Source organism: Plectrocnemia conspersa, unplaced genomic scaffold, assembly GCF_051122295.1.
Source record: "Plectrocnemia conspersa isolate PC_06_02 unplaced genomic scaffold, ASM5112229v1 ptg000006l, whole genome shotgun sequence".
Taxonomy (NCBI): Eukaryota; Metazoa; Arthropoda; class Insecta; order Trichoptera; family Polycentropodidae; genus Plectrocnemia; species Plectrocnemia conspersa.
In genome coordinates, this window is record NW_028277170.1 from 9,695,612 (window position 1) to 9,983,969 (window position 288,358).

General features: G+C 29.2%; 2 protein-coding genes across 2 annotated transcripts; both read left to right on the plus strand.

The window, feature by feature from the left end:
* The first annotated feature begins 14,194 nt into the window (after positions 1–14,194).
* Positions 14,195–201,976, plus strand: Ddr (discoidin domain-containing receptor 2). The gene is made up of 18 exons (XM_088188380.1): positions 14,195–14,253; positions 14,631–14,717; positions 27,647–27,731; positions 52,604–52,709; positions 96,724–96,955; positions 99,716–99,863; positions 104,239–104,418; positions 169,591–169,730; positions 176,127–176,334; positions 179,349–179,504; positions 181,846–182,030; positions 188,512–188,656; positions 189,987–190,719; positions 192,477–192,569; positions 194,269–194,422; positions 199,307–199,456; positions 199,557–199,568; positions 201,398–201,976. Exons 2-18 carry the CDS (start codon positions 14,715–14,717, stop codon positions 201,548–201,550), a joined length of 2,883 nt encoding a protein of 960 aa, XP_088044506.1. The 5' UTR covers positions 14,195–14,253; positions 14,631–14,714; the 3' UTR covers positions 201,551–201,976.
* Positions 201,977–260,214: 58,238 nt separating this feature from the next.
* LOC148234195 (uncharacterized) lies at positions 260,215–260,781 on the plus strand. Its single transcript, XM_088188477.1, has 3 exons — positions 260,215–260,247; positions 260,374–260,693; positions 260,758–260,781. The coding sequence occupies exons 2-3, from the start codon at positions 260,386–260,388 to the stop codon at positions 260,762–260,764; spliced, it is 315 nt and encodes a 104-aa protein (XP_088044603.1). The 5' UTR covers positions 260,215–260,247; positions 260,374–260,385; the 3' UTR covers positions 260,765–260,781.
* Positions 260,782–288,358: the final 27,577 nt, after the last annotated feature.

The window sequence follows — 288,358 nt, forward strand, 5'->3', positions numbered from 1 at the left end:
GTCGATTATTATTCCATGGATTTTATCGACCGTTTCTGGAGTGGTAACCTCATTTGAACGGCCTGGATGCTCATTATCAAAAATACTCATACAACCGCATTTAAATTCAGTCGTCCAATATTTTATTGTTGAGATCGAAGGCGCAGAGTCCCCATAAACATCGTTTAATTTGGTATTGATCTCATCGTTTTACATATGCTGTATTACAGTAAAAATATTTCAAATAAACAATAGCTTTATAATTTATTTTTAGTTTCAAATACCAAACATTAAATAAAAATCAAATTATGCGGTGGATTCTTGGAAGGAAGACAATTAACCAACAAGTTTATGAGGGTTCTTCGCTGGTGTGTTGAATGTGAAATGCTCGTTGAAGGTTCTACGCGGGCGTGTTGAACGCAGAATGGTCGTTGGATGTTCTATGCGGGCGTGTCGCTTGTAGAAGTCATCGGAGATTCTACACGGGCGTGTCGACCTTATAAGTCATTGGAGATTCTATGCTGGTGTGTTGTGTTATTATTATCATAAACTTTATGGTCGAAACTGGACGAGCGTTTGTTGCTGAGGGTCGTCGTTGAGTTTGTGATCGAAACTGGACGAGGCATTCTTGTTGCAGGACCCTACCTGAAGTCAGACAGGAAATCTAGCTTGCCATCTGGATTGTGTCTGCGTAGTAGTATGTTGATGCAGCCTTTCGTTTGGTGGAGTGTAACGGAGACAGGTGACGTCTTTTAATCCTTTGTCTGGATGTACGCAGGTTAGTAGCGTAGCTATAGGGGGGCGAAGGGGGCGGGCCGCCCCGGGCGGCATATTCGCGATGGGATTGTCTAGTGTGGTTCTTAACACTGAATGCACTAAAACAGGTTTTATGCGGTCAATTGAGGTGGATTTTTTTGGCTCTGAATATCAATTACCACGCCTTTGTCACCGGGTCACCACTTTAGAAGGCGTAGGCCCTAGGAGTGGTTGACCTTGTGGCCAATGAGACTCTTGTGTGAATCTAAGTAAACTTTTTATTAGTTATATTTACATGCGACAATGGACGATTAACGGCGAGACGTTTCTCCCAAATACAGTGAAGGTGACGCAGGTGGTGATGCTCGTAGATTATCCTCAGCTCTTGTGGCTGCGTGATTCTTCGTGCGGTTGGTGGTTCGGAAGTTCCAGGAGTGATCTTCAGGTCTGTCAGTGAGGGCGCGTAGCTGGTCCCTTCGGATGGCTACTGGTGACTCTAAGAGGCTCCTGGTGGATCGGCGCGTAGCTGGTTCGGACTGTCTGCCATGGCTGTCTCTGACCGTCTGCCCTCTCCTCATCGGAGTCCGGGCTAATATTCTCTAAGGGCTGCACGCTTGCTGTCTACGGTCTATCGAATTATTCGGAAATGATCACGGATGTGGTGATTTATGGCATCCATAACCGTTTTGTTCTTTTTTCTTTTTCTTGTGACATATTTGTTTCATGGTTAATGAATGATCGTTTTTGGTCACAGTCATTAACAATGAGACAATGGCCCTTTCAAATGTGGATCTATTCGTGTGGTCGCCACAATAATAAGCGCAAAAGGTCCATCATAAGGTGGCTGAAGAACTTCTATCTTTTCATTCTATTGTATTGGGTCATCGCTATTTTTTGTGTCCCGTAGTTGATCAATGAGAAGCTGTTGAATTGTTGAGTCACGGGCGATAAACCTTCTATAATAGTTTATCATGCCCAAGAATCGTCGTAGCTTCTTCAGGGTAGCATCAAATCGATAGTACTCAACATTATTTTTTTCCTGATGTGGTTCTAACGTGATGCGTAGTTGTGTGCTTTGGCCGTCTTTGTAGCACTGACATTCCTGCTGGCTGAGTAATTTCCTGAAAACAATTCAGTATATTGTGGTATACTGAATTTCTAGAAACTGATTTTATCTGTGGGAAACTGCTAATGTCACATAAACTTCATTATATTTTGTGCTCCACAGAAACCCTTATTCAGTGTTCTGGATAGCCTTTCGGCTTCTCTCATCCTTTTCTTTGACGTCATAACACACAATGCGAATGCTTGCCATACTGGTCACACTGTTACGTCTCTCAACATGGACCACCGTCCATCCATCTCTTTATGTTTTGGGGGGCCTCTTCAACAAGGCGCATGGATGAGTCGCATTGCCGGTCACGATGATGGCGATGCTGTCTGCAAATGCAACTGGGCTTGCTTCTTCGGGCATCGGAATTCCCAAGAGCCCATCGTATATTGGCGTTCCAAAGAACATGTGCTCGTACAGACCACTGGGTCACGCCTGCCATGATGCTCCATTGGGACTTCTCGCCCATGCACTGGTAATCCAGAACACTGTCAGAGAAGTAGCTTTCGATCATACGAATGAGGTATGCCAATTTTGACGATCGCATTGCGCTGTGTTGAAAGTGTTGCGAACATCACAACGCGCGATCAAGAGGGCATTTTTGCTCTTCCTAATGTTCTCTTGAAATGCTTCGTGTATGATAGCAATGACTAGTTGCGGCATATGTTGCGCAGGATCTGAGGCGATTAATAGCTTTTGAAAGTTAGCATTTTATCCCAGGGTTAATTTTTTAACATACTACTTATCAAGCTTTGTGCTCGTGATCCTTACACTGTCTATTATAATTAAGTATGAAGTGAGTTAATTTTGCCTATGGCAAATGACAAAGATACGCTGTACAATTTTATAATTATAATACGCCCAGCTCTAACTTTTGGAAACAATTATCAACATATCATAATAGAGATAGCAATAATCATGTATTATAGAAATTTCAATTATTAATGAAATTATAATACTACTATTGCTAAAACATTGCAGTCATTGTTCCACATGTATTTCTTTCCTTCCTCGGTGCTTTCGTATATTTTTCAACAATAGGATCAGCATTCTAAAAGAAGAGTAAAATATTATTTACAATGCAATTTTGTAAAAATCAAAGGAAAGATAAAATTTAAACATACCAATTATTCTTTAGTTTCTAATATTTCTTTTTCCAGTTCCTGGCTAAAGCCATCCATCTGGGTATTTATTAATTCGTTCTACCTTTTATTTATTTATTTTTTCAAATTATGTTTTTTCTAAATTAACGATAATTCCCTAAAGCCATAAAGCAAAACTTTATACTAAACAGTTTGAACAAATTGTGAAAAATACTGCTCTAAATATTCTCAGACACCTAATCTGATTAATTTAATAGCAATCGCTGCCATATTAAAACGTGGATCAGAATACAAAAATATCGTTTTAGTCAACTGAAATGTACAATAAAATAATTATATAATATAAAACATGATTTATTAGCTTAAGAATTTTTTTAAAATACTATATAATGTCAAATATATCAATACCTGTTATATCTCTAGATATAATGATGACGATCATAATATTCTAGTTTATTTAATTAGACCAAAAATCGTTTGTGATATGCAGTTCTATCGATGCGATTTTAAAGAATATTTATATTTAATTTGGTTTATTGCAGGTAATTCAACTTTTACAGTCAGTCTTTGATATAATCTGAAAGAAAACGAAGAGATTGATGGTTATGGTATAAATTTAATTCACTCTAATATATTTTTATTGTGTATTAATATATTAATATATAAATAATTCTTATGTATTTTAATTTTTTACTACAAAATAACTAGGTAGAGGGCAAAAGCAAACCGAAGCAAGATGGCCAGCCATCCGCGTATTGTGTCCAAAAGAAGGGGCGAAGCCTGATGTGAGACGCCGGAGCCCTGCTTGAAGGCTTAAGAGGCGTACCAATCTGAAGCAATCTCCAAGGGGCGGAGCTCTTAAATGCGGCAATAACACATAGCAACATACAGCGCTTTTGATTTAACTGACTTTTCGTCAATGTGTTGCCAGTAAAAAATCATAAGTTTTAAATAATTATACTCACAGAGCAAAATACTATTTTTTAATCGAGCGTAAAATGAGACAGTGCTATGCCTTTTTGTTTTCATTTTTTATGCACGCACACAAACGCACTTCCTACTCAGACTTGATGACGTCAAGCACGCACCTGCCTTTCAAACGTTTGCAATAAAACACAATGTTCTTTTTTTACATTTTTTCTTTACAAGTAATAATATTAAAAAATAAATTATATTATTAAAAATTAAATTACTTAAAATAAAACAAACATCTATAAATATATAACATACTGTGAGAGCACAGATTTGTGGATTATATTTTGAAAGCATTGAAAGCCTATTAAATATAATCAATGAGCTCCATAAATATTCTGAATGTCCTCTGCCTTCTCACCCGTACGCAAGAATATTCACAAATCATTTTGTCTCCTAGATCTGTTAAAAAACATTCACTGGTGATCGTTTGTTTTTGCTATTATAGAAGGCCTATTTATATATGTATTTATTTTGATATCTGTTATGGCATTCTATCTGTTGCGAATTTATTCTCTCTACAGAGTGATTTTGACTATGGAAATGGGCTTCTGTTACCCATCTACCCATTAGTGCCAGAAAGTGCCATACTGTGTATTGACGCCCGTTTCTTGTATCTATTCAACCATTAAATATATAAGGGAAGGGGATGTAAAGGTTATTCAAAAATAAAATAATTGTTGTCCTGACACTATTTAATTCAACCTAACACCATTATATTTGATGTACTAAATAATATAAAAAATATTATTTTATGATAACGTATATTATTGTTATTTTTACTTATTTTCTTGGATGTAAACTTTAATCTATAATATTTGGAATCGTTGAAGTGTAATGGCCGCTAACCTAAATGTTAAGACCAAACTAGCTAGCTGTCAATGACTGACAGATGGGTCATCAAGGACACAACGTGTTCATAAACACAGTATAAACCTTGCGTCAATAAACCATTTAAGATAACTGCAATTAAACATGTAGTTGTACCATATGAACTTTCTGATTTTTAGTCAGTTATAGATCGATCGCGATTTAAAAAAAGTATGTTCAGTATCTTACCCCTTAGTAGAGTTACAATACGGTTCGGCTTAACTTAAATTATCCTGGTATCACTCATCAATCCCGGTTTCTAATACCATCAGTTTCACAAAATTTTCGAGATAATTTTTTTTTCTGTCCTGGTTTCATAATTATAATAAGCCTACCCCTTAGGCTATTTGTTATTTACAATGGTATTTTTATGGCGATGGTTTTCGGAGATTGGCTTTGAACAAAAATTTCCGAAATGACCTTTTTATTAGCTCCCGCAGCAACGGTGACTTATTTATTTTTAGTGTCTTTCTTTGATATTTTCAAAATCTGTTCACATTAGTTCTGCAGTAATTGTACGATGCTCAGAAATTGGGACACGTCGAAGTGTGTTATTCTTTAATGATTCAAAACGAAAATATTCATTTTTAAAACGAATCTGTGATGAAAAGTGGATTCTGTATCATATCAAAAAATGACCTAGACAACAGTTGAATGCAGATGAAGTTCGAGGATATGCAACTAAGCTGTCATTGCATTGAAAGAAGATTATGCTAACTTTATGGTGTACGATGCTCAGAAATTGGGACACGTCGAAGTGTGTTATTCTTTAATGATTCAAAACGAAAATATTCATTTTTAAAACGAATCTGTGATGAAAAGTGGATTCTGTATCATATCAAAAAATGACCTAGACAACAGTTGAATGCAGATGAAGTTCGAGGATATGCAACTAAGCTGTCATTGCATTGAAAGAAGATTATGCTAACTTTATGGTGTACATCTAAATAAGTGGTTCATCATTCTTTTTTCAATTGCAGTTAATTCATATTGTTGTAAAATTGATGCTATGAACAAAAAATTAAAAAAAAAACAGCCATTTTTAGTAACCAAATATAAACTGATTACACTGCATGACGCTTACCTGCATGCATTACAAATCACCATTAGCAAATTGTGTATATATATTGACATTTTGATGCATTCTCCTGTATTCACCCTGCTTATTTTTAACTTGACATATTTCAAAAATGGTAAATAAAACGTTTTGAGCCCAGGGAGAAATAGTTAATAGTCCAGTCAAATAAAATCTCGGAATGAAAGATAGAAAACTGAAATTTTGCATAGGCCTTTGTTTTGACTTTTTAAAAATGAGCTAAAAAGTTTCATAATATATCGTATCTGCTAGTCAAGACATCAAAGGTTAAAAATCACGAAAATCGTTTTTTTGCAAAGAGCGGGAAGCGCGCATCCGTCTATAGCAAAGTCTACAGAAATTCACGAAGACAGAAAGAGGAGTTTCTCGAAGAAGTACGCAAGACAGCGTTTTTTGTTTAAAGGGATACATGGCATGCATGTTAGGAACATTATACGTGTGGAAATTGAGAAGTTTTGTAATATTTCTTTAGGTTTTGCGGAACAACATGTCGAATTAAAAAATTTACAAGTGAAAAGAGATACTGCAGATGTTAGTAAGGTTGTTAGATGGTTTATCCTTCACAATCTTTACCCAAATATAAAGCAAATAGTATATATAGCTTCCGGAATTGTGGGAGATGACAAAGCCACAAAGCAAATGATATTGACCTAGAATCAATGGTAAAAGTAACTGGATTAAAACATAGTATTAAAAAAAATTTGCAAACAATTTACAAATTAAATATATTTCAAAAATAGTATTTTTAACTTAGTTACTCGATAGAAATAGTCAAAATCAGTATTTGGAGTTTATTTTAATTAAATAAATTTATTAATGTTTTTAAAATAATTATTTTCACCTACAGATTTGGCAATTTCATATGGTACAACGGCAGATCTTAAAAAATGGCCATTTAATTGCTGAGTTAATTAGAGATTTATAGACCTCCAGAACTAAGGGCTATTTTATTTTGTGACTATTCATATTGTTCTATATTACGGGTTTTGAGGCCGAAGTAGTGTGATATTTTTAAGGTCGACATAAACGTCCATCCGAGAAAGTAATTCGAATAATCGTGGATCGTTTTCGTACCACGCGTACTTTAATTGATAATATGCATCCGCAGAGACGTCGTACAGTGTGCATCGAATAAGTTGTTCTGCTGTGGAGCGTAGGATTTAGGAAAATCCTAATGAGTCGATTCGCCATCGTACACAGCAACTGGAGCTGTGTTCATCCACTTTATGAAAGATTTTTCGGAAAGATATTGCTGATTTACGACCCCAACTGCCCGAAAATGTGATCGAAAATTGGACTTCATTTGAGCCAGCCGCGGCGCCCATATACCCGAAATCATATTTAAGCACTAATGCATAAAATTATCATTTCAGTAAAGCCAATACAATGGCCATTACCAGGATTTGTATGTGCTGCATTTCATTTTAAAGTTCTATACCTCTAAAAAACATCCTTTATTTTAAATGCACATATTCTTAAGGAGCTCACCTACTTTTAGTTACTGAACTATTGACGAAAATGTAGTGTTTTTATATGGTGGCTCTTTTAAGAAAGTTTTATCACAAATTGGAAGATATAGCAGAGCTGTATTTTTTAAATGTTTAGTTCATATCGGAGATATAATATTAAAGCATTCTTATTTGGACAAAATCATTATATTGTGTCTCTTTTTGATTTAAAAGCTTTTAATAGAGCATGCATATTTTAAAATATCTGGCATGGACCCACCCTTTTTAAGCAGCATACATTTTTAACAAAAACGGTGCAATAAAAATTTGAAAAATAATTTCTATCGAGAACTTATCGAAAAGAAATATTCATGGATCACAAAATATTTAGTAGAAAAATATTGCAAATATATTAACCTAGGATTTAATATTTTCTTGTTTATTGATAATACACCAAGTCACTCGCCAGGTGACTATAATGAAAACATAAAAATATTATTTCTTTCTCAGAATACAACTATTATTTTATCAATGGATTAAGTTGTAATACATATAATTATTATTTATGTATAACACACGGATCACATTAACAGAACGTCAAAAGGTAAGTAATGTATGGAATAGGCTTACTTTACGTTTGTTTGGTGATGGAATGCAAACTGAAGAAGCAAAAAAATATTATTAGTGATTTTTAATACAAATAATATATTTTCTATGAGCTAAAATAGCTCATTATTAAAGAATTTTCAATACCTTTAATGTAGGATTTTAATTATTCATCATCATATTCATCCGTGAGATCGGGAAAATCTAGGTAAACTAATCTGTTATGATCAGTCGGAATTACAATTACAATTCCGATCTTTCAGATACGATAGAAATTTAAAAACGTTCAAGTTCATATGAGATTTGCTCCCAGGTCCTTCAGGTAAATAGTAGTGACAAGGTAAGGAAATGAGCAACTAAAGCACTTTTTAACTAAGAAGATGGCTTAATATTTAAATATTATAGAAAATGATTTGCGAGTGTTTAAAGTAGTGAATGATGTTGTACATGCCATACTTTTATTTATGAAGAATAGAAAAGAGTTACAAATACTACATACATTTAATTACAAATTACATATTATAATAGGTTGTTTGCACTTATATGCATGTACACACTATTTAAGCTAACCATATTGTATTGCTCGAATTTAAGTTTTGTTCTACTTTTCGACTTACACGAAAACCTTCGGAAGCAATTATACACGTACATAAGTCAAAGGCTTACTGTATTAGATTTGTTTTTTTTTACAATATAGTTTGTAATGTCTGCACGTGAACTATATTTTCGTTATTCGTGTGTTTAAATTTGCGATCCACGTACATGCAATAAGCGGATCTGGATTTTTTTGACGTATTAAGTACGGTATTGACAACTTGTCAACGAACTATGAATGACACATATCTATGTCTAGATATGTATTCAAGCTGTACAACCACTCTTCGAATTCAAATTTTCGGGACAAAAAAAATTCATTCTGTCCATTGTGTGTGAATTTTGATATATTTTTTTGTAGTTTTATTTATATGTCAGTAACAAAAATTAGTTTACTTATATTAGGTAGTTGGTGGGTTAGGATAGTTTGTGGGGGATGGTGTTTGGGTCTATGTCCGCTAAGTGTTTTAAGTGAGGTCATATTTGACCTCGGATTACCTCTTCCCTCGAAGAACATCTTCGCTGAACGGACTTCTTCGATTTCGAAAGAAGAAGTATGAGCAATCACATCCAGGACACGCGCTCAAGGACAAGCATTGACGTCTTCCAGAAGGAGATATTCATAAGGGTCACTTTGAACAGTTCGCTGTACAAACGTCCTCCACAAATCACCAACTAACGCAACCGAAAACATCGAAACTACTACCCACAACCATAACGCTTCAATTGTTTGTTTAATATTTTTTTGTAGATTTTCATAAATACATGACCAAAAAATAGTATTTTTACTTCCAACTTAATTGTTTATTTTTTAAATGTAATTAATTGAATTTTAAAATATGTATATTTTCTATGTACATTTTATGTAAATATTTTCTGTGTATGTAAATTTATATCTAATATATGTTTGTAATATGTATCACTGTATTAAAACAAATGTTTTAATAATTTTTGCTATGTTTTCATTGCATTTTTTAAATAATATATCATACGTGTAACATTGTGATCGACCTCTTCTAAATTCGCCAAAGTATGCCGATACGCTGCAGTTTCCCGATAATAACCGTTTTTGCAGCGCAGGTAGAAACAAAAACAACACACAATCGTATTTTCGTGTGAAGTATACGATTTTATTCTTGTGACTCGACTCTAGCACACGTGAATGTACATATGTGTGTAAAAATTGGAGTACAGGCAGTGGCGTAGTTAGGGTATGTGCTACCCAGGACGATCCTTAAAATTGCCGCCCCCCCCCACATACATTTTTTGCAGGGTCGTAAAATCAGCATTTTTTAAAATAACAAATTGGTTATTATTAAGTTCTTGTTATTCGATATTATTATATATGTATTAGTGCATTCAGGGTTAAGAACTACACTAGATGATCCCATCGCGAATATGCCGCCTCCAAGCAAGTGCCACCCGGGGCGGCCCCCCCTCCACCCCCCCATAGCTACGCCACTGAGAATATGCCTTTTCTTATCACTTTTAGCCGATTTATTATTTTCGTTTCTAATTTGTAGCGTGTATGGGTTGCTTTAGCTTCTTCGTATCTTTCCACAGCGTGTAACGATTGTATCAAACATTGTGTTGGTTCTTCCCTCGTTGTTTTTTATAAAATTATTTATGGTATTTTTGATGAATGTTTTTTTAAAAGATATCCAATATAGTTCACGAAAGAGGTACTTACAGTTTTTACAAGAAATGTCATAATTACAGCTCTTACAAGAATTTAGTACTTTGAGATCGCGCGCAAAGTTCATGTTTTGCGATTGCTATCGGAAATATACTACGGATTGTGAAAAATTGTTGATTTTAGATCCAAGAAAATTATGAAAATTTGTTAACTCAAAACGAGACGGTCTGGCCACTCCTTGCTGTCATCGATGCGTTGGAACAACATCAATTTTGAAGGCTCTGAAGAAATCTGACGTGTTTGCTTAATATTTTCAAACCGTATACTATGACGCCGGGTTACATTTGGATTTTAATTAAAATTACGATGAGACACAGTGTTCATGGTCATCTTTGTTATCAATCAAAACCTTTAGTTTGGTTGATATGGAATACGGATTTAGCAAGCTAAAATCCATTTTTTTCAGGACCAGATTTTATTCCAGACTATGTTCCGACTATGTTCAGACTATATATGGATTTGATCTAGGAGACAAAATGACTCGTGAATATTCTGGCGTACGGGCGAAAACGCGGTGGCCATTCAGAATATTTATGGTGCTCATTGATATTATGGCTTTCAATACCAATAAGATGGATTCATAAATATTCTGAGTGGTGAATCAATGACCGATGCCGTCGAAAGTATTTTATACGTCTCCTACTGATAGATTTAGTAAAAAACTGTAATTGAACGACATGAGAACGTTTATTTGCATGATCTGTACAAGTCAGCGATTGAATTATTCGTGAAGACTTTTGCCTCTGAAGATCTTCCAGTAGTACTCGTAATATTGGACGAAGACGTGTGTGTGTCTTTTGTTCTGGCAATAAAATTACGCGTGTATCGTGTATTGCTAGGCATTTAGTATTTTTTATATATATTGTTTTTGTATGTTATATGTTTATAGACATAAGTTTTATATAAAGTAATTTAAGTTTAATTTTTATAGTTATGTTTTTTATCATTTATTTTTTATAATTATAATTTTTTTAAAAAATATCAAAAAGTATATTGTGTTTTATTGCCAACGTTTGAGAAGCCAACGAGTCATAGTAAGAAATGCGTTTGTGTGCGTGCATAAACAACGATAAAAAGGCATAGCATGGTCTCGTTCTAAGCTCGATTAAAAATATATTGGTCTCTCGACACTTAAAACCTCGGCATTCTTCCAACTGGACCCAGTCTAGCTGTCGCTCTGTCGAGTTCAGTCGACAAATCAGCCTCAAAATCATCCCAGTCAGCATTACTGAGCCCGAACCACCTCGGCAGAAGGCTTCTTTCTACGCGAGAGTTAAAATTAAATTGGGAGATAGCGCTGATATTTACGTTACAGTTTGTGATCCGAAAGGCATGCTTCGACAGGAACCTTCCATTATGTTTAGGTGTCTGCGAATTGACAATTCCAGGTCTTCGGCTACATTTTCACTTATAACAGCAATATTCTCGGCTGAACGGGCACCACGATGATGCACGTTGCGAATTGTTCGTTCAGTAAGACGATGAAATTACCATAAACTTTCTGTAAGTTGCGATACATGGTTCGTACAGAATTTTTGTATCTCTAAAACAAGTGAAATTTTTTAACGCGTTGAGTGGTAGTTAAGCGATCCATTACGTAAACGTGTTGCAAATATTTGACACTTTGAACATGCGTAAGTATTGACAGATGTCTGCTTTACAGTGATACTAACAAAGAAAACTCGAATTGGATCAATGTGTTCAAGTTTATAACTTTTCTCTCAATTATATATATATATACATTTTTTTTAAATGAACAAAAAAAAAAGTCGCTCGTAGTTGAGTTACAAAATTTTGCTTATAATAACGATTTTAATGCATAATTACCAGCGCTTGCATTTCCGAGTATTGTTTGGTATTGAAATAACAGAAATAAGTATTGGATAACTCACCAATAAATACAACTATCTCACGATTTTTTTCGTCCAGGTGGACGCATTGTGTTTAGTCATTATTAAATATAAATTTATCTTATTGTCCTGTGAATATATATGAATATTTGTATTGTTGTTTTTTATGGCACCCCGACATTAGCGCGCCGACATTAACGCGCGGGATATTAGCGCGCAGGACATTAGCGCGCCGAGATTAGCGCGCAAAATAAGTTTATTTTATATTTTTGACTACTCATTTAAAGAAATTTACATACCTAAGATAATTTTTCTGGGCACGTATTTTTCGGGTCAGAATTTTAACATGATTTTGGTAAGAATTTATATTGCGTGGGTCAGAATTTATATTAAATGGTCAGAATACATCAGTCAGAATACTAGCGGTTACAATAAATATTAAATGGTCTGAATAAATATTAGATTGTTATAATTTATATTCATTGATCAGAATTAAAATCAGATCAGAATTAATATTAAATGGTAAGATTTATGTTGACACATGGTCAGATTCGATTTTTTCAGTTGACAATAGTGTTATTACTGCCGTTTACATCTTGACAGTACTGACGCGCCAACGCTGAATCAACAGCTCTTGTCAACACCAACTATTGGACCTTCGCTATGACCACCATTACGGTGAATGATAATCAAGGTGTAATATTCTAAAATAAAACAAAATTCATTTTATAACATGGTTTTAATTTATTATTAATTACAAATTTATATAGGAAAAGGGAGGTGCCTCGCTACCGCTCGCGCCGACTTTCACTGTAGAAATAAACAATCTAACCTTTTTTTTAATGATATTGTATTGATTTGTTCTCATTTCGTTATATCTTGTAATTGTCCAGTATCATCCAATTTATGACTAACTGTTCAAAAAGCAAAGATGCATATGTGAGTACCACAATTGTAATGAGATAATAAAATAGATTAACTTCAAGTTTACTGTGACTATGGCAGCAAGTTACTTTATTATGATCTGCCAAAATAACATCATATTTAAGATTAACTGTTACTTGTACAAACCCATCCATAATTTTTTTATCGATTAAAATTTTTAATGATATTTAAGCTGCTTATCGTTAGCAATTTAGATTTTCATAAAAATACACGAGAATATCTTTTGCCAGGTAGTTTTGAAGTGAACAATTATTTATATAATACGCAAGTGATTTGGAGAAAGTAGAGTTAACACAATAATAATAAGTTAAGGAGATTTTATGTTATGTGTATATAATAAAAAATTAAATAGTTTATATGATTCCTTTTTCATTTTTAGTGTTTTTAGTTTATAACTATTGTATTTTGTTTTTTCATTAAATAAAAAAATAATAAATTGCGCGATAATATCCCGCGCGCTAATGTTGGGGCGCAAAAATCGCAGCACCGTTTTTTTATAAAGTCTCCGAACATGTAATAATTAAATAAATAAATAAACACGGATAATACTGAGCTTCAGCGATTTTCAGTTACTGCAGGCTTTCGAGCAATGAATCTAGAGAAAGATTTTCGTGCCTACTGAGACGAGGACGGTACTAAGCGTCGTCAGTACAACAACAAACTATACAATTTGTGAAGTACGACGTGACTAAGTAAATTAATACAAAACGTATCTAATAGGCTGGGCGCATTTCCCGCATGTACGTCTCAAAGCCTGCAAAGCGACTAACCTTTTAGCAAGCCTGAAAAAAAGTAGAGCGTAGCCATACTGAGATGTTTGTTAGATGGTATTAAAAAGAAGATTACCGTGACTATGTACAATTTTGCTTCATTAAAAAGAGGATAATATTAATTTTACATGTTAGAAAGGATATCGGAAAATTTTACAATTTAGAAAGGAACTCTAAATGCATAAATCAAAGCTTTAGGCGACATCGTCATCGTCTGTTCGATATGATATCGCGTCGCGGGCAATTGTTAAGCCGTTAGCGTTGTGGAAGTTAATTTTCATTTGTGGCGGGGCAATACAGAGCTAGGGGGCGGTGGTCGCTGGGAGGCTCCCCAGGTGGGCGGGGGTTGAGGGCGGCGCCCGGGCGGGGGCGCCTCGACGCTGGCCAGTCGCTCTCTGGCGGCCGTTCGTGCTGCACGAAGCGGTGTCGCGTCGCTTTATCAACGAGACGGGATCGCGTATACAACCCTCATCACTTATTCATCGACACAAAAAACACATAACAGAAAAGTTCAGAATACACATTAAAATTAAAGAATAAAAAAATATAAAATATAATATAATGCAAAAAAAAAAATACACACAGAGCAAACACATAAACACAGTAAACGAACGCACGTGCTCGCGCGTTCATTGTCATTACTATTACAATTTTAAAAACATATACACAAAACAAAAACATAATAAAAAACATGACACGTCTTTAATATAATATATATATAAATATATATATACACACATATATATAATATATATATATTTATATATATTATTTTTTTTAAAAGCCGTGTATATATATATATATATTTATATATATATCGTTACTTATCATCAGGTTTTTGTAGTTTAATTCGATGTGTGATATCACGTGCTTCGCGTAGATCGGACTTTTGTCATCGCATCGAAAATAAAAGAATCGATGGTGAGTCACTTTAATTTTATTTGCACTTTCAATCAATGTGTGAGGTAATCACTGGGCATTAAGCACCTGTAGATTTGTAGTTTGTTTGCTAAAATCGAAAGCGACTCATTAAGCGAGAGAAAACGATATAATAACAGTTCGTAAATTTTAAGTACATTTTATCTAATGTAGGGGATTAACTAAAATATTTAATTGACGAATAAATATATTTATTTTAAAATTTCCCAAGATTGTTTAATATTTAACTATCCCTGAAAGTCACTCGTTTATTTAAGAAATACTATTGAAGAAAACGTTCACGAATCTTTGATCGTTTTTATTTTAATATATTTTAAAATAGCTAATTGAATTTTTATAAGAAAAATACTAATTATTTACTTATATAAATGTATGTACATATGTAGTATATATTATAAATTATTTTTTAATAGTAAAATCTAATTAAGTAACATATAATAGTTTAATTATGGGCAACAAATTAGAACTTTGCGTGAACATTAAGTTTTAAATTTAACAATTTGATTTTAAACAATTAAAATAATTATCTCTAAATTTAAAATCTAATTTATTAAAATATCCTTTTAAAGCAATTTTTTTTACCTATATTCAAATGTGTCTTGTTCGTACAATGTTGCTAATTAGATATTTAATATTAATTAAAAAAATAATTGATAAATAAAAAACCTAACTATTAATAATCAAAATCTAATAAATAATTTGTAAATCTACAAAACTATGTCGAGTGAATTTTATTGTTATTAAAATTCATTGAAAACGTAAGTTAACTTATTTGCTTGCATGAAATATTAACTAGGCATGTTATTGTGAATTAAAAAATTATAAATCATTGTATTTAAAAATAGCACAATGAAATTTATTATTATTTTGACAAATTTTCATGAAACAATATTTAGTATGTAGCCTCTTAAAATATAAATATGTATATCTGTTTTTTTAGAATTGGATATGTAATAATAATATATGGTTATTTTATTTTTTCAATATCTACAATATTTAAAAAAAATAAAAATTGTTAAAGCAAAGAATTTTTCGTCAAACAAGCTTCAATCACTTTTCAAGATTAATAACTTTATCTTATCAAAAGGACATGTTGCTCGAGTGACTTGTTGCGCGAAGAGCAACAGAGCATAATACAACCAAGCTGCTATTCGAGCGACTCTCGTATAAAGAATACATTTTTAATTACTTTAATAGACTTAAATGTTAGTTAAAATTAGTTTAATTTAGGCAAAACATATTATCGATTTATAATAAAAACAAATTTTCTTTAATTTGCGTTTTAAATCCATATATATCTTTTAATTAATAAAGTTATAATAAAATTTATAATATAAATATTTAAAAAAACACCTAGGAAGAGCAATTCTCTTAATTTATATATCTCAATATAAAACCAAATGTTTGGTAAGCACGCAAGACATGACCCAATAATAAAGTAAAATATTTCAACCATATAAAAGCAATCTTAAATATTTAATCAATTGCGTGTTATATATATGTGTTAGTTATTTTTATTCTATTTAGTATTCTTTATATATAAAAAACATTATTTGGCCCACCCTTATGTTTAATTAGAGCTGCAATCCTTTTTGGCATACTGACGACTAGGGATTCCAATCCCGGGCCAAAATTTTGATCCCGGGATTTCGGTATTGCAATTAGTCGATCCCGGGATCCCGGGACCAGTCCCGGGATAATTTTCATGCTATTTTATCGATAAAAATAATTTAAAATGAATAATACAATATATTTTTACATCTGTTTTTTATAACGTACAATGTATAAAGTACGTATAATTTTAGTCTTGGACTAAAAATAGAAAATAATATAATAAAAATAAAAAAGGGAAGGTCTTATATATTTATTTGAGAAGAAAAAAAATGAACTTTTGACAATGTATGCAAATAGGTATGTACATTCATAGAAACAATTAATTGAAAACATTATTTTGAATAAAACTCACGAAGTAACATCAAAGCATCAAGTGTTTTATCATTTAGCCTTGATCTGATTTTGGTTCCTAAGCAACCTGCTGCTGAAAAAGCACGTTCAGACTCACAGCCTCAAAGATTCACAGATGACACGTGCAACTCGCGCAAGTTTGTACACGAAATATAACGATGTTGTCAATAATAATTCGATTGTGCTTGATAAATCAACCAATCCGAAAAATTCGGGATTATGTTTTATAATCCTGGGACTCATCGGGTATTGAAAATCGTTCGGGATCCCGGGATCCCGGGATTGGAATCCCTACTGACGACTAATGACTTGCAGGTGGACGGAGACAATTTTTTCTATTTCATTTGAATATTTTTCCGCCACTATATTCGACTTTGGGTACTACGCAATCAATAAAATATTCCGACTCTTCGATACACGTATACTTAAGCAGGGGCTCCAAAAACTAAAACAAAAAATATGTGATTATTTAAAAAAAATATTGTTTTAGAAATTTTAGAATAAATCGAGTTTTTAATATTTTTTTATATTATTCAATTTTAGTTTAAAATTACCAAATAATTAAATTCATCAGACCAAATGACTTTCACCCAATCTTCAGATGTCCAATCTCGAGCCTAATCTAACCTTTGAGTTCTATTTATTTCTGAAAGCCACGCCACGTTCATCCGCTTGCAGACTTCAGCAGCCAGCTTTGAAGACGTTTTTCGACGATTTTTGAAGATTTATTATCTTCCTGAGCAGTTGTCTTCCGTTTTTTTTCAGTTTTTCAGCAGAGCTTCACGTACAATAATCAACATTCAATCAGTTGACTTGCGCATAAAATCCTCTCACATTCACATACGCTGCGCAGTCCAAGGAGAGATTCTGAGAGAGCAAACATCGTTAATAATGATTTATTAAGCGAGCTGAATTGGCCAAGTATCGACCCGGCGGTGTATCGACGGTCACATAAAGTTTTACGGTAATTGCGAAACGGGCACTAAGCAATGGTCTGAGCCGTGTACGTGAACTGGCAAAATAATATTCTTATACTACGTGGGTTTTCCGAAATATTTTTTTTTCGCTGGTACTTTTTCCCTTTGCGGTGGTTTTTCCTTCTTTTGCCCTCACCTACCTAATCGAAAGTCCACCCCGGGCCGCGTACTGGGATGAAACTAATCACGAATGGAACGCGTCGCATGCGAATGGAAAACTAATTCAAAACTCGAACGCTTAAGAGCGTCGCTCTCGCTATTGGCTATCGTTGGATTTTTTGGGTAGCTTTCGCAACTTTTGCTATAAACAATCTTTTAGGTACCGTCGCCCTTCATTATATAGTTGTCAATTAAAATTATTGCAGTAACAGTTATACAGTTAGTATATTATGGAATTAACAAGGACTTTCAATACTTATATTTGTATAGGGATTTTTAAAATTCAGTTCTGGATTTTCAATATTAAATGGGCTTTTGCCAAGAAAGTCATGATAAAATTTAGTAATAAATATAATTGATATAAAAACAAAGCTAATGATATTTCATAAACGTACCTGAGAGGCGCGAAAAGATTAACATTTAATCTAATATTACAAATATATTTCTACTGGTTACTAGTTACGAGAGGAAATCCATTATTAATGAAGTTTTATTGCAACTATATATTCAAAATACATTTGTAAAAATAGTTTCTACCGTATCAAATGCATTGCTAACATCATACCAAATTTCCTATTAAGCCACTAAATGTAAAAAAAAACACAAAATAGAAGAAAAGCATGTTTCGTTATTAGGTATTCATTTTGTTGAAATTTTTGCGAATCATATAAAAGACAGTTGCGACAGATACCGCTAGTTAAATTAAGAATTGACGATATTTTTTTTTCGACTGCGTATTTTGAAGCTCGCAATATAATTAGATTGCACATCTTTGATATGATACAAAAAATAATATATAAGAGGGTACAACATGTATGAAATTTCCAACTTAATTTCAGAAAAAGGATGCACTTTATACTTCAAAGAGCTGCTCTTGTGTCAAAGAATGTGAGCGAAGAACTTAACAAGATTTTTACAAAAGTTGTAAATTATATTAAAAACAGTCCTTAGGTTGTTCGGAAAGTTATGTAAAGATAAGAGAGCTACATACACCTCTTTCAAATAATATCTTTCTTTACAAAAATACTGAAAACTGTTAATCCTAAATTTATAAAACCAGGAGAATTATAGTTTGTTGCGATAGAGAATGACAATATCTAGTTCTCGTGAATTAACTTATATTGGAATAAAAAAACTAATTTAATTAGTTTTGTCTTTTAAGCGAACAGTGTGTTCATAAAAAAGTTAACATCAAAGGCAATTCAATGACTTGATAACAAAATAATTTTAGTAATATTTTAATAATTTGATTAATAATAATAAATTTAGCATTTTAATTACTAATTGACCGGTACTATGTAGGTGTATCGGTATTAAAACTACCAGTTAAAAAGTAGGAAGTTGCCATTTGAATAATATGCGAAGAAAACAAATAAATGGATTCATGGAAAAATTTAAGGATCGTTTTTTTATCTGACTATAGGATTAATGGGTTATTCGATTATGTTTATGCCTACCATCTCCCAACGATACGTTGAATTTTTATTTGGCAAATTTGCATTTTTATTTTTGCATCACACTAATAGCAGAGCGAACAGGCTTGAATTTTATTACCTCGATATTAAAACGGTAGGGTGGGATTTAAAACAAACAATGATTTTTTAAACCATTCCCTGCCAGTTTTTTTTAATATATATTATTTTTAAGCTAAACCTTTGAACAGAAAATATATTGCACCTTAAGTTTTATGTTCAGCTAAACATAACTACGATCTCTTAGTTTTAATATGTTGATGAGATAATCAGAGGCTTTATATATATTTTAAACGTAAGGCAATATAAGTGTGAAGGGAGGGGAAGGATTATATCAAAATAGTCCAAATCGTGCCCCTCAGTCGCTGGGCCGACTTCGTGGTACATATCGATCGAGTTACTCTAGTGACGTGTCCGTAGAAGTACGTGCACATTTATCGTAATATATATTACAGTAAATTATATATTATGTTCAGGCACTCATTACGAACGACTATTAATCACGTCCAGGAAGAATGCGCGCAGGACCAAAAAGTACCTCTAAAGGGATCCTCCAAAGTCGGCGCGTCTCCAGCTATTTCCTACACACATACATAACGTATAATAAAATAGAATATAATAATGTATAAAGAGAGAGATAGAGAGACAAAAATGTCGCGTGGTCTTAAAAGATAAGAGGGAAAGTCGACAATGTCAAATGAATTTAGTCGACGTTTCCTGCTCAGCGTCGAGGATTGGAAGAAATTGACGGCTCTATCAGATAATTCGTTGTAAGGTGTAATAATAATAAAGACGGTAATCTATAAAGTCGTCCTTTTTGCCAAGTCGTCCTTGGCGTCGGTTATTTGTAAGAAGCGATTAATTAAACGCGTCGTCCTTCGTCCAGGTAAAATCGATAACCAGGAGAAGCTGCAAAACAATTTTGTGGCTTAGGCCGAGTCGAATAAGTATATTCATTTATAAAATAAACATTACTAAATAAATAACGAGCAAATGGCAATAAGACAGAAAATTAAATTAAATTTACTTTTAATTACAAATCTGACCACTTGACCAACATATGTAATACTAGAAGATAAAGACAGATAACTTATTTTAATATTTTTTCACTTGTACTTATGTGCCTTATATATATATATATAATGCTGTATAATATTATTATAGCTATAATAATTTTTTTATACAATTCAACTCCTATGTATATTGTTGCACTTGAAAATTTTTCACAAATTACAATTTTATTTAAGGAAAATGTCAAGCTTAATATGGTCACGCAATATAAAATTTCAGATATTGCTGATAAACTGCCTTTTTAACAAATTAACATGTCGAGTTAATTTGACCGTGCAGTGCGAATTTTTAAATGTTATACTTTAAAAAAACGCGACGATCATTTGGGCTGGGCGATTGTGTTGTTTATTTGAGAAGTTTTTATTTAACCATTAGAAATCAGTTCTACAATATGTTTTTCGAAATAAGTTTTTGTATTAATTTATATTATATTTATTTATTTATTTAAAATAAAACACCATAATAATCTAAAATATTGCCATAGATTACAAACTGTCTACGGTCTCTCAAATAACTTGAGTTAAGCCATTTGAGAATTCATGGTCTAAAAAATCTTGTCAAAGGCTTTTTAAAAATCAGTATATACGACGTCTACTTGTATTATCGCATCCAGAGATTTCGTCACCGTTTTGGTGAAAGAACGTCAATAAACGTGGAACAGGCAGAACAAATTACATAATGTTAATTATATTAATTAATAAATGTAAACCTCTTTATAAATTAGTAGCAAATTATAATATTTTAAACATATATGTACTTTATATTTAATACATTTTATTTTTAATAAAATTCTAAGTCAATGTAGTAGACATGTTTTTATGCACAGTTAAAATTAATTAATATACACTCAAGTAAAAGATTAAATTTAAATTTCACTTTCACTAAAACTGGAGTTAAATTAAATATCTTAAGACTTTATTCCAATACTAACCAAGCACATTTTCACAACTTTGATGATAAATACTTTAGTATTGTGAAAGTTATTGTTGCCGTTACAAAGTAACAACAGACTTAGTAAATAAAATGATTACTTTGAGTATTTTTTACAGTAGTGTTGATTGAGATAAATTAACAATACTGCTAGAAAGTATCTCATTTTGATAACAATTATAAATTAAAAACATTTTTAAATGCGTTTGTGAAAAGATTCTCAAATTCATAGCAAAAGCTTTTTTTACGTTTCTCGATACGTTTTTGGACGACGAGGCTTAACAACTTGGACCATAGGTCTATGTGTATATTCGGGTCTCCAGAGGTTTCTCTCGACGCATAACTCAAATTTGTGCAAATTCTCCGAGGTGCGCGCATCTATTGTCCCAGGTCCGTCTATTATATTATCATACAAAACCCAGCACTTTGTTGAAGTAACAAAGGAATATTAAGCCTGGAATTTTCCGTGGAAGCTGTTGGCTTGTGTTAAAATATTAACATCATCTGGATTAAGTCAATAAAGCTCTTGCACTTTTAGATGTTGTTAAGACTGCTCCTCAAACTATTTTGAACCATTGCACTGTGCGAATTAAATGCATCTTAAATCTTTGCAAAGAATTGAGTTCTTACGCTGTGGACTAGAGTCTCTAATTACTCGAACCATCAACTACTCGAGTATCGAATATTAAAATTTTAAAATACTCGAGTACTCGAATACTTTCGCGTATTTACCAAATGTACCAAAATAGCTATTATTCAAATTCGTGCACATATAAATAAATAAATAAAATACTTAGTATGTTTATTTTTACAATTATTTTAACTTCACGAACATACTTTTTAAAAACAATAATGCAAAAAGTGTCTCGAATTTAATATTACTGCTAACCTTTGGTTTTATTATTCCCGTTATGGAAAAAACCCTTTCCGTTGCTGTTGATGTTGGTCTTATTGTCATTAACGCGTTGGATAAGGCTTCTAATTTATATCTGTTCGCTTTTTATAGATATAAAATTTTTTGAACTCTCTTTTTATGTTCTCTTCTTTCATTCCCTTCTCTGCTTTTCTCTTATTTCGTTCGACTATTGACAAAATAGTATTTTGTAATTCTTCTTGAATAGATTTTTTTTCCTAACAATATACAATATTCTACTCCTTCTGATTAATGCGAAGAATTTAAATCTATATCCTTCGAAGATGTATTTGGGTGAATCCCTTTCACTCTAGAGCTAAACGGTTCGCAAAGAACTGACTTTACTTTAAATGCCTTTAAAACACACAATTGTTTTGATTTATATTTTAAGCTGAGGGATCAGTATAAACAATTGACAACACTTTACGCTACAACTGCATAGTCATAAAACCTAAATTTTTTTTTGTTGATATTTCATATTGTTCATTGCCATAAATTAGATAAGTCGGGACTGTCGAACAGAAAACACAAAAGAAATTTTTCCGTCGTACCCACTAACATAGCCGACGACCGGAACTATGCAACTATGGAACTATGAAAAAATTATACCTGATAGTAACCGCTCTAACTCGGGACTTCGGGCATAAACGCCAAATAAAAGCAAGACGTTAACCTTTACCGGACCGAGTTAAAGTTATTTTTGTTTCTGAAATATTTCAAAATTTTTTAATTTCGAGTATTAATCGAGTAATTTTCAAAATACTCGATTATCAAGTACTTGAAAAATAGACAAAAATACTCGAGTATCGAGTACTCGATTACTCGAATTGGAGACTCTACTGTGGACTTTGTTGTGGAAACACATGACTCTATTGTTAAAAATATCTCTTTAAACTATATACAATAAATGGTTTAACATATTGTAAATAACATAACCAAACATTAATTACAAGAATGTATTTTGATAATGAAATGAAATAAACAAAGAATCACCTGCAAGATCGACGACACAAAAGACACACCTAACGGACTCTCGTAATGTCCAGAAACGATCCTTTCGACATAAAATGTCATATTCCGTTGGTCGAATATACGAGCGTAACAATTAGTTAAATGATTTCTGTATGATTGTGACTCACTGAAGACCTTGACAACCAACGATACAATGGCCGGTCTCCAAGCGACGATCTACACTACGAGAGAAACATCGAGAGAAATCAGCAGAAAGACACTACAAGAGAGTCTGCAGAGCGATACATGAGAGACACCTGGATTATCAATCACCATAGATGATCGATCACAACCATACACTGCAGACGGCAGGAAGATCTTCAGCTGATATACGACAAACGGCGACGAGCAACAAGAGACAGCAGTGGACCATCCTGAGGACATAATTTCTCCGCCAGCTTCTCCACTAGTGCTCGGAGAAAAGTAATACGCTTATACAATAGTAAGTTTCGATATACGTACATAATACCAAATAAATTGTTACCAGTTTTCTGGCGTTGATTTCTGGCTGTGAAGTCACACCCCTAGTGAATAAGAACTTTAAAATACATATTAAGAGTATAATTAATAAAATTTAAAAATATATTAATTTTTACTAGTATAAAAAAGTACAAAAGGCGTTTTATATTAGATACCCTTTCTTTATATAAATATTTTTTTGATTCTATTCAGACATTTATAACTCTCAAATAAAATATGATGAAAGTATGCTTTCATGTAATTTCTATGTACATATTCCGGCATTCATATCCACTATTGCAATAAAATATCAATTTGTATCAAAAGCATTACTCGTTATTTCATTATTTTATTTTCTTTGTCTTAAAGTAAATAGTTACATTTTATACGCAACACTGATATTGTTATTTAATTAAATTTTTGTTCAATGATACCTTTGTATGTTTAATAAAGCAAATATTAATAAAAAGTGATACGAAGTATACAGTAGCCTAATTTTAGTTAATACGAAAAGTTACGATATAATTTGAAATTATTAAAATAATGAGTATGTTTATATATATATATATATATATTAAATGCTGAACAAGTATTTTACACATAGTCCCGATCGGTGGTCAGCTTATCCGCGACCTATATTGGTTAATGTGCAAAGTTAGCGTTTGTTAACGGCAGTTTACCGACATATAAAGCTTATTTATTGTACAGTCATCACCCTTTCAGGCGTCGCATAATCGTCCAAAAATATCAAAGTACACCTGAGACCATTTTTAGGTACAACGGTACGCCCTCAGAAAATTCTCGAGTCCTTTTTTGAACTTTGAATGAATATTTTATTACGACGTTTGATAAGAGCGCAGTCTCGCAAGGTTGTCGCTATCGTAACCTTTTTATTGTCTCGTTTAACGGCAATGAATTGTTTACATTTTATTTATTACCAATAAACACAGACAGACATAATTTGAATTCGTTTCTAAAATGTGTGATTTTTTTACATGTATTAGTCTAATGCTTCTTCATATAGACAATTACACAATTATATAAAAAAAAAATGGCTTAATAATTTTTTTATAAATGTAAAAAAAAACTTTCTGACACAGGAATAAATCTAGACGTGTAACATTGATTGTATTTATACGTATAATGTAGATATATAATTATTACTCTGCCGATTATTTACACATCCCTCAACCATTTTCTGTGAAGTTTAGCATAAATTATTTAAAATATAAAACGATTCACCAAAATCAACTAGGATTAATCACAAAAAAAATTAAAAAATATTTTTTTTAAAAATTCATGGAACTTTAATCAAATGATTCATATATCATATCATATTGTTTTAATTTTTTATGCTTCTTATTTTGATAAATAGTTTAAGTGTATTGATTATATTAATTAATGTATACGTATTCACATATAATTTAAATGTATCAAATTGTAACATTTCTACTATTTTTTTCAATTTTGTAAAAATACATTGTTGAAGTACATAAATATTAAATATTTTGTGAATAAATTACTAGCATGCAAGATCATTTACAAATATTAAACTGATAAGATCTGTAAATCATGAAATTCTAAGTTGAGTTCTTCAAATTTTGGCAATAGAAATATTTAAGGAATTATAATAAAAAATATAGTAATTTATTACAAGATTTTCAACTGCATGTAATAGGTTTGTGCTTATCATTGTTTCATTTACAAGTGTTAATTTGATCTCTATTTTGTATCACGTTTCCAGACAAAAAAAATATAAAAAATCTATTTATCGAAGTGCTTCATAAATCGGAGCGTCGAGACGCAGAAGATGTTTACGGGGAATGTTTATTTAAAAAGCGACGTAGGAAACTCAAATCTTTTAAGTATGAAGACGTGTCTCGCGAGCCGAAACGTTCTTGCTCAAAAACTCAATGGAAAAGGCGAGGGTGCAGAGTTAAAAGACGTGAAAATAAATTTTTACCCCCTTTATTGATACAAACATTTTCATCGAAGGCTTTCATCCATATTTTTAATATTGGTAAAGGTTCCGTCTAGAGTTGTCGAAGCGGCAGATTTATTTAGCCGCTTAAATTACATAAAACGTATATTTATATTGTACATATATACATATGGACACACATACATATTCGTATCTATATTTATACATTTAAAACAAAAACAATCTCTACTTGTATATAAAGCGAATTCAAACTATGTCTGTGTTTATTGATAATATAATATATTAAATATGAACGATTCATTACTGTAAAACGAGAAAGTTTTTGAGCTCAACGTGAGATAAGTTATTGACGTTATAATTTTCGGAATGGATTAGGTTATTTTTAGAGATGAGAAGGCTTACCCATTGCGCATTTTATTTATCTCTTGATAACGTCTGATGTTGGTGAATTCTTGTAGATGTTAAAAATCAGCGTTAATAATCATCAGTTAATGGACAAAATATCAGCTGAATAAATTGAACGGTTTTAACAAACTCGCTGATTCATTAAAAGATTTTAAGCAATCTTTTTTAGTTGGATAGAAATGACAATGTAAAAGAACAAATTAATATTGTTAAAAACGCAAAATTATTACAAAATAAATAATTAAATTATATTGTTGAACCGTGTTTACAAATTTATCACTAACAGATTTATTTCCAGAAAATATTGATATAGAAATCGTGCTTCGTTTGCAACATAAAGAGTTAAACTATTTAGATTTAAATTAATTATGTAGCGAAACGTTATAAAGAGTTTTTAATTTTATTAAAAAAATGCAAAAAGTATTGCCTAGTATCATTTATTATAATTAAGATTCTGGCGTTTTTATAGTGTCACGTCAAAGTCGTGCAAAGGAAAAGCTGACCCTGAAAATACTGATAAATATTTTGTTACATGCTTAAAAAAATCAGATACATATGAAATTCTAATTTTCGTTAGTTGTTGTATGCATAAAGTTAACATGTCAAGAAAAAATAAAATTAATTTGAATATGAAGCTTCTTTCTTGTATAGAAATATTACGCAACAAATTAAATTACTGTAATTATATAGTAAACGGCATATTTATATAATCTAAATTATGCAGAGGCCCACTACAGAAAAAAATAGATACAGTATCTGTATCACTCTACAATTTTTTTTTATCTAATAATTTTATTTTAGGATTAATATATTTTTTTTTAAATTTTGCGACCTGTGGCAAAAAACTATTTTATTTTAAATTTTTTTTCTCCTTACTGTATATACTAATACTGTATTTATATATTAATTTTCTTACTTTGTTTTCAATCTATAGTATAGTCTGTCATGAGCTATAAAAGTTTTCAAATAGTTTTCAACTAGCTCGCCGAAGATATTATCGCTGAAGCGGCGGTTCCCGGAAAACTTAAGAAAATTGTATATGCTGTCCTTATTTTTATAGATTGCTGTCAATTTCTATCGTAAAATTAATTAAAAGATTTCGAAATGGTTCATTTATTGAAAATTATTTTTTTTGCCGGAATAGCATACAGTTATGATTTTTGTTTTTAGTAAAATTTACCCCCTATCTATTTCATTTTAGATGTTATATATATAACATATATAACTATATATATATACAATTTTAAAGAATTAATTATTTAAATATCAAACGGCAACTAAATGGCCTAAATACTAATATTAACTGTCTCGATTGATTTATTAAGTCTCAAACTATTTATAAATTTGTACTAAAACACAAAAATAGCGAAGAGAATAAAGTTCACGCATAAATTTTATATAAGGTGACAATTAAAGATATATTTAGTGTATACTGTATTATAAAATGAGACAAAAAGGTATGCAGTGTAACAGGTTTTATTCAAGTCTTGCAAATAAATGACTACTAATGTGAAAATGGTTGCAAATAATTATCTCAGAGAAAGTGTAAATTGCTTTTAGATTATGCAAACATGTTTTATAAACGTTAATATTTGTTTGTTTTGCAGAAAATGAGGGGCGTAATGCTGGTTTTGATCTTGTCTTCGATCATCATCACAGAGATCCATGGTGCTTTGGAGCCTTTAGACATGGGTGAGTTTTAAATTTTTAATTTAGAATAAGTGTATGCAAGCAATATACAATAAAAATAATAGTAGGGACAATGATATACTAATAAATTTCACAAATCTTTGAGTACAACAACAAAGTTGAAACAACGAATCTGAACTTTGATAAAACAATTTTTTTTAATAAGTCTGTTGAAATTGACACAATTTTATCGAGTGAAATATGATGTTTTTCCATGCATTTAATTACAGAATTTGCAATATTCTATTTACATGTTTGACCCTTGAGTGGCAATAATCCAAAAAGTTGTTCTTTAGGACATAAGATTATTGTCACAAGACTCGTTAACTGCTATTGATAAATCTGAAACAAATTTAAGATCTTCGACTTGCAAGTTGGGTATATCCGTTTTGACTGTTCTATCTTTTACTGTTTTTGCAGACAACGACGACTCTTTATTATTTTTTTAAAATATCTGCTTTGTTCTTAAAATCCCGAAATAGCTCTTCGGATGCATTTATAAAACAATTTTTTAAGTATTCGCCGTCAGTGAATGGTTTTCCTCTCTTAGCAATCTCTTGATTAACAACAAAACTTGAAATATTAACATCGTTACAAGATTACATTCAGTAATTAATTACAGAAATTGATTTTTCCTGACTCTTTTGAAATTCCTCAATTGCTTTTTTCCTTACACCACCAACAGATTATTTTGTGCTGAATGACTCGTGTTTTTTTGTAAAGTGTCTCTCCATATTTGACGTCCACACGTGGCAGTGCTATACTCAAGTGTCCAAAGAGCTACATGTGGCTCGCGAGCCACGATTGCCGACCACTGGTATACACACATAAAGCGCTGATGCATGAAGAGATCTTGCGATAAAGACTATATCAGAAGTCATCCAGATATCTGCCTTACAACATTAAGCCGTTCATCTGTTAAGCGTGGAAAATCTAACAAGAAAACCTTAAACTTAACTAATTTATTAAGCTAAGTGACAATCATATACTTGAAAAATTTAGTTTAAATAATTAATTTATTATTAGCTACATGAGCTATCCTGTAATTATCTAATAAACGCCCTAAAGGATTTATTATTATATTATTATTAGCATAATATAATAAAAAAAATATAATTAATACTCATTAACTTAAATAACGCAACAAATTTAAACAAATATTATATTTGAATATAAAATTAAATTAATATAAGTAATACCTTATTATATTTTAGAATATTCTCGGAACTGATCTTTTGAAAATTAAAATAATAAGTAAGCACTTGAGATATTATCCACTGTTGGAGAGGTTTGGCTATATAGAAACCATAACAATGGGTGCCAACCCTTCTCCGACTCGTATTCATCATTTATTTAAAACGTAACAGGATACAAAACGAAGGAAGCTACAACCTAAATTTTCAAGATCGAATAGTTTGCGTTTAGGAACTGCTGTTATATTTAATTGATATACATTTTGAACTAAAACGTGTTGTAGTTATTAATATTTTTTTTTTGTGAATCAGGATTGATTTTTAACATTAAAAGCAGCGTCAGAAGCTAATACGATCAACGACAATAAACACCTAATTATAAACAGTGATTGAATAATATAATTATAAAAAAAGTAACTGCAAACCACGAAAAGTTAAAGGAGAACCTGGACTGTCATATGCTACATCCAAAGTACGTCAATTTGAACTCTTTGATTGTTCTTGTTATCTATTACTTGTAGTCCAAGTTTCACAGCCGTATACTATTAAGCACTTTCAATAGCGTCTAAAATCTCTGTTGCATAACACAATTCTAAACTTGATAAATTGGTTCTATTGATGACTATTGGCTGTTCTTCCGAGGTATATTAATTGTCAGAATCTACGTATATGTAACTGTGCATTTAAAACTGAATCTCCTCTTAAAACAAACATTATTTTTGTATTTAATTTCATTAAAATACTACGGAGTCGTCTTCGATTTTGTCCAAAATACTGTGTCGTCGACATATTGTAAAAAAATGATATAAAAATGCTTACTGAATTGTATCTTTCTAACATACGTACAGTACAGTAAAACCTTAATAAACGAGTGTTTTTCAATACGGGCAAAAATTTTAAAGCAATTATGACTTGCTAATCGAGCAAAGTCTTGCAATACGAGCAGTTCAAAAATGATTCATCTCGATAATCGATGATTCTTCTTGCAGTGAAGACATTGGAAAATGGAATTAGAGTGCATTAAGATAAATTTTCTTCCTCGCAACACTACTCTACTATTTCAGCGCATAGATCAGCAGTCGTTTCGAATTTCAGAAAGCTTTACACCAAGTCAATATTTCAACGATGCTTCAGAGCTACCAAAGAAACAAATTTTATCCTCAAAGACTTGGAAAAATTATTTTAAAATCGTGAGCTCCTCAAGGTCATCGATAAAGCATGAGATGGAGCTATTATGCGAATCATGTGGCAGAATTGTTGATGAAATAGCGTCATTGGGAAAGAACATAAGCCGAATGGAGATGAACGAGGACGATATTCAAGAGTTGGTGAAAAAACATGAGCTGACTACCGAAGAACTAATATCATTTTTGATTAACTAATTAAAGTTTAATAAAATTATATTTTAGTAATAAGTGATAAATAAAGTAGCAATAGATTTTAAAATGTATCAAAAATTGTACTTTATCCTATGTAGGTATAGCTGAGTTGTTGCACGTCGACGCTATGATTTAATTTTCACATTTCCTATACACTGTTTAAATTTATAGTATAAACCAAGAAAAGCCTTAAGGAAAACGCCTTAGCTGTTGATAAAATAGCACAATAATGTTTTACTGAGAGGAAAATTACGCTATCGACTGCTGGAAAATTTCCATAAACGTTGATAGGGTGAAACTGAAGCCACAACCACCCTGATTTCCCGACTCAACGACGTTAAAACCGTCACAACTACACTCTATTTCCTATTCTCTCTCTCTCTCTCTCTCTTTTTTGATGGCTTTTTGCGACGTGCATTTGAAGTGTACGCGTGTATATAATGTGTACAGTAGAGCGAAATTGAAATTTTCGACGTTACTGTGCTCCGCAGAAGAACTACGCTATTTTTATTGCACGTCGTTATTAATAATTTATTGTTTTACCTGTAAAACACCATTACATCGAGTTTCTATTTTTATACGTGTTGTTAAAATTCAAAGTGTGTTTGTTTGCGATTTTTAGCGAGAGAGGCTGCATGTTTGAAAAATATTCTTTCACGTGGTCGGAATAATGTTATGGATGCCAATGAACTTTTTCGATTACTCTTTTAATAACACATTTGCGACATTTATGTTAGCGAAACTAATGGACGACAATGCAAAAGGATTAATAATTTCCATTACACAAATAAAACCATTACCAAAATACATTAAATAATCATTTATTTCTAGTTTCTGAATGCGATGGAAACATTGCAACTGCATTTAAAATTGTGCTTATAAATAATAATCGTAACTCAATTTACTTTGAATTACTCTCTGAACCAAAAATCAAAAAATATGCAGCTTTAATTGCTATTTTATCACATGACTTTAAAAGTAGATTTTAAATTTCAGAAAACTGCAACTTCATTTTAATATATTGGATACTCTATTGTATTCAGTTCAATTTTTATTTGAAAAAATAATTTGTTCTACTTTAAGAACCTATTATTATATAGAGCACAAATCATAGAGCAAAATAGTAATATATTTATGATTTGTTAAATCAAATAATAATTAAAAGCAAATATTAGCAACAATGACGATGTTCAGTTTTTAAGGAATTTTATAAATTATTATTTGATATTTTTTTCACTGTGTACACCGAGCTTAATGCCATCTTATTATGTAAATATCTTAATACATATCTTGAATAAAATATTAATATTTTAGGTATTCCTTCACGGTGCAAAATTACAAATTATTAGTAAGTATCAAAAATAACAAAGGTAAATATGTTTCGCCGTTCCTTTACCATGGTCTTACATGTTTATTTTGTTTTGGTGGATGTTTGTATTTCAATATAGTATATTTTTTATATTGATTTTTATATAAATATAAACTAGTAGTCAATTTTTAATTATTAATATAAAAAAAAATACTTTTATTCATTATTGTTCCTCTATTAACGTGTTTATTTGAGTTCTCTCGGTGTTAAAGTAAGGGTATCTATTTTTAAATTAGGCTGAAACATCGACTTACGGACAAACAATGTAGCATTTGGAGCGATTCTTAACAAAATATGTTATTAGGACTTAAGTTTTATTATATAATTACGAGTATTAATTATGTTAATCGGAGAAGCGTACGAAATTGAATGGTCTTAAAAAATATTTATAGATAAGTAACTTGTTTTTAATATTTAACTTTTGCGACAGTTTTTATATCGGGTTGTCTTCATTTTTCGTATTAGTTTATTATTATGAGATTTACACGAAATGTTTTGATCTAAAGTGAGACCTAGGTACATTGCTGTATTTTTCTAGTCTTTAAATTCTAATTTTTGATAATTTATTGACAACGAAAGATTTTTTCTTTCTTGCAGAAAACATTAATGCGATGCTTTTGACTAAACATTAATCGAAACATTTTTTATTTAATCTGTTTTGAAGTCAATCTACTGCTTGCTTAATTTTATAGAATCATTAATGAAAAAATATTACTTGACTTTTTAAATATTTACCAATATAAAGTGCTTTTACTTTATACATATTAGTCGTTAAAGTAGAACGGGCGTGACAAATTAAAGTTTGCCAGGTTGATTTTATCTTGTTCCGATTACGGCAAGGCTTAAGCTTGCTCCAGAAACATTTCCGTTTACATTTGTTTTACTTTAGTTCTAAGACAAATCATGCACACTGCATTCTCTCGCACGAACGGAATTTATTTTCCGCGAGAAAAGAACACATATATACATATAGCTAAGAAACCAAATCGTATCCATTGAAGCGCTCCGGCGAAGAAAATTTTTGTAGACGGTATTAAACGTTCACGGAGCGAAAAGCAAACAACAAAGAGAAAGGAGCAAAGAGAAAAATGCACCGTTCTCAAACAAACAGGGTCACAATTAAAGGGTTCAAATTTGCATTTTAACAGTTCTTAAAGACACGATATTAAATGGCTAGTGACTTTTAAGTGTGTAATGTACATACATCTTGTTGTCGCAAGATAAAAATCGACATGAATTAAAGAATTTGGTAAAATTTTTTGATACGTATATTATAATAAGAGTTTGTATATATTTATTCAATAATATTTATAAAATCAAAATAAAAATAATAAAAAACTTATTATTATCACTAACAGAATTATGTAAATGTACCCTGCATAAGAATGAAAAAAAGTTGGTTTTAATATATAGCAACTAGACTAAAGAGACGTGCGAGAAAACAAATCGTTCCCATTTTATAATTAAATTTAAGTGGTTTTGTGCCCTAAAATGTGTCCTAAAATGACATTTTTAATGTGAATTGGTACTCTATTAGTGGATGACTATGTACATAATTTTTTTGCATATTATTGAAGCGTTATCAAGTGTCTCGCGTATCGATTGATCCAACCGAAATATTACAGTAAAAAATCGATACTGCCTTAATAATATTTTGAATATGTATATACGTATATACATTTATTTTTTCATATTGCGCAAAACAGAAATTTTAAATCCAGACGAAGAGACCCTTCCTGTTTTATTAAGGGTATTAATTAAAAAGTGAAAACGCAGCCACCCCTGATATTATTTAAGTTACGCAAATATGAACCTTTTTTGCAGTATTCCTGCTCTCCAAACAATGTTTATTTTATACACTACACGAATTTACGTGACATTTCATTAAAATTTTGTTTACGTTTCATGCATGTGCTTTTGTGTAGATTTGTGGTTAAATTAAATAAAATGGTATTACAAAATAGTATTGTTATGTACTTATATGTTTTTGTCAAAAATTTTGATAGTTATGGTATCAATAATTTTGAGAAGTAATAAAGGAAGTTATTACTTCTCAAAACATAATATGTGAACAACAATCGGGATTCAGAGAAAAGCATTCCACTGAAACTGCATTACAAGTAGTGATAAATGATTGGCTGTTGGCTAAGGATACAAACAAAATCATTGAAGCAGTTTTCTTGGATTTCAAGAGAGCCTTCAAAACAATAGACAGAAAAATAATATTAAAGAAATTGGAGAGTCTAGGTATAAGCGATATAGTTTTAAGATGGTTTAATAATTACTTATATAAAAGAAAACAAAAAGTTAAAATAAATAATGTATATTCTGAAGAGAAATTAGTGTCTTATGGAGTACCACAAGGGTCTAAATTGGGACCATTGTTATTTGTTTTGTATATTAATGACGTGAAAAAATGTAAAATTCATCTATTTGCGGATGACACATTAATGTATTGCATAGGTGATAACATTAAAGAAATTGTATATAATTTAAATAATGAATTAAGTATATTAGAAATATGGTTAAAGAATAATGTACTTAAATTAAATGAGAATAAAACTAAATGTATGTTTATTAATTATAAAAATGTGTTAAATAATAGTACCAAAATAGTAATAAATAACTCTAGTATAGAAATAGTGGATATTATAATATATTTAGGAGTAATTGTTGATACTAAATTAAATTTTAAAGAACATTGTAATTACATATTAAAAAAAATTAGTAGAAAAATAGGTTTATTATCTAGATTAAGAAATATATTAAGTATAAATACAAAAAAAATAATTTACAATAGTATAATATTACCCCATTTTAATTATTGTGCAACACTATTAAATATGTTAAATAAATTAGACAAACAAATGTTGCAAAAATAACAAAATAGGGCAATGAGAGTAATCTTAAATAAAAATAGATTAACTAATTGTAAAAGTATGATTGATAGATTAGAATGGTTGAATGTTCAAGAAATATTGAGTATGAATGTTTTAGTATTTATATATAAGTTAGAAAATAATATGTTACCAGAATATTTTAATAAGCATTTAATAAGAAATAAAGATGTACATAAATATAATACTAGAAATAGAGAAAATTTAAAGATAATTAAGTATAAGAAAACGAGTACGTCTAGGGGAATTATGTACGGAGGTTTTGATTTATATAATAGTCTTCCAAGAGAAATCCGAAACAGCAAAAATATAACGGGTTTCATAAATGGAATAAAAAAACACCTTTGTACATATAGAAATAAATTATAATATTAAGTCTTTATTATTGTATATTTTTATTTTTTCTTTCTGTTATGTATTTTTTATATATTTTTATATATGTTTACCAAATTTGTTAGATGTAAAGATTAGCTATTAAGCTAAATAAATTATTAAAATAATATAAATAATAAATAACGCTATTTGTAAATAAAAATAGTTAATATTTAAAATATGCTATTATATGTAAAGTAATTTTATTTTTATGAAGGAATTCGGAAAGTACAATATTGATGTTAGTTTTTACCGGTGAAGGAGTAATGAATAAGTTTTGAGGGTTGTCACTGAAGCTTTAGCTCTTGTTTCATGATATCTGCAACAAAATCGTTGCTGTAGATATCATGAAATTTATTATCGAAATTTACTTTAAGCTACAAGAAAATACAGTGCTTATATAGGAAACTTAAAACTTATTAATTTTAACGACAACTGGCGTTGATTGAGTCAAAATGTGTGTGTTTTCCACGTGACGTATAATGAAATATATTAATATGACAATTTCAGGTCAGCATTAACAGATTAAAATTTCAATAAAATTTGACGATAAAAAGCGATGAACTTAAAACAGCTGTTTGATATAATATTAATTATTTTTTTAAGCAAAGCTTATTACTAAATTCACGTATTTTAACATTTGTATGCAAACATATGCTAAAATTGTGTATATTAGAAAACATTTTGTAGAGAATTTGTTTATTAAATATTGATAAGTTTCGCTTCAATTTTGCTTCTTACCAGCTGAGCCTAAAATATATGCTATCTGTCCCTTCCCAAAATAAGTTTATCACCCTCTGCATTTTATAATCATTAAAATAAAAAGTTGTAGTAGTCTTAATGTAAATAAAAAGTCAATATAATTTTAAAACATAATATTGATTTAACCAAAAATTGTGGTTTATTAAATGGTTTAAAGAGAAGAGAGGAATTCTATGAAATATTTCAAATAATAAAAGCGAAACGAGTAGAACATAAAGTTGTAAGTGAAAAATATAAAATATAGCAACAATGTAGAAGTATGACCGTCAAAGAATTATGAATAGCTATAAAATGGTATGAAAAGTTGCTAGATGAAATAAGAAATGTTCTGATTAAGATGTGTAAAACAATAAAATAATTATTTGACCTTATTTAAAGAAACGAAATAATAAATATAGAGATGGTTGTAATATTTTTTTCTGATATCATCACATGATAACAGAAAAAATGAAAACATTCTACATTGTGAGCATAGAAGAGATTGTAAATTCAATAAATTAATATAATACAATAATAAAATATTTAATGTAAAATTCGGAGAATTTTAATCATTATCTTTAGAATAAAATTATAACATAATTTGTTAATTTTAAAAAGAACCATTTCTGATTAATTATGTATTTATTTTATTTTAATTATTTATTTAGCTTTATAGCTAGTTCTTACGTCAAGAAATTTTAACTAAGCACAAATTTAATAGATAACATAAACAGAAAATATAAAATATAAAAAAATACTTATTATTATAATTTATTTCTTAATGCATGAAGGTGTTTTTTTATTCGATTGAAAATCACAAGTATAAATCATAATAATAATATTTTTTTTTATTCGGTTATGTTTATATTATGTTTTTTATAATAAATAATATAAAATGTTTTCTTCTGAAAATATTTAGTCAAGTTGTAAACCTATTTTCAAATGAATTGAAAATGTTAAGTAGTTTTTTATAGATTGAATCATTTTGTCTATCATTGAAAATCATAAAAATGTCTAATTTAAAACATTAAATTTTTAAAAATATTTAAAATAATCAGAACGAAGCAAAAATTATATTTAAAACCCAAAAAGTTGAGGGTCCGGTATACGCACACTCGCTAGCTTCGGTACCTCACGATAGTGAGGTACCGACAGCTAGTGTTTTTTATAATTTTTTTAATTATATTGGTTTAGTATATAAAAAATAGCTAAATTTAGTAAATCAACTATTAAAATAAAATATTTATTAAATAAAATATCAGCCAATAATTGAGATTAAAGCTCATGCTAGTATAGTTGAAAAAGGTATCAGTCGAACTTATAAGCTAGAGTTTCTCTCTTACGTGTGATTATTTGTAGGGGTATAAATACATACTATGCACATGTTACCTAGAACCTAGGTTCATATTTGAATTTTTATCACAGGTTTTGGCGGTGGAATGCGAAAACTAGTGCGTAAATTGTATTCTTCTCGCAGGGTCGTTTTAAAGTGATGGAATTTTTCATTCAGCCTAGGGCTTCCTCGCGTCCCTCGCATCTGCGATTCCCAACATGCGGGTTATTCATTCTTTCGCAACAACGCGCCGTCCATACTTAAGCAACGACGTTGAACACGTGCCGGCTGCGGAGCCAAAACATTTAACGGATTACCGACGAGAAACACTCGCAGACTCACGAATGTGGCCCTGTACTAATGGCACGATATACTAATGTGCTTTTATGTTTTCCAACAGGCGAAACGACTCGCCTACAGGGGCGATATGTTATATTGGACTGCTGCCAAATTTATTGCGTATTTTTGGGGTTAATTTTAAGCCTAGTTCAGCAAATTGCATCTTAGGACTAAAACATAATTTGCATTATCAATTAAAAATACTTATTAAAACTAACATTAATACAGGATATTCTAAAAATGCTTGTAGGCTTTTCATAATTATATATTTTAGATTTATTAAAATATAAATAAGTGGAAAAAGCATATACGGGACTATGCACACTATTTAATACCTACGAATTTCTGGGATCAATACGTTTAATACCAAACTATTGGAATTATTTTTTTTTTCATTGAAATTGAGTTGATCTGTTTACAAATTTTAAATTACACGTTCAGAATACCCGGACGCTCAACGGTGATAAATAACACTTTAATGGATATAAAACGTGATTTTAATCAAATCAACTCAATCCAAATTTAAAACATATCTTTTATTGAAATCAATTTAGATCGAAAAAATATCGAAACGTAAACTAAAATGGCACAAATGTTACAATATAAAAAAATCCATCAGCCAGGTACAATATAGCATGACTCAATATGTTTTAACTTCAGTTGGTTTCAGCCTCACCCTTTAACCAAGTAACAATGCGCTATATGTACTTAACATCAGGAATAATGCGAGGCCCAGGGTATCTAATATTTTAAAGATCCTATAAAATAAAAAATGTGGGAGAATCAATAAAAACACTATTATTTAATATTTTTTCGATTAAAACATTTTAATATTTCACAGGAGGTTATCGTGCTCTTCCATTAAAAAATTCGGTTAAATTTTTAGAACAGTTTAATTACGCGAAATTTGGTAATTATTTTTGAATGTTGCCAGTCCATTTAGTCACTCTAATTTCATTACTCATCGTATTGAGTTTTTAATTCTTTTCAAAACACTACATGATCATTGTCCTCTTGCTACACAAAGTAAAAAAATGTAAGCACAGTCACTGTGCTCGGTAATATGATTAGAAATCTAAGTGGATAATTTTTAAAAATAATTATTTGGTTTTGCGCTTAGTTTAAAATTGGATTTGTGTATAACACTTTAAAAGTATGCGTTTTTCCATAATTTAGTTACTTATTTTTTTTCATATTTCTCTTGCTATTATTTTGTATTCAAAACTACGTTTTTTTGAAGCATGACATTGAATTTACTAATCAGAAAAATTTATGCGTAAGTCTATTTATTATTGAAAATATTATACCTACAAATACCTACCTTAAAATCAAAATAATTAAAATTTTTCAATAATAAGAAATTTAAAAGTACAATACTTTTTAATATTAATTAATGTTAAATATTATAGTACAGTACTAAAATCATAAAAAAACACTTGAGTACTGCATACATATTAATTTCAATACATAAAATAAAAACTACAAGGCCATTTTCAGTCAAGTAGTTTTATCACAAAAACTTTTAACGATCCTTGCAGAGAAAATTAATAAGTTACAATGAAAGTCAATTACTTAACGCTGTGCTAGCATAGATAACACCATAAAGGTTTTCCAATTATTATTCTTACCACATTGAAAGGATTACAGTTTTACCTTTCTTCTACAACTTTGACAAGGAGCTGCGTTATAGGATACAGTAATAATAATATTGAACGAATTAAAGACGTTTGATGAGTGGATATTAGTTGTCAATAAACGGTACATATCCACGATGAAAATTTAACGTTTCGGAATATTGGTTTAACTTTAACTCAATACCAGACGATGTAGTACCCTAAGGTTCGATATTTACTTTATTTATTATAAAATGCTTATTTCAATACGGTTTACTTTATTTTACAAACATACCACTATTTTAAATATATTTAAGATTATATACATTATAAATTTTGCGATATCGTTATTAGCAAAAATATATTATTATATTACAAATTAATATTTTGTAAAACGTTAGTGGTAACAGTTTAAGAAAAAAAATACTATGTTTAATTTAGGTAAAAAAAACCTATGTAGCAAGTGCTAATTTTAGTACGTTTTACTAAAGATCAAAAACAAGTATTATGAGTTCTTTAGTCTCTTAGATAGTTTGTGCTTTGAAATGTTGTGCCTTTATTTAAATTGAAGGTTGTTATATAGTAGTCTATAATAAATGAGATAACACAATATTTTTATTATTTACATAATTGAGAGATTGTAGACAATTTGTAACCTATGATGGTTGATTGTCGAATGAGTACTTTATCCCTTCGGGGATTTCTCAAGGGTTCTCTTTTTTTTACATTATTTATTAATGATATAAATACGGCAGTTACAAATTTAAGTTCTCTTCTGTAAGCAGTTGATTTAAAATTGCTTAAATACATTTAATCTGTTGCGGACTCTTTGTATATACAAAGTAATAGATTGTGTATGGTATTATAGTTACGACCATAGTCTAGCATTTAGTTTCAGAAAATGACATATTGTCGTTTTTTCGGTCTCGTTTGACATAAAATTATTTCATATATTTCGTTGTAAACGTTTTAGCTTGAGAAACTTTCACTTAAGACCTTAGAATTACTTTTGAGAGCAAGTGGAGGCTTTTTCTACATGTAAACGACATCTGCGATAAATCTTCCAAGATACTTGGCTTTATTATTTGACAATCCGTCAGTTGCTTATCTCCTCTGTTCTTAGCTTGCAGAATTTTTCATTCGTGATCTATAATTTGGAATCACCGAATAACCAGTACTTAACAAATATTTGATGAAAATTAAAAAAAAAAACATTTTTATTTATAATTCAAAACATTTTTACTCTCTCTACTTTTTTCTCTTAAATGCTTTTAAACAAAGATACGATTTTTTTTAGTTTTTGAATAGCTACTATTTTAAAACAACATGGTGGATATAGCTAACTAACATATATATTTAAGATGTTTATAAGGTCTATTTTTTACAAAAAAAAATATGCTGATATAATAAAAGCAGCGGGAGTTATCGTGTTTTTAATTTTAAGTAAATTTCATGTATAAACCTATTATTTTCAGGCAAAATGTGTTTTTATAAGGAATTGAGTTAGGCTGAGTTAGGCTATGCTACTATCGTACCCTAGCATAGCCTAACATAGCATAGATTTTTGTTTATTGAAAATATAAATTTATGTAAAAGTGTTCTCAATTTATACCTTCAGGTACACACGGAGGCGGTCACAAGGGCGGTGCAACAAGTGCAAGGTACCTAGACGGAATATTATGAGGGGTCCAATTATAATTTTTTTTTTAAATATTTTGAGAAATTAATATTTTGAATTGGTTTTCTTTAGTGCCATCAAGATATTCTACAAAAACAATTAAATATTTAAATTAATAATTTTCAATTCAGGTTACCAAATATTTCTTTAAATTGGACACCTTCATAATATGTAGTCTAGATATTTGCACTCGTTGCACCACTCTTGTGACCTAACTTATGACTTATAATAACAGATTTTGCCTAAAAATTAAAAGTTTATATAATATATGGAATTCACTCAAAATTAAGGACACGATAACTTTCGCTGCTTTTATTATATCAGCATGTTTTTTTTTCTAAAAAATAGACCTTGTAAACATCTCATAGATATATGTTAGCCAACTATATTCACTGTTTTGTTTCAAATTGGTGAGTATTTAAAAAATAGAAAAAATCGTATTTTCGTAAAAAAACATTTAAAAAAAAATAGTAAAGAGAGTAAAAATGTTGTGTAATAAAAATAAAAGCAAAAATTTTTTTTTAACAATTTTGTCAAAACTTTGCTACATTTTATTTTATTTATTAATTTATTATAAATATTTAATAAACATTTAGAAATGCTATAAAAACGCCATTTAAGTTAAGCTAAAAGGTCGTATATAATTTTATTTTATTTGTATATTTCATATTATTGACAAAATAAATAAAAAATTAGAAAACACATTAATTGTTTACGACACAGTGCTTAAAATGCTTTGAAACGGTTTAACAAATGGCGGTATTACAAATCAAAACCAAAAACTGGAAGAAAACGAAAAACAAGTACACAGGAAGATCGAATCTTGATTCGTGAGTCCTTTTAAAATCGTCAAAAAACGTCTTCAAAGCTGGCTGCTGAAGTCTCTGCAAGCGGATGGTTATCTATTTATTTGCGAACGGTAGGAAAAAAGCTCAACGATATGGGACTTAAAGGTTGTAAAGACCGACACAAACCGTTTCTTTTAGAAATAAATAAAATTTGAAGGTTATAGTGGGCTTGAAAACACTAAAATTAAAAATCTAAAGATTAGACAAGTCATTTGGTCCGATGAATCCAACTTTATGGTAATTTTTAAATAATATTGGGTTATATAAAAAATATTTTAAACTTAATTTATTTAAAAATTCTTATTAATATTTATTTTATTTATATAATATATATATATATTTTTATATATTTTAAGTCACGAGTTTTCACTTCCTATAGCTATTTTAATTCGGAAAATGTTCTTTGGGAAAATAGACAGTAGTAATTATCAGGCGTGTACGGTGAGATACATTCTCTTTCGCTCGCTCGCGTGTTAAGTGACGAGAGTGAGTGAGATATAAGGACATGCGGTACGTATGTTCCGCACGCTCACTTCTTTTCACCTGGTAAGTATATATAATATATATATTTTTAGTCCTATTTTCGAATTAAGTAAAATATTAAGTAGTTTTTATAAGGTATCAAAAAGATGATTTTATGTCAATAATGTTTTAATATTTTCTTGGGTATATGGGTGTTGTGACTGTTTCGATTATTGCAGAATCCGGAAGTCCAATTTTCGGCAATAACGCGGTGAATGTTTGCTTTCAAGTTGTCTATCGTCTCTAGTTTATCGGCGTAGATTAGCCACTTCACAGAACATAATCACTCAACCTTAAAGTAATATATACTGTAATTTTCAACTAATAAAATATATCAAAGATTTAAAAAAGGCTGAAATGCGCCTTCTTTGAAACAAGATTCCGAAATATTTTAGCTACCTATACCAAATTTCGGTCCGTGTGTAAACGCATGGTATTTGCTAATTTAAAGCCAAATGACAGTGCTCCATCTGTCGAGCAAACGAAAATTAATTACCGGGGACATATTGGTGTTCGAGGATGACGTCTCTTTGTTCGAGGATAACTGAATTTAATGTCACAGACGTTTAACCATTACGCTGCGCTAACGTTGTTCAAGAACTGTTCACTAAAACTTATTGCATGGAACACGTGTTTGAAACGTATTTGTCTGTGTTTCATGTCAAGACAGACACATACATACACATGAAAAGCTCAAATTTACGAATGATATTTTTGAAAAATTTGCTACTGAATATGATATTTATATATATAAAAATTACACATAAATATCATTTAAAATATACTAAAAAAACAATAAATCTCTCGCTAAAATGTCAGTATTTGAGATCTTTTAATACTAATATATTGTCCAACGCTTACCATTGTATAATTCTCTTTTGGTGAACCTTTGTCCCGCACTAAACTTTTGAAAATCTATCAACCCCAAAAGGCACATAGCTATACTATTTATAAATTTCTGATTAACTACTGTGGGGAATTGTCTTATAAAAGAAGATAAAAGTATTTTTCTAAACCACACGCTAAACCACGTATCTTTCCCGCATCCCGTGAGAAACACTCGCCGAACGTTTACAAATCGATCGAACAATTACACCACCGCGGAGCTTGTTTGGCATACAACTTTAAACAAACATTCATCATTAGCGCTAAATGTTCGTTTGCAATCCGAGACAATGTTGCGAATGTAACTTTACTCATATTAGCTGTGTGCCGTATGCAATTAAGTCATAGAAGAAAATAATATGTAGTGTATGAAACAGTGGTAAAATGCATAGGTGATGTAAACATATTGACAAGAAAATATACATATTTTTATCAAGTGACAAGATAGTTGCAGAAGTGATGAAATGGCTGTTGTATATTAAATAAAAAATGAAATTTCTACCGTTCCTATATCAAACAAACTTTTTTAAAAAGCTCTAAGAAACGATTCCTGACCTGACAAAGCAAATTAATTGTTATTAGTTTATGTTTCACATTAAAAACGCGTAATTTGATTGTATTTACATTTATAATGCATGGAAACAAGCCAATGTAATGGTGTTACGAAAACCGGAAACCGACCCAACTCTAACCGCTATCGTCCTATTAGCCCATAGGTTCCCAAAGTGGTCAATCTCGCCCACCGGTGTGCGATGGACAAACTTCGGTGGCAATGCTGACTCCGGGAGAATTACGTGGGCGATGAAGGAGAAGTAGAGGGCGACGGAGAAGAGAAATAAAAAGTCGAAAATGTTTTAGGCATTTTATATTTTTTTATAAAGTAAATATCTTTTACATTAAATTTATTGCGTTTTAGGAATTTTTGGGAGTGCCCATTGTAATATTTTTTGCAGGTACCTATTCATCACTTTGGAAGTTAAGCAATAACTGGTCTTATTAGCTTTTTTTTAGCTACTTAATTTACAGCTCTCAGTATGTAAACTATAGTATTCTTCGCTCTGATTTCCAGATTATATTGCTAGCGAAATTTTCTTACAGTTAGGACAAAAATGTTTTAAGCAGAAATACTTGGGAGTGACGTTCGAGCAGGAATAGAAATTTTGCAAGCGCTTCGCCAAAATTTGCGATAAGGTGTAGATAATATTTGGCTTTGTTATGCGCAGCGTGTATCATATTTTAAATTTATTAGCGATTCGCATCCTGTACGATATTCTAGTTTGTAGCGTCCTCGAATGTGGCTCCATTGTCTGAAATCTTAAAATACAATTTTTCACTTTATATAAAGCACATTTAAAATTGCGATGGTACGGGGATGTTTCGACAATCCGTCAATGCTAGGTGCCTTTCGGCTTCGAGCTTTGGAGTGCCTTAGAGAGCCACGATCGCGTCCTCTATTCTTGGAGCGCTCCTCTTGCACGAATCATCCAGCTTTTAATGTTTTAGACGAAAGCTATGAAAGGTTGTAGAAAACATGTGAGATGGTGTTTATTTATTTAAAATATTCATAGTTGTTTTTGTATTTTTTATTAATAATTCGTTAATTTGACCATTTCGTGTGAATATTAAATAAAACATTTGTTAAAGAGTGTGTGTTTGGTTATGTATGTAAATACATACCTATATGTAAGGATATATTAAATAAAACTTATGTATATAATGGCCATTATGAAGCTTTGGAAAAACTTGATAATTCAGGATGCTTAGATTTGTGATAAAAATTGAAATAACGGCACTATAATTTTATGCGCATAAAAATATCTTATCGAATGCATCGCTAAGATTTGCAGTAATTTTGATAAGAAGAAGAAAAATAACGCATATGCCACACATAGAACACCTAATCTTAAAATTTGTTTGTACTCTCAATTGGCAAAACAACTGATTTGAAAAATCTACATTGACAGAAAAGAGTTAAGAGTTAAGTATATAGTAAATGAAAAATAATAAAATTGATATGTACTATCTGAATTTTCACTTACGGATATAAAGTTTATGTTGATTACTTTTAGAGTCGGTGGAGCTACTTATTTGTTGTTGCTCTCTCGTGCAGCGGTGGATTTAAAATGTTTGATTCAACACCAATAGATACTCCTGAAGTTCCAGCAAAAAAAAAACTATTGCGGTGCTTCTAGATCCCATCATTTGCTAATTAACGGCGACTGAGTATCATTAGCCAAACGGGCTTCCACTGCTCGCACAAATATTCAGTCGGGTAGTGTTTCAAAATAGAACAAACCGACAAACTCTCGGTTCAGATCTAGGGGGGTGCATTCAAGAGTCCAAGTTTTCTATCTCTTAGTTTTTAATGATACATCCATTGGCATGAGTTCAATCCGGCTGCTTCGTACGCTTAATGAACCCTCGGGGCAATTTCAGCCACCGAATAGAAAAAGTAGGGTGCCGGCGTCCCTTTGGATCGTGAAAAAACGATTATCTAATGGAAATTTGTTAATTGGAGTTGTTCGCGAGACTTTCCTGCCGAGCTTTTAGCGCACGTGAGCTACTGGTAGATTACTTGATAAAAAAATCCCATTAAATCAGCGTTTCCCAACGTTGTTGACTGGTGACAAATTTAAAAAGTTGGTTTATTTTTAGACATTCGTTGTTTAATTATAAAATACTGTTTTGTTCAAATTACAGCTAAATTCAGTTGTATCATTAGTTATTTAAATATTGTCTGTAAATGGTACAATACATTTTGGCGTATATCTCGAAATGAATCTTGTAACAGAAACAGAAACATATTTTTAATAATTTATTTTTCTTTTTGCTGTCACTTATTAAACTAAGTAGGTTTTCAAAATCACTTGTACTTAAGCATATTGGCTTTGCTGAATTCAGAAATCGTTTTGACTAACTTTCAGAAAATATTGATAAACAGTTGTTTTTAAGTCATGGGAGGGTTTTAAAACTATAGGAATAACTTCTTCACCTACTTCAAATTTTTTTTCCAAACATCATGCAAGGTAGTAAAACAAGTATACTGTTCAACTGTCTTCAACCAAAATTGCAATTTTATCTTGAAAGATACAATTTTGTTAAATTGCGACAATTTATTTTGTCGCAATTTATTAAAATATTTAGCAGATATAAGAGATTTTTTAACCATTAAGGATTTGTTAAAAATTCAATAAAATTTTGTCCTAAATTATTTAGCGCCTTAAAGAACACTAAAACCCACACAAATTCATAAAGTTTATTCGTTCTTTTCCTCTATATATCCATCTCACTTCAGTATTTTATATATATAATTATTTTAAGCTGCTTTCGCTACCTGACGCGTACTCTTTAAAATGAAACATTATATGCTTAATATTCTAATCTGTATATCGTATTGCTTTATATGACCCGGTACATAATAATACACGTAAATAAAGAAAATATATTTAATTATAATTAATTAAAATAAAAATATAGTTAGCACTATGATTTTCGAGCCTCCGCTAAAGAATTCTTTTGTTGTCGACCAATGAAAAATAAGCATTCAAATATAAAACAAGATGGCCGTCGGTAACGTGACAACAGTTTTAAATATTTATTATTTATTAACAAAATTTTTCTATGCGACAATAATTTTTATTACATTGTCATGCCCTATGTTTGATTTAACTAAATATACATATTCGGATTGCTAATTAACCAGGTATGTTATGACTATGAAAATTAAATATATACATAATGTGTAAGGATTAAAATAATATATTGATTAAACTAGATAAACAATCATAATGAAATCTTCAAATTTTGAATTCCCGTCGACGGGCTTCGAGGCCGAAAAGTGAGTTTTCTTTTTTATACATAAAAATTATCATTGATTCTGACTTAATGCACATATTAATTAGATTTGACTATTATTAATATAATGATTAATATGAGTATGAATAATATATACATAGTATGTATGAGGATTGAAAGTTAATGTCGATCAAATCAGCGCTGTCGCAGTGTGAACGCTATGTATATCAGCCAACGGACAGCTTATAAATGTGTAGTTTCTTAGATTTTATCTAATAAACGATATTTACCAATGGTTACAAATATGTGATTGTATACCTGTAATAATCGGTAGCCAAAATATCTAAGAGTGGCTTATTTTTAATTCTGATGTAGCAAAATATGAATCTATGTCATGTTTTTTTTTATCAATTTTTCTTCTGTGCAATCATTTCTCTTTTGGAACAGCAAAATTCAGGGTATTCAGTTACATTAAACATATGTAGTATGTCCTTTAGAAAAGGATAATACTTGCTGACTTCATCTTTTTGTTTATATATACTAATTCTACGTTGTCGTCATATAGGTCATAAAATTGTTCAAACATTGCTTCTGAAAAATAATTAAAAACAATAAGACTCTTATCAAGAGTTAAACATGAACACGTTAATACTACTTATATAATCCATAAATAAAATTTGAACGACAACTGAAGATCAAAATTAGCGGAACTTACCTGAGAGGATTAGAAACGTAGATTGGCATCACTTCTTAAGCTGACGTTGTACGTCATATTTTAACTGTTTGCCATACGTAAATGTTATTAGATCTTTCAGTGGTTCTGAAAATTAGCTGTAAACAATACTATATAGTATGTAAAATGCAACTTTTTGTTTGTACTAATATGAGATTTTTTATTATTACTACCATTGTAATATGTTTAATTAACTTTGGAATGTAAATCTTTAATTGCCAAATCACTGCTGTTTGTTTTTTATTATTTGATCGTAGAAAGTCAGTAGTAATTTTTTAGAATAACCGTGATAACTCATAATTTAAAGTGTTTATATTGTCTATAATTCTAACTGCTGCATCATTTTGTATGATAGCATCTTCAATTAACACTGTGTAAGAAAAATGCACTGTTTATTTAATTACACCTAATTGTTCGCAGCATGCATTTGACAGATAGAAGAGCATATGAAAGCAAATTTTGAGAACTACGAAATTGATTATACTGATTTAAATTGTAAAACACTTTTCAACATATATAAAAAAATCATCAAATTCTAAAAAAAATATTTTTCTAACTTAAGAAAAAAAATGTTTATTTTATACGGGATTTTAAATATAATATAAATAATGTAGATTTGTATTAGCTTCTCTATACAGAAAAAACGTGTACTTAAATTTTGGCAAACGTAGGAAATTTAAAGTTATAGTTTTTAAAGAATTTTTAAAATTTCGCTTGAAAAAACAATTTAAATAAAAAAAGACTAAGTTTCAAAATAAGTACTATTCATTAACAAGCAACTACTAAACACATAGTGTTGCAAAAATCCCTCTTACTGACGCCTTCAAAAGGAAACTAGACGAAATTGTACCTACTAAAAAATCTATTTTTAAATAATACAAAATGTTACGTTTTAATATTATTTTTATGTTGAAAACAGGCCTTCCTAAAAGCGTCAAAGGGTTTGACGCTTTTAGAATGGCCTACACAGAAACCAGATTAAAAGAAAAGGTTACCCAACACGATTGCAAACCCAAAATTAAGCTGCGAGAAAAATTTCAGATTGAATGTAAAACTTTGTCTCCGTCCACCCGCAAGTCATAAGTTGCTAGAATGCCAAAAAAGGGTTGCAGCGGTAATTATAGCTTAGGTTGGGCCTACTAAATATTAAGAATAAAATTGAAACAAACACTTAAAGCAACTTCAGTCATTTTTCAATTTTGATTTTTACGATTTTTAAGATGTAACACATTTATTAGGGTGCTCCATTATTATGGCCAAGCCTGTAGATATGCGCATGAGTAAATCTTCTTTAATACTTTTATCAAATGTGTATCGAACTGATACTTGTAGTACAGCCAGTCCTGAGACATATGTGGTTTTAAACATTTGCAATGTACATTCACTGCAAAGTCCAAGTCAGTAGAAAGATCTTGAAACAGTAATATTGTACTGCATTTAAAAGGCAGCTGATTAAATTTCAACAGAGCACCAGTATATCGCGAAACATATTTTGGGAAACCCTGTGTTTAATACACAAATTCATTTATATACCTATGTAATATTATTTATTTTGCAGCTTTAAAGACGATCATCTATTTTTGTTTGGTTCGCTATTAATACTCTAATCACCGCACACTAGATGTATTTGATATGTAGACATTTTAATTAACATTTGTTATTGTAAACCGGATTGATCAACATGGTTTTCCTTAATCATTCATTAACGCCAAGACTCTGAAGGATGCTAATTGCAATTAGCGTGGGTAGAGATAACAATTCCAATAATGAATATAATACAATTGTTACACAGGGTGGGTCTTAAGTTTATGCACTTTTAAAAATTTAATAAAAAAATTACTATTAGTAATGCAAAATATGATATAAAATATTTACATAATAACTATAAAAGTTAAAGGCTTATGATTTTTTATTATATTAGGATCAATAATTTAAAAAAAAATATAAATACTTAATAATTGGTCTACATATACAGATTTTTAAGATCAAGGTAGATAATGAAAAAATACGATTTTTAGGAATAAAAAAATATAAACAATAAAACTCTTTTAAAGACCTGTATAGCATAAATTCATAGTACATTACATTTAAAATAAATTCACGGTACATTACGTTATACTTAGTGAAAAAGTCTAAAAACAATCGTAACGATTATTTACGGATGCGTGACCTTATATCGAGTGTTAAAGCTTTCAATTTATGGCTTGATCTGTTTTAAAGCCTTAAAATTACGTTTCATTCGCAAACGTGGCAAAAGTTACTTATACTGTTACATATGTATAGGTTCAAATAGGTCAATTTTTAAAGTTTTGCAAGATTTTTTTATTCTTTTATAATATAACTTTCTTTATGTATCAAAGTGTGAGTATGAAGCTCGTAGCTATGATACAATTCGAAAAATCAGATAACATCCAAGTCCTAGATGTTACTAATTTTTCCTAGATTATAGGATTTAAACCTTTTTGATTAAATTTTAACAAAACTAACGTCTAAATTTTCTATTAAAATCTAATAAAATCAAACTGACTTAATTAAAAAAAAAAGTAATGAACATGAATAACTTATATCATTGTTTTAAAAATAACTAAGCTCCAAGTAATTGACCACGTAACAATTGCTTGACCTTTAGTTTTTTATTAATTCATTTCTTTTTGTTAATTGATTATTTTTTTTTTATCTATATTTAAGATTTCTATATGATTTATTAGTTTGTAAATTTTTTTATCAACCGCCTCTTCAAAGTAAACAGGACAGTAATATTAATTAAAAATCTAGCGTTTATTAACTGCGCTTACACTTGGACTCTAAGCTTAAATTTAATAAATATATTTTTTGCAACTTTGCTCTAAAAGATTTGTCACAATTTTGGCTTTAGACTAATATTTAATATAAAGAGCGCGCTAACCACAAAAAATAAAATCATAACATGCCTGTCCAGTGTAAAATAGCACTAGTAGTACTATTTTTGTATAAATAATATAATATCCACATTTTTATACTGATATCTTAAACCTTTTTTAATTATTTTGTATGATAATACAACTTCAAGTGTTATTTATTTTTAATAATTATTTTCTGCACGATTTCAACTTATGCTAAGATTTTCATTCTAAAAATACCGCTCACACGCTGAGGCATGCATCTTAATAAATTTTCTCTCTATTTTGCTCGATCAAACGCAAATTCGATTTTGCACGGAATTAAAAATCATTTTACATCGCTGCCTCAATTTTCCACTAGATGTCGTATTTAATACATTATACGTAGAATTTTACATAAATTCGTGGCATCCGTTGAGACGATGGAGGGAGAAAGAAAGGGAGAGAAAGACTCAGCGGCGTACAAGCAGCGGTTTCAGATTTTTAATTAAGGTTTTAGCAGACGTTCAGATTATATTGTAATTAATTACCATAAAAAAAATTGTTCTACGAAGCGATATTTACAATTAAAACCCGCTAGTATATGATGTCTCAAAAATATACTAAGCATTCATTGCATAACAAAAAGTAATCTGTGTAGTTTCTGTATTTTTGTCAGCAAAATATACAATGAAAAAATAATTTACCTCTTTAATAAATTTATTTAATATTATAGCCAAGTCAATTAGTAGCACAACTACAAGAAAAGTTATTTAATATTAAAATAAAGTTAATTGAAAAACACAAACTATTAATTTCTATTTAATTTTAAAATAGGTGTATTGTATTTTCAATTAGATTTTAATTTTTTTTGCGATTCTCGTTAGCTTTAGAGAAGCCATCAATTATTTAAAAAAATCAGTATTAATTGTTTTAAGAGCTATTATGTCGTTTTATTTTAATCCCTTTAGATCAATATAGTCCAGTAAAATTTTAGTAGAAGTCAGTGCCGTTTCGTATTTACTTGTATTTTCACTATTTGTCTTTTACTTGAATGAATGATTACTTAAATTGCAATAAAACCACTCGACGTTTTCCCAATTAATATTTTTAGGACATGTCTCAGTTTCTCCAGAATCTAATACATCTATTTCTACGTTAGAAAGATTTTTTCTCCGCGATTGAACAAGTGTTACTGGCTTTACTTTTAACCAAGATTGTGCTATTCCATATATAGCATCCAATATCGTATTTTGCTCAAGAGTTTTGAGAAGACCAGAAGCCGTAAAGCCGTTTCATTGGTGATAATACACATTGGTTAATGGGTCAAAATAAAAAAAAAAGATTTTATTTATTTATTTTATTACAAAATATTGTTCTGTTTTTATAATTGATCATTTTTTCATATATTTCGCTTTGGATTTTGCTACTTGATGTTTGGATATCCGTTGTTTTCTACGAGAATTGTTGTCGTACAACGCCTATTTTACATCTCTGGTTATCAAATGGTAGAGAAATGCGATGCAGCTTCAATATCCAGAAGCTCCTGGGATATGCGGATATGTTCCGACTTGTATTTTTCGCTATACATACACCTTGTCTGCAGGCCTCTCCAATCTTCTAACAATTCTCTATTGTGTCGAACTGGTTAAGTTTCTCGGTTACCTAATGAATAGTTAGAGTAGGATTTGCTTCCATTTCTGCAGTCAAGACATCATCGCCTATATTTGCTGGTTACTCACATTAAGACCTATTCTTGATATCGTAATGTTCCATTCGACATTATTTTTGACCATCTTTGACCTTCATGGATATATTATGAATTATTTAACAAATGTTTTTAATAGCAGTAGTATCTAAAATATATTTTTAAGAAATTCATATAACGTACAATTTTGTATAAATTGCTCAATTTTTTAAAATTTGAGATGTGTATTTACAGGTATAACAAAAACGACATATTATTATCATAGAATTTACATTTTTTTAATGCCCTAATTTTTTTATTATAAACTTTGTCTTTTCATGAATGGGTAGCTACAGTATATATATTTATATATATATAAATATTTTTATAGTATTTTATTCAACGTCAGCTATTCTAATAATTTTTTCTTTAATACCTTATATATTTTATATAATTAATATAAAATTAGCAATGATTAATTATACGTCTTACGACTTTTTTAATATAAAAATCCTATTCTTTCTTTGAAATACATAGAACAGCAGTTGGCCGCAACCGTAATTAATAGCCTTTTAGATTACAAGATTAGAACGCACACATAACTAATTTTAAATTACACTATTCTAATTTCAGGTAAATGCACCAGAATTCTTGGCATGGAGAATGGCCGAATTTCCGATAAAGATCTCTCGGCCAGCTCCACGTACGACTCCCCCAGCGTGGGACCACATCGAGCAAGGTACTGATTATGCTTAAATATATACATATATTTATATATTAAATATAGATACATATTAAATATTATGTATTATTATCATTGTTGTACTATCGAGTGGCCAGCTGACCAAACTGCGATAACGCTAAGCGGCGATTAATAACGTTTAATTATTTAGAAAATGTGTCAACAGCAAAATTTTCGTACTTTAAGCGTAGTCTCGTACTAGGATTAATAAAATTAGCTTTACTTTTCCTGATATTGTTAATTATTAGCATTAGTCATTGATCATTTAATTTTACTGTAACTCATACTAATTTATAAAGCTGCTATTTTAACATATAATATATTTAAATAGCAGTATAGTAAATACCCAAATTGATTCTGAAAAATACTAGTGGTTCAGTAGCTTTTTAATTTTTCCGTGAATGTTATTAATTTAAGGGTTATTATGTTAGTGTGGTGAAATCTTTATTTACCTTTCGTGAATGCAAAATTAATTTGCAGCTTCGACTTTAATTAGATTATTTTCTGGCTTTTTACAATAAAAAAATATTAAATCAGCTGCGCTAAATCTTTTAACCATATTCATTTTTATAAGTAATAAGCAATATTAGCTTTGAATAATTGTTATCAAAAAGTCATATTACTAAACCATGCGTTAATTCAATGGCTATGATTAAACAATTAATTACTAACCCCTTGTTATCTGATTTATATACGAAAGTAAGTCAAATTAAAACATTGAAAGTGCCTTTTAAATTAAAAACACTTTTTTATTGTCCTGTGTATTAATAGCAGTATTACACTCTAGTGCTATATTTACATGTTTAATGTTTGTTGCCGAAGGTTGTGACTTTGTAGCCAAATAATTTTTTTTAGGTTTTGAGGCCAAAGGGGTGTGACTTTGCAACCAATATAACGCCGAAAAAACTTATTTAATTAGATACAATTAACGACAGTAGAAAAAATAATGTCATATTTCGAATGCGTTTTTTTGAAGTCTTTGTGTCAGCTGAGTGCTGGTGGAGTAGCTAGGATATTCGTGGTAATGTACATATGTACATATATATTCTTTTTTGACAATCAACTGATACCTTTGTTGTAAATGTAAGTGTCTCTCGGCTTGCATCGAATACTGTCTGTTTGTCTGAGCTCGTCTATGAGCAATTGCAGACGTGATGAAGGGTCGTATCTTTTATATTATTTAATAAAGACAGCTCTGGCAAATTACAGATGAGGATGTTGGTAGACTAATTGCATCACTTACCAATGAAATATGTTTACGCTTTAAAGTAAGACTGCAAGATGATAATTTTCGGGATCATTAATAAAAGGGGCATATATCTGCGATAGACGCATTGTCTACCGCAAATCCTTTAAACAAAAAAGGTTAGTTTTTTAGCTGATGGGTGTGCAAATAGGTGGTCCATGAAATCTCCAATTATTACGCAACTGTTCAACACAGAGTTATTCCTTCTATTTCTCGTGGTGAATTGGTTTTTTTTCATAATGTTTGCCATGGTCGTTTGAATGACATTAGAGCTAACGGTACAGTTGGTTAAAATCTTACAGTTTATTTTATAAAAATATATATGTAAATCGCTTCATATAAAAATAAATGTGGATGTAGCTATAAAGCGGTGGAGTTAAAATTAAAGGTCTTGGAAATCGGAAAATCTTTGTTGGCGTGTCAAGTTGTGTTATTCTCAGCTGTGATTTTGTCAATTAAGTGGGATCTATTTTATTGTATTCTCATGATGATGCTGGTCAATGCAATGCACTAGCTCGTCTCTGCTGCTGTTATTTTGTCTCTCACCGCAACATCGCCTCTGTGACCATGTGTCCCATCTTATATATATACGATTGAGAGCAGCTCTGGCTAATCGCAGATTTGTCCAGATGGCTATTCCAGCGATCGGTAACCAGAGGGTATAGAATAACAATAGTATTATGCGCATAGGGAAATGTATATTCTAGCGCGCGTTCTTTACAAACAAAAAGTATTTTTTTCGGCGGCACTTATGAGTAGTCCATGCAATATTTTGAATCAATAATGCAACTGTTTATTTACAAGATCTCTCATTGTTGTAAAAAATAATATTGGAAATTCTCGTTAGAATAACGTGTGGCAGAGACAATATCTTTAATTCTGCGTATTTTAGAACACGCTGGTTATTACAAAATAAAATTTTGGGGTAAACGTCATCGCAATAGCTATCTCAAACGATCAATATAAAACATGCATCACATTGGGGTAAGCACAGGCCGATGGTTTAGAGAACATCACAATAACACAATAGCATAACGACAAATATAACTCGTCACACCAGCCAGGTGATTTCTAAAAGTCACATTCTGATACATTACTTTTTGGATATTGTGGTAAATTGTGCAATTTTATTAAGTCTTTAAACCTGAAATTTTTACAGAAGTTGAACGTTTGTCTGTGTACAAATAAAAAAATGTATAGTTTCTTAAATTTTAATAATTTTAATAAATATAATGCACTTATTTTGGAGTTGTTATTATATTAATATATATTGAGTTATAAAACATTGAACAGTTTACAAAATATTGCTGATGGTTTTGCGCAATATTTTCGTTCTGTTTTCGAGGAATCTTTTTCACCTTCTGCTCAGTCGCTTTCTTCTTCATCTTCGTGGTCTTCAGTACTGACCATCAAAGAACTGAGCACTCAAATCTTAAATACGGATTTAATAAATTAAAGACAGGGCGTTCTTCTGGACCTGATTTAATTCCCGATTTTATTTTGAAGGGTTGCGAAGTCAGTCTCGCTACTCCTCTAAAATATATATATGATCTGATTCTCAAAACATCGCCATTTCCTGATCTATGGAAATGCACAAAAGTCACCCCTATTTATAAAAAGGGTTACAAAATATGTATAAAGAATTATAGACCAGTCGCAGTGTTGTCAGCTCCTGCCAAATTATTTGAAATAATTATTCATAAATATCTCTATAATCATTTCGACAAGTTTTGTTAGACCAACAGCACAGGTTTCGTCATGCCCGTTCCACTGTTACTAACCTTCTGTCGTTCACCAAAACGGTGACAACTTCTCTCGATGCGGGAATTCAAGTAGACGTTGTGTATACAGATTTTGAGAAAGCCTTTGACAAAGTTTGTCATAGGTTATTATTAAATAAATTGTCGAACCTCGGTTTTTCAGATAATTTAACTCGGTTATTCTCGAGTTATTTAAGCAATCGTAGACAGTTTGTAACCTATGGTGGACGATTGTCAAAAGAATATTGTACCCCTTTGGGGGTTCCTCAAGGATCCAATCTGGGACCTCTGCTTTTTGTGTTATTTATTAATGACATAAATACAGCAATCAAAAATTAAAGTTTTCTTCTGTACGCAGATGATTTAAATTATATAAATGCATTCGATCTGTTGTGGACTCCTCTCTACAAAGTGATTTAGACTCTGTGGAAATGGGCTTCCATTAACCGTCTGCCCTTTAGTGTCGGAAAGTGCCATACTGTGTCATTTTCTCGATCCCGTTCGCCATCAGCTCATTTCTACCATCTCGGTGGTAACATTTTGACTAGAGAAACTTCCACTAAAGATCTCGGAATCACTTTCGAGAGCAAATGGAAGTTCTCTCTACACATACACGACGTCTGTGATAAATCTTCCAAGATGCTCGGCTTTGTTATGAGGAATGCCTTTCACTTTGACGATCCGTCAGTTATTCGCATCCTCTATGACACCTTAGTTTGTAGCATTCTTGAATCGGGATCTATAATTTGGAATCTCCAAATAGCCAAATATTTCCTTTTAGTGGAAAAAATTCAAAAAAGGTATTTCAGATACCTTTACAAAATGACATTTGGTTATTATCCGTACTTATATCCCAGTGCCTTTCTTTTAGGAGCGTTGGGATACGATTCGCTGAACTCTCCCAGAAAGTTGTACGTCGCTAAGCATTTTTTCAAATTACCAATCCAGCTATTCTCGATGAATTCCAGTTTTGGGTTCCGGAACATTTTCGAGAATCACGATCGAGACCTCTTCTGATGGGCGTTGATGGCCGTTAGGGCTAGGACATCCGCACTTGCCGACTCGCCTATAGCTGTGGCCATCCGGCTCCTTAATAGGCTGGCATTACATATTGATTTATTTAATGTTAGCTACGAGGATCTGATCCAGTTTGTATTATTTAATTTTAATATTTTATAATTTTTTGTTATGTTTAAGTATTGTTATATTTATGTATATATACTTTTTTTTTATGATTAAAAATTAATAATTTGTTTTTGACCATCGTGGCGCATTGGGGTCCTGTTAAGCCACGATGGTCATAATTTAATCTAAAAAATAAAAAATATATATATATAGGAGCTCTATATATACATTTATATACATTTATTCAGCAAAAAAATATTTTCACTACTGTGGTTACTTATCTTTCGGAATATTAGAGGTATAGCTGAAATAGGCAAAAGTTAATTTCGTTAGTATACAATTTTTTTAGTAATTAAGGTTATATATGAGAATTTGTCTCAAATGTATAAATTATACGTTCAGTTTTTAATTACAACTGTTTATCTTTACCGTAAAAAATAAAATCATACATGGAAGCCATAAGGCATCAAATCAAACAAACATAGCTATTTTATGATCTCATTAAAATTTATATGAAGCTACAGGTGAAATTTGATATTATATTATAACTCTTTGCACTTTAGAGACATTTTTAAAGTGTTTCAGTAACTCCAAGTCATTTTTAGTGAATAAGTCAATAATAACTTGACCATCACTTTAGGTTATCGGCTTTCGCTGACAATTTATGTAGATCAAATAATTAAAATTACTAAAAATAAAAATAAATTGAATATTGGAAAAATACTTATTATTATATCTATTTTAAGACTTGTAATTTCATATTCTTTCTCAGTTAATATTAAATTTAGAATTCTCAAGGTTATACAGTGATTTAAAAATTGACACTCACCCTTACCGAATAAATTTAACAACACTTCGATAAATCATAAAAATCGCAAATTAATAGTGATGGTTTATTTCAAAATAAAAAATATAAAATATTTGGCAGGTAAATAAATATCGTCTATGAACTGAAAAAAACATTTACTATTCGGCTCGCTAAAGATCTATCTGGATTAATTTTAATCAGATTTAAATTTTAAGTGGCAGGATTAAGTAATATGATTCATACGAAAGTCGTTCAAGGTAGACCACGTGTTTAGATCGATACGTTCTCATTCTCCAAACGAAAACATTTTCACCCACAATTAAACGTGTTTCGTGTCCAATTGGGACGAAGTGTGGTGTGAGAGTGGGTGGAAGTCGGCAGTCCAATAAGCCGATTGTGTGCTGGTAAAAATTGTCTGGCCAATTTAAATATTACTTGGGCTCTTTTACTGCCCCAAGTCACGGCACGCCCTGCAGCTAGAGCAGTGTCCCTGTATCCTTGGACCAGCGACACGGAAACCGGCCCAGTTGCATGTGTACCGACAACAAAAATGAATTTTAGAAAGAGAAAGAAAGTGAAAAGAAAGCGCGGATTTTATACGGCCCTAACAAGCCGCAGAAGAAAATTAGAATATCGACCGACCGCGCGCCGCATAAACACTGCTCTTTGTTGCCGAAGCCTGCTTATTTAATTTGCCATCTGAAACTGTAAGAACCGAAAGTGAGGGAAAAGGGGAAGGGGGATAAGCCCGAAGCTCTCAGACGCCTTCCAGATGCAAAGGATTGTGGAAATTAATACAGCGGAAAATATCTTAAAAGCGGAAGAAAGCTCGCTAACGCATATGAAATACGGAGATGCATGTCTTGAATTTGTTAGATCTAGTTTAAATATACTTTATCTGACGCTTATTTATATTAGAGATTTATGATTATTTGATATAAAAAATAAAAAAGATATAATGCAAAAAAATATAAGCAACTCTTTGCATGGTCGAAAAGCTGCTTCATAATTGATAAAAGCTTTTTGTTTAAAGTTTGATTAAAATGGCCGTAGATATATGGTCTAGTGCAACTAACTCTTGTTACATATGTGCGTAACCTTTTATGGGTATGCTGATTACAGTACGATCTAAAAATTATGAATAAAATAAATGAAGGGTTCGTATTGTGGGGAATGAAAAACCACCGGATAAAGTTAACATTTACTAGCAAATTTAATTATTTGTAGTAGTAGCTGGTTCAAAGAAGAGGATGAATGTCGTCTCAAGTCGACGGGACAGACTTGAAATAAAATTCTGAGCAAGTCTGTCTCTGGTGATCGTTGGAAAGTAAATACGTAAAAGGAATGATTGTTTTTGGTCGATTTTTAATTAAAAAGAATTTTTTTAATATTGTATAGAAACCATTAGAAACATTTATTTAAAAAATACAATCAATCTTACACAGCTAATCATAAACATTTTTATTAATATTGATTTAAAGTAAGTTGTTCTTATATTATTTTCTTTGGCATTTGGCTTAACATAATTACGATTGTATCAATTTGAGTGGTTTAGTTCTTTAGTTTAGTTTAAATCTTTAAAAGTATATTATCTAGACTTAACGAATATATTGTTATTGTATATTTAATAAATTGTTTAAAGCATTTAAAGGTACGACAGCAGTTTTTATATATTTTCATAGAAAGCTCTTAGTCAAAATAGAGGAAAATTAGGCTGTGTAGTTTTATTCATATCGTGCTGTTTTAATAGTTTTACTGACAGTAATCAGCATTTTCTAAATAATTACAATTTTATTAAATGTAATTCTCAAAGACAATTTGGGCACGAAGCTTATAATATATTTTATTATTTACCTTTTAAGCTAATAATACAAGCAAAATGTTTAATTTTGCTACCGTAAACAACTATCTGTATCAAGTGGTGAGAAAGTTATAAAAATAATAGCTTTAATATTTGTTTTTAACTGTGTTACCAGCACAACCCATAAAACCTTTAATATTTATTTATTTATTTATTTATTAAAATTATAACCATCGTGACCTGACAGTCAAACCCAATGCGTCACGATAGTCAGAAGTACTAATACATCATAATACATACAAATATAAACAAGACAAAACAACAGACACAAATCACCTCAACAGGTGTGCATTGTCCCATACAAACTGAACCAATGCTCCATATGTGCAAGAGAAAATGTCAATATTACTATGGACAGAATTGAGCAGATAAATAGCCTTGGTCAGAGAAGAGTTGGCAAGTGCTCCAGTTCTAGACTTAACAGTCAAGAATAGTGGACGCGACCGAGAACTATAACCACCTTCAGGAGCCCACATTTGAAGCTGCTCGAGCACTGAAGGATTGTCTACGATGCCCTTGAGCAATTTCCAGAAGTGTTTAATTACAAAAACACTTCTGCGAGTCGACAAAGAAACGTATCCCAGGGCTCCCAAAATAAAAGCACTGGGAAACAAGAACGGATAATACCCGTATTCCTTCAAGTATAAATATCGAAAAAATTTACGTTGTACTTTTTCCAGCTTCAATTCATTACATTGATTCATTACGCCTGGGATCCAAATGATGAAGCTAGTTTCTAGTATGCTGCGGACTAGAGTATCATAAGGAGTGCGCAGTACTAAAGTATTCCTGAAGTAACGCGCATTTCTCAAGATAAAACCGAGCATTTTTAAGGATTTGCTATGAGTCTCTGCAATGTGCTGGCTAAATTTCCAACGTTCTTCGAAAGTCACTCCTAAATCCTTAGTTGAAGAAAACCTTTCCAGAAAATATCCGCCTAGATGGTATGAATATTTTGCCGGCGTTAATGACCTTGAAAATGAAATTGTGTGATATTTCTTTACACTGAAAGGCAATTGGTTATAGCAAGCCCATTTCCATATAGAGTTGAGATCTTCCTGTAGGTCGAGGGAATCAGAAATCGAATGCATTTTCTTGTAAATTTTCAAGTCATCTGCATATAATAAAAAATCTGAATGCTCTATTGCTGTTTCTATGTCATTAATGAACAATAAAAACAACAATGGACCCAAATTGGATCCTTGAGGTACTCCAGTAGAGGTCTTATACCGTTCTGAAAAGGAGTTATTACACTTGACGAATTGATATCTATTGGTCAAGTAATTTGAGAATAGATTTATGAGATCTTCAGAAAACCCGAAATTAGATAACTTTTTTACAAGTAAAGCATGGTTAACTTTATCAAATGCTTTTTCAAAATCTGTGTATACGACGTCCACTTGTACACCAGAGTCCAATGATTTTGAAACATAGTTAGACAAAACCATTAGATTAGCGACAGTAGATCGAGATTTACGGAATATAAATTTTGGCATATGAACTTTGGATTTTGTTAAAAGCTATTTATTTATTTTGTTAATATTATAGGTATTTTATTCTTGCTGTTTTATATCATGATAAAATGATTAGATCACTTTGTAGAGATAAGAAGTTGACTTTTTTGGGAACACACATTCATTAGCGTAAAGCAAAAAAATTAATCCTAACACCATGTGGCACTCCTACACAAGCAAATATTCTTCATAACGACAAGTATTGTAACTTATAAACTGATTAGTTGTAAAGATAACTGGCAAAAAACTTATGATAATATTCGAAAAACCAAAGTCACCTTATTTCCAAATAAGAAACTGGTTACAAAGCTTATCAAATGCTTTTGTAAAATTAGCATCATAAATTAAATTATAATTTTATTTATAAAATGACATCTAAAAGTTTAAAATCAATTATTTATAATTGCTTTTACTGTCATGCGAAAAATATCAATTCAGACCAGTTACAACTGAAAGATTTTAGATACGTTAAAATAACTCTCGCAGTTCTATAAATTAATATTGAATCAGCTTGCTTCAACTAATTTACGCAGAATCATAATTTCCTTTTAAAAGATCTTACGTGGTATCAATAGCAATTTTTGTACTGATTTGTTCATTTACGTCATTTTAAATTGAACTTAATATTGAATTTAAATTTGATGTTACCTTAATTTCTTAGTATTAATCTCACGTATTATGTATCACACGTTAGGTATTGATAACGAAAATATAACACTTAGTTATTCTTTAAACATATACATATATGTCTTATATTTTCATATTGATTAATAATTTAAGATTATTTTAACAAAAATAAATAAATTTAATTAAATGGATTATAAATATTTTCATTGGCTATAAGGATATCGCGAGTATTTTTATTTAGTCTATGATGAATCATATTCATCTCACAATCACAAAGACGACGATCACGTTCGCGCTGGTACGTTTTAGCCTTAAGGAAAATTTACATTTTAGACATTAAGTACGGTTTTAAGAAGCTCAAAACGCGTTGTTCCACAATATTGGACACTATTTCTTACGTTATATTAAAGAGCTGTCAGGTTAATATCCTTACTCTGTTCGAATCATTTTTAGTTTTTTTGCTTAAAACTTCACCGTTTCATAATTTGTAAATATGTGCAAAAGTCATCCCAAGTGTATAAAAAGCTACAGACTGGTCGCTGTTTCTTCGTCACCTGCTAAGTCGCCTTTGTATCAATATGTGAAAATAATAAAATATCTACAATCGTTATTAGCAAGCTCTAGAAGTCGTTCCACTGTGATTAATCTCTTCTGCCTTTTGATAAAGGTGACAAATTTCTGAATTACAGATTGATGCAGTTTATACTGACATTTAAAAAGTCGGTATTATTATCACTTCTGTATAGTTATTAGTAGCATTAAGTTATACGAGAAAGCTATTGTAAAATAGAAAGGTTCACACTATACAAGAAAACTTTTCAGTCTATTCAAGTGTATTAAATAATTTAATATGAAATGGCGCACACAATAAGCAGCGTGAGAGAAACGGAATACTAAACATATTTTTCGCAAACAACAGTCCGACAGGTTGTAATTAAAATCGCGAATAAAGCTTTTAAGTTTGTGTTACAAATCTTTGCGTAACAAATAGACAATGAACGGTTATTATGATGGTTTTTTTTTATATAAATAATAATAATGGCTGTGGTTGTTATTAAAAGTATATAACAAGGATATTTTATTTTCCAGGATTAAAAATGCAAACTTTGTGTTTGTTTACCGTTTATTTTATATTTACTTTACTGCTTTTGAACAACGCTTACCCATATTAAAATTTAATAAAAATAATTTAAATTATATACACATAAATCAGCATAGTAACTCTAATTTAATATTATTATAAAGTAAACACAGAGAAAATTGCCACCGGTAAATGAAATTTTAAAATATAGAGATTGCGAAATATGGGACCGTATGTAATATATTTATTTTGATTTAAATATTATTGCTTTAAGTTTAAAGTATTTTTTATATTTTATGTTATAATAAATATAAAATATTTATTATTCCAATTTATTTTTCTGCGCGTAAAAGAAAATTTATGCAATTTATTATTAATTAGAAATTATTTTAAATTGACTATATCCGACATATTAACTGTTTAATAAATATAATATTGATAAAAATAGCAATTTAGATTATGTATTAAAAGCCTAAAAATGCAATTAAAATAATTATTTTGCTTGTGAATTATCTTGGTATTTTTGTGTGCACAGATTTGTTAATAATCGTTATACTGCTTTAATAAAAAAATAGGGGTAATGGTTAAATTATTCATAGCCCTAATGTTTATGGATTCAGTGGGTTTATTTTTAATAATGTGAATTTATTAATGATAATTTTTAGTATTTCTTAGTTATTGAGTTATTTTAAAATATTTTAGGCTCTAACATTTCTCCTAATTGTAAGCACTTTATTAATATATAAGGAAATGAAACAACTTCAGACAGGAAGTGTGTGGCGATAAGCCGTTGCTAATAAATTTAGATAAAAGCGGCTACTTATACTTCGATGGGGCGATACCGAAATTGATTACTTTCCGTTTCGGCACACTGTGGTCATTTAATCCTATAAAATTTATATGTATGTATGTATTAAGACTAACCGACAAAGCTGTTTTTTAAAAACATTCAATAAATCTTTATTTTATTATCTCGAGAGCAACATCTTCACTAATAGATCATTGATTTTAAAAGCATATCTAAAGAAGTATAATATGATATTATATAAGAAACAAAATTACATAAGAACGATCGAAAAAACAGCTTTCGTTGAAAATTACCCTGTATGAATTTTAACTGAAATCGTGTTGTAAAACAATTTAAAGCAAAAGCCCAGGAAATTAATAGATTAGATAAAAACATAATGAACGTGATATTCAGAGGGCGTTACCTTTTACCTTTTTATATAGTCTATAATTACTAAAAAAGCTTAGCATTTGAAATGGATAATCTTTGTTTATTGCTTTAACCTTCTTACATCTCTTGCGTTTACATTTTGTAACTACCAGATCACAGGATTAAATAGAATGTGTAGTTTATTTTTATTGTAAATCTTTCATCAATTTATATTTATTTAATTCACATTATGTGATGACAGAATAGTAGAATAATTGCTTTATTTATGGTCTGAAATTTAAGCTATGAATGACGCACTAAATTTAGGCCCTATATAATGATAAAACCAATTATTTGACGCCAGAAAAGATGTTAAAAGTTTAATTTAAAAACATATAAAAATTACTACATAATGCTATTGGGTGGTGGAGTTGAAATCAGAGAGTCTTTACTTACATGTCGATTTGTATTATTGTCAGCTGTGTATTATTATTATTGTCTTAACGAGACCTTCGAAAGTTTTACCTTGTAGTTTCATTAAAAGATGCAATTGGCCCACCAACATCCTCAACAGAACTGTCTCGAATTAATAATTAAAATATGTAATACATTGGTCATAAACGAGCTTATACAGAAAAATAAAGTTAATTTTTGAATCCATACCAAAATCACTGCCAGATCTGGCACAAGCCCCAAAACTGAAATCAACACTCGCACTTACACTTTTGGACAAGATATGCATCTTCAATATCAGTTCAGATGTCGTGCGTGTGCTGGTGACTGCTCAAGCACTTCCATTAGCTCTTTATCCTTCGGGTCCTACGAGGCACCTGGATTTTTACGAAGTGGTCCACACCCCTGGTAGTACTATTTATTTATAAAAGTTTACTTAGTATATTATACGAGTACTGATGACCAAGCATTATCATCATTAAAATAGCTCCTCGTCTTTGACGTCTTGGAGGACACAGGTACATTCATTTGAGCTTCAATACTATACTTTGCTGCTTACCCTCGAAAGTTCCTTACTCTTCGAAAGGAGCTATTGTTACTCTCAAACACTAGAATGGCGGGCATATAGACAGACAGACGGCTTCACGAAAAATGTCAGCGGATCGTCTAGAGATCATACCAAAAATACGACAATCCCAGCTACTCCACCAGCACATTCGATACGCTAGCGAAGACAACCTGGCTTCCAAAAGCTGCATTCGCGATACGACACTTTTTCTTCACTGGTAGTTTAATAAATCTATACTAGCTTTTTCGGTCTTAAAATCCGAAAAATTCAGCTCACATTCAATCCACTAGTTTTTAAAAAATAAATAAAACTATGCTGATTTTACTGTTATAAAATAAGTGGAAATCGACCAATCCTGTATATAAGTCATTCATTTATATGCAGGTGTTCATTTTTAAACACGTTTCACCTTCACATTGATATTCTTTATCTTCTTGTAAAAGAGAAAATTAGCGCTGCGAGATATGTCACCCTCAGCGGGAAAGGCCAGAAAAACACAAAATAAATAACGACTGTCGTTGGCAGATGAGCCACTTTTTAATTGTTTCGCCGAGATTTTATTGTCTCGCCACTCGGCTTGATAACAAACAATACGAAAGGAAAGACAACAACACGATGATGATGATAATAAAGGCTGAGAAAATTGGATGCGTCTACAAAAGGAGCGACCGATTTGACGAAGACAAAAAATGGCGTTGCTAAACTTGGAGTATATATGACCACAAATCTAAAAATATATACTTAATTTTTTAATACAAGTTAAGCTTAAAGCCTTAGCACAATTAAAATCTTATATTATTTTTATATATATTTTTTTTAAAGTCAATAGTAATAATAAAAATGGATATATACGGTATGTTTAATCGCTTTTAATTAACATCACAGTATAACCCGATAAATATTCCAATTTTTAGGATTATTAAATTATCAAAAAATAAAACAATCGTTTTGAAAGTGATTCGAATAAAAAACTCTAACGCTAGCCAAATAGGTTTGCGAGTGCAAAGGGATAACCCATGGATTATTCAATCGCACGACCCAGTCAATAGACGTGCCCTTTTAAGATATCCCACCGTTTGAATATTCATTCGTCTCGTTTTCGATTGTCGCATTTGTACGATTCAATCCATCTAATGGCTCTGAAACCAGACAAAAAGAAAGACGTCGAGCTGCGTTGTCCGTTGGACGGCCCATTGCATTATTCATTCAGGTGTGTTTTGCCCAAGAATAATCAACCCTTTCACCACCACCAGACCACCCCAATACTTGTCATTTGTGCAAGAGCGGTAACGCAATATGTTTGTGAGTTCCCCAAGATAATCTTCTTGATTGTGTTTTAATCAAGAGCCTAGAGTAAATAATAATAAATTGCTCAATAAATAAATATAGTAATAAAATCTTATGATTTATTTGATTTAGTTTTTGCGGTTTAATTAGGATTTTTACATATTAAAACTCCCTTTCGCTCTTACTATCTTTTATACATCACTATAGGTAGGCAATGGATTTTTTCTTCGACTACGTCTTGGCCATCATTACGCACGATGTGAAGTTTTGATAATCTGACCACGATTCGGTGTCTCGCAACATGAAAGGGACCATATTTACAAATGACGAGAAACACGTGAGCGTTTGAAATGTATGTAGAGGGTCGTTTAAAAGTTTTATCAATTTTTATTTATTGAATATTGTACGTTTAGGTATGAACTGGGTATGAGTGGGCGATTGCATTGATGTAAAGTGTGTTCTCTCGGCCTTATATGTGGCGTTATATTGTGCGTTAGATTATTGCTTTACTTTAAAGTGCCACCGAATGTTTCACAAAGTATATCATCATATATCAAATAATTGCTGAGCAAAGAAAGCACGCTTTTTTAAGTTATGAAAGAGATTAAGACGTATGTCTGTTCTCGAAGAATTGTAGTCATTAAGAGCGCTTAATAAGTGTTTGAAGATATATTCTCATTGAAACTATGACAAAAGTTTCAAAACCAAATTATCAATAATCTTAAAGTGTTTTAAAAAATTATTAATATAACACGAACAGCTTAGTTCAATGAAAAATTTAATACGTTTCACAAAATATTTCTGACGGTTTCTCGCAATATTTCTGTTCTGTTTACTAGGAATCTTTTTTATTTATATTTGCTTTTGTATTTGCCACCGAATAAGCATAGCGCTCAATATACTATTAGTGGAAGATTTGAGAAGTTAAACTATTTTTGTTTTGATTTTCAAGTCTTCATCATTTCCTAATCTTTGAAAATGCACATAAAAAGGGTGATAAATCGTGCATTAAAATCTACAGCCTAGTATCAGTGTTGTCAGCTCTTGTTAAGTTAATAAAATAATTATCTATGAATATTACTTTATTCATTTTTGGTACGTTTTGTTGGACCAACAACATCGGTTTCATTGCACCTGTTCCACTGATAATAATCTATTGTTTTTTAATAAAACAGTGACATTTTTTGATGCGGCAAATCAAGTATCAATTTGTAGTGTTTCATTTCGAGAATTTCTCGAGAAAAATGTCAAATCGAGAATTTTTATTTCTTGACAATTTTTTTTTATTATATAAAATTAAATTTGTACGAATATTTTTAAAGGATTTACAACTACTGCTCCTTTCATAACGCTGCGTAAGTCAAGGCAGGTTCATGCCTAATTTGCATACTTCTTGAAAGGTTTTAATAGGGATCTGGTAATGACAAAAACTTGTATACAATTGACCAACAATTTTTTGCTATTTTGCTTTGGTGATCTATGAACTTGCTTTGATAAAAATAAATTACGTATGTTAATCGGCAGAAAGCAGAAAAATTGAAAGTATTTTTTTCGATAATCCAAAAATGTTTTTTTATATTGTTTTAGCGATAAAATAAGGACCTAGGACGTTTAACAAATTAGTTTTTTTTATCATTGCCTTAATGTTTTCTAAATTGTTATTTTTTAATTAATAATTCTGTGACTAATCTTGTTTGCTATTTTTATTGTTGATAACATTTAATTTATCGAACTGTTTAAAAAATCTAAGCAATAGTATAATGTACAATAATTGTACACAATTTGTAAATAAACAAATAAAGTTATTCTCTCTTCCTGATAATATAACACATTGGTTATTGAATATTATAAATATGTGATTATGTAAATGTAGTAATAAAATAAAACTAATATCGATAAATATACGAAAGAACTACAATATATAAATAAAAGTGATAATATATGACATAAAGCTAAATTGTACCGTCTTCCAAAGTTCTCTCATTTTAGTTCTTATCGCTTAGGAAAATTTTATAGATCTTCAATAAATATTTTTAACGAAAATATATTTATACTTTATGTAAATTATCCATTCATTATAAGGATTATGATATTACATTTCAAACTTGTATTTATAGATGTTTTTAAATAGAAAAATATAAACTCGAATGCTCATTCAAGTAAAAAGTATTGAATGACAATATTATTATTAGCAAATAAGATTAAAATTTGTAAAGATTATAAAAAAGAGTATAATAATATTTATAAGCAAATTAATTTAATATAAAATATATACTAAATAAATAAATAAAAAGCGTCCAAAATTACTCAAATAACTGACCATCTTACCATCTTTCTTATTGTTTGTAAAATTAAATATTAATTTAATCCTACATAATAAAATTTAAGTAGATATTAAATATTAATACCTTAATTGTTATTAAAGTATAATAAAAACACGTTTTTCAAGACTGAACTTTTTGAATATACTAGAATATAAACTTGATTTTTTTTTAATCATTATAATTTTTAATAATAATAATATTGTCTTACAATACTTTTTGATATTGCCTATTTATATTTAAAAATGTTTTAAATTTTTTCTTAATTCACATGATCGTCTTTTATTTTAATTATGATTGTTTTAGATTTTAATTCTAACCATTTGATATGTATTCTGACCCTGAATAATATAATTTTAACTATTCAATATTTTTATTCTGACTTAATTTAATGTCTGACGTTCTTAATTAGCAGGATCGTACAGATACGCGAAAATAAAATCAGCGAATCGCGCGAAACAGCGACCGGGTCTTGATTACTTAAGCGTATCATCAAGTACTTACTTATATAATATATCGTCGGTGATACTGCATAGCCGCTGATCTACTACTTGCAATTCCATGTAACTGCAAAAGTAGCTAATTTGAGAAGGCTGTATTTACTTTGCGGCAAGAGCGCGGTGTAGGTGATGACAACATCAAAGCTTTGATGTTTGCTGCCAATACCACGGAACTGCTTTAAAACAAACAAATTGATCTGTAGCTACCCAGCGATGAACCTAATGGAAACGCATCATGTAATGTCATTAACCAGTCTCTGTCATCATCTATTCAGTTGGAGGACATTGACCGAAAAGAACAGTGGATCAAGATGGGATTTCACAAGGGATAATAAAATGAAAGGCTAAAGTGGACACGTGGAAAAGGCAAGGTATTCATTTTTTTTTAATTTTTTGGCATTGGGTAATATATAAGCATTTTAATTATTTTACTAAACATCTACAGCTTTCAAAATAAAATACTTATTAAGTTTTTATTAAGTGTCATCTCCTGTAAAGTTCAGTCATTTGTAGTTACGCGGTATTGCAATCAGTAGTAAAGCGGTTATGCAGTATCACCGACGATTTATACATAGTATATAATTCTAAAATACCACAATTTTGATCTTAATTATTACAATAAATTTATATTGATTTCATATCAAAGACAATTTATCTACGTTTGCCGTCTTATGTGTAATGTACGAATACTAACCCAATTCACTAGATCGAATTTCTATAAAATAATATAGCAAATTATACATTGCTACTGTGTGTTTATTTTGAAATCCCAATTTTCCATGAATGATATAGTAATTTACGTTTGTTTAAATGTCAGAGGCTTTGATTGCTTCGGAAGTAATAATTGATAAATTACCCTAATGACCAACGAGCGTATCGAAACAGAAATTTACGACGGTTTGTTAAGGTTTGACGGAGCACGAAATTTCCTAAATATTATGGGAATTTAACAAAAATAATATGAAATATTTCCATGTTTATTTATTTATTTATTTATTTTATTAATTTATTTAGCTTAATAGCTAATCTTTACAATTAACAAATTTAGTAAACATATATAAAAATATATAAAAAATACATAACAGAAAGAAAAAATAAAAATATACAATAATAAAGACTTAATATTATAATTTATTTCTATATGTACGAAGGTGTTTTTTTATTCCATTTATGAAACCCGTTATATTTTTGCTGTTTCGGATTCCTCTTGGAAGACTATTATATAAATCAAACCCTCCGTACATAATTCCCCTAGCCGTACTTGTTTTCTTATACTTAATTATCTTTTAATTTTCTCTTTATTTCTTATTAAATACCTATTAAAATATTCTGGTAACATATTATTTTCTAACTTATATATAAATACTAAAACATTCATACTCAATATTTCTTGAACATTCAACCATTCTAATCTATCAATCATACTTTTACAATTAGTTAATCTATTTTTATTTAAGATTACTCTCATTGCCCTATTTTGTAATTTTTGCAACATTTGTTTGTCTAATTTATTTAACATATTAAATAGTGTTGCACAATAATTAAAATGGAGCAATATTATACTATTGTAAATTTTTTTTTTGTATTTATACTTAATATATTTCTTAATCTAGATAATAAACCTATTTTTCTACTAATTTTTTTTAATATGTAATTACAATGTTCTTTAAAATTAAATTTTGTATCAACAATTACTCCTAAATATTTTATATTATCCACTATTTCTATACTAGAGTTATTTATTACTATTTTGGTACTATTATCTAACACATTTTTATAATTAATAAGCATACATTTAGTTTTATTCTCATTTAATTTAAGTACATTATTCTTTAACCATATTTCTAATATACTTAATTCATTATTTAAATTCTTTACAATTTCTTTAATGTTATCACCTATGCAATACATTAATGTGTCATCCGCAAATAGATGAATTTTACATTTTTTCACGTTATTAACTATATCATTAATATACAAAACAAATAACAATGGTCCCAATTTAGACCCTTGTGGTACTCCATAAGACACTAATTTCTCTTCAGAATATACATTATTTATTTTAACCTTCTGTTTTCTTTTATATAAGTAATTATTAAACCATCTTAAAACTATATCACTTATACCTATACTCTCCAATTTCTTTAACATTATTTTTCTGTCTATTGTTTCGAAGGCTCTCTTGAAATCCAAGAAAACTGCTCCAATAATTTTGTTTGTATCCTTAACCAACAGCCAATCATTTATATAACTAATACAAAATATTTTCCTCTTTGTAAACGACTCCACTTATTTTTCTAAGATTCCTTGGAAATATGGCAAATGAATACTGCTGCAAATTTAAATATTCACAAAGAAGGTGTGCTTTTTCTTGACAATGCACAATATTGCGCTTTTCTTTACAGTTAGTAGAAAGTTAGTCGCGAACATAAATTTAATATTTTACGAGTCTAGTCAATGATATACGGTTCGTTACTTTTCGCGACTGCATTACCGAGAAACTTTCATTATATCTTTTATAAAATTTAAATAGATAATGAAAAACTCGACGCGAGAGATTATATTGAAATCGCATCATTAGCAATTATATATTACCGTTACACCATATATTTTTCATCTCAAAAATTAATTTATAATTTTATATGTGAAACTTATTCGTGTAGTGTCATTTAAGGATCATTAGTATTTTCTGTTTTAAAGTTTCGGTAAACCATGATAGATTTTTACTACACATTTTATGCCATGTATTACTGTTTATGTTAGGTTGTTCATATAAATCGTTATAATCAAAGCGAAAATCAAAAGAGCTTATAAAGATAAACATGCGATGAAAATATAAGTTGGGAAAAAAAAAAATACGATAAAAATGTTTTTCTCGTAAAAACCTGTAATACAAAAGGAATTAACTGATTATGCCATGATAAAAATTAGTGGAAAAAATATTGCAACTGTCAGGGCTGTCAATCATAGTTCACAGCATTATGATTAAATCGTTTTAGACACAAACAAACTAAAATATTTCATGTGAATGAAGACGCATCGTTTTAGCAATATAGTTTGACTTTTCATTTCATTTCCTAGAAAATATATGGACGCTGTAGAATGTTAAGAAAATAAAATATTACTTGCATTACAAGTTCATGCATAATCATGTCACATAATAAGCTTAAAAGTCAATAAACAAATAAGATACATCTAGAATTAAAAACACTGCGCCATGCTATAAATAATTTGTCGTATTAAAATATAAATTTATTTATGATCGTACTTAGAAAATTTCATAGATGAATTAGTGAGCTATTATAGTTGCTATTTTTTGCTGTCCCCAATGTATCCTTTATCTATAAAAAATCAGTTTAAAAGATGTTTCACATTTAATACTAAGAATAGATGCAGCGGTGGAAATTATTAAATATATTACCGTTTCATTTTAGCCATATTTTTACTTCCATTTATTTCCAAAAAAAACTTCGACGATACATATACTTTTATGCAGCACATATGTAAATATAAATTATGCAAATATTTTATTACAAATTGTAAAACATAATATTTACATATCATACACAACTGTGTATTTGCAAAATATAACATTTGCACAATTTAAAAAAATTCACTCAAACGAATAGTTGGAATAATATTGTTTTAGTGGGATAATTCTGATAAAATTATTTTGTCTTTAAGCTTAATAAGACTTAAGTAAAGTTAGGTCTTCAATAAAATATAGGGACTATTCTCAGAAGTGTGGTTATTTTTTATAGTTTTTATTTGCTTCGAAATCGCTTTCCGTTCATCACTAGAAGATATAGAATGCGCATCAGATATACATATTTAAAGACAATAGTTATTCACAATTAGAATTAACGTCGTCTTTATTAACGTATAAGTAGATTTTATTATCTATAGCAAGATATTCAGTGATTGAACTTTGTGATGATTTTCTTGATTCAGTGATTAATTTTTCATACAATTATTAATTTAATATACAATATATTTTTTTAAAAGTCTTAGGCTTGTGTTAGAATATACCAGTTTGTTTAGAACTTGTTTCATTTGGATTGACAGAATTTTCTTATTTACTTTAAAATTTAATACCTTCGAGAATTGTATGTGCAGTAAAGGGCACTAAATTTTTTATCTCTTCATTCTCGTTTTCTATTGTAGTTTTTCGGCGATTTCTAATGTTTACTTTAACAATTTATAAATAGCGTTATTACAAACCTCGACTTAAGTATTTCGAACATTTTAAATCTAGCGGTACATTTATTTTTTCTATATACTTTTTCAAATTTACAGCTTTTCACTATACACGCAAAAAGTTATTGTATACCTTGCGTTATTATTTTTTTAATTTTGTCTACATTTCTGACTCAAGTTTCGTTTAATATTCATTACGTCCCTCATGCCAATATCTCAGTTTAATTTTCTTTACCCCGTGTGTGGTAAAAAAAATATTTCCGCGGAAATTTGTTGCGAAAACTGAGAAAGATTAAAAAAAGCGAGTTTCATGCGTGAGCGTATTCTGCTTAGTTAGGGTAAATTTTAGGTTAAATTTTATTTTCTTTACATTCCCTATCCTTCAAAGTTTTCCTGGTCTCAAACACGTACGGGGGATCCAATGGGAAAACGTCAAGAAACATAATTTCAGGCTAAAATATTGACACTTTGAGGCTTTCAAGGAAATTGCCGGCGAGAAGTCGTCCGGAAAAAGGGCAATTACTATTGAGAAAAAAAGCTTTTAATTTCATCTGTATATAATTAGTAGGTCAGGCTCGGAAATGGATTATTCCCCCGGGCAGCTGAATAATTGCTTGGTAATTAGCTGAGAAAGAAATAACCGGAAACTTGTTACAATCCATTTTTAGTCTCTTTCGTCTTTAGAATACGTTTTATATACAGTAATATAATGGAAATTTAATAATACTTTCATTGACTAATTTAATAATTCTAAGTAAATAAAAATATCTCCTAATCTTTGTTTATTCTAATTGCAATAAAGTATAGTTTGTATATACTTGAATTTGCGACAATATAAATATATGTATATAATGCTGCTACTTAATTGGTACTAAAAGTGCAATATATATATTGTGTGTTATATATAAAAAATAAAAATGGGCTCATTATTTGGTAACATTAAGGATTTTCAAAGAGGTATTTAAAAAATATAGCTTCGAGTTAATTCATATTTAGATATAAGCTATTAAATACCAGTATTAGCTTGTTTTGAAAAACTGTGGCACTCCAGAAATCATATACTGGTCACTTAATAAATCAATTAAGTTTTCAGTTACTTACACATGATTCTGCTGGCTCAGCTGTCACGGAAAATGGATTCTGAACCCAAGAATCGTCCTTGGTGGTTTTCGGAAAAAATTGTAAGATTTGTGTTTAAGTAATGTTAGTGCTAGTACAAATACTATATAAGCTTCGTCTTAAGGCAAATAAACAATAAAAATGATTTATATTAGGTAAAAATTAAAAATTTCTCCTAAAAGATGCAATTTTATTTCTTGTACTAAAATTTCAATACTCTTTCCTCGTAATAATTAGTTAAATTTATTGCAATTTGTAGCAACATTTACATGATAAGTAAGGTTTATCAACGTTGAATATTTTTTGCAAAATTCAATAAAATTTTGTCTCTGAATTATTTTGTGCCTTAAAGAAGACTCATTATTATATAAATAGATTTAATAATATAAAGCCCCATTAGTGCTTTTTCACAGAAGAGACATTTTACTTTAGAATGTAATAAAAGTGCGTTATGTTCATTACCCATATCATCGAATAAAATTTTAAACATTCTGGATTAAAGTTGTCGAGATTTTTTATAGCTTATACTTTTAATTAATTTATTTATAACATTTGTCGATTTTTTTCAAGTACCTGTCTTTAACCATAAAATCCTGAATAATTTTTAAATATTACCTAAATTCTATAATAAAAAAAGCAATTTTGTCAAAATGTAAATTTTACGCAAATTTAAACAATTTATATTTTCAAACGTATAGAGGCGAATAATTTACAAGTAGTTTAGATTGAAATTTGATTACATTTTAAATACTTAAACAACACACACCTAATACCAAATACTTAGCACTACTATTCAATCTCTTTTTGCTCTTTGAATCAGATTTGTGTATAAATTTATCTACGCAGCCAATCGCTTTGACATGGCCACTGTCAACATACTAATGCCAGTTGAATGTCGCGTCAGTCGGGAACGGGTAGCCGAACAATTATAATACTCTATCCCTCTTATGGGCACCGGGTACGGGAAAATAGTCCTTCTTTATCACTGGCCTGTTAATATGAGATCAATCATGTTTGAATTTTGTTCACGGAACACCTATCAACATAGTCCTAATATGAATAGTTTAATATATTTAACGAATATTTAGGAATATAAAAACTAACTCATGGAAAATAAAAAATATGTTATACTCAACTATAACTTTAATATAATAGTTAAATGTTTTATTGGTATTTTTTGTTAATACTGGTATATAATTATAATATTTTTTCACTGAATAATATATATTTACGTATTTATTATACTTTATTTAATTATCATTAAGTATTTACATAAAAATGTTTTAAGTAATATATAAAATAATCGGCCACATGTTGCAAACTGTGTAATCAATGTTGTTATACTGTTTTATTGGTATTTGGCATGGCTTTTTAAAATTGGTTTTTATTTGATCAACTTCGTACCATGCCAAAACAAAGTTTGCTATAAGAGCGCCGTACACGTTTGCCATTTTGTTGACTGCTTTTATACACAGGTTTATCCTAAAGGTAATAACACATGTTATTAAACCCCCAGAGGGGCATGTCTCACTAAATTCTTAAAAGCGCACATACGAACGTTGAAATTCTCAGCGTCGTATTAAGACTTAATAGAGAAAAGATATTTTATTAAAATCAAATTTGGGTTTAGAAATTTAATAAAATATTCAAACATTTGTAATTGATTGTTAAATATATGAAGTAAAATTTACATTTTGCAAAGGGTTACAAATCTTGATGAAATTGTTTATTATTGTAATACTGTGTAATATTGTAACTGACACCTCGGTTTACAAATATAATTGGTTACGAAAACGTGATTGTTTTTTAAAACACACGTATGTCAAAGCAAATTTTTCCATAAAAAATAATGAAAACTTATGTTGATTCGTTTGAAACACAAAAAAAACATATTAAAACAAATCATACAATGTACACGTATTTTTTTAAATAATTTTGATTATTTAAACTAGAATCACTGATAGCGCAATATAACCTTTTTCTTTTTGTGGAACTAAAAAAATTCAGTGACACTTGCTTTTTCCTTTTTTAAAGAATTTATCAAAAATGCGTCAGAGAATAGATTCATGGATGAATTTTCAAGTGCTTTTCTATAAAAAAATTCATTACTTTTTTAATTTTACAGATATCCATAATTTCGTATTTCCGAAAAGTGTTTCATAGCTTCTTTCTCTACCTTCTCAGAGAAGATATTTCTCGTAGTTTCATGTTGTTAATCGTGTTGCAGATCTATTAGTTGTTTGGTGCTCAGCTCCTTGTCATATTCCTCCACCAACTCTTGAATATCGTCCTCATTCACATTCAATCCCACGCTCTTCCCCAAAGACACAATTTCATCCATAATTGGCGGCTTCCGTTCATGAACAAACTTGTCAATGAAATTATGCCACAGTTTTCTCAAAGTAGAATTGAGGTTTCTCTTAGTAGCCTTACCCCATGCTCTATGAACAATCTCACGTAAAAAGGAAGGCTTAAGGCTATCGAAAATAGTTAACAACTGTCTTTTGATAAATCATATTTAATTTATAATAACTATGTATAGTTTATTAAAAAATAAGCCCATAAAATACTTCATTTTTAGTACCAGCTACTAGATATAAGCTTAATTAATATTAAAAAAAACTATGTTATGTTTTATTTTATGCTCTGCATAATAAGCTGAAAGTTAATGAACGTAATACTATTATATAAAGTAGCAGCGATTTCTTGCCTTAGTATCGCAAAGGCTATTATTTACTACAGATTTAAAGCTGCTGTTGTAATTGAAAATAATAAAAATACTATAATAACGTTAGAAATTGTGTTATTATTCAGCTAGGCTAAGGCAATCTATTCGTAATTGAGAAAATCTATTTTTAAGAATATATAATGAACATGAAAATAGTACGAGACAGCGTCTTGGGAATATTGCAGTAAAGTCGATATTGCTTTGAAGAGCTTATATTATAGAGCAGGGTGTACAATAATTTAATTTATATGAGAAATTTTATAATCATTTGTCTTGCATACATCCAGTGGCGTAGCTATGGGAGAGGGGCGGTGGAAGGGGCGGGCCGCCCTGGGCGGCACTTGCTTGGGGGTGGCATAATCGCGATGGGATCATCTAGTGTGGTTCTTAACCCTGAATGCACTAAAACATATATAAATCCACGAATAACAAGAGCTTAATAATAACCAATTTATTATGTTTAGAAATGCTGATTTTATGACCCTCAAAAAATGTATGGGGGGGGGGGCGGTAATTTTAAGGATCGCCCTGGGCGGCACATATTCTAGCTACGCCACTGCATACATCTTTAGTTTTCAAAAATTTCATGATTAAAATGCTTAATATTTTTTTGCTTAATATATAGTTTATCATACACTAATTTATTAGGTAGATTTTTAATGTAGCAAAAGTGACTTTAAAATGTTTATATTGAAGTTAATAACACAAAATTTAATCCCAAAGGTATAACCTACTTTCACCCTATAGGCATTGATTCAAAATATTTCAATATCTCTATTCTCACATCATCTGCATTTTAACTTTTTTTTTATCTGGGAAGTGATACATCGATCGAAATAAATAAAAGTCGGAAGGAGCAAGGTTTGGAGAATACGGTGAAGGAGATAATATTTTTCAGACAGGTTTCTTATTTGATCGAAAGTCATTTTTGATACATATTAATTCGCATTGTCATGTTGTAGAACTATTACACTTCTATTGACAAGTACAATCCTTTTTAAAATTCATAATGCAAACGATTAAGCTAATCACAATAGAAACTTGCTAATATTGTATGGCTTTTAAAAGTTTCGTAATGCACAGTTCATTTGCAATCCCAAAACTTTTTTACAATGAGCCTGGGCTTCAAGGTATGTTTTATTACATAGCCTTTGGATAATCACTGTATTCTACGACGATTGTTGTCGTACAATGCATATTCTTCATATAATAAAAAAAGGCTATACAGCTCTAAAAGCTTTTGAGATATGCGGATACGTGCTGGCTTGTTTTCTTTGCTTAATTTGTGTGGAAACCATACACATTGTATCCAAGCCTTCCCAATATGTTTAATGTGTCCATGCACTGTTGAATCGAACTGGTTTATTTTTTTATAGTCAAATAGGCATAATTTCTGCAGCCAGGACACCATAGTTTATTTTTAATGGTCTCCCAGATCCAGTACTATTCTTGATTATCTTTTATTTGTAAATTATCTTTGCCATTTACAGATATATAATGAACCATCTAGCACTTCACAAATATTTATAGTGGCTGTAGTTCTAATTGTTTTAAGAAATTCATATAAAATGCCATTTTGTATAAATTGTAAATTTTGGAGCCCAAGTTTTTTTTAATATCGCGTTATACATTAATAAAAATATTAAATTTAATTTCTTTAGAAATATTTTTATTTTATTTTAAATATAAAATAAAAATACCAAGAGGAAATAACGGCACTAACTTAAATAAAAAATATTTTAAAGCTGTGTATAGGTATTTGATGAAATTATTTTATTAACTGTTTAATTTTGTTGTAGTCATTAAAACGTAGTCTTGCGTAATATTTTTCAGTATGATTATGACATTAAAATTAAAATGTCACCATACATTTTTTAAGGTTAATCAAATACTTTATGAAAAATACAATTTATCACCCAAGAGTATGTTAATACTAATTAGTACATATAAAAATATCGCTATATTTCATACGCAGCTCATGATAAAATAAAATCGAGATATTTTCTTTATAAAAACAGCTCTAATAGGAGTCCCGGGGGGTGTGCGATAGCATCAGCCATTTTCATGAGAGTCTAGAGTATGATAAAAAAATGAACCGTTTACATATGAAATATACACGTATTTATACTATAAGATGCCCCACTTTCTATAAATCTAGAGTGTCAAAAGACTAGGGGTTTCTCCCGACTAAATGGGGACAAATTTTCAATATAAGAAGTGTATCAATAATGCCAACGGGCGTTTCCTCTTTGACGCTTTCTCCTGTTTCGGACGTATTTCATCGGCAAAATCATAATAAATTTACTTCAATTTGCGGGAGGAAGTTTTAAAATTGAAACCGAAGAAAGACAATGAAGGAATCGAACTTTATTTTCCAATTCAAACTTTGCTTTTGTTTTCATCGTTAACTTTTCGGCTTCGTACACTGAGCAAGCGAAAATGATGCGCCTGTCGATTCTCATTTGTGAAATCAACCCTAAATATTACCTATTAATGTCATATAGGGATAAATAATTACTACTATTATATAAACATGGAGATGCACTTGCTTTGTTTATATAAATTATACCAAAATACAGGTATAGATGTGCTTAAAAATATATAGACCAGTCGAAATTATGACAGCTCCTGATTACTTTTTCAAAATGATTATGAATGCATATATACAACTTTAAATCATATGCATAACAAAGAAAACTTTTTAATTTTTGAGCTAAAAATAGCTCATTCATGTTATTAATAAATAATGCGAAGAGCAGAGAGCGTAAGTTGGACCATAGAGGAACCCCAGAAACGGTGAAATATTCCTTCGACAATCGGTCTATAATGATGTACCAGGTAAAGATTCAATGAAAGTGGCGATTTTTGGTCCTTTTTGGTATCTCACGAAATGCGCGTGTCTTTCTGGTCTTTGATCTGGTCTGATTTCAGTTATCACTGATCTGCCTGTTATACTGTGATTCCATCGCTTTTCCGTGTCTAGCCTTTTATATATTTATCTGCGTAGCTAGGACAAGTCATAAAAAAGGAGTTACGACTTTTTAAAAATGGTAAACTCCACCTAAATTAAATATTCAAAAATAAAATGGAAAGTAAAATAACAATAGCTATAAATAAAAGAGGCGACGCAAAATCGATTTAAAATAAAGCTTAATTAAACCTAAACTTAAATTTAATTAAATGTATAAATACGAATACGTAAACAAACATTTAAAATATACAAGAGATTATGCATTGTGAACATAGTAAAATCGAAAATTTTTATGATCATACAGACTGAATATAGTTCAAAAATATTATTCACACTTTTTACCTTTTATTATCATGTTTCCATGATTTATACTAATACCTTTGATGACATATGTTATTGCTATGTGATCCTCTTATGCACAGACTAAAATAAAATTCACAGAGAAATAAGATTTTTTAGTTTTTAATTAAAAAAAATTGCGTTGCTGTATTTGGTTTCGATGCATTCCCCATTCTGTTTTGTATGACAAAAATAAATTATGCCGTCATAAAAAGAAACGCGTTTTAATGAAGAAGAGTGAATTGTTTAAGGGGGCCGACTCCCTCGGCGTTAGCGGAAAAAAATGTTCGCAATTTTAAAGTTTAATAAGGAATGATTATTCCACCACACCGGAATTTTCTTTTACATTGCGGTGTGTTTATTCATTGTATTTGTACTATAAAATGGTAAATGCCTGAAATTTTATTTTGACTTAAACCACACTAAGTACTTAAAATATATATTGAGCAACCATAATAAAATTGAAATATATAAAGTAATTTAAAAATTAAAAAAACTAGCAGTGTTTCTCAACTAGTGATCCGTAAAAAACTTCTGATAGTAAATGTTATACTAAAAATTTCCCCAAAAAACTTGAGTTTATCATTTGTTAATCTCAATTTGTTAAAGGTCTGTAAAATAAAATTTAAAAAACTTTCGAAGTTGTTCGTCATTAGAATTTAGAGCCCAGTGATTTTGTATATGAGCCACTGGATTATTTAAAAGATTACATTGCTTGTTGAAAATTTAGAAAAGTAAGATAAAGAAGATGTCGCCTAGTGACAAGTAGGGATTGTAATAATACCGGAATTTTCAATACCGAGAGAAAAACAGTATATAGCGGTATTACTAGTACTGTTTTTATTACTATTATTTTAATTAATTGATAAAAAAAATAATTCGGATACAGCTAGTATGATTTAACTTTAAATAGATTTATTTTTAAATAGTTTTATATTTTATTCCAGACTACATTCTGAAAAGATGCATATCTAGTATTTTACAGCCTCTAAAATTTATATTTAATTTAATTTTGAGATCCTCTTGTTTTCCAGAATTGTGGAAATGTTCAAAAGTCACTCCAATTCATAAAAAGGGTCCCAAATCTCAGATTGACAATTACAGGCCAATAGCTTTGATCTCATCACCTGCAAAATTATTTGAAATTATTTTGCATAAATACATTTTTATTCATTGCAGGTGTATGCTTCTCGACCAACAACATGGTTTCCGTAAATCTCGATCCACTGTCACTAATCTAACGGTTTTGTTTAACTATGTTTCAAAATCATTGGACTCTGGTGTACAAGTGGACGTCGTATACACAGATTTTGAAAAATCATTTGATAAAGTTAACCATGCTTTACTTGTAAAAAAGTTATCTAATTTCGGGTTTTCTGAAGATCTACTTAATCTATTCTCAAATTACTTGACCAATAGATATCAATTCGTCAAGTACAATAACTCATTTTCAGAACGATATAAGACCCCTACTGGAATACCTCAAGGATCCAATTTGGGTCCATTGTTGTTTTTATTGTTCATTAATGACATAGAAACAGCACTAGAGCATTCAGATTTTTTATTATATGCAGATGACTTGAAACTTTACAAGAAAATGCATTCGATTTCTGATTCTCTCGACCTACAGGAGGATCTCAACTCTATATGGAAATGGGCTTGCTATAACCAATTGCCTTTCAGTGTAAAGAAATGTCACACAATTTCATTTTCAAGGTCGGTAACGCCGACAAAATATTCATACCATCTAGGCGGATATTTTCTGGAAAGGTTTTCTTCAACTAAGGATTTAGGAGTGACTTTCGAAGAACGTTGGAAATTTAGCCAGCACATTGCAGAGACTCATAGCAAATCCTTAAAAATGCTCGGTTTTATCTTGAGAAATGCGCGTTACTTCAGGAATACTTTAGTATTGCGCACTCTTTATGATACTCTAGTCCGCAGCATACTAGAAACTACCTCCATCATTTGGATCCCAGGCGTAATGAATCAATGTAATGAATTGAAGCTGGAAAAAGTACAACGTAAATTACTTCGATATTTATACTTGAAGGAATACGGGTATTATCCGTTCTTGTTTCCCAGTGCTTTTATTTTGGGAGCCCTGGGATACGTTTCTTTGTCGACTCGCAGAAGTGTTTATGTAATTAAACACTTCTGGAAATTGCTCAAGGGCATCGTAGACAATCCTTCAGTGCTCGAGCAGCTTCAAATGTGGGCTCTTGAAGGTGGTTATAGTTCTCGGTCGCGTCCACTATTCTTGCCTGTTAAGTCTAGAACTGGAGCACTTGCCAACTCTTCTCTGGCCAAGGCTATTTATCTGCTCAATTCTGTCCATAGAAATATTGACATTTTCTCTTGCACATATGGAGTTTTTGTTCAGTTCGTATGGGACAATGCACACCTGTTGAGGTGATTTGTGTCTGTTGTTTTGTCTTGTTTATATTTGTATGTATTACAATGTATTTGTACTTTTGACTATCGTGACGCATTGGGTTTGCCTGTCAGGTCACGATGGTTATAGTTTTAATAAATAAATAAATATATTTTTAATCATTACAAATGTCCTTCGCTATAATATATTTTTACTAAAAAATTTTTTTCGCATATTATATAAGATTGAATTTATACGTGCATTTTTAGATTATAAATCAGAAAATATGCTTTCCAAACGTCTAAGCTGTATTGCAATTTACAGAGTACTTACCCTCATTATATAGTGACAGTTAAATCAAAGGCTTAAAAAGCTTGTTTATTAAAAATATACGTATCTTGGATATGAGCTTTGGTATAAATTCTTTAATATTTAATTGAATATGCGATCTCAAAAAGGATACTCTTAGTCGTGCAAAATTATATCAACTTTCGTTTCTTACATACACCGTAAACTCAAACGTCTCTCGGTCTTTCTGAATTAAAATTAATTTTTATATTTTTTAATAAATTTGGTAAATTTATCCACATTCAATGTATAATATATTTAATACACTCATTTAAATAAAAGCTAGATATATTTTTTATTTGATACTCGATTAGTAATAATATTTTTTACAGTTTTTCAATCGCTGCCATATATATTTTATTTTACGATTTTTTAATTAAATCATATGTGTGCCATTATTTATTATAACAAAAATAATGATTTTGTCAAAGCGAAAGTTTTGACTATATGTAAACATTATGAAGTAGCTTGTTATTTTATATATACATAGATCAAATTATTGTGGCAAAAAGTGCAATTTTGTAATAGTTTTCTTGTATAGTATTTAAATATAATTTAATTAAATTGACATGTTCCATCCCTTGCATATTTTTCCTCTCTTTCCAATATTATATCATTTAAAAATAAAACACGTAAAAAATTGACTCACGCGGTATGTACCCTCTCAGTCCTCCCTAAGGTCGCGAATGCCAAAGTTTTGCGTGACGCAGTAACCGGTACATTAGTCGTCTCCATGGTCTACTTGAATTTAAAGAATATCGCTTTAAAGTGAAAAGTACGTACTATAGCTGCGTCCTTATTTTTCACAGAACCTCCACCCACAGCCCATCGCTTATATACTCGGTGGAATAAAATCTACTTCCACCAGAATCATTATACGAAACTTTTATATGACGCAAATATTTCAAAAAGAAATTTACTTTTCGGAATATACTAGAAGTACGGGGTGACTCAATAAAGAATTAATATGGATCATAAGCATTGCTTTATTTTAAAAACATGATTTAAATGAAATTTAATAATATATATGCTATACAAATTAGTAATACTGGTTTAAAAAACTAATATTATTAAGGTATAAAACAATTTTGAATATATATTAAGTTAATACTGTAGTTAAAATCTAATTAAAAAATAAATAAATTAGGTTTTGTATCACAAAACTAATTACTTTTTTTTTAAATCCTTCTATTTTTTCAATAATATTTTAACATCAATGATTTATTAGTTATGTTAAATTTATTTGAATTACACAAGAAATATACAAGATTATTTACAAGTACAATATCTAACACTAATTATTTCAATGGCACTTTTCTTTCTTTTTGTCAACAAATTCATTAATTATATTGTATAACAATAATAATACATATTGTTGATTTAAATTTGAACTCACTTAAGATTTTTTTTGTGAATTTTACAGTACATTTTAAATTAAAATTCATGAAAGTTTCAATAAAAGTTAAATTTGGATTCTATAATAATATAATACAGAAAAATAATTTTGCCAAAATGTCATTTGTATGCAAATTCACACTATTTATATTTTCAACAGTATATAGACCAATGTCATGTAATTAATTAACAGATAGTTTTGATTTGCTTTTAATTTAATTTAAATTATTAAAGTAACACACTCTTATTTGTGCTATAGGCAATATTTCCGCAGACTTGTTTTCATTGATATGCTGAATACTTAACACACATTTTCAACTGTGTTTCTTAATTTTTATTCAGATTTAAACGCAACTAACCGATTTGACAGTTTTGACAACTGTCGACAGACTAATCACAATCGCTGTTTTATCGGTTGGGTTCACATTTGTCTATTCACATTTGTTTATATGATAGCATTATATTAAGAACAAGCAACACGAGGTAAGGTGGTATCTAAGATGTGGGGTAGATAATAAATAAAGGCGATTTTTTTCTTACTGCAAAATAACAATTAAAATCGTTTTTATAGGCGTTTACCAATCGATGAGTTAAGGAAAAAATATTTGAAATTATTATCAAATAAGCTGTATTTTATTAAATTGTTAATAAATTACTTACATTTAAAATAATGCTGAAGTTCATCGTGACTATATAAAAAAATAAAAAAATCCTTTATTTATTGTTCTAGATATTATAAGTTAATTTTTTTTCACTTTGCATCAAAACTTACCGAATATTCCTTGTAATATGTTATTTTAAAATTCAATAATACGATTCTTAGTCTTGATAGTTTAGTGACTTGGGCCAATTTGTTGCAAAGTCATGATTTGCGAAATCGATAACCAGTCAACTGGACGAGGCCGTTAAGTGAACACACTTAGCGGAAAATTGCATCGAAAACCATTGGTTATTTGTCGAAGGGTAGGTAGAGCCCTTTTTCTTCTTCTTCTTCTATTAAGCTTTTTTCCTTTCCGGAGAACGGCCTGACTGGCGGCTCAAAACGAGCTTTGAATTTATATAAGGCGATTACGGTTCGTAAAACTATTATTTTTATGATATCCGTATATTTCTTATTACTAGTGTGTGTATGTGTCTAAATCATATCCGAGTAATCGCGAGAATGGGCTATATTTTTATATATTATTGTATATATAATATATATATATACAAATGTATTTTTTGAACGATATAATTCAGTTGAAAATATAAATAATGTTAGTATATAAATGCTACGTGACAGTATTTAACAATTTATAAACTTGTTAGTGAAATTTATCGGAATTTAATTAGGTATCGTATTTTAAGCTCAAATTGATTAATGTAACCTTTTGTAAGGCATCTTTTTTATTTTATTTTTCTTGTTGTGCCTTTTACGTTTATGTAAGCATATTGTCAATTATTTTTTATTTTGTTCATTGAAATAAGGATTCAAAGGTTTTTTCGGTTCACTGCCATTCGCGAGGTACATAAATATTTATGTACCTACTACTTTTTAAGGATTCTTAAATATAAATAAAATATTTAGTTTACCCAACTAATGCAAAAATGGATATTTGCGGTAATTTTATATTTTGACGGCAATCAATATATAGAAAATAGTAAGAAAATGCTAATAATAAAATAAGAGTTTTACACAAATAAGAGTTTAATACTTTTGATTAAAAAAAGTAGTTTAGTAAATGCACTCACTATAATTGGCTTGTATTCATTAAGTCAAGGTCAGTAGGGTCAATTATTTATTTAAATATATTGTTTTGAAATATATAAAGACCACCGTGATCTAACAGATTACTCTAGTGCATTAATATAGTACACAAAAAAATAAAGCAATATTCAAAAAATATAATACATAGTAATAAAGAGAAAAAAATCATTAGGTAATATAATAAAATTATACGTACCAAAAAAGCTCCTCGTAGTTGATATAAATTAGATCAATGTGTAATACCAGCTTATTAAAGAGCCGGATGGTGCCAGCCATAGTCGAACCGGATGGTGCCAGCCATAGTCAAGTCGGCTAGTGCAGACATCCTGGCTCTAACAGACATTAGAAGATAATGCTATTGTAATTATCGAAGACATATTCCTCGAAAATAAATTAGTTATCGACAGTTCCGAATCCCTGAAGAGGTAATTATATTTACAAAGCGTAAACAAACTTTGCCAGCGTCTCCTCAAATTGAAAATGTCAGTAGAGTAGAATAGAAATTTAGAGTGCAACTCTAACCTAAACTTTAAAAAATGCAATCTTGATCTATTATTATTTTGCTAATTTTATTTTCAGGTGATTATGTTATTTCTAAATATTTGTAGTATTGTTTGAGTCCAATTTTCTTGAAATGTTTTTGTTGTTGTTTATACATTTATATAAGATAAGATATTTTATATGAGTTGAAGTAGCTAATGCGACCAAACTCGATTTTATTTATTCATTTCGATATTATTCCGTGTGATTAGATAAATCTGTATTAATTGACCAAATTATAATTATATAATTATCATAAATTTTGATATTCCAGACACGATAGAAATTATAAAACAATTGGACTTCAAACCCAGGTCTTTTAGGTCAATAGTCAGCGACTTATGTATAGATGCAATGTTTATATTTTTTGTTGAATAAGTGAAATTTTTTTATCTAAAAGTGGAGCTAGCCAATTTACATTTAAAGATTGAAAAAATAGTGGTAATAAATATACAAGTAATATCGTATCATTGTATCCTGATAGAGATTTCTTCTTTGCATATTAAAATCGGAAAATTCGAACGCATTCGAACGTAAAGGGTTTTAAAAAAATTGAAAAGAGACGCGAGGACGAGATCACGTATACGTGTTTATATAACACACATAGTATGGCGACATTCTCTTACTTCCTTTCTCTTTAACTTTGTAACCCTTTTCACGTAGTACGTTGACAAACTGATAAAGGCGTGTGTATGCTTGTAAGTCATATCTTTGCCCAGTTGCACGACTCAAATATAAATGCTCAAATGTTTTCTTTTCATATTATAATATTGTCATTTAAAATGAAAATATGTAAGTAGGTGAATTGAAACATGTATACGAATTGAAACATGCAGGCGAATTAAAACATTTTCAAAGATTACAAATTAAAAAGTAATAGCATGTTACCGATAGAATTACATTTCTTAAATACAGTCACGACGTAATTTAAAAATAGGCATTAAAACTGTATTATATATTAGTAAGTCAGTACTATTTTTTTGTGAACGATCGGATCGAAAATATTTTAAAAGTGGTGAGCCTAAAAGCAAAATTTAAATGAGCTTTAAATAAATCTTGTGAATTTTGGCATTTATGGCAAATTTTTAAAAAAACGTGCATAGTAATAAATTTTACTTGTGAAAATGGTGTATTTGCTTTTTTATGATAACAAACTGGGGTTTGAAGCTTGTCTCTTATTATTGAAAAAATTAATCTGTTTCTATCTGAAAATGGTTCTGCGTTGTAGTTTTAAATTAAATTATTTAAGCAATGCAATGATATTTGCAGCAAAGGTTAATTTCCAAAGCCATTAAATATTTATTAATAGTAGCTAAGAGCAGATTTTATTGTTGTGAAACATTTTAATGGCTTCTCTAGGATGAAAAAAATTTAAATAAATCATTCTATTGCTCTATCATACAGCAGTTAGATGGCTAATCGAACTGCTGAATAGTAAAAGCAAATATATTTGGCTTCCATTTCTGATGAAAAAAACACGAAACTGACGAATTTTAAGTTCACTGCTGATACCAGATTAAATAATTTAGCATAAAATATCTGCTGGGAAATAATAAAATAAATAATTAGTACAAAAATTGCAAAAATTTCTACCACCATGGGATAAAATTTTTTTTAGTCGATTTTACTTTAAATTAATATTACAACCATTTTCTACACTTAAAATGTGTATGTGATATTATACAGCAGTTATCCGAGTGTTATATTTAGTTTTCCCATATTTTCTGTATTTCAATTTTTAATTAGCCATTAATTTTTTTAAATCGCATTGATTTAAATAATAGTAAGTTAATGATAAATGTAAATAAGTAAATAATAAACGACCATAATGGCACAAAATAATAAATATTTTAATGTAGTTTATTATTTTATTGTATGAATTATTTATTCTACTAATAGTTTGTGATAATACTTTTTATTCTGATTTTTCCGGTCGATAGCGTAATCCGTTTTTATGGAATTTAAAATCGCGAAATAAAAATATTCATCATGCTAGTAATACCCAGACAACCGTTCCCCTGTTTACTACAGGTGCGAACAAAAAGCGGGAATCTTTTATGCACAAAGGAAGATTTAAGGGTCGTTACAAAACGGGGAACCAATTCCATTTTCGAAGCAAATCCTTTGGGTCATAGCGCGAAATTACATGGATTCGAGGTGCATGTGACTTTATTGCACTGCATTACTATTCACTGTTCACTCGTGTTTCAGTTATAATATATGCATCTAAAAAGATTATAAATATGTCGATTTTTTTTCATAAATGAAAACATTCCTTTATAGTATTAAGCGTACAAAGTATAAGCTGTGTAGTGGGTTTAGCTCTTTAAAACGTTTTACATAATGAAAGTTTTATGAAAAAATAACAAATACGTATTTTAAAAATAATATTGGATACATAAAACATGTAATTATTTTTTTACATAAAAAAATAAAAAATGTAGTCGCATTTTTAAATAAGTAATTTACTTTCTTTATGTTCAAAGGAAACATTATACGACCTCTCAGGAAAGCAGGTGCATGCAGCAACTTATATATTTTTTACGTAGAAATTTTTCATAAACAATGTATCATAATAATCAACAAATTGAAAGATAATTTCCGTATGAATTCGCAGTAACATACAGTAAAAAATATTGCATTCATATAATCATTATTTTTTTAATTTTTCATAATGCTATAAAAATTTAATTTAAAAAAAAAATTCTAGCTAGGTGTATGAAACAGTAACATAAGTATAATTATATTTAATTAAAAAAAAAACACAACTAATAAAATAATTTTTTATAAAACTAGAGAGCCTTGCAAATAGAACAACTGCCCTGGGCGTCTAAAATAAATTTAGGCTTTAAATATATCTACAAACAATTTTAATAAAATCTAAAAATTTAAATTTTTTGTACCAAACATAATTTAAGGTTATGGGGCTCATCAAAGGATATTTACAGTAAAGATTGAGACATTTTTATTGAAACTAATAATTTAACGGTTAATAACAATTTAATTTTATCAACACAACAACTAATGAAAATTATAATATCATATAAATACATATGTATAAGAAAATAATTTTCAGTACTATTTTTCATGTGAGGGGTGAGCCAAATTTAGGCTTAGCACGTTCGCTTCTATTATTTTTGTACAAAGTACTACTTTTTATAAATATATATATATATATGTATTGTTTTATTACAAAGAAAAGTCAGTCTTGACTTTTCAAAAATTAAGTCTAAACTACAAAAGTGTTTAACTACGAATCAAGTGTAGTTTTGTGTCAAGGAAAAATCTAAATATAATAGCTTATATAACTTTTTTCCTGAGTAGCGTGATTTTACTAAAGCTAATGTGGTTTTGTTTTATATTTTGTGTATGTGTCTAGAATTCCGTTTAATATCATGTAAATGTATTTATTCATAAGCGGTTTGTTAATCACCGGTTAGCTATACCTTCGTGTTGTTTAGGTAAATACAAATTCAATGTGACTCAAGATCTGTGTATGTATGTATGAATTTATAAGAGTGTAAATAGCATAGATTATAAATAATACAGCATTTTATATTTAAAATTGAATATTTCATTAACTGCATTTCTGTTGTGAATGATTTTCTGGTATGTCATATTATATTATACATATCTCATACTAGACTTTTATACATAAAAAGCTTTCTTTATAGGGTTTGAATACATTACGTTACCTTTGCTAAAAATATAAGCAAAGAAAATCTGTCGATCGATATTTTTTGAATAAAAGTTTCGGTCTCATATTTATCTGTATCAGATTTCATTTTACCCCTTACAACAAGAGTAAATATTTATTATCGTCTATCTACAACTTTCATTGTTTGCTCTTTCTCTATCTATGCGATGTGAGATACTAGGATGTCACTCTTTGTCCAATATATAAAACATATTTTCACGCTTTCACTGAAAAATTATGTTTAAATATTGGTTCGGTGATTATTGCGCAAATGAAAATTTAAGCATAAATAACACTAAAAAGAAATTATCAATGAAAAAAGTATCCTCGGGGGTCTTCATCCACTTTCTACATAAAGTTTAAAAATAGAATAAAGGGGATTTAAACATTACGTTACACTAGCTCTTAGAAAAAAATCATAATAATATTAAAATATTTTTAAAAGCGAACGAGACATCCAGATTTAAAAAATAACTACAAATTATATTAATCTGTATTTTAAATATGTTATATACATAAAAACTAAATAAAAATGAATAGTTCATATTATTCATTTTTTTTATCCACGTCCTTTTTTCTCAACATTATTCTGGATAACATAGTGTATACTGTATATGCATATTTAAAATAAGGTTCACAATGACCTAATTTTCTGAAGCAAGCGCGAGGCGTAGTAGCATTTATTTTATTTTAATTTGCACGATGTACGCCTGTTTATTAGCAAATAAATGAGTTACGTCTCAGATAACGTATACAAGTAGTCGATGTTGTTATTTGATTGGCCTACAAAGGAATTACAGCTACCGGATACTGTAGCCTTCAGGTATTCATCAAACTATGCCAATATACAATAACTGACATAGGACTGGTCAGACAAAGGCGAGAAACACAAGCTGTTCCGCCCCTGGCTGAAGGATCTGCAGTATTCTAATTGACTAGTCAAAACAAAGCGCTGTCGATTATTGATATATTTCGTTTTATAAATTAGTAGGTGAAAATGTGTTGTACTGGGTTGTTACGATCTATATATAGTCCAGATAAAATCAGAATAAACATCACTGAAATAAAATAAAGCGTTTGAAATCTCATTCTTCCAGAAACCAGCGATCGAAAATTTCGGATCGTTTCGCTCTGAATCCGCTGTCTACAGGAATTGATTTTGAATCCATTTATATAAATCAGTTTTATCGTTTATTCGTGTTATTTTTATTTGAATACATACAGAGCTCGAGCTACAGCAAATTGTTTTCATTGTTTCCGATAGATGCGTTTCATTCGCTCCACATAAATCCTTATTCATTATTAACGAGCATGTGAGCAAATTTTGCTTACGACTCGCTTGCGTAACACCCGATCGAGTTTTCTTCCGGATACAGATGCTATTCTCGCAACGGGTAATATCGAATCGGTAATCGCCATCCACATACGGTCTGAAAATTAAAAATTAATATTTTTCATTCAAATATTGTGTGTGCTCTCGATTGTGCGCATGAATAATTTTCAGGGTGTATGCGAACGGCACAGAATTATTGCTGCTCTCGTATTACTACAGACCTTGCGCGCGATTAAGGCACTTATTCATATAAATATGCCTGGAATACGATAGCACGTCTGTATAATTTTATTTATTATTTATTTTATTTATTATACTTAAGGCCTACATCCTGCGTTCCATGTAATATATGAGTTCCTTATACCATTTAAATACTAATAAAGTGATTGACAAGAAGTTATATATTACAACTTAAAATTAAATTATAAGTAAGATTTTTGCCTTAGAAAATAATCAAATTTCGAGCCGAAAGGGTGCGACTTTGCAGCCAAAATATATACAAGAAAAGTTGGTAACAGCTTATTTTATAAACATACATAAATTACTACATATATAGAGAAATGAAGTCCGCTATCAAGTAGTGAAGTTAAAGTTACAATAAAATGACTTCGCTGGCGTATCGAGATGTATTATTGTCGGCTGTGATGTCTGGGGAGCAGCTAGGATTCTCATGATGCTTTATGGACGATCCGCTACTGTCGCTCTGCTTGTTTCTGCTGCTGAGATTCCGTGTCGCCTTTCTTCTACGTCTCTCCCCTATAACCAAATGTCACATTTTTTATATTGCTAGTTCAAAATGAATATTGTTAATCGCAGATAAAGATCTTTGCGGGGCAATTGTATCGTTTCTCGAACCTAATATGTGTACATATTAAAAGGAAAACAGTGCGGATATTCATTCAAAGATCGGCAAAGAGTAAAAGAACAAGATTATATGGCAACGTCACAAAAGAGCGCTGAGTCATAAGAGCGCTTACTAAAGTAGCGCTGCGTCAAATGCGCAGACAGTCATATGAGCGTTTGAAAAAAGAGAGCACGTCATTGAAGTGAAAAAATACTTGGAAAAAATCAAGTAATAAATATTTTAGAAATTAGGTATACAAAATATATGTAAATTGCGAGAAATTTACAAAGAATAAAAATTCACGAGATATAGGCGGTAAAATTAGTATTTTATGTGCCAGAGCGTAATGACGATTAAAATAATAAGCCAATAAAAACATTATGTATTACTGGAGTACCTCAAGGATCCAATTTGGGTCCATTGTTATTTTATTGTTCATTAATGACATAGAAACAGCCATAGAGCATTTAGATTTTTTATTATATGCAGATGACTTGAAACTTTACAAGAAAATGCATTCGATTTCTGATTCTCTCGACCTACAGGAGGATCTCAACTCTATATGGAAATGGGCTTGCTATAACCAATTGCCTTTCAGTGTAAAGAAATGTCACACAATTTCATTTTCAAGGTCGTTAACGCCGGCAAAATATTCATACCATCTAGGCGGATATTTTCTGGAAAGGTTTTCTTCAACTAAGGATTTAGGAGTGACTTTCGAAGAACGTTGGAAATTTAGCCAGCACATTGCAGAGACTCATAGCAAATCCTTAAAAATGCTCGGTTTTATCTTGAGAAATGCGCGTTACTTCAGGAATACTTTAGTATTGCGCACTCTTTATGATACTCTAGTCCGCAGCATACTAGAAACTAGCTCCATCATTTGGATCCCAGGCGTAATGAATCAATGTAATGAATTGAAGCTGGAAAAAGTACAACGTAAATTACTTCGATATTTATACTTGAAGGAATACGGGTATTATCCGTTCTTGTTTCCCAGTGCTTTGATTTTGGGAGCCCTGGGATACGTTTCTTTGTCGACTCGCAGAAGTGTTTATGTAATTAAACACTTCTGGAAATTGCTCAAGGGCATCGTAGACAATCAATTCAGTGCTCGAGCAGCTTCAAATGTGGGCTCCTGAAGGTGGTTATAGTTCTCGGTCGCGTGCACTATTCTTGCCTGTAAAGTCTAGAACTGTAGCACTTGCCAACTCTTCTCTGGCTAAGGCTATTCATCTGCTCAATTCTGTCCATAGAAATATTGACATTTTCTCTTGCACATATGGAGTTTTGGTTCAGTTCGTATGGGACAATGCACACCTGTTGAGATGATTTGTGTCTGTTGTTTTGTCTTGTTTTTTGTGTTTTTGCTAATATGCTTTGAGTGTGTGTAGTTGTACGTATGTGAAGTTGTATGTGTGCATACTGTATGATTATATGTATTATGATGTATTTATGCTTTAGACTATCGTGACGCATTGGGTTTGCCTGTCAGGTCACGATGGTTATAATTTTAGTAAATAAATAAATTATTATTTATTAATTATTACATACACCCAAAAGTATGGCTCCCCATCCCCATACGTACGACATACATATATTTTTACTAAAATAAAACGCTGATTTTGAATTTATTATTAGATTTGCTCTGTAATGTCTCATTAAATTGACAAATAATTATAGACTCGACTTGCAATGAATGCGTACAATTATAGGGCAAGTATATGGCTAATCAGACCTTTTTTTCATTTATTTTAGACAACTACACTTTAATATATATGTAGATACTATTGATTATATATATATTTATATATATATATATATATATATATATATATATATATATATATATATATATATATATATATATATATATATATATATATATATATATATATAGTATGCAAAGGGTAGAATATTATCAGAGCAAATAATATATTTTTCAGCGTTACTTATTTGTGATTAACGTTTTGCGACGGATATGCTATTAGGTAGCCCGTGCAATATTCCCAATTATTGAAGCAATTGTTTGATTAAAAAAATCGATTTTATAGGTTTAATTTTGTGTGAAATACTGCGTGTGATAATTGGTACTTGTAATGGTAATATTTTTTTTGTAGTTATCTTTAAATTATAAAAAAATGTGCAGGTAGTTAATAAATAGACGCAGGCTCTCATTCAGGACCTTTATTACATTTATTTATTTTTTATAATTATATACATTATTCTTTTATATTATTAAAAAATATACACTATTTTATCAAAATATTTTTTTTAAAAGTAAAACGCGTTTCTAATAACAAAGCCCAGCATCTTAAAAGTTTTTTCGCAGTCGTCATTTACGTGTAGAGAAAGCCTCCAACTTTCACTTAAAAATAGTTTCTCTAGCTAGAACATTTTCACTAAGATTGTAAGAATAATCTGATGGCAAACGAGATCGAGAATATGACGCAATATGGCATTTTCCGACATTAAAGATCAGACTGGACGAAAGCTTATCTCCATGCAATTTATTTTGTAGAAAAAAAGAGTCCACAAAAGATGAAATTTATCTATTTGATTTCTATGTTTTCAGATGCGTGACGTTTTTATATGACCGAGTTTATACACGCCGTAGTTTTTTATTTTAACGACATACTACACCTATACTTATTCATACGCATAAATTTATTTTCGCAACACTTTTCTTTCAACTGAAAAGAAAAACTCTACGTATGCTAAATCCTTTCCATAACTCTGCACTGCCTTTATCTCTCTAGGGAAAAGTGTAAAAACATCCAAGAGCGTTCGCTGATTGTCTTGAGTTGAAAAATCTTCCGAAACTTTCACCTTTTTTGGCGAAATTAAAAGGCGTAGTTGGTTTCTGAGAGCAGCATAGTTTTTATATTTACATTAAAAAAATAAGTACAATAACATAATAAGTAATTGATAATTTTTGATTGCAAGTAAATAAAGACAATATTTATATTTTTTTATACTTTTATATTAAACAAAATTCTCAACAAAATTGCCAAACATAAGGATGTTTCCGGCAATAGCTTTGATCTATTGTTTTTAATCTATTTTAGGTGTGCATTCTAATTGCTTTTTAAAAAAAAAAATTATATTTTTCCCACGTAATAATAGTCGAAATTGTTATACCATTTTATTATCTTTCGATTCTCTCCTAACTGCTACCAATGAAGAAAACTTCGACGTTGCGAATTCTTATCGTCTAATACTAGTGGCATACAGCTTGATTTTTATTTGAAACCCAGCCTTAATTGCTTACAAGTTTATTATTTCTAAATTGAGCTAGTCAAAGAAATTGTTTTGTTGTAATATATTACATTTATCGGAGGTCAGTCATTTTATAATTTTCTCGCCTTTAAAAAATATCACTTAAAAGTCAAACAACGTGAATTTAATTACTCTGTTTTTGGTGCGAGTATAATTTATTTGCTGTATTTATGAATTTTACAAATAAATTATTAAAATAGAAACAGTTGATTTTGTCGTATTTGATTATAATTTAAAAAATAATATTTGTTTAATAATGATGTTCATTTATTTTTTCGTTATTTATTTACTTGGTCAGTCTGTATTGAAGAAAATTCTCCTTTTCGCTTCTACGTTTTCAGTGAATTATCTAACTACAAGTAAGGTTCTTTTTTATAAACACAACTTTTGCGGCTTAAAAACGGACAGTGTCATTAAATTAATTATATACGAGAAACACATTTAACAGACGCGGGTTCTCAAATCTTTTTAATATTATGTTGCTAGAAAGGACTTAAATTTTTTATAGATTTATAAGAGCTTCAGCAGAATTTTTAATAAGATAATTACACAATACAAATTTCAAGTAAATTATTTATTCTTGGAATACAAAAATATTTCATGATATTTATTGCAATATTGTTAACTTATACAAATAATAATAAATATTTTATAAGAGAAACTTTAACAGGGCATATATCGATTTTTTAAGTTGATTTTAACTAGACAAATATTATTTTTCATATACAAATGTAATATAATACTAAATCTATTTATAAATTGTACTTATTGGGTTTATTTATTTTGCTTGCAGATTGAAACATGATAAATTCGGTGGAGCCTGGTGCCCGAAACACATGATATCAAAGGATGTTAGAGAATATTTGGAGATAAATCTCCATAAGGTCCATATGCTCACAGCCGTTCAGACCCAAGGACGATTCGGAAACGGTCAAGGGCAAGAGTATGCGGAAGAGTACTGGCTCGAGTACTGGAGATCGGGATTCAAGAACTGGTTCGTGTGGAAGAATAGAACTGGACAAGAGGTGAGGTTTTTTTATAATCTTTAGATTTCCACAGTAGTCTTTTTTTATTTATAAGATTTTGATTACAATGTTCTTGGAAAAATATTATATTTAAAAATATTATATAATATAAAATAGTTGTTGATAAGTATATATCAAAGTAATTGTAAATAAATTTAAAATAAAATTAAAATATTATTGTTATTAAATAATCATAAAAAATATGTTAGATCTAAATATAAATATAGCAATCAGCAATAGTATAACACTTTAACTTTTGCGCAATAGCATTTCAATATTGTATATGCCTAATAAATTATTTTAAAATAATCATTTATTCCTATCGGAATCACTGTTGTCCATCACTGATAGCGCAATGAAATCTTGTTGAACTTTAATAACCTATCCTTTACTATTTGCTTTTTCCTTTTAAGGATTTGAAGAAAAATATACTTCTATAGCCTTATTCGGGTAATGATTTTTTATAAAATGTGGACTGTTTCTCATATTTACAGATATCCTTAATCTCATTTGAAGTAAAGGATTTCTCAACTTGCTTATGCTCCTCATAAGATGAGATCTAATCTGTAGCGTTGTGCTGTTGCTCGCGGTGCAGATCTATTAGTTCTTCTGTTAGCTCCTGTTCCTCCATTAACTCTTGAAAATCGAGCTCATTCACCTGCAGTCTCATGTTTATCCCCGAGAAGACAATTTCATCGACAATTGGCAGTTCCCGTCAATGTAATTAGGCCACATTTTTCTTCGAGCAAAGTTGAAGGTTCTCTTAGTAACCCCACTCAATGCTTTATCGATGATCTTGAGGCGGTTTAGGATGTAAAAACGATTTTTCCAAAAGTCCCTTAGGGTAAGAGTCATTTCGAAGATTTGCTAAAAATAGTGATGTAAAGATTTTTGGGGTTCAAAATTACCTGTTTATCCATGTGCTGAAGTAATGGAATAGTGCTGGAAGAAAAAAAACACAATCTTAATAAACTTGATTTTCTCCAGTAGGTCGTCCTCAAGGTCTGTAGGACTAGCAGGAGCATGATCCATAACTAACAAGATTTTAAGTGGCTAATTATTTTCTAAATGGTATGTCTTTACTGCAAGTATAATTTTTGACTGTCAAGATGCAATACGTACTGCTCATATTGCGAAACATCCCTCGTTTATTGAGTCAAAATTATTTATTCTTCTTTCTAGTATTGCGAAACACACATTTCTTCACTCGCTTAATTTAGTGACTCTCAATCTGAAATATTACTCTAATAAAAAAACAATATACATAGATTCAATATTAGCAAAAAAGATTATTTAAGGGTAGATAATATATTATAAAAAATGAAGGAATATAGAAATAATAATTGAAGAAAGAATTCATATAATTTATTTAATATTAATTTTTTTCGTTTGCTGTATTATACAACTTGTGATTAGGTTAATTAAATAATAAAATAAATAGGTAATAAATTAATTTTAACGGCAAAGTTGTGATACAATGTAATTGTAAACATTTAAAAAATGATTCGTAAGCTTCTTTAACCTTGCAAGATTTTATTAGCTTAAGTTTTAATGCTACTTGACTGATTTTTTTTATGCTCCTGTTTTATTGGGAATCTGAATTATTTGGACGCTTATTTTTAATTGGATCATAGTATTTTTTTCTATTAAATCTAGTAGCGATATTTTCAAAAAAATTTTATCCTTACACTATATGAATTTCCTGATTAACTGACATTTTATTTCTGATAGAATTATGTACGTATTTTCACCTTTTTGTGACACTAGAAAAATACAATGCTTATTTTAGTGTATTTTTTTTAATTATTCGTCAGTTAAAAAGTGTCCAGCGTAATTAAATGGAAGCCATAGTTTAAAAAAAATATTGAGATTAGAATGTTATTTTATATCATATACAGTTATATTCTTTTAATAAAGAAAGTATATTAATATTTAATTATGCTTTAAGATCTTTATATAATATAATATACGTTAAACTGTTTATTCTATTAATATATTTCGTCGTTTTATGGTTTTTACCCTAGCGCTCGAAATTTGAAATGTTTCACGTATCCTATGAACATCTGTATCTCATAGCGCGCTTTTACCTTATGTAGGTTAAGCAAAAGTGCTGATATAAACTTCAGTTAAGCAATTCACTTAAAAAACTTGGTCGGCGAAACTCCTACCCGGTGGGATTTGTAAAAAGTTTGCATTTTTAACTCGTGTGCACAAAAAAAGCGGCACTGCTCGGTCGAAACAATTGCATTGTGAGTTAAAAAAATGAATGCTTTTATGAGTAATTTGCTTTTGTGCTAAGTAAAATATATTCGCGTGTATGGTGTACGAAAAACACTCGTTCTTTAATTCTTGCCATATTTCTTTATGGTTTTAAAATATTATATATTATTTAATATTGTGTATTTGAGATTTCCACAAATTAAATAATATTATGAAATCCCGCGTTAAAAAAATACTAATTTAATTTTTGTATTATTTTCTACTGTAGGACGCTCTTGTTCTTATTTATGTGTCAGTATTTTTGTTTATAATTAATATTGTGCAGCAATTTGAGTCACGTATTTATACGATTTATGTTATTTATTTAAATTAAAACTTAATAATTTAACAATCTGTATTTATTAACTAATATTCAAATCAAATCTCAAATTAAAATAATCAAAATTTTACATACAATTTCTACATTGCGTGTGCAATACAATTTTAAACACACACGCATGGAATATTTGCATTAAACACGGACATCATTTTTCATTACAGCTCCTCCAGGGAAATTCCAACACAATGGATATTGTGGAACAGAGGCTGGACCCTTTTCTTTTGGCTCAAAAGTTACGCATTTACCCGTTCAGCATGTATGGCAGGATGATTTGCATGAGAATAGAGCTCATTGGCTGCACCTGGAACTGTGAGTATATTTGTACATTTTTTACACACTCTGTATAGTCTGTGGTGGAATATGGATTTGTGTTGAGAAAAGAAATACCAAAATATGATTCATTTTTCTTGTAAATATTGCTATTTTCTTATAAATTAATTATATAATTTGATTTTGAAATTCTAATTTTTTATATTGTTATAAAAAGTTTAATGATAATTAACATAACATTTATAAAATTTTAAAACATTAGTATTAAACTCGTTAATCTGAATAGTATCTGTTTTAAGAAAAATAAAAATAATAAATCATGAATAGGAAATTCACGATAAGGTAATTTTTATTGGTAAGTGTTGACACTAAATCGAAACGGTCGTGTAATTAAACACAAAGTGCAATATCACAATATAATTTCTTGCGTATGTGAGGAAAAATTACCGTAATTAAATTACAAATAAGAAGTGATAGATAAGTCTAGACTATTATTACAAACCAAATTAAGAAACTACTCTCCGTGGAGCTGCTGTAACAAGTAACCGAAAAATGCTTAATAAACAACACCAATAAACCAAAACCACCACTAGTTTTTGTAGCAGGTGTTAAAGATATTAGGTCTTTAACAACACTATTAAATAAGATAAGAACAGTCGAGCAATAATGAAGAAATAAAGATACAACTTGCAACCTGCGATAAATACAACATTACAATAAACGCCTTAAAGTATATGAACGCAAAAAATGTAAAGAAAACTTAGCCAACCAAGATAAGGCAAATTTACGCTGAAAAACTTATTAAAATAATATGGACCAGCCAACCCAAAAAACTGAAAAATCAACGAAATAGCCAAAATCGAAATAATGATAAAAGAATTAATTTAGCAAATGAGTTCTATCTTACTAATCACAGTTATAGAAAAAATCACATAATGACGATTTTGACAAATATCGCCATATGAAACGCCAACGGACTATTTCAGCATACACAAAAATATAAATTTTCTTTGAACAACATAGCATTGACTTATATCGTTGTCTTAAATAATGAAATCAATATAATTTATTATTTTGCACCCCTTTAAACGAATCTAAATTTAAAACAATTTACACTAAAAACAGTTATGCAAATAATACGTACATATATCTGCCAAAAGAAAGCGCCAGGATTTGAGTTTGAGCTTTGGACGGCTTACAAAATATTGACAGTTTGGTGCAATTTTTAGTTTTGTATTCCAAGAATCTTTTTCATTTTATGTTCAGTTGCTTCTTCTACATGGTTTACAGTATTGCTCGATAAGAAAACTGATGACTGAAAACTGAGACGAGGCATTGTTCTGGGCCTAATTTGCTTCACGGTTTCATTTTAAAATGTTTTGCTACTGCTATAAAACGTATTTTTGATCTGATTTCAATCTACGCTATCATTTTCTGATTTTTTACTAATGTCACGACTATTTATAAAAAGGTGATAAATGCGCTTAAATACCTATATACGAGTCGCATTGTTCAAAATTACTATCCACAGATACGCCTTTAATCACTTTCAAAATTGACAAATTTGACAAATAGCATGTGTTTCGTCCCGCCTGTTCCACTGCTAACCTTCTGTCTGTCACCAAAACAATAACAGTAATTTTTAACAAATATCGTCCAATGCAAGTTTTCTTCTATAAGCAGATGATTTAAGAGTTGCATTTAATATGTGGCAGACTTCTCTCTTTAGAGTAATTAAAATTCTTAACGGAGTTAGGGTTTTGTCAACAAGGAAAAAAATATATACAATATGCTCTAGCTTTTGCACACATTTCTATCATTTTCTCTCCCTCTTTCCTTTCCTTTTCCTTCTCTTTGTCTCTCGGGAGGCTAGGTTGGTCATCGTTTGGTCTATGAAATTTTTATGCGTCGATTTGTACGTCCAGTTGCTTGTGCGACTTGTTGCCTAGAGGGGAAGGAGGCGCAGCTGTTGCTCAAAGTGGCTTCGAGAGACTAAAACTTTTCCGCAACGAGGGACCACCGGTATTTATGGGTGCTAAAGTCACGATGGAAGCACATCAGACCCCCAAGTTGCACGTGGAAAAGCCCCAGGACCCGGGGCCGTGAGAAACGACCGAACCATGACATTTTGGATTATTATAGTATACTATATATGTATATGTACAACCAAATACATAGTATATACATGTACGTACGTAAAAAATCAGATATACATTGAAGAAGGCTCAAAAAACAAGTTGTAATGTTTAATATTATGGCTACTATTAACGACTATTAAAATTTATTGAGATATCACTAAATAAAGGTCTGGGGTTAAAGGACTTAAGATATTACATTTAATTTCTAAATTCATAAAATTATACAGGCGATTTTAAATCACGCGTTATTATCGATTATATGTAATTTTGTCGGTAATCAATATGTCATAAATTGATTTAGTTTGTGATGTTAACGCACATTAGAGTCAGGTTGTAATCGATGTGTGACGTAACGACCATTATTCAATTTTGATGTATCTCTTGACGAAGAAGCGCTGTTAGTGTTTTAAGTAAAATATCATAAATTGTTTTAGCATTGAATTGTGTTTTTATTGTAGTAAAATAAGGAAGCAAACACAATAAAAAATGGCATATTTAAGAATGTTACGAAGTAGCGCATCATAAAGAATGCGTATCACCAACAAATTATTAAGGGTCGTGACTCTTCTGGGCGACCAGTCTAAGGTGAACAATGGTGTCGAATCTGTAAGCTGTAATGTAGACCAAATAGCGGGCTCTTGGCTTAAATTTTATTTTATTATAAAACCATTTATCGTAAGGAGAGCGATTCTTGTCAAGTGATCCGCTTTTAATCACCGCCACATATGTATATATGTAGGCACTTCAATAAATGTGTTATATCTTGAAAAATCGTAAAGATATAAATAAAAAACCGATCGAGGTTGTATTACTTTGCTAAATAATATACAGCTTTAGGTCGTACGTAGTCGCTTCGATGGTAGATCTTCGGTCCTGCTAGATATCGTCGGTGCTTGTTCTTGAGCACGTGTCCTGGATATAATTGCTCGAACAATAGGCGGGGCGAGGTTCCGAGTTCAAGGAAGTGTTTAGCGGAGAATTTATTGGAGCGAAGTAGTAGTCTGAGCGTCGATGTGTAGTGGAATCGGATGTAGATTGTCAGTTTTTGTGTCGCGTAATATACACAGTTGAGTACGTAAACTTTGCACGTTGAATGTGATAGTAGAAATGCGGCGTTATTGTAGTTCGTAAGCATCGTTTGCGGGACTTCAGTGTGTGTGTGTGTGTGAGTACAAATATATAAATGAATGTACGGCTTATATAGTTTATTATGTGTCTTTGGTACTTAATATACAACAAACAGCATCGCTTGCGTATCGAATGTTATTTATGACACATTTGTTGTTCTCTTTCTTAACCTGACTTAAACAATTAATTGAATATTAATTCATAAAAATATATATTTGAACAGTAGATATTTATAGCAAAATTAATTGAAAAATTGGGTTAATAACAAATATATAAATATCATAATTTCTATATTATATAAATTAGCTTTTCAAATTGAAATTAATTAACCCTGAACTAAATCAAGCCAATTCAATTACGTCTTTTCAATTTAATTTTATTTTCTCTTTAGAGTTTGTTTTCTTCAAGTTTGGGTCACATTTTGACAATGGGAATCAAACGGACTTTTATCAAAGTCCCGACCCTCGGACTGCTGCCTAAAAACACGCTTTCATTGTTCGCGTAATTCTAGATATTGAAAACGGGCTTCAAAAAAACGTGACCATGGAAATAATCTGCGACCTTAGTTATATTTTTAAATATATATTTTGCTCCATTTTCATATAAAAATAACCTTAAAGATATAATTAACTGCTCATAAATAATAATTTCATTTTATTCAATTTGCTGTCTATAAATATTTAAAAAAAAAAAATATTATTCTGACTTTATCTTTCTGATTAAAGAATAAGTTAAATTTGGTACGTAAAAAAACAATAATGTAATATTAGTATTATTATTATATAAATAAATCAATAAGTTGTAATATAAAAATATAGATCGATATTATCTAATAATGTTAACTAATTACGCAGGGTTCAAATTGCAAATTATCTTAAAAATATTTAATAGTATTTTCTAAATGATCAGAATAATACAAATTCCAGGGATAAAAAAACATTTTTTATCTGAATTTTCGCGACACTATATTCTCATTTGGTATTGACACATGAACTGAACAAAAAAAACAGTAAAAATACTATTATACAAATAGTTCGTCTGCATATTTTATATTCAAAGCTATGCAAGATGACTTTGTATACATTACCATAAATCATAAATATTATCGATACTTTAAACCCAAATATTGTATAAATCTGTATTTTCAGTGGGACTTGTATCATATTCGATGCACCAAGGAGTTATTAGAGGCACTGACATTGATCTAACTGACAAAACCTACGATGGAGTTGCTGAAAATGGCAGATTGTTTGGCGGAATTGGACAATTAACTGACGGACAAAGGGGGGAAGATAACTTCAGGGGCGATGGTAACGGATATGGCAAAGGTAGGTAATTTTAAATAATTAAAAAAACAATTTTACCTGTTATGTTTAATAATATAAGTAATAGTTTATACTGGCACTAAAAATTACAAAATTTAAAATAATTTGATTGATGGACAATTCATACGTATGCATCATTTCACATATGCAGCTTGTTAAAGTTTGTTAATGAAATGGAAGGTACAAGTCAGGGGAGAATTAGCGAAAATTGTGGTCCTAGCAGTCCAAGCTCGAACAATGGACGTAATTGTTACTCACATGGATAGTCAATCATAATAAACTTGCCTATAGATTATGTAGCCAAAACTATAGTTTAATTTATTTAGATAATCAGATATTAAGAAGGTGGTTACACGGTTTTACTCCACACTAAAAGGTGGCTGATTAATAAACGATCTCTAATAAATAAGATCACTTTGCAGAGATAGGATTTTTTTTATGAAAAACTTCCAGGTCATTAGCGTAAAGCAAGAAATCGCATTCTTTATTGTAGCTTTATTTTTATCTTTTATGAGCAGAAAAAAACAGTAGAGGCCCTAAGGAACTATATTCCTAATTTTTTTCAAACTAGGAAGCTTTGCTTTGATCGAAATAAATAGTAGTCGTAAGAAGCAAAGTCCTAGAATAAGGTGGATGTAATAAAACTTTCCAGCTAAGTTCCTTAATTTTATCGAGATTCAATTTCGTCTCATGAAGACGCGCATTATCGTGTTGTAAAACTATTTGCCTACAAGTTTTTTACTTCATCGTGAAAACGATACAGCTGCTCACAATATAAATTTGCTGTTATTTTTTGGCTAGGTTTAAAAATTATGAGGGAGATTTTGCTATTGCACTTTTGGATAATCACTGTCTTTTACGACGATAAATCATCTCCAGTTAGCAAATAGTCAAGCGAAGTCGGTTAGCATTAAGATCCATAAGCTCTTAGATATGCGGATACGCGCTTATTTTTTTTTTTCGCTCAATCTGTATGAAACACATTCACATTGTCTTCAAGTCTTCCCAATCTTTCTAATGTAACTATGAACTCTTGAATCAGACTGGTTTAGTGTCACGGCTTGCTGATGAATAGTTTGAGTAGAATTTGTTTCTAATTCTGTAGCCAGACATCATCACCTATCTTCCCATATCCAAGATTTTTATGCAATTTTTGCTATTAACGGATATTTAATGAATCACTTATAGCTTCACAAATGTTTTTGGTGACCGTAGTTGCCGAATTTTTTTAAGAACATGCAATTTTGTATTAATTATTTATTTAATAATATTTTATTTTTATAAAAAAATTTAATTATTGAAATGTATAGTCCAGATGTGCACCATATAGTACGTGTACACATATTTAACAAAAAAGTACTCAGGTATTAACGGCTAAAGCACAACTGATTAAATTACATTCTTTCTGGGATTACCCACTTTAATGTGGACGTTTAAAAATTTGTTAGACTTTTTGAACAATCCTGTAATGTGCAACTATTATTGTAACGATTATTAAGTTAAGCTGATTTCTGTTATTGAGCATTAGGGTAAATGGTAACTACCCGTAAGTAATTAATAGTGTTGGTGGCGTTGCCATTAGACCATTAGACAATTAGAATAATAGTCCGTGACGTCTCAGTGGTATCGATATTATCAAAATGGCAATACACATTATCCTTCAATAGGGATTGCCAAGGTTTAAATTCACAACGAGCGATGTATTAACATTAAAGTTGAGCGCGTGGATGAAACAGTTATTTTTACGTTCCTTGTTGACAAAATAGGTTCTCAGATTTTTAAAATTAACAAGACAACAAGAATACGTTGTATGTATGTCAAATGTAAATTGTTATGAAACCAACCATAATTCGTAAAAATTACAACATAAGAAAAACAGAAACTAGAACTATCTATTTTTATTATCGCCTATGGATATTTTTTTATACAGAAACAGTTTAATGAAAATTCTGATGTTGAATGATTTCTATTGATTTTTAGATTTGATTGTCTGACCGTTCAATATTTTTTTATAAATGTAATTTTATTTAAATTTACAATTAATAAGCTGCTTGCTTCTTGCTCATAAGAGATTAGCCAGGAATTAATTTAATACATTAGAAGTCGGCGAACTTTTTTTGTGAATGGCCAGATGAATATTTATATTTATACAACCATCGGATGTGTGTTAATTCTTAAGATGAGTGCCACAGCTTTCTTACAGGAGCACAACTATTGTAAAATTGATTTTTTCCATTAAAATTGTATGTTGCCGAGAATTATACCAGTCATTCCAAAAAAGCAACATGAAAGCAATAACAACATGAATGCCTACATCCTGTCCTTCGGACCGCAGAAAATTACTTCATTTTATTGACTTTGGTTTAGTAATAGAAATCCTAGAATTTTCTTAACGCTAAATCGAATTACACTAAATTTAGTATAATTAAAAAAACACACGCCCCAATTCTGCACAATAAAAGAGCAAACTGGGAAATGTTTGGCCGATTCTAAATGATCAAATTAGGTGTAATATTCCATTTAAAACGACAAACCAATTGGAGGGCGCAATAGGGTATGTTAATTTAAATATTTAAGTTGCAGCATGGTATGCAACCTCAAATTGCGAATGTAATAAAAATTTAACAGTTTTAAAAAAAACTGAAGGCAAAATAATATTTTATAAAATTTATGAATATTCTATATAAATATAAAAATCACTTTTTGACAAAAAACTGATTGTAAAATCAATGGATTTATTTTATTAGTTAATAAATGAGTTACTCGTGAATTGACTAGTTACAGAAAAATTTGTAATGAAAAATATTCGTTCAATCTTTTAAACTTTTATGATTGTTGTTTTGTAGTAGTTTGCTAACATCTGCTTTAGAAAACCGATTGCATCGATTAATACGATCTAGACCAGTGGTTCCCAAACTCTTTTGGCCCACGGACCCGTTTTCATACTCAAAACTTGGCCACAGACCCTGGGTGAATTACTGCATAAATGCATACTTGAAAAATTACTATAAAATAAATTATAAATAAAACAATTTGTTGAAGAAGTATTTATTGTTATTATAACTGTTGTTTTAAAATACAAAAAAAATTAAATGACTTGGATGAACAATGTTTGTGAGTAGCAACCGCAAATCCCCACGGGTACTAATTTCTAGTCGGTTTATTTTTTTTATGATGAGGTTCATAACGGCACTGAATCCACGTTCTACAAAATAGGAAGAAGGAAAAGCAATTAACAACTTCTGTACAATAACCCATAATGCTGGATATAAAATTGGGATCTGTTTTTGTAACCAGAACGTTGTCGTATCCTTGTTTAAACATTGGCTTAAACTTCTAATTTGTAGATAATTCAATAAGTTTCTTCTGTATTAGTATTAGTCCAGTCAAATAAGGCGAAATAAAGGCTAAATCTCGGAATAAAAGATAACAAGCTGAAATTTTGCACAGACCTTCGTTTTGATGTTCTAAGGACAGGGTGAAAAGTCTCATAAAATATCGTGTCTGCTAATCAAAATATCAAAGGTCAAAGGTCACAAAATTTGTTTTTTTGCAAATATCTCGCGTTTTATGCGTCGCACGTCATTAGAAGCTTAACAAAACTTGTAAAGCATAAAATTTTCTACAAGTTTGGTTATACTATTTGTTTTGTATAATTAACCGTTTTAGAGATACAGCGCGAAGAGTGGGAGGCGTACATCCGTTTATAGAATCCAGCGAGTATTTCTACCTGCTTAACTTGGTATAAGCTTTGAAAAAGTAAACAATCGTGAAAAAAGTGGTCTCGGCAAGTCGTTTGAACCATAATTTTATTACTTTCTTCGTTGTATTATTAGGAATTAAGAATGAAATATTGCTCGACAAGAAATTTGTGCGAAAAAATTGAAAGAGTTGACAGATGTCCTTACGGAGTATGTACCAGATGGTATGAAGATCATTTCCAAATTAAGAGAAAAATATTTAACTGATATTATAATTACAACGAAGATTGGATCATTCCCTATTTTTTCTTCTCGCGATGCTCAAGCTTAAATTTTATCCATAGCTTGGTATGAAAATAAAAAAGGCACTTCCGAAGAAGAACACTTGCGCGTAGTGAAAGCTGCTGCAGCGATTATTAGAGAAGATATTCGATCTTCTGTTGTTGAGACCAAGTCCTATCCGCCCCCGAGTAAAATATTAATGAAGAAATTCCGAAAACATTATTATATTTTCTGCAAGAAGTTATTATAAAGAACAGAAAAGGAAAGACGGGGCATTTTAAAACGAAATACACGGCTATAAGTCATGCTATAATGACTTCCATACGAAAACGGTCCCTTTCTTCGCAGTTATTAATAGGCCTATCTGTATTTCTTCATAGAAGAAATATAGATAGGCCAAACATCCAAAAATACTTTTGGATGTTTTGTCAAGTTTAGCTTTTTTCGCTTCATATAGTGATACTGTAAAATGTTAAATTTCAGCTGTTTATCACCCACAGCCTCGTAATCAACCATCAGAGTCAAGTGCCTTAGTACAGTATGCAGCGGATAATGCAGAAAAATATTTATACTCTTGATGGCTATAATACTGTTCATATAATGGGAATGATAAAAATAATAACTCCAAAATCTGAAGTTATATCCGATGACCGCATAAAGAAATTTACAACAAAATTAAGTGCAAAGGAGTTAGCAGCACTATCACATATACCCCTTCTAGTGTATGAAAATCATGTCGTACCCAGATTGAGCAAGAGATTCAAGTTCAAAATTTTAATGATGTAGAAGAACTAACCGAACAAATATTTAATGTAGTTGATTTGTTGTGGATGTACGAGAAGTGGAAAAATATCTCACCGTTGCCAGGGTGGAATGGATTTATTGAACAACTTACAAAAAACAATGAGAACTTTGTAACTTCTCGGATTCTGTTTCTTACTTTTATTCATCATCCTACGAGTAATATGGACACAATTTACACCACATTACAGTGCGCTATAAACACTGCCAAGAAACATTAACAAAGAACATGCTTAATAACTTTTGATCAGCCGTTGTACATAAAAGCACGTGAAATCGTAGCAGCTTAAGATGCTAACTCAGACTTGTCCAGAGTAGTTGTGAAACTAGGAGGCTTTCATATGCTTATGTCTTTTATTGTATGCATAGGGTATATAATGAATGAAAGCGGAATCAAGGAAGCTCTCAGTACAATTTATGCTTCGAATTCTGTCGACAAAATGTTGGATGGTCACGCTTTTGCAAGAAGTATCAGAGGCCATACGCTATTACTTTTTGCATTATCGATGATGATTTTTGAAGATATGGAGATTGAAAGTTATAATGCTTTAGATGAGTTCATTCAGCAGATAACAATTTGCGATGTTTTCTACGAAACTGTGGAAGAATGTACAGGTAGCTCTGGCTCCGTAGTTTACATAGCGTTATCCTATAAACGGATGCGCGCTTCCCACTCCCCGCGCTATATCTCGAAAACCATTAACCAAATGAAGAAATAAATTTTAACAAACTTGTAGAAAATTTAATTTTCTATAAGTTTTGTGAAACATCTAATGACATGCGACGCAAAAGAGGCGAGATATTTGCAAAAAAACGATTTTTATTAACTTTGACCTTTAATATCTTGATTAGCAGACACGATATCTTATGAGACTTTTCACCCTATCTTTAGAACGCCAAAACAAAGGTCTGTGCAAAATTTCAGCTTGTTATCTTTCTTTCCGAGGTTAAACCCTTATTTGACTGGACTATATGTATTTATCTGTATTTGTGCTCTGAGTTTGACTACTTGCAAAAAGGTTTAACATATCCAAGTGAAGAATGTCTTCAAATCTTTGGTTAAGATCCGAATGAAGCGCCGTTAAGTGTTGACAATAAGCAAACAAATCTTCATCTCTATTTTTCAATTTTATAAGATTTGGAAACTGAGAATATTCTTCTCTTCCCAAGTTTTGTTTTTACAGCAAAAGTTTTGCAACAAACACAGATCTTACACTTTTAGTTTTGATTAAATTTAATGTGTCACCTTGTAGTTTCAAATTAGTCTCGTTAAATCTGGCAAATAAATCAGTCATATATGTTGATGTCATTTTTTGAGATATTTAAATTGTGACGCAAATCATCGTCTGACTCCCCAGGAATTCCAATACTGAATAAAAAAGCGAATAGAAGCGATCCAAACATGCAATTTTAGATAGCCAATGTACTTCTGTGCTAAGTATAATAGTAAACGATTATGGTCATAAGTCATTAACATTTTTCAAACAAAGTAGAGAAAATAATCTCTCATTTAAGGCATGTCTTTTAATTTTATTAACTGCACTAATAACATAATGTATTGATTCATGCAAATGTTCACTAAGGTTTTTTGCGACCATATGATGTCCTTGAATGACACAATGTACCGATAATACATTCGGTATAGCTTGTTTTAAGTACGCCAGAAAGCCTTGGTGTCGTCCTACCATTACCGGAGCACCGTCAGTAGCAATGGAGATGATATTAGTCAAGGGTATAGCTTTTAGATCGAAAAATCTTTTTAATTTTCGTATCAGTTTCCAAACATTTAGAAAATATTAATTCTTGTGAATTTTTTTTATTCATTGTTATTTATTTTAACTTCCATATTAATAAAAATACGTAAATTTTAATTTTCCATGGACCCCCTGAATGATCCCGAAGACCCCTGGTGGTTCGTAGGGACCACTTTGGGAACCACTGATTCTAGACCTACGATATTTTACACTGTTTAGTGTTCGTAAAAATTCAGTTTTAAAATATGAATATAAAACGTAGTAATGTGTAATTTTCTTAATAAAAAAGACACGATTAATGTTAATTATTATAAAAAAAATTACAGAAATAACAAGGACATTATAATTATAAAAAATTTAAATGTTGATATTTTGACATATTCAACAGATATTATATTGTCATATAAATAATTTCAAAAATGCTTTCAACAAATAATATGCATAATTTATAATAACATACGATATCTTAGTATCTAGTTTCAAGATGAGTACCACTCAAAGCAAGCTGTCTCACTTGTCTTTCACGATGAGAAGTATGTAACGTTGTGTATCACAGTCTAGCTACTATCAATCATGGAGTTAAACTCTACGGTTCAATGTCTACGACGCGCAATAGTAAGCGCTCCGTCGCGTGGAAAAATGGATAATTCGAGTGGAGTAAACATATTTCATAATGAGTTATTCGAATGGGAGGATGGGACATGCGAAGCGAATGCTTTAGAAGCACGCACGGTGAATAACCAAAGTGGTAATACCGCAAACGCTGACGATAACGAATATTAAAGAGTGGAATTATTAACACCTTGCGGTATAAATTCCCCATTACAAACAATGGTATTAATTAACTATTATAAAGCTTAGTTCATAGAGAAATTTAGCTTATATATTTTATTAAATATTTACTTCATGTTTTCGAGGGTAATGGTTAAGCTGATATATTTTATAAAAAATGGTTAACGTATGCTAGTTTTTTCAATAATTGTATAAAATAACGAAAACAACTATACGTTTTTAAAATACTAATGACATGCATTGTATTATTTATAATTGCAACTGAGTGGGAGAAATTATTAATCTTAAAATATAAACTAAATGATTTTCCTGAACTGAAACAGACTCCTTGGCTAAATGATTTTCGATTTTCGATAGATTTTTTAAATGAAGGACAAAACAAATTACAAGGAAAATAAATATTACTTTATGAATTTTTTGACTTTATAAAAACATTTATGGCTTAGTTGTTTTTTTTTCTTCTAAAAATCCTTAAAAAAAATAAGCTCGATCACATTCTCAATAAAAATATGTGACAAAAATTTAAGTACCACAGATTTTGAAAATTATTGGAAAATTATTTTAGTATATTTTTTCAAATAAAATACCATATGTCCTGTAAGTCTTTAAATATGTTTTTTTAATAACATACTTTAAGTTTAATAAGTATGTAGATATGGGCAACTTTTTATTTTATTGTGTTATTAAACCACCATGGCGAATTAGCGAAACTTTTCATTTTATAGTGGTCAAATTTGTCTTGGTATTTTTTTATGTATGCTAAAGATAAATTAACAAATATATTTATTATTACTATGAGTGTTTTTCCAATATTATCGAAATATGTGTTTTTAATATTTCTTTAAAATGCTTGTATGGAAATTTTTAATAAATATATTTGAAAGAAAAATTGTAGCGCACTTAATTTCCCTACAAAGAGTAGTTTTTTCAACGTTACTTATTAGTGACTAGCTTAGGATGGATGTGCAATAACTGCAATTATTACCGCAATTTTTTGGTCACGATATATCTCTTTCAATAATGGGAAAAATATTGTGTGTGGCCTTACTTTCTAGGTTTTCATTTTTGTGAAATGATGTTTAGGATGACCTCTAGTTTATAACAAACAGTAAAGGTGCGTGACATCAGAAAATTATTGTAATTATTGTTTTACACTATATAAAATACGTTGAAACATTTACAACCTTCAATTCCTTAAAGAGGAATAAGTACATCATACCTCTAAAATTAAATACCATCACAAGTGATTGGGTAACTTTTATTCTTATTATTATTCCCGTTTTAATATTTTTCTTATTTTTAAAAAATCGCTTTTATTTTAAATCTAGTAAGTAGAACTTCATTCTCATATAAATTTACAAAGTTTTTTAGTGAATTGAATGCATTTTTAGTAATAATAATGCTCTTACTTTATACAATCGTACTTAGGAACACTCTTTAAAAATCCAACATAACCGTTTAAGCAAAACTAGCGGCGAATGAACAGACAAAGGAGCAAATTATTCATGAGCACTGGCGGATGCAGGTACAATGAATATGATGTGTAGTAGTAGCACATCTTTGCTCTAGACTTTTTCGTGAAAAAAGAATAAAAAATTCTCTTAAAAATTCACAAGAGAGCCTTTAAGTATTATGACTTAAATCATTTTTTGGACAACAATGACTAGCAAAATATCGTTGGAATCGTAATACCTTTTGTCTTATTTTATTGTTTTGCTAAATCAATTTTCTAAAACTATTAAAAGTTAAACTTATGCTCTAGAGTCTAGACTTTTAAAAGCACAAAATTGAAATTATAATAGGTCATTATGAAATGACTATTTGCATTGTTTGTAAATAGTTTTTGTATTATCGATGATGATAAGTTATTAGTTTGGAGATAAAGATTTAATATAATTTTATAGACCTTTATTGTAATTTTAGTGTTATTTTAATGAAGCAAATGTAAGCCTAGTTTAATTTTTGGTAAAGAATTACAGTATTAAAATTGAAAATATATTTTTAATGACCGGTTTTAATTGAAAGAACAAGTCTAATAAATATTGATAAAGTTAACCTAATTATTTTATGTCGAAGTTTTTTATTAATATTAGACCTATATTATATTAAATATTTATATTCTAATTTTATATAATATTAATTATATTTTTCAATATATATTTTTATTAAATTCGCTAAAATATTTCATATCAAATCGCACTATTATATTAAAGAAAATAAAAACAGATAAAGTAAAAATTATTTGCATTTTTACTGTAGTATAGTATTTAGATAATATAAAAATATCACTCTACCATCAAAACTGAATATTTAATTTTCGCTCTTCTCAATAGAATATCCAATTAAAATAAAAAACTGTATTGTTGTTATTACCTGAAATTCGCTTTCAAAATTAATTTATTACCACATGATAATAACAATACACAATGCACCAATTGTGATTTAAATGTAGTAAATACTGACAACTTCCCCAGAACGATCTATTTACATTGAAAGCGTCAGGGCAGAATCGGGACAGCTGTCAATTATTGCACATACATAGAACGTACGTCAGATTTTCCATTGTCAATCTATCAGTTTGTCAGCCAGTCAACCGGCAAGTATGTGAATATTTATATACACGGATTTTCTTTCGGTTTCGGAAGAGGGAAAAATTGAAAATAGATTGATAGGGAAACCTCTCGACGCTGACTCCAATGCCGTCTCAAAGGAGCATTTTCAAATGGTATTATAGCAACGATTTGCGAAAGCATATTCAATAACGTCGAATGAATCTTTGAATGACATTTATTCAATCATAAACCAATTCAATAACGTTTTATGATACAGATACCACTATAAAGTATACCGTGCCACTAAAAAGTTAATTTTTGTATCAGAGCTCATAAGGAAAACTCGCAAGGTATTGCTTTATAGAAATTACAGCATTACATTTGTCAATACTAAATAATAAAAATTTTATTAAAGCACTTCTCTACAACAAATATAACACGTTTTGAAAAAAGAAAAAATATGTAATTGCTTTTGACACTGATTAATAAAAAAAATAAGATTACAGTTTGCCAACATTTTATGGCATAACATTGTGGAACACCCCAAACTTTTTGCAATCTGTTGATTTTTACTAAAAGTGCTTTTTTCTTATCTGATTAAGAAGGTTGTTTTTAGATAACTAAAGCAAGGATCTGTTCGATTAGTTGTAAAAATCGTTAACATTTTTTTAATAAAAAACTTTTTTTATTTTATATGTTTGATATGTCGCAATAAATATTATAAGACAATATATAATATGTAGATCATATTACAACTCAAATACTAAAAAAACCATATCGAATACAAATTTTAATTAAATTAAAAAAAATTATGAGCACTATTTGAAGTTGAATTCATAGTCAATGTCAGGATATAAGTTTATCATATAATACATCACTTCTATACTATTGTAAAGTGCGTTGGTTATCTAGTGCAATAGTAATTTTAAAGGCTTTCGAACTTAAGGGCAAATTGCAATTTTCCTTGAATCAAACCACAAGTAATAGGCAATTTTTTTATAAACTTGTCTATGTTTTATAAAATTGATTGATTTAAATCAATCAATTTAAGGACTACAAATGCATTGACTTATTCAAATAGTCAAGATAAAAATAATCATAAAAAATTTAGAGTAAGAAAAATATGTTTTTTAAATAACTTTTGCATCAGAAATGCTATTGAAGTTAACAAAACAAAAGTTTTGGTATTAATTTAACGATCTTGATTTCACAAAGTTCGCATTATGCACAGTTTATAAATATTCGAATCACTTACTTTTAGCACTGCATGCCATAATATTTTTTCAAAGCTAGACCCTTTATAGTTTCTCTTTTTTATTCAACGAAGAAAAATTAAAAAAGATTGTGACAAATAAATTTATCAAAAAATCAAGATCTTTAATACTATGAATATTATTATTTATGATAAAAAATTACTAATTATAAAATGTACCTAGTTAGAACAAACAATTAATAATAGCGGGATAAAAATACTTCATCATTCGTTGACTTCACGGTATTTTTGTGTCACATAATAAATGGAAAAACAACGCATTTCACTCGGCATTACACATGTTTGTAAATAAATAAGGCAAAAAATCAATTTTTCACCCTCATCCCTTAAGAATTCCTTTCACCCTCGCTCTTTTTGCCCTGTTATTTCGTGACGTGCTCTGTAATGGTCGTCACGCATACATATCTTATGCGCTCGTGCGGATCTCTTGGTTATTAGTTAGTTGCACCATTTTACATTTATACCTGAATATAGTTTGTATCTATATATAAAATATATTCATCTTATTTTTGTGTGCTCTTATTAACATTAATTTTACATCCCATATATATATAAATATATATGAGATATATCTTATATATATATAAAAAAAGTATAATTATTTTGCCCGAGAACGCACATAAACAGCAGCGCGGTTTACGACCGTAATTTTAAACCGTTCGTAAAATGAGTAATCATAAACGGAAACGTCGATCTCGGTAATAGGGAAAATTACGACTCAAGTTATGGAAAATCAATTCACGTTACGTACGCGTTATTTATACGTTCGAACAATTTAAAAAATAATTATAGTTCTTGATAAATATTGATTCAATTTAACACTAAGAAAGGTGTATGTGCGGAGGATGATTTTGCAATAAAAGCCAAATATAAAAAATATTTATAGTTTCTTTACATATATGACTAAAATTTTACCATAGATTTATTACAAATTATTACATATATAGTGGAACTATGGATTTCGAGTAACTTGATTTACGATTGCCACTTCAATTTTTCTTGGTTATGGATAATGCTTTCACTTATCCTCCAGACTTTGTACTTGAGAATTACTCAGAATTACTTCTTTACCTATGGATTAGCAGGGCTTTCGAACTTTAAAAATCTTTACAGTAAATGGCTATTTTATCGATGCATTGAAATGTCTCTTTTTAAACCTTAATTATACATTATTATTAGTTTTATTATGAATAAACATATTTAATATTTTAATATAAAATTATATCCATATTTATAATCTATCTTTATTAAAGGAACATATTTTGCTTTTAAAACGTATTTTCTAAAAGTTTATAATGTTTAAAAGCTTAATAGAGTATTTTAAAAACAATATGAGTTCCCTTTTATTGACTTTAAAACGAGTTCATCATCTAAGAAAAAATATTTGTATATAAAATTATACGCTGGCCAAATTACATATGTATATTACAGATAAATGACAGAAGGTTAAATCCTAAGCACATATCTCAGGGAAATCTTTTAATATTGAATAAATTCAAGTATTTAAAACATATTGTAGCATACTTATTAGATCTAGAAGCAAAGTGTTAAAATATAATATAGTCAGATCAAATGATGGTTAATTAAATATAGAGCTTTAGATTTTTTTAGAAAGCGCACAGAATAAAACAATAATTTATATATATATATATATATATATATATATATATATATATATATATATAATTATAATTCAAAATATTAAATTTATATATGTATGTCGAACTGTAAATAATACTCTTCGTCAGTTTGACGAGTACGTTTTTCATATTGTGGACGTGAATAATGGCATTAGATTGATACGGTGTTTATTAAAAGCTGTCATAAGCCTGATATTGAACTCGTGCTGAGTTAAACGCGTACGTTAATTAGAAAGCTATCCAATTTAAACGCTAATTTTCTCAGTATCAGTCAAGGTAGCTTTAGATTATATTACTTGCATATGTGCGTATGTATACAATGTGTAGACAGCTCCAAGCACGGAGCACTAAGATACAAATTAAAATTTAACAAAACATATTCTTACTGTTTATAAGAAAGGCAGTTTCTATTATTATTATTATTGTATTATAATTCGATAATTGTCATGAGAGGTATTGGCGTAAAGCGTTAAAATAGTAAATTTTACGAGCCAGTATATATTGTAATAACACTGAAACTAGAGTCGGAACCTGAATAAAAAAAATTGATATTTTCATCAATTTAATTTAGAACTAATTATAAAGATTGACAGTTTTTTAATTTGAAAAAATCACTATTGTTGTTTATCCGGTTTTTATTGCTTATATAAAACCACTATTTAGTTGCTTGATAATGAGCTTTTAGTTCTCCTTATTTAATTTAGATATTACTAATTTTAAAATAGTACAAAAAATTTACAACAGACATAATGCTGCATTGATTTCCGTAGAAAGCACTAAAATCTTTTCATTGAACTGAAAAATTGTGAAAGGATAGGTTATCAATAAAGACATAAAATGTTCTCGGCAACACAGTCATTACAAATAATATTTTAAGGTAGTTTTAAAATATAGTATAACCTTGGATTTCAAGTAAATTAATTTATTATACAACTGTTTTGAGATAAAGGAATTTTTTTTATTCAATTTTACCTTGATAAACGAGCGATGTCTTGCAATACGTATTTTTATAACTGAGCCAATGATTCTTCTCCACAGTCGAGGACTTTTTTTATCAATGAAGAAATACATTTTCTTATAAAAATCACTATAAATAATTTTGCTCCTTTTATCGATTCTGTGGATGGTTTATTGTGCTTTTATTTTTGGCCAAATTGACAATATTATGAGAATAATTGAATAGTGCGAAAATTTATCATAAAATGTAGTTTACCTTAATTTTTTTAAGAACAATAAATATTGTAGAACCTTCTGAAATTTCGGTATTGAAGTTATAAGACGTTAGATTTTTTTGTAAATTGTCCCTAAAGTTTGTGAATCTGGTAAAGCGTTTATCTTTGAAGTCTTGAATCATAACTGACCCAAGCTTTTTCAATTCAAAAATACTTCTAGTCACATCATCAAATGTGTTATATTTGTTTTCTTTTTAGTTCTAGAATAAGCACGTTTATTTTTCTTGTTAAATCGGTTTAAAACAGCAAGTTACACAGCAAATTTTGATTATTCAAGCACTGGGTATCTTCATTTCATTCTACAATAAAGCTAATGATTCCGTTTTACAAATCTCGAAACATTTGTGAAATCTTGTTCCAGATTAACCAACTCACATTTGTGTGCTAAAGCAAATCTGGTTATTTTTAGATTAATTGCATTTAGAAAAAACACCATTGAACAGATTTTTTTCTAGATAAATTTATAAATAATGCAGCGATTTCTCCAGATATCTAAAAAATCTTCATCGTTCTAAAAACGCAATAAAGCTGTTAACATTGCCACATTTCCAACAGCTTTATTAATAAAGAATATTGAATTTCTTGAATCTGGTAAAACATATCGATATATCTAGTTGTCTTTTGCATTGTAATCGACCTCAACAAATATTCTTTAGTAGAAAAATCTGCAAAAAATATTCTAATAAAAACTAGCAAATAAACAATATCAACAACATCAACGACATATTTTTTACTAAATTCTTTATTAAAAAAGAATTTGCATTTTTATTATTATTAATAACTCGCTGGTCGATTAGCTTTGAACTTTGTTTTTAAAAAACAGATTTTAGTTCATGCAACTTATTTTTCCCTATTTCATTATTTAAACGAAAAATGCATCTAATTTTAACATATATCATGTTGAATTCGCGCTTAAAATTTCATTTCTTAAATATTTTTCTTCAACCATGACGAAAATATAGGTTAAATCCAATTTATAATTGAATTGAGAACTTATGATTTACAACAAATTACATATTTAACATAAGAAAGCATTGTAAATATAAAGCAGTATAATGTTTATACGCGTCATGCGCATTCAACTGTAACACCTCGATACTTACAACCACTAGGCCGTAACGAAAAAAGCGAACTGGCAACAGACTGATTCTTTCCGTACTTTCGTAGGTGAAAATGTTAAGGTGTCATTTTCATTTACCTACTATACTTGTTTTTAGTAGAATCATACTAGCGTTAGGAACAAGGCTCAATAAAAATTAAAAAAAATATATATACTTTGTTTAATATCCAATAGAATTACAAGTACATCAATTTTGTTATAATACATATTACAACATTCTTTAATACTAATTTAGATTGATACCGATTGTGAATATTTTACCGGTCGATCACGATATAACACACAACACATGGTCTACAAAGAGATTAAATTCTTAACCTAAAATGGTTTTACTAGACTGTTTATTTTTTATTTTATGGCGTGTTAGCATACAAGAACTAGAAAATACACTGAATAAAGTAAAAATTAAATTTAATAAATTAAGTTGTCGTACTCATTAGTTTCGTAATAAAATGCTTGTTATTATTTGATACGAAATAGAACTAGTTATTACGTTATTATTTAAAAAAGTACGGTATTTTTATTAACTCACTACTCGTGTTGTAAAAAGTATGGTTGATGTTATAATTATTTTTATAGTTATAATCGTCTATTTGTATTATTGTTTGGGCTTAAAATCTAGTAAGGCTTTTGAATAGGCGATATTAGCTATGAACCAGTAGAACGGCTCCATTTTGAAAGTATGTAGCAGTGCTACTGTCTTTTGTGTGAAATCACTACTTGCGAGAACCTTTAACCGTTACCTCTCGAGAGACCTACACAGGAGATTGAAGCGATCGCAACGCCTCGGGGCGAATTCTAAACTGAGTTTGCGGGCGAATTCTAATTTTGGATCTCGTTATTGGGCCGCGTTCAGCGGATAATCAAGGCGCCCGCTTTTCAGAGGGCGCTTTGTCTTTACCTCTCTCACACACAAAAAAAAGTTTTTTCGTTATGAAGTTTGTTTCGTTCAATTGTGTTGCGCTCGACAAACGAACAACAGGTGTTAATATTTCGTTTTAATTCCGGGCCGGCGAATTGCATTGCTAAATATTTAATTTTGGCAATCTTGGAGTCTCGGAGCCCGGGGGCCGTAACGAGCTTTGGCGAGGGGTCGCCCTGAATTTGGAATTCATGGCTCCGGGCCACTTTTGGGAATATGATAACTTCTGGGGCCTCTCTCTCACTTGCTCGGGCAAAAACTCGCTCGCTAAGTATGGAAAACAATTCGGCGGTGTATTTCATTTATAACGATCGGCGAAAGCGGTGAAAGCCTTTGGTTTTATGCTTAAGTTCTTTACGTGTATGTTTATTAAATAATATTACCCAGCGTTATATTAAAAAGCTTAGATTAGAAAAAAGAAATGATAAAATATTATAAAAATTTACCAGGGACATTAGGAAAGCAATCTAAAAACTTCCGAAACTATTTGTAAAACGGTTTATTTTTAGATTGAATTATATTTTAATACCTTTAGAGCATCCTTTTAATATTTTTTTTATCTTATTAATAAGAAATTCAAAGAGAATAAATACAAGATATAATTATTTTAATGAAAAATAATATAAGTAGCTATTTCTAATATAATAAATAATTCATTTTTTTCACAGTAACTAAAAAAGTAAATATTTTTATCTCATTCAGTTTATAATATTAACGTATACAAATAAAAACTTATATAAAACTTGCGCTATAAAATTTGTCTTTATTTATTTTTAGTTTATTTTTCAATTTTATATCTTATAAAACTTTGAATAGAATTATTTTAAGTACTCCAAATTGTCAATGTGCTTTCTTGTGGAATATTGACATTGTGAAATATCTTTCTTACAAATATATTACTTTTTTATTGTGAGTCTTTTTTCAAGCTCACAATTTGAATATCTCTAATTTATGTGTAAGTTTTTCATGTAATTATTTAACTATAAACTTTCAATTACAATATAAGTGCTTCTATTGAAAAAAGTTCAAACAATAATTATCAACTGTGTTGTTTGTTAATTTGAAAGCGTTAACTCTTAACAAAATATACTAATTATAATTATCATCTGAAAAATATGTAATGCCAATAAAGACAATTGGAACTGTTACGCTTATAGTGTAAATCATTATGGTAACATCTGCAAAGTGATCCAAATTTTTTTATAGACGACCTTTACGAGTGGTATTTAGTCACTGACTAATACCACTCGTACTGACTTAAAAGACCTGAGAAACTTTGTGTTTTTTAATGGCTGCCGTGTCTGGGAGATTAAAATTAGGGATTAAAAAATAATTCATAACTACACATGTTCAGGAAAATTAAGACTTAAGTAGATAACTTATTGCTAATTCTTCATCGTCGATAAATTTATTGTATTGTATAAGTAAGGAGTACTAAATAGTGCACTTTTTAATCCGAGATTTTCTTAATCCGAGGTAACTTTTATTGCAGGACAAAGGTATTTAGTTCACAGATCACACCTGGTATATAATTATTACGTAATCATATATTTATTTTTTATGATTTATGATTTTTTCAGTAAATAATACATATGTGATTCATATTTAAATAGCGATTATTTTTAAGCTTGTAAACAATTATTTTCACAAACCTTTTAAAGAAAAGACCGTTGACATTAATTACTACTAATAATTTTGAAGGTGGAAATTAAATTTAATAAATGTTCATAATGTAATAAATATTTAGCCGTCCATTCAAAAATATTATATTAAGATTTTCGTAGTGACTAATGCAAAAGTTACCCGCATCTGTACAATGTCGAAATTAATATTTTATACTCTGTTACTGTAATACAATTTATACAATTAGTAAAATGAGCATGTTAATTTAAAAATATTTATTTTTAACGTTTGATTTTAAATATTAATATATAATATATGTGTATATTTACTATTAATTTTTGTAAGCAATATTAATAAAACCTTGATTTATTGTCCTAGATTATTTTATTAAAAATATTTTTTTTATAATTATAATTTGCGCTACAATTTGACACGTTTACATAAAGTATTATAATTATGTCTGAATAATCCAATCATATCCAAAGCAGATTACATTTTAGATCACGTTTGTCGCGAAGAGAGAAGCGGCTGCTTTATCGATCTTCTTTGTCTGTCGATGGTTAGCGGTTTCTCTTGAGGTTTCGAATTCGTACGAACTCATTAAGCCTAGTTAAAGTTCTTTAGAGCAAGCTTTGAACAAAAGTTATTGATTTGTCGCAATATATCTGTTTTTATGCTAGCGTAAAAAAGGTTTAGAATTTGCCAACTTTATGTTCCCACGACCAATTACGACAATCTTGGGTTATATTTAATAAGCTGGGTTTTTTACTGTATTTTTGTGACATTGATTTGGGCACTGTGTATCTGTTTTTCATACATATATTTAACTTGAGAAAGGCTTAGTGCTCACACACTTTCTACATTGTAAATTAATGTAGTGGTAAATGTCACTAATTTATTAACATTTAATATATTTTAAAATGAAAATAAGAGTGAAATAATATTGTTATAATTTTAAAATAAATTTAATCGCTTCTAATTTTATGATATTAAAATAATTAAAACGAATAAAAATTGTTTTCTTCTACTTACATTCGAATAAATTAACATTATGCTTGAATAATTTTAAGTAGAATTATTAATATCTTTCAACTATAAAATGTGCAACTTTTGTAAATTTATTACAGTTAATCATTAGCATTAATATTTAATTTATTTAAAAATTACACAACAATTAACTATTTTTACTACAAGCGTTAAGTGCTACATTAATAGGTTTATTATAAGCTTTACTGTAAATTTTATACACACATTCATCAACTAAATCTTCGAATATAGACATCCTAATTGTACCAAGATGTTTTTTTTAAAAATGATTAAAATATAAAATGAAAAGTACAAAAATGGTTCCTTCTATCTTAAAATTTTAATATCTTTACATTTATTTCTAATTTTGGCATCTAAATGTATATTTTACGATTTTCGCATAAATGAGCATTTATTGCAAATCTTAGCATCTATAGCAAAATGCTAAAAATACGTGTCTCTACTAATGATGAATCAGTATATCCGTAAAATTTTAATTTCAACAGTCATATTTGAAATTGTTTGTCAGTCTGCGATTAATATTTACTGTAAATTATCAGAGAGCAATGCAATCAGGTTGTAGCAGAAAAAAATAAAAAAGCTCACAATAGATTTATTAACATCCATTAGGGAGTTTTTAAACCGAGAGCGATGTTATCACCAATGATGTATTTTCCAAATTTCGACGGTGACCGCTGAATGCATACACTGAATTTGTCACTTTAATGACACATAAGCGCTACTATTACAAACAAAGTAAATAAAATAAATTGAAACCAGCACATGGTGCCAAAAATTGTGTAAAATAGCGTCTGACACGGATCACACAGGTTCTATAAATAAATAAACTCCAAGTGGCATAAATTGTGACAATGCAAGTGACATAAATCGTTTTAACAATTAAAAATCAATAACGAAATATTTGTACTTTGTGGTTTTAAGTTGTCTATTATGAACTTTATATGGAGAATAGTAGGATAATAAATTATTATTTATATATTAGAAAAATGTGTGTACAATTTCAGCCGATTCTATTTTGATAAATTTTATAAATAAATTAATTAATGTATTGGGTATAATTTTAAAGTGAAAAGATAAAAATTAAAATCTTCAATCTGAATAAAAATTAAATTATACAGGTAAATCAATAAGTTTGTAAAACAAGGTAACGAATATGTTTCTTTTTGTATTAAATATTAATTTTATTTATTTATTATACTTAAGTTTTTAATTATAAATCTGACTGTTTTACAAAAAAAAAATTTTCTACGCAGTTTATTTTTTCTTTGTATTTTGAATCCTATTTATTTGATGTTTTGTGAGATTTTTTAATCTGTTAAAATTAAAAAAGGTGCGAATTTTTTAAAATTAAGCAGTGATTATATTTTGTGTACAGTAATAGTATATATTAACAATCTTACATTCTTATTTTTTTAATTTTCTTTGATAAATCTATTATATGTTTATACTTAATATTTTTTCATACTACTGAAAAAACATTTTTAATAGCAATTTAATATAAAAAAATTATCCCAATGTTCTGTTATTATAATATAGCAAATTGTGCAGTTCATATTTATTCTAGATCATTAGTAGCATATATCATATATATATATATAGTTTTCTTCTATACATTAGTGCAAAAATTATATTTATATAAATTAAATTTATAATTACTATCTATTCAACAAACTAGTATAACTTTCTTGTAATCAATATTTAAAAATAGTTTGTACATATAAAAAATTACTTATATATTATTAAACATAATTTTATTAAGCTTTCAGTGAGAGACAGCAATGCTTCTATTATAAATAAATATTATAATAAGTTATTTTTTAATTATTTGCAATGATTAAACATTATTAGATTTTTTAACGAATAAGCATAAGTTTCTATTAATTTTTATGCAAAAATTTGTTTCGATATACAAATGTTTTAATTTGTATACTAGTAAATTTAGGTTCCACTGTATAATATTTATATTTTATATCTTATTGTTCCTATTATTTATTGTGGCATAATATTAAAATAATAAATAACAGTTGTAAGAATTCTTTAAAATTCTTTATGATGCTAGAGTAAGTTAATCTCTTATAATATTTAAAATAAAATTATTTGCTGTCAGAGAAAATAAAAATAACGATAAATTATTTATATTTTAATTATGTATGTACTGCTTTGTAATTACACTCAATTTACATTTCTGTAGAACAACATATTGATTAAAAATTTCAGCTTTAAATTTCACACATAAATCAGATTAAATAATTGTTTTACAATCTAGTTAAATCGTAGTAAATTAAGTTACACGTTAAGTTAACGTTAAAATAAAAAAGTATACCCCGGTCTTAGTACGTATATCTCGATCAAGATTTCTCAACATATATTGAAAATTTATCATTCTTAAATCTCGGGAAATATTTAAAAGTCTATTATTAATTTTGTAAAATATTGTAATTATAATTAGATTCAAACGTAGTAGAAAATTGTAAATATTTTAACAGACATTGTTAAAAGTCACGTGACTCTTAATAATTAAATATACTTATTATTAGACTAATTTTTTATTGTAATTACTTACAGTAATGAAAATAATGACTTGATATGTCAATTAGTTTGACTTAAAATTTTAAAATTAGCATTAACTCTAGTAGTAAATATTTATATAATTAAATACACTTTTATTATGTATCTCTAAATAAGGGGCAATTTGACAACTCTAATGATGGATAAATTCCTAAATTTTAACCAGGACGATAGTGTTAAGTCATTAAAACACTTGGTTCGAATTCAATGTGAACCTTTTTATTGATTAATGATTTTTATGTATTTATTATTCCGATCGATGATCAGATTAAGTTTACCTAGATTTTTTCTATTCTCACGGAGAAATATCGTGATGATTAATTAAAATTAATTGAAATTCTCTGATAATTAGATAAAGCTCATAAATAATATCTTATATGTATTCTATTAAGCTTTATAATATATTTAATATATTCGTATTAGAAATTCCACTAAAATTTATATTTTAAAAACGAGATTTGACTCATGAATTTAAAAATAGATAAACATTATTTTTTAAATTAGGTTTCTATAAAAAAATAAATGGCTATAAATACACACATTTAAATTATGTAAATTTTAATCATTCAAAAGCAAGTTGATTGATATTTTTTACTATTTGTTACTCTTACAACCAAATTATAACTCTTAATTTTTATTACACGAGAGCTTATAATACTATGCTTTACGTTTTTCCTATGTAAATCACCCGTTTTCGACAACAAAATTTAAAATAACCTAATTTGAATACATATTACATATTTGCGATAAATAAATATAATCTGATGAGAACCTATCCATGTTTTCGGCTCGAATTTACAAATTTCATAAATCAATCGCGGGATTTGTTTGTCTTTGCGCATTAGATTTGTTGATATTTGATTCCATGAATTAAAATTTTAAAAGTTACACAAACATAACATTTATCCACGTTATGTATTTCACGTCAACGTTAAACGAATATCGATTGCGCATAATCTACGAATGATATATGTATGTGTGCTAAAGAATAAGGTTTATTTTTTATCGATATGCGGCAATAAGTCATGTCGTCGTCTCCTTCTTGTGAACTTTGAATTTCTATCAAGTTTTCATCTTTTTACACTTCTTCTTGTTCGCCTCATAAAAGCCTCGGATATTCACTGCATACGGAGCGAGAGAATGAAAAAATAGAAAGAGAGAGGCAGGGCCAAACTCGGCGTATGAACCCGCTGTTTGGTTTTGGAAACCCAAACCGAGATTTATGCCTGTTTTATTTTATTGTAGTTGTAAATATGTCGCGCGTACATACTACATATATATGTGAGTGTGATATATATATATGTGTGTGTGTGTGTATTTTTTGAGGGTGAGGTCGTTCGTTTTTCCAGGGAAGAGACACCTTATATACACAGGAAATTTGCCAAATATACAAAACACCTAGCTGGGATGATAAACGATTGTCATCCATTTTATTCTTGTCGCTGACACGGCGGCTGTAATTCTTACGGCGGCCACGATGAGAATCTATGGCCTTTGCGGGTTTAGGCTCGTCGAAAAATAAATTGATGTTCCCGGGATGAATGGCAATAATGCCCTCATAATAAATATACCAATTTAGGCGACGGCCTGAATGAATCGGGCGACAAATCACAACAATTCAATTCAAATATGCCTAATTTTGCGTTATAATTTTTGTATTCATTAATTTGAAGGTGCGAGCTTAAAAATTGTGGAGGTATCAACCACATACACAATTTGTTATTATTTTGAGTTAATTCTAACAACTACTTTAACAAACGAAAGGAGAGATTAAAAGTCTCGAAACTCAGACTTTTAAATTAATTAATATACTTTTACACAAAAAAGGTATCTACACCTTATGATATAAATAAGTCTCTTTGTAAATTAAAATCTATTCCGAACTATTTTTTTTACAAAATTAGTAAATTAGTATACGATATTTGTATATTATTGATATAGTTAATAACGTGAAAAAATGTAAAATTAGGTGATAACATTAAAGGTGATAACATAGGTGATACCATTAAAGAAATTGTAAATAATTTAAATAATGAATAAAGTATATTAGAAATATGGTTAAGGAATAATGTACTTAAATTAAATGAGAATAACACTAAATGTATGTTTATTAATTATAAAAATGTGTTAGATAATAGTACCAAAATAGTAATAAATAACTCTAGTATAGAAATAGTGGATAATATAAAATATTTAGGAGTAATTGTTGATACAAAATTAAATTTTAAAGAACATTTTAATTACATATTAAAAAAAATTAGTAGAAAAATAGGTTTATTATCTAGATTAAGAAATATATTAAGTATAAATACAATAAAAATAATTTACAATAGTATAATATTGCCCCATTTTAATTATTGTGCAACACTGTTAAATATGTTAAATAAATTAGATAAACAAATGTTGCAAAAATTACAAAATAGGGCAATGAGAGTAATCTTAAATAAAAATAGATTAACCAATTGTAAAAGTATGATTGATAGATTAGAATGGTTAAATGTTCAAGAAATATTGAGTATGAATGTTTTAGTATTTATATATAAGTTAGAAAATAATATGTTACCAGAATATTTTAATAAGTATTTAATAAGAAATAAAGATGTCCATAAATATAATACTAGAAATAGAGAAAATTTAAAGATAATTAAGTATAAGAAAACGAGTACGGCTAGGGGAATTATGTACGGAGGTTTTGATTTATATAATAGTCTTTCAAGAGAAATCCGAAACGGCAAAAATATAACGGGTTTCATAAATGGAATAAAAAAACACCTTCGTACATATAGAAATAAATTATAATATTAAGACTTTATTATTGTATATTTTTATTTTTTCTTTCTGTTATGTATTTTTTATATATTTTTATATATGTTTACTAAATTTGTTAGATGTAAAGATTAGCTATTAAGCTAAATAAATTATTAAAATAAAATAAAATAAAATATGGTTTCAAAAAACGTTTTAATAACAAAAAACGTGTAACAAAAAAGTACGACATTATACAAAAAAACATTCATTGAAAACTCATATTGAAACCTAAAAAATATACTATTGCAAAATAATATACAAATTGCCAGTTTAAAAAGTTTCCCAATAGTTGTTATCTGCTTCGAAAATCTTTTCCTCAGAAAGGGTATATATATATTTTTTAAATAAATCTATTCTCAAGCGTTTTTAGATTTATTAAAAGAATGTACAAAGCATTAGAAAATAAAAGAGAAAAATCTGGTAAAAACAATTTTCTATTCACCATATTTACAATTTACATTGTGCAAATGCTTTATTTTTATTTTGCTTACCAATCGACTTTTATTTTTATACCGCGATACGAAATGAACGAAATCGAAATCTTTAATATTTTTTTCTTTAAAACACAAACGTTTAGCTTAAAATATGTATTTCATTGTGTTTCAGACTCATTGTTGTAATTAACTGTTGCTTCCTCTCACAAATGAGATATGGTATAATCAAAGTTAACAGTAATTGACTATTCCGACGAATTATTACAATTAAAATTGTATATATATATATATTTCTTGTCTTATTTTATTGTTCTTTAGAGCTGCTTGAGTCGGATAATATTTTGTAAAACGGCGTTGATTTGCGAGCTGCAACGTATAAATATTAGAAAAGCATTATAAACATGGTACAATATTTTTTTAATTGCGTAAGTTATAGTAATAATTAATTTATTTGCTTATATTAAAATTATTAAAAAAAATTTACATAATTTTATCAAATATTTATTAAAATATTAAATCGTTTATAATATAGTCCTAGCACAAACGCTTTCAATGTGATAATGCGAAAGCACATATTGGCCTGTTTCTAAAGAAGACCCTCGAAAAGCCAAAAATCAGGAAGATCAATTTATTCGTTTTCGGGACCGATTCATTTGTGTGTCAATAGAATGCTGGAAAATTTGCTTAAGTGAGGTCAAACGGGGATAAGTGATTTATATCCCGTCGTCAGCAGGGGTCATTTTTCGAGATCTTTAGTTCCGTGGACCCATTTTTCCTGAGACGCTTCATTTGTGTTCTCCAAACCGTTACCTTTATGCCGAGTTGTGCGTACGTGAGGATGCGAGAAGTCGTTAACTTTTGAAACTGAGTTATAAAGCATATTAATAATAATTGATTGCGATTTACTACTCTAAATACAAAATACACCCATACCTCTCTATACGGCCGCTCTTTATACGGCCTTTCGCTATAATGGCCCTCTTCAATTAAGGCACGTTTTCGATTACCGGCCTAAAATGTTTCGCTATAACGGCAAAAAAACTATTTTTCGATGTCGATTTTTTAAAAAATTTTAAAATAGATTTAATTTGCATAATTTTAAAATGAAAGGTGAAGCAGCTAGCGCCGATGAGGCCGCATCTAAGGAATATCCCAACATTTTAAAGGGAATTATTAAAAGAGGTGCTTATAAACCTGAACAAGTGTTTAACGTAGACGAAACAGGGCTTTATTGAAAGCGAATGCCTGATTGCACGTACATTTCAAAAACCGAAAAATCTGCGCCTGGTTATAAGGTGTCTAAAGAAGGAATAACTTTGCTACTTGGTGCAAATGCCGCGGGTAATTTTAAGCTAAAACCGCTTTTAATATATTTGTCCGAAAATCCAAGGCCTCTTAAAGGACTAAATAAAAATCTATTACCCGTCAAATAGAGATCCAACAAGAAAGCTTGGATGACTAAAGCTACTTTTGAGAATTGGTTCAAAAATCACTTTTGTACAGAAGTGAAAAAATATTTGCGAGACAATAACTTAAGCAACAAGGCTTTGCTAATTTTTGATAATCCACCAGGGCATCCTACTAATTTATCCGAACTATCTGAAGATGTCATGATTGAGTACCTTCCGAAAAATACAACAGCTCTGATCCAACCAATGGATCAGGGTGCAATAGCCACTTTTAAGGCATATTATCTACGCCGAACTTTCCGACAACTTATAAGGGAAACCGATGGTAGATCTTCAATTAAAACATTTTGGAAAAACTATAACATCAATGATGCTGTTGACAGCATCAGTGAATCATGGAAGAAATTAAAATTAACAACTATGAACCGTGTTTGGAAAAAAATATGGCCAAAATGTGTAAAAAGTACTGATGCAAAAGTTAATTGCCTTTCTGAAATTAGGCAAAACATTTTGGATCTAGCACATGATCTCGGCTTTGAAAGTTTGAACGAACGTGATGTGCTTGATCTACTTGAAGCTGATAGGGAACCCCTTTCATATAAGGAACTCATTCAGTTGCAAGCAGAACCGGCATTTGATGAAGAGACAGAGCCTGTTGTATCCAAACAGCTAACATAAAAAAAATTGTCAAAAACTTTTTCCTATTTCGAACAAGGAATAAACATCTTCCTTGAAAACGATCCTGACGTCGAACGTAGCGCTAAAGTTTCTCGAGGAATTAATTCAGCCATTAGCTGTTAATAATCACTGAAGAACGAAAGAGACAAAAAGGCAAGACAAACAACGCTGGACAATTTTTTTAAGCCAGGCTCATCCCTACAAGCGAAAAATGAGTACGACAGTGATCTGCAGGTTACCATTTCTTAATCGTCTTCAGATTAAAGCCATTTAAAAAAAAATCACTGACATATTTTATGTAACATGAAGTTGTTTCATTTTTGTTTATGGATTATTGTTGCTTTTTGGAGTCTGTTATTATTTTATGTACAAATGTATGTACTTGTTATGTATGTATTTTTGATTTAAATGAAATAAAAAGATAAAATTCATTTTAAATGATAAACCATGTTACATATTTAACAAATTTGGAACCGATCCCATTGAATTTGTATGAATTTGTATTAGAATAATTTATTCGTTATACGGCTTTTCGCTTTGCGGCCAAGTTTTGTGGAACGTATCTAGGCCGTAAAGCGAGGTATGGGTGTACAGTCAAGCAAAAGTATTAAATTTGAATTTAAATAAAAATAGGATACGCATAAGCTAAGCAAATATAACATTAGGTATGTTAAAACACTGTATGATAAATTATTTTGTATGTTTTAAATGCGACATTTTTAAGCATTTGCAAACTAAGGCACGCTGCCTATTGTTGGAAATAAATTTTGCATTTTCAAACACCCTAAGATATTCAAGTGTTAGATATAATCATATGTGGTGTTCCTATTGGTTTGAATTTAGCTTATTCGTTACGCAGTTATAATTTGACAGTGTTTTTATTGCCCCGTGTAACGCTTTTTGTTTCCATTTTCTTACCCGAGGATATTCGTTTTATCATTGCAAAAGCAAAAAAATATGCTTTTTTACTTTGAATGTCGTACTTTAAAATATCGTACCTGATATCATATAAATACTTTTAAAAATTCTTAACCTTTTTTAAATAATCGCCTACAATCATTATATGCTTCTTTCGTCAATACCTTGACTGTTGCTAAAATTAGAAACAATTGAAGAATACATGTAAGTACTCCATGTAGTAAATTTCTCACTTGGAGTAAATTTCTGTTCTAACATTACTCTCACCATATCCTCAAGGATTCATTATTTTTTGCATATTAAATGGTTATTTTTGAAGCACAATAAATTATTAAGGTCTTATATTATAAATAGTTTTTTTTATATTCACAAATCCAATTTTAAGGAATTTAATAAAAACTATATAATCTTAATGTGCTCCTAATATGAAATATTATATTTAGTGTAAGCGACACGTGACTATTTAGTAATATCACTAAATTATTATTATTAATTAAATTACTGTACATATTTACTTCGAGCAGAATATGCGTTATAACGAGCGACTAAATAAATTAGAGGTATTTGTATAAAATATATTGTGGTAATAGATTTTTAATAATATATGTTTGTATAAGACATCTACATTCTAATACATGCTAGGTTTCATATTTAGAATTATATTTGCAAACACGTATGAGAAATACGCGTATCTTGGGATAACACATTTCATTTACCTGTTGCTTTTGTGGGAAATGTTTCGGGTGGTTTTACTCGATAATGCGAGCTGAATGAAAGTCTAGTTTCTCAAGGGTGAAAAGTTGATACAGAAGTTCTAACTCTACGCATATAAAGTTGTCCTAGTGCTGGAACCATACTGAGATTTATTTATAGCTTTGAGTTAATTCATTGCTGAATTAAATTTTTTCATAATTTCATAAAAAGATTTTTAACATAACTTTGTATTAGGGTGTATAGAAATTCAAATTTGATATTAAAAGAGCGTATTCATATTTTTTTTATAAATCTTAATGCTAAAACATATTGTCTTTTACAGTTCAAATAAGTTGGATATCTTGGATGTTCTTATTAAGTAAATATACCAACAGTATCAATATCAATAATAACGTTTTATTAGATTTTATTAATTTAAAAATAAATTTTCGTTTTCAACCATGTCAGAAATAAACTGCAATTGAAACAATACTGTTGTGTTGTTTTTTGAAGAGCCAAAAAGATTTACATATTTTATTTTGTACGAGCCTACTATGCGACGCGGGCCACGAGAAAATTAAAATTTTTATTTGGCAAAGTACTGTTAATCAGAGAACTATACGACGTTGGTTCGAAAAAAAAATATCACTGGCGATATTAACATAGAAAAAGAGTCGGGTAAAACACCTTTATCTGAGGTTGAAGAAAAAAATAAGAAACACTGTTAAAGCTAATCCGCAAACACTAGTATATGATTATTCGCACCTGAAAAATATTCAGAGTTGTAAACCGCTAAAAAAAAGTAATATTTAATTTGGTTTGTAGCTTTTTTTTAGTTGTGTATTTTATTTATGTGTCATACGTGTATAGGAGAATGTTTGCTATTATGGCATTTTGAAAACTGTAAGAGAATTGAAAGAATGCCGGTGCGAAGTGCCGCGAGCGATCTGCCAAGCATGGTTCGTACAAAGCATTTTTCCGTGCATAGTTCGCATTGTCGGTAGGGCCTTTGTGGTGAGGCAAATCGTGGGTGGGAGGCCATGGCTTTTGCTCGGAACGCCCCATCGACGTAGTTTCAATTTTTAGCGCTTAATCTCAGGCGAACCATCTGCGGGGGAGCTTTAACGGCCTGCATGAAAAAAAAAACACAACCCAAATATTAAAAAAAGCTCCCTTTCCATTCTATGTCACTGTGATAAAATGCGGCGTAAAATTATAAATAACGCTTTAATTTTGCTAAAATATCAACACACGTAGGAGACTCAAGAATTTTTGTAATTGTCTGATTAAAGTTCTCCATCCTTTGTGATGTTTTATTTATTATTTAAATTTATCGCTCTGGCACATTATCATATTTTCATTTTAATATTTTAATTAACTTAATGAAATCACTAATAAATATTATTAAAATCTGCTCCGTTATCTGTCTCGACTTTTGATAGTGTGTGGCACCATGAATTCATTCATAACATTAAAAAAATGTTATGCTTATAGATATTTTTACATCTCATTCTGAAACCTTTGTACAATATTATCTTGATTTTACGATTTGGTACAGCCTTAAAGCTGAAGTCCATATGGGTCACAGTAAGTTTGTATAGTATTTACTTGGTTTATATTGAAGTGATGAGTTTCTTCTCATTAGCTAATTAATTATTCTATTTTTATATCAAGTCATTCTCTTTTTTTGGCGTGTTTATAGATATTATATGTACAAAAGTTTCAGAATGAGGTGTTAACGCATCATTTCGATAAAAAATAATTTGTTTAAAGCAGTGACGACCTCTGGTTTGTAACAATTTAGAAAATGTAAAAAAACATTTTTACATGAAATTAGGTGTTCTAATAATTTCTTTGTTTGTTTCAGGTGAGCTACTTTTCTTTGATATCGCTTATCGTGAGTAAATATTTTTTTTAATAATGTAACGTGTATTGAAACCGAAATATATTTTATTTAGTTATTTTATAGAACTATATATATTACATTTAAATAGTTAAAATCCGTTCGGTTTTTATATACTAATCAAAACTAAGTGATAATATTCACTATAATGTTTTATGTGTTTTTTAAAATGCGAAAAACTAATTGCACTATAAATAGTATTGTTCTTTTAAAATACTTTTTTCTATTATAAAAGTAATTAGTATTTTTATAATTTGAATTAAATTTATTTTTTATAAAAAAATACACAAGTTACATCTATTTTTTTAATTCTTTGAAATAAATATTTATTATACGTATTTTTATAATAAATATTAAAATACAAAGTAATAAATTTAAGTTTTAGCTTGATTTTGATAATTTAAATGATAAAATCACACATGAAACAACCTGTGTTCATTTATAGGTAAACATGCGTTATATAATCTGTTACGATAGTGCAAAACCTGAATTTTGTAAAGCTATGAGTTTTCAACCATTCGTCAAACTTAGAGAGAGTAGGAAGTTCTGTTCAATATTTCAAAATGATTTTCATAGAAGAGCGCTGCATTTTAATACATTACCTCAACATACACACTGTTGGTAAACTCTAATAAGTGACAAGAAATTTTGCTTACCTGCCGTTGAAAGCACAAACTTTAACCACTAAACTACTTCAGTTTTGCGCGTTTTGCACATGCCGAATCGTGGCATAACTTTATAAAACTATATAACAACATACATATATGCATAGTTATAGATAATATTATAAATATATATGTGTGTGTATATATATGTATGTGTATATATACTACCTCTGCTCTTCTATTTTTTATTATTGCAGCAGTTACAATCTAAATTCATTTTATATGCAGAATATTTGTCATTGCTTAAATCTATTCGATTCTTTTCTTGCTGTTAAAAAGTTCCATATTGTGTCATTTTAACGATCCAGTTTGATTTTAGAATATTTATACGTTTTTGATAGAGCAACTTCTACTAAAGATATCGGTTTTGCTTTTGAGAGCAAGTGCAGCTTTTCTTTACACGTTAATGAAGATTGCGATAAATCTTACAAAATGTTATGAGGAATGTATTTCACTTTGACGATCTGTCAGTTATCGTTATTACACTTTGGTTAACAGTGTTCTTGATACGGAAACTGTTATTTAGAATCTCTGAAATACTTCCTCGTAATCGAAAAAGTTAAGAAATTTTCTTGAAATACCTGCTTATTTTAGGTTTTTATCCTGGCACCTTTTAATTTAGAAGGGTTGGGATGCAATCGTTGAAAGTTCTTTTGACAATAAAACTATTTTAATGAAGCATTGAGTTAATCAGTTTGGTCACGATGGTCTTAATTTAATTTAAATATATGAATAATCAACCTTTAATGCAGATTTTTTTACATTTATTAGATTAATGCCCCATTTATAAAAAAGAGCTTCACACTGCAATAATGGTTTGTTCGCATTTTATGTATCACTTAATATTTTTTACGGCGGCAGTTTGTTAATTCATTTTGACTTTGAACGCGTTAAAGGTTTCACACGTTGAACGTGTCAAAGCGAAAAATAAAACTCGTTGAACAGCAGCGAGTGTATAATAGTAGGTTTGTATGGAGGCTTGCCAACCAAGTTCCCGGGGGCGAAGGCTCCGCAATCCGGAGAACTGTTTTCAATTTTTCACACCACACACAGCCATCTAGTCGTAGAATCGTAGCAACGACCTAAAACCAGGATATTGGCACTATCTATCTTCGGGCCGGTTTTCTTGCCCGAAGCTATCCTAGCTCTAACAACACGTGTGTGTGCTTCTTATCGCGTTACCTGCTCGTTCCTAACGGGTAATGCAAAACGGGAGCTTCAACGACGTTGTGTATCATTTCGCCATGTATGTACTTGATTATGTCATGGTAGCATAAAGCTGTGACAAAAATGCACGCTATTTCTAAAATGTATAAAATCCTATTAAATTGCTTACGAAAAAACAAATTTAAATTCGTTATTGTTGATTTTATTATACTCATATATTTACGCCTCTTATTTGTGGTATAATATTGCTGTAGTTTTATAACTTTTATTTAAAATGCATTTCATTTATAAATGCATAATAAAAAACACCACGCTCTCCTAGAATATGCTTGTTTGAGTACCTTAATTTTTTTCGTGTGAAGCACACAAAAAGTAAAACTAAAACAATTTTTTCGACAAGAATCTTGCTTGAAAAGCTCAATGCTAACATCAAAAATTAATTAATATTAAAAGTTGTAATTGACCCATTGGTAATATGGTTACACTAAAGAAAATCAGTATTAAATTCTATATTTGACCCTTGACAATTTTTTGTCAGTTAACGCTGCATAGAAATTCTAAAAAGCTAGATACGTCTGCTATAGTGCTTAATGAAGCCGCCATTTAATTTGTTACAAATATTATTTAGTTTATATCAGTATCTATAAAACATGGTTTTAGTTTTAGTATTTTTATTGTAATTAGTATTTTTTGATGGACGCAATAGTTAAAAATAATATCATTTAAAATTCAATACGTAAAATAATAAACGTGAATATTCAGGAGAAGATTTAATATAACCACAAAGAAAGATTAGTAAAGCGATTTTGAAAAGCGGAAAAATAATTCGTCTTTATGTAATGCTACTTCAAAATTATTTGAAAGATTGACATATAAATCTGGGAAAAACAATTTTGTCGTATAAGCCGACACTGAATTCACTAAACAAATATAACACGTTTTTGCGAATAGCGACATTGAGAGATTTTATAAAATTATATTACGTTATTTAATTTTAAATTTAAATTTAATAAATAATGTATAAAAGTGAAGCCTGTATTTTCCATATTTCATTACAAAGAAACTTTAGTAAAATTAAAGATAAAGTAGCAATTATTTTAAATTTACCAAATAAAAAAATATTTTATTAAGAATTAATACTGAATGTAAAATAATATGATTTTATAATAAGTCTCTCATATACATAAGATACGTATATGTAAACAGCTTTCATTTTGTTGCTAGGTTTTGGATTTATTTCATTCTATTTTTTATAAAAGTTTAGGATCATAAATTAGCAAATTAAACAAACGTTGTTTGCACTCAAATTAAAAAAACTCTCCAGTATTTCTAAATCAGGAAGCAGACTTTGAATTCACTATTTTTTAAAAACACGTTCTAAAATATTATCTATAAATTATATAACATAATATGTTAATAGTCATGCAACTTATTAGAATATCAGTCAACATTATATTAATATAGTAATAAATGGATGAACATTACTTAGATGTTATGACAGTTATTTCTTAATTTTTAATAATTATGTATTTGTCAACGATACTGTAGACGCGTACCTAATATAATTTGTCTAAAGTAATTTAATTTTAATACTGTTTCATAATGTTGATGTCTAAGATATTGTAAGTATAAAATAAATGCGGTGTGGTATTTCTATTACTGTAAAGTTCTTTAAATATTAATTGCGAGTGTGCTATGTATATTGTCGTCATTCATTAACTAGAAATAGTTAATGTACTTTGCTCTACAATATATAATAAAATGAGTGCACTCTTTACAAACAATTTGATCTTATTATACAAACAATTAATCAGACCCTACTTGAAATCCTGTAGTAATACAATTTTTTTTAAATTGCAAGTCATCCAAAATATAGTTAAGATAATAGATAATACACCTTTTTATACCAATCTTAAAACTTTCTAGTGGTTTTCAAATACCAACAATCGAAGTACATTGTCATTTATGTAGAAGTAAATACTATTAAAATATTTGGCTAAATTTCTTATTATTTTCATTTATTATATTACCTAAAATTTAAATATAAGCATAAAATGCCAAATACATGTTTTAAAGGCTGTAACCACATATTATTAATTTTAGATCTTCAGCTCAATGTACTTCATTAGCACCTAATTTTTATTTTTCCTCCTGTAAAATTGTAAAAGGTTTTTGAGTTTTTTCCTTTTTAATTATAAACAGCTATTATATTTTGTATTACATTGATGTTAATAGCAAAATTATTAGCATAAAAATAATCATAAACTTATAACAGTATTGTATTAAATATAATTTTTGAAAAATAAATTTATAATATAACTAATAATAAAATTGGAAGAAGTATTATTTGATAATAATACATCGATCTCCTTTTTACAAAGATAAAAAAAAACTAATAACGTTCACAATTAATTAAATTAAGAAAAATTTGCTGTGTGCTATATACAGTTTAAAGCATATTTTGTAAATATGCTTTTTAATCGCTTAAAACTCGAGTGAAACACAAGGGCGCCACCTTTTAATCCAGATTTAATAATATCTAAATTAACCGTAGGCAGTTTTTAAATACACAATGTATTACACGGCGTATATTAAAAACACCTTAGTGTTGTAAGAAAAATTCCAGAGCGCAAAGTTTTTAATATGCTGAGAAATATTGAATAAGGAATGTGTTGATGAACAAACTGGAGTAGTTTTGCTGTATCATATATCACATCAAGTGTATTATTTTTATATAAAATATTGCATGATATTAACATCAAATAACTTCTGTAATGCAATTACTGTATACATTTAAATGTAAATTAGATGTGTATGTTAAACCGAATTGGTAAAATCGCTTTTTGCGTTAAATTCACTAAAATTGCCCAATTCATGAAAAGTGCAAATTATCTGCCAAATGAGTAAGTCGCGCTTCAGTAGTGTATTTTGGAACTAAGCTAAATGTCATTTTTGACAAATGCGAATTATCACGTTTTTTTATTTGTCTAATTTTTTTGCTCCTATAAAGTGATAAATAGTATTTTCGTTAAAAATATGGTGTTCCGATGGTAATATTGAACTGTCTGTGTCAGTCAGAAACTGGGTGGGCTCAACGATTGTGGGACTCATCCGAATACGTCGGCGTATCGGTACGCCCATGGAAAGTAAGGTAAACAGCTCGAGTATTTCACGCCTAAGTGGATATTGTGTTGTACCTTGTTTTTAACTGTTATTATTAACGTATTATTGTACTATTACCTTCACTTTATGAGATATGTAATATTAATAATACACAAAAATACTTAATAAATACAAAAGTTTAAAATACATAAAAGTTAAAGTGCTCATGCATAAATTAAAACGTGACAGTTGTCAAACCCTCGTCAGTTGAATATTGACGATTTTATTGATAAGCATTTTTTATTTTTAAACTATTCACGAACACGCCTAAAATATTTTTTCCTGACGTGTTCTTGTACAATTTTTGTGCATTCGCGAACAACCAGTAGTGTTAAATACTTTATTATTTAGTGCTGAATATTATATAAAACAGAGATGCCCAACTTGTTTGTTATCAAAGTCGACTTTTAAATAATAGACACGTGCTACCTAGAAAATGCATTTTTTTAAATAAAATTTAGGCTCACTAGGCTAATTTATGATAGAGGTTGGGGTAAAAATTAATTCATGGTGAAAAAATACATTTATTATAAAAAACACTATAAATGTTTACTTTTATCGATTCTGTGGTTAGTTTAATGGATTTGTACTTTTATTTTTTCTGACAAATCAACAAAATTAGGGGAATTATTTTTCTAGCTCATAAAATTAGCGCATATATGCTTAGAAAAACTTTTAAATTCATGTGTTGTTGGGTGATTTTCGCAAGAGATAATATATTCTTAATAATTTTATTTAAACGCATAAGGAATATTTTTTTTTAATTTTATCAAATTACGGTATTAAACTGATTAGGCGATAACTATTCGAAATTATAGGATCCTAGTCGGGTTTTTTTATTAATTGAATTATAGCGTTTTTTAAAAAAATGTTGGAAATATTGCAATGATAGGCAGGCATTAAATGTGTTTGTTAAGTAATGAATAAAAGTTCTAGGAAGGTGCTTAATCAACGCGTTACCGAATATGTTAATTTCAGTATTTTTTAATGACATTTAAAAATTTTCGTGTGCTTATTCTGCGAATTCAACCCTTATCTACTGCAGATGCTTCCGTTTTATATGCTACTATTGACTTTATTTGCAGTTTTATAGTGTTTGAATTTTTAGTGAGTTCGTACGATACAGAAAAAGTGTCAGCTTACATTTTTACATTGCCCTGATCTGTGTCAGCTATGACATTCCTAGTAATTAGTTATTAATTTAGTATCTGTTAGTGTTTAACGAATTGATCAATAATATTTTTAGCTTGTAGTAATTCTATTTAAATAATATTATGATCATCGTTATTTCACATTTCAAGCAAAACGGTAAAATCAGAATAAGTTTTTTGCTCCTTTATCGTTTAAATAAAATAATTCACCTATCTTGTATGTGTGTCAGGAAATATTCCAATATATTCATGCTTTGTTTAGAAATTATCCTCGGTCGCTCCATTTATACAGATGTAGCCGGTGTAGTATGACACAGCAGTATTTGTATGAGAATTAGCATTTATATTGTTGTCCCGCCGGCCTCCTGGCAACACCTGCGAGCAACGTCATGAAATTGAAAAAAATACAAATAGAACATTTTGGAAAGTCCTTCTGAAATCTACCACTCGGGAAAAACAAGCGGTTCAGCCCGAATAAAAAAACACATACCGAAATATCTACCACTCTCTAATTACACCTATAATTTTCCGCGAAAATTTTCGAAATATTATTGTATTTTTTTATTTAAAAAAATGTTAAACAAACAATTCCAGAGAGATGGACGTCTTTTTTCGTTAACTGATTTTAAAAGTAGTTGTAAATAAAATACTTAATTTAATTTTAATACATTATTTTCACTGCAATTTAAATTTAAGTCCATATAAAATATTCATAATTATGTATAATAAGTAAAATTAAAATAAAATAAGTCATTTGACAACGATAGTTTTTTATTATCAATCGCTTTTTCAAGTTATTAAATAAGTTTTGATAATCTTAATAAATAATTTTGAAACTTTAAAACTTGAATTTAATTGAAAAAATGTTTATATTAAGTAATCCTAAAATGAAGGCTGATGAGATAAAACCTTTCAGCCAATTTTCTGATTTTATAAAGAGTCAATTTTGACACATTTATACTTCCTTGTGCTAACGACCCAGCTGATCACAATATAAACTTATTGTTTGGCCAGGTTGTATAATGCATAATCCCTTTGAAATCCTACCACTTACACAAAATAAAATTTTTACAGTGAGCCCGGGCTTTGAGGTAGTTGTTGCTACTTGACTTTCGGTAACCATCTTATACAACGATTGTTGTCGTACAACACTCATTTATGATCTTTAGTTATCATATTCTCTTGAAGCTTCTTCTCAGAAGCTCTTGAGATATGTGAATACGCACCGACTTGTTTTCTTTGCTTGATTCTTGTAAAACCCATACACATTCTCTCCAAGCTTTCAACATTTTCTGAATGAGTCTATGCACTATTAAAACGAACTGGCATAGTTTCTCAGTCAGCTTGAGTAGGATTTAGCTTTCATTTCTGCAGCCAGGACATTATGGTTTTCCACATCCAGGGCTATTTTTTATATCGTCATTTGTAATTTAAAACTTTTTAATCCATCTTTGACATTTACGGCTATCTAATGAATCACCTATTTCTTTATATATTTTTTAGTGACATGTATCATCATGTAACATGCAATTTTGTATAAATGGTTTATATGGTAAAAGTTTGGTTATCGTCATTTTTTTAAAGTTTAGAATGTGGAGTCAATATGTGCACAAAGTACTGAGGTATCAACAACTAAAGCGCGATTGACAGTTGAAATTGAAATTTAAAATACCATATATAATATTACATTCATTTCAAACACCGAGAGGGAGAGGAGAAGAGACTTCATAGTTTTATTTTATAACATTCAATTTTATTAATTCATTTTACTTACTAAAGCTTTTGCTTGACCAGCTATATATTTAAGATTGCCAATCTTTGAAGATCTCTTTCTCTATCCATGCTCTTTTTGGTTATATTAATATAGGGGATTTTTTTATTTTTCAAATAACAAAAGTTTTATTTCATTAGTTTTTCCGCAACACATGACTGTAATACGCTCTTTAGATTTTTTTATTAAAAAATATGAACTATTTTATAGATGATTGAAATAATTAATTTTATAGTTAATTAAACACTTTTAATTAACAACAATAAAAATATGCTATGGGGACATTTATGCAAAATCAGATTTAAAATTTTAAACTCGGGGTATAATACTAACTATTATTTACCTCTTTAAAGTCTATTCAATCCTTTTTTAACGCCGCATCTGCAAACAAAACATTTTTATTTGTTTGCCTTATATAAGTTTCTTGTTTATAAATATAGTACCATAAATAGACACCTTTTCGCTGTTATTCTATTTGGAGCAATATCTGAAAAAAGCAATTATGCAGTGCCATTTATCCGTCTGACAAAATTCATCACTAGCGAAAAGGATTAAACTAAACACCCGTCTCTTGTTCGACAATAGACAAAGGATGCATCCATCGGCTTTGAGCCGAAACGTCGATAGCCGTTTCAACGCCTCTAAAACGTTTTCGACGGGCAAGAAATGTAATAAGCTCCGACGGCAAATAAATACCTTGTCAAACGGGAGAGAAACACTTGCCGTCGGGGCGTAACAAAAATTAATAAATCCTCACTCGCTTTTCGTCACTCACAAAATTTAATTTAACGCCCGGGCAAAATATTTTTGCAATCTTATTAAAAAAAATCGCACCGTCTGTCATTTTTGTAAATATTAAATGACTGGAGGGGGATGGAGTGGGATTTAAAATCAAGGCAGGAAGCACATCCTAAAGATTTTCAGCGTATTAAAGAAAATAAAAACGTACTGGTACTATTATGGGTTTTTATTAAAAATAAACGAGTAAATAATAACAAGAATTATGATTGATTCATATATATTTATATATATATATATATATATATATATATATATATATATATATATATATATATATATATATATATATATATATATATATATATATATATATATATATATATAAATCAATCATAATTCTGTATTAATTATTGATAGCTGTCTTCTTCACAGTACCGCCAAAATGAAAAACTCGAATTGGATCAACCTGTATTTACTGGTTTTTAAAATTAAAAATCAATGCGACAAATAAATGCATCTAGATAATCTGTTCCAAGGTTCTTAAAGCGTTTTAAAATTTAAAGCCGACTAATTTTTATTCACAAAAACTTACCGAAATTCATCTTAAGACTATTTACATGAACACAGGGGTAAAACTAAATAGATTTATTTAGGTATCAGTGATTTTGTCCGAGGTTAAATTAAATATCCTTTTTTATTTTTAGTTATTATTCGTACTTTATAGCATATTAATAATGAATAAAAAATTAAAGCTTTGTTAGGTACTACGCCTTAAATATTATGCACGCTTAAAACTGTTATTTGTTAAAGTGGTAAAGGAGAAAATATATTTTCACTATATTTTATTATAAGAGGTACTTGATAAAAGAAAATTATTAGGAGTTATTTAGAGTTGTAACATATTTTAAGTAGCAAATTGTAAACAAAGTCAAGTACAATATAAACTATTATTTTTATTTTTTTTTAATATAATGAAAAGATAATCTATTTATAATAATATTGAAAAACTTTATACGTAGATTATGTATGTTATATAATGTATCAAATAATGGCAATTATTTAGGGATCTAAATAAATATGTACTCGAATACTATATGTATTTTACTCGAATACTATATGTATAAAAATTAATATTTTTAATTTACATATGTATGACTTATAAACATATTGTTTCCCTGTGTTATTGAAATAAATTATCAAATTTCACATTTTTAAAAGTTTGTAAGTGTAGATTCATATCGCGACGTTTTTAATTTATTAATGAAGTACCCCTAATGCGTTTTTTTATGTTCACCTATATAAACTACTTTATATTATATTCCGTACATAAAATGTATTAAAACACACGCCTCTCTGGGCTAGGCTACGTGATTAATACATGAATTATGAGTTGATAAAAAGTTGACCCTATCGCCGAATTTTGATCTTCTAAAAATCGCTTAAGCACTTTGGGTGAAATGACAAAAAGAGTATAAATTGTCAAAGATTAAAATATTTTTTCTACAGGATGATTCTTAAAAAAAACTAATTAATATATTACCGAAAAAATCTACAATGATTAAATTAAATCACAGTTTAAGAAACATAACTGTGCATTAATTAAAAAATTCCATATTACAAAGAAGAAGATGACATGTAATACACAAAGTATATACAGTCAAGTATGAACGATTTTAAAATCTTTTTTTAGATTTTAAAATCATAAAAGTTACATATATGAATAGTATTTTAGTAATATAATTCTATGGTAACCGTTTTTTTAGTGTCCATAATGTCAATCGATTTTTAAAATTAAATCAACATGTATTAAAAGTTAATCAGTTACAGTGGATAGACATAATTAAAGAATGTCAATTTTATTTTTATGCTGTTTATTCTTAGCAATATTATGCCACATTTAAAAATTTATAACGTCATTGCTATAAATTAATAATTAATTTACCTTACTATTAGCAGGATTAAGAATAAGTACAACTATTTAGTGGTCAAGGCAGTGGTATAACTTTTGCGATCATTACTAATACCGTATTGATTAGCACAAATACTTTTAAAACAAAGAGTAGTTCTTAGTAATATCTATGGATAATAACAATCTCAGCTATTGGTTTGTCCATGCATTATTTCCAATTATTAATGCAATTAAAATTGTTGGCATTACTTTTAGATGTGTTTTGTTTGCTCAAAATTGTCTTTAGATTGTCATAAATTATAAAAAATCATGCAGATGGTTAAAACCCCTAGAATAAATTATTCAATAAATACCTGTTCTAGATTAATATATTCATTAAAATTAAAAAAAACGTAAAATAAATTTAAAATATAAATGAGTCATATTTTAACAATAGGAGAATGAATCAGTAATATTTATGAATATAATAAAGTGAGCTTAATGATATTCTATAGTGTCTGGTAGATCATAATTAATTATTATTTTGATACATTACTTGAGCTTTGGTTTTCTCAGCTATCTCATGGATGAATAGTGAGGTGATTAATTTAAATCGAGTAGGTCGTAACTAATATTATATGAAGAATTATAACTACACCAAGTTATATAATATAGGTTTGAGGTATGTTTGAAAGCAAAGAGTTTGCTCTAGTAATATAAAAAATAAAATGAATTATATTTTTTTTCGTATTACCTCATATATTTTTTGCAATTTAATATTGTTCCCAGTTTAAGAATCGTTATTATTTGCATTATTATTTGTGCTTCTATAAAGTTCTTAGTATAAAACGTTTAATCTGCGAGCTGTTACTTTTGTGCCTAATGTGGTTCTACTGAATTTAATAAAATGTGTATAATAATAAATGTATATTACTGTTATTGTTAATAACGTCGTAAAAGATTAGCGCAATGTTATTTTTACCTTTCGCCTAAGGAGTACGAGATGATTCGTATTTTTATCTCTCGTATTTGCACTAGAAAGAGCTTGACAACATAATTTGTCAAACTACGTGAAATGAATTCGTGAAAAATCGAATTTCGTTCACATGTTGCGTAAAATTTCACAAAGGAGATTTTATTTCCAATGATTACATTTATATTTTGTATTTTATTTAAAATTATATGGTGAAGTATTCTTTTATCGAAAACCGTGGTATATTTTAATCACTTATTAGATTTTTCAGAAATCTCTAACAGTCTAAACCAGTACTATTCTTAGTACACACATTCTCGCGCCTCTTGGAATACATATTCCAGTTTTCCACAAGATAGATTTGAATAATTGTTAAATATTAAGATTTTATTTTTTGTATTAAGTGTACCCTTTCTATTAAATTTTAGTCTAAGACCTGTCATGCCAGCAAAAATTAAGTTTGGGGTTTAGGTGTCATAACAGATATTTAACGCTAGATTCCCATTATTAAAATATTTTTGTAATTCATTCGCGATTGGTTTAAGACCGTAATTAACCGTCACTCGTAGTAATGGGTTATATTTGAATACTCGAATATAAATACATTTTAATATTTTTAATCCATAAGTGAGTCAGTTGCATTTTGCACACAGAAAAGAAATACTGCTCACAATTGATTAGACCAGGGCTTCTTAAACTTTTTTCACTCATTACCCCATTTATGATTGTAAATTTCTTTGCGACCCCAGATAAATTTAAATTTAAATTTTGTGCTGATTAATTGATTAGGTAACAATATACATATATATAAAAAATATAGTTTCAGAATTTGCTTAGAACAAAAATATAAAATTGAATATTGCACAAAAAGTTGTACAATTGTTTTTATTATAGTTTCAATAATATTATGTCATATTTTTTTTTTATTAAAACTGAATTTTTAGCAACAACATAAATAAAACGGAATATTGAGTAAAATATATCGTCGCTAGTATATTTTTCTCAAGTCTTAGTCCGTTCGAATATATTCGAGCGCAGTTGTTAAGTGGTTAAGTATACAAAAATTAAAGGGAAAATTCGTTTCTTAATGATATTGAGACGGATATGCTTGTATTTTTACTGCATAACAAATTAAATTTTGGTGCAATATTTGACACTGCTGTACATAAAATCTTTTTAACATTTTTTAGCAATGAACGGTATTAGGATTTAATGTGTATATGTTGATATTGGGATTTAATATGTAGTGTTTTATGGCAAAAGAACACTTAATGCCATATCAGAGATTGCGGGAAATTCAGTTTTAGTTCCGATCCAGAATTCAGTTAAGAGCTTTTTGAAAAATCTAGTTTTAAGTCTGAGTCACTCGAAAGCTCAGCAAATTTCTCTTGAGCTTTTTATATTGGGTGATCAATCTAACTCAAGCCAATCAAAAATGGTTTCTGAATCCAAGATAATTTTTTAAAATCAATATTTGATAAAAAAAATTTATAAAACTGTGTTTCAAGCGCTTTCAAGGGATTTATAATAATTTTTGCGCTAAAAGTTTTACAATGATTTTTATCGATTATAAAATTGTCGATTCTGGAAAACATTTCGAACGAATCCTTTTCTACCCTACTTTTCCAAATGTTGATCTTTTTAATAAAACTTTAAATTTTATCGAAGTTAATATATGGTAATTGTTTCCTTGAATAGACAAGTTGCGATCGTTTAATTTCTCAAAAATATCTGACAGAAAAGCTTGGATAGTCATAGGTCATTCTTCAAGCATCAAGATCACATTTTTGTTCGGTTAAAAATATTTCGATATCGTAATTTAATAATAACAATCTTCTTAAACTTTGACATTTTTATATTCATCTTACTTCTGCATGTAATAAGGTGATGGCTCCTAATAAAATGTATAATCTTAACAGCATCCTGAAGCATATCGTTTAATTCTGGTGCTAATTTTTTTGCTGCAAGCCTCGGATTAGACAATAAATGGTTTAAAAATGTAGCGTATCTCACTATAATAATGTTTTTGTATATATTTTTATGACATTGATTAGAAAAAAACAAAACAAAAAACAACAATGCATATTGTTATCCATTTTATAATAAAGTTTAAAATATTTTGCTCTAGAATATGTCATAAAATGATGATTTATTAAGCTGAATGGTAAACTATGAGCGGATGACCACGCACATATTTTCAACATTAAATTGCAGTGTTTTACAATCATAAATAGAATTTATTTTTAGGGATAGTCCTTTAAGGGCATTAGAAGTTGTTGACCTCGCGGCCTATGAGACTCTTGTGTAAATCTAAATGGACTTTTTTATTAGGTGATATTTACATGTGACAAATGGACGACTACGACGTAACGTTTCTCGCGATGAAGGTGAAGGTGCCGCAGGTGGTGATGCTGGTAGATGATTCTCTGGGTTCTTGTGGCTGTGTGATCTTCAGGTCTGTTGGTGAGGACGCGTAGCTGGTTCTTCCGGATGGCTGCTGGTAGATTGACTACGTCGCTGGCTCTCTGCTGTCTCCAGTCGTCTCTTGTCTGGTGCCTCAGCCGTCTCGTATGGTGCCTTCGATCGTCTGTCTCAAGTGCCGTCTACCGTCTGCCTTCTCCTCATCGGAGTCCGGGCTTATATCCTATAGGGGTTGCACGCTTGCTGGCCAATCGCGATTGTGCATCGATCTCCTAGCCAATTGCTGCAGTCGCTTCTTGGAACTCGAGAAATCGGATGTTGCATTTTCGAAAGAAAGTTTTTTGCTTTTACTCGTGTTGTGTGATCAAAAGAAATCCCTCTTGTGCTATGATATTTGTCTCATTGTTAATGAATGAACGTTTTAGTCACGCTCATCAACAAAAAGACAATTACTCTTTTAAATCTGGACCTATTTGTTTGGTCGCCACATTTCAAGGTCATTAGTAAAAACAAGGAAATTAGAATTACGAATGACTTGATAATATCATTAATTAACAAAAAAATCATGAATGCCAAAGATTAGAACCTTGTGGAATATCCGACGTCGCACGGTGGGGTATTTGCTCGATCTGGGCGGCCAAAAGTCGATTATGAAAATTTAAGCGCAGGTAAAAAAAAAAGTTGCTCTGTAAAGCTGATAATTTTGCGCATAATAATCAACAATTCCTCCACTCCTTGCATAACGCTAGCGCCCCCACGATCGGCCGGAAGTAAGTCATCCCTACGAGTGCACGCATCGTTTTCTCGGCGTCGATTGCATACTCGTACATTGGACAATTATTATTATTTTATTTATTATTCGTAGTATATTAATTTAAATTCATATTTGTAAAATTAGGAAATAGGTATAAAACTAGGCACTAATAATTGTATTTTAAATATTGTAATTTTCTTGTACCACTATTTTATATCGAAATAAAAACATTTAAAAAAAAAAAAAAAAAAATTATTTTATTTGAGTACAGTTAAAAATTCAAACCATTGATTGTGATAGAGCAGTTTGTTGCATTTGCTGTCATATTAAACACACAATTTTGTTTTGAATAAATACCATTTTTTAGTACTTTTTCCTATTTTTTATTTTAATTTTGAGTTCATTAGTTATATTTCCCACCACTTTTTAATGTAGATTTTATATAAAACATTAAGCTTAGGTCGTACTCTTTATGATAAACGTAAAATTATCTGCGGATTTTTGCGGTTTTTAACACATTGCATACCATTGTTCTTAAAAATGGGACGGGGCTTAGTCGCGAAAGTGAGGACCTAAACGTTTTAAACTATTATAATGTTTTAATTAGGTGACGTGTTAACGTCAAATTTAAAATACAGTTTTATATTGATTGTTATTTTTTAATATTATAATCACCATTGTAAAATCAGTAAACCTCAAATTGTGGATCGCGTACTAATAAAATAAAATAAAAATTTGTTTAGAATCACCAAATATACACATATTTAAAAATGAAAACGATACCGAGTATGATAAAATACAAGTCAAATATTTTTTCTTGTTAAAATTTCTAACTTTATGACATATACAATTTATTTTTTATTTTTAACACTTGACCGTTCAACATGGAATTCCTCTTCTTTGAGCCTATATTTTAAGAAATACTTTAAATACTTATTAAAATAAAATTGTATGAATTATTTCATGAAAAATAAAAAAAACTTTTTTTTTAAAAAACTTAAAACAAAAGTTTTTTTTTCTAAAATGTATTTTTAAACACTTATAATAATATATATATGACTAAGAGCACCTATGGAATCAACTTAAGGGGAGAAATAATTTTGGCCGCCCAGATCGGGCAAATACCCCACAGTGCGTCGCAATGTATTCAGATGAGCACAGGTCGTCTGAATACATTGCGACGTCGCCTATACTAGGCCAAAATCACATACTAGCCAATTTTTATTTTCAGGTCATGAATATATCATGAAATGAAACTTTTCGTTTTAAAATTTAATTACGACCATTATATACCCTGCATTCGAATCAGTTATGCGATATAAAGCAATACAATGTATTTAAAAATTGAACTTGTTTGGCATGTAGATCAAAAACCGATATGTGCGCACACATATGCCTATAATTGCCCGACGGCGTAAGTGACATTAAAAAATTCATTGCGTCGCAATAAATATTTTTACGCGGGCAAGAGTCACACGCGTGCGCGCCACCACGCCATTCTGGCCCCCCGCTCGGTCATTTTTACATTTATGAGTAGCGGTCGGCTTTAGCGGTGGTGTATGTGTATGTACGTTTCCAGCGTTTGTTCATTTAAGTGCCCGGCCGCATCACTGCATAGCGCTCTGGACGGGTTCCGGAGCTGACCCATGAATAAGTGAACGCGTGCCGGTCCGTTCCGGTCCGACATTTATAAGTAAGCAGTCGGTCATAACGCGCCTTGCGGATCCGGCGTTTGGCCGCGGCCATTTATCTTTCATTTGCGTTTTGATACCGTTGTATTTTTTAAGCCGATGCGATTCAAAAGGGAATGTGTAAGTTAAGGCTGTTTAACCTGCGGCCCACCAACCAATTATTTTCGGCCTATGAGTTCATTTAAAAATTAATAAAATAAAAATTTGTATGTTAAATATAGATGCTAGACTTAACGAATTTTAATGAACTGTAGGCTTAAGCCTAAAGTTCGTTAAAATTTGAATTAACTAATATTAAAATCAATAAAATTAATCGACTCGCAAAAGTTAGAAGCGTTTGTTTGGGCTTCAAGTGCATGAAATACCAACCATTGATTTAAGATTTAACAAATGCAATTTAGCAACAAAAATATCACTAATGTGAAGATATATTTGTTTTTGATTTTTAACTTAGAGAATCAATAGTTTTTATTGTAACATATTTTTTTCTAATATATATAATTTTTATTAAAAATTAATAGATGTAATAAGTTATTACATATTTGAATAATCAGTTTGTAAAATGGTGTATTAATTTTAAAAAAAAAAAGTATGTATTGTAAAAATTATAATCTATTAAAATACGTTAATCGCAAACTTCTGCCTAATTATTAATACAAAATAAAAAATATAATTTATGAATTTAAATTAAACATTTTATTAATATATATTTATATCAAATTTTTCTTGTAAGAATATAAAGTTTATTGGCTAAGAATTTCTTATTCTATGCTCTTTTATAAAACATATACTTAGTAGGAAAAATAAAGTTGGACTTAAGTTGAAAAGGTTGAATGTTTTTTTAAGCTTTTTTTACGTAATTTTAAGTAAAATTCAATATTGCTTGTTATATATAAGATCGCAGTTTTGCATTATTTTACATTTTTACAATAAAGGAGTTTATAAGAAAAAAAATGTTGATTTATGGTAATTTTGAGTGCGAGAAAAACGGTCTTTTACGCCCAAGGAATTATGTAAACTGAGTTGAAAGCAATGAATGAATCCATTATGAGTGTTTACCACAAAATTAAAATATTTCGTTAGATGAATCTAGCAAATTTATTTTTATTTTTTTCGTAATAGTAATATACATCATTTTAGTAAAGCAAATACATTTCGTCTTCATTACAATTGGCACTATTATTAGCGGTGTAACCGACTTTCTTTACACTATGTATTTGTATTAAAATTTTATGAAATCAATTTATTTACCTAAGCCACAATTAATTTAATTGATATATTAAAATATATTTTGTACTCTTATTGCCTATTAGATTTAAGACTTTTACTATATAATTAAACTTTTATGTAGATAGGCCTAATATTTTTATTTGTAAAAGTATTAGATTAACAGGTGTATTCAATTAAATATTAGCAATGGTCTATTATTACTTATAGCTGTATCAAAAATATTTGAATTTCGTGTACGTGACTTTAAAATGTATTGATACAATTGGAAATGTACAATCCACATTTGAGTTTTTTTTTATAAAAACTGCAAAGTTCAAATTATATGATTAAACAAATTTTATAAAGACTTTAAATTTACTATTCTATAAATCATTTTTTTTAATAACAAAAATTCCATTGAATTTTTAATATTAAAAAACAACGTTTGTAACATATAGTATATTATAAAAAAGTCAGAATGACAGCAAACAACATATTTTGTATATATTCATTCGAAAAATTATCTTAATATGAGGACGTGATCGTGAATCTTGAAGGCATTCTGGAACCCAAAATTGAAATTCCTTCTGAATAATTTAATTGTCAACAGCACATTTTAGTAAATTAAAGAAATGCTAAGCAAAATATAACTTTCTGCGAGAACTACGAATCGTATCCGAATGCTCTTCAATAACGGTGCTGAAATACTAAAACAGATAATAACTAAATATTCCCTTATTGAGATATCTCAAGAACCTTTTATGAACTAAACCGATAATTCAGGGATTCCAAATTTTAGATCCCGATTCAAAAATGATGCTAATCAAAGTGTTATAGAATATGTAAATAGCTGATGGATCGCTAAAGTAAAATGCCTACACAATAAAGCCAAGCATCTTGGAAGTTTACGTGTAGAAAGAACCTACACTTGCTCTCAAAAGTGATTCAGAGATCATTATTGATAGTTTCTCTAGCTAAAATGTTTCCACCGTGATCATAGGAATAAATTGGTGGTAAACGGAGTAAAAAAATGACACAGTACGGCACTTTCCGACACTAAAGGGGAGACTCTACACAAATGCGCTTTTAATTTTGAGTTATCGTATAATTTAAATTCATTTGCATACAGAAGAAAACTTAAATTTGTAACTGCCGTATTTATGTCATTAATAAATAATAGCAGAGGGCCCAGGCTTAACCCTTGATGTACACCTGGATAGGTTGAAATACTCTTTTGACAATCATTACAAGCTATAACTAAAGAAAAACGAAGTTATATTATCTGAGCAATCCGTTTATGATAATTTTTGCAACAATAACCCATGACAAACCTTGTCGAAGGCCAACTAAATATCCGTATTTACTAAGTCTACTTGACTTCCCGCATCTAGATATTTTGGTGGGAGGCAAAAAGTTAGTAACAGTGAAACAAACGGAAAACATATGCTGTTGGTCCGATGACAACAAGAACAAAATCAATTAAATTTATATTTAAAAAAATCATAAAATAAATTATATGGAATTTATTTTGGCCAAAATTAATTATTTCCTTGAAAAGGCTAATAATGTAAAATTAAGTATAAAAAATAGAAAAAAATATCTCGTAAATAAAGCTTCTATAATAAAATAATGAAAAATATTTATTAACCTAGAAATAGGGGCTATGTAGGGGAGGCTTAATGCCGACAATAAAAAAGTGCAATAAAAAATAATGGATGTTTCGATCGAAAAAATGTCTGCATGTAATTTTGTCGGTTAGAATATTTTATAATAGACGAAGTACTATATAAAGAATCATTTATTGTAAAAAAGTATATTTATTATCATAATATAAATTAAGTACTCAAAAATAATATATGTTCGTGTATTAATTTTGCTTTTATAATATATCTAAATTGTTGATTACGTATCGCAATATTATATTCTATTTTATAATGATAAAATATCAATGGACACAAAAGAACCGTTTTTTATACTGAAAATTATAGCTTTAACTTCTTTAGTCTTTGATAAGATTCCAATCCAAATTTTTAAATATTATTATAATTAATATATTCGATGGTTAACTATTTCTTATTGAAATATTGGAATATTTTTAAATTAAAAATTTCTAAAAATAATAGAAACCGATTGTCTTTTTAACAAGGTGTATGACTTTCCGAATTCCATTACACTATTTTCACTCCACCGCCTGAAAGCGACATCTTCACTTCTCCCTCTAAATCTATTTGCTAATTAATATGTGTATATGTTTATTAAATAAACTGTTACCAGCTTTTCCAGCATCTATTTGGCTGCAAAGTCACAACCCTTGGAAATAAAAACCCTAATCATCACTATTCGAATAAAATAAATAATTTTTAATTCAAAGTCTGTCTTAAATAAAATAAAAAATCTTTATACTATACATCGTTTGACTATACCACATAATCACGTGCTTATGAGCCTGTAAAAAACATTAATCATGATTTTTGTAAGCTTTATAAAATATTCTTGACCTGGTTCGCCACAAAAATATTCATATTAATACAAAAATTTTAGAATCACTTCTGAGAGCAAATGGAGACTCAAAAAAATCGTTTATTATGCTCAGTTTTGTTATGAGGAATGCACTAGTTATTCGTGTCCTCTATAATACATAAGTTTGCAGCACTATGAAATAGATATCTATAAATTTGGAATTACCAAATAGAGATAAACTTCATCTGAAGGATGCTGTCGATAATTAAACTATTCTCGAGAAATTCCAGTTTAGAGTTCCGGAACGCCTTGGATAATCACGATCGCGTCCTCTTCTGAGTTAGGATGTCTTCACTAGCCGACTCACCTTTGCTGGTCGTCATCCGACTTTTTTGAAAGGCTGGCATTTCACATCTATCTATATAATGTTAACTATGGTTTGTATTATTTAAATTTAAATTTTATGGTAATTTTCTCTTACCAACTATGTAGTATTTTTTTGTGTACTGTAATAATATATTGGATTGTTTTAAATTATATATTTTTTTTCAATAATATATTAAAATAAAAATGTATATAAATTGACGTGCAGGATGCTAGTTTATTCTTTCCGCGCAGCCCTGTACGTGGGAATCGTTTTACAAACAAAATGATGAAAACCATCTTCGACCCCTGTCATACGCCTTTCGAATGTCATATCGGAGTCGTTCCCGTAGTAATCTAGCATCAAAGATTTTCTATGTTTACGCCATATATCCAGTGACACACCTGTCCTTATATAAAGTATAGAAGACGGGTGAGTTTGACACATTTGCTTCTGACCCAGAAACGAGAAATAGCGCAAGAAACGCTTTACGATATTACACAAATATATCTATAGGAATAAAGGCATCAAAAACACATATATGTGTAAAGATCATAACGATTACTGGTAACAGTCATTTTTAACAACCGAATGATTTACATAGAAAAATAGATTTATGTAAAATTAAATAAAAATTAAATTCTTAAATTAGGCAATGGAACTTAAGAATAGAGGTTATTTGATTATTTCCACTGTAAAGTTTTGTTGATTGAAATCTTTCATGAACTCATCCGTTCTTGATATAGTATATATATGAGACAGTAAAAAATATATTTATATTTTGTATGTATGTTATTTTTAAAATATTCGTTTACAACAAGAGTCCTTACCTTTAAATTGAAAATGCATAATAATTATTCATTACACACTAACTCCATCAGTGTTGAAATTTCAAGATACAATAATGAATGTGTAATGAACCTGCCATGCATACATGATCCACCGTACTATGTTTTTACTACCGCTCCGATTAACCCCACAAAATTTCACTAACTACCTAGTTTAATCTGTGAAATTTTCGCAACTATCTGCAACACGGTGACCGTAAATTGCCTTTCAGCTGAAACGCTGTGTAGGCGTAGGCACATATGTACATATTATACATACATATACAAAAGGTATTCGGTGGATATCTAGCATCTGGCTATCATATTATATCCGACGAGGTACCTTCGATTGGTACGGACCGATACAGGACCGTTTATGGCAGCCGTTTGCCCACGACAAATATGAATATTATTTATAAATCCATCGGATGTAAGCACGCTATATCGGCTTTTAAAAGCCCACTTGCTTCATACTGCGATAGTTGGGGTAGAATCTCCCATAGGATTTAGAACAGGATCGATAGTGTACTCCCTAATCCTTTAAAATAATACCGAATGTTTCCATAAACTTTGCCAATTAGACTGTTTATACCTAGTAGTCTGATATATAATCGATACATAGCATAATACATTAAAAAGATAGGAAAATAAAACGAAAATAATTAATTAAAAAAAATATATACATCATTATTATAATTGTATATGTAATTTGTCTTAGATTTATAAATAAAATTTTAACTTACAAGTGTCATTTATATATTTTGGCTAAGTAATAGTAGTTTACAAGAAAAAAAGTGGTTTAACTCACATATGAGTAATCTGTTAATAATACTCCTTTATTATTATTTTATTTCTTTTATTAATACAGTATATAATTGTCTTTTTCGCGCGTGTGCACAAAGACTGCGATATAGGTTATTTTAAGGCGCGCTCCAGCCGTCTATCCTCGGGGGTTTTATTAAGGTTTAATCAGGAAAATTTTTACATTCTGCCCTCCTCCTTCCAGCAGCTGAGAAATAACTAATGCTTCGGTAATGAAGACGATAAATAATGCAAAGTACACTCCCTCTCACGTATCTTTTAATACTCCCTCTTTGTACTACAGAGTAGAATTTTTGTGCTTTAGTCGCCGCTACGCATCGTCGTGTAAATTTAATCTGCACTTTTCCAAAAAAAAAAAAAATGACGAAAATTTTAATATATATTCTTTAGTTGCGCGTTATATTCAAATGCTAAAATATGATATATCAAAGACCATATAACAAAAGTCATAATATAATGTGCATACTAATGAAAATTCTTAGTTCAGCTTAGCTTTTTAAACTAGAACATAAATTCTTTTTGTTGTTTGTAAAACTTAGAAGCAATTATATATTAATAAGCTACTTGTTTTTTTTATATAGAAACGCGCAGCCGCATACGATGTACTTAAAAATATATTTTTCTTCTTCTAGTATCCGCAACATTAATTCCAGATGTCACATGCACGGGATTGATATTAAAATGTCAAGAAAAATCCAGAAATGGTCATATACAATATATATGCACGATTGTATCTAAAATGTACTGTTATGATTTATTTTAGAACGTGCACTTGACATTACGAATTTTGGGCTATGGTGAATAGTGTAGTTTTAATGTTTGTTTATTATAAAATATAATATTAAAAATTTGTATATATAATCTGCAATTATTTACAGGATTTTAAAAAAATTCATAATTAATTTCAAAATAATATTGAGCAATACTTTTTAATGGTTAAATTAAGAAAATAATTTGACTATTGCAAATTTTCTTGGTGACGCATAATTGTAGAAAATGGTATTTATTTACATATACAAGGCTCACTATCAAATGTATGTATATTGTTATCGTTCTAAGCTGAGAAGCTCACAGTTATAAATAATAAAATTTAATTTAAATAATTAAAATAAGGAAAAAATATCCCCGATAACACAATGACATCTGCTGATAAAAGTATTTTGGTAAATATTAATTATAAATTATGAACGCCCATATTCTTTAGATTTGACTAAATTTAGTTATTCGAATTGCAAATAAACCAGATAAATTTTAACCGTGAATATATTATATATTCCTTAACGTCGATTAAACCATATAAATGCTAATAAAACGTATTTTTTATCTTTTGATATTGGGTATGTTATCTTTCACGACGATCGCGTGACAATAAATGTGAAGGAAGCAGTTTTTTTAGCAATAAAGTTTGGTTCCATTTTTGCGTATGTTGTCATTTCGCTCACTCCTGGCTTTTGAAAAATAATTATAAGCAATGAAAACTATGTACAATAATTACTATGTAGATTTTTAAAATCTGAACACAATATTTTATTTTTTTAATTTAAAGTCGATTTTAAATAAATTGTTAAAATTATGAATTGACATTAGCAACTTCATACAAAACTAAGGTGTAATTGAAGTTGATGATCCTATTTTAAGAATCTGTTTTGAGAACCATACAACTTATTTTAAGTTTTATGGCGTATTTGGCTACGTAGCGAAAATTATTGCAATGATCCTGTTCCTAAATGATATACAATATTTAGTTTTAATATTATATATCAAAGTTTTAAACCTATATTTTAATATAATATTATACGTTAGCTTTTTTAAATATTTGGCAAAGTTGTAAACCTATAATTAAATCAGTTGAAAATGTTGAAAAGTTTTCCATAGATGGAATTATATTGACCAATTGTTAAAAACGTCAAAATATTTGTTTAGGTAGTGCAAAAATGTATTAGTAGTAACTAGTTTAAAAAAAATAAGATTGAACCGAAATTTTTTTTAAAAACCCAAAAAGTTGAGGGTACGGTATTCGCTCACAAGCTAGCCTCGGTACCTCTCGACAGTGAGAGATTGACAGCTATTGTAGTTCTGAAATCAATGGAATGGAAAAAAAACTTTTAAATGCTAATTTTTATTTAATTAGAACGTAGATATAACATTTTTCTACGTCTCTGTCATTTTTTTAATTCCATCATTCTATAATAATGGAGGCATTGATTCAAAATATTTCAATAGCCTCCTTTTCACACCGTCTGTATTTTGATTTTTTTCCGTCTAGGAAGTGTTGCATCCATCATGATAAATGTTTGTCAAGGTCTGAAGAATAAGGTGGATAAGAATAAACCGATCAGCCAATTTCCTTGATTTCATGAGTCTATTTTGCCACATCAATAATTATTTAAAAATACATCCAAAAATAATTATTTATAAAACAGATATTTTAAAAATTGCGTTGACCTAAAAATTTACAAAAAATCATATCACATTTTTACAGTCTAAAGGCCTAATCTGTTTAAAAAAACTGTAGCAAATAACACAATAAAATTTATGCTTTCATAACTGTGAATGCATCATGCTATAGAAAAGCTTAAATATGTGTTATGAACAATTATTTACATATTTGTTATGTAAAATATTTTTATCCGCAGGTGCATTTATTTAATGTGTTCTAAATAAAAGGATATTTTGGAGTTGTTTTTAAACGAATCAGGTAATACTTTATTTTTGTATTATTGTTAAGAGAAAATAATAAATACTTTCTTTGAAGATTTTAGCACGTTTGCGTGCACGCATGAGGCGATTCTTATAATATTTAATTTAGCGTGATAACTTTCCAAAATTGGACGTAGCCATGCAAAGTCACGGTAAATTTGGCGGTCAAATAATAAATTAGAATGTAGGCGTAGTATTTATAATTTTATATTTGTAATTGTCGGTAGAAATATAAAATACAATTGAAATATTACAACGGCTTAAATCATAATTGGTTGAGTATTTATTTTCAATTAGAAGCACGTTGTATATTTATATAATGTATCATAGTCAGGCCAAAAAAAAATACTTTTAATGTTGTTGTTTAATGTTATTATAATTCTTTATTTAAAATAAAATTTTGAAAAAAATCTGTTCACTAAGGATGAAATTTATTTATAGTAGTTTTTTTTGTAAATGTTTGCGCTAGACAGGTGCATTGTGAGGGTTAGCGCACCAAAGGACCCTTTTAATCTTATTTGGGTTAGCTGAAACTTTTTCCCGCCCGGCTCTCTTTTTATCGGCTCAAAAGCCCACCAGGTATGCAATAAGTTGAATTTGATCCAAATTGAAATGCAACCTAAATGGAGGGTCATTATTTACATTTCCCGTCGGGATGCCTCAGGTGCACCGCTGCTAGATTCGCTCCTAGCTAAATTAAAATGCCCTTTTGCACTGTCGGAAACAAACCATTTGCAAAATTGATTCACAAAGCGAAAAGTGTAAGAGTAGAGAATGGCGATTTAGCTTGATTGACCAAAAGGCTGTTCAAAAGAATATGTTGTATTAGAAGAATATATTTTTAATGCTCTTTTATTGATAGAATATATTGTTCTTTGTATAAAAACACTAGAGTTTATAGAGAGAAGTAGGACTATATGAACTTATTTATTTAAAAAAATATTAACACCTACGTTGAGAAATCATATTTAAAATATTATACAGAAATGCAGCTGCCGTTTTCTAGGAATTTTAAATTCCCTTTATATGTTATATTATATGATAAAATAGTATTTAAAGCCGCATATTTTTTGCTGTTTACGTGACTTTTTTCATACAGTGTTTCAAAGTAAATAATGTTATTGTTTTTATTCTCAGATTATCTCAATTTCGAATGCCAAGGCTGTTTGAAACATGTAATTACATGATTTTTGTCTTGGAGATGTACGTTTAGTTCATTTAAATGAGCCGTGATATGAACTAGAAATGTTAAATCATTAATTTAAAAATTTAAGTGCAATTTTACTTATTGAGTTAATGCCTTACTGTATATTAAATTTACTGCGGTAAATTTAATATGCAGTATATACTATCAGTAACTACAAACATACATATGTATGTCAAACATATGATGGTTAAGAGGAATCTTGGTAATGTTGCTCTTTTTGCTTCATACAAATCTGTAAAAATACTCTTTTTTCAGTGAAACTATAGAAGTCAGTTCTTCGGTATTATTAAATTTGTTGTCAATCGCTCGAAAGAAGTCGAAAAATATTTGTAACAATAGTAATTTCTACTAAAGCTATGAAATGAGACTTAAATGTATCTGTATGTTTTAAGAATACATTGTTCACCGTCAGTAAACTAATGTATTTTGCTTAGAAATTAAATTTGCTACCACATAGCTTGTATTAACTAATGAATAAAAAGGCATTTTTTTAAATAGTTGTTTTAAAGACGTAGGACTTTTTAAAAAATGTTAATTTCTCGTATACGGCATATTCCTTGCAGTTTAATATTTTTTTAAAGAAATTAAATATAATACCTTGAAAAATAAAGTATTTTTTTCATAAAAGAATCATTTGTTGTATATTTGTTTTTTTTTATTTATACAGTTTCTTAAAGAAATAATGTAGAATTCAAGCTAAAAAAGAATGAAAAATTTTGAAATCCTATTGTTAATTTATTTTTTAACAATAATAATTCTAAGGTCAATGAGCGAGTGTTATAGGCCGCGGGTTGGCACCCCCTGCCACAAAGAAATATGTGATTCGGCACATATTTAGATATAAGATTGATTTTGTAGTAGTCTTCTATATAAATAATTAATGTATTCTCTGGTATGAAAATATCAATATTTTTTAATTGTTGATATTTGTAAAGTATTTTAGCTTATTAGATATTTTTGTAAGCTTTATTTTGAATGACTTGTAATTTACTGTTACTTCATAGTGTAACTCTAAACTAGACAGGTATATATTAAGATGAGTTAAAATAATTGTTAAATAATAAGATTTTATTTTTTTTAATAGGTGTTTTTTATTTTATTCTTTGTATTTTTTGTCCCTATTATATTAAATTTTAATTTTATCTCTGTAATTGCAGCAATTCCTCTAGAGCAAAGTTCTAAAATGTATTTATTAAATTTAAGTTTGGGGTCCTAGATTTCCATTTTTAAAATATTGTTGTAATTTATTCGCGATTAGTTTTGGACCGAAAACATTTATTAAAATAGCTGTACAAGATATGTTTTTTTAATATTTCGCTCCGGTAATAAACATAAAAGGCTAAGGAATCTATATCGGGCTATTTTATTTGATTAATTTTAACGGTTTTCAAAATGGTTTAAAAATAACCAAAATATTAGTAACCGTTAAATATGTTTGTTCAGTAATGAGTGAAAGTCTTGGAAATGTGTTTAATCAATGTGTTATCTAATCTGTCAATTTCAGGACAATTCATTTTTTAAGATCAATCATTCTGAGTTGACTTTAATCGTTAATTACCGCGGATGCTACTATTTTTAATATTGATTTATTTACTTTGTTTTCAGTTTTAGAAGGACTAATGAATAAATGACAAGTCATATATTGTTCCGAAAAATTTAAAATGTCCGATTTAATATTTTTTATTCTCTGCGATTGAGTGAAATTATTATACGTAACGCCATGTCAACATTGTTGTACGAATATTCAATTACGGCCCCGGTTTCAGCCATTATTCATCGTCACATTAAAATGGCGCTTTATCGTATAGCATGTTTTATGTCCGATATTAACGTCAAGACAGATCTTTGATAAGGCGCTTCGACGATTTTTCTGGCCAGCGCGGCGGTGTTGCCAGTTATCAAACAAAACTCCCCATTTACAAAAATAAACGGCATGGCATTTTTCCGTTTTTTTTTCACCCGTTCGAATAAATAACGACTTTGTCTGATCACATCTGACAATTATTTTACACATGTATACATTATGTATACATATATAAAGACGGTTATGCTATTTACTGGTTAATATTTTTATGGCAAAAATAATACTACGACTTCTCTTTGCGTGCCATTAAAGTATGTGTATATTTTAAAAAACTACAGATTTTGTACTATGAATCAAAGTAAAATTATTATCGCAGCATTATAGATTTATAGATTGAACCCATTAGGTATTAAACTCAAAGCATGAAAAATTACTTATAATAGTATGACCTAAATCAATATATGTATTAGGTAATCCCAAAATAAATGTTGTTTTTTTTAAATTAAAGTTTTAACATTCAGTCGTGCTTTGGCTGTTGATACCTGAAAACGTATTTTGTTATATATATATATTAGTTCACATATTGACTTTACATTTCAATATTAAAAAAATCAAGTATATCATTTATAAAAATTGCATGTTAAATAAATTTATTTTAAAATATATCACCGATTAAGATATGAGGAAAACCTGAATTAAAAGTCATTTTTCAAAATTAAGTTTTAAAAGTCACTCGTGCTTTGGTTGTTAAAAGCCACATTATTATTATAGATTAAAAAAATGATGGGCTCCAAAATTACCGATGCCAGAGCTATTATCAAGTGAATAAAATTGCATGTTATATAAATTCTTAAAAAAATCGGCAACTGCTAAAAACATTTCTGAAGTAATAGGTGATTCATTAGATATCCATAAATGCAAAAATGGTTAAAACAAATCGAATTTTAATGTTCATGCATGAACATCGAAATTCTCCAAAAATATCATAAATCTTCGAAGGCCAGCTGAGCATAACCCGTAACTTTTTACTGGCAGAAGTATTAACAGTCAAGGATATTAAAAAAATATATCATTCTGTGGGGGTCGGGTCGTCTGGTGCTGGAGCTCGTGCTCACGTCGGGTTGTCACCAGTTTGGAAGTCGTCGTGATGGAGCTCGGCGTCGCAGTGGCGTAGCCCTACGGGTGCGTGACGGCGCCGGGTGCTTGCTGGGCCGCGTGGTCGGCGGCGGCGACTGTCAGCGGCGACGATGGCTGACGATGGCGGCACATAGTCGGGGCTGCGGCAAGTAGTCGGCGGAAGCGGTGAGGGCGTGAGCGGAGCCAGTAGTCGAGTCTCGTAATGTAATCGGGCGACCATTCTGTAGAGCTTCTGTCCCGATTATTTATATACCGAACGGGAATATTAATAATTTATTGTTACATGTCGCCACAATTCTATAAAAAAATTAAATTTTTAAACATATTATAAGAAATTGATAGATTTATTAAATTTTGAGACATCTGCGGCGGACCAACTAAAGTTAGCTGGCGGGTCTTATAAGACCTTATAAGGGCCTTATACGTTTCTCACCCCTGTTCTTATGTCTCTCGTGTTGATGCAGTCTCCTGGGTTGTCTTTGCTGCTATGATTTCATAGCGACACTCTCCTCTGTGACTTAGTATCTAACCTTTAATAAAGAGTTTAGTTTATAGACAGTTTCTTCGAATCGCAGATGATGATGTTTGCGAGCCAATTGCATCGCTTCTTGGCAGTAGCGTAGCTATGGGGGGGCGGAGGGGGCGGCCCGCCCCGGGCGGCACTTCCTTAGGGGCGGCATATTCGCGATGGGATCATCTAGTGTGGTTCTTAACCTTGAATGCACTAAAACATCTATAAATTCACGAATAACAAAAGCTTAATAATAACCTATTTATTATTTTTAAAAATGCTGATTTTATAACACTGTAAAAATGTATGAGGGAGGGGGGTGACCATTTTAAGGATCGTTCTGGGCGGCACATACCCTAGCTACGCCACTGCTTCTTGGACACCTCCTCCTCAAAGCGTGTTCATGTCTTATTAGAAACAGTCCTGACGGTCACTCCAGCATTCAAGGGTGAAACCACAATAGTATTATGCACAGGGTAGAATATATTGTGTAGAAAAATAAGAATAAAATCATTGATTAAGTTTAAAATGTTGATGATAATAATAAAATAATGACTATTTATTTCTATATTTGTATACCTATGTATATTTATATATATTATATGTTGCTTTGAGCTTCTCAATTGCGTTTATATTGCTATCAATATAAAAAATAATCGGTCTTTTCACGCGTCGTCCCTAGACATTTTGCGGCTCATTTATTTCACTTCTTTCTTCAGACGCTCTCGACCTCCAAATAATAAACCCTAATGATTGCGGCGTTGTCGCTTTGTATGGCAATCTGATCGGTACGCTCGTTTTTTCTTTCCTCGGCAAGGTGGCAACACAGCATTCGTTTCAATCTGAACAGGAGCCGTATTGGGCACGGCACATTAAATTTTATTTTAATTCGCGCGGGGCATTAACGGCGTCGTTGCGAATTTTCCGCTCGAGATAAGGTGGTGGTGATGGCAGTGGGGAGTTGTATAAGTTGACAGTGGTGGCGCGTGGCGGACAGCATCAACAGGTCATTGTCGGCCATTTGCATAATAGTGTTGTCCGCCGCCGCCTCTGTGATAAATGGACCGCTTTTAGAGAATTGCCCTTCGCACGCTAATGGCGGTTGCTATCACCGTTTTGTTATCCCGCCAGGGCCTCACTTAGGGCGTTCTCAAATTGTGAGCGATACCAATTTCGATGTACCTGGGCAAGCATATTCCTTTAGGTTTTTTAGTATACGTATAACATACAACGAAGTATTGTATTGTAAGAAAATGTGACTCCTAATTTCGCCATTATAGCATACAATTTTACGATGATGTATGATCTTAATCTTGAATAATAAACAAATATTTATATGATATTTTTGAGCATAGATAAATTAAAACCATTTCAAGTAACAGCTGGGACATCCTAAATATACGTATGATCACTTCTAGGATTTGCTAAATGACAAAGAAGATAATGTAGAACAGTGATTTCTAAAGTGGGAAATATCGCCCTTCAGGAGGGCGCTGGGAAATTTAGGGTGGCGGCAGTAGTTTCAGATAAAATTGTGTGGGGGGAGGGGCGGTAGCAAAAAAAGAGATGGAAGAAAATTTCGAAAAACTGTTCGTACATGTAATAAATTTGTCTTTTTTTATTTGCAATTTTAACAAGCTCGTAACATTTTATATCTGCGCCACATAATTTTATTTTAATATCAAAAAAAACAGCAATTTTTTTTATTCTCATTCTGTTTTATTTTTAATGAAAAAATACTAGCGAGCTATGTATTTTTTTGCAGAATATAACACAACTAAACAGCACAATTGTACCGTGGAATTTCGTTTTACGTACATAATTTGTTACGGAAAAGGCTATTCATATAAAAAAAAATAATACTAAATACACGTATATTTTTTCTTCGGCTTTATATTTGATTTTGTGATGTAAGAATCCACTCCGATAAAAATAAAATACGCATGGGAATTGGCAGAATGCAAAATGATTCAGGGCTATTTTTATTTTTCGATAATCCAAAAACGTTTTTTTATATTGTTTTTGTAAAGTATTAACAGCTGTTATTGCGAATATTGTCTTATGACTATTATTGACAGCCGAAGGGGCCTTAAAATTTTAGTTAAAACAATTGGAAAATATTAATTTTGAGCTAAGTGCAAAATTTTACCGGTCATTTAAAAATGTCATTAATTAAATATTTGTAAAATCTAGAATATTGCACAAGTCACAGAAAAATGGACTTTTTTACTTATTATTCAAAACCATAATTATTTAAAATAGGGAAAGAATTATTTGCAGGTTATTTAATGGCTCGACGAATCTTAAGGACCCTCGCTACTTCATTAAATCATTTGAAAACCATTTATTTATTAAACCAACATTTTAAGGATTAAGGGAGAAAGAATTTAAAATATTTGAAACGATGGGCAAGAGAAAAATAGTTTACAGTATTTATTTCAAGCCTTGTTTTCGATTAAATCAAAATCAACAGGAAATGAGAGAAATTTTTCCACGATCGAAATTTTTGTAACAAAAAAGAGTTTGTTTTATTTTACTTTAGATGTCATGTGTGTCTTAAAAAAATATTTGAAGAATAATATGTTATTATGTATCTGCAATATACTGTATTACATAAAAAAAAATATTAATATTTCTCGAGAAATTTGTAAATTTTAAATTTATTTAGAAATAATAATCATCGAGAAATCAGAATGCCTAAGTGGCTCCCATTTTTGAACAAACTCGTCAACACAATTTGGCGACAGTTTTATCCAAATGAGAACCTATGCTTTAAGGCAGATCACAATGTGAAAATATTCCTTTTAAAACTCTCTGAGATTAAAATTTTATCTTTTGGTAACTTTAAAGCATTGATAAAATAGTGATTTGGTGTAAAGTTTTTTCAATTTCGAAATGATCTGCTAATCCATATATAAAAAAGTGGTGTTGGGCGGAAGAAGCTTGATATTAATAAACTCAAATTCCTTAAGCCGTTCTTAAGGTCTGGAAGATGAGCAGGAGTATTATATATAACAAACAAAATTTTAAGTGGCAAATTATTTTTCAAGAAGTAAGTTTTCATTGCAAAAAAAAAACAACTGTCGAGAAAAAGTGTCGGCTTAGTTGAGGAGAAAGTGACACAATACTACTGCTTGTATTTTAAGACTTAAGTTGCATACAGAAGGGTGTTGGTTAAATAAAGGCGCAAAAAATATTTTGTAAATACACAAAGGCGCTCTATAATTACTTAAATTAAAAATTTGATGATATTTTTGAAAATTATTTTCTTGTTAAGGTTTTAGCATTAAGTGCAAACACAAAAAAATATAAACAGTAATAAATCTTGTCTGAATATATAAAAAAAAATATTCTGCATTATGGGCTTAAGTACAAAATATTTTAGATGTGTTCTTTCATCATATTCAATAAAACTTGCAGTCAGCGGCGTCACAAATCTGTTACAAAAAAAAGCAATTGCAAATAATAAATACTAGCTAGATATGTTTTTTTTGCAGATGTTACTATGGTTGATTTTAATAAATAATTTGTTAGTATAAGTAGCAGGATATCATATTTTTACCAGTACTATATTACATAGGTACATTTGTATATATGTAAATATAGATATTTATACAGAATAACACAATTTCGGCATAGTATCTTTTCATTGCTTAAAAACTTTTAATTTCCAGAAGGGGTTGATTTTTTTGTTCTCACACTGACCTGTTTGGAATTTTATGATGTAAAATGTCACGAGCTTAAACATAAATTGAGCATATTGACGCATAATTAGCCTCAGAAGTTCTAAATACTGCTGGTATTCCAACACAGCTATTCAACTATGGCGAAGCTGAACTTTCCCAGCTGACTGACATTGTAGGAAGCAATAAATGTTAATTTATACAACACATTCTTAGAATTCAACGCAGCTTACGACAACTTAAACAGACGAAAACTATATTCAGCAATCAACGAATTTGGAATTATATGTCAACTTGGCCACATTGTCAAATTAACCATGAAAATAGTGAAAGGCTTGATCCGTACAAAAAAAAATATTTTTAAAATTAATTTTTAACTTTAAACAAGCTCCGCATACCTGCTCTTTAAATTGGTAATCTGGAATTCTAAAATAATTAGTTTAATAATGGCTATCATTTCAGTGTAAAGAAATGTCACACAATTTCATTTTCAAGGTCATTAACGCCGGCAAAATATTCATACCATCTAGGCGGATATTTTCTGGAAAGGTTTTCTTCAACTAAGGATTTAGGAGTGACTTTCGAAGAACGTTGGAAATTTAGCCAGCACATTGCAGAGACTCATAGCAAATCCTTAAAAATGCTCGGTTTTATCTTGAGAAATGCGCGTTACTTCAGGGATACTTTAGTATTGCGCACTCTTTATGATACTCTAGTCCGCAGCATACTAGAAACTAGCTTCATCATTTGGATCCAGGCGTAATGAATCAATGTAATGAATTGAAGCTGGAAAAAGTACAACGTAAATTTCTTCGATATTTATACTTGAAGGAATACGGGTATTATCCGTTCTTGTTTCCCAGTGCTTTAATTTTGGGAGCCCTGGGATACGTTTCTTTGTCGACTCGCAGAAGTGTTTATGTAATTAAACACTTCTGGAAATTGCTCAAGGGCATCGTAGACAATTCTTCAGTGCTCGAGCAGCTTCAAACGTGGGCTCCTGAAGGTGGTTATAGTTCTCGATCGCGTCCACTATTCTTGCCTGTTAAGTCTTGAACTGGAGCACTTGCCAACTCTTCTCTGGCCAAGGCTATTTATCTGCTCAATTCTGTCCATAGTAATATTGACATTTTCTCTTGCACATATGGAGTTTTGGTTCAGTTCGTATGGGACAATGTACACCTGTTGAGGTGATTTGTGTCTGTTGTTTTGTCTTGTTTATATTTGTATGTATTATGATGTATTAGTACTTTTGACTATCGTGACGCATAGGGTTTTCCTGTCAGGTCACGATGGTTATAATTTTAATAAATAAATAAATAAATAAATAAATTCACACAAAGACAAAAAAAAACTTTTTTTTGTGTCCAGTAACAATAGTTAGTCAGTCATTTTGCTATTAGAGTATACTGTCAATTTTTTTGTGAATACATGTATTGTAATATATTACGATGAATACAGAGTGTGTATAGGATTTATATTTATATTTTCTTTGTCAAGTCACGATGGTCTGAACTTAATTTAAAAAAATAAATATATGCAATTTTAAAAAAATTAAATATCGATATATCAATTAATGTGTAATTGCAAAATGTGAGTTTTAATTCCATACTACTCAAATGAAGGTAACCAACACCACCCTATGGATTTCATAACTGCGTTTACCTTTTGCATAACAATGCATATTATTAAATAATAAATCGATACCCGCCTTTTGAAAACGTCTATAGTATCCAACATTGCCTTTAACGAACCATTCGAATTGTGTCACATTAGCGAAAATCTGCTAGAACGAGCGCCCTCTGTTTGTTCAGTAGGTATAATGCCTATTTCGTGTTTGGAGCACTTCGGGGACGGTTACTCTGGGTGAAACGGGGCAATTATGCATCTATAATAAACTGAATTTCGTTTTTGCAGGATACGAGTGGGTGGGCTGGAGAAACGACTCGGTGGGACCGGCCGGGAGGTATGTGGAGATACTCTTCGAATTTGCTGAGGTGCGCAGCTTCTCGCTGATGCTGATCCACACGAACAACATGTACAGCAAGGACGTACAGGTAGGCGATTAATAATAAAGCAGATTGTTTGATTTTCCACCCGAGATCGCGCCTGAACCAACACGGGCGTTAAAACGTTATGGGGATGGGGAGGGGTCTAGCAAGCCTTTTGCTAGTGGCAACGAAAGTGTGAAAACTCGTCCCTTGATTGGATAAGAAGTGAGTGGTTTTAAGCGTTACTTATCTACTGGATTCACAATAAAGTTTTTTTTTAATATATACATTTAAAATACACTTTAAAACTATATTATTATCCTATATATTCTAAGCATTACAGAAAGCAATGAAATATATACAGGTTTATCCAATTCGAGTTTAGTACGTTGGCAGCACTGTAAATCAGATAGCTGTAAATAATCACACGTGTTCAAAGTGCCGCTCAACGAATTAAACTTGTTTAATTGTTTTACAGAAATAATTTAATTTTTTTGTATTAACAATATTTCGAATAATTTACTTATGCTGTCTTAAGAATTGCAAAATACAAAAAAACATAAAAATATTGCTGTAAAAACTATGAAGATGGGTAATGAACGATCATCTTCCAAAAAATTAAAATCGTTAAAATTGATTATTTATTTAGCTAATTGCCAATTTATTATTTGAAAATAAAATCTAAATATCCAAATTATATATTTTAATGCAGCATTTTAATTATTATTTATTTATTTATTTTATTAATTTATTTAGCTTAATAGCTAATCTTTACATCTAACAAATTTAGTAAACTTATATAAAAATATATAAAAAATACATAACAGAAAGAAAAAATAAAAATATACAATAATAAAGACTTAATATTATAATTTATTTCTATATGTACGAAGGTGTTTTTTTAGTCCATTTATGAAACCCGTTATATTTTTGCTGTTTCGGATTTCTCTTGGAAGACTATTATATAAATCAAAACCTCCGTACATAATTCCCCTAGCCGTACTCGTTTTCTTATACTTAATTATCTTTAAATTTTCTCTATTTCTAGTATTATATTTATGTACATCTTTATTTCTTATTAAATACTTATTAAAATATTCTGGTAACATATTATTTTCTAACTTATATATAAATACTAAAACATTCATACTCAATATTTCTTGAACATTCAACCATTCTAATTTATCAATCATACTTTTACAATTAGTTAATCTATTTTTATTTAAGATTACTCTCATTGCCCTATTTTGTAATTTTTGCAACATTTGTTTATCTAATTTATTTAACATATTTAATAGTGTTGCACAATAATTAAAATGGGGCAATATTATACTATTGTAAATTATTTTTTTTGTATTTATACTTAATATATTTCTTAATCTAGATAATAAACCTATTTTTCTACTAATTTTTTTTAATATGTAATTACAATGTTCTTTAAAATTTAATTCTGTATCAACAATTACTCCTAAATATTTTATATTATCCACTATTTCTATACTAGAGTTATTTATTACTATTTTGGTACTATTATCTAACACATTTTTATAATTAATAAACATACATTTAGTTTTATTCTCATTTAATTTAAGTACATTATTCTTTAACCATATTTCTAATATACTTGATTCATTATTTAATGATTTAAATAAAGATCAAAAGAAATCTTACTGTTAGTCGTTGACTAGTTGATCGGTAAAAATATATTTAAATCTGCTTTTCTGTAACAAAATTTTCACCGACGACAAACTGCAAAATAGTTTTTGTATTCAGATATTGAATTAAAATATAAAATTTGATTTAAGCAAATATTAAGTAACAGTATATCAAAATATCCACAAATACATTGGATTCTAAAATATACAAAGGGCCTAAAATTATTTTTGTAAAATATCTGTGGTCTTTTTAATTTAACGATAATACACAAATGAGCATTTATTAAAAATAAATAATAATTGTCAGCCCTCTTCAATAAAAATCATAATAAATGATAACTTAAATCAATCATTTGTAAAATAATATATTAGTACATACGTAGATAATTAATTTTAAAAACATATGTTTAAAAACAATACTTATTACTGTTTATTAATTGCATTTATTCTTACAAATAACTTATTTATTACAATTTAAAATGTAAACCGAAGAGAAATGATCTTTTAAAACCATTCTGTCGCCAATTTCCGTCGAGTAAACACGTCGCGGTTGGTTTTATTTTAAAGCTTGGTTAGTTTTTTTTCCTATAAAAAATATAACAAAGCCAAAATTAAAAAGACACATTTGCGGCATTCCATGCAGTTTTGTTCGACCAGAGATTGAAAGCAAAATAAGCTAAATAAACTCTCTGCGAAATTTATAACGATGCATTAAAGTTTTTAAAATATCATAGGTGGTTTAAAAATCAAAAAGACCCCTAAAATTAGCTACTCAGGTTCTGAAGTCGCTAGTCAAATCAGATCCTCGTAAAGCCATTAAAAAATTATCGTTAAAACTTGATTGTCCCTGTTCAATTCTAAAAATTCATCTTTAAAGACTTGAGAGAAACTCAGACAAGGAATTCGGGTTTTTAACGAAGTTGCAAATATCAATCTGTTTTTTTTTATTATCTAATCATGAAACTGAATTACTTTAAAAAATGATTGTAACTGGTGATTTCATTTAAACAACGAATATGTAGGCGATATTTATTCCACTGCTAGTAATATTTATTGCTGATAAAAAAATATAATAAAATGCTGAGTTAATATTTTTCTAGTGTAAATAGACCATAAGCTGATTTACCTTTTATTAAAAGTATCACAATATTTAATAATCGTTCCCCAATTTTTCAATCAACCTCTGCGAAAAAGTTTGAAAGCCGTAAAAGAAGATTAACGATGTTTCAAATTAGGTTAGGTTATGTTCCTTCACAGCTATAGGCGAATATTGAATTTTCAATAACGGCGCCTTGCATAAGATGATAGTTAACTGCGCAACTTTTTGATGGGCAGTAAAAATGTTGTCGCCCCTGGAAGCTGAGGAGGATCTCGGCCCATTCCGAGATTTTATCGGCGACCCCTCCCCCGACCCTCACCCCCTGCCGGCACTTAACCCGTGTCTTTTTAAATCCAAAGCTAACGAGACGTATCCCTTTGCGCTGCACCTTTACCCCCTCAACTCATCCATTGTCGAGGGGCGATGATTACATGCCCATTTGTTTTATCAAAACCCCTGACTTTTAGGAGCGGTGTTAAGTTACTAGATATACGAAGAAAGAAACGAAATAATATTTGTGTAGGGTAGATTGCATAAATACAATACTTATGAATGTGAATCTCAAATTAAAATAAAAAATTGTAGTTAACATACATAAGTTCAATTTTCGTATAAATTTTCCTAAATCGGTAAAAAATATTTATTTTAATCCTGAAATAAATGTCGTTTTTTTAATAAAAAAAATACTTTTCAATGTTTATTTATATTTTTATAATCAAAAATATAGTTTTCTTCTAAAGGTATAACCGTTTCTTACTCCACAGTTATTTTTTTAATTTTATCAGCATAAAGTTGGAGGCTTTGATTTTAAATATTCTAATAGCCTATAAAAATTAATTACGATATTCCGATAGCGTAAGCCTCCTTTTCACATCGTTTTCACAGAATAACTTTTTTACAGTGTGTTCAGACTTCAAAGTCAGTTTTCCTACTTGACCTTTGAATTATAACTGTCTACGACGATTGTCGTCGTACAATAACCATTTATTATATTTGGTTATCAAATGATAGAGAAAAGACGACTCAGATTCATGATCCAGAAGCTCTTGGAATATGCGGATACATGCAGACTGGTTTTCTTTGCTCAATTCGTATGAAACTGATACATCTTGTCTCTAGGCCTATTTAAACTTTAATTTAAAAAATGACAAAATTTCGGGATTACCTACCATGTAGTTTATATATTTTTAAAACTTTGTTCAACTATAGCCTACGTAAAGAGATCTTTAAACTGTACAAAATAAATTATTTGGTATATATTAGATATCAACCAATAGATAAATAAATTTATTTAACAAAAAATCTCTTTTGCATGTAAAAGAAGCTATATTATACCGAACGGTCTTTTAAAACAATATTTATAAATACTTTAACTGTTACTAGAACATTCAAATGATATATTTGAATCGTAAATTTATCTGCTTTCTTTTATTAATTTCATTCATGTTTATATACAGGTTCAACCAATTCGAGTTTACTATATTGGTAGCACTGTAAATCAGAAAGCTGTCAATAATTACGCGTGCTTGAAGTATCAAATAATTTTTGGTAGCGAGATATTTATGATATGAATCACAACTGAACGTTTAAAATATGCAATTGTTTTACAGAAAGCGCAGAAGGTTTTTTTGCTGATTTTTCAAAGAAAATATTTTTCTCTGATGAGGAGAATTTCTATCTTTCTGGGTATGTTCTTAAGCAAAATTGCCGCAAATGGAACTAGATAAATTATCATGTGATTCACTAGAGACTATTACAATCCCTAAAAAAGATATAGCCGATATACCATCTTAAATGTACAAAAAAGTCGAAAATTACATCCAAAGGATTGGCTATTGTAAAAAATCTAAAAGGGGCTATTTAATTTATTTTATTTTTTATATTTGATAAAATACATTAAATGTTCAAATCAATACAATCCGAAGATATCCATACATTTGTGTTTTTTTATTTATGGACTCTGAAGTTGGATTACCCACTTAAATATAAGCAAAAATCTATAGTATTCCTATTTTTTATTCGCTTCCGCTTTTTTGAGCGAAGAATGCTTAACTTGGAAATATTGCGTGTAGTCACGAAAATCGATTTTACGACATTCAATGACATTAACTCCTATATATTTATAAATGCAATACTACAGCACATATTAAATATGCTCCTAAGCTATTTTATGCCCTTTTAAGCATGTTGCCTTTGATAAAAAAAAATTATATGAACAAAATGCTTTATATTTATTAATTCGACTATACAGAACTTTACATATTTTTTTATAATGATTGTACATATATATTTAATTTATTTTATTTAAATATTTATAAATAAGCTTTGACGCTTATTTGTCTATAGTATTACCTACGTAATAAATTCGCTTAATACATAAAAATTTTAAATGTAAATTAAGTAACATAATGTTGAAAATTACTTATTTACCATAGCAAATTCAAAATTTAGAATGTTAAAGAATATTTAATTAAAAAATAACGTAATCAAGATGTGTACTTATAATGTTTTTTTTATAAATATAATTATCTATTACTGTAGATTTAAGAATCATTTTTTACCGATGAACTTTGTTAAAATTCAATCAGTTATAAATTAACATCGGATAATGTCACTAAACAGATTTATTAAAAATTGTATACAGAAAAGAACTTGCTCTCAAACCTACGCGAAATTTCATTAGTTGTTTAATAATTATAAGTAAACCTATTTTTACCACCATATCTATAAAAATACATTTAATTTGACTTGTTACTTAATAATGCTATCAAATATATAATATTGTTTAAAGTTCTTAACACAGAAATGAATTTAAAAATTTGAAAATAAAAATGTATTTGAAAATTCTTTAAAACAATTCTCTCAGCACGTTGCTATTGTATTTTGAAGTTTAGTTTATCCTTATACTGTTCTTAAATATACATTTTTACCACATATAAAAATATGTGAAAATAATAAAGAGACGCAACTGCGCTATTCACCTGATGTTGAACAATCTGATTATTATCTTTTCAAATCCTTAGAAAATTTACTTCGTGATAGTTTTTTTGCTTTTTTGGATGATTTCAAAATATTTTTATAAAAGAGGAGTTGAAAAATTGCCTTATTTGTGGATAAAGGTTTTAGTTTAATGTTAAATATTATTTTTGGATGTAAAATAAATATATTTTTGAATATACCTTAGCTTTTTTGCGTATTACAGATAAGTTTGAGTATTACAGATTTTTGTTAAATGCTATATTATTAATGTGTTATTTTAATATAAAAATTTTTTGAAGAATAAGCTATCAGAATATTTTGAATTAAGTATTAAACATTTTATATTAATGTGCTGTAATAAACCTGTAAGGTAAAAAAGGGTATATTTTTAAAAAAAAATTGTATTTTAAATTATACAAATACAAAGAAAAATAAATAATAAAAATCAATTTTTTTAAAAAAAAAACGTCATTTATTTTTGGGTTATTTTGAAATTTAAATGAGTTGATTTATGAAGTGATAAAAATCAATAAACATTATTTTATATAACTGTTTTATTTATTTATGATAGTATATTCTTAAATTTTGTATTTGAAATGTAGGCAGGTATTTTAAAAATATATAAAATACATTATTATCTTGTTACAATTTTGTAAAATAATGCAGGATTATTTAAAAAAATATTATTTAAAGTTTATTCAATATTTATATCTTACGTGTTTATTTCAGGTTTTCAGCCACGCCAGGGTATTTTTCAGCATCGGTGGAAATCAATTCAACGGAGAACCAGTCCATTTCTCCTACATGCCAGATGTAGTCATGGAAAATGCAAGGAATGTTACCGTGAAGCTACACAATAGAGTCGGAAAATTTATAAGGTTGCATTTATACTTCGCAACTAGATGGATTATGATCAGTGAAATAACTTTCGATTCAAGTAAGTCTATTTTTATTATATTGTATTTATATTATATATTATTATATTATTATTATAATATATTATATATTTATATTTATTACGCTTAATATATACAGGTTGTTTTTAAAGTTACTTGATAATTAATATAAACAAAATATTCATAAAAAACACATATAAATAATAAAAATCTGTAAAACTATTAAGAAATATATAGTTTAATGTCAGTGTGCTTTTTTACCTTTTCTTGTCCTTTTATTTTCTTTTAGACTTTAAATTGTATAATACAATATTTGATAAATATAAGATAACCAAAAACGTGCGTTCTGTTTTGTGTATTATAAATTAAACAAAAATAGAAATTTGCAGTAAATTATTTAGATTGAATTTACAATATATCAGGTACCGTTTTTATAAACCTTTGGAGGCAAAAAAATACCAACATATTTTTTATTTTAAAGTTGTTCACAAAAAAACCAATAATAACATTCTTGAATTTAACCTAATAAATAGTTTCCTTAGAAACACCCTGTATTAAAAATCCATTCAACTGAAATTAAAGTAAGTGACATGTGCTTTTCTTGTGCCAATTTGCCAAATATTATTTATGAGATATAAGAGCACATTATAAAACAGATTCAGTATAAAATTAGAAGCACAGTTAACGCTTTAGTTTATCATTATTCTTAAGACCTTCTTTAGTCGCAAATTTTTATCATAGTTTTTTTACAAAATTAGAACCGATATTCGAAAAATTCATAAAAATTATAATAATATAGTAAGAAAATGCATGATAATATATTGAATAATTTATTAGATATACAATTTTAGTAGAAATCAGTGATTATATACAATTGATCAAAAATTAACGTAATATATAATAATTATATTTCCTTTAATACAATTTTATCATTCCTAATAATAAAAAACATTGAATGACCACGATTTTCAATTATTTATATTCTAATGTGATAATCAAATATAAAGTTTCACTATATTGTTGAGGTGTCTCGCATTTCACCAATTAGTATTATCATATTTAAAAATAATTTTTTAATAAATAATTTTGTAACGTTATCAAATTAGTAAACATTTTAGTAAACTTAAATATTTTAAAATTATTACAGAATAAAAAAAAGTCAAAATTTTTATCATTTATGACCAATTATCATTTAATACCAAATATTACTAATTACTAAATATAATTTATTCTCAAATTTCATTTATTACAGTAGGAAAAAAACATTTAATTCATAAAATACTACAGAGCGGCAGCCAGTCAAAAGAGCGTGCGTCAAATGAGCGCCGTCATATGAGCGCTGCGTCATAAGAGCGTTTACCAAAGTAACGCTGTAACAAATAAGCGTGCGGAAAATGCGCAGACAATCATATGAGCGTTTGACAAAAAAGAGCACGTCATAAGAGCGCAAAAATACTTGGAGAAAATCCAGTAATGAGTATTTTAGGAATTAGGTATACAAAATATATGTAAATTGTGAGAAATTTTCACAAGATATAGGCGGTAAAATTAGTATTCAATGTGCCAGAGCGTAATGACGATTAAAATAATTAGTCAATGTAAACATTATTATTTATGAATTATCACGTACATATGAAAGTATTGCTACCCATCCACATACATACGATATACATATATTTTGTACTAAAATGAAACGCTGATTTTGAATTTATCATTAGATTTGTTCTGTAATGTTTTATTAAATTGACAAATAATTATCGACTCGACTTGCAATGAATGCGTACAGTTATAGGACAGGTATATGGCCCGCCAAACCTTTTTTTTAATTTATTTTAGACAACTACACTCTTATAATGCAGCGCTCATATGACGACGCTCATTTGTCTGCGCTCATTTGTGACGTTGCCCTACAGAGCTTGTGGATGACCCATTTTAGTATCAATAATCGAAAACAAAAAAACTTTTGGCGATTTTGCAAATATTTAAATTTTTATGTTAAAAAAAATAATTACATAAAATACACTACGAACTTATTTAAATTTATTAGTTTTGGACATTATTTCTCTTTTCTAAATCTATGTATATTTCCTGAATTTAATAATTATTTTATGAATGTCAGGATATGGTAATAACGTTTTCTTATCTTGCAGATATTAATCCATGTTAATAATAAATATATTTGATTTATTTATTAACTATGATTATTTAAAAGGCAAAATTTTTTTATAAATACAAATTACGCCTCTATATAATTTGAAAAAAAATTCATATCCTAAACATATTTTTGGAACATTTGAAAAACTACTTATTATATAGATTTAGAAAGATAAGATGTATAATATGTATACATATTAACTAAAGCCATAAATCATTAACACCAAGAATGTTTTAATCTACATTTTAGAAATGTTTTTGTAAAAATCTGTTTATTGAAAATCAATTCAGATAGAGCAGAAATATTTTTATGTATATGAGTCAAGTGAGACAATTATTGTCTAACAATAACACTTTACAAAAAATATGTTACACCTATCACTAATACAAATAAAGTTATATTTTTAATATTATTTATTGTTTTAATATTTAATAAATTATTCAAATGCCTTTTCTTACCATTGCATTGAAGAATCAGCCGTAGTGTAAAAATTTAATACATCATTTTGCCAAAATTAAAAAAAAATAAAAAATTAAATTTAAAAATACCATACAATTTTTTTATATGTCAGTCATTATGCTCCCCATAAATCTATAAATTATTGTTGTATATTATGTAGATACAGGTAAATTTATATTAATTACCATATTTTTATTTTGCGATCTACAAATAGACAATTTTCTTTAATGTTTAATGGATGAAAGTAATTTAACATATATTATTTTATATTTTTGAACGTACAAAAATAAATAACGAATCTCTTGGATTTTATTCTGCAATTTCGACTAACGGAGTGTTAAAACTGATGAATGGTAGTCATATTTGCATGCCCTATATATTATACAAATATATATTCCTATATAATATATAATGTAGAATTAGCTGGTGGAAATCATTCAGAAGAAGTATACGACGAGACATTGAGCCAACCGGGAATAGGCAAAAGCACTCAGAGCAACAGGAATATCGTTGATCCTTTTATGAGGGACGAAGTTCTGACGACACACAAAGGGATAGTGCGAGAGTTTGACGAAGACCAACCCACTAACTCAAAAGGTAATGTAATATGTATATTACTATAATATTATACAGCGACAGGAAAATATTGGTGTCGAGAGTTAAAATTTTAAGCATCAGTGCATTTGTATTTAATAAATGACTGCATTTTTCTATTGTATAAATATTGGAATTCAATATTTCGGCTGCGATTCTCCAGCCATGGTCACGAATTATCTCTGGTACTTATTTTGGTTAATTTTTGTCCATTTTCCATTTGTGTCTGTGTTAATGTGTTTGTGTTTGTGGTCGATGATAATTTTATGTGATTTTTTCGTAAAGACTTCAAAACCAGAAGCCAAAACTTAGATAATATGCTACTATCATCTCTTCTATTCATAGCGATACTTTAGTAAATTTATAATTCAAGCGTTTCGCGTTTTCTATGGACAAAAGGGTTTTAAATATTAGTTAAGGTTTTGTGGTCTTCTATGAAACTATGTTCGGTTGGAGTAAAATTACTATTAAATTTGTGTTCACTTTCTCGGTGTGTGCTACACACCATGGGATTTATTTTTCAAATGATCTTTTTCGTTTGAAAGCATTGAACCAATTTTATTTTTGGATTGGAAAATAGTTCTGATATCGTGCTTCATTAGGGTTCCTCCAAGCTTTTCTGTCACTCTTCGGATGTATAGATGTGCATGTTCTATGTAATTTTTTCAATTTTCTTTGTGTTCTTTTCTGTTGCCTTTAGGTTTTCTTTTTTAAAAGCATTTGATTAAAGTGCAACTTTCGCGGCTTGGAGTTCAGCGTCAATATGTTCTTTGTCGGCCAACACTTTTAATCTGTGCCGGATAGTGGTGGGAATTTGCATGTAGATACCTGATGGTTTGCGTACTTTTTCGGAATACTGTATGTGCTAGAGAACCGTCTTCATTTTTACAATTAGTGTGTCCAGAAAGGGTAGTTAAAAAGTTTCTTCAAATTCTATTGTAAATTTTATATTTGGATGTTCTGTATTGAGAAAATTAAAAAACACATTTAAATCCTCCCTAAAATACATAAAACAAGGTAACCATTAAGACCAATTGTTAGCGCGGTTGATGCATCCAGTAAAGAATTAGCAAAATATATAGCAAAGGGTTTCCAACCACTAGCAGAAAAAATGGCTTCATACGTCAAAAAACTCCTTCGATTTCATTGCTAAAATTCGTAAAATAAGGGTAAACAATTAAGATCTTCTAGTTTGTTTTGATGTTTTCTTGATGTCTACAAATATCCCCATTGCGGAAACCCTTAATCACATTGTTATGAAACATAATCCGCCGAAACATATGGAGTTAACAAAACATTGTCTCAATTCGACGTATTTTATTTATAAATGGAAGTTCCACAAATAAGTCGAAGAAGCACCTATAGGTTCATCGCTTTTGCCAGTAATCGCTAATCTTTTTATGAAATATTTCGAAACCGCAGCCCTAGAAAAATCTGTTGGTGTTAAGATCGTGTGCCTCAGATTCTTTTAATGACTAGCGTTCAATATTTTATAAATACATGTTTTAATATGAAATGTTCGGAGATTATTGCGCAAAAAAATTTCGAACACGTAAATTGCGCACACAAAAACTGCGAGCACAATAATACCACATAGCAACAATTTTGATTAGAGATGATTGCGCACATAAAAACGCTATCTACGCTATCCGCAAGTGTCAAATATGGTTTAAAACAGTTTGAACGGGAAATTACGATATTATGTATAGTCTTGGACGTGGAAGACCAGCAAAGATTATGTTCTAGATGCAGAAATGGAAGCAGATTCTACTCAAATTATTCATTAACAGTGCATAGTAAATTAGGAATATTGAGAAGGCTAGGAGATAAGATGCATAGATATAGTATTTCTTCTCGAGAAAAATTTGCGAATTATTATTTCTCGAGAAATTTTAATCATCGAGAAATCAGAATGTCTATATAGATATCATACGAATTGGGCTAAGATAACCCAAGAGCTTCTGGATCTTGTAGCAAAATCATTTGAGAACCGAAGATAAGATATGGGTATTGTACAATAATCATCGTCAAGTAGCAAAACCTACCTCAAATTACTGTCTTATCATTAGAAAAAAATACATTTTGAATTATTTAATAAAAAAACAGACATTTATTTCAAGAACACCTAATATATTGCTATTAAATTTCAACATTCTTATATTATTGTGCGAAATTTTTGTGTGTGTAATATTTATTATATGTTCGGAATATTCGCTGTGCATAAGTCTCGATTTCGCAATCTTTTATTAATCTGGTCACCAATATATAAGATTACTTATTTACTAATATAAACCGTTATTCTTAATTGTAATTTAAAAACAATATTCATGTTACTATTTTTTAGGTCCTGACGGTAACTCTATAGCAAAGAAAGACGATGAAACGTTTCGGAGTATATCTGAATATGCAGTGGTGACCATACTCTCGCTGGTAGCCATACTACTTTTGACAGCAATAATTTTCGTGTCTGTCAGGAATCGCGGAAGCAGCGCACCTCTTAACCCTACTATACATAATATACTACCTGTGGTAAGTGCCAACTTTAAAAATTTACATTAAACCACATTATTTTTATAGTATTTAGATTATATGTATTAAGTCACTGTCTACGTTATGATGCATTTTCGCAAATGTAGATATGTCTGAATATTGTGTCGGATAAATTGAATTTTAAAAATCTAGTGGTTTATATGAACAGACCCTATGTCTTTACTTATGATTATATGGGACGGGTTGTTGTATCACTATCCAGCAGTAGAACGATATTTCCGGTAGTAAACTGACGCCTTTGCGTTACGCCTATCGCCGTAATTATCTATGAGATTATTATTATGGGACTAGAACTGCATATTGTGAATTTTATTTGTTTTTTAAAAATCTCGCACTACTAAAAATAATAATTAAAAAAAATAATGTACGCATGTAATTACCACTTTCAGTTGATAAAATACTAAAGTAGTAATTATTCAAGGTTTATAAAGACGTTTGTAATTGGTTTGAGACTGTATTAACTAGTTATGACGGCTGTATCTTAGCGTACATCGATACATCAGTACTTTTTAGAAACGGAATGTCATTAGTATATATATAATGAAAAGAAACGGCCCTCCAAAAAGAGTTCATTGTTCAGAGAAACAACATAGCTTCTACTCTTCAGGTATTAGCGTTTATATTTTTTCCTTTATGGTGTCCTGTCCAATTCCTAACGTAAGCGACCACCTTATTAAGATGCTAGTATCCTTCAAGGTTCTTGGCTGCATAATATATTTTGAAAACTAGCTTCCAGAATTTCAATTCGAAATTTAATCTATTTGTCGGGTTCATTTGGTCATTTATCCAACTACACAGGTATTTAAAATGCTTTTTTCTCTGAAATAGCAGTTGGATACTTGAGGATAACTGTTAATTGTATTACCGCCGATTTGTATTCATTTTTGTCCCTGGAGTGATTTTTTGTATTAGTAGAAATTTAAAAGAGTATGAGAAAATACACTTTCATGTTTGACACCTCCCTATACTGTAATATTTTAGGTTTAATCTCCTTCAATGTTTTTTTACTGCTGATTGATTTAAGAAGTCTTACATCTTTGTCATCTATCTTAATATTAGGAAAAGCGGAAAGTAATGATAATTTTTAAAGGGACGATTTTGAAATTAGTTTGCCGCCGGCTGTCGTCCAGTTAACACGTAAGAATTGATCTTATTTTGTAGCTCTGTTAGTCTACTTTTGATAATACTCTACCCTATAAAAAAAAGTCAAGGCCAGAAATCGAGGAGACCCATTTGCGTTATTAAATGCTATTTTTGTTCGATCAAGGAAAGAAAGCAAAAGAAGACACTCAGATCATCTGTGAAATTTATGGAGACGTATTGCATCTTCAAAAATGTCACAGGTGGTTTAGAAAATTTAAAAGTGGTGATAAGGGGTTGAAAACGCCCCCAAATCGGGAAGACAGACAAAATCAGCAGTGGAAGTGGATCCCCAAAAAACCATCAAAGAATTATCCGAGGAGCTTGGCTGCCCTTGGATGACCGTTAAATACCATCTCGAGCGCATTGGAAGAAAACACAGGCAAAGAATTTGGGTTCCGCACGAACTTTCACAAACGACCATTGAGCAGCGAATTATCATCTGTTCGTCGCTATTGTCTTGGCACATTTCTGAGAAGGATCGTTACAAGCGATGAGAAGTGGGTCCTATACAACAATCGAAAGAAAAAAATCAATGGCTTTCTAAAAACGAAGTACCCGTACCTACCCCTAAACCCTCATTGACCTTAAAAAAGGTCCTTCTTTGTGTTTGGTGGGACATGATTGGCGTCAACCATTACGAGTTATTAAAACCTGGTCAAACAATTACCGCAGAAGTATACTGTGATTAATTAGTCAGAATGAAAGTGGAACTGTTGAAAAAAAAGGTTCAGTTTTAGTCAACAATCTAAGACGAATTTTGCAGCACGACAACGCCAGACCACACGCGGCACGGATCATGCAGGAAAAAATTAGGGAGCTTGATTTTGAAGTTTTACATCATGCGCCATATTCCCATGATATCGCACCCTCTGACTACCATCTTTTCAGATCATTAGAGCATTCCCTTAAAAATAAAAATTTTAATTCATTTGACAATATCGAAAATCACATAGAATCATTCTTTAACGAAAAACCTGCAGAGTTCTATAAGAAAGGGATTGAAAAGCTGCCTGATCGTTGGAGAAAAGTAATAGAAAATAATGGAAATTATTTTACTGATTATAATTGTATATATATTTTTTTAAATATTTTTTTTTGTATGTGAAAAAAAATTATCATTACTTTTCGCTTTTCCAATATAACTTAGGTCCTGCAATATATAATCATAATGCAAATGTAAACAGATCCTTTCTAAATCCAAATTCATATCTGCCAAAAACTTCTTCGCAACGTGTGTAATTTTTTTTTGGATACATAATTTTAGTGACTCATTTAGCAGAGAAGTCTGATTTGTTATTTTTTTGGTAAGGGAATAAATGTTGATCACAACTAGTCGTGAGATATTTTTTCAGAGAAGTTTTTTTTTATAAAAATTTTATGGCAAATTCTACCTTAGACTTTAATTTGTACCTTTTTGTTTCAAGTTTGTTATCGTTTCTTATACTTCTCTATGGTCTCCATATAATGAATATTATATGTTTAAGATAATTAGGAGCTTTATATTTGAATAGTTTAAAGATCCATCGTGCAACCTGATTTTTCTATGTCTAGCATTATTAATGCTGTACTTTTTTAATGTTAAAATACCAGAAATGTGTCTAATAAGCTTGTTAATAAACACATTTCTGTAAGTATTCAAGGATTAAAACATGGACAGCATAATGCCGCTTTAATTTTCATTAATCATTGTAGGTATAGAAAAGCGTATTTTTCCGCTTTCATATTGCACCTCATAAAATAATAATAATAAAAAACAACAAGCAGACTAATTTGATTTTATTTTCGTCGTTTCTTTTAGCAGTATACCTTTATCGTGTTAAATAATCGCCTTTAATAAATATTAAATAAAAAAATGACAGCTCAACATTAGGCGCATTTTAGGAGGTCCTCTCTTCGCTTCGGTGCCGTATTAACACTGACTAAATATTTATGCAGCCTTTGAGCTTTGCCGCCTTCCTTCCTTCTTCTGAGATATACTCACTAAAATCGCGATATTACCAGGACGATAAAGAGCTTCGGCGAAAAGGAAAGATAAATAAAAAAACGCGAATCCTTTTGATCAGGCCCTTTTCAATAAAGGGATTAATGGAGTGAAACTTGATAGCAAATTATCTACGATTGTTGTTTCTTTTTTTCTGTTGTTCCTTCTTTTTCTCTTCGATTTTTCAGTTTCTCAGGTTGTAATCCTTGAAATGTGACACGGCCGATAAAACCTTTTCATCTGATAAAATTCAATCGATTAAAAACCAGTGTATGAATTTTTATTAAATTTACATAAATATATTTTAAAATTTAACAATAAATAATTTGCACATATGTACATTTATGAGCTGATAAAACTTATTCATGTATTTAAATATTCACTAAGAAAAACATTAAAACATCTTAAAGTAAATAAATATATGTATAATTATTTGCAAGATACAGTAAAAAATGTATGTTGGGACTATTCATAGACGTCTTAACAATAAATAAATCCTTCTGGCAAAGATCACATGAAATAGGATAAATGTGTATCAAAATGAATTAAGGCATTATTTTAAAATATCAATTTAGTTATTCCAGAATAAATTTAATTTTTGTATAAGGACCAAGAAATCATTTATACAATAATGTTTGTTTTTATATTAATGATTTAAAATCAATTGCTTTCTAAGGATTTAACTTTTTTCACATCTCGGTTTAATTTTATAATTTTATTAGCAAAAAATATAAAAGGCAGAATATTCCGATAGTCCCTTTTTCACATTGTGTGTATTTTGAATTCTTTTCCGTCTTAGAAGAGTGGCATGGGTCTAAATATTATATATAGTAGTCAGATGAAGAAAGGTCTAGAGAATAATTTGGTTGAGATAAAAGCTTCCAGCCAAGTTCATTGATTTTGTCGAGAGTCAATTTTAATAAATGAGCACGTGAATTGTCGTGTTGTAGAACTATTCGACTTTTGGGGTTTTAGGGTGTAAGAGTTTCATAATGTCCATAGTACGACTGACTGATAAAACTAAGACTAAAAAGAACGTTATTCAATATAGGAATACCACAGCTATGAATTGCTTTAGTTAATAAATATGTCTCACAACAATTTTAAACATCTTTAATGTTTATTTATTTTTTTCCATATACGACCCTGTTGAATTATTTTAAATTCATAAATATGTTTTCGATACATTATTTTAACATAGAAACTATACAGAAGAACACATAAAATAGGCGTTTTTAATTGTAGCTAAAAATACAAAAGCTTTTGGAAACGAAAAACTAAGGGTTGCAAACCTCAAACAGACTTTTCGTGCTTGATCGTTCGACAAAAGGAAAAAAATATAGCTTTTGTTCTACTTTTAAAACAAGTGTGTTATATTTTATTTAATTTGTTTGTAACTATTTAGATCGTCATTTACAATTTGATTATTTTATTTATATAATAAGTTTTCCCTGGGTGCATATGTATGCTTTAGGCGCTAACGAAGCGGGCTTGATTCTGTATTTCAGACGTTGACCTGGAACATGGTAGCGAAGAGAGAAGCAGCAGCTTCTGCGATATTCGATTGTCTAAAATTAGACCAATCTCCCTAAAGCCCCATTCATAAAAAAAATTGTTTTCTGTCCTTTCCGGTGAAATAGGCAATTGCGAACGGCCTGAATGGTGTCCTTTCTTAAGGCGTTTGAGATGGATACTTTATTTCGATTCATGACAAGTACTTTGACTTAATTTTCAAAAAAGGTTTTCTCACGATGGTAGCCTATTTTACAAAAAAGTGCTATTTTATCTTGGACGTTTGAAACTCTTCTTTTAATATAAAATATGGACTAGTTCTGTCATCTTTTCTGGTTTCCTCAATGGAATAAAAAAAAATTTCGTGCACCAAAAAATAAATATTATACATACATTATTTTTTTTTTAAATTCTATTGATGATTATATAATGTATATATCCTTAGTGTTAGGAAAATTAGTTATATTATCGAAATTAATTATTAAAAATAAATAAATTATTACAATCAGGGTTATTAGTTTATTAGCCCATATTTAGGTTTTCACTCTAATTTGATAATCAGTCATGTTTTTAGAATTCTTATCATTGCGGTCCTCAAATAATCTAAAAATATGTTTATGCAACTGTATTAAACGATTGTATGAAATGCTTTTTATATCGTAATGGATTTGTGTAAGCACAAGCGCATGCGCACACATACAAATAAAATGTTATAACCCTGTCATTTTAAGCCTCCATCATCAGCCACCACCCCACAATTCATAACTCGTTCTCCTTCGAGACGAAAAAGGGATTATTCCTCAATTATTTATAATCTTCTCAAGACTCCCCCAAGACACTTTTGTTATTCTTTCTTTTGTAAGACTTAAGTAAAGCAAAATCCCCGTTTGCGAAGAATATATTCATTCTTATTATTATACATCCAATGGGTTTATTTTATTCAGTTTTCGCGTTTCGCTCTTTGAACATCGTTTTCGCTTGTATTTTTCTTACTTCTTAGATTAAGTGCTTAATTCTTAAAACATATTTAATTGAAACAATTTTAGATTCATTCAAAAGGTAACTTTTTATTAAGATTTATAATGCTTGTAATATATCAATTTTATAGTGTCAATTTTTTTGAATGATATAAAACGCTCTGATATTTTTACAACAATTTTATCAGTAAAATCACGGGAATAGAATTTCACCAACGATTAAAAAAACGAATTTCTCGCCCATAAAATCTTTATTTTCAGATATTTCAGACACGTCAAAGACTTTTAAAATAAGACTCTGATTATTTAACATTGAATTCCAAAGAAATTAGTTTGAATGTTTTAAAATGAAATTATCTGTAGTGTAAAGAAAATATGGTGAATGAGGCAAAATTACTAAACATTATTCGTTAAAATTTACAAGAGTATTTAGTTAAGTATGAGTTTTCGCATTATTATGAAGTGTATTTATCAAGATAAAATGATTTATGGTTAATATTTTAAGCATAGTTTAAATTTCTTTATGATAGTTTAGGAAAAAAATGACTAATTATTATCCCAGAATATTAATATACATTTAACAATATCTTGAACAATCAGGACTCATAAATTTCTTATTGTTATTTATTGTATTGTATGTATGAAAGAAAAAATTAAGAGAAGAACAATAATTTATTCGTTAAACTATAAACAACAAAATATTAGAAAGATAATGCCTTATCATTAATTAGTTAAAATATAAATACAAATGTAAGTTTAATAGTACATTACCATAAAATTTGGATTAAGTAAGTACTTGATTTAAATACGATATAATTATATATATAATTTATGTTGTTTTTTTTAGCCCGTTTTTCAGACCAACAGAGATATAATTTTAGACGACGATAAGGATGAGGTCACTTATCATGAACCTTATCAAGTGACGATATATCGCCCACCAACACCCCCCCGATTAGCAATGTATCGGTCTCAATCACCTCAATATAGAAGTAAGATTTTTTATAAGAAATATATAAGTACGTGGTTTGAGGCTTGGTGCATATGAAATGGCTACTTTAAATTAACAAGAAACGGAAAATCATGATGTAAAAAAATATGCTATTTTACCTATAATAAATTTATTTATTTTTACATTGTTCGTTGAGCATATGGTAAATTATTTATAATTTTTATTTTATTTATCATTATCAACAAAGTTTCGCATGTCATTAAATAATGAAGCGATTGGGCAAATTTTAACGATTTTTAATGGGAACGTTTTAATTGTCATTAATTGAAAAAATTTACGCACATTAAAAACAACGAATATTTTATTCTATTATTATTTTTAGTTCATATGTACTTAAATAAAAGTTTGTACATATGATTTTAGTAAATAAAATAAAACTTTTTGTTTATTATATTTACAGGATAAATGCTTACTTTTTACTAGGTTATCGAACGATATACATATTATATGACAATCCAATTATTCAATAAATAATTTATTCTTAATCTTTATAGCTGCATATTAAATGATCTATTATGTGTTCAACAAAAGCCCTCTTTTACAAAGTCGGTTGCATTTCATTACTTTAATATTATTCTGCTTTCCTCGAATTTTCCAACCATAATTAGCGGTTCTTATTTTTTTCTGATGTGTCCAAAGAATTTAAGTATTATCTTCAGACAGTCAATACAGATAGTTCCTTTTAAACAATATATTTTCCTTTACAATAATCCTAAGAAATGAATAAGTTGTCGTTGTAAAGTTTAAAAGCTTTACAGTCATAGCATCTCGACAATACTCTCATATCTCTCTATAATATAAAGTTTTGTAATAATATTTTTAGCCCAAATGTATAAATAATTTTTATTATTGAAAAGACGATTGCTTCTTTGTATTACGTATCTGTATATCTTATGCTTTTAATTTGATATGTTTATTTCTAAATATAACTACCTTTTTTGCAACTATATACTCAGCAGATAAAAGCATAAGCAAAAATATGTATTTTTGTCATATACCTTTTTTGATATGGTATTTTGAGATTACTTTTCTGTTAAGAATAATATTTGATTTAATATATAAATACAATTTAGAGAAGCTTTTATACATAATCGTATTTTTGTACCCATATTAAAAAAATAGAAAACATTTCATAAGCAACATCTCATTTTTCGTACTGTAAACATTTTTTTATACATAAAAAACCTGATTTTAAATATATAAATTTTTAGTAAGCTCTTAATTAATATATTAAAAAGAAACGTTTTTTTTTTTAAATATATTAAATATATCTCACTTTACAATGATTTTAAACAATCATATAATTCCAGATGTCGCCCAAATAACAGTCCATGAATACGACTATCATCCAAATCAACTTACAAATAGGGAAATGGATCAACCTGAAAGACCACCGCCGCCTTCTTTTTTACCACCGCCTCTGCCAGAGCTCAACATGCCTGAGTTGGATCTTCCAGTGCATATTTATGACTCTCCGATATTTCCACCGAGATTGTCCATCGGCCCTGAGCAGTTTTACGAGAGCATCAACAGTCCGTCTGCCACCCCGCCACCCACCGTGCCTTTGATCACGGCCAACACAATCAAAAAGCTAGAGATCCTGCCCAAGATCAAGCGCTATTCCAAGGAGTACGATGACACTGAAGAGGATGAAGGCTTTGTTAGTGACGACACAATTAAGTTTCCTTGGAAGTGTATGAAGATCCTGCATCCGATAGGAGACGGTCAGTTCGGAGTGATCTACATGGCCGAAATTACATCCAAGCCGGTCAATATCAAATGCGCTCCAGGCGAGTTGGTGGCTGTTTTGACGCTCAGACCCGACTGTACTCCCTTGACCAAACAGAGATTCAACCAAGACATCAAGCGTTTGTCGCGACTAAGAAACCCCAACATTGGAAGAATATTAGGATGCTCTCGAGATGATGAAAAACCTTTTTGCGTAGTTATGGAGCAACTCTTTGCTGGCGATTTAAACGAATTTTTGCAGAATAGAGTCCCAGACATGAGCACCAGGACCAGCCGGCAGAGACCATCTATCAGGTATTTACGTTTTATTTGAATAATATAAAGCACTCTAATTAAAGTTTTTCTTACTGCAATTTAATTATTTGTTTAAATTTTATTAAGCACATCGTGACATAATATATATATTATTACAATACATACAAAAAATACCATATTCAAAAATATTAAAATAATCACTTACTATTAAAATTCAATTAAATGAACCAGACTAGCTCCTCAAACCTGACATCAAATATATCAATGTGTAAAGCCAGCGTATTCAGGAGCCGGACGGCAACAGCCATAGGCGAGTCGGCTAGTGTGAACGTTCTGGCTTCAACGGCCATTAAAAGAGGATTCGATCGTGATTCTCGAAGATGTTTCAATACCTTAAACTATACATTTTGATAAATAGTTTCATTGTCAACAGCACTCCTTAGTAGTTTAAAAATATGCTTAGCGACAAACAATTTCTGAAAGAAAGTTGTATGTTGCTTAGCATATCTTTCCGAGATACAAGAACGGATAATAACCAAATACTCTTATATATCTCAACTATCTTTTTTAAGCTCTTTTTATTAGGATGAAGTTGTTTCTGATTAAAGAATCCTACAAACTCAAGTGTCATTAATACATAAATAACTGATAGATCATCAAGAAAAAACGTTCTCCTCATAACAATCTGAGAATCACTCTGTTTTTCTATAAAAATAGTCTACAATAGATCGAATGTATCAAAACAATTTTAAATAATCAAACCTAATATGAGAATGAGAGAACAGATTTTACAATAACGAACTCGCTAACACGTACCCAAAACATTTATAAATGTAGATTATTCAATAAATAAAAATCATAAAAATATTAAAACAACCATCCCATAAATTTCGATCACTCACGTGTTTTTTGTCATACCTAATTATTTTTATTATTTTTATTCAATTTTATCATTTGCGTGGGGTGATATTTATTTTTTAATAATAATGTAAATCAACATTTAATTATTTGGCAATTAGGTATATTTGTATATATTATACCTAATTTATCTCTAAGCTTACTACTGCTACAATACTTTTAATTTTTTTTATTGAAATTAATGTCATTATTGGCGGCATCGTTTGAAGACAAATTAAAACTAGGTGAAAAAACTTTAAAGTTTTAATGGTCTTAGGAACGGAATTCATAGATTAAGATAACATTTTAAAGATATTATTTTCTTAACTCGCTGCGCCATTGAAATTACGTTAATTTTTTTCATTGTAACATATGTCTGCCGCCACATTTTCGTAATAAACAACCACAATTTTTATTAATTTTCTATGATGTAAGTCACACGAACTCTTCACTTTTGCCATTTTATGTTATTCGTTGTTTTTATTGGTTATTAAAATATGCTGTTTGTCATTTGCTATAAGGTTGGCATTACTAGCTAATTCACGGTTGATTTTTTAACAACCAATTAAGACACTTCTATTCGACTCATTTGAATAATATTTATCTATTGTATAGAAATGAAGTAAATTTATTTTTAGAGTAATCTAAAGTAGAAAAAAATCTGTATTTATTTATAATCTTCGATTTAATATTTTAAATTTTAAAATAAATTTATTCTACCAATAGCAAAAAAAAAATATTTATTTAAGTGCACATGGTGCATTTATTTCACTAAAATAAAATTACTTTGTAATATATAAAAATTAAATGATGTCCATATTTTCACGTACAATATTTATCTATAGTATTTATTTTTCAGCGACAAAGGTTTGTATTTTAATACAATTGTATATTTTTAGCGTTGGTTGTTTACTCCACATGGCAAAGCAAATCGCTAGTGGCATGATGTATTTAGAATCTATTAAATTCGTACACAAGGACCTGGCAACTAGGTAAGGAGATTTAAATTATTTTAAACAAACTTACACAAACACAATTTCTTACATATGATTTGTACATACATTTATATATAAGCATTATAAATATAATATTTGGATTTATCTTGGTTTGATTTACAAGTCCAATCTTGACGTATGAAAAGTTGACTTAAAACACACACACATGAATATTTGCGATTTATATCTATGATTTGCTAGCGTTTTTGAATTGCGCAAGTGTTTTAAAAAGTGTATGACTTAATCCGAAATTGCTGCAAACTCTGTTTGCAACCATTGCATTTCATAATAGTATACTATATACCTTTCTTATCTGGACCATGCCAAGCGCGCACTTCTTCGCTCAGAGTCACTACTTGATTTCTCTTGGGTGAAAATATATTTAGAAGGTCCGTTGTCTATTCTAAAACCCTTGAAAGTGTCCTCTCGGCTCTATTTCATTTAAGCCATGCTCATACACTTTGCTAAATATCTTCAAACAACTTGCTATTGAAGCGTAACGCTTCAGATAAGTTAACTTTGTGTATATCATATTTATATATTATTGAATTAATAAATATACATAATGTAATTTTGATGTTTCTATCCATTTTTCACGTATATTAAAAACATTATCTGCGATGATTTGAAAAAATATTCATGTAGGTAATTATAAGGCATGAATATTTTTGATTAACTAAGATTTTATTAAATAATAAACTAAACATATGATTAGAAAAAAACATTTGACAAAATTAAAAATTGGGGTTTAAACATATAGCTATTTAATCTTTGAATCAAAAAATCAGAAAATACAAATAATAATTATTGTATAGCTAATTTATTAAAAAGGTGTTTTTATGTTTGAGCATACACCTAATATAATATTAATATTTAATCAAAGTCTAAGTTTAGATGATTTAAAAGAATTAAAAGAAAAAAAATGAAATTCGAACATATTATTTTACATATAGTCTCATTTCTTTGTAAAAAATATTATTTTATGGAAAAAAAAAACAAGATTTAATAAATTAGATTCTATATACATTTTATTTTATTTTAAGTTTGCAGTAAAAGTATGTTTTTTAAAACATGGACTTTATATATGAAGTAATCCCGAAATAAATGTCGTTTTTTTAATGAATCAAAAAAAATCACTTTTAAATGTTTATTTTTATTTTAAAAATGATTTTATTTTTTATTTTTTTAATAACTTAGAAGAGCATTTTATAAGAAAATCGTTCAGTGGTATTTTTTTATGATAAAAAATTTTAAGTTTACCCTATAACGTTAAAAGGGTCTTTAATGCTATGATAGGAATTATACTTTTTATAAGATGAAGTGTATTGAATGTGACATAAGCTTTTCAAAAATCAAAATTATCATTTTACTAATTACCGACGCTGATGCTTATATATATCTTAAAATTTTATTTAATCAAATTTCTATACATTTTATTACTAATACGAATGAGCAAATCAAATTTATTACAGTTGTACATAAAAATTATATTATTTTTGCGATTCTATATATATATAATATAATATGGAATTTTTCTATATTAATTAAAGCGCTATGTATTTTAATTAAATAAAATGCTTGCGATAAGTGTATCTATGGTATAAATATGTGTATTAAAATCATGTGTACACTTCTGTTCAAATTTAATGGAAATACCACGTTTCCTCGTTTTTTACTTGGGTATTTTTCCGCACAGGAACTGTTTGATCGGAGGATCTTATACTGTAAAGGTTGGAAATACTGGCATCGGAAAACTGCGCTACCCTCATCACTACTATGTCGTAGATAGGAAGTCTGGCCCGCCATCTCCGATGCCAATTCGCTGGATGTCCTGGGAGAGTGTTTATTTGGTAAGTTTCCATCGATCGAGCTGTGTATGAATATGTACCAATATATGTACATACATAAGTATATAAGTATTAATCTAAAGATTTTGGTTATACAATGTAAGAGACATATATCTATGGATACTGGTATATGCTATTGTACAGCATATCAGATTTATTTTTACACCGAAATATATTTTAGTGACAAACCCTTTGTTAATTTTTGACTAGATATTATGTGATATTTTTACCCGCATATGTAAATATTTTTGGTAGTTCATCATTTATGGAATCTTAGCTTTTCCGACGCACATTGTTTTTATAAGCATTTCCTTTTATTCATTTCATAATAATATTACAAACGATAGTTGTTTCAACTTAGTTCCTTTCGGTAAGGCGTGAGCTAATACATAGTAGTGGGACAAAAAATCTTTTATAAAGAAATTGTGAAATGTGAAAATGTAACCTTTGCATAAAAATTATTGCCAGGCATTCGTGCTAAAATAAATATTTATATACGCTAAACTCTTGATTAGCCTGCTTAATGTTGTGAAGGAAGCACACGAATGATTTAAACTATCAATTTTATTTGGTTTTTAGATATTTATAAAATATTTACAATGAAGCTTTTGTGAATCCCTCAATACGTTTTTAATATAATAAAGAGATATTATATCGTTATATTCCAATCCCTTTTAGTCAATGAATGCCAGTAAAGTTTTAACAAAAATCAGTGCCATATTGCGACTATTAAAATACTTAGTATATTTTTAACCTATATTTTCCTGTGTTAAGTAATACTAAAAATAATATCTGGATCATTCAAGTATGAAAGTCTCGGATGATTTGGATCGTGATCAAGCTACTCCTTGGTGTATTTTGAATATATCACTTGCCTCAGTCTCTTTAGAATCCTAAAGATCTATGTATTTCCACGTTAAGAAGAATCTTTCAACATGATCGAAAGAGTGTTACTGGCTTTACTTCTGACCAAGATTGTGCTATTCTATGTATAGCATCCAATATCGTCATTTTACTTCTTCCAAAACAAAAGTTTAAAAAATACTAGCACGGTAAAGCCGTTTCATTAATATAATAACACCTTGGTTCATGACTTAAATTAAACTAAAATTTTTGCAACCCTCGGACCGTCGTTCGTTTTTAATATACTTTCATTTCGATGAGAAGAAGCATTATAAATTAGCAATAGTTTTTTTTTGTGACAAACCTTATTTTTTATATAATATCTAATTTCAGAAACCCATTAAATCAATTTTAAAGATATTTTATCTATTTATAAGATTTTTGGCTTCTTTAGTCATTAGGAGTTTCATTTAATAAGTAATTAATAAATTTTCGCCACGCATGACTAATGATTTCAAAATTAAAAAAAAAATTAAAAATATTTAAATCACGCATAATTTGCGCTTAGATAAATATAAGTATACTGTATATACTTTTTGTTTTAACTGGAAAGTTATATTAATTTAACTGGTAAATAGGCGTTAACATTATATTATTTTAAAAAAAATAAGTATAAATAATATATTTTTTGAGTTCTTTAAAATTATTTTTATGCTAATAATATTATTAATAATATATCTAATGTTTTATTTTATGGTATATATTAGTACTAGATAAATCGACGGCAATTTGTAAATTAAATTATAAAATAGAAGAAAAGGCAGTTGAATTCAATTTATATGTAAAATATATTTCTTTATGACAAAATAGGCCAGAAAACTATAGAGATAAAATAAAGTTTCATATCTCAATTTGTTTGATTTTGTGGTAATAATTTGTATTTTTTTTATCCTTGATCAATTTAATTCATATATCATTTTTAAATTAATATTTTTGGGTTTTGGAATGAATCAATTAAGGTTTTTTTTACTTCTTATATAAAAAAGGATCTAATAAACGAGTTTTTGAATACGAGAACGTTTCCAGACAATTTATGCTTGTAAGCCAAGATTAAACTGTATAATTCTAATATACAGTTGAACCTTGTCTATAAGATGTCTATAAGATATAAATTAATCTTTTGACTTAAATTTTTTTATGTATAGTTCTTCATAAAATTCAATAATGACGATCTTACATATTCCTATAATAATTTTAAAACTTATTTTAATTGACATATAAGGTTAATTTATTTATTTTTCGCAATTGGTAGCTGTATTTTAAATTTTACAAAATAGCGTTTATAATTGTAAAAATCACACAATATTTTACCAGTTTATTTAACTTTTTTTAGAAATATATATTTTTGCAAGCGCGATATGTATATGAGGCTATATTTACAGTTAATGCATTAATTGATTATGCCTTGCTTTTTAAAATAAGGTTTTTTTATTTTTATTGTAAATTATTTTATTAATAATATATTCTCTATGTATAATTCAACATCTACGTCCAATCAAAGACTATGTGTTTATGTTTACTAATAGTTGCTTCAGATGCTTGCAAGTCCGGCCTAAAGGAAATTGCAATATGGGGGATGTGTTATCACAAACCGCAATTTGGCCTCGTGCCGAGCGTTGGCGACGTCTGATGTAGATTAAATCCCTCATATTAGTCATTAGTCGGCAGCGTGTGTGTAATACGTGTAATGTGCCTAGTTATCGCTGCTATAAATGCAAAACTTTAAAATAAATCCAACTTTTGGCAAATCGACCCTTGCGACACTTAATCGGTTGGCTTAATAACCTACATACATTTAATATACAATATTAATGTACACATTATTACGAAGCTACAAATCAATGTTTGATAGTGTATTGTTATGATGTTGTATTTACAAAAGAAAATATTTTATTTATTTATATTCTAGTGCATTCAGCATTTATTTTATTCATAGAAATAATGAGTGCAAACTTAAAAAATAAATTTTCTATAATGACTTGTCAATTATGTGTTTATTTAAGAATAAGGATGTTTTGGTTTGTGTTAAATAACCATTTAAAAAAATCTATTGATTAAACATAACGTACATAGTAAATCTATAATTGTAATCTTAACAAAAAGATATTAGTAATTTTTTAACAGTCTATGTTAGATAATTGTAATAAGCTAATTTACACATTAATATTTGTATGATAAAGAAAAACAGTATATTTTCATACCAACTTATTTTTTTTTACAAAAAATTGCAAAAAAAATATGTATATTTTCATAACAATCTAATTTTTTTTTAGAAAAAAAAATGGAGCACACAAAAATTACATACAACAAAAATTACCAACACATTAATATATTTTTTTTATAATTTTTTAGCTATATACAGATAAGATAATTTCGAAATAATTGTCGCTTTTTAAATTAAACAGAAAAAAAAAACTTTTTAATATTTATTTTTATTTTATTGACTCAAAATATAATTTTCTTCTAAATATTCTCTAGACATTCTCCTATTTCTAGGAGACACTCTCCTATCTCTTCTCCATTCTCATTTTTCTAGACATTCTCCTATCTCTAGGTCATTTTTTTAATTCCATTAGCATAAAATGTGGAATGTTTTGATTCAAAATATTCCGATAGCCCCCTTTTCACAGCATCCGTATTCTGGATTCCTTCTTCCGTTTAGGAAGAGTTGCAATAAATGTAAAATAAATGGTAGTCGGAAGGAGTAAGGTCTGGATAATAAGGTGTAAAGTTCCTTGATTTTATCGAGAGTCAATTTAGCCAAAAGGGTATTATCGTATTGTACAATTATTCGTACACTGTTAACGACAGCAGGCTTCTTTTAAATTCTTTGTGCGAATGATCCAGCTGATAATAATATACGCTTGCTGTTATTGTAAGACCAGGTTTAGTTTCATAATGCAGAATCCCTTTGCAATCCCACTATACACATTAAATACCTTTTAACAGTGAGTCCAGGCTCGAGGTTAGTTTTGCTACTTGATTTTATGATAACCAATTTATTTTACTACAATTGTTACCAGATAATCGATAAAAGAAGACACAGTTTCAAGATCCAAAAGATCTTGGCATGGGATCAATAATTGTCTCCAAGTCTTCCCAATCCACTTAAGTGTATATGGACTGTTAAATTGAACTGGTTTAGTTTCTCGACTCGAGTTTCTCACATCCAGAAATAATATTGAATTCGTAATATCTTGTTTAATTTTTTTAACCGTCGGTAATTTTACCTAATATCTAATGAATCACCTACCACTTTATAAAAGTTCTTAGTGGTCATTGTTGTTGATTATTTAAAAAAAAAACATTTTACGTGTAAATTAGTATAAATTGTTTACTTAGTAACAATTCCATCTTTTGTGGTGAAATGTTTTTTTTTTTAATATTGCAATGTGAAGTTCAGATCTGCAGTTAAACTGATATCACAAAATAAGTAGCAGCGGCCAATGTACGACTGACTGTTAAAACGGAATTTTTGAAATTATTGTTTTGGCAATTTTCGTTAGCACAATAATCACCGAACCTCCTTTTTAATATTGTGTGTCTCTTTAATGTTGTTTGTTAAATATAATGTTTAAAATAATGTACTTAAAATTAACAGGATCTCCTTTAAAAATTTTGCAAGGCTGTGTGTTAAAAAATAAAATTGTTTAATGTTACACTTTGTCATAATTAAATTATTTATAATTATTTTATTTCAAATTATACAATGTAAATTTTATTTCTCGTTAAGCTTTCTACAAATAAAAGGCGTCTGGTTTATTTTTATTAGTGTTAATATTAAATATAAGATAAATTTATTCTTATTATTTTTGATTTTTCATACATAAAGTTTACTACTTATACAAAAAATAATATTCATAAAATGCCTGAATTGCAATCCGTTTTTATTGTGGTATTTTAAAATTTTGGCAGGCGTTTGTTTTAATGCATAATTTTAAAATCTTGTACAAGTAAATATGTGGAATAATTACTTGTGTCTAGGATAAATTCTCGTCGAGAAGCGATTCTTGGGCTTTCGGTGTTACTTTGTGGGAGATAATGACCTACGGACGCATACAGCCATTCGAAGAACTTTCCAATATGATGGTGATTGAAAATCTTAAGCAGCTCTACCATGGAACAGCTGAACAGGTACTTTTTCTCATTTTGTTGTATTATATAAAAATATATAAAATTGCATAAATAAAATATTATATGTATATATTTTTTTTTTAAATTATCAATCGTTAAGGGCTCATTGCAAGTATGTATATATTTTATAATATTATAATGTGCATGTACAAGAATTTAAATAATGTATGTTTGTTTAATAGTAATTAGGAGTTTAAAAGATATTTAGAGATTTAAATATTTATATTAAAAATAATTTAAAGACGATCGTAAAATTTATCATTTTTATTGATGTAAATATTTTCTTAAGTTTAGGGCTAGACTTTTTATTTAAAATATAATATTATTCCTGAAAGTACAGTATTCCTTAATGTACACTCTTAACCGGGTAACTGAAAAACACCGAGAAGCTGAACTATAAATTTTTATTTATTTTTAAAATATCTATTTCTTATTTACAATACAGATTATTTTTTTTTTATTTATTAAGAAAATCTGCGATTCTCATATACTTTTTAAAATATCTCAATAAATTTCGAATCAGTACGAATTTTTTTAAGAGTTACTACTTTTGGTCGATGTAATCCAGTAAAGTTTCATGCCGTCTTGTGACTAATGCAATTGCTTGTATCTTTGTCACTTTTATTTTCACTATCCTTTTTCATCTATTTGAGTGACAATATAATTAATATACGCATTCAAGTATTAAGATTCTGGATAATTTTAATTGCGGTTAAATTACTCGATGCTTATTGGTCGACACTATCAAAGAATTTAAAATTTTTCGTTATTCGTTTAACTCAGTCTCTTCAGAATTTAATAAATATACTTTAACGTTTGGAAAAATATTTTTTCACGATCGAACATGTGTTACTGGCTTTACTTTTTACCGAGATTGTGCTATTTCATGTATCCAAAGCATCCAAAGTCATAATTTTTTTCCAAAAATTAAACAAGTAATAGTCTTCTTCAGCTTGAGTTTTAAGAAGACTAGCATGGTAAAGTTGTTTCATTGATAAAATAACAGATTTGTTCATGGGTTGAATTAAATTTGGAACATTAGGCGATACAAATTTTTCAACCATTAGACTGTTCTTCGTTTTCAAAATTCTTTCATTCGAATAAGAATTGATTAACATTACTGATTTCTGTGGAAACATTTTACTTTTATAAATAATCTCTTACTCCAGAAACCTGTTTATTTTATACCAATTTTCAAAGATTTATCTGTAAATCCATGCTTTATTCTATTTATAATAATAAAAAATAAGATCCCCCCTTCCTCCCTAAAATGATATAGGTTTTTTGCTTTTCCTAGCATGAAACATAACATCAAAGCACGACACACTGTTTCATATGTCACAGTAGACGCCCATTCTCATGAAAAAAAAATATTTTTTTTAAGCGCTGCTAATCTGCAATTTGATAATTGAGAGTGCTTTGTAGTTATATTTAAAGAACTGTGATACAATTCAACAAATAATAAAAAAATAGTATTTTTTTAATATTTTAGCAGAAAAAAAATTTTAGAATACATTTACTATACAGATCTTAATAAATTTGTAATTAGCACAAAAATGTTTCTGTGTAATTTTAAATGAAATACGAAAACTAGGTATAAATTAAAAACCGACTAAGTCTCATTGAATGTATACTTATATTTTAATTAAATTAACTTCACAAAAAAAGTTTCTGGATTAAGTAGCATGAATAATGGAAATATTGAATATTTGCCAATAATATATAAAGGATACTCAATTTGAGTAAGATTTGGCATTATCTAAAGAGTTGATAATAAGCGTTAAAGTAGACATGGATCATTTAGCTTTAATCCGCAAACTTAATGCTCTATAAATCTAAGTTTATTTTTATTTGTTATACAAAATAACTGGCTCAACGTTGGATACGTCGATTATTAGATTAACACAATTAAATAAATTAAAAATATTTAAAAAATGACAGATTACGCTCACAAATCCTCTGCACTGCCCGAGAGACGTGTATGAAATGATGCTGGACTGCTGGAAGAAAAATGAATCGGCCAGACCAAACTTCGCAGAGATTCACGAATATTTAGAAGCCAAAAGCTACGAATTTTCCATGATAATGAACTAAACGACGAATACAAGCAACTGAAGAAATGGAAAAGCAAACACACAATACGGACTGAGCATTACACTTTGTCTATTTCTTTCTTACGATTTGTTTGCTCCGATTTGTTATTATTATTATAAAAAAATATTAATCACTTCCCGAGTGACTTGTTAACTAGTATTTCCAATTTTTTTGTGATATGTAATACTTAAACGCATTATTATATGAATGTGTGATAACATGCGCATGATTTTAGTATTTTAAGCTATTTGGGTATAAAAATATATTTTGTTGTAACTCATTATAAGAACGAGTTATTTTTATATAAAAAATTGTTATAGACACACATAAATAGTATACATAAAGTATCAAACTCATAATAACGGCCATACTTTTTGACTTAAAAATCAGCATTAATTTTTATTTTAAAAAATATTATACTATATTCTATTTTTATACCATCATGTATTTATGGTAGCTCTATATATTATATATATAAATAAAAACATTTTAGCTCATTTTCCTATCATTGCATTATCAATAAATATACTAAAGCATTAAATAATAATATCATTTAAAACTATTACATTTTATTTAGAGTACCAGAAATTTAATACAGATATAGTATTTGCCATTGACAATCACATCGTTTGGCATAATAAAACATTAATACAGGCCTTAATTTCATCGAAAATATAAAGCCTATGCATTTTAAACTTCTTGTATAATGTATACATACATATAATATATATTTATATAATAAAAATGTATTATCAATTTTATTTGATAAAAATAGCACACTTGTTTTTTATATGCACTGTATAAAATTCTATCCTCTTGCTTAGAATTCTTTAAAAAAATAAAGAAATTCTAACATTTATTTTATTAGAAAGGATATATTTTGTATTTAAATTTTTTACTAAAATTTCAAACAAGTCACTCACTCTCTTTCCAGTTAGTTTATTATGTATATATCATATACTATATGTACATGTATTACATATTATTAGGTATTTTTAATATTTAAGTTTTTATTTTTTTTAAAGAAAACAAAGTGTATTTTTTTATTTAAAAACTCATAAAACATATTATTTCCATAAAATTATTTTAAAAGCTCTTTTTAAGTAAATAAAAAAAAAAACAATAATATCATACAGTTAAATTTTAACTAGTAAGTATGCATTTTTAAGTATCGAATAGTCGTACTTAAAACATAGACTGCATGTAACCATTATGAAAAATCACTTATGTATTTGTATGTGCGTGTGTGTGTGCACATTATCACTTTTGTACATGTATGTAATGGACAATACATACATACGTCAATTTAATCGCGTATAGTTTCGTATGAAAAAGAGCTTTAACTAATATTGTGCAGTACTGTTCTTGCTGTTGAAGCAATGTACTAAATACGAATCGGATAATAAGATTTAGGTTTAAAATTAACGTAAATTGATCAACGGCTTTATACACGGTATTAAGTTGGAGTAAATTAAGTAGAGAATATCTATACACACACGAAAAATTCTGGACTGTTGAAATTTGAGGATGTTTCCGGTTAACATTAAAAAAAAGCTCATCTTATAAAATGATGTTTCCGGAATATTATTATTTTATTTATTGTTGAAAAACAGTTACTAATAACTGTTTTTTATATGAAATAGAGGACTAAATGTTTTAATTATCAATGTTTAATAAACATATACATAAAGTCAATTGGTGTCAATCGTTCAATATTCAATATGATATATTAGTAAGTAATATATTAATCGGTGTTGTGAAACTTAATATTTATTTGTGTCTATTTAAAATTATTTATGATTATTGATTATTTGTTTATGTATATTTAAGACTTGTTTATATTGTTATTTAATGTTATATTATATTTACATTATTGCTTTTATTGAGCGATTTTTTTTAAATAGATTGTTCATTTTTTTGCGCCAACATTCAGGCTTTTGGAGGGTTGATTATAATGAGAAAGATTAATGCTTAACATTAGATAATTAAAACTACTTAAAGGGTATTATATTAAATAAAAATAAATTTTGGAAAGAGAGTAGTCGTGACGCAGCTACTGCGATTGTGAGAATGATTACTATAAAAAACGTAGTATTGTAAATATAACGTAAAAATTAATAATGATGATGAGAAGATAGATGTGAAAATAAAAAAAACATACAATAAATTATTGATAATGAAAAATATAAGATTCAAAAAATCTATAGTTTTAAAACGAAAATGGACGTCTATAATTGTTTATTTAAATTATGTAATTTTATATTTATATTAATTTATTTTTCAGTAAATAAAGTAGAATTCAATGGAATATAATAATCACGTAAAAAAATAATCGCATTATCAGTGTTATATATTATAATCAATATTTTAATCTAACGATTTTCGATGTTGTAATAATACACTTATCCCTATCTAGCGTTCTTCAAAACAAATTGGAAAATACTACAAAATCCCCCAAATCCTTTTGCTTGATTAATTAAACCCTTGTTGATTTATTAATATTATATATATATATATATATATATATATATATATATATTTATTTATTTATTTATTTATATATATACATCCCTAGGTTACAATAAAAAAAATGTGATCTTATTATACCTTTATATATTTTTATAACTATTAAAAACATTTATGTTGAATATTTAATTGAGAAATTTGTGTCGAATAATTTTATTAATAATATTCAACATTAATTTCTCAGTTATTTATGTATAAGTATAAACGTTCATATATACATACATTTATATATATATACATTTCAACACGCGAAGAAAAATCCAATTACATGCATTCTCTTCTTCTGGACCAATTATTATCAGATAAAAATCTATCTATATTTAATATAAATCATATATATTTAAATATATATATATTTATTCATATTGATTAGTTACGTTTACTTATATTTTAAAATGTTTATTGAATTCCATACCCTCACGTTTAGTTTATTCACCCCCATCCCTTCCTTAATATATTTAAGAATTCCACCAAATTTAACCAAAAAACAGTGTAATAAATAAGTTTTACTATGTATTTAATGATTGAATGTTTCTCTATCGTTCGCAACAGTGAAAGAATAAATGTTTCTCTCTCTACATATGTGTAGTATATACATATGGAGTGTATAGACAAAATCGTATTTTAAACACATCCACATATCATGGATACATATATTAGATACATCATATCATTCGGCGATTTGGACTGTCACACATTTATTCTTTTACGTTTAGCGATATGGAATTGACGACAGGGGAGATACTGTTGATATAATGATAATTATATAAAAAAATAAGGGTCGGACTCGGAAAATAAATGATATTGAAAAAAATTTAATAATAAAAAATATCGAAGAAAAGAAAATGCTTTTTAAATATAGGCCGTTTGGAATTAAATTGAAACACATTAAAGATTAGCACAACTTGTGGTTATCAGTGAATATTTGCTTTAAATTGATCGGATTGTGTTCGTATTGCGATTGTATGGGTGTTTGAAATTGTGATAAAAAGGAACTGTATCTCCCATCTCGTAGATATACAATAATTAATTAAATGTTCGAATTGTACTTGATGTTGTATTACATGGAATATTCCATCATATATTCAGTATACTGATTCAATAAACAGATAAAAAGCAAAAATATGACTTTTAATTATTCTTTATAATAATATTTAAAATAATTTTAAGCGACTAAATTTACATGCTTAGATAAAATGGCAAGTATTAAAATATATATTTATTTAAATTAAATTTAGACGACAGTGACTTATCTGTTGGTCCCAATATGAAACAATAGTAAAATATAAAAATACACAAAATATTAAAACACAGAGAAGAGTTCCTGAAATATTAAAATTAAATGCTACACACTGGACCAGTTTCTCGTAGCTGACATTCAATGGATGTGCAAAAAAAATATTAAAAAGACGATTTGGCTAATGCGGACGTCCTTGCTCTAACGGACATCAGAAGAGGACGCGATCGTAAAAAACTGGAATTTTTTAAGAATAGTTTAATTATCAACAGAGCCCTTTATTAGTTCAAAGAAATGCTTAGCGACAAACAACGTACTGAAAAAACAATATCACATTGCTATTAAAAAAAAGGCGCTGAGATTAAATAGCAGATAATAACCAAATATAATATATTAAATTAATTAAAAAAACTTTCTAAGCATTTAAAATTAAAATAGAGTATTTGGGTAATTAAGGATTCCAAATTATAGGACCTGATTTAAGAATGCTGCAAACTAACGTGTCATAGATTTGTCAGAATAACTGACGGATCATCTTGGAAGCATCACGAAGCATCTTGGAAGTCGTCATCGCTTACGTGTAGAGAGAAACTCTACTTGTTCTTAAAATAAATTCTAAGATAAGTAGTTTCTCTATTTAATACGTTCTTACCGAAATAGTAGAATAATCTATTGGCGATCAAGATCATTAAAATAGCACAATAAAGCACTTTTTAAAACTAAAGAACAGAATTTAAATAATCTGCATATAGAAGGTTCCTTGAATTTGTAACTGTCATATTTGTCGTTATTAAATAACGCGAAGAAAAGGGCCCAGATTTGACCCTTATGGTACAACCAAAGGAGTGATATATTTTTTTGACAATCGGCTGCAAAAGGTTACTGTTTACTGGGAGTAATTAAGTTAAATTATATGAGCAAGCCCAGTGATACAATTTTTTTTACTAATAAATCATGATGAACCTTGTACATATACATAGTATTCTATAAGAGTGACACACGCCTGAAGCGATGTCCATCATTTTACATAAACTGCACAAGCTTATCATAGCTGTTGTTAAACTCAACTTCGTGTTTAGCTTGCATGAGGGAATCACACAGATTATCGACGAATTTCTAACGCCATTCTGAAGCAATTTCATGGATGCAGGGCGCCGAAGGGTAATGAAGCTTTTAAACATCCACTTGAATGTAGAAGACAATATTGCGCAATATAGAATAAAATTTTAATCTACTGATAACCAAATCCCAGGTAAGGCTACATAGAAATATAGTTATTTTAATTTTGCAATTTAAAAATTATTATTTAAAATACAGTAAAAAAATTCTTGTTGTCAATGAATTGACAAAAAAACTACAAATGAAGTCAACTTTAAATTTTACATACTAGAGTTATTGTACCTTTATGGCAAAACCATGAAAAAATGCTACATATTGTAATTATAATTTCAAAAGATCGCATTAACTTACGTTGTCTCAATAATTTATTATTAACTTATGCTATATAATATGTGTTTGTTAAACTGCGATTAAACAATAAACAAAAACCTATTAAGGCTAAACGCAAGAATCATGTAAATTTCGTTTGTATTTAAGTTTAGAGAAATGAATATAGCTGATTGTCAAAAATTCATAAAATATTTTAGTACATTTTATTTTATTTATAGTTTAAATTTTATAATATGAATATATTGTAATTGATTTTTGGTTAATTTAGCGGTAATAACAAACCCTAATAGCACAGATTTAATTTCATGCTGTTATATTATAAATGATAATTATGTATTAGATAGATTATTTCACAGTTAAGCATGGCCTACTATATTAAATTGTATATGCGCACATATAAGTGCCTATATTTTTTAATATTAAAAAAAATATGGTAAATTTAAGTATTAAATAAATAAAATTTTAATTTTGTACAAATATATTATCAAAAAAAAATGTAGTTTTTATTCAATAATACGGGTAAATAATATTTATAATAAAACTAAATAAAATAAGATTTGTTAATATATATACCCGTTTGAAGTTACTCTCAGTTGACTTAATTCTGAACGGTCTTCTATGTTTTTTTGTCAGTAAAACGCCCTTAGTTTAAGCTTAGTGGTACATCGTTCAGGCCAGTTTGTCGTTTGCCCCAGTTATTAAGTAGAAATAAAAAGTGCTGAATATGCACGTATTACAAAAAGTGTCGCTTCCACAAAACTATTCAAGGCCTAATGACGCATAATAAATTCATATGCAAAAGGGGTCACGGAGAATTTAATGACTGAATCTTCACTAATGAAAATTAGTGACGATTCAGATTGAAAGTTGGTGTTGCTTTTTATCGTGTTCTTTGTACATTAAATTATTATATTATTTTTTTCCAAAATGGCGTAAGAACACAATATGTTAATTTCTAAAAGGCAGGAATTTCTTAAAAAATATTGTTATTTTTTAAATGTGCCAACACAAGTAAGCAATATTTTAATAACTACTAAAAAAGTTGTTTTTGCATTTCATGCTGCTATTAAAAATCTTAGCTTTAAATTTGCCAATCGGTTATCTAAATTTATATCAAAGCTTTTCGAACTAAAATTAAGACTGGTGAAAATAAAATATGAAGCTGTCATTGTTAATTTTTTTTTTCAAAAACTTTATGAAAACCAAACAAATTTTGCGACGATATCAATTGTTATTTCCATCAGGAAAGAAACTAAAACTATGCCATGTTTTATGTGGTATAGTTACAGCACCCTTCTTCAATCTTGTAGGTATATAATATGTTTCAGGCGTGGTTATAAGAAGGTTAAAATGTAGCAACCCAGGGGGCAAAAAGCACGACTCCTAAACTTTGACATGTGCTCAAACTGATCAATTTTTAAACAACTCATGCGTACGATAAGCGCTCGGCAAAGTTGACAGGGAATAAAAATGAAATGATAATACATATAAATAATACAAAATTTTAAATTATTTATATGTATTAATATGTAACTTTTGTATTTTTTTATAATACGTTATATATTAAAATGTAATATTTTTTTATATAAAATCATTGCTTAAAAGTTAAAGGTCGAGGATAATACATACACATATAAACATTGTCAACGAAAACATAACTCGTCGATTAATTAAAACTACCAACGGATTTAAAATATATTCCATTTTATTTGCTTCTATACAAGACTAACTTGCTTTTTTTATATTAATATTTTAACTTATATTTTTTTAAATTTTTATCATACCTTTTATATAATAAAACTTACAAAATATACGAAGCATTAAATTTAAAAATGTCTAAATAATATTATTCGCACAACAGTAGTGTAAAAATGACTAATACTCGAAAGACCTGAGTTTTTATCCCATATGAACCTTTGTACATGTCAATTTCTAGATTCTGAGCAAAATTAGTGGCTATTATATAATATTTCTGATTTATCATCACAGATAAGGTTTTTCTAAATCTTCGCGGTAATCCAGTCAAAAATGAGTTTTCATACTTGTTGAACTAATATGATAAAATAATCCCGTAAGACATTCATACATACAATTCTATAATAGATGTTTTGTTGAATCAGCAGCGTGAGTTTAGACCCACTCGTTCTATTGTCATTCACTTTTTTTTTTAACAAAATAGTGACAAAATCTTTCGATGCAAGAATACAAGTAGACTAAGTATATACATATTTTGAGAAGGCCTACGACAATGTTTTAATTGGTTATTAGTAAAAAAAATGGTAAAAAACTCAGTTGCTCAGTAGATTTTACTCGGTTATTGTCGAGTTATTTGAGTGATTGTAGACAGTTCGTTACAGTCAAAATAATATTTACCCCCCTTTGGTAATTCTTAAAGAATCCTACCTGGGCACTCTGCTCTTTACGTTATTCATTATTAACATAAATACGTGCGTTATAAATTTAAATTTGCTTTTGTATGCAGATGATTTTAAATTATTTAGATACATGCGATCTGCTACATTTGATCATTATGACGCATTAGATTAAAATGATCTTAATTTAAATAATTAAATTAATATAAATGTATACATAAGTTTCAAAGCTTACAGTACCAAATATATATTTTTTATAAAAATACAGACTGAATTACCTAATCCTAATATAGTAATAATTACCATTGATATATAAAATAAAATAAACTTCTTAAACCTTTGTTTTTTTTAATTATTACTCCCGTTTAATATGAGTTTTGATTATTCCCCGTTGATATATTTTTATTTGCAATTTGTATTCACCCTATATTTTTATATTGAGTACACTGCAAGTTATCACGGCAACAACGAGACGAGGGCGAACGTGTCGACGCTGATGACGAGTCGCATCAGTGCCGGAACAATAAAAACCCAACCGGCTGATACTAACCACCCCGCACCCGCTCAGCAAAGCGCATTTTTTATCTTTATGGCTACTTCAACGGGGGTTTTCAAAACTTGATTATTTGCCGGAGAAACTAATTTGAACCCCCAATGAAAAATAATCTCTTTTCCCGCGCGTGCTCACATCGCCACCCCAACCCTTATTCTTCTCCCTTATTTCTTCATCTCGCTTAACCTCTTCAACCATTTACCGGAAACCATAAACATTGCTTTTGTTTTGAAAAAAAATTGTATTATTACATTCTGGCATTTATTGAGTATCAGCAATTTTTTGTAAATGCTTACTTATTTACAATAAAAAATAATCGTAAATAAATTGTTAGGTGAAAATTATATAATATTTATTAACTTATTTATTATAATAATGACCATTGTAAACTACACGTTAATCTAATTCATTGCAAAAAGAATGACAAACATACCTTTACAAGTTTCTCCAATGCGTCATGATGGCCATTATACAAACAATTAAAACATAAAAAAAACATTTATGTTGCACACCTAAAATATGTATATCCCACATTATTTTTTTAACTTCCCATTGCTATCGACTCGTAATCCATTCTCAAATAAGTAGTATTTCTTAACACCTGAATTTCAGACAATGGAGCCATATTCAAGGATGCTACAAACTAGTATTTATGCGCAAAACACCCCCGCCTAATCTGTTAGAGAATTCCGCCCCACAAAGAAATCGAGAAAATGTGACAACTGGCCAATAGGAATGTTGAAAGGTAATCGATTTTAGATCAACTACTTCCACGGCGATTCCAGGTATTTCCGTATAGAGAGTAAATTACAAATATTTTAAGTTATTAATTGCCGCATGTGTGTCGTTAATATAGAGAAAAAGAACAGAGGACCCAAAAATCCAAGTTGCTTAACTTCCGAAGAAGTGGTTCTTGGAAAACATAGAATACTTAAAAATGGATTTGAAAATCGAGAGATTTTGTCATATCCTTCGAAAGACAAAAGAGGTAATTGATCATAGAATGACGCGGATGAAACATGTGTTGTTGGTCTACTGGCACTTGCTGACAACTAAACGGATGCTGAAGGATCACCGACCGGACTGAAGTTATTGATACATGATTTATCATCTAGTGCAGGGGTCGCTAAACTCTTTGACCAAAAGAGCCAAATATGAGTACCACAACGGCTTTGAATTTTTAAGAGAGCCTTAAATGTATTTTAATAATAATTTAGCAAATAAATAAAAAATATGTTTTTAATTGTCATATTTTTGACAGAAAATGAATAACTTACAATTTACAATTTCCTTAAAACTTATGTGAACAATGATGTATTTCTGTATATTTGATGTATACCTTGTAGTTTTTAATTTTAGTCACGATTCAAAATTAAATTTCAAGTAAGGTATTCATAGAATTAAATTTAGACAACGACTGACAAACACTTAATGTGAACAATGGCCTTGCATATCCTTCGAAAGTTAGGTTTGTATGGTATTTTTAATTTTAGGCACGATTCCAGGTATTCATAAATAAGACAATTTCTTAATTTACTCATGATGAGGTTCATGTTCAAAACAGATTGTTTGCATGAATATGTAGAACTGAAAAGGGAAAGAACACCAAACGCTAGTTTTTTCCACTGATCATATGAGTCAGGAATACTGTTCCAGGTGTTAAAAATCATCATATCTTTCAAAGCAGACTACTTGTGCTGTGAACTAAGTTCATATTGGTTTCTCTCCAATATTTCAAAATCAGCACAAAGACATTTAGAGCTTCATTTTTTTTTTGTAAATTTCTAGAAATTGCATTTCAAAGTTGCCAATGTTAATATCAAATATTTTAATTTGTAGCATAAATAAAATTTTTAACAAAGGCCTATGGTCGCTTTGCTGTTTCTAAATTCTTTAAACCTATTGATAAATGCTTCCCTCATATTTACGATTCTTGTTTTGAAATAGCAAAATTAATCGTCATACTAAGATCCTTAGTTAAAAAGGCCTGTCTAGAGTATTCCGCCAGCATGAGAATAAAATTGTGTGACATTTAATGACACTGAAAGGTAATTGTTTATTGAAAGCACACTTCCATAAATAATTGCGATCATGTTAAATTGACGCTACTCTATTTTATTTAAGTCATCCGCATATAATAATAAAATGAGTTATTTATTACCGTATCTATGTCATTAACGAATCATAGAAATTAGAATGGACCTAAATTGGATCATGGTATATAAAAGCATAAGTAATATCAAATATTCAAGTTTTTTTACCTATTTTTTTTATGTATAAATAGCATAAATCTTGAAAAAAAACATGTTTTATATTTATTCTAGAATATATCAATTAAAGAAATTTATCAAAATCGACTTGATATATGTTTTTGATAAAGATTTTTTTACATAGTACATAATTACATAGACGGCTCCATCATTACCGACAGAGTTTCACCAGACCTGTGGTAAATATAGACTTTTATAATTTGTAAGTGAGTTAACGAAGCGAAATTTGACCGCAGAAGTTTTCATCGTTATGATGGTATTCTATATACATATGTATCAGGGTTGTTTTATTATTATTTCAGTCTCTCTCGCAGAAGAGGAGAGTCGTACTGCGCGTTTACATCGTACACAATAAATCCAATTAGTCAGCGGGATTAACGTAATCTTATTGTAGCTGCGAGAATTGTAAATAAGTGTCGGTTATGTAGGACGCTGGACAGCCTCCCCCGGGGAAACTGGGGGGGTCTCATAGCTTCCTCGCGGGCTTCGACGAACCGTTTAAACCGTTTTTACGAATGCCCCCAAAAACCACGGTTAGGATGAATTTTAGATTAAGGCACGACTACAACATGGGAGCGTGTAAAACCAGAATCCCTGATCAAATATTTACGATTGACGAGTTCAAGTCAAAATCACAAACACAAGGGAAATACACAAACGTTTGCATGTTTATTGAGAAGTTCTGCAATTAATGTACATTTCATATCGATTAGATTTTATATTTTATTACTAGTAATTTCTTTTTAAATACACCCATACCTCGCTTTACGGCCTAGATACGTTCCACGAAAAGCCGCAAAGCGAAAAGCCGTATAACGAATCAATTATTATAATACAAATTCATACAAATTCAATGGGATCGGTTCCAAATTTGTTAAATATGTAACTTGGTTTATCATTTAAAATGAATTTTATCTTTTTTTTTCATTTAAATCAAAAATACATACATAACAAGTACATACATTTGTACATAAAATAATAACAGACTCCAAAAACCAACCATAATCCATAAACAAAAATGAAACAACTTCATGTTACATAAAATATGTGTATGAATACATACATATTTTTTTTTAAAATGGCTTTAATCTGAAGACGATGAAGAAATGGTAACCTGCAGATCACTGTCGTACTCATTTTTCGCTTGTAGGGATGAGCCTGGCTTAAAAAAATTGTCCAGCGTTGTTTGTCTTGCCTTTTTGTCTCTTTCGTTCTTCAGTGATTATTAACAGCTAATGGCTGAATTAATTCCTCGAGAAACTTTAGCGCTACGTTCGACGTCAGGATCGTTTTCAAGGAAGATGTTTATTCCTTGTTCGAAATAGGAAAAAGTTTTTGACAATTTTTTTTATGTTAGCTGTTTGGATACAACAGGCTCTGTCTCTTCATCAAATGCCGGTTCTGCTTGCAACTGAATGAGTTCCTTATATGAAAGGGGTTCCCTATCAGCTTCAAGTAGATCAAGCACATCACGTTCGCTCAAACTTTCAAAGCCGAGATCATGTGCTAGATCCAAAATGTTTTGCCTAATTTCAGAAAGGCAATTAACTTTTGCATCAGTACTTTTTACACATTTTGGCCATATTTTTTTCCAAACACGGTTCATAGTTGTTAATTTTAATTTCTTCCATGATTCACTGATGCTGTCAACAGCATCCTTGATGTTATAGTTTTTCCAAAATGTTTTAATTGAAGATTTACCATCGGTTTCCTTTATAAGTTGTCGGAAAGTTCGGCGTAGGTAATATACCTTAAAAGTGGCTATTGCACCCTGATCCATTGGTTGGATCAGAGCTGTTGTATTTTTCGGAAGGTACTCAATCATGACATCTTCAGATAGTTCGAATAAATTAGTAGGATGCCCTGGTGCATTATCCAAAATTAGCACAGCCTTGTTGCTTAAGTTATTGTCTCGCAAATATTTTTTCTTTTCTGTGCAAAAGTGATTTTTGAACCAATCCTCTAAAGTAGCTTTAGTCATCCAAGCTTTCTTGTTGGATCTCCATATGACGGGTAATTGATTTTTATTTAGTCCTTTAAGAGGCCTTGGATTTTCGGACAAATATGCTAAAAGTGGTTTTAGCTTAAAATCACCCGCAGCATTTGCACCAAGTAGCAAAGTTAATCGTTCTTTAGACACCTTATAACCAGGCGCAGATTTTTTGGTTTTTGAAATGTACGTGCAATCAGGCATTCGCTTCCAATAAAGCCCTGTTTCGTCTACGTTAAACACTTGTTCAGGTTTATAACCACCTCTTTCAATAATTCCCTTTAAAATGTTGGGATATTCCTTAGATGCGGCCTCATCAGCGCTAGCTGCTTCACCTTTGATTTTAAGATTATGCAAATTAAATCTATTTTTAATTTTTTTTTAAAATCGACATCGAAAAAAAGTTTTTTTGCCGTTATAGCGAAACAAAACGTGCCTTAATTGAAGAGGGCCGTTATAGCGAAAGGCCGTATAAAGAGCGGCCGTATAGCGAGGTATGGGTGTATAAGACATTCTTCCACCTCTTGGTCACTTTTTAATTTCCATCATAAAATTATGGAGGCGGTAATTTAAAATATTTCGCCAAGATACTCATATATACATTATCAGGAGATTTTTTATTTTTTTATTTTTATAAAAAATATTATAGTGCTCCAGGAGATTAGAGTGAATGAAGATTGCCATTTTGCTGGCGCAATTGCTGGCCCTCACTCAAATCTCCTGGAGCACCATCAGCTTCTTACGGGGTTCCGATGTAGTCATGGGTTCTGAGAACGTTTCTTTGGAATGTTTTGCTTGGAGCGGATATTGGGAGCGACGGGTGGTTTTACAAATGCTGGTTTCACTGGCCCAATATTCCCAATCATACATTCGTCGACGCGACTTGAGGGAGCATATTTTTTTATCAAATATTGGTCACATCTTCGTCATAATTAATTAATAAATTGTAGATGTATGCGGAATTTAATTAATAACAAACATTAAAACAAACGCAAAGCGTAACATGTGACGTTAGATCGTTATTAAAATAAATCTCAGAAGTAGTGCCTAGTCGTGAATTCCGGTTGCCTCCTTACATCGCTCATGATTTTTGAAAATATTCGCACTCATAAAAAAGCACTTCAATTTGTCTCTCCGATTTCTACTCATATCTTCCATTTGCGCCCGAAATTCTCCGATATATCATATGCCAAACGTAGGTTTCGCTCGTAGCGGAATCGAACGGACACGAAGCCGAAATAGCCGACCATATATCAAAACAGAGCGGGCAGGTTTCCCGCCCGATTGTGGCCATTTACCCCAACCCTAGCGCTTGACACCCCCACAGCTCGCTCGCTCAGGCCTAAACTATTTTAGGCGTTTCTCAAAATATGGGCTTGATGAGTTGCCCATTGAAAATTCCAAGGCTGCAACGCTCGGCTGCAGCTCAACGTTTTATCTGACCAGATTTAGCGGAGTAACGTATAAGATAAGATTTCTGAGTTTTCTGACAGTGATGGGTCAAGGCGAAGAAGCGTTCTCCCGGATCTTATGTGTGCATATATCTCACAATATGCGGTCAGAATGTTCAGCTGTCGAGTGAGCGGCGTGGCATACAAAAGATTTCATGTCGGCTCTTAAGCAGTTTAACCCTCTACGCTTGAACGGTTGATTTAACGCTTGTCCTTCAAAAAAATAAACAAAATACAAACCAAGGTTTTAAATATATTTGATATAGAATATGTTTTATTATATTTATGTATTATAATCTGAATGGATAAAAAATTTAGACTACGTGATGCACAATAAAAAAATAAAGAATTAAATTATTCGCTCATTGATACTGCAGATTGTCTGTGTAATAATTACAAATCAGTGCTATAATTATATTAACTTTCTAATATTTACATAAACATACCTTAATATGTATTTTTACATAAACATATTTTATTATGTACATTCTTGAACACAAGGAAAAGTGCTTAGTGCTAGATATGGTAAAACTTTTGACTAACAAATCTAATGTTACAATCAAACTTTAAATTTGAGTGTCCATTTACACAGCCGCAACATATTCAGGTAAATGTACAACAAAGCCGCACCGTTGCGTTTTGATATTTAAGTGCAGCTAATTACTCAAACGGCAACATAATATGATAGGGTTTTTGGTCTGGCTGAAATTTCACGTAAAATTACTTGTCATCCATATGTACTGTAAGAATGTTGAGGAACCACATCAAAGGAAAATTGATACAATACAATGTTTAAGAGTGCTTAAAAGCAAATACTATGTTAATTGCTTCGTTTGACATTCGGACGTTTCATATATAATTAGCTAGTTTATGCATTAATACTTGACATAAATTCAATTTGGGTTCGTAAATTCATGTTTTTACTTGATTGTTATGCATATTTTAACAGTTCTTTACATGATTTATAATAATGATGTATTAGACTAATAATTATTACTAATAAACCAGTATTTTAAAATTAAAAAATAATAAGAATTACACAATCATATTAAAGAAACGTGGGCAAGCTTTGCCACATTTCTTTAATAAGTAGAAGCTATATTGTTTCACTAAACAATGAACACTTTTCTCAAAGAAAATTATTCTGGCCGTTTATCTTTATCTTATATACGAACAATATCTCAAAACTAAAAAATTGCGTTTATTTATGTACGCTTGCAATGTATACATTTTAACAATTATTTACGGTTTTAACAAATCGGAAATCAATCGAAAAAAAAATTTAAAACTTAAATGTAAACTCAAAATGGAAAATTAAAATCAACCATAATAGAACTGAGTCAATTATATTTACAAAAAGTAGACAAACTTTACCGCCGCCTTTACAATGTGAACAGGGCAGTAACATAAAATGAAAATTTAATCTTGCATATCTGAACTTACACTGAGCTTAAATTTAATATTCCTAAGACCGATATTCAATAGAAAAAGCATACGTACCACAAAGAATAAAATATTTATTTATAAATAATAATCAGCAAGATTTTAACAAATGTTAATCTGGTATAGAGAAACACCTGTAATACTATTTATCTTAAATTAAAAATAAATGTATCAGAATAATATATAATACACCATTTTATACGAATCTTATAAGACTTTATATTAGCGTACATATACTATCGATTAAAAACATTGTCATTCTTATACCAGAAAATACTCTAATCTTAAATATGAGAGACTAAAATAAAAACAACCTTAAATTAGGTACATATTGCTTTGTAGGTTAAAGAAAACGTGTCTAATCTTAGGATTTTTAGACATATGTACTTATATAAGTACCTAATCTATTGTTTTTTATTGCACTTATTTATTTATTTTATATAAGGCAACAAATAACCCTGGATCAGTTATTAAAAACATAATTATTTATTTAATAGTGAAACATCGCCTTAAAACTACTTGTATTATAGAGAATAAATAATTCTCGCTGACTGGTAGGGTTGTCAGAAACAACACATGTCAAGTTCGCTTTCAATATTTTAAAAGTATTAATAAACTTTCGAAGACTATCTAGTATAGTGCAACTGTTTTACGAACTTGTTAATTATTTAAGTATTGCGGTATTTATTCTAGAATCGCCTTTTGACTATGCCTTAACTTAACTCTTAAAAAATATTTTTATTTTCAGACTATATAAATATTTTATCAACCCAACTACACTTATTGTAATTTTTAAGACATATAAATTTTTCAGTATTTAGTTCAAGCCAAATAATTAACATTAAAAGAAACAGTCAAAATGGACACTCAACAAAAGTTGAAGAACAATGCGCGAGGTATAATGTATTTTCTATGGCATCCTTTCCAAACAAAGAGTAGTTTTAAGCGGTATATATGAGTGATAACCGTCTTTTTTTAAAATTATTAATGCAATTGTTTGCTTACGAGATATGTTTTTTATTATTTTAAAAAATACTGTGTGTAGCTTACATTTGAGACGTGTTTTTGTTTTTTTGATATGGTTGTTAAAATGCGCTCTAAATTAAATTAAATTGTGCAGGTGGTTGAAAACCCTACAATTTTAATAAAAGCACAAAACAGAAATTGCTTTAAAAAGCAGAACACATCCCAATCGTTACAAATCTTAATGGTGATGAATTTAAATTTATACTTAAACTACTTCTTTAAATTAATAAGTAAATATGCACAAATATTTTTAATAAAATATCAGTGCATAATAAAGTAATTAATAATGCAAAACATTATATTAAACTTAAAAAGCAAAAATAAATTATAACTTCGCAATGGAAATTCCAAGCTATTGCAAAGTTCAGTACAGCAATAATATTTTTAAGATTAATAACAATCAAAAGTAATAAATCAAAGAAAGAAATAATTTTATGAAATTATTAGCAAAATAATTTGTTTTATTATTTTTTTATTATATATTATTACAAAAATAAATCGATAAAAGATTACAAGTACTTTGAGACCGCTGGTGGTCCGTAATTATTTATTAGTGTAGTAATGTCATAATTTAATATATCACTGGTAATAAAATATAAAAGGTTATTAAACTTCAGCCGCAAACATTTTTTAAATTTTGGTCGTTATTTCGATTATAGTTTGGCAGATGTTGGTTTTTAGGTGCTTTAATGTTCCTGTTTGTCGGCGTAGACACGAGCGTAGCTCTACAAAACATCCTACGGCGTTGAATCACATGATTGATCATTGAATAATTTAATTATTAGTGTTTTATTACGATGTCAAAATGGTTACTACTACAATAAGGCAAATGTAAAATGGCACAGTCGAAGCACTAGTGCGCTAGTGACTTCATAGGGTGTTTTTTTAAATGGCAAGAAAAGGAAATTACTAAGCACTATCTTAGACGTCGTTTAAGCAAAGCGAGCTATTAATAACGAGAGCGTTTTGCGCAAAAGTGAAAGAAGGGGGCGAAAAATAAGGATCGCTGCTCACGAAGAAACTCAAAGAGAGTAGCAATTAAACAAAGGATGATTTAGTTTGTGAAATTAATAAAAAATAATTAAAGCATCACTGCTCTCGCAATAATTGCATACCGTCCCTCATAAGTACCGCAGATTCCATTTTTATGCTTAGACAATTATTCAGAAAATTAAATTTACTATTTGTGTAAATACATAATATTTTAAGCAAAAAAATGCATTAACTGTCCAAATTTTTAGCTCTAATATATAATATACACAACCAAAACTCACACAGTTCAGTTATGAAATTAATGAAGATTATCATTATTATTAATTATCGTATATATTACAGAACTTATGGGTATTATGATTTATAACGATAAATTTAAGAGTAAATTACTGTAAATTATGATAAATAGTCGCCAACTCGCCCAACTTTCTAGACTGTCTCTAACCATCTGCTTTTGGATCTTGCACGCATTTTGCAATTTAGAAATTTCCCAAGGGAAGAAACTATCATTTAAAGCCCGCAGATTCGGTGAGACGAAAAGTGAGAAGCGTTTGACAGTCTCTTCCTTTTATATGGCAAAATTGCCCCCAACCACATTTTAACATTAAACGACCCTTTGTGTATGTGTGTGTGTTCGTGTGAATTCATAAAACGACTCAAAAAAAGTCATCATAAATGACGGGCAGACAGAATCGAAACGACAATATCTCGCAGTTCGACAGGGCCGGATCGATTTTGGGATACTGACAGAAAATACACGTATGGGAATAGTGAAAAATAAATGAGACTGTATGAAAACACTATTTATGACTGTTTAATAAAATATTTCTTAAGGTTTTTCAATTCCATATTTTAGTATTTTAATATATTATGTTATATATATATATATATATATATATATATATATATATATATATATATATATATATATATATATATATATATATATATATATATATATATATATATATATATATATATATATATATATATATATATATATATATATATATATATATATATATATATATATATATATATATATATATATATATATATATATATATATATATATATATATATATATATATATATATATATATATATATATATATATATATATATATATATATATATATATAGAGGTGTACAAAATAATTACACTCTGGCTAGAAGCATCACTGCTACGCGTTATGTGGCACATATTTTTCAGCTAAAGATATGTAGCGATATTTTCATTAATAATATAAAAAGTAACGAAAATATCCAAGTCATTTTATACGCAAAAACTAAGTTGAAATATATGCATTGTACTGCAAATGCACATAAAGTCATTTACTAATCTAAGAAAAAATATTTCGTAATTTATGCTACAATGTATGTTTGTATGAGCCAAAGGACGCTATACATCTTTAAAACGTCATATAAGCTATACTAAAACCGACCAATAATCTAGAGAGTGATTCAATAAAACATATAGTGTGATATATGGCCAACGACGATAGTTGAATGCACCGGTTCCCGTTCACCGAAGCTGAGTAACATTGGGTCCGATTAGTAGAATATTTGGATGGGTGACCACTTGGGAATACTACCGGGTGTCGTTGTCCATAATGCAACAAGTTAATCACTTGTCTATCTAGTTCGGCTTTCGCGAAAAGCGCTCAACCACTCACCAACTTAACAGACTGACAGAGTACATATCTGCCAACTACAATAATAAAAAAGTACATGCTTTATATTAGTAAATGTGGAAAAAGCGTTCGATACTATTTGACATGATGGACTTAAATACAAGTTGTTCAAGTATGGAGTCCCTGGCGGATAATCTTCTTTATATTATCCGCTCATCTTTAAAATACAGAAGCTATGTTGTTTCACTAAATAATTAAATATTGTCTCCGCATAAAATACCATCTGGAGTACCACAGGGAAGTTCGCTCTGGCCCTTTCTATTCAGATTATATACAAACGACATTCTCATTTAAAATAATGCCTTATTTTATTTCTAGAGTCGTTGTTTTGATCAACAAATTTTAATTTTAGTCTTTACGTTGTTAAAATACATCTCTGATTTAGATCACCTAAGAGCGTTATATTAATTTATAGCCATACCGAGTTCACCCTCGCTACTTTTGTATCATACCGCTTGGGTTCGACGATTCGCTGACACCGCCGTGCATGTGGCATTTAAATATTTCATTTTCATTATTTCGAGGCATGGTCGTTCGGTCCGTTTGGATGAATTGAAAGAAATTTCGTACACGGTTCGGAAATTAAGGCAACGTTAGTATTCCCGCAGGTAAGACAGTAGTTGGCATTTTCCCTCTCCCCTTTCGTGTGGAATATCGATACCTTTAACCCGTTCAATTTTTTATGCACGCCCCGTCTGTCCTCCTGTCCTGTGGGGGGATGTTTTTAAAGGGTAGTAGCGGTTTTATTTGTTTCGGCCGTGTGAGTTCTCCTTCTCTTCTCGAGAGGACCACGCGGCGCTATGCACCCCAATATAAATGTAAATGTGGACAAAATAACATCCTACATCGCCGTACGGCTTTGGGGAATGTCCTTTTACACACATTCTTCGCCGAGATGACCCAGCGCTAGCAGCGACTTTCAAGTCTAAATCCATTACCCAGAAAAGTGTAAACGGAGTCTAAGGTACATATATAAAACTATGTATGTGCGGTAATATAGTCTGTCATGTGTGTATACAACTAAATGGTAGAAAACGTAGTTAAAAAACTATAATAAACACCATTTATATTTTTAAATGTCTCGTTTTGCAACTCGAATAATAAAACATTTTATTCTGTCACTATGATTCACAGAGATTGCGTAGATAATAAATCAGTTGCAAGAAAATTTGCAGAACTATTTAATTTTGCCAAAAGTTGTGTCGACATATTTGTGTGAGGCTTCAAATAATACAAATAATCATGCCGAAGCTTCTTTTAGGTAAGCATTATAAAATTAGTGCCCTTATTTTTATTGATTTAGAAGTGAAAATGATAATACTACCTTTTCATCAAACCAACCCCAGAAACAATAAATTTTATTTGGTGTTTTAAATTTCACTATTATTGTATTTTATTCTCCTTCCCTTGTCATCAGTTAGCCTATAGGGATAAAATATGATAAGATTAAGGCAATTTTGATCAATTTTTTTTATATAAGAAGTCGATCTAGACAACAAATAAGTAAGTCACCACTGTTATGTGCATAAAGCACACCTACAGCCTCCAATGTTTTCGTCGTTGTGTAAAGATCTTGGATATTCAGCAGGCGTTAAGCTATTCGTTTCGAATATCTAAACACATGTTCTTAATAACAAGGAACAGGTTGCTTGTTTGATAATGTGCAAATTGTACTTAAGCCGATAACATAGGCTCTTACGCAAAAAGTCAATGTAATATAATATAATAGTAATTCACCTCCATAAATTATATAATAGAAATACATGCACATGAATTTATACATACGTATATATTGATTTGTTACAATTGACATCAAATCTTGCGAGATATATATTATATTTATTATGATTGCTATGAAAAACGATACAGGATTTTTCACTTACGACGGTGGTCATGCACGAATTATATTTTCTTTTCCTTAGATTTTTCAGAGAATGTGAGAGGAAAGCGTTACCGCGGTGAAAATTCTCAGGTCCGCCTCAAATATTTGAGACACAAGATCGATAGAGGCAATCAAGTATTTCGGAGGAGGCCCTTTCTGAGTCAACGAGGGGGACGTTTCCTTGTATTTCAGGTACCGAGACCCTTGTAATGACAAATGTTTAAAAAGCCTTCACGCCTCTCTCTCTCGTTCTCTCTCGCTCTCCTTGGACAGCGATGGGGTTCTTGGTGTGAGGCTGTTGTGGTGGTCTCGCTTCGGAATGTCGACAAATTGTTGTTGCTTTCTTGCTGCGGCGCTTGACATTTTATTTATTTTCGCTAAGACAGTTGACACGTTTCCCTTTACAACTGTAAACCATTTTACTCAAAATATGCTTCTTGTAGGAATCTTTATTTGTTTTTAAACATTCTTTTGCACAAACGAGAACACAACTAACAATTTCAACGCTCTGCCGAACGTGTCGAATTATAAATATTGCTAGCTCACGGTAATGCTACCATCTTACATACTATTAGCATGTAATTGTATCTGTAAAATGTATTTTATTAATATATATTTTTTTCATGCAGGGTCCATTGACGAGAATCTGTTTTGCCTTGCGCATGTATTAATATAAAATTAAAAATCGATTTCTTGTATCTATGATAGAACCAAGTATTGTATGGTCATAAAAAATATTTATTCTTATTCACTATTTTCATACTTATGTCATGTGATTTCATTTTTGCCTTCGCCATAAAAATAAATGAGTAGCAATTACATGTCTTTCAATAAGAAAGAAATTTATTTCAAAATAAATCACAGCGGAATGGCAAAAATCTTACATATAAAGCTAGTAAATAATAATTTAGCTAAAAACTTCGTCTAATGTAGAATATAAAAATACGGTACAAATAAAGACCAAACATGAACCGGATATAAATGTAATAAGAGTTTTTTTACTTTAGTTATTTATTGAAGAACGGAGTTGTTTATATGTATTCCAGAGATTCTAAAGATCAATAATACACGTTTTAACACGTTTGATGCCGTATCTATCGCATTCACTCTAGCACAGGACGCCGTCATATAACGGTTATTTGTTATTTATTTAAAAAAAATATATATAATATAAATAATACGTTTTCTTGTGTAGGTGTATACATTCTAACTTTACTTAGGAATTAACTATGTAAAAATGTCCATAACTTATACTTGTCAAAATAAGCAAGGCATAGATTATATTGCGTTTAAGTGAGCAGTGAATCTGTTAACAAGTATGAAAAGTAAACATACAGGTTTGGTTGTTTTTCTTGTCACTTTCAAGAGCAAGTAGTTTGTTGTATTCGTTCGCGTCATAATTTATCAATATTTAAAGAGTTATTTTGATTTGTTTTATGACTCAATTTAGTTTTTGATTGTCGACTGGAGCGTTAGTGATCTGCCATCTTTACTGGAGTTCAAATTTTTCGATTATAATTTGTTTTATAATATTACAATCGGACTTTTTTATTCGAATGTATATTCGCTGAATTCTGCAGGTATTTACAGCGCTGCTTTATGTAAATTTTCGTTTAGGTGTTTGATTGCAAGTTCTTTATCTTCGTTTGTTATTAATAATATATTTAATGATATATTAAAGGGTTATGTTTTAACCTTATTTATTACTTCTGTATACATGGTTATCGTGATGTGAGGATGATCTGATGATAAGTCTAATCAAGATTCTTCTTCTATCAAATGACCAATGTGTCGGTTGCCCAGTAGAAAGATAAGTGAGTTTCCATACCTTTAAGTTATTGTCTTCCTTTTGATGTTGTCGTTTTTGAGCCCCATTGTATGTGTTTCGCATTATATTCACCTCTTGCTATATATTGCTTTCCTAGGGTATGATAAAATTGTTTATACAGGTTCACTTGTATTTTATGTTTTGATGAACATAAAAAGCTGTGATAATTATTGGACATTCAGTTGTAACTTATTTGTGTTTCAGATTCGTGTCTTTCTTTTAGTAGTGGTTTGATTAATATCTAGAGAGTGTGGTACTAACATAATATTAATAAAAAACATTATTAGTTTCAATGAAAATGATTTCGGGTTTTTGCGCAATTATATGCTGTATGAATTTTATAAAAAAATCAGGGATCAAAAACATTTGTGCCGTCTATAGTTAAATATTACTGGTTTATCATTTTAAAAAATGGTTGAGAAGATTTGAATCTAGAAATTTTGGTTTGGAAGAGAAGCCTATAAGTAGGACACCATAAATCATCGATCATGATTGCATAGATTGCAGCCATTACAGAGATGTCGATTCAGGAGTTAACAGATAATACAGGATATATTCAGAGAAGTTTAAAAAATATGATGAAGTCGTGGAAACCTCATATTGCGAGACAAAATTAATGCTCTCGGATCAAAAACTGTTGCTCACCCTGCATATTAAATTGACATTTAATAAAGTCTCTAAGCTTAATTTCGATGAAAAAAATGAAACAGTGTTAGGAAAGTTGAAACATATAACAGCTAGTTAGTTTTCAAAATTGTGGGCTAAAAAATTTGCCCAATTGATGAAGGAAGGTTGTATTTGTTGATGGAGATTACTTTGTAGAATATTGTTAAATAAATCAGAAAAATATTTTCATTAAAAAAAGCGTCTTTTCTGCTCTAATATTAATCTATTTCGTAATGCTATTTTGTATTTGTACTTAGCTTACTTTTATGAGCATTTTTTTTTCTTTTATTACACAATCTATCTATAGACAATAAGTGATTTTTGTAGCCATTTTTTTTTCTCCTTTCCTTCGTTAATAAAAACAATAAAAATAACAATTGCACGTTGAAAGATACCTAGTGGAATCGAAGATATCTTTAGTGAAAGTTTTACAAGCAAATACGGGGTCGAAAAATGACACAGTTTGGGACTTTCTCAGGGCCGACATTAAACGGAAGCCTATCTCCATAGAAATGCTAAATTACTAGAGATAATGAAACTGCCACAGATTAAATGCATCTCAGCAATTTTAAATAATCTGCATACAGAAGAAATTTAAATTTATAACTTACTTTTTTTATGTCGCCCATTTTGAATCATCCATTTGTCCGATATTTTTTTTACTATTAATTTACTTTTGGTCAATCTATGATAAACATTATATAATACCTTCGCAAAATATGTATATACGACGTGTACTGGAATTCCCGCATTGAGAGATTTTGTCACCGTTTCGGTGAAACAACGGAACGAGCGGAACAAAACTTACACAAAACTCTCCGAAAATGAATGAAGATGTATATATGGATAATTATTTAGCAGAAGCTGACAACACTGCGACTAGTCTATACTTTGTATGCACAATTTGTCACAATTAACATCTTGAAATCAAATTAAAATACGTTTTAGAGAAGTAGCAAGACGACTTCGCAACACTTTAAAATAAAAACAAATCATATCAAACCCAAAAGATCTTTAATTATTTAGAGCTGTATTTAAACTCTGAGCATTTAGTTTTTTTAATGGTTATTACTGACGACAAAGTACACGAAAAAATAAGCAGCTGAGCGGAAGGCGATAAATAAATACGTAAGTGACTCATGAACTGCAGTTTAGCAGTCTAGTATATGTTACCGTGTTTTTTTGCAATTATTATACACAATTATTCGATCGGCTTATAATATATCCACCTATCTGTATAAAAGCTTAGTAAATAAATGAGAATTCACGGTTTTAATGGCATTAAATCTTCTAAATGCTAAATATTTTCACGAAATAATAATATTGTACTTCTCTAAAATCAACAGCTTCTGAAAAATTAAAAATATAAATAATAAAAAAATTAAGAGATTCTTGCCTCAACTTGTACGTGTACACACATATAAAAGCACATTCGGCTTGACTTGAACTCAAAAATTTTTACGATTCGGTCGGTCAGAAGACGGCGCAATAAAACACTTCGCCGTTACTTATGGGACATTCCCGCAAGTGGTGCGGGCGGGCCCCTTCAATTTTGTTTTATGGACTCCGGTGTATGCCAAATTGAAAACAAAATTCATATTGTATGCACGGCTCCGAGGGAAGGCTTCAACCCCAACCCCCAACCATAACCACCCTACCAATATCACCAATACTCGATTCGAAGCGCCCGCAATTCGCCTGGTCCCGCTTGAGTGTTTCTCTCATATGCAAAAAGACGACTTTTATATTTCATATTTTTTTCTATTGCGTTTACTATACCGACTTCTGCATTAACTTGGTGTTTTCTTCGGTTTTGTATTCTATTTTTTATTAATTATACATGAACCTGAGCATCGTTTGACGCATCTTCATACATTCTCCTAGATCTAGGTTTTCACTTCAACAGTATTTTGAGTAATTTTTTATTGTTCATTATATCAACTTGTAAACTTGAGCCTTTAAACTTTGTTATATGTTCAAACAGATTATTTTGGCACTAATAAAATCGTATATGGCAAAATAAAATAAAGATGAATTGTGTTCAATCTTTCGTCAGTTTAGAATTAATTACTATACTTTATGGTAAAATCTCTAGTGTAACATCACGCTGCTAGATCAACTCGGAATAAAATCAGCAACCTTGGTTATTGCAGTCCTTATATTTATAAGACTTGGGTCCTTTTGACTACTACTTGGTTTTTTTTAAAAAATATTTAATTAATTAGACTAAATAAAATATTTATTTTTTATTTTTATTAGAGAAAAATATTTAATTAACTAGACAAATTGAAATCGGCCTTATTTAGTTTTTATTGATAAAATCGTTATTACTTCTAGGTACTGCAATATATTATCTATTATAAAATATAAAAATATTTATATATACTTTTTTTTTTCAAACAAAAAAAAATTTTTGCTAATAAAATCAGTATAAAAAATTCTCAACTTATTTATTTTTAAATTACATTTAAATTAAAATAAATTTACATTGCCAACAAGTTTCATATTTAAACTTAATTATAATAACTGAGGTCTTATATATATATTGACTTAATGAACTGAACTGAAATTATCCATTGATGTTAACCGTTTCTCCTTAGATGATAAAAAAAGTTGGTAGGATTTCGATGACAACTTTGCATAAGAAGTTTAATTTACAGTTATAATTCAATTGGATCAAACTTTCATATTAAACAGTAACACATCAAGTCAAAAAAAAACTTTAGTGTACTTATACTAGCAACTTAATTTAAAATAAATAACATAGCTTGTATACATAATTTATTCATCTAATGCATCTTAAAATTAAAAATATTTTATCTGCTACTTTTGAGCTAAGAAACTAATTTTTTAACTCTAATGGCGAATACATAATAAGGAAGCAATATATGGATATTAAAATTATTTAACCTAAGTTATGATGCTGATACCGAAAATAGTTGGTTTACTATCCCAAATAAAAGTAAATATTAAATTTAAAAACTAAAACAAGCAAATCTTAGGAGGTATTGGTATTGGTTTAAAAAAAATATATTTATTATAATGTTATATCATACTTTTATGATCCCCAAATGTACATACAAATAATAAAGTTATTATTCAATCATTTTATTATTTGTTAGATTTATTATTCTGTTAATAGTCAACGTAAACGAATAGAGAAATGAAGGTGAATGAGAATGTGAGGAGTGTGAGGATTTTTACCCTTCTATTCCACTTTTCTCGCGAAAAGGGCACGTCAAAGGAAAGCCGTTTCGACCCGGTAATGTCGCTCATGTTAGAATTATGGGGATTTCTTTGAAAACCCGAAAGGGTTAAATACAGTATATATGTAGCATTGGTGAATAAGAGTTTTCAGTGTGAGACCCATTATAGAATATTTTAAATACCTATGATTTATTTTTTTATTTCTTATTAACTAAGCCCTTGGTCTTTTCAAATATAGTTTTTTACTCATATCATCCTTTTAGTAAATCAGACTGAAATTTAAATACTAAGTCGATATACCACAATATTAAAACACAAATTTATTTAATTAGATTCATATATATTATTCAACAATTTAATCACCAGAAAGATTCAACAACGCACAGAAAAGTTTTAACAAATTTAGTTAAAAGCAATAAATCATGTGATATAAAAATAGGTTTTAAACGTCTAAAACAAATAAATGCTTTTATTTGTTAAAATTTTATACCACTGTTTTAAAACATTCTTGCAGATTGAGTAAAAGTTTCCACAATGAATCAAAATGATAATAAGTATTGGTTGCAATGCTTTAAAAGGAATCACAATTGCATTAGGGATTGCCATTCAAACGGCTGTTCTTTATCTGCTTTAACAGCCAATGGTGTGTGTTACAAGACTCGCCCCACTTTTGGAATTAGCCGTTCACGCTAGATGTTTGATGGCTTGCCTTCTTGGAAACTTTAAACAGAGAAAAAATTATTCTAGCTTTCAATAATATATTTAATGTAAGCTTATGCGTTATTGATATTGATGTATGTAACACCAGACCAGTTAGAAAAATCACACTTTAAGAGCACAATAAACTAAAATGTTGAATGAAATACTGACGGACGTGTCAATAAGAGTTTTCAAAGGATTAGCATCTCAAAATGCACTGTAAACAATGGCCATACGGTGCTTTCACACAAAATAGCGATTGTATTGACAAATGGAATACGGGACGATTAGTGAAAATCGTTTTAAGCCTTAATGGGGAAGCAAAAATAATTTTTTTTTAAATAATAATAATTATATTTTCACTTTTAAATTGTCACAATCGTTGAAAGTGACCAGAGCAAAAACATCCTTCGTTTTCACTAAAGTATCTAAACACATGCATAACTATCATTAGAAACGTTTATTATTATTTTTTTGTTACTCAACAGAGTTTATCAGAACTTGTACCAAGCGGAGATATTCTGAGCATCGTCGAATAAAGTAGTCGCTTCTCTCTTTACGTCGACTCTGGTCCAGCTACTTTTCTTGACGTTAGTAAGCGTGGAATAATGCGAACGAAAACCATAATACACCCATACCTCGCTATACGGCCGCTCTTTATACGGCCTTTCGCTATACCGGCCGTCTTCAATTAATGCACGTTTTCGAATAACGGCCTAAATTGTTTCGCTATAACATCAAAAAAACTTTTTTTCGATGTCGATTTTTTACAAAATTTAAAAATAGATTTAATTTGCATAATTTTAAAATCTAAGGTGAAGTAGCTAGCGCCGATGAGGTCGCATCTAAGGAATATCCCAAAATTTTAAAGGGAATTATTGAAAGAGGTGGTTATAAACCTAAACAAGTGTTTAACGTAGACGAAACAGGGCTTTATTGGAAGCGAATGCCTGATTGCACGTACATTTCAAAAACCGAAAAATCTGCGCCTGGTTATAAGGTGTCTAAAGAACGATTAACTTTGTTACTTGGTGCAAATGCCACGGGTGATTTTAAGCTTAAACCACTTTTAATATATTTGTCCGAAAATCCATAAATCCAAATAAAAATCAATTACCAGTCATATAGAGATCCATCAAGAAAGCTTGGATGACTAAAGCTACTTTAAAGGATTGGTTCAAAAATCACTTTTGCACAGAAGTGAAAAAATATTTGCGAGACAATAACTACAACAAGGCTTTGCTAATTTTGGATAATGCACCAGGGTATCCTACTAATTTATCCGAACTATCTGAAGATGTCATGATTGAGTACCTTCCGAAAAATACAACAGCTCTGATCCAACCAATGGATCGGGGTGCAATAGCCACTTTTAAGGCATATTACCTACGCCGAACTTTCCGACAACTTATAAGGGAAACCGATGGTAAATCTTCAATTAAAACATTTTGGAAAAACTATAACATCAAGGATGCTGTTGACAGCATCAGTGAATCATGGAAGGAATTAAAATTAACAACAATGAACCATGTTTGGAAAAAATATGGCCAGAATGTGTGAAAAGTACTGATGCAGAAGTTAATTGCCTTCCTGAAATTAGGCAAAACATTTTGGATCTAGCACATGATCTCGGCTTTGAAGGTTTGAACGAACGTGATGTGCTTGGTCTACTTGAAGCTGATAGGGAACCCCTTTCATATAAGGAACTCATTCAATTGCAAGCAGAACCGGCATTTGATGAAGAGACAGAGTCTGTTGTATTCAAACAGCTAACATCAAAAAAATTGTCAAAAACTTTTTCCTATTTCGAACAAGGAATAAACATCTTCCTTAAAAACGATCCTGACGTCAAACGTAGCGCTAAAATTTCTCGAGGAATTAATTCAGCCATTAGCTGTTATTAATCACTGAAGAACGAAAGAGACAAAAAGGCAAGACAAACAACGTTGGACAATTTTTTTAAGCCAGGCCCATCCTTACCAGCGAAAAATTAAAACGACAGTGATCTGCAGGTTACCATTTCTTCATCGTCTTCAGATTAAAGCCATTTAAAAAAAAATCACTGACATATTTTATGTAACATGAAGTTGTTTCATTTTTGTTTATGGATTATTGTTGGTTTTTGGAGTCTGTTATTATTTTATGTACAAATGTATGTACTTGTTATGTATGTATTTTTGATTTAAATGAAATAAAAAAATAAAATGCATTTTAAATGTTACATATTTAACAAATTTGGAACCGATCCCATTGAATTTGTATGAATTTGTATTAGAATAATTGATTCGTTATACGGCTTTTCGCTTTGCGGCTTTTCGTGGAACGTATCTAGGCCGTAAAGCGAGGTATGGGTGTAGTATGTACTAAAATATCACTTTTAACAAGGATTTTGGTTAAAATAATTAAATTATATACATAATAACTAAGGAGATGCTAAACAAACGGCGTTTATTTAACAGAATTTTGTGAGTCATTGTGACTTTTGTATCTCAACAAATTAGGAAACTACGACGTTTGCTTTTGCCTATATACAGTTTGTCGAAAAGACGCTAGAACTTAAATAATATTTAAAATAAAAAACAGTTTTTTCTTAAAAGACAAAATGGAAATACCGTTGGCCCAAACTTTTATACTATCAGCACTTTCTGACAAGTATTTTTAATTAAGATACTCACACATTAGCTATAAGGGAGTTCTTCCCCGAAAGTGATCTAAATGATCGATCGACTACGAAAATATTACGTATTTTAAGTAAAAACACAAATTTATGACTAAATTACTTACATAAACCTAAAAGTGTACCACACGTATATTATGTGTTGACCGGTAAACTTATTTATAAAAACAAATATCAATGGTTTCCGAACCGTATTATGATTGCGCATGAAAGCAAATTCATAAATGTGTATTATATAATATATTATTGTTATAGTCGAATACAATTTCTGACTCAAAATATATTATATGATTGCTTTTTTTATTAATAAAAGTTTGAAGGTTTTTAAAAAAATCGTGACTACGAAGTCAAAAATATGATATTTTATTAATCTGAGAAATAGCTTAAAGGAAATGCTTTTACTTTTTGTTTAAAATTAACCATAATACGGTATGTGAAAAGTATATTTGGGTAGTGTTATAGAAATATTATTCTGCATCATATATTGTTTCTATCCCACTGTGTCAGCTCGTCGATGTGATTCCTTCTATTGAATTGAATATTGACAGTATCTGCACAATATTTTGGTTTACATCTCCGAATTACTCGTGTACGCAGCGATGTGTGCAAATTAATTGCGGTTTTGGTATTCATTATCATATTAATGTATTTTAGATTGACTAATACCAATATATCTAAATCATACATAAACCTAAATACGTAACACAAACGTGTTGACCGGTAAACATATTCGTAGAAACAAATAATAATTGTTTCTAAACCGTAATATGATTGCGCATAAAAGCAGTTTTATACATATTTAATATATAATACATTACTTTTATAGTCGAAAACTATTTAAGATATTATATAACTGTTTTCTTTAAAGTTTTTTTAAGTTTAAAAGTTTATTTGGCCAAGGTAAATTGTTGTATACTTATTAATTGATAATTGTTGTATATATATTACCATTATATTAGTATATACTAAAAAAGGTTTTATCTGAGTCATATTTACCAAGAAAAGGTTTTTTTTCTTACTAAATCACAGTTCGAAAACTGAAACGAATTAGCGATAGTATTGTATCAACTTAAAAAATAAACATATCGGTAAAAGCAAAATGTCTATTAATTAGCAAAAAATATGTTTTATATAATTTTTTATTATGATTATTATAAATAGCTCAGAAGATATTTTATTTATAAAAAAAATGTTAAAATAATAATCTTGAGCACTTTCAATGTTCACAAGAAATATATTTAAAAATTAGTAGCTGGCTTGTATGCAAAGAAACTTTTTCATCACAATAAAGGTAAAATAAACTGTTCAATTATATTTATAACAGTGTCTCATGTCCTCGTATTGAGCTCTTGTATTGTCAGATTTTTATTAGGATCTCTTGTTATTTTAATCAAATTGAGAAATTACTGCACAGTTCACTCGTGTATTGGGTACCTGAGTATTGATTATTGTCGCAAAGCAACAACAGCACATCGGACACGTCGCATCAATTTTATTAATTTGTTATGTTACTCTGTGGCAGCGCACAGCCTACTATATGCTCACATATGTAGGTATAACACGTACATATGCATATACATATGTGTAGGATGTTTCATAAATCGCTTTAAACTTTTAAACAAATTATATATGTTTTATTATGAATATAACGTATATATCATTTAATATAAAATAGAAACACGAAATGCCGCAGCGATTCGTAAGATGCTTAGTTCGGTATGGAAATGAATGTAATGAATGTAATGTAACGGTTTGAAAATTAATGTCTAATGAGAAAGTATACATAGAAATGTGATAATCCGTATTCTTTAGGGTAAGAAATTGTGAAATAAAAATGCAATATATATGTATATGTAAATAAATAAATAAATAGATAAATCCGGGTTTTTATACAAAATAATTATATTTTGGTATTGTACTTCATCGTAAATATGTTTAATGTTACATCAAGAATTCCTCAAAATTGTAATCTTGGCTCAAAATGTTTGGTTTCTGTTTTTTAATAATCTTGATAAAATTATTCATAAGTCATCATTTTTAGTTTTCGCTTAAAGTATTATTTGAATAGATTATATAGCGAATCGGTAATTATTTTGATGTGTATGCTCAATGTGCTTTGATTTAAATGCGTAATCATCAGTTTAGCATTACAAAATGTCATTCCATGACATTCTTAAGCAACAACACCACTTAGATTTGATTATAAAATGAATAATAATATGAGAAATATTAACTGATTAGAGATTTCATATCTATAGAGTAAATATTTGCATTGAAACGTCAAAGATGTTGCGATTTTTATTACGATACACGCATCAATAAAAAAGCTCGAGAACACTATGTACATTGTATAATCACCTAGTACACATTACCCTTGAGCATGCTTTTCTTGTCTGGCTGCCAATTTATGCACCCGACTCACTTTTATTACAAAAGGTTCAAAACATTTTTTTCTAATATGCCTGCACTACATTCTCTGAAAATTGTCCGAACCGAAGTAACAACTGAAGTCGGCCGAGACCTATGACTTCAAATAAGCGACCACACTGCCGCAAATTTAATATGCCGTCCGGACGGCGGCTTCAGCTGGCATATTTCCGCGCGATCGAAAATGTGCCAAATAACCGCAATTTTTAAATTGTCATATTATTAAAAAACTCACCAATACAATATCAGTGAAAACTTTTCAGTCGTAAATATAGTCGCAAAATCTTTGTCGGCTTTTGCAAAATGCCATAAGGCATAGAAATGATACTTCAGAATACGAACACTACATCTGTGACTATCCTAGAATTTGTCGCCATCGATTTTTAATAAAAATTTGTTTTTGTGTGACATTTATATAAACTGATCTAGGAAAATACATAAGGATATTTGAAACGATTTCTTAACAAAATCAAGAACCACTAATTATTTTTTTATTAGTTAATTTTAAACAAAAAAAAAAAAAAAATAACGACCACAGGACGGCTACGCGCATACTGAAACTGAACCGAATTACTTGTTCTATCTCAGTTTGCGAAAAACCATATCATTATCTTTCTCACTGTCATCACTTAACACGCGAGAGAGCGAAAGGGGATGTATCTCACCACTCGCGCTCAAAAGAGCAGCTCCGGCTTTGGTTCCTTTGACTTCGGTCCGTTTGCCGACAATGTTTGGAAGCGCTCGAAGCTGGCCAAGTTGACTGAATTACCCCTACTTTACCTCCCGTTCTCGGTAACCTCGGACAACTTCCGAGATATTTTAGAGCGGGCAGAACCGAACTCGACCAAAGTAACCCCGCAGTAACCCACTATAGTCTCCATCCTTAGCCAACCTTGGCCAACTTCCAGAGAGTGTAGTGTAGGCTATACATAAGTGAATTAAAATATTATTCATTTTTATATTTCACAAAATTTACACAAAGTTTGCTGAAATATTATTTTCTAGAGTCGCGTCGACGAGTGTATTTGCGAAATTACTTTTTAAGTTAGTAAAAGGTAATATTTATAATAAGAAGAATCTAGAAAAACTTAGTTTTTGCGTGCCACATTAATACATTATATTATTTGAAGTTACGCATGCAAGAACAAGAGTATTGAACAACTCTCAATAAGCACTGCTATCAAGGTTTTTAACCACCTTATTTATACTATTGGTATAAGTTCGTAAGTATATATATGATAAATTTGTCTATTTATTACATTAAAATTTAGATTGTCAATTTTTTTTAAATTCAGAATTACCATTCTCCATGTTTTAAATTTTAAATTTTAAAATAATTTTTATTTCAAGTCGACAGATAAAATATGGCAATAAAATTTGTACAATAATTATGAATTGGGATATAATATCTTTAGTAATAAATACGTTATATGTCATTGTTTGCTGTAATGATGCCTTGTTTTTTTTTCTAAGATGCTATAAGGAACAATTTAAACTATTAGAGGTATAAAGTGAATGCTTGCTGAACTAGGTCTAACAATTAAAGTGCGGAAGTCTGGTTCTTTAGAATAAACTGTGTGAATTCAGTATTAGCTACGTTTGATGTGAGCTCAGACTGAAACTTCGTGTATTTCAAGTTAATTGGCATCGTTTTGGTTTATATATGATAGATAAAATGGAAGAAGATCACCATACATACCTTCCAATTTTATTTATATCTGTATGTTAAGCCAAAATAAATAAGTATGGCTATAAAACTATTGTTGGCTTGGAAACGAAATTTCTAAGAAGGCGTCTAACATTCTTAAGAGCGCACATTCTTTCATTATATGTGGCACAAGAAATAAGGTTTTATTGTTAATTGAATTTGAAATCTTTTTTAATAAGTTGTTCAATTTATCATTATTAATTTATAATATAACATTTTATTAGGAGCTTTTTATTATATATAGATCTTAAAGTCGTATGCAATAAGTTTTAAAGATTGAGGTTCAGTTGTGTTTATTAAAATAAAGTTAAGAATTAATGTATATGCACAAATTATTGGCTAATACTCACTTAATAAAATTACTTTCTATATTATTAAATTATGTCAATAAAAATTTCCTTATAGTTTATAATAATCTAGCTTTTATTTTATTATGATTGTTTATTTAATTATATTTTTTTTAAAACTCTAAAGTGAGTTTTATCATATAATTGGAATCAGTTATTACCATCAGATCTAGTTATTGTAGTCGTTTCATTGTAGATTAAAATAAAGAATATCGTTTGTATTAAAAAATTAAAAGGAACTAGTATTCTTTCTTAAGAACTATTGTAGGTATATTATTCGGTGTCTATAAATCAAACAGCATACTTTTTTTTTCAAATATGAAAGAATTGTATAAAAAATATATTAAGGAGTTTTATATTAAAATAGTTTTTATAATTATCTGTTATTCGAGAGGTATAAAATTAAAATCATACAGAATAAAACAGTATCAATTATTTTTTTGAATCGTAGATAAACTTTGACTTCTCTACTCCAAAGTGAAAATAAAAATCTAGCGTTAAATTTCTGGGCTTTCACCTGGACGCCAAACTTAAATTTAATTTATACATATTGAAACTTTGCTTTAAAGGACTTGTAGTCATTGCGATCTATATTGTACAGAAAAAGCGCGCTTACCACAAAAATAAAATTGCAATATACAAACAGTTATTTAGATCTTAACATATGTCTATCCGGTGTGGAGTCCAACCATTAATACTTTCTTTTTTTAATGCAAGTCATCCGAAGTATAGTTATACAAATAAAATATCATACTCTTATTTTTACTAATTTAAAAAAAATGCAATATACTGCAAATAATTACAATCAAAGAAAATTTTCATACTAGAAAATGATTCAGTTCTTTTATTTCTAATCATTTTTCTTCCAATAAAATTATAGAATATTTAATAGTTATTTAATATATAAATATTATTTTATATTATTATGTTTCATTATGTTGTAGCTAATACTAAAATCATCAACATAAAATAGTTATGGACCAGTAACATATATTGAATAAAATAAAATTTTCGTATTTAAATAAATATGAATTTAAATCAATCCGATGATCCTCATCGCATATAAAAGGTATTTTAACATTCATCAAATTAAATATGTTTTTTTACGTGTAATTATTACACGCTGTAATTTTATATGTATTGATTTAAAAACTGTAAATTTAATATAAAAGTAAAGTATTTAGTTTAACCAAGTAGTAAAAAAAAATATTAAACGTTAAGTTAGTGTTTTAAAAAAATATTTATTTCGAATCAAGTGCGGTAGGATATTTTTATTAAAAATTGTCATTAATAGTTTTATTATTTATATTGTTTAAATTACTTACGTATCATCTAGTACAGATAGTTAGGTAGAACCGAATTTTTTTGTCACTCTATCATTTCGGTCGGTTTTTGTTTGGGGTCAATTTCCATACACCGACCTCGGCAGTTAATACCATTAAGCCAAGTATTAATATGGCGCATACATGGACCGTGTCACCGCAATATGTTCGTACCGGGACAACCGAAACATTCATTACAATAACAAATAGAACATTTACACGACCCACTTGCCGACCCTCGCACAGCAGTATGAATTGCTGCACGCGGCGAAAGAAACGTGCTATATTCAGTGTATATTCAATATCGCGTCTAAAATGGTATATTTTATTTTATCTTACTTTTAATTCGTATATAATTAGTTGAATTTCACCACTACGATTGAGGTTCAAATACATTTTGTAACAATAATGTCACTACAAAGATAAAACAGCTCGATTTACATGTCATTTTTGCTTCCTATTGCCATACGTCCTAAATCAAGCAGTATTGTTTTAAAATTAATACTTTTTATTATTTGTAATTTTAGTATAAATATAGTTTTTTAATATAAGATATAACTAGATAGAGTCACGATAAGCTTTGACTACTTTACTGCTAAAAATACATAAATGCGGTTATTACTCAAATAAAAAAAAGTTATTGTATATAAAAAAATTGTCTACATCTGATTGTTTTTAGTTCTTCTGGCTATTGAGATATTATTTTTTATTTAAAATTTAAAAAAAATACTCTTATCTGTCAAGAGACCAAAATGTAGAATGAGATCACGCTATGCCATTTTGTCATTGCTACGCACTAACGTCAAGCACGCGTGGCTTAAGCCAAATATCTTGGGTTTCGGATCAATAAGGATATTTGTCGATTAGAGTTTGTTATATAAGATATTAAATTTTTGAAAAATAGCTCAAAAATGCTTGACCATGAACTGATTTTAAAAATATTATAGCGATATGTAACGATAAATCGCTCAATAACTCACCCTCAACTAATCCTTTACGCCGATCAATCAACCAATCAGAGAAGCCGGCCCAAATATATAAATACGGGAGCAAAAACACCAGTCGACACTTCTCAACGAGCTCCTTGCTAAGATGATTCAAGGAATAAGTAATTAAAATACAGTTGCCATTATTAAAACTTGTCTCAATCACAGGCGATGGAGTGGAGGCAATGACAAGCTATGTTAATATACTTATTGCCTTATCTAAGAATGGCAAAGACTTTCCATATATTATTTATTTATTTATTTTATTTTATTAATTTATTTAGCTTAATAGCTAATCTTTACATCTAACAAATTTAGTAAACATATATAAAAATATATAAAAAATACATAACAGAAAGAAAAAATAAAAATATACAATAATAAAGTCTTAATATTATAATTTATTTCTATATGTACGAAGGTGTTCTTTTATTCCATTTATAAAACCCGTTATATTTTTGCTGTTTCGGATTTCTCTTGGAAGACTTTTATATAAATCAAAACCTCCGTACATAACTCCCCTAGCCGTACTCGTTTTCTTATACTTAATTATCTTTAAATTTTCTCTATTTCTAGTATTATATTTATGTACATCTTTATTTCTTATTAAATACTTATTAAAATATTCTGGTAACATATTATTTTCTAACTTATATATAAATACTAAAACATTCATACTCAATATTTCTTGAACATTCAACCATTCTAATCTATCAATCATACTTTTACAATTAGTTAATCTATTTTTATTTAAGATTACTCTCATTGCCCTATTTTGTAATTTTTGCAACATTTGTTTATCTAATCTATTTAACATATTTAACAGTGTTGCACAAGAATTCAAATGGGGCAATATTATACTATTGTAAATTATTTTTTTTGTATTTATACTTAATATATTTCTTAATCTAGATAATAAACCTATTTTTTTACTAATTTTTTTTAATATGTAAATACAATGTTCGTTAAAATTTAATTTTGTATCAACAATTACTCCTAAATATTTTATTTTATCCACTATTTCTATACTAGAGTTATTTATTACTATTTTGGTACTATTATCTAACACATTTTTATAATTAATAAACATACATTTAGTTTTATTCTCATTTAATTTAAGTACATTATTCTTTAACCATATTTCTAATATATTTAATTCATTATTTAAATTATTTACAATTTCTTTAATGTTATCACCTATGCAATACATTAATGTGTCATCCGCAAATAGATGAATTTTACATTTTTTCACGTTATTAACTATATCATTAATATACAAAACAAATAACAATGGTCCCAATTTAGACCTTGTGGTACTCCATAAGACACTAATTTCTCTTCAGAATATACATTATTTATTTTAACTTTTTGTTTTCTTTTATATAAGTAATTATTAAACCATCTTAAAACTATATCACTTATACCTATACTCTCCAATTTCTTTAACATTATTTTTCTGTCTATTGTTTCGAAGGCTTTCTTGAAATCCAAGAAAACTGCTTCAATGATTTTGTTTGTATCCTTAGCCAACAGCCAATCATTTATCACTACTTGTAATGCAGTTTCAGTGGAATGCTTTTCTCTGAATCCCGATTGTTGTTCACATATTATGTTTTGAGAAGTAATAAATTCCTTTAATTGTTTGAATACTACTTCTTCTATTATTTTTTTATAGGTATATATATTTATAGGTATATATATATTTATAGGTATTACTATACGATTTATAAATTAGTTTTAATTAGTATGAGATTTAATATATTGCTAGAAAAAAATCTCTTTAACGGCGACTTTTTTAAATGCAATTAAACTTTAAGCAACTACACTTGATTTTACTTTGGGATTATAGTATTTTTACATTGAAATAAACAAGGGTTAGTTATTATTTAAGACCTCAAAAATAAACATTCTGACAGATTTCTACACATCAGAGGGCATTTAAAAAAAAAATTAACCTATCATACCTTCAATATCAGAAAATATATGTCCAAAATTTAGAATGTTCTTAAATAATTTAAAAAAAGATTTATTGATTTCAGAAGAATTGACGTCCAAATACAATTTATGATTAATTTATAATGACGATGTGGTTAATAAATCATTTGCAAGCAAATCTATATAGCTGTTTTATTTTAAAAATTAAGCTCTTGCAAATGATACTTTTCCAGATCTCAATATCCCCATTATATATAAGCTCATTATACTTTTTAATTATACCAACGTAAATTTAAGGACACTTTTACAAAATATACACACTCAGCTCTAATGATTTAGAATAATTTACAAAGACAATATTCGTTGTAATTATATTTAATGAGATGACAACCAGAAAGCAATAACATTCAATAACATTTAATAAATTAGCAAATGTGAGTTTGTACTAATTATATACCATCAACGGATTTAATTTAACTTATTATGAAATCATAATGTGGTTTATAATAATTTACTGTTTTATCTTTTTATTTATTTGAAATAACCTAATGGTTAATTAGTCATTAACCTAAGGATTTTTATAAATTTAAAGCGCATGATTTATATATTTTTTTTAATACTTAGCATCAATGTGAAGTAATAATTAAAATAGACAAGTAATCAGAGTATGTATAACTATAGTTTTTGTAGCTCACGAAACTAATACTGTCGAATGCGATTCGCATAAATTTAATTGCGCAATGTAAGGGTACATAAAGGGACACTGTTGAGTAGATTTTTATTATCTTACGACAGTCGCCCAAAGTTTTTTTTAGGTCCGAAAAATGAATAACGTCAAACGTGACGCGCGTGCAGAATTAAAACGTAAAGTTTAACAGCCGACCCTTGATTTTCTCGCAGTACGAAACGCGAGGACAAACTTAGGATCTTGGGTCCAAGGTAAGGCCGACGCCTATAAAACCGTGACAACAAAGAATAATAAAGACTTTCATAGTTTTTGAAGGGCGACCTGTCCGCACGCTATTTCTCTGGGAAAATCTCGCGGAGCACAATAAGGCGAAATCGGCGCCCAAAGTTTGGCCGCGGAAAACTCCCCTTTAAGCAGACGAGTATTTCCATTCGAAAAACTTTTATAAACTGAATCTGTAATAAAACGTGAAACGGATTCCTATTTTTACTATACTTAAGCCACTCGACTACTTTATAGGCTCTATATCTGTGCTTGTGTTGAGTGTTACAAAAAATATTACTTACAGAAATACGAAACGATATACTACCATCGTGTGCCCAAGTTGAACTGATTCATAATTGATTATATAAATTGTAAAGTATTGGTCAAAAAAGCAACAAAGTAAAATGATCCTGCAATTCTGATTATATTATTGACGTCATTTAATAAAATAAAAAAATCCTTTAGCGTTTAAATGAATCTTTCGGAAAAAAAATTATATAAGGAACAGTTCAGGTTATACAGAAATTATTCGACAACATATCGACTTATTTGTTGATAAAGCACATTTGCACTAATTTTAATATAAAAAAAAATACGGTAAATAGTTTTTATTTTTCAGGCTTTTAATGACATTTAAAATTTCCCGTGAAATAATTTTGGACAATAATACTAACAATATTACTTATGTTTAGGATTATTATTATTTTGAAAAATGAATAGGTGGAGAAAATTCTTTGCTTAGCACACTCAAAAATGAATTTAATAAGTCTATTACTTTTTTAATAATAAAAATAAAATCTATAAACTTTACAAATTGTATAATGTAGACATGTCACTATTGTGTTACAGGCGCCTTTTACATACATATGTATTTTCCACATAAAAAGTGATGGTTATCGAAGCGGCACCGTGACAGTTATATTATCTGGGACGCGAAAATCGGCAAACGGCAATTCAATATTTGAAATATTTAAAGTGAAATATACTTGTACAATAGAAAAAGGAAGAATATATAGGCGAGAGAAGAGAGAAAAAAGGAAGACCAAAAAAGAAACCCAATTAGATTCCCCCCTCTGCATAAAAGTGATACGGTTCATAAAGAGCAACGCGCACGTGAGAGGAATACGTCATTGCCATAATCGCGTTGTCAGGGTCTCATATTGAAGGTATACTACAAAGGCTTTTTTGTGTGTCGGAGAAATGTTCACATTGTTACTATAACTTTAGTGTGTCTATGCAAAACTAAAGTATAACCAAAGCCACGAATGCAAACATACAGATTTTAGCTTTGATTTATTTATTAGTGTGGTAAAGTTATATGCTTATATGTAATAAAATAAAATAATAATGAATAAAATTTGATCTCATGTGATTAAAAAATTATCTACATGAAAAATATATTAAGACAATTAATAAGTAATTAATATGTAAAATGCTCTCTTATTTTTTTTTCTAATGAATGGAATATTTTTTTATACAACACTCAATCTCTTTATTAGTATTTAGAATAAACACTTATATTATATCATTTATTTAGTTAATATAGCTTATTATTTATATACTAAGCAAATTTATTCAAAACATAAAATATATATAAACATATAAAATCATAAAATAAACATATTATAAATGATTTGATATTATAATTTATTTCACAATAATAAATGCACGAAGGTGTTTCTTTATTTTATTAAGTAAACCAGTTATATTTTTATTTTTGCAAATTGTCCTAGAATTATTATTATACAAATTCACACCTCCGTACAATACTCCCCTGGCTGTACTCGTTATCTTATAACTATAGTCCGTCCAAGATGTTAACGCTCATCATCGTTGTGTTTGAAATAAGGGTGCGTGTACGCATGCATGCATACATATACAGTTTTCCGCGAATTTGTTTACACCGATAGGAGAACGTTACCAGTACTAAATCAAGGCTGTTTTAAGGGTACGGTGACCATACGTTGGAAATTGAATTAAAATATATAATATGTTATATTTTTCCCATAAATTATTGTCATGTTGTGGTATTTTGTATACAATAAAACAATTCCTGTAATATTCTATTGGTATTTTAAAAAAATATTATATTGAACAGATATTCAACCTGGAAAGTGATACCAAAACTGCTCTCATGTTTTTGAGTTAAATATGTATATAAACAAACAAAATAAGTAAGAAAGTGATATTTTACATTATCTTCAACAAATTAAATTAAAATAGGAAAAATTAATTGAACGTTAAATTTCACAGGGTCACCCTATTATATTCTCTCACCAATACTGTAACAATTAGCGTTCATATCTTGGACGGACTGTACCTAACTATCCTTAAAGTGTCTTTATTTCTATCATATATTTTTTTTGTATTTATATTTAACATATTACTCATCCTAGATAATATATCTATCTTTTGCCTTTTGATTTAAATTATTAATTTTTAATATAATAAATTTATCTATAACTATTCTATATTATTATCTTACATATTTTTATATTTGATATAGGTACAAACATTATTCTCATTAAGTTAATAAGTACATTATTTTTTACTAATATTTTATAAAATTTTTACCTATCCAATCAATTAAAGCGTTGTCCGCGAGCAGATGTATTTACAAAAAATTATATTATTAATTATATCATTAACCAAATAAAACTATTGTCATTGTCTTAGTGCACCAAATATATTATTATACAAATTCTTTGTCGTTGTTGAAAACAACTATAAATGTCCACTCGTAAGACCTCTTGTTTTATTCGGGCTGTACAAAGGGGTTGTACAAAGGGCGTCTAAAATACTTCTAACTTTTTCACAGAAACTTTCTTTGACCAGCATTATTAAAAACTAGAGACCATAGAGACTCGTCACATTTACAACACCACTGCGATTACTTTGCTATTAATCTGTGAATAGTTGATTTATATTTTTTAATATATATATATATATATATATATATATATATATATATATATATATATATATATATATATATATATATATATATATATATATATATATATATGTATATATAGCAAACAGATTTTTCAGTGTTCTACGGGCTGAATAATTCATATCACTCATTATATAAACATATTAGCAAAAATACAAAAAAAAATTAAGAATGTTTGAGTAATGTATTATTTTACTTTACTGTTGATAAGTTGCTAAGTATGGTAAAAAAAATTACAATAGCTTGTGAAATATGTTCTATATATATGCTTTTGGGATATATTTTATTCTTAGAAAGAAGCATGTCATACATAAAATCTGGAAACGAACACGAAATTCTCTCATCTATGAAGAATTTCGTACTCTGCGATCGCGTGCAAAATTGATGATTTGCGATTGCCATCGGAACAATATTGGAGACTGTGAAAAGTCGATAATTTTAGATCCGAAAAAATTTTGGAAATTCGTTAACTCAAAACGCGATGGCCAATCCTTACTGTCATCGATGAGTTGGAACAACATCAATTTTGAAGGTTCTGAAGAGATTGCAGATGGATTTGCTAGGTATTTTCAAACCGTATACCATAATGATGGGTCACATTTAGAGTTTAATTCTAATTACGATGAGACTCATCGTTCATGGTCATCTTTGTTATCAATCAAAACCTTTAGTTTGGTTGATATGGAATATGGATTTAGCAGACTAAAGTCCATTTTTACCTCGGGACCAGATTTTATTCCAGACTACATTCTGAAAGGATGCAAGTCTGGTATTTTACAGCCTCTAAAATTTATATTTAATTTAATTTTGAGATCCTCTTGTTTTCCAGAATTGTGGAAATGTTCAAAAGTCACTCCGATTCATAAAAAGGGTCCCAAATCTCAGATTGACAATTACAGGCCAATAGCTTTGATCTCATCACCTGCAAAATTATTTGACATTGTTTTGCATAAATACATTTTTAATCATTGCAGGTGTATGCTTCTCGACCAACAACATGGTTTCCGTAAATCTCGATCTACTGTCACTAATCTAATGGTTTTGTCTAACTATGTTTCAAAATCATTGGACTCTGGTGTACAAGTGGACGTCATATACACATACTTTGAAAAAGCATTTGATAAAGTTAACCATGCTTTACTTGTAAAAAAGTTATCTAATTTTGGGTTTTCTGAAGATCTCATAAATCTATTCTCAAATTACTTGACCAATAGATATCAATTCGTCAAGTATAATAACTCTTTTTCAGAACGATATAAGACCCTTACTGGAGTACCTCAAGGATCCAATTTGGGTCCATTGTTGTTTTTATTGTTCATTAATGACATAGAAATAGCAATAGAGCATTCAGATTTTTTATTATATGCAGATGACTTGAAAATTTACAAGAAAATGCATTCGATTTCTGATTCCCTCGACCTACAGGAGGATCTCAACTCTATATGGAAATGGGCTTGCTATAACCAATTGCCTTTCAGTGTAAAGAAATGTCACACAATTTCATTTTCAAGGTCGTTAACGCCGGAAAAATATTCATACCACCTAGGCGGATATTTTCTGGAAAGGTTTTCTTCAACTAAGGATTTAGGGGTGACTTTCGAAGAACGTTGGAAATTTAGCCAGCACATTGCAGAGACTCATAGCAAATCCTTAAAAATGCTCGGTTTTATCTTGAGAAATGCGCGTTACTTCAGGAATACTTTAGTATTGCGCACTCTTTATGATACTCTAGTCCGCAGTATACTAGAAGCTAGCTCCATTATTTGGATCCCAGGCGTAATGAATCAATGTAATGAATTGAAGCTGGAAAAAGTACAACGTAAATTTCTTCGATATTTATACTTGAAGGAATACGGGTATTATCCGTTCTTGTTTCCCAGTGCTTTTATTTTGGGAGCCCTAGGATACGTTTCTTTGTCGACTCGCAGAAGTGTTTATGTAATTAAACACTTCTGGAAATTGCTCAAGGGCATCGTAGACAATCCTTCAGTGCTCGAGCAGCTTCAAATGTGGGCTCCTGAAGGTGGATATAGTTCTAGGTCGCGTCCACTATTCTTGCTTGTTAAGTGTAGAACTAGAGCACTTGCCAACTCTTCTCTGGCCAAGGCCATTTATCTGCTCAATTCTGTCCATAGTAATATTGACATTTTCTCTTGCACTTATGGAGTTTTGGTTCAATTCGTATGGGACAATGCACACCTGTTGAGGTGATTTGTGTCTGTTGTTTTGTCTTGTTTATATTTGTATGTATTATGATGTATTAGTACTTTTGACTATCGTGACGCATTAGGTTTGCCTGTCAGGTCACGATGGTTATAATTTTAATAAATAAATAAATAATTCAATGATCTGTACCCAAATAATTACTGTGACACTAGTAAGTCATACATAATGTATGTTTATATTAAAAAAATTATAAATTCTTTAAGAAATTCTAGCAAATTTGTTCTTTATTAAACATATTCGAGGGTTCGTTTCTCAAGCTGTGTTTAGATAACTAATATTTGTATCTCAATGGTAAGTCTAAGTGTAAGTTTTCTTAGTATTTTTAAAGCTCAACGTTCTGCGTGGATTTTGATAACTTAATCGCTCTAATAATTCTCGTATTTTGTTTTTAAAATAACATTTGTTCAGTGACTACTTTCAGCTAGACAGTTACAAATAAATCTTTTTATTATTTATACCTTTTGAATTAAACCTGTGGCAAAAATCTTCTATGGATATAATCACTTTGAAAGTGTAGCTGGTTGAGGCCAGTACTAGGATGAGAATTTATGGCAATCATTTAACACTTTTATTGAATTACGCCTATTTTAAAAAATTAAATACTTAACTATACAGTAGTTCTAAGTCAGCAATTTTCCTGAAAAACTTGTTTTTAGCTACATTTTTTACAAATATTTAATTATCTCCTAATTCAAACTTTGGTATTAAATCAAGATCATGGGGAATAGCAACATTTGATCTTAAGTAAAAAAATATAGTTTCTGTCTTAGCGCTGTTTATTTTAATTTTTCATTTGCTATAAAAATTATGCAGTGTTTTACTTAATGAAAACGTATACATCACTAGGGTTTTTCGTATATAGCGTAATTTGTCAGTTTTGCGTTATATAAACTCTGTGAATGAATACAGAGAAAGAGGGCTAATTATGTTGCCTTACGAGACTCATTTGAGTCACTCAAGTCTTTTCATATTATCGCGACTGCAAAGATTATATTACGTTAGTTGTCTATTATGCGGATATATAGAAAAGCGTAACTATTTACGTATACAGTTGTTTATATCTACGTAAAAAATACATAATAAGGTCTAGACCTAGATTTCATAAACTTTATTGCGATGGAACCATTCGTAAATCCTATAAATAAAATGAAAAACCCTGTTTATTTTGTAAGGTATTAAAATATATTTTAAATAGCTGTAAATGATAATTGTTAAACGTAAATAGTATATTTTATTAAAATTAAAAAGGTGCTTTACTGACGCCAAGTCATTTCTTAAACAAAAAAATTTTTTAAAAAGTAATTCTTTCATAGTTGATAAAAATCTATAAAAAAGGAAATTTAACAATTTTTACATGTTTTAATAATAAATCTAAATGAAATATTGTATTTTAATTATAGTTATTAAAAATCGATAGCTACGATAGATTTAGGTATACGTAAAGTGAACGTGTATTTTATGTTTTAGCAATATTTATTTAAGTATAATAATTCGATGCATGCACTGATTAATGTACTTACTTTTATATATCTAATTGCTACACTAAGTAAATGAAAATGGAAAAGCAATTTATTATAATTTTTGCTTGTGTTGAATGTAAAGAATAATTGTTTTAGTATTTCTAGAGTGCTGCTTTAATTTTTATTATTTTTTAACTATTTATGCTATAATGTAGACTCGTAAAAATAAATCGAAATTCAATTTAATTTTGCATATAAAATCTCTATTTATTAATAATAATAGCAAATTGTTTTAATTGTGTATCCAACAATTATATTCAAGTTAATTTTATTTCTTGTTTCTCTTCAACAAGCGCTTTGTGAGCTTACGTTGAATTAATAACCGCATCACGTTTTGTCAACTCGATCGATCGCAGAAACTAATGTTGAATTAATAATTTCAAGTTGCACTATTTTAACCCCGAACACATATTACGTCAAAAACATAATTTACTTTTGCTTGGCTGCTTTCTGAAAATTTTATTTTGGTGCATTTGTATGATTCAGTAAAACATACATTATATTATTACAGTTTATTCTATGGTATAGGTATATAATTGTGAATTTATATTTTTTTATTTATATGTATATATATGCTAATAAATTTTGACAATATATAGGCCACCTTTGCGTTGGTCAAGGGCTTAATTTAATCTCTGGCATATGTGCGGTGAGTTTGCGGTTAAACCGGAAGAAGGAACTAACCGCACCAACATCTAGCAGTTCTATCTTTTAAGGTTAGAAATGTGTGTTTTTAGCTCTCACGAATCGCATTAAGACGATCCTCGACGCTTCTAGAAGACCATATATCAGTCGGTGAACGAATCGAAATTTATTGGCTGGCTCACCTTTGCCATTGTATCTACGTGGAAAACACAATGGCGCTGGTTTTTATCTGATGAAATTTTTCGTTGGATGGGGGTGGCAAATGAAATAAACATCAGATATGGATAAATAATATATTTATAGCTAGTTATTGTATAATTTATTAATAAATAGTTATTTGCAGCATGACGAGCTGGTGAGCCATGACCAGAATATATTTTTTATTTTTTTCTCGTTGATTCTTTGGCCTATTTTCTTGGCTAATGGCTCAAATTTTTGCTATCCTACTAAGCAACAGGAAAAAGTGCAAGGATTCAGTAATAACATAATAATAGCTAGTAACAATATATTATTTAATAAAATATTTACACATTTTGAATACATCGATATGTTAAAAATGTGATTTATTGCAAGCTTTCCTTTGATTGATTCAATGGTTCTAAAAAAATAGTAAATTACAGTTATATAAATTTAAAAATGAATACTGGGGTGATTTCTATTTGCTCTAAATTAGATAGACGACAGCGACTTAATGACAAGTTATTTTAATGAAGTACAAGCGAATATAGATATTTAAATGCAATATAAAAAACTGAGCTGAAAACATTTATTGTTCACACAGCTAAAAACTTATCTCCAGTTGGCGAATGCAGCATTACAAAAAATTTGTATTATTGCCACCATATGCCTGTGTGAAATAAGATCACTTTTTCCAAGAAATGTAAGTGATGACTCACGAAAATATATAAGTTATGTATAAGCAGCAACAAACAAGTCAATATCATTGAGATATTGTTTAGTATGTATATGTAAATGTGTGTATGCATTTTTTAATATATAATCAGTTTGCACTAAATGTAATTTTCTATATAAAAAAATTGAAATATATTTTTTAAGGGGTTGCGAGAATAAATTTTTATATTCTTGTGCTTTTCAATTACTAAAATGTTTATGAAACAATGATTTAAAGGCTAAAACACACATTTTCAGTTTTACATACTTAAATTACCGCTTATTTTTTTTTCTTTAAAGAAATCAAAATCTTAAAATTTAGTTAATGCTTTGGTAATCAAGTTTAATTATCGTATTTTAAAACTTTACTAGATAGCTTATTTTTCGATTATTATTTTGTGAATTAAGTAAAATATTTTAAAATATAAATTATAAATAAATTAAATTAACGTATTTAAATATTGATTTATACGTACAAATAAATATTATTACAGTATATAATTAAATATTCATATGCGCTATTTTTTTTTTTAATACAAAAAATCACTTAATGCCTAATTTTTGGTTTTACAGAAGGAATACCAACATTATTCGTAAAATATATAATTAATAAGATAAAATTTACATTGAAATTAATAACATACAACATAATGTATTGTATTAGCACAACTTTAGGACACATTTTGTTCAATGTCATGTCTGGAAATAAAATTTTAAATTCAATTCTACACATTTTTAAAGCTTAGGCCTAAATAAGTTGCAGGGCAAGCAATAAAAAATTAAAGGTATATATGAAATGGTGCTTATTTTGCATATTTTGTTGCGACATATCATGTAACATTCCTTACCATATTGATATCATTGTTCCATCGCAAAATTGACTAAAAATTATTATCAGATTTTTAATAATATCAAGCACACGATTTGAATATAAACTTTAAGGACACTTTTAGATTGTAATCAGTGTAGTCGTAATTACTGATCTATCCCTTTAATAGAGTTACAGGCCCCACAAATATGACACAAAACGTTTATAACACAGAATACAAAATAATAAATTGGTTATTTATAAATTTAAACACGTTTTAATGTAATATATCAATATTAGGACGATTTTGCGAACCATTATTTTCAGCTTCGGCCATGATGCGATTATTGGAATTATGCGGGCGCAAAAGGCGTAGAAGTATAGTGGGCGAGGAAAACTCGTTGTGAATTATTGACTTTTGCCCATTTTCGCCTTTTGCCCGGTCACTGGTAAAAAGGAAACTTTCTTCGTTTTCAATTAGTTGTTTCGTTATGGAGCTATTCTTTGGGCCGGGGGGGATGCGTTAGCTGAATGTGGCCTTATTTCTGTTTTTTTCAGAAAAATTCGCTTTCTATGTAAGATGCGTGTTTCTATTTAATTTAAGAAAAACATTTAAAGCTTTTTAATAATTATATAACTAATTATAGTAATATGTGAATAAAACGTTTTAACGATTTATATAAATCTATATTTGTTATTGTCAGTTAGGCTGATTGTATTATAATAAAATCAAAAAAGCTATCAAGTTACGTCCCTATATTACATATTTTGAGATGTAGGTGCTGCATTTTAACATAGATTAGATGAATTTAATTGCAATTAATAACACTCTGGTTCATAATCCTTTTTTGACTTACGTATCCCACAACAAACTATTTATCTAAATTGTACTATATTATTGTAGTTGTTATTTACTTAAGACTTATTACTACATATAGTACTTATTTTAAACCACCACGATATATATTTGTATTAGGATTACCAAATTAAAACTCTTGTAAATGGCAACAGAAACTTTAGTGCCTTGTTAGTAATCTGCTCAAAGTAGATAATAAGTTTTCTGTTAAATACAAAAAATATGGTACTATAAGTTAAGGGTTTAATCTAAATAATTCTGTTTTATTAGAATTTGTATAAATATAATTACTAACATTTTGCAATATATTATTTTAGTCAAGTCTTAAAAAGTACTTCTTCAAGGTTAATAAAGTCAATACAAGATTTATAATATTTTTTTGCTTATTTCTGGAAAGATACGAATATCATTCTGCATAAATATGCTTTAAGCCATATCGAAGGATAGTTAATGGACCAAACGCATGGTTTTCGTGTAGCAATTAATCTTCTCTGTTTTTATTATTTTGTGACAATAGGCAATAAATGTTATCTAGATTGATTTTGAAAGGATTTTATAGCTAGAAGGCATTTTGTTCCTTGTATAATTATTAAGTACTCTCGCGTTTGCTTCTCTCGTCTGGTTGATAAATAATGCAACCAACTCACTTTTAATAGAAAAAGTTCTTTACATGAGAGAAAAGAAATATTATCTATTTTTATTTTTCACCAAATTTTTGCAAGATATATTGGCATATAATTTCCTCAATTCGAGTGTACTTAAAAAACACCTTTAAAGCCGCTCGTAATAAAAATACACAATTTAAAGATTCTGGAAAAACTTTGTTTTTGTGCCCCACCTAATAACCAGCTGTGGCTTATGCAAGTATTGCTTAAAGTAGTACTGCATGCAAAAATAAGAGTAAAGCTACTCCGGATGTTCCCACCTGCTTCTTATGGTCTAGCAAAGGTTCTTACCCATCGGCCCGTTAGTCCCCAGTAGTTACGGCAACGTCACAAATGAGCGCTGCGTCATAAGAGCGTTTACCAAAGTAGCGCTGTGACAAAATAGCGTGCGTCAAATGCGTAGACAGTCATATGAGCGTTTGACAAAAGATAGCACGTCATAAGAGCGCAAAAATATTTGGAAAAAATCAAGTAATGAATATTTTCGCATTTATTTTTACAAATAATACAAATTCACGAAATAAAGGCGGCAAAATTAGTATTTTATGCCTTAAGATCCTTATATAATAGCAGAAAAAATGAATACATATTACATTGAGAGTATAGAAGAAATTGTGAATTCAATACCAAGGATTAGTAATTTAGTACAATATAATAATAAAGCAATAATTGTAAAATTTAGTAAATTTAAATCAGTATCATTAGATTAAATTTATAACATAATATGTAAATTTAAAAAAGGAACTAGTACTGATGAACTAGATATAAATATAATTAAAGAAACATGGGAAATAATAGGAACTAAATTAAATTGTTTAATAAATAAAGCACTCTCCTTAGGAGAAATGCCTGAAAATTTAAAGATTGCTACTATTGTACCTATACCTAAAATAAAAAATAGTAAAAAAGTTGAAGAAATGAGACCAATCAACATGCTACCGTGTATAGAAAAAATAATAGAAGAAGTAGTAATCAAACAATTAAAGGAATTTATTACTTCTCAAAACATAATATGTGAACAACAATCGGGATTCAGAGAAAAGCATTCCACTAAAACTGCATTACAAGTAGTGATAAATGATTGGCTGTTGGCTAAGGATACAAACAAAATCATTGGAGCAGTTTTCTTGGATTTCAAGAGAGCCTTCGAAACAATAGACAGAAAAATAATGTTAAAGAAATTGGAGAGTATAGGTATAAGTGATATAGTTTTAAGATGGTTTATTAATTACTTATATAAAAGAAAACAAAAAGTTAAAATAAATAATGTATATTCTGAAGAGAAATTAGTGTTTTATGGAGTACCACAAGGGTCTAAATTGGGACCATTGTTATTTGTTTTGTATATTAATGATATAGTTAATAACGTGAAAAAATGTAAAATTCATCTATTTGCGGATGACACATTAATATATTGCATAGGTGATAACATTAAAGAAATTGTAAATAATTTAAATAATGAATTAAGTATATTAGAAATATGGTTAAAGAATAATGTACTTAAATTAAATGAGAATAAAACTAAATGTATGTTTATTAATTATAAAAATGTGTTAGATAATAGTACCAAAATAGTAATAAATAACTCTAGTATAGAAATAGTGGATAATATAAAATATTTAGGAGTAATTGTTGATACAAAATTAAATTTTAAAGAACATTGTATTACATATTAAAAAAATTAGTAGAAAAATAGGTTTATTATCTAGATTAAGAAATATATTAAGTATAAATACAAAAAAAATAATATACAATAGTATAATATTGCCCCAATTTAATTATTGTTCAACACTATTAAATATGTTAAATAAATTAGATAAACAAATGTTGCAAAAATTACAAAATAGGGCAATAAGAGTAATCTTAAATAAAAATAGATTAACTAATTGTAAAAGTATGGTTAATAGATTAGAATGGTTGAATGTTCAAGAAATATTGAGTATGAATGTTTTAGTATTTATATATAAGTTAGAAAATAATATGTTACCAGAATATTTTATTAAGTATTTAATAAGAAATAAAGATGTACATAAATATAATACTAGAAATAGAGAAAATTTAAAGATAATTAAGTATAAGAAAACGAGTACGGCTAGGGGAATTATGTACGGAGGTTTTGATTTATATAATAGTCTTCCAAGAGAAATCCGAAACAGCAAAAATATAACGGGTTTCATAAATGGAATAAAAAAACACCTTCGTACATATAGAAATAAATTATAATATTAAGACTTTATTATTGTATATTTTTATTTTTTCTTTCTGTTATGTTTACTAAATTTGTTAGATGTAAAGATTAGCTATTAAGCTAAATAAAAATTATAAAATAAATAAATAATAAATAAATAAACTGTACGCATTCATTGCAAGTCATATCGATAATTATTTGTCAATTTAACCCGCCGTTGGTCGCACGGCGGCGCAGCGCTCACCCTATCGGTTTTTTTAATGCCGTTTTTTTTGTATGAAACATATTAGCTTGCGGGTCCCTCTACTTTTCAAGAATTATGTTTTCTTCAATATTACAGGCTCAAACACGTGTTTACTAATTCGATATACATTTGGTTTTGCGTATTAGTTCAAGGATCGAGAGAGAACGTTATTTACGCGGGTTAGATTCGTGCTGGAAATTTTATTTTTTGGTAGTTTCTTTTTATTATTATTTACTTTTTTGTTGTTATTATTATGTTTTAAATTTATTTTATAAATATATTTTATTTAACTCTATTGATACATAGTATAAAAAAACTATTTTGAATTTTTTTTTCGATCCTTTAGATAATTTAAACAAATTAAACAAATTTATCGCAAAGTTTGCAAATAAAAATATAGCAGTATTTAGGAAAGCAACCTGACACTACGATAATTCATCACCCAAAACCAAGTGAATAGAATCGTCCAAAATGTAATTTTTGCCCTAGGAAAAAAATCGCAAAATCACCATAAAATGCCACATGTGCTATAACCCAATATGCAAAGAACATTCAAGGCATTATGTCCAGATTGCATAACTAAGTATTCAAGTAATCAAGATCAAAAATAATATATATTTTTTCATGTTATTTTTGAAGTTTTAAACATATATCTAAAAAAAATATATTTTACTTTTAAAATATTTATTATTTTATTTTTCTTCTTTCGTTATGCAAATAAAAGTTTTAAAGAATTTATTTATTTTATATATACAACACTAAAATATACCAAAAATAAAAAAAATAATAAATATTCGATATTTAAACCTAAAAACATAAAGAACTGAGAGGCGGCTATTCGCTCAGGCGCGACCAACGGCGTGTGCAATACTCGCGCGACCAACGGCGGGTTAATGAAACATTACAGAACAAATCTAATGACAAATTTGAAATCAGAGTTTACTTTTAGTACAAAATATATGTATATCGTATGTATGGGGATAAGGAGGCATACTTTCATATGTACCTAATAATGAATAAATAATAATGTTTACATTGGCTAATCATTTTAATCGTCATTACGCTCTGGCACATCAAATACTAATTTTACCGCCTATATCTCGTGAATTTTTATTCTTTGTAAATTTCTCACAATTTACATATATTTTGTATACTTAATTGCTAAAATATTCATTACTTGATTTTCTCCAAGTATTTTTGCGCTCTTACGACGTGCTCTCTTTTTTGTCTAACGCTCATATGTCTGTCTACGCATTTGACGCACGCTATTTTGTTACAGCGCTACTTTGGTAAACGCTCTTATGACGCTGCGCTCATATGACGGCGCTCAGTTGCCGCACGCTCTTTTGACCGGCTGCCGTAGTTACAATATCCTGTAGAGATCGCGTAGCTAGCTTTGTGGCAACGAATTGCTCCAACTCGAATCTTGACCTAAGTCGTCAAGATTGACGACTGGATTCAGGTTTCCAGTTACCAATATAGTTTATGGTAACTCGGCATCACTTAAGGTGAAATAAGAACATGGAGACAGAAGATAGATTTGAAGGGAAATGAGAGTAAACGGGTTGAGAAAGCGTAAGTTTTTATTTTTTTTATTACGGGTTTACCACATTATTTTTTTTTTGGCTCGATCTTACGACATTTATTTTGATTTATTGTATTAAAATTCAATTTAGATAGGTTTAAGATCAGTAACAATGTGTTTTACTACGTCAGACCAGTGTTTGTACATGTACATATGTATGTATATTAGGGTTACTCGCTTGTCGCGCGTCACAGGTACTCGGTGCGAAGGTCCAGTTCTATTTTTACATTATGGTTTCCTGGAAAGTGATATTGTATTTTATTTCGTTTCTCGTCTGAGACAAAAATATTAGTTCATGTTTGTAATTGTATTTATGCACTAGATCAGCTACGGCCTAACTGTGTCCCGCGAGCCAAAAGTAGCCCACTTGAAGGTTATGATTGGCCCTATTGAAGTTTTGCAATTTCTATATGATTTACATTTTCATACTGATCGACTCTAAAAAATTATCATGTAAAAAAAATTAAATGTTAAGATGACTTTAAAAATATTAAAATATTATATCTTAACTGTAAGCTGTTTATTTATTTTAAATATAAATCATATTATTATTGAGTTATAAAATATTTATGTGTGGCCCTTCAAAGACATGCATTATTTTATTTGGCCCACCAAGTGATTTCAGTTAGCCACCACTGCACTGATCTAAAAAATATAGTAAAATCCGTTACACTTTCACCTTTCTTGTAAATCTATTATCATTAACTAAAAATCTAACACATATTACTATATTATTTTTTATATATCTATAATAATTTAATCTTTTCGAATAAAAATGCTGAATATCAAAAATAAAATAACTAATTTCATAAGGTATAAATATTTTTATTTTGTTAAATTTAATAAATATCTTCAGTTGTAACTTGACAGGTGTAAGGCCAATGCGTTACAACGGGCAAATCTGTACCAACTGAGTAAGTCAATCAGACATAATGTATACCTACAAGTAAGTATTAAACACCAGACTAAAGTCTGGGAATCGGTGACATCTATATTATTAACTATAAATTATTATTGTGCTATATAATTTATAATCAATCGATATCACTGCAGCTGGTGTCGATTATTTTTAAATAATAGCGCATTTTTATGAACAAAAATTCGAGTGCCGCTGCTAGGGCTCGAACCCGCAACCTCTGTGTTACTAGTCTAAGACTAACTTAAGATTTGCCATAACGAGCTATTTGTGAAATGATTTTTAATATGAAAACATAGCGTATTTTTTTCTTTCTGTAAAATAATATACAAGTTATTCCTTAATAATTTATGAGCTAAACATGGCGTTAAAATCTAAATATTAAGTTTTGTGTTAAATTGTTTGTTAATGCACAGAAAAAATTGTTTGTTCGAATTCTAAGCACACTTTAATTACTACACGCAATTTGCGACCACTGATATAGATTTATTTTTAAAAATATAATTTATATATGTAAATTTGAATACCATTCATTATATGTTTTCCCAATTAATATCAAGTTACATTAAAACTTTTATATTTATTTTAATTAAATTAACACCATCGTGACCTAACATGTTACTCCAATGCGTCACAATGCTATAAAAATAATACTCTGTGTTATTACAAAACAATAAAAAGGGAAAAAGTAATTATATATTACAAATAAATTTTAATTAGTGGACCAGTTCCTCATTGCTAACATTTAATTGATCAATATACAACACAAATACAGTTAGTAGCTGGTTGACGACAGTCATAAGCGAGTCGGCTATTGTTGACGCCATAGCTATATCGGGTATCAGATGAAAATGCGATCGTGCTTCTCGAAAACGTCCTGGAATCGAAAACTGTAATTCCTTGAAAATATTTAAATAATCTAGAATGAAATGCTAACAGGTGTTTTTTTAAATAATAAAGAGGACCAAATATCCGGACAAATTTCTAATGTCAATTAAGCCTCCTTTAAAAGTTTTTTTAAGTGAGGTTTTTTCGACATTATCGACATTGGTAGTTCATTTTAAATTTTTAAAAAGTAACTATAAAAAATTATGAGTGTACCAAAGACAGTTTGCTATTAACTGATACACTAAAAATAGGTACTGCAGTAGTGAATCAGCATTCTTTTTGTAAATGCAAGGGAGAAGCGATACATGCGCGTAAAAATATTCATTGTCTCGCTTGTTCTTGTTGAAGCGGCAATGCTCATTTCAAGGTTTTTTGTTTATGTCACATCCGGCTATAAAAATAAATATTTTGGCCCATTTCCCATAACATAAATAATATATATGTATCGTTACAGCAACTGATGGTGAACTTCTACCGTGTAGTGTTAGTTCCAGAGTTAATATGTTTTGGATAAAAAGTGGAAGTTGTGACGCTCACTGCATGTATAAAACTGTAACAAAATAACATATTGGACATGAACTAAACCTAACACCTAAAAATAAAAAAAATATAATAGATGTGAATATAACTATAAAAAATTAAGATCGATAAAATATATGATATTAAAGTTATTATTTAATATACATTTTTAAAAAAAAAATCCTTAATACGCCTGCACTACACTCTCTAGAAGTTGTCTGAACCGAAGTCACAACTGAAATCGGCCGAGACCTACAACTTCGAGTGAGCGATCACACTGCCCCAAATTTCATATGCTATCCGGACGGCGGCTTCTGTCACGTAAAGCTAGCATATTTGCGCGCGATCAAAAAATGTGCCACATAATCGCAATTTTTAAATTGTCATATTAACAAAATTACGCTATTGATAATAATAAAAGTTTGTGTAGGCATCACCAATACAATATCAGTGAAAAATTTTCGGTCGTAAATATTTAATTTACGCAAAATGGTATAAAGCATAAAAATGAAACCTTAGGACGCCTACGCGCATACTGCAACTGAACCGAGTTACTCGTTCTATCTCAGTTTGCGAAAAACCATATCATTATTTCTCTCACTCTCGTCACTTAACACGCGAGAGAGCGAAAGGGGAAGAATCTCACCGCCCGCTCGCGCTCGAAAGAGCAGCTCCAACTTCGGTTCCTTTGACTTCGATCCGTTTGCCGACAATGTTCGGTAGCGCTCGAAGCTGGCCAAGTCAACTGAATTACCCCCACTTTACCTCTCGTTCTCAGTAACTTCGGACAACTTCCGAGAGATTTTAGAGCGGGCAGAACCGAACTCGACTGAACCAACCCCGATGTAACCCACTATAGTCTCCGTCCTTGGCCAACCTTGGCCAACTTCCAGAGAGTGTAATTCAGGCATTAGACTCCCAGCTGACTTGCCTATGCTTGTCGCCATCCGGATTCTTAATACGCTGGCATTGGAAATTCATCTATTGAATGCTAAATTCTAGGAGCTGTTCTGGTTTGTATCTTTTTTTAAATATTTTTTCTTATTATGTATTATTTTTTAAATATTGTGTATTATATTTTTTGTGAATTGTAACAATACTAAGTACTATTTTTTGCCAAAGTAACGCAATGATTCTTATTTTATAACTATAAAATTAATAATTTATTAAAAAATAAGAATTTAAAATAAAAAAAAACAGTGATTACAATTTAACGAGAAAAAAAGAAAAGTAGAAAAACTTTTACAATTTCAGTGAAGGTTAAGAAACGCTGCTTTTAATTAATATGGGATTCATAACTTTGTGCTGTTATGTAAATTTATTATTGTTTTATCGTAGTCTCTGATACATAAGATAAGTGGGTTAGTGTGGTAACGTAAATATTTGTATATTATTTTTTGGTATAAAAATTACAATGATTTTATATAAATGCTATTTGTAAATTATTATGAAGAATTTTTGACATTAATATGTATACAAATGTGTAATATATATATATTTTTTATTTATTTTAAATTTTTTATTGTTTGTATATATTTTATTTTGGTCAGTGTTCTTTTTATCAAATATCTCAATAGCACCAATTATTTAAAATAGCGTATTAAATGTAAGCTTAGAGTATAAGTGTAAGACAAAGTATTTATTTTATTTAACTGCTTTGTTTACGCTGGAGACACATGAGAATTAAAGTTCATGTAAATAATATAAAACATATAATATTAAAAATATATTTGTTTTTTTTAACTTTTTTTAAAGTATTGATTGACTTATATCTCTTAAATTTAAACCAAAAACTGTTTTTTCAATTTTAATATATTTTAATAAAATAATTTATTTCAATTCTATTAATCATTTTTAATCAGTTACAGAAATTTAGTAATTTGTAAGATAAATGTTTGCATATATTATTAATAATAAATAATTGTAAAATATATAAATATTAATAAACATACAGTTTTATATGTATATTTTCAATAAACTAGTTAGCAATAATAAAGATTACGTTAAGCAAATGTTACAGTTAATATGTTTATATTTATACTTCGCCCACAAACATTATTCGCCGTCCACTGATTATAAATCGCTGCTTACCGACGCCGACCACTTGTCGGCAGGACGCTGTGGACGTCGCACCATTTTCAGTAGCTCTTCTGGTAAACATCGAATTACTATGTATTCGTTAACATATTAAATAGATTTAAGTGTCTTTATTATGTTTTTTATTTGCATATTATTATTGTTTATTTATATAGTATAATTATATTTTTATTATTTTTTAGTAAACTGCTGCGATGGAGTTAAGCGGAACTACACCTACGATTGACTACGAACACGAGTCTAATATCGCCTTATTGATTGATTGGTTAATCACTCCGACGGATAATTCATTGCAAATAATGGAACACGAAGATGCACTGTCGTACGACCCGGAGTATTTAGATAGTGTCCTCGATTATCTTCAATCGCAAATACCTCTAAACGATACTAATCAAACGAATGATAAGAAGAATGTCGAAGAAAATAAGGACATGAAAAAAGAAGAAACTACTGTCGAACAACCGGAGGTGAAAGATGAGAAGCTGGAACCGCACCGTAAAACGTGAGTCGAAATTGATTATTTATTTTCCCTAAAGGCTTATTTTAAATATAATTTTTATTCTCAGTTGCTGAAAAGGAGAAGAATGCAAGAAATTGAAGAAAAAAAAATGTTAAAAAAATGTAATTTTTATTATATATTTTATAATAAAAGTTATTAAATAAATATATTGATTTTAATTTATTTCATATACACAACCTTATGTTTATTTAAAATTTATAAATATCTTACAATTATGTTATCTGTCATAATACAATAGTTATACAAAAGCTGATGATACAATAGATTCCGACGCGCGGAATCGCAACTCTTGTATATTACTAAAAGATGACAGTGTGATGAAAACCTGAAAAGTGATTCTATGTTATTTTTGAAACCTTACATACATGGGAACGTTAGTTTATACTTATTTTGAACTGAATGTCACCTGCTAATTTATATTTTTATGCTACATCCGTTTACTAAATAACAGCCAATATTCGATATTCAAAAATACACTTTTATAAATACTTGTTACTACAAGATGTGAAAAAAAGGATCAATACGTTCTTGAAATAAATAAAGCAGGATATTTTAAGACAACAAAAGGTAATGTATTTCACCAGGTCAAAATTCTGAGAAAATTTCGACATAAGAGCGCACCCGTGTGTTTTTTTGCGTGAATGTTTTGTTTTTGATTCAGTCGTCATACATAAGCTTTTGCTCGATGTAAATAGCACATATAAGAAAAAAGTTTACCTTTTTTTATTACACAGATATTATTATATTAAATTAATTACATGTATTATTATATATAATTAAATATATTTTTTCAAAAGTATTTATTTCATATTTAATAAGCCTAGTGCTTGATAAAAAGTTGCTTGAAAGCCATATATATGTTTATTTTTTTTAATGGAATATTGAATTAGATTTATATAATGCGTTCAGGTAAGTTGTCCAGTTATTTAAGTCAGATTTATAATAAGAGTTGTATAAAAATAAATATAATTTACAACAAAAATATATTTTTATATCAAAGTTTATCACAAATGAACTATCGGTTTTTATACATATATTACATATTAGTTTTGACACACACTTTGACGTAGTTTTGATAAACTGTGCACTGATGAATAAGGTAAATATGATCTTGCCGTTAGATATCTAATGCAACTGAGTAAATCTGAATCACTCACTATATAAATACACTTTCTTCATATATCCGTCATTTAAATTTATCACAAATAATAAACACAACTCTCTTTTGATAGATATATTTATGCTAAGACTTTGAACTAATGGTATGCTTAGATATATAACTAATGATGAGATCATATCTAATATAATAATACTAATAAATAATAGTTACTAATTAAGTGTTGATTCTATGTATAGTATTATTTATTTATATAAATATTTTAAAGTTTCTAAATTTATCACATCTGAGTAATATATGTTAATGAACTGTTTTGTTATACATTTTTATTAAAATAAAAACATTTTGAATAAATATTATTCGATCTAAAAAAATTATGTATATCAAATGTATGTAGCTGAGTTGAGTTACCAGCGCGATACCCATTATATAATGTTTTCCTAGAACAGCATATTTTTTAATAATGCTAGAGGAAGATACTTGTCCATATAAGCTTAAAAAATAAGTTATATTTTAATATTAATATAATTTTTAAAGTAGAGCAATAAAATATATAAATGCTAATAAGGTTGAGCATTTATTTCAGTCTTTCATATTTTTCGCATTGGACTGCCACGATACAATTATAAAATACGTATATTTTTATTAAAATTTTGCATATTAGAAAGTGCTATTTTATTATTGATTTTTATAAATATCTCATCTAAGTTTGGCAGCCAGTTTGATCCGCCATATTGTTAAAAAATGGTGCATATCAAAACAAATAAAAAAATTAATAAATATGTTAAAATAGATAAAATAGAGTAAAAATGAAATGAAAATTTAAAAATATATAGTTTTATTTAAAATATATGGTATATAACTAAGGTGACCATATTTCCCAGGACTACGAGATGCTCCCCGCATAAAAAATAGTTTTGATCGTCCAAAATTTTTACAGTTTTTCACTTGAAGAATTATTAATTTGTCAAAGAAATATATTTTTTTCAGAACGTACAATTGTCGTGTATAAAAAAAAAATTAATATTAAAAATATAAATAAAATTATTAACAAAAATTATTTCTCGTGTACAAATAAATCATGTTTATATAAACCTAATAATAGCAGCTAATAAACCTGTATAAAGAACAAAATATTAACAAGAAATATTCTCAAAAGTTATTCTCGGTTTCTTTTAATCACAAAAATTTAGTGCAAGCTATAATTTTGTTTTTTATAATATTTATTTTCTTCTTTTGCAAAGTTATATAAATTTTTTCAGGACGTACATATTTTAAAAAAAAAGTTTAAAACACATAAAAAATTTAATTTATGTTACTAAGAGAAATATGAAAATAAAAACAATATCGAAAATTAAAAGGTATGTATCAGCTTTGTGTAATATTTTCGTACCTTTTTTAATAATTTTGCACACAAAATTCAATTGCTTTTAAAAACACTATTATGATTTAATTGGTTTTGTATACGATTTTATTATTTTTTATAAATATAAAAATATTTAATGATTCACAATAATTAATTAAGGTATGTATCATTAATTGAATTTAAAAATGTAATAAACATGTACTTTTAACAATAATAAGATATTTAGATCGTGCGTATGGGTACGTGTGAGTGTGTGAGTCTATATTCAATGTCTGTATTATGCAATAATTCAATATTTCAAATATTTATTTGTGTCATATTATTTATAATATACTCAAAAGAGTAGCACACAGCTTTATTTTGATTAAATATATCTTTAAATTGTGATAATGTATATTTAAAATAAAATCCCGGCGTTACGTAACCAATGACGAAAATTGAATGCCGCGTGAAAAAGGTTAAAGAGATGCTATAAATAATAACATACAAATGTTTAAAGTAATTAAATGACTAAAGAGCATAGATTTTTAAAATTGAAAATGATTAATATATATATGAATTGTTGTTAAAAAAAAAAGTTAAAAATTAAATCCATAATATTATTTTAATGAATGTTAAAATATTAAATATATGATTTATTATTGAAAACTTATGATTGCGTTTACTAAACGATTTGATATTACATAATATTGATTTGAAAATGCTGAAACTTTGAATGCCAAGACACATTTAAACAAACGGTGCAGCTGAAATCTACGGATAATTTTAAATGAACGATAATATTCCCTTTATTTTTGTTTAAAACTGCAAAATCTATTAATATTAAACAACAGTCTAACTTTTTTTCTCAGTGGTCCACACTTTGGATTCATGGCATTTTTAATTATTTTCTTATCTTCTTTCTGCATAAGTGCAGCTTACTTTATTTTATTTTTCAAAATAATTTACAAACAATTTGATAACTTTTTAAATTAAAATAAAAATCGAAATATACTTTATTATTACTAAACTATTTCAAAAATTTTGTGCTAAAAAGCGAGCTTGTGTTTATGATAACATGAATATTTTACTTATGTAGGTCAATTTATGTTGTTACTGAACATCAAAAATATACTTTAATAAATGACTTACAGATTTTTCTAATTTAATATTAAATAATTAACATGTAAATGAATCGTCCTCCCCACGGCCTTGGACGGTATGAAAATTATCAAAGAGCTCATAATGTATGTCAATACTATATTTATCTAGATGGGCTTATGAACTTGTTTGATTTGTTCGGTTCTGTCATCAACTCATAGAGTTTGTTTTTACTGACACTATCATATGCTGCTTTGAAGTCCACAAATACATAATAAGTGTCAATATTGAACTTAAATGCTTTTTCTAATATCCGTCTTAATGAGTGATCTGGTTGGTTGTGGAGTGGCCTCGTACAAACTCGCGTTATTATTTTCCCATAATTGAGGAGACGTGAGCTAGGAATCTGTCAAAAAGTATATATTACAGTATTTTGTATCCTACGTTTAGGAGTGTAATTTCTAAGTAGTTCTCACACAGAAGTGGGTCTCTCTTTTTAATTTTATATTTTAAATTTTATGTCATAGGTAATGTTCAGGAAGTAACTTCTGCTATATAAAACATTAAACGACTATTATTGTTTATATGGATACGGGACACCCAACGTTTTAGCTTATTACTTAATATGCTATAAGGCGCTTATTTTTCTCCCAATCATAATCTGGCAGGCTAATTATAAATTTCAGATGGATTACCAGTGAAAGTGGTGTAGCCGAAGTCAAACTAATTGAGAGAGGTTTGTCACGTGACACGTAACTTACCACCCTTACTTTGATCCACACTTGATTTAGAAATAATAATGTATTAAGCCTTTCAATGTGTAGCTGTGCTTAATGAATCATAAATATGTTTTGCATGTTTTTCATTATAAAATCTTATCAATTTTACAGGGACTATTGTTACATGTTACTGATTCCCAAAAATTATCTGCACTTTAATTTAACTATAAGGTATACTCCCACCGTTATATATCAAAGCCACCTTCATTTAACGTTAAAGTCTGAAGCGTACAGGTCGTATTCAATACCTAGGTTTTAGGTTGAATATTTTTTAATATTTCGTTGAAAGCCCAATGCGTTACAACGGGGTATATATTTATTAATTAAAATACAACAATAATAATTTATTTCCATGATAATATCATATTATCATATTATAATCATGTTAGTCAACAAACAAATGTTTGCCAAATACTTTTTTTTTCGTTATTCTTAAAGTCGGTCATAAAACGCTTGTATATATAAAGTGTTATTTAAAAATCCCTGTCCTTTTTTACTACCTACTCTAAATACATCTATGAATTTACCTTATTTAAACTACCATTTGTTTTAAAATTTGCAGCGGTTGATAATTATTAAAAAGTATTTGTGTTAGTAATTATTTAAAAGTTAATTATTATCAAAGAAACATAAAATTTGACTATTTCTAAGACTATTTTATAAATAAAATAAATAAAAAAATAATATTTATAAATAAATAAAAATAAAAATTTTGCATTCACAAATATATTTTAGAGGTGAAATTAAAATCAACCGAATTAAAACAGAAGCAATTGTTTTCATAAAACGTGGACAAACTTTACCACCACCTCTCCTAAACAAAGAGTGCAATAATGTCAAATGAAACATGGGTTTACACCTGGACTTCCAGCTCAAATTTAATAAACATATTATAGAACTCGCCATTACGACTTTAAGCGCGCTAACTATAAAAAATATTTTTTTTATCTTTAATTAAATAACTAGACCCATATTAAAATATGGCTGTTCGGTGTTAAGTAACATCAGTAATACTATTTTTTATATATTACAAGTCATTCAAAACAAAGCTTTAAAATTAATATATTATTCCTTTTTATACTAATCTTTAAAAAATGCATACTAATTTTAAATACCAACAATTAAAGAATACTTACATTTTCATAACAGAAAATATTATAAAATATCTTGCAAAATCACATTAACCCACTTATCTCTTATATCGGTGACTACGATAAAAACAACATTAAATTTGTATACAATCACAAAATTCCAAAGCACGTATACATTTTTTATTCGCTTTAATTGTAAAGGGTATTGTATTTTTTCCTTTAAATTATAACCACAAACATTTATTACATGTTCCTATTTAATTATTGAATTTAGATAATAATTAATTGTAAACATAATAATGGTTATAAACCAGGGACATGTACATATATTATTATATATATAATTAGTATGTTGCATTAAAAAAATAAGAAACGTTGGTAGGTATTTGTATTATTTTTTTTTTATAGAAATGCTTTTTTCATGACTAAAAATACACTATTGCTTAGTTTAAATTTATGTATTACATTGAAATTAAGCAATTACAAAATATCGCAAAACAGGAGTTTTAGAGAGTAACCCAACTAAAAATTTATAGGCAATCATAAAACAACAATTAAGAAAAAAGACATATGATGGAAGTGTGGAAAGAGGAGATCGGTCTTAAAATAATTGAAAATCTATATTTATTGACGCTAGTAAGAATACAAGATTTTATTAAAAATAAAGGTGAAATTACGTCACAATATTTTTATGTGTTATGTTATAAGTGTGATGTTTACAAGCTTCTAATATTTAAATGTCCTCAATATCGCTTTCTATAAATAGAACCAAAAAAAAGGGTCGTGCACACGTGTTCGAGGCAAGCCATTATGAATTTGCTTGGATGACGGTAAAGTGCACCTTTCCCAGAATTGACGAAATTATTCATTCCCAATTTTACAATACCAAACATATTAACATATTTTTTAAGGTCAATTCATTATTGTAAGATTATAAAGAAATGTTAACATTTAAAAGTAGTCGTATATGTGTAAATACATTTATTATATTTATTAGACCAATCAAACCACTTTGTTACAAACACTAAATAACTTTTATTATTTAAATCAATAGTTCAGAGCATAGCATTTTGCTGTTTGATCAACTAAACCAATTAATTATTGAATTCAATATCATCCACCATTATATAGAGAGAGACTTGAATCTCGAAAGTTGAACGGTAAGCTTAGCCTCAGGAGGTATTCATTAAACTCTGGAACCATATTTAATTTCTAGGTGAGCAACGTCAATGCGTCACTAATTAAATCCAAGTACGTTTCCCAGTTGCGATAATCTTTACGGTCAGGATACTAGCTCTGCGGGTCTGCTTCTGTAATTAGATTATCTTTACAGATCGGGAATAATTATTGTATAAGACACGTCTGAAGGGGAGCCTAGTTTTGCTATAGTACGAATTAAGGCAACAATAAATTCTTCGAGTGCTCCCCACCCCGCATCTCTCTTTCTGGCATTCCCGTCAACTATTCAACTGATTAGAATCATGTCCGCCGAAGACAATGAGACCAGTGTTCCAAATTTTGCACAAAGATAATAATAATAATAATGATGTTTTGGTTCAGCCTTTCAGTTAAGGCTGATCCCTTAACGCTCGACAAACGCTTAAGCCATACATACGTATTATACGTACACACAATGCAAGGGTGAAATGAAAAGCTCGTAGCCTACATATAAATGTAATATGAATATAAACTAAAACCATTGACCATTGCTATCAATTGTTGTATCCTGAATCAAATTTAAATCACATTTTTTTTAACAACAATCCAATTTGCTTTAAACTTATAAATATATTATTATATATTTCTTCAATGGTTTTGCTTATTGCTATACAATATCAACGTAAGTTTTTAAGGATTAAATAATGTATTCTCGGATAGAAAATGTACATTATCGTTTAATCATACAACAAGAAATAAATACTTGAATTAATTGCTGTACAAACAATTTAATAAAAAATAAAGTGTTATTATTTTCACTAAAAAATCAATTTTGAATACTTAACCAGTAAATCAGTTACACTAATTGAAGAAGAAAGGATTTTGATTGAATAAGATCTCCTCCAAGGTATACTTTATCTTCTTATTTATTTTCAAAATATTTATCTAATTTTTTATTTTTTTTTATTTTTTTTAGATTAAATTAAGACCATCGTGGCCTAACAGGTTACCCCAATGCGCCACGATGGTCGAAAACAAATTTTAAATTTATAAAACAAAAAAAAAACGTATATATACATAAATAGAACAATACTTAAAAATAATAAACATAACAAAAAATTATAAAATATCAAAATTAAATGAGACAAACTGGATCAGCTCCTTGTAGCTAACATTAAACAGGTCAATATGTAATGCAAGCGTATTAAGGAGCCGTATGGCCACAGCTATAGGCGAGTCGGCAAGTGCGGATGTCCTAGCCCTAACTGCCATCAAAAGAGGTCTCGATCGTGATTCTCGAAAATGTTCCGGAACCCAAAACTGGAATTCCTCGAGAATAGCTGGATTGTCGACAGCACCTTTTAGTAGTTTGAAAAAATGCTTAGCGACATACAGCTTTCTGCGAGAATTCAGCGAATCATATCCCAACGCCCCTAAAAGAAAGGCGCTGGGATATAAGTACGGATAATAACCAAATGTCCTTTTGTAAAGGTATCTTAAATACCTTTTTTGAATTTTTTCCACTAAAAGGGAATATTTGGCTATTCGGGGATTCCAAATTATAGATCCCGATTCAAGAATGCTACGAACTAAGGTGTCATAGAGGATGCGAATAGCTGACGGATCGTCAAAGTGAAAGGCATTCCTCATAACAAAGCCGAGCATCTTGGAAGATTTATCACAGACGTCGTGTATGTGTAGAGAGAACCTCCATTTGCTCTTGAAAGTGATTCCGAGATCTTTAATGGAAGTTTCTCTAGTCAAAATGTTACCACCGAGATGGTAGAAATAAGCTGATGGCGAACGGGATCGAGAAAATGACACAGTATGGCACTTTCCGACACTAAAGGGCAGACGGTTAACGGAAGCCCATCTCCACAGAGAGTCTAAATCACTTTGTAGAGAGAAGGAGTCCGCAACAGATCGAATGCATTTATATAATTTTAAATCATCTGCGTACAGAAGAAAACTTGAATTTTTAATTGCTGTATTTATGTCATTAATAAATAACACAAAAAGCAGAGGTCCCAGATTGGATCCTTGAGGAACCCCCGAAGGGGTAAAATATTCCTTTGACAATCGGCCACCATAGGTTACAAACTGTCTACGATTGCTTAAATAACTCGAAAATAACCGAGTTAAATTATCTGAGCAACCGAGGTTCGACAATTTTTTTAATAATAACGTATGACAAACTTTGTCAAAGGCTTTCTCAAAATCTGTATACACGACGTCTACTTGAATTCCGGCATCGAGAGAAGTTGTCACCGTTTTGGTGAACGACAGAAGATTAGTAACAGTGGAACGGGCAGGACGAAACCCGTGCTGTTGGTCTAATAAAACTTGCTGAAAGTGATTGTAAAGATATTTATGAATAATTATTTCAAATAATTTAGCAGGAGCTGACAACACTGCTACTGGTCTATAATTCTTTATATATAATTTGTCACCCTTTTTATGAATAGGGGTGACTTTTGTGCATTTCCATAGATCAGGAAATGATGATGTTTTGAGAATCAGATCATAAATACATTTTAGAGGAGCAGCGAGACTTACTTCGCAACCCTTCAAAATAAAATCGGGAATTAAATCAGGTCCAGAAGAGTCTTTAATTTATTAAATCCGTATTTAAGATCTGAGTGCTCAGTTTCTCTGATGGTCAGTACTGAAGACCAAGAACATGAAGAAGGAAGCGACTGAGCAGAAGGCGAAAAATATTCCTCGAAAACAGAACGAAAATATTGCGCAAAACCGTCAGCAATATTTTGTGAACCGTCCAATGTTTTATCGTCGAGGTTCATCACTTTCAACGTAGACTGAGTAGCGCGTTTAGTGCTAATGAATTTCCAGAACGCTTTGGGATCATTAATTATTTGTTTTTGGCAATTTTTGTAATGATTGCGATGACAGGAAATTATCAAACACTTAACGCGTGCTCTTAATGAACGAAATTCCTCGAGAGCAGATGGATGTCCCGATCTCTTCCATAACTTATGAAAGGCGTGCTTTCTTTTTAGCAATGAAATGATCTCATGAGAAAACCATCTAGGATATGACACGTTAAGCACTCGAGGGCGCTTTCGAATAAAGAGCTGGTCGAATGCACAATAAAGAACCTCATAGAAGGCCGCCAGGGAAGATTCAACATCAACGCACCCGCCAACTCGGCTCCAGTCCATACCTAAAAGTAAATTATTTAATAAACCAAAATCTACACAATTTCCAAACGACCATCCGAAATCATTCCGATCGCTCACGCATTCCAACTCATTCGTAGTTATGCTATTTTGATTTATATTTAATTTTATCATTAGCGCCGGGTGATAATTATCTTCCGACACCAATACGAATTCGCTCTTAATTACTATGCAATTATTTACATTTGTATAAATTAGATCTAATTTGTCACCAAAATTATTATTGACACAATTTATTTGATTTAAATTAAAAATATTACTTATTAAACTTATGTCAATATTGGCACTAATGTTCGTAGGTAAATTAAAATCACCCAAGATGATACATTTTTTTTTCAAAAAATATTCAGATTCCGACTGAATCTTACGAAAAAATGCAGCAGTAACGTCTTTTAATTGATTTGGCGGAAAATATAACACGCATATAACGATTGAAGCTCGTTTCGTCTCGACGAGGATCCAGAGATGTTCTCCGTCAGCTTCGAGATGCGCAAGCCTTCGCGCATGAATTGAATCTGACACATCACATGATTTTAGTTTTTCTTTTAGATATACCATAATTGCATCCGCGGTTGTATCCCGGTGCAAGTAGAGCACGTGTAGATGTCTCATTTTTAAAGCTGCTTTTATTAACCCATCCTGCTGTCCAGACCCGCGAAGAAGCTGATTGCGCGCTTGTTTATTCTTCTTCCTGACTTCGGTCCAGGCAAATGGCGAGACATCGGGCACAGGCGTTGGGGTTTTCTCTGCAACCGAAGGAGCTGACGCGTGTCGTCGACGAGTCGGTGAGACTGCGGGTTGTATTGGTGACGACGAAATTGAGCCTATCACCATCTCATTGCTTGGCCTAGAGTCCATGGATTTTGCGATTATTTTTTTATTTTTTCTTCTCTTTGTGAGCTGTTGCTGCTGGGTCGCAGCTTGAATTTTTACCAGACTTTTTAGATCCGCAATTAGAGATTGCTGTTCCGCAATCAACTTCGCCTGTGCAGCGAATTTTGCGTCCATTTTTTCAACAATAATATTAATTATGTCCATTACTGGAGCTAATGTAAGTAGACGTCTGATAATGACGAGCGATAACGAGCGAATAAGTAATAAGTAAGATTACAAGATATGGCTAGTTAACAAGGATTTTTTAAATTTATGAATGCCAAACCCTGTCAGATTTACATTTCCTATATTGCCTTTTCTCTTATGTTCATCATCTTATGCACCTGTTCTATAGTCAAGTGATTCGGACGGAACCATAACTTGTGTTCAGGAAAAATATAAATAAGCAAAAAATATATTAAATATATAGTGCAAAATATAAAAGTTAATTATTTATCAGGTAGTGTATAACAAAAAATAAAAAAACATAACATTTAATAAGATACTAGCAACAACATGCGGTTATTATATAACGTTGCAATAACAAGTGTTAAAATGCACATATATGTAGGTATAAATACAGCTAAAGGACAAGTAGATATAAAACGTTCGCCATTGCTGCGCCCCATAAGAATTATATGTATTTGAAATGTGTTTCGGTTTACGATTATATCGATTAACAATATAGCTTCACAAATTGAGTTCATACACATATATACGTATTTATGTATGTATGTATTGTAGTACTACGCATACATGTACATACAAGGATAAGAACCCTTGACGAAAACCCCTTAAACTAATAACGTAAGAATCACTTTCAAAATCTTAATCAAAACTAACGTGTGCACTTCGGCAAGAGATTCAATGTATGTATAGTCTTATGTAATAATATATTCCTATGTAATTATATTAATTAGGATGTAGATAATAATGAAATATTATATATTTTTATAATCTAATCATATACATTTTCATCACTATATTTATTTACAAATTAAAATAAAAATAATGATACAAATAAATAAATTTTAGTGTATTACTTGTGCAAACAACTTTATTGCAAAACATTAATTTGAAGACAACTTATAAATATAATATAATACAAACATATATGTCTAAAATCTATTTCTAAAACATCAAACAAAAATTGTAAGGACATATTATGTTAAGGAAAAGAAACACGTATTATTTCATTTTTATGTTTTGTTAAACATTTATATTGCTTTCTATTTGCATAATAATGAATTTGATGTACCGCTTTTATGTGTTGTATAGAGTAATTGTATATTATATGAAGCTGCTAATATATTGATCTTCTGATGCTGGTAATGTATTAGATTTCATACATATATATGTTTGTTTCTCGTTATTCATGTACCAAACTTTTCAAACTTTTTTAATAAACATCTAAAATAATCTTAAGCAATCTCACTCATGGCTTCTTTGCTGCATAAACTAATCAAAGTTTGAAACGCGCTGCCTTTTTAGTTAAGATGCATACTGACTTCATTCTAAGACAAAAAACCGACCTTTTCTGTAAATTTTTATTACGAAAAGAAATTTCGCTTATTTTTAAATGTATATATATACACTGTAGTCGAAATGATTTTACCGCAGTGTAAGTATAATATGAGCCCTGTTTTTATTTGTAGTTTTAAGTTAAATTCGCTTAGTAATCTCATGATAGCTTTAGCAAAAGCTTATTTTTTAAACCATTATGTATTCGCTAATAATAGATGAGGGCAGGTTTTTCCGTTAAGAAAAACTTCAATCACTCTTGAGTTAAAATATCTCGATAAATGAAACTGCTGTATGGTAGTGAAAGTCTGGATATTTTACTTCAGTTTGGATTAAGTCTATGATAATGAATAAAGTTCACTGCTGACACAATTGGTTCAATAACACACGATAGATTGAGATATTTTTCACATAGTAATTGCTAGTAAAAATTACAATGTACAATCAGAATATTTAATAACCTTGAATTTTCACAATCAGTATATTTTTTTCAATTAGGCCTTAATCTGTTTCGCACATATTTTTACCACCATCAGATTCAGCATATTTTAGTTCTTTGCTTCAGATTATACTTTGTTAAACTGTTCTCAAATTCATTAAAAATATTTTTATCTGTAATTTTTCTATGCGGACTATACATTTAATTTATTGATACATGGCTTTTTTGGCTCGTTCATTGACTGTATTTACAGACTTGTTTTATTATTTTACTTTTTGCCAAAAACATGTGTTTTGATAAAAAAACTACACTTTTCTAATAGTAGCTTTTCTGCTAGTTGTCAATATCGTATCAAGTGCTTGGTCTGTTAATGACAACATCTATGTTATCTAATTTGATTACAAAATACACTAGTACTAAAGTCTACTAGTCCCATTTTTATAGCTTTGAAAGTGACATGATGAATATCACAGGTAATGAAATTAGAAGAAAATATTGCAGAAAATGGTAAACAGAAAACTGAAGATGTTGGCGAATTATAACCGTGTAATATCACATTAGAGTACCACATACAGTCAGAATTTTTAAACATGACCACTGACCATTCCGTTATAGGGCATGCTTTTAAATTTTAAGGGGTTTGAAAATGTTAAATCAACTTTCAGCTCGCGAGCCAAAGTAAAATAGGCAACGAGCCTGATTTGGCCCGCGGGCCGTAGTTTGCCGACCCTTGCTCTATTGTAATCCATAGGGGTCGCAACAGACGTGCAGTCATACAACTCAAAAGGCTTTTTAGTGCAATATTGGCATTATGATAATTAACTGTGAGTCTGTTCCTATATTTGTTTTTAGCCTACTGTATATGTATAATGTAACCCGCTTTATTAGTTATAATTTTATCTGGGTTATTACAAATTTAAAAATAATTCATCTTATTTGAATATTTATTTTAGTAAATGTTTTTTTTTTAATATTTATCTCAATTAATACGGGTAATATTTAAAGTATTATACTAATAATAATTGATAATATCAATAAGACTTAATATTCAGTGCAGTACCACATTAAACGCGAGACGAATATGCAATTAGACTGAATTCATACAACATATTATTACACAAACATCGCTTTTACCGCCAAGCCGTCACAACTAACTAATCATCCGATTGTGCTTTAATTCAAGTACATAGCATTGTCGCATAGTAAAGTAATTAAAGGTACAGTCAACCAAATATGACAGCACATATATTATTTTTAAATACTAAATAATTTATTGTTTTTTTATATGCAAAATCGTAATTTAACGTAATGAATATTACTATTTTTACAGATTTTTCTGCATTTTTTAAAATAAATTATTAGAACATTTTTAAAAGCCCTATTTATAATGTTAAAAATACATTTGTGAGTCAATCAGATATAATGAATAAGTATAAACCACCAGACTGAAAGTCTGCGAATCGGTGACATATTGTATAATAGTATTTATATCCAATAAATGTCACTGCAACTATGACCAGTTTATTTTTAGTAAAAGCGCTGCCGGGACCCGATCCAGTAACCTTAACGTTACTAGTCTGAGACGTTACGGACCACTCTATTCCGTCCTTAATATAATATAATAATCACTGTTTTAGGTCTCCCAGATTAATTTAAAAACACTAGAATTTATATGCGATTTAACATAAGTGTTTTTAGATGTAAGTCATTGACTTGAGACATTTTTAATTCTATTATAATTATTTAAATAAATACTATCGTAACTAAAAAAAATATTACAAAACATCACGAAGGGCAAAAAAATTTTACATTATAATATTACATTAATCCAAACGACAATTTATAACTTATGAAATGTCAATAGCAACGCGTTTGGACAAAGGCTCTGATAATTATAAGATCATATTTAATACCACAATTGCAACGATTCGCCCATTTACCGCCCGTTAAGCACAATAAAAACGACCTTTTTGTGCATAAAGGATGCAATAGACAATGCATGAAATAGCGTAAAAACCGCTATTGTAATCTACAACTTGCATTAGCAATTCATAAAGTTCATCCTGTATTTATGCTTCAAGACAATAACATATTTTTTGTCGAATATGTAAGCAATGCAATTGACCAACCAATTTCTGCATCTCTGATGCGACAGACACGGTTTAAATTAGGAATATAAAAAATTTGTCAATTTGTCACATCGGCAGACGATCAAACGACTCGAGGCGAGAAGGTTAGAGGTTGTCTTTAAGCAGTTTAAATAAAATCTTAGCGACATACAAAAACTCAATGAATCGTAATCCAACACTCTGAAAGAAAAAGCCCTGGGATAGAAGAAATACAAGAATTTATATAAACATTTCGATTAAAGTATCAAGTTAATAATATGTATTACATTTAAAAGTAATTTCAAAATCAGATTTCAATATATATTTGTATCTTGTCACACAATATTATTATTTTTATGCTTAACAGCTGCCACTGTAAAAAATCGCTACTTAGGCGACTCGTTACCAATTTCGACTTTATTAAAACCTAATTAACCAGTTTCTAGTTTGGCTCACTGCTCTCAAACCACCCTATGCTTGTGCCGATATACGTTTATAAAATATTTTCGTTTCCCCTCACACTCTGGCAGCTTCCGGGTACGTAGTTTTGTTACTGGAGATTTCATTGCGCAGGGGATGAAATGTAAGTACATTGACGCACTTTGTGGGCGACCGTGCGAGGAATACAAATGACTGAAAGCTTTCCGCCCTTCCCCGTGTTCCACGGAATATTAAAGGGGAATCCAATAACTCCGAACGACGACAATAAAACGGCGTCGAATTTGACGACGACCCGACACATATTTGTACCCCGGAATGAACTCAAAGCCTCGCCGTCGTCGAATAATACGATATGAAAGCTCTCCACCAGGGTGGCTATATTTCGCCTATCGTCAGTATGTGTAAAGTTTCTTAAATGTAATATGTGCAAGGACTTAAATATTTGTTGTTTATCAATAAAACAAATTATTACATTATACAAACATCATATGCATAATTATTTAAATAAACAGCATGATACAATAAATACAAACACACTACTAATTTTAGCTTGATTTATATTTTATATTATAATTTAAACCTTTAAAATAAATAAATAAATAAAAGCATAATTTAAAGCGCAAATAATCGACTTACTTTTAATATATCGCATAATTGACTTTCAATGTCAAATGAAAGAATTTTAATTTGCCGTGAAACTGTAGAAGCCGAATGGGTAAGACAGAAAAATGGATACTTGGCATTTAGCAATTCTGTTCGAAGTGACATATGATAGTTTGAGCATACGAGATTCACTTTTAGTAAAATTATTACTAATTAGAATAGATTCCTGTTGCTTCAAAAATCGGTGTTTTCGTTTGCCAATCTAGGATGAAATAGTAGCAATTGTTTTTTAAATACCGAAGGCTTCGTCGAATTATTTGAGAACTTTTGATGACAGTTCATTACGTATGATGCGTAAACTAAAAGCTTTGAAACCGGGAGATAATTCCATATGGAGAATGACGAAATCGCTTAAAAATAAAAACCCAAATATACCACCTTTAAAAACCGGAAAAACGTAGCTAACACGACTCAGGAGAAGGTCGAGATTTTAGCTGAGACATTTTCTACATCTTATCAACTTACGCAAAATTACATTGACCAAAAAACCCAAAATAAAGTAGACCGGGCAATTAAAGATATTAGTAAAACTCCAATAGATAAAAAAATCCATTAATCAAGTCGGCATATCAGAAATTCTTAGTATTGTTAAACGATTATCAAATAGAAAGGCTCCAGGTATAGATAAATTAGAGAATATATTGATTAAAAACCTTCCTTTTGTTTGCTTTAAGTACTTAAATAACATTTTTAATTCATGCTTATCTTTTGGATATTTCCCAATAATCTGTAAAACGGCAAAAATTCATCCGATTAAAAAACCTATCAAAGCAGATAACATACCAATTAACTACCGCTCGATAAGTCTACTGCCCTCATTTAGCAAATTATTTGAAAAAATTATATTATCTCGATTAAAAGAATCTCTTAATAGCAAACTCATTAATGAGCAATTTGGTTTCCGCGAAAATCACTCGACTACGCATCAACTTAATAGATTAACAGAGCACATATCTGCCGATTTTATTAGGAGAAAAAGTTCTGTTCTTTTATTATTAGATATGGAAAAGGCTTTTGATACAGTATGGCATGATGGATTAATGTATAAACTTTTAAAATATGGAACTCCCTATTACATTATTTACATGTTATGGTCTTACCTGAAGAATCGAAGCTATGTTGTTTCGCTAAATAATACATTTTCGACGCCGCGTAAAATACCAGCTGGTGTTCCTCAAGGAAGTATACTTGGCCCGTTTCTCTTCATTCTATATACTAATGATATTCCAATGTTAAAAAATACTAAGCTCTCAATGTACGCTGACGACACTGCAATCCTTACTAGTTCTTATGGTCTTAAACCTATTGCAGTTAAACTTCAAAAATCCCTTAAAAACCTAAAAAAATATTTTATGAAATGGAGAATTAAAATGAATCAAGATAAAATAGAAGCTATAATATTCACCAAACGTAGACAACCCTTGCCTGCACCCATTAAAAGTGAACAAGGGCATAACATTGAATGTAGAGCGAGCGTTAAATACCTGGGTATACACCTGGACTCCAGACTAAAATTCAATAAGCATATAACTGAACTCCGGTCGAAAGGGCTCGGCGCCATTGCGGCTCTAAAATCAATATTTAATAGAAAAAGTGCGCTTACAATAAAAAATAAAATTCTAGTCTATAGAAAATTAATCAGACCTGTTTTAACTTATGCTTGTATAGTGTGGAGTAACGCGAGTAATAGTAATTTTAATAAACTTCAAGTAATTCAAAATAAAGCCATAAAAATAATTTATAATACACCGTTTTATACTAACCTTAAAAAACTCCACACCAAACATTTAATTTCTACCATTAAAGAATACTGTTATTATCAAACCGAAAAATACTATAAAAAAATCTCGCGAGACCACGCAAACCCACTAATTTCAAGAATCGGTGATTACGACAAAGCAAAACTTAAATTTAAATACAAACATAAAATGCCTAAGCACATATTGCTTTGATGCAGTTAAGCTCATCGCAGTGTCATCAGTTTCAGGTCTACAGGGCTAGGTTTATTTACCTTTGTATGTGTTTTATTTTGTATGTTATATATTATTTTGTATAATTTCTTTTTCTCATCTGCTTCATTCTTTTCCAAAATTTTTTTTTTTTGGATTTTTTTAATTTGTAAAAGGTTTTGTGTATTTTTCCTTTAATTTAGTATGCTCTCATATAATTTATTTTTCTTTTTATATTATGAACCAGTATTGTGCATTTATTATATCTGTATGCTATTATACCAATGTCTATTTAAGAAATAAACTTTTATAAAAAAAAAAAAAAAATTACGTATGATGTTGGTAAATCTATATTTAATAGAAGCGGAATTATATGTTAAACAATATAAAAAACAAATTTTAGCTAATAAGAAGAAAATAATCCGAGCAAATTATAATTACATAATGTCAAACATACCTCTTGTTAGTAGTTTTTTATGGTTTTGTTTGAACAAGACTATCACTTTCTAATAATGTAGAAAAAAAAGATTGATAGTTTATTTTCAATTTTAAAAAAATCACTATGTTATATTTTGAGGGTACCGAATCCAATGACAGTTTGCTGTAAACTGATACATTAAAAATAAGAATATCAGTCTATTGCTCTTCACAGACTAACATTCTAGTCTTGCCTTTAAAAACATATATGAGGAGGAAATTCTTAACTAGCTTAGTTATTTTGGTAGTGCATCCAAATTATGTTAATTATATAATTCAAATGGTAGCTCCATTTGAATTATATAATTAACATAATTTGGATAGAGGTTTTATATATCTAAATAGTAACTTAGTTATATTATATTAATTTTATTTTTTTATGGTTTAATTTATTACTATGTTAAAATAAAAACCATCCCTTCTGTATTAAAAATTGTTAATTTAACAATTCAGCGTAATAATAAAAACGAGCATTTACATGGAAATTTTTTTTATATATTTTCCTGAATACCTTAATATTAATAATAAAATTATTTTCAGAGTGAATAATGCATATATAAGCGCGCAATGCCGGTGAAAGAAATCGCTTCATTTTTATTGTCGAGCATAGCTGAAAAAACAGGAATAAACTGAAAATTTCAGATGGCGTAATTCGAAAAGTTTGCCTCTTTTGAGTCGAGAAACGATGAAAAAAGTTATTCAAATGTCAAAGAGACGTGATGGCGTAAAGCGAGAAATGCTTTGTCTTGATCAATAATCGCAAAAAGCCTTAAATAGAAAAATGTTCAATATACATTGTGTTCAGTTGTGAATGTCTGCTGGTGTTTTGGTTATTTTTTAAAATGAATTTCACTTGCAAGAACAAGCGATTGAAGACAGACTTAAAAAAAATAGTTGAGAGTAGAGTTTATATAATAATTTTTCCGCACAACATAAATTCTTTCAATATATCACTTAAAATCTGTATTTTTTATAAATGAAAATTTGATTTTTGTTAGCAAAGTTTTTTAATACGTAAATGCTTCCGACAGGTTTGCAGTTTCTATAAAAAAATAAATAGTGGTCGATATTCATACGTTAAATTCGGATTTTTCCAAATGCATTTTTCATGAAATATAACTTGATTGGCAGGGGAATTTTGTTTTTACAAATTTCAGCAAATCTATATTGAGTACACGCTATACCACTAGTAATGGATAATATATTTTTGCACCATTTAAATATTTCGTGTTGAATAAATAATATTGTGTACATTGTGACGTACAAAAGGTCTCGGTGAAAATAAATCAAAAATTGCTTCAAAAACAAGCAATAAATTATTGTACATTGCAGTGTGCGATGGGTTTGAGGAGGTTAATATTCTAATATTATCAGTGCGATTTTAATTTTATTGACACACTTCTCTTATCTTAGTGCACGATAAGCATCCTGTAAAAATCTGCAGTAGATAGCAATAGAAATTCTAATGATTTTGTATTATTAATTTTTAATACATTCTTAACAACACCAAGCTTGTAAATAAATATTATATACAGAGTAAGCATTGAAAAACGATGTAAGCAAATCAAGCTTGCAACTACGAAGCACTTCGTACAGCAAAATGTTGAGAGAGAAATACATGGGTACTTTTATACTTAAGAAAAGCTTGTAAATAATATTAATAAAAATTACAGATTTATTAGACTGTAAATTTATATAATTTTTACTCTGTATTTTTTACATTCTATGCCTCATATTTAAATTTAATTTGAGCCACATTGTTACCGACGCCGCATTATCAAATCAACACTTTATTTTCTTTGTCGTACTATATTTTTTGAATAGCGCATTATGGTAGTAGGGAAGAGAGAAATGGTGCATTAGCTATAGGAGCACCCCCGTGGTCCGGGAAAGACCCTAATGGACCTTATTGAGTCCCTAGCGTCGAGATGAGCCGGCTCATAATAGCGTCATAATCACCATGACATGTCCGAATGTTTTTTCAATCAAGCACCTCATCTCATAAATTTCACCCTATCGGAAATTCTATTGCACACCGTTCTTAATTTGTGGCCGATACTTTAACATGATTCCCTTCATCGGTCGACTTTTGTTTGCTTTGTGAACAATTTTCAAACTTTAAACGCCATATTAAAACTTTTTACTTAAGCTGTATAAACCTTCTCACATATACTGTAACGCAAGGGTCGTTCTGAAGATTTAAATTTCATCAAATAAATAAATTGTTACACTATATTGTAGCCGTAAAAGCGTAATTCGTGAAGTACGAAGCTTTTAACCCATAACCCTAACTTTACTTAGCCAACGGCATAATAGAAAATTATCTAAAAATGTAATTGCATTTATAATTTTTTTATTAAATTTTTATTCCTCGTTTATGGACTATCATTTACCAGCCAGCAGTCGTCTCTTAATTCTGATTTCTGTAGGCAATGTCAAGCGACATTGCTTACAAAAACTATAAAGGGCACTACTAAACTCAGCATATAAAGTTTCTGTAAACTTTTTAGTAAATAGGCTGCTATCATATGCGGAACAGGAAATTAGACATTACCAGCTGCTTAAAATATATACAAAGTTAAGTTTAGATTAAAATCATCCCATAATCTATATATCATATTTAAATCATTTTCATAAAACGAAAGATCAAAATCACGTTGAATTTATAAACTATATATTTTTAATTGATATTGTGACTTTATATTAAATAAATATTAAAAAAAATTCAATTTAATTTATTTTTATAAATTCAAAGATTTCTTATTTATTTAATATACATACAAATTAAGGCAGTACAAGTAATGGTAAAAAATAAAATCGAATATTTTTCACGATTTGATATAAAAAAACTTGACCCTAAATATATGTAAATAAAAAAACACGTGTGAAGCCATAATAAGTTAAATTAATTATATAGGGCGAACCACCTACACGAATTGGACTTTTCCAATTAACTTTGTGTTATTCTTCATATTTTTTTTGTTACTCATAAAACGCGCATTTCTACAATATTACTATGACGTTTCGTCTTAAAGCAATTTATTAATTATTCAATTTACTCAGAACACATGTTACTACCCTTATAAATTTAGAATATGAGTGGTATAATATAAAGGGGAGAAATCTGTAATGGTTTAGAGCAAAGGTCTTCAAACTACGGCCCGCGGGCAACGATATGACCCGTGACCGCTTTTTTCTGGCCCGGGAAGAATCTGCCCAGATAGCAACAAAATTAAAAAATACAATAGATATTTACAATATGTATAAGCGATAAACACAAACATTAGTGGATTTCTAGAATTTTCGATGCAAGAGAACCGAACACGTGCAACTTTTCTTCTAAAAAATTAACCCGCTTGTTTTCTTTAACTGAAACAAAGATATTTTTTCGCAAAATTTACTTAAATGTAAGTCAAAGTTTTACAAACTGAAATTATCCAAACACGTGCTACTTTATTTTCAATAATTTATTTAATCCCTGAAACACCTTTGATTACAATATTGATAAATAAAAGACAAGAATAGAACGAGAAGCTGAAAAAAAAATCGAAAACTTAAATAGTAAATAAAATAAAAATATTAGAAAAAAAATCAGAATGTTGCTGCAAAGACCCAGTTTCCTTGTTACTAAAATTATTGCCAAGGATGGTCTACGTTTTACTGGTGTCGAATTTGTTAAGAAATAATTATAAATATTAATCTGATAATTATTGAAGAAAAAGTAGGAAATTTCGGCGACATAAGTTTATCTGATATGAGACGGATCGAAAACTAAAAAGCAAGTGTTTTTTAAGTTAAAAAAGGGCATTTAAGTTTACACATATTCTACTGGCAATTCATAAAAGTAAAGACATAAACGACACTACTCAATTTCTTATTTTTATATGTGAAATTAATTATATTTTTGAAGTTATTAAAGTACTGATAAAAATATATTTTTTATAATATCAGAAACAATTAACCACCTTGAATTGGATTAAAAATCACTACAGTTAGGGTTAAAAATTTTATCTGCAGCAAAACAGAACCCGTGCATATATCAACTGTCATTATGTAGTAAAATAATTAAATTAACTTTTGTAATGTTTAGTGTAGTAACCACAGTAAATTATATTTAACAATTTGGATTATCACATCTGCAGTTAAATCAATTGATACTGAATATGGTGATTTATCAAAGTGAAGTAGATATGCTAGCTTAGTCGTAAAAAAGTATTAAAACGTTGTTGATAGCTTTGAAATGAAATTGAGATATTCATGATAAAAAAAACCCGTACAAGAACTTTTTGAATATAGTTGCGAATTTGCATTTTCAGTCAATATAACTATACATTTAAATTTATTTAATTTTAAATAATGATGAAAGACAAAACTTGCTTATAAAATTTGTTTTTATATAGAAGCCGGAAAACTGAGATAGATGCTCTAAAATAGATTTTCGTGTCCAGATCACGTCGGTGTGTCACCAGATTGGTGGCAGACACCCAGGTAATATTTAGGCGTGGATGCTCTTAAAATAATAGGCGGTAGTTTTAGCGATAGTTGTGTATTGTTCAGCGACTTTCTTTGTTTGCTTAATTACTTCATATTTTTAATAAATATTTAATTCGATACACGGGTTGATAACGATAGTGCATTTAATGCACATTACGCGTAAATAATTAATTACCTTCAATTTGATTAATTTGTAACACTTGTCAATAATAATTTGTCTAGGCAAATTTATTTTAAATTAAATTATACATAGTAAATTTTTTTTAAGAATCAAATAAATAAAAATAACTTCTGTGGTTTTTAACGTTATAAACATTTATGAAAAAATAGGTGCTTTTTTAAAATACTTTTACTGCTTGTGGCTATTTTGATTATACTGTCATTTTACAGCAAAGAGTTTAAAGAAAGATTCTTATTAAAAATACTGATAAAAATGCAAAATGAACAATTATAAATTAAAACAGAATTATCTTGTTTCACTCTTACCGTTATCTAGTTGTAAAAATATAAATAAATTTTCTAGTAGTATAATTTCAGTTTTTGGAAGCACATACATATTTGAACAAGCATTCTCCAGACTAAAAAAAGTACAAAAAAAATATCTTATTTTTAAATTGCTCAAAGCTGTTTCTTAATCTGTTAATAAAGTTCTGTATATCCACAGTAATAATATTGTAAAAATCATATTAAGTGTCTATGGAAGTGGGAGAAACAAAAGTACGATTCAGTTTTTTTAATCTCCTCCCCCCTCCCCTAATAAATTTATGCGTAAAACCTTTTTTCTTCGTTATATAAAAGCAACTTTCATTTAGAAATAGAAATAAATATATAGTTGTTTTACCTATTATTTTGGTAAATTAGATATAAAGTATCTTAGCTAAGCTTATTAGTATGTAATAAATATTGACGGTGTAATCTATATATGACTTTTATTTATGAATGAAAATTTTGAGAAAAAATATAATTTATTTTTATGTTGAATTAAAAGTTTAATATGTATATTTTTTTCACCAAACTCATATAGTCATCTGAAAAACTTATATATAATAAACAACATTTACTTTAAAAAACGATCTTGACGGTAAAATTTACTTTTAAAAAAAAGTTATAAAAGTTTTAAAACGAGTTTCAGAGAAAACGGTAAAGGACTCTTGCGAGTATTCAAAATTAAAGAATTTGCCACATTAATTTGCTCCGGTGACTTTTTTTACAATATAACACAGTAATCACCCAGGTGAAAATAATTAACTTATATTTGTAAACAGACAATTTTTATGCATCCTAAATACCTACCATGTAAAGCTGTTTGAGATTAATATAAGGGTGAGAATCATCAATTATAATATATAAAATATTCAATTTTTATTCTCTGTGCGATGTGCATACAGTTGTTTTTATTTGCACACGTATTCAAATAAGTAAATACATTTAAAAAATCAAACGTTTAAGCGAATACTGTAGTATTTGTTAAGCTTGTCCAGGAAAATGGAATCGAAGAGCAGCCTTTGTACTACGAGAAAACATAATACTGTCTAATTTGCCGTCGTTTATTTTGATTTTCTATTTGTTGGAAACAAGTCTGCAAACCGCCAAAACTGATATTGTCGAAAGCATGCTCAATATGTACTCTTGTTTTTACACTATATTTACGCAATTACTTGCGAAGACAAATTTGATCAGCAGTAATTTAAAAAATGACATATACAATAGCTTTAGAAATTTTCGATTCATTTTATTCCCATATATTCATTGTTTATTTTGTAAATTTTAAATAAAAAAATAAATAAGCTTTTGGAAAAATATTATAGTAGAAAGACTATTAATTTGTGAAATATTAAATAAATATAAAATAAACACCTAATCTCTACAGCGTCGAAAAGGTGTAATATAACTTTCTTTAAATGTGATAGTGAGATTTAACAAAACACATAATTCGGATTTTAAAATGCTTTAATAAAGCAACATTATCTGCAAAAAATATATGTATTTTTTGTAAACTATTATTATGATCACAATAATGAGAGTAAAAACTAAAAAATAGTATCATAGTTTAAAAAATAATTAATAGTGAATGCTTATACATAATTTCTATTGAACTACTTAGCTTTATGAAATATTTTTTTAATTTAATGCGTACACTATTATTTAAACCGCTGCATTAATCTATAATGTAAATATTTTTTTAACCTTTTGGGTTAATTTAGTACACACGCGCTGTTAGCTTTAATTGTAAGATTAAATTAATTACACGTGCGAAATAACAAATTACATCAGCAAATTGTTATTCTTGCGATTTATTGTAATTAAGTGGCGTATTTTGGTGTGGCCTTTGTGAGGCAACTAAAATCCGATACATAATTTTAAAGGTTACTATTGAAATTTAGTGGTAATGCTTCGTTACCCAAAGGATTAAATTATAAATATATATGTTTTAAGGTCTTTTATAATTAATACATATTTTTATTTTAATATAAATATTACCACTGTCCTAAGCTTGGAGTCAATATTGTTTAATGTTGTTATAAAGCAACAAATGAGATCGACATATACAGTTTGTATATGCTTGTTACACATAAAGTTTTCCATGGGTGCCACCATAGGCTTTACTCTGGGTCCCAAACGTCTAGCTGGACCTGGGATTCGATGAGAGAAGCGGTGACTTTTGCGATCTTCGATGGTATGAGGTTTGATAGGTCTACTTTTGGTCGCATGGTCTACTATGGTTTACCGTCACATTATAATTAGAATCCACTACTATTTGCCTCTCAGCCATACACTGTGGGTGTGTTACCCTGCGCTTCTATAGAAATATTTACTATTTATTTTTATTATAGAATATAACAAATACAAATATTTTATTGATTTTGAAAGTAAAAATCGTAGGAACAACTTTTTTAATGACTATAAAATTTATATATATTTTAAAGATCATTAAAATTTTAAGCAAATTAAAAAAATCAGATACATAAGTAGCAAAATTATGGAATGAAGTAAGTGGTATTGTAGGTTAATAAAATGTAATAATTTAACAATACAGGACTGACGCCGAATCCCGAGAGAGAGAAGTGTGGAGGGTGTCGCGTGCAACGAAGAAAGAGATAAAGCATGCTATTTCGTGTAACGGTACTTCATCCAGACAACATGGGAATCTTATGAAACTTACTGGTCAAGGTTTGTACAAACGAAGTAAGTTAAAATTCTGATGCTTTGAACTTCGAAGTGAATTTTAAAGTGCAAATGTCAATAAATGTAAAAAAAGAGGCCGCGTTTCCGTATTTATATGTTTGATTCATATAAAGAAGAGTTTTTTCGCGCTTTTCGGTAAAAGCGCTAACTACAAAAAGTGACTAGTTTTGTAACGGATTGCCGTTCGCTGTTAGAGCAGATTATAAAAGGCCGTAATATGCGCGTGTTATCTTTTCTAAATGCATTTGCGATAAATACTTTTTCAATATTTTCGATTCATGGTGGTTACTTTGAATTTATCTGCAAAATCATTTTCACGGTGGTGTTCTATTTTAACAAAGAAGACCCTTTTTGTCTCTGACGTTTGAAACTCATCTTTGTAAATTATATGGCAACTGAATTTGTCACCAGAATCTATATTTTAATAGCATAATATTTGAATTTTCATATCTGTAAGTTTTGCTTAAAGTTTTCTGACAATTGAATCCTTACATTGGATTGATACTACATTATTTATTAAAAATGTTGAAAATTTGAAAAAAAAGAGTTTGAACTTATGTTAAATGTTTATTTTATATGGGCATAAAGGTAAATATAATAACCAAATAAAAATACATGTTATATATAAATATTGTTGTATAATCGTTTTAATATAATTCCATCCTCGGTAAGAAATTTTGTTCGTTAAATCTATATCATTGAAAATGGTAATATCATATAATTCAAAATCAACCTTTAAAAAGCAGTACGTACTGGAAATATACTTTATAACATAGCTTAATCTAGCTTTTCTCATTTACTACAACTACAATAATATTATTTAATATCATATATAACCTAGGTTAGTTAAAAATTCCCTCGACCCTATTCCATACGTTTTGGCTTAAAATATACATTCACATTACTCTCCATATTTCATAGCCGAAATATATTACAGAACCTACAGAGCTATAAGCATAATTAGTGAGAGAGCGAAGCAAAGCAAACTAAACATAAAACGCCAACACTTATGCAAAGCTTATTTCCATATATAATTTTAATGCTCTAACGAAATTGTGCCAAAGTAACGTCACAGGCTAATTTGCCATTGAGATTTGCAGAATCATCGCCTTGCGATAAAAATATTATAATTTATGTTTGATACTTACTTTATGAATGAGCTATTAACAAAACTTGAAATATATTATTATGTAATATATTCTACAAGGGTTTGTTTATATTATAAATGCACTGATTATTAAAGTTAATTTTTTGTAGCGTTTGAAAAAATAATATATAACATCTCTAAGGTCTTACATTATTATATAACATTATATTTTAAATTTAAAAATATTATTTAAGTTAAATTAAGACACAGTGCCCTAACAGATTATATCAGTGTTTCACAATGGCTAACAAAAATACATAGTATTATTACAATACACAAAAAATATAGGTAAGATAAAAATATATTACACAAATACATAAAAAGGAAACAAAGTAATCATTTGCTAATAAAGTTAACTGATACGAACCAGATCAGTTCTTACTAAGTGTACGATGTTAGCGTATTAAGGAGCCGGATGGCGATAGCCATAGGCGAATCGGTTAGTTTGGGCGTCACGACTCTTATGGTTATCAGAAAAGGGCGCAATCGTGATTCTCGAAGATGTTCCAGAACCTCTAGTTGGAACTCCTCGATGATAGTTTGACTGTCAATAAAACTCTT

Bases quoted from the DNA above. Each gene is read 5' to 3' on its own strand.
- Ddr (XM_088188380.1), top strand. The intron at 179,505-181,845 runs GTAATGTAATAT...ACTATTTTTTAG, and splicing joins CCAACCCACTAACTCAAAAG to GTCCTGACGGTAACTCTATA. The intron at 182,031-188,511 runs GTAAGTGCCAAC...TGTTTTTTTTAG, and splicing joins TACATAATATACTACCTGTG to CCCGTTTTTCAGACCAACAG.
- LOC148234195 (XM_088188477.1), top strand. From the start codon at position 260,386: ATGGAGTTAAGCGGAACTACACCTACGATTGACTACGAACACGAGTCT.